Here is a 286,619-nt window from a genome sequence, read left to right as displayed (position 1 = left end):
CCATCTCAGAGACTCCACAGGGGAGGTGGGATCTCTCTTCTCCCCTCACTTCTGGGTAGACAGGAGCGGGGAGGAGGCGTTTGGAGGGACCCACCCAGGCCTGGCTCAGGAAGAAGCGTATGGATTCATTACAGGTCCAGAGGATAGCAGAGGGTCAGGGGTTGGGAAGGATGGTGCCAACGCGGAACTGTGGGAGGATCACTGGTTCCTGAGCACTTCTGAGTTTGGTTCCTGATTATCCTGAGTATCTATTGCACAGCTCTGGAGGAGAGAAGAGGCATAGGACGGCAAGTTCTAAACGAGAAAATGGGCAAAACTTAGCAGCTTGTATCTTCAGGGGTACTAAGCAGACTGTGTATATATAGTTCAAGGAATTTGTTGGTGCCCAGAGCATGCTGGGAGTGAGGCCGTTGGTTGGTGGGGGAGTCATGAGAGAGTGAGGTGTGAATACAGGGTCAGGGCATGCTCCCTGTGATGAGGCATCTGCCGGTCTATGCTCCATGTGATCACTGGATCCCCCTGTGTGTTCAAGTTACAGGAACTAAGTCAAGCTGGGTCAGAAAAGGAGTGGTTTGTTGGAGTCTATAACTGCACAGTAATGGTTTCTGTCAGATGTGAACCAAACCTCCCAAAGTGTCAGTGAAGTCTGGGTTTCTCACTGTCTTACCATCTGTGACTCATTCTCTGGTGGGCAAAACAAGCACATGCCCACACTTGGGTCCCCAACAAAGGTAGCAGAGATGTGGCCAGGCCTGGACCATGTGATCTCTGGGAGGAAGGGATAGTGACAGAGAAGGCCACGCACATCTGGATCAGATGGAGTTAATGTCCCACAGAAGGGGTAACTGCTCGATTGACCCTAAAGTTGTTCTCTATGTAAGCCAGAATCATGGAAGCTAGCGTTTCTACGGGTCACGTGAGGAAGTGAGCCTTAGAGACTGTGTCCATGCTGCTCAACTGCCATTGTCTAGCTGGGCACACACCAGGCAGTGACTCTCACACACACTCACATGAAGGCATCTGGAGCTGAGAGCCAGCATCTGTCCCCAGATGTCCCCAGGTCTTATTATCTGGGCTGGGAGTTCTCACAGCTCCCAGGTGGTTCCAAGGTCCCCAATAGGAGACTCCCAGCCTCCTGTTGGTGCTATGGAAAGACATGCTGAGCTAAGGGTCAGAACCAATAGGTACTGAGCTCTATCCACACCCAAAGGCTTGCATCATGGTAACTTATGACAACCTAGGGCAGTCAGAGCAGCAGTGGCACAGCGAAGCCCCTTGACCTGATACCTGGAGTTGCCAATTCTGGCACTCCATGACAGCTGGACCACAGTATTACTAAGAAGCAAAGACACAGACTTGAATTTTGGCTTTTTCTCATCTTCTATTCATTAGTGAACGTGAGCCAAAGGAAAGGGAATAGAGCACAAAGGACAGCATAGCAGGGGGAGCCTGGATCAAACAGAAGATAAGCATTCTCTTCTTTAAAAATGATATTTATCTAGTGTGTACGTGTGTCTGTATATGTGTGTACATTTGCATGCCACGGTGCATGTGTAGAGGTGTTGGATAGGGAAAATGAAACAGGGGAAATGATATAGCTATATTTTAAACAAATCATTATTATTGAAAAAAGTGATTAAAATTTATAGAGTTGGGCATTACTTCAAACAGAATATTGAAACAAACAAGTGAGCATCAGAAAGCACAGTTTGGCACCCAGAATGTCTGCCACAATGAGGCTAGATTGACAAAGCCAATGCCAAAAATAACAATAAGGACTCCCTTAGAATAGCATTCTTGTTGGCTCTTAGATAAGCCACCAAGACAGCAGCAATTATGTAAGTAAAAATATTTGTATGTGTGCGCGCATGCATGTGTGTGTGTGTGCATGTGCACATGTGTGTGTACATGCACATGCTATGGTATATGTGTAGAGACCACAGGAGAACTCAAGGAATAAGGAAGTCAGTTCTCTCCACCTATGTGGGTCCCCAGGACTGAACTCAGGTCTTGAGACTTGGTGGCAGGTGTTTCCTTACACTCTGAGCCATTTTACAGGCATGAAAAATGTGTTCCCAGATGTGCAGGGATGGGAACAGACATGACCTCTGTCCTCAAGTCCCTAAGGGCACATTGTCAAGTAAATCTCCAAACTTTCTTTAAATCATTGTGGCCAAAATGGGTTTGAAAGGTCAGACTCCTGGCTGAGCAGAATCTTGGGTTTAGGCATTGCTGGTTAAGTGTGACTGGGATTTTAGCTATGTGGGTGCTATATTTTATAGTTAGATTTGTGGGTTTCAGTTGCTGCAGGACAGCCAACCTACAGCTTATGGTAGTGGCTGTTGTCCGTTGAGTTTCGAGGCTCAGGATGGCAGCATCATCACTTCCTCTGGCAGAGTTTTGAAGGTTGCACAAAAGCTGCAAGTTCCCCTCTCTGAGTCCTCTCTGAGAGCCCCTTGCCAGCAGCAGGAGCTCCGCGAGGCACTGAGGCCATGTGGAGGCTTATGTTCAGAAACAAGAGGCAGGCAGCCTTGGTGGGTACCCACAGGCAGACAAGGATGGCAGAGGGTGGGCACGTGCTGTGGATAGACAAGCTTACCCATACTTCTCCACTTTGCTTCCCCAGGGCAAAGGTGACACGACCCCCTCAGCCGAGACGCAGCCTTCCTCATCGTCCACAGAGGTAAGACGATTCAGGCAGTCCCTTCCCTCTGCCAGGCTCTAAGAAAAACGACGGATGTGTAGTGGAGGCTTTCTCAATTTCTTTGGTTGTTTCACTCTGCCTGGCTATAATGAAGCAAACTGTGGTGTGCTTTCTGGAAGACTAAAGTATAAACTGAACACTTCAGACATCCTAGTGGAAATGCCAGCACAGCAGGCTGTGCAATGAAGTCTGAACAGCGGGGTCTGCCTTGCGTGCCAAGCCGGAACAGCGCCCCCTAATGTACATTATTGTAAGATCTTTTATTCAGAATCTGTGGGTCAGCAGAAAAACCTTACTTTGTGTGTGATACTCCATTAAGACATCTGTATGCTGTTGGTGCATGCCAGCTCTTGAACTCTGTCTTTGGGTAAGTCAGGGTCCCAGTAGCAGCATTTTGGGAACTAGTCCTAAGAGGACCAGCTTCAGGTAGAGATGGCTTTCTCGTTTTTCAAATGGCTGTTTGCTTTTAATAACTCTGCAAAAGAAGTTTCCAATATGTCTTTATGTTAGTTCTTGATGTCTGACTCCCAAGCCACAAGTAGTCCTTACCACGTGGGAGGAAGGTGCTAGAACCCAGCCAGGTGAGTTCTGACTGAGTGATGGTAGCTTATATTAATGTAGTAGATGCTGAACAAAAACTCTCTCAATCTTTCTGGAGTGTTTGGCAACTTTCTTAAAGCAAAAAGTAAATAGTGCTGATAACAACAACAACCACAGCACTAATAATCGCGAAAGAGAGGAGAAGAGTAAGGTTTATAATGGAAATTAAAAATACACGGGGCTCAAGGGCCAGGAGTCTGAGTAGCCTGTACACCAGGCAGCAGGCTTTCCCTCTGCACAGAAAGTGATGGGAGGGCGAGGGCAGAGGAGGTCCCTGAGGACAGAGGAGGTCCCTGGGAGCAGAGGAGGTCCCTGAGGACAGAGGAGGGAGGTCCCTGGGGACAGAGGAGGTCCCTGAGGACAGAGGAGGTCCCTGAGGACAGAGGAGGTCCCTGAGGATAGAGGAGGTCCCTGAGGACAGAGGAGGTCCCTGAGGACAGAGGAGGTCCCTGAGGACAGAGGAGGTCCCAGAGGACAGAGGAGGTCCCAGAGGACAAAGGAAGGTCCCTGACACCCACTTACTGCAACACAAAACCCAGGCTTGCTTGTCTCCCCCTCTCATGCCTCCGGTGTGGTGCTCTTCACTAGCCTTCGAGGGCTTCGCCTGACAGTCTCGCTCTGAGGATGGGTCTGAAAGAGACTCTATCCTTGATAGGATTCTCTCACCACATTGGACTTTGTCTCTGTTAAGACTTGTGTTGGAGCTGGGCGGTGGTCGCGCTTGGCTTTAATCCCAGCACTCAGGAGACAGAGGCAAGAGGATCTTTATGAGTTCGAGGCCAGCCTGGTCTAGAAGAGCTAGTTCCAGGACAGGCTCCAAAGCTACAGAGAAACCCTGTCTCGAAACAAACAAAAAATACTTGTGTTGGTAGAATCTCGCCTGCTTTGTGATGCCTGGTGCCGGCTGTGCCATATCTCAGTGCCTCCACTGTTTTTGTCTAGGGTAACATGGATGACAGAATTCTGTTTTGAAGTACATTCTTCAAATCCTTTAGTGAGCTCAGGAGACGATGCGTATTGCAGAAGCAGGCAGAGGACTTGTGCATCAGGCCTGGGAATCTCTCTTTTCTGCTCCATAGGAAAAGGCAGACAATTTGCAGCTGGTAGTGCTTAGCAAAACCTGACTGATGCTGTCTGTACCTGGGTGCAAGGAGCTGTTCCTTGCGGGACTGGCTTCATTATTGTGAATGTTCCCACAATCCACTCCTGGCCTCGCCATACCCGTGAGAAGAGGTCTCAGTGTTAGTGGGTCCTTTGTTCTTGGCTAGAGAAATGAATGTTGGTCTCCAGTTATATAATACATGCCGCACTTGTAACCCTAGAGCATAAAGAAGAGAGTAAGTTCCTGCATATTTGAGGCCCTCCTGGTCTATATAACAAATATCAGGCACACCAGGGCTGTGCAGTAAGTTCCTATCTTGGGGAGGGGGGCGGGTATTGGGAGAGGTAGGTCAAGAGAATAAGATCAGATGTGTTTATTAGAGGGTAAGAGCAGATTTAGGGACTATGGCTGGAGCGGGGGGGGGGGTCACTGCTAGTGAGACATTCTGCAGGGGTCAATGGCTTCTTATGAGGTGTCACCCACACGTCAGTGGCTAGAGTTGGAGACTGTCCAGGAACTCCACTGTTTCCATCAGGACACTGCCTCCAGATGACATCCTATGTCCTGGCATAGGAAAACCTGAAGCTGGGCAAGTCCCCTCTGCTCCCATTAACCCTCAAGTGGGCCTGGCCATGCTTCCAGAAATGGCCTGATCATAGCCACAAGGAGTCCCTGATGGTCAGGGTAAAAGCAGATCCAGCTCAGGATGGAGTTCTGAGGCAGAGCGCCTGCCAGGCACTTGGAGGTTCTGGGGTGAGTGGGGACCCCCTGCCACTCAGTCCTTCCTCAGGACAGCCTGGACAGCAGGTGGATGTCACTTGAAAGGACTGGTTCTGGCCTTGCTGTGCTGGTTCCCTCCAATGTTCTTTCCTTCTTCCTAGCTCTTGCTCTATAGACATTTTTAATAAGAATGCAAAGGCTTGTAGTACAAGATGGAGGTCTACAATGTTCCAGGCTTAACTTCTGTGGCCTCTGTGTGTTCCAGAACTAAGACAAGAAGTATTGGGACACTTCTCTAGCACTGCTATCGAGGTGTCTGATGTAATGACAGTTGTTGCATTAAGTTCTTTGTGTGTTTTCTAAGACTTGCAAAAAGTTGAAGTGAATCACCTCATCATTGCAATTTTGCTATTTATTTCTTTGACTATAATAGAAAGACATTTGAGAAAAGAAACAAAGGAGATAAAGATTCCTTGGAGGGGTGTTCTGTCTGTGCAGAGTGCCTGCTGAGGGCCATGCTGTTTCCTCCCCCTCCTGTCTTTCTCTCATGGTGTTGCCGTGAACACACAGCATTGTTCTGTGGAGAGGACTGATCATTCATTCACTGAGTCTATAGACCCTGACAGAGAAAACGCAGTTATCCCAGGCTCCCTGTCAGACAGGAATGAGATCACCAGAGCATGGCCACTCTTGATCACTGACACATAGCAGTAGAGGCCAAAGATGCAGTGTCACAGAGAGAGAAACAAAGGCAGTTGTTGGGTGAAGAATCAGAAGAATACAAATTACTAAGTTGGCTCCCATAGAAGGAACATGAGGTGTTTGATGACCCTGGGCACAGGTTTGTCTGCTGCTTGCCCAGCATCCGGACATGTACGTGTGTTGGACATGTACTAAATGGTTTTTAGTCGTTTGTGCAATGAGCTAGTGTTTGCCAGCTACCTTGATACACAAATGAAATAATGAATCCCAGCACTCGGGAGGCAGAGGCAGGCGGATCTCTGTGAGTTCAAGGCCAGCCTGGTCTACAAGAGCTAGTTGAGATGTCGCAAATGCAGAGAACTGCAGTGTGCTGGTAGTTTTGAACATGGGTGCGCTCCATAAACACCAGGCAGATGTTCACCATTCCTGACTTCGAGGCTTGCTGGCTGGTGGCAGCCCCATCTGAGTGGCAAAATTAGTTTTCAGATTAAAATTCAGAACCTGGGCTCCTCTGCCTTACCTCTAACAGGTCTTTAATCTTTCTACCCAAACCCTACCTGACCCCATCTTTAGAAACATACTGTTTTGTCTTTTTCTTTTATTACTCCTGGCCCCAGTCTTGAATCCGAAAAACAGGAAGCAGTATCATGACTGTGTTTTGCTTTTTATGAAGCTGGTCGTGTGAAGGTGACATTTGAGAAGGGCTAAAGTGTAGGGAATAAATGTGAAAGTCTGTGTTTTAGTGCGGATTTGAAACCTAAGATCCTACAGCAGAATTGCCTGTTCCTGCAAAGCCCCTTGGTGGGGCACCTCCAGCTGAGGAGCCCATTGTCCATTCCCACCAGTGCGTTAGCACTTTGGGGGCACCAGGTGGGCGCTGACACTCAGGGGACAGTAGAGATCTAAGGGGGCAGCTTTGCCACAGGTAACCCACTATCGACGATAGCGTGGACACAGTGTGGCTCTGTTGTGTCTGTCCAGTGTAGTTGGATGGCTGTTTCTAATCATTAGACGTCTCCATAGACCGAGTGCCACATGTGGGCAGCACCTGCTCTGATGTGTACCCAGAATCAGGGGACCCTGAGCAAGTTAGTCATCTTCAGTTTTCTTTGGGATAGGTGTTGATAAACCAAGCATTGACTTCAAGAAAAATGAGTGACCTAAAATGTATCATAATATCTCTACCCCACTTCCAACAGACAACATTCAGAATTTGAAAGAAATGCCTGGAGAAATACAACCCCCCCCCCAAAAGAGAAAGAAGGAAATAAGGAAGGAAGGAAGGAAGGAAGGAAGGAAGGAAGGAAGGAAGGAAGGAAAGAAGGAAGGAAAGGAAGAAAATCCCCAGAGTCCCAAAGTTCCCCACTAAATTCTAAGGTCACAGGAAAAAAATTTCATACTTTCTATAATTTCCAAGGAAGTTTGTGCCACAGCTATAGTAATTTTTGTATATATTTTTGAATTAGGAATTTTGTCTATACTTTGGAGTTAGCAGAGGCTGCATTATCCCAAATAGTGACGATCACAGCCCTGGAGTGATGGTGTAGTGCACATCTGTCTTCCTGGTTGTGTCTGATTTGAGCAGATAAGCCATTCTGGAGCTCAGTTAATGTCACCATCTGAGGTGGCCTCTGCTCAGGGACACCAGAGGAAGTGTCTGATTTGTTAAAAGAACAAACATCCACTGTGCATTACAGATATGATAGTTCCTCCCTCCTCAGCTACCCCAGGAAAGGGTATGCTGGGACCTGTAATTTACCTTGGAATGAATTTCCGCACCATGTGTACAGCCCTGGTGACCCTGGACAGGGTCAGAAGTAGGGGTGCAGTGATGGCCTCAGGACATAAGGAGACTAGCTTTCTGGGTGTGCCTAGAGCTTCCCTTCCTTCACGACAAACACTAAGATCTTCTGGAGCTCCGAGTCCTGCACCCAAGTGCCAGGCCAGCCTCAGCCCTGGGGAGTGGGAGGCTCTTTTGATTCTCAGCTCTAAATACCAGCCTGGCATCTCATAGTTGCTACTCTGCTCCCACCAGACCTTTCTAAACCACAGCTTCAAGAGACAAAGGCCAGAGAGATTAGGATTATCCTTTAGAAATCTCTTAGAGTTAAAGGAGCCACCCTGCTTACTTCAGGCCCTATCCAGCTCCGTGTGCTGATGTTCCTGTGCCCGTCTATAAGATCTGCAGGGAACAGCGAGCGACCTCTGTTTTATAGGGTGCCCCGCAGAAGGAGCAGCCAGGGAGCAAGCTGCCAGAGGCTTTTTCCATGCCTCTGTGCAAGGGGTTGCTGACCTTTCCCTCCAAAAGGAATAATCCCACATTCCCACACCAGCTAACTCCACACCCTTAAGGTGGCAGCCATGCAGGGTTCCGGTGAACCACCGGCAAGCTCAGCTCTCCGCATTCTCAAACGCTTTCCATAATTTCTTTCTAAGCAGTAAGAATCCAAGGAGAAGGACTCTCCAGCAGCTTGTGACGGTGTCAGGACTGGGCAGTGCTGTGCACAGACCACGGAGCTGTGCTCCTTACCTACAGACCCAACCAGTCTTGGACCTTGAAAGTTCTGTGTGGAATATATACAGACCCCGGTCTAGCTCTGCTAACCAGTGTAACAGTTGTGTATGCAACAATGCAACACATGCATCATGTGCAACATATGCATCATGTGTCATCTAGAGAAGACTTATCGTCCAGGGAACCCCTGCACAGGCGGTACACATGCTGTCATTTCATGTTAGGGACTTGGGCAGCACAGAGTTAGGAAGTGGGAGGGTCCTGGAGCCACTTTTGAAGGTGGCAAGGGTGCCAGGGTTTGATTCCCAGCACCCACGTGGAGGCTCACAACTGTTTGTAACTCCATTCCCAGAATATCTGATGCCCTCTTCCGGCCACTGTGGACACCAGGCATGCACGTGGCACAGAGACTTACATACACATAAAACAAATAGACAAATACGTTTTAAAAGTCTGTGTAGGATTCCTTAGAACAGCGTCAGGATGAGAGCGCATCTGTCTTTTTTGTAGCCAGTGTCCCCCCAAAGACTTGACCTGATTTATACTAGACTCACCAAGACAGTGACTAAGTCACCTGTGGCTCCTCAATGCCCTTGGTACACAGGGAGGGGACAGGGTACTGTTCAACCTGGATGCTCTGGCTTTGCCACTTCTACCCCTACTTCCTGCCGTATAAAGTTCTCTTCTCTCAATCCTGGCATTTTTCCCAAATACAAATTGCTTTGTTAGATTTGTTAAATTTTATTATATTTGTCCCCCTCATGTGTGTATGTGTGTGTGTGTGTGTGTGTGTGTGTGGCGGTCAGAGGGCAACCTTGTTTGAAGTAGGGTTTCTTCATTGTTCATTGCTGTAAATACAAGTCTAGCTGGCCTGTAGGCTTCTGGGATTTCTCTGTCTCTGCCTTGCGCACCACATAGGAGCACTGGGACTGCAGACATGTGCCCCCGTGCCTGGCTTTCTGTGGGGCTGGGGATTTGAACGCAGATCCTCACACTTTCACATCAAGCATTGTCTGCACCGATCCATCTCCACAGTCTTGAATTGTTCCACAAAGGGACTTCCTGTCCCTCCGTCAGCAGGTTCCCGCACAGGAACCCACCACCCAGGGCTCAACTCAGCAGCTCCCCAGAGAGAGGGGTCCCCCTGGAAATGCTCCTGCCCTAAGCTCCTGTGTCCTAGTCCTGACATGGGGGCAGCTGCAGGCTGCACAGGGATGACATGCTTCACATCCATCCCTGTTCGTAACGGGGAGGACATGGCCCATGGTGCCCTTGACACCAGGTCCTCAGTGTCTTGTTCTGAGCGGGTCCATCGTGGGTAGACAGTGCTGCGTGCTGTGGAGGAAGACGCGATGCTCAAGACTGAGCTCATGATGGTCGGAAGGAACAGGAAGCAGTGCTGTCCCAGGCCTGGATGCTGATTCTTTGGATGTGACTCTGTGACCTCTGGGTTCCGTTGCTGGAGTGGTGGTCGTGTGGCAACGGTAGCATTTCCTCAAAGCGTGACCAAGAGAGAACCTGCCTCTCAAAATCATTTCTTTAAACACGCAGTTGGAGATGAATAAGCCAAGGTTGTTATGATGATCTCCCATGGCATTCAATGAAGGTAGTGCTTGTCATGGTCACCATGACAACATCCGGTCTACAGCTTACTTGCATCTGCAATTACATTCTATTAAAAATGAAAGGTTTCTGTTGCTGCACTCCAACCTGACGTGATCACCATGTCTCCAGAGATCAAAGCCCTGGTCTGCTGGCTAATGTACTTTCAAAGGCTCCAAGTCCCGGGTAATTGCCTTTTAATTCTTGTGGAAGTTTGAATGGAATTACATTTTGGATAGCTCAAACTACAATTATAAAATGCAATGATTTTAGGTCAGGGTTATTCAGACCCGCTGCCCAGCCCTCCATCCAGTTCTCCTCTTTTATACCGACGCCACGCTCAGCTATACACCATGCTCAGCTATACGCCATGCTCAGCTATACACCATGCTCAGCTATACACCATGCTCAGCTATATGCCATGCTCAGCTATACGCCATGCTCAGCTATACGCCATGCTTAGCTATACACCACGCTCAGCTATACACCACGCTCAGCTATGTGGCCATCAAACGGGATGGGACCTCCAGCGAGGGGGCGGGGGCTAGTTCTAGCTTCCCAGGCCAACAGGCTGCAGCTTCTTAGGCTCAATCATCTGTGAGCTTTGCTGTGTTGGCTCCTGCACTGGCTTCACCGTCCTGAGCGCAGTAGCGCAGCTCAGCCTGTCTGCAGAAGGCCAGCAGAGCGTGTTAGATGCGTCCTTTCCTCCGGCAGGATCCCTTCTTTGGGGCAGTAGACCGTGCACCCTAGGAAGTAGGAATCTAAACAACTCAAAGGCCTAACTCTATTCTGTGTGCAAGAGAAGCTGAGAGAAATGCTTGCTCCCCAGTAAGCACCTTTGTCTCCCAGCAGCCACTACTGAATGACAATGATTTGGGTCAGGCTGGGACCAGTTCCCTACACAAGATAAGAATTTTCCCAAGTGCTTAAACAGGGGGAGGCTGGTGAGTGAAAATAAACTCTGCCTTTTTTATTTACATGTACTTGAAACAATTCCAGAGGTTCCCTGCTCTTCCTCACCTCAGTCAAAATCCACTAAAAATACTTAAGTTTCAATCAATTGTGGGTTAAAACAATTAAAATAAACTTGTTCATGAAGGCCCCAAGAGTCCAAGTGTCCAGGAAAACATCGTATTTCATCCCCTGCAACACTAGAGGCTGCGCTCACGGGGCAGTGCCGAAGCTTCTTCATTTCCTTCACGGTGTCACCAGTAGCTGAACGGCGGCCATGAACGGCGGCGGCCGTGTGCAGAGACGGGCGGGGCTGGGATGCAGGCCACATTTACTGTGGAGCTGTGCCACCGTTCATCAATAGAGTATGTAGTGCAAACTCTAATTGATCTTAATAATAAAAACTCAGAGTCAGATATTAGGGGGTGAAAGCCAAAGATCAGAGAAGCAGAGCGGCTAGCCACCAAGTCTTACCTCTATGATACCCTCATACCAAATGAGGTATCCTGTCTCTACAAGTCCTGTCTCCTCCCGCCTTCTCTTCCTGTCTCCGCCTCCCTATTGTTGGGATTGAAGGTGTGAGCCACCACAGCCTGGCTCTGTTTCTCTCCGAGGCTGGATCAATCTAGTGTGGCCCAGAGTGGCTTTGAACTCACAGAGATCAGTCTGCCTCTGTCTCCTGAGTGCTGTGATTAAGGTGTGCACCACCACTGCCCCTCTGGCTTACTAGTGACTTAGTTCCACACTCGGATCTTCAGACAGTGCACAGGCCTTCCCGAAACCAGGAATGGCGAGGGCTTGCTCTCGATTGTCTGGTGCTTTCATAGAGGAGAGGGCAGGATTGCGCTGTGTCAGAACTGTCTAGAGCAGAGTAAGACAGCAGAGAAGAGAAGAGCGCGGAAAGGCGGGTGGCCCAGGTCCAGCATCCATCTTCCTGGGAGGCTGACACAGGAGGGTTTCCACGCAAGACCAGTGTGGACAACTTATCAAGACCTTGTTCCCGGAGTGAAAAGATGGCGGAGGTGTGGCTCAGTGGCAGGTGCTTGCCTAACCAAGGCCCTAGCCTTGATCTCCTAATATTGATACAAAGGAGAAGAGTGAGGAGGAGGTGGGAGGAGAAGAGAAGAAGGAGAGACAGACAGACGACGGACAGACAGACAGAGGCAGGGAGGGAGAGAAGAAAAAATAAAGATATTGTAAGGAAAGGGCTAAATGTGATTGAGAGCACCTATAACCCCAGGCTGAGGCAGAAGGATAGTGAGCTACAATAAGACCTTGTTATATACACTCACAAATAACTATATAACCAAAGTCAGAAGCAAAGGCAACTGTGAGGCGCATAAGAACCTTAGCTTCAACTCGTTACCTCCATGTCCCGTGGCCCCTTCAGCTGCCAGGAGTAGCATAGACGCTTCTAAAACAGGCATTTCCTCTACTTCCAAAACCTGTACTAGAGCAACGAGGCTGCAGATGTCCGTGTGCGCGACTCTGTGGCTCACACACCACACGAAGGAGCATCCTTGTGCTATAAGGACTAAGACAAGGGGAAAGGAGGGGCCTTTTTACATGCTGCCCAGGGAGGCTGTCAGCTTGGGGAGGGCCACAGGCTGCCACTCCAGATCTCTGACAGTTTTGTACATTGCAGGTATTCTTCAGAGTGCTGGCTTTGATGGATTCTGTCAGATGTAGTAGCCCTGTGGATTCTGAGCAGAACAGGGAGCCTGCACTTAGCACACGGAAGAGTGCTGCCTTGGGGCTGATTGCTGTTTCCCATCCTCCTGGAGTTGACAGAGCAGGGTTTTGTCTGCAGTCACCCAGCTGATGCCTAGGAGGTGGACTCCTCCTCTGATGGCCTTGGTGGCTGCTGAAGACGGCTGAGTGGGGGAGGAGGGAAAGAGATGGCCTGGGTTGCCACTAATGCCAGGTGACGCGCTGGCACAGCACAGAGGGAGGCGATAAAAGAAGAGGCCGCAGCTCGGTGGGCAGAATGGCTCGCGCGTCTGTGCAGCCAGAGCAGCCCTGGGCAGGGAGAGATGATCAGGCTGCCACACGGGAAACTGCAGACACTGTTTGTCAGGAAGGTAAGGAGGCACCTGGTAATGGGGATGGACAGAGTGGCACTGGAAGTTGACCTCACCTTTGGGAGTCACCAGGGGAACAGAGCTAGCCAGAGAGGGCCAGGGAAAAGGGAAAGTCACTCTGTGGCCGAAAGAAATTCCATCTTATCAAGGAGAAAATGCCCAGGTGGGAGAGCGTGGGTGCTGCCCAGGTGGGAGGAAGTTGTAGCTGGATGTAAAGCTCCGGGCAGTACTGCTGACAGCTGTATCCGTTCCTAATCTTTTTGCTCTTGAGTTGGAGCTCGAGTAGGCCAGATGTCCCATGTTCAGTCTCACAGGTGAGAGCAAGCGGCTGTTCTCAGTTTCTTTAGACATAGAAGGAAGAGAAGGAGAAGACAATAGGTGGCCCTTGTTCAGACTTAACAAACGTAGAGTTGCAAATGAAGACAGTCATCTAAGTAGCTGTTTGTCATATGGACTCTTATTTTTCTTTTAAAAAGAAAAATGTTGTTCATATGGTAAAGCATGCCTAACATAAAATGTTCCCTCACCTCTTTCTCTGTCGGCTTGGTGTCATCGGGTGCTTTACACTACTGCACAGCCATCGTCGTTGTTCCCCGGAGAACTCCATGACCCCATGCAGACACTACCCACTCAGTGAACTTTTCACTTCATAGCATCCATCTGCCCGTTCTCAAGTTAAATAGCCAAGCACATTCATGTTTTCATATCAGATCACTCCCAGCCTGGATCCTGTTGAGTGGCTCCAACAATTTTTTTGCTGGGCTTTTTAGAGAAATTATTTTCTATTGACTGATTTTTCTGAGACAGGGGCTCGTATAACCCAGGGTGCCCTCAAACTGCCCTGTGTAGCTGAGGATATCCTTGAACTCCTGATCCTCTTGCTTCTTCCTTCCAGGTGCTAGGGTTACAGGTGTGTGACTCCATGCCTGCTTCATTTAGCACTAGAAATCTAACCAAAGGCTTCAGCCATGAGAATCAAGCATGGTACTGGCTGGGCTACATTTCCAACCTGAAAAATTACTTTTGAATCTCTTCTAAAAAATAGGAAAGTATTGTCACATGTGGTAGCTCACAACTGTAACCCTACCACTGGGGAGATGAAGGCAGGAGGATCAGAATTAAAAGGTATCCTTAGCTGCACAGTGAGTTTGAAGCTGAGACCCTGTTTTTAAAAATTCAATTAAGAAAAAAAGAAAGTAAAAAGAGACTTTCAAATCATAACCACCGCTGCAGCCACAGAGACAGGATGTCAGTTTTGAGCCTTAATCTCTTTGGAAGAAAAGCTGTCTTTCCCACATTGTGTCTGACATTTCACGGTGGGGTGAGAAGGACTCTGATTCTATGGTTTGGCACAGATCACTAAATGGGTCCAAGCTTGGTTCTCTGCAGGCCTGTGGTGATATCCTTACATCTATAGATCTTCTCACGTGAATAATCAAATAAATAAATGCTTGTCTCACTTTAAAACCAGTCTTAAAATAATACTGCTGATGTATGAGGCAAACGAAAGCCATCTTCATCTGCTTCTGGGGTTAAGAATACTGGACTGTAGTAGAGTCGATAGCCTGTTTCCTCACTGGACAGGACGGGCCCTTGAACAACGGCTTCTCACCTACCTCAGCCTGCAGGAGGCTGCATCCTCAAGGGTGGCATCCTGGGTGTCCTGTTGGGTGGAATGTGCTTTGTGGTTCTGTCACTGCTTCCTATTGGATACCTCATCTTCCGGCCAGAGATTTAGAAAAGGTTAAACACACTCCATAGAGAGTCGGAAGAATAGCACGTGCCTGCTGAGGAGAGGGGAGAAGATGAAGCTGGCTCTTGGCCTGAACTGGTGCCCACGTAGGTGCCTAAAGGCGTAGAGGGGTGCAGATCGCATCTGGTGCTTGTAGCTCCCTAAGGAGTAGACAAAAGAACAAAAGCCCACTGAAGAACAGGCAAAGAAGCCCTAGGACAGAAGGCAAACAAGCCCATCTATTTCCACACCCTGGCCCGGAGAGGACATCCCCACAGGCCTCCGAAAGGGAACACTGTAAAAGGCTGCTCCCGGCAAGGGGCTTTCACTCAGCTTTCACTCAGTACAGTGCACACGAATGATGCTTTGTCCCCTGACCTGAATCGCAGACGCGGGAAGAAGCTATAAAAGTGAGAAAAACCCTTTTCAGGGAACCAGCCCTGGGGATCTAAACCAGCTGCTCCAGAGTCCGGCTTCATCCAGGGGCTGCAGGGAACCACTAGGAAGACAGAATGTATCAGATCAGGCACCACAACCTTGGAGAGAGACATTCGTTAGAATCTGGTGTCTCTGAGCTTGCCATCCTTGGCAGGTAGGCATGTAGATAGTTTTTATGCTGCAGGGGGCAGGAGGAGCTTATAAAATTTAGGGCCTGAAGGGACTGCAGGAATCACAAGCCTTTCCCCTCTGCTCAGGGTCCTGTAGCCAAGATGACGGAGAGAGGCTGGACCTCAGGTCGGGGCACTGTTTCAGTCAGTGTTCAGCCCTCCACTGTCTAGCAGAGCTCAGCTAGCGCCTGAGGCTAGGAATGGACCGGCGCTTTCAGTCTTTCTGGTTCCTGTTGCGGGTGCTCTGAGATTAGAGCTTGCCTGTGGTGGGGAGCTGTCCTCTAGGCTAGGCAGGCCCTAGAGAGTGACTTTCTGAGGCGCTCCCTGCACTAACTGACAAGAGAGAACCCATGCCTACATCCCTTCTTCCTGGACTGTGCCTGCAACAGACTATCTCTTCAATGGTGATCATGTCTGCTCTGTTGGCCTGCCATTCCTGAGTAATCGTAAAGCCAAAAAATTTACACACAATTTTAAAAATGGATGGTTTTGTTTATTTGAGATTCGTCTAAAGCATAGTATGTGACAGACACAGACCCAGGTAAGATGGAGTTTCGTATGTGAGTATGGCTCCCCGTGTGTCACTGACGTGGAGTAGCGGTTACCCACAGCCACAGGCACTGTGTGAACTCTGAGAGAGTTCCTGCATGCTGGGGCTCCGGGGTGAGGTGCTGAGCGCACGTGGCAGCACGGGAGAAGATCATAAACAGAGTTCCAGCCAAAGCAGCGGAGTCTTTCAAGGTTTTGGTTCCTCATTGTTCTCGGTTGCGTTGGCAGGTGTCTGGCTACCCTCATTTCTTGCTGCTCACCCTTGAGAGCGCATGGGATCCGTTCTCACCATGGCCTCCACAGCACGGTACATTGTCTCAGTTTCAGAGAAGCCATGGCTGCTGAGCCGCCCACCACATGTTAGGTTTTATTGTCACAGTGCAGCCCGTTCACTTAAGGTTTACGACAGAACCCATGCGTTCCACGAAGACAGTCCCTGGCAGCTGCCTTTCGCCCCTCTGTGTGCGGCCCTGCCCTGAGCTCATCTGAGTCATGGTCTTGCTTTTACAGCGTTGGGTTCTGCTGTAGACTACCATGGGACAGTGCAGAGCTAGACCAACAAAGACATGTTCTTTCCTTCTTCTGAAGACATGACATTGGTGTTAGCATGTGGCACAAATGTTCAAGTGCTGTGCCTGTTTTAGGGGCATCACTGGGTCTTAATGGATATTAATTCTCTGAAGTTACAACTCAAATTTTATTTTTAAGAAGGTTTGATTCAAAATGGGCAGTTGAGTGTGATTCTGTCACCAGCGTTTATCCCGGGGATGCTTGTCCACTTGATGGGTGTAGTGGAATACAGGACTGCAATGGTGAACAAGAAGGAAAGTTCATATCACATACAGGACACCTGGCCCTGTGCCCTGGGTGAATGAGGGTACTGTCTAGAAATGAGCTGAGAAAAGAGGAGTTTGTTTTTGGTACCACATACAGGGAGGCAGGACCTTGCTCTTGCTTTTTGAATGACTGAGCTACAGAACAAATCTTGGAGTCTCAGGAAACAGCAAAGTTCACAGCAAACAGCCGGACACAGAGTTAGGCACGAGAATCCCTCTGCTCATGTCCTGCTCACCATGTGGCAGAAGGCAAAAGTCTCGAGCCCAGGTGAGAGGGTATGCCACATTACCCAGAGTGGACATCTCGCATTTGCATAGGGCACAGATTTGCAGCCATACTGCTTGAGGCTGGGGCAGGAGAATTATGAAACCACAACCAGACTGGGTTGTAGAATGAGACCCCGTGTCAAAAGGAAGGAAAACCATAGGAACATTAGCATGTATTCCTCTGGTTCAGGCTTTTTTCCCTAAGAGATTAACAGCAAACAACACCATCAGAAATGTGGGTAATTGTACAAGATACTGGTGCATGTGAAGGGGTAGCAACTTGGTTTGAACCCTGTTCCACCCTTGAGGGAAATCTTTTAAGACTGCTGGACTAAGTTTTCCTATCTTTAAAAAGGTGTTTGAGTAAGCAATGTTTGCTGGCAAGAATTGTCCTGGTGGATGACCTTAGTCAGCACCACAAGGCTGAATTCATTAAATATTTAGTAGTTCCTCAATATCTCTTCAAGTAATGCGCCCTTTGAAGCAACCGTCTTTCTGCGCTTTTACCGTGCAGTGATTAAGAGTTTCCTTTCTTCCTCTCTCTTCCTCTTTAAAAACTAAGGTCTCCCTTTCTATGTGTTCTAAACTACTTCTTCAGACATAGATGTGTCCCCAGTTCTCATATCTGCTAGTGAGGTCTTAAAGCGTCCATGTGTCTGTCCAGCACCCCCAAGGTGCTCCACTGACATCTGTCCAGCATGAACTTTGAAGCACACTAGCAGGTGGCCCTGGCTGTGGCTCTGCCAGGCAGTCACCAGACTGGCCCCCATCTGAAGATCGCAGATGCAAAGTCACACTTAAAATAATTAACATGGACTCAGTGTAATTTCTGGTCAAGCACAGGAGGCTTTGATGGGATCCTCAGAAGAAGGTTTTTATATAAATGTCAGGAATCAGTGATACGCCCTTTAGACTGGACAGGAAGGAAGTCATATCTAATCTTTGTCTTTTCTAGCATTGTTTAGACGTTATTCATCCTTGCCCTCTGTTCTACTGGAGAAGCCAAACTATTTTTAACAAATGTCCATCATTTCTAATGGAGCTGTGTTCTCCTGCTCTGTAGGTGTCAGGAGTCTGAGTGGCTTTTTGTTATGGCTTTCCTTGAATTGTTAGCAGCCACTGTCCCTGGCCCGGCCAGCTACCTACATGTTTTCAAGCACACAGATATTCACCCATTGAGTGGCTCCTCATTTGTAGGTAAATAGGTAGAGTTAGCAGGTAATGAATGTGTGTTGGCAGATATGACAGGATGTGGGGTGTAGACCTAGGGTAAGATTTGGCTCAGGGCGTGGGATTGGAGGGTGTACGATCGCTGGGGGTCTACTCTGCACCTAGTCCCGTCTTTACCCTCAGTCAGCTGTACAATCCATCCTTAGTGAAACTAGTCGGCTCTTTTCCACATGATATCAGCTGTAGGGAGGAGGGTCACAGCTTCCAGAGCTGACAAGTCACTCACACTGTGACCCCCAGAGCATGCAAGCTTGGTGCCCTTGGGTCGTGAAAAGCTTGAGCCAGGAAGAGCCAGAGCCAGCTCTGGGTGGCATATTCCCTATTGTTCTCCAAGTGAATGCTGTGTAGGGCTCCTCATTGGGGCTTCCACTGTTACAGAAAGCTGATTTGGGCCTCTAATTTGTAGTGAGGTCCTAACTCTAGGACCTCAGAACATAATTGCTTTGGGAGACTAAGAAAGAATTGTCTTTGGGTTTGCCCTGATTTTGTTTAAAAACTGGTGTTCTAATCAGCAGGGGTTAGGATGCAGACACACAGAGAGGCAGCCTTTTGAAGACACAGGGAAAAGACATGGCTGCAAAGCCAGCAAGGGACGTTGTTGGTCTTAGTCTTGCACTTCTGCCTCCAATGGGTGAGGAGCAATCATTGCTCCCAGGAACTCAGCAGTGGTTAAAGCAGGCTGAGCCATATGTTCCTCTGGGGAAAGAGGCAGAGGAGACCCACTGTGTGCTGGGCAGCTGGCCCTGGTGGCTTTGGGAAGGAGGTAAAATACTGATGCTGTTTTCTGGTGTCTGCCGCTGACGAGGGCTCTCTGCTCTGCAGTTTCCTCCCGCAGAGCCAAGTTGAGGCAGGAACATCGTCTATACGTACATGAGTGCACGTGTGTATACTGTATGAAAGCGGCATGCCCGAATGCTTGCAACCACATGGAACTGTGGCCTTTGCCACCGTCTCTCCCAGGCGTGACTCCGATCCTCTGGCAGGCAGCCCCAGCTCAGCTTCTCCTGCAGGTCCCTAGACACAGAGCCCAGCACCGTTCCTCCTTTAGCTTGTCACCATAGAGCTGCGTGTTTTCTAAGGAGGGGAATACTCCTGGGCCCCCGGCGACGGCCTCAGGGGCTCGGCTCTGCCCTGCGGGTGCTCGTTCCTCTGCATGCCAGTGGCATTGTGCTGGCAGCTATTGCTGAGTTTCTGTGTGTTCAAAGTGTGTCCAGCATGGCCCAGGAGCAACCTGCAGCTCAGCGAGCCAGAGTTCGTCTGCGCTCAGAGGCAGATGCACTGGCTGGGCACAATGCCTTCACTTTCCCTACCAGAGGCCAGAGACCCTGCTGGCCACAGGAGACCTCTGCATCGGTAGGGCTGACTGTCCTCAGAGACTTTTTCAAAAGGAAAGGCCAGGTCAGTGGATAGACTCTCACGAGTGCTTAGGGCCATATGGTGGGGAGCAGTCAGCTAACGTGTGCGTTCGTGGATACTGGGATGGGACTCACAGTGGAAATTCCTGTGCTTGGTGATGAACTTGAAAGGGTGGCAGCTGTTTTCCTGTGATGCGTCCGGGTCTGGGTGTTCCAGGGAGACTCCTGCTGGCTGATGGGGAAGACAGCTCCAGGCCAAGTGCCAGAAGCTGGTTTGGAAAGAAGGGGGCTGTGCTCTTGACAGGCAGCCAGCACCTGCTGACATGGGGCTGGTCGGCTGTTTCATTCCTGTGAGTGAAAGGTGAAAGAGAGGTAGGGGATCCCCTTGCAGACTCACAGCCTTCAGGATGGCCAACAGACCGGTCAGGCAAACAGATCTGAGTCTGCTGGGCGCTCAGCAGAGGCCAGGCTACGGCTGTGGCTACTCAGCAGAGGTATAGCTCCCCAAGGCTGAGGGGGCTTTAATGGGTGCCCTGTGACTAAACAGTACTGTTGTTATAGCAACGTGGGGCCAAGCCATCACCCAATGCTCAGACACGTGTGGGGCTAAGTACCCGACAGTTACAATTTCTATCACACACTTACTAAAAGCTGATGTGGCCAAGCAGCTGGCATTGGAATGGGCTGGGATTCAGGCTTATTCTTCAGTCAGTGGCTAGATGTTTGGGGCTGATGGTGGCTGTGTTCACCAAGTCTTCCCTGGCTAGAAGCTGGGAGTAGGAGGCCAGAACCACATAGCCCTCTGCATTGTGGGGAGCCCAAGTCAGCTTTCCTAGCCCGTGGCCCCTGTGGGGCTCAGCCCGGGACTGAGGTCTGTTGTAAAGCTGGTGCCCTGCCAAGGGGTCTGCCTAGGGCAGGGATCCCAGGAGAGATACTTTTGGGTCTTTTTGCAGAGCTCACTCTCTGGAAAGTAGCCCCCGGTGGAAACGGGGGGGGGGCTACCCACTGAGTGTAACTGTCCCTTGCTTGTTGGTTAGAATACATTACACAGCTGTTATCCATAGGCACAGTATCTAATGACAGGCTTGTACGTGTCCAATTAGCTGGTGTGTGTGTGTGTGTGTGTGTGTGTGTGTGTGTTCCAGCTTATCTTAATGTCTGTGCCTTCCCTTCATCTTTTGGGAGAAAGTTAACTGTAGAAAAGTGAGAAACGTGGTTTAGTGTTAGCATCGAAACCAGCTATGACAGTCCAGTTCCTGCCCAGCCAGAATAACACTCAGTTCATTTGCTTCAGATAGTCACAAATCAAGGCTGAAAACGTTCCCTCTGCCCCCAAAGCAGCTACTAGTTGAACTGAGCACATTTTGCATTTTACAACATGGTGTTGACAGTACATGCTTGCTTGCGCATCATGGCCATGCGTTGGTTTGCAGTTGATGTCAGGAGTGAAACCTGGATGTGCCTGTCCCTCCGCTCTCCCCTGAACCTCCCTGCTCTCCTCTGGGGTTCATACCCGACACTCTTTGGCTCCTGGACCCTGACAGATGTTCAGGCAGAAGAGTTTCTGCAGCCACATGGGTGGGAGTGGGATTGGGGTGTATGTTCTTGCAATTGCTAGGTATTGTCAAATATTAGCAAGTTAGATTTCTAACATGACGAAGCACACTTGATGTTTTCAGACATTTTAAACATCTGACCGAGCCAGAATGTGAAATGGCTAAGCTTTTATTTCCTGGTTGTAGATGACATTGGGCTCTTAGTTCCAATTTTTTCTGGCTTTTGGTTTCCTAGTGTCTGAACTGCTTAATCACATCCTTGGTCCCATTTCTAGAGGGCTGCCTGTCCTGTGGTGTCTTCGCAGTTTCTCCACAATCTGCAAATCAGTGCTTCTGCAAGTGCTGCGTGTTCCACCTAGCCGTTCCTGCCTCCGCTTATGAGCTGTATCTTTTGTAGTAAAGGAAAATTTAAATATTTAAATCAATCAAATTTTTTACTTGTTTTGCATTTTGTTTACGTCACCTTTCCTACTTATGATTGTAAAGATTGGCTGTTTTTTCTTGCAACCACAAGTGTTGTACTGGTGGGATTGGTATGCAGTGTGTGGAGGAGACCAGTTTTATTCCTTCCATAGAAAGATGAGCATTCAGCGTGGAACCCTTGCCTTTTGATGCGCTGTGCACTTTAATGGGTTCTTGGTGTGCACTGTCCTCTGAGCCCAGTTACCAGGGAACAGGTCAGTAGGCTGACAACTGCTTTAGTAGTAGACACTAGCCAGCAGGGTCATCTTGGCTCATAACTGTTAGCTCTGCAGGGCTTAACGTTAGTGACCTCTGGGGTGCAGGGAGAGGCGTGTGTTATCTGGAGCACACACAGGTCTCTCTGCCATTAGACCACAGCTGCCTGCATTGTGTGAGGACCAGAAACTGTCAAGAACATGTTCCTAGAAGTTGAGGGACCCTGTGTCAGCACTCTGAACATGAGGCCTCCGACATGAGCCCTTAGAGCAGGGGCCTGACATACCTGATGGATGCAGTTTCCTAAAGCATGCTCTATGGGAAGCCGTGTGGCGCTGTATGGTAGCAACAGAGGGAAACACAGGAGAAACACAACAGGTTTTGGGATCCTTGGCTGCTATGGAAGGAGGCTCTCTGTCCTCACTGTGGCTCTGACACTCAGGGCCAGTGAGTGGGCGCTGTGAAGGGCCAGGTCCTCCGAACACTTAGCTGCCTTTAAATTTAGAACCTTGCCCAGATGCCTGTGGGAAGCTGCCTGTCCATCTTGAATGTGTCTGCATAGGGTCTCCTCCTGATGCCCATAGAGACTTCTTAACCTGAATGTCTGTTTGGGTAACGGTCCCTCCAGTCCTTACCACACACAGAGCATGTCAGTTCTTACTGGGGTGCCTGACTCAGACATGGGACACGTTAGCACTGTAGTAAGTCATGTGCCACCCAGGTCTCTGCACTCACGGGCTGTACTCCAGGGCCCTGGGAACATCCAGGAAGCATGTGTGCTTCCACAGAAGTTAAGGAAGTTGTACATGAGGGGCCCGTTCAGGGATCATCAGACCTAACGGCTTCCTTGGATTCGTATTCCTGAATTCCTGACCTGCTTTTTGCTTCACTGCTCCAGACTTAGAGCTGTTTAAATATAGCATGGGACCATGAAACATATCACGGAAAAGAGGAAGCATCGCCACCACCACAGACGTGTGTTTGGACAAGTCAAAGCTAAATGAATGACTCAGCTTAGACACTTAGCTTGTCGAGAGGTTTATAAATTCCTGCTAACTCTTATAAACTTCGTCTCTGCCGTTAGGTTCACGCCCAGCCTTGCTCGCTTAAAAATAGCTTTGTTATTAAGCTTCTGTGAGGCAAAGTTCTGTAAGGCTAGCACCAGGGTGAGACTGTTGACGTTTCAAAACCGAGGCATCTTCACAGCATTCGCCTTGCAAGCGTGGAGGGAGGACCATCTCCAGATGGGAGCTGCGTCCTTGCTGTGAGGTCTAGGGGCATGCCCCGAGGACCAGAGCAGAAAAGCAAGGCACGGCCTCTTGGGTGATGACCGGATGATGGGTTTGTCCTCTCCCTGCCAGCCCTGATCTTCTGAAGCGTCTTGGCTCTGGGTAAACCCTTTCTCTGATGTGGCTACAGGGTCCCATTATGTTTGCGTTTTTCAACCCAAGGGAGATACGAGGCTTTTCATGCATAATGTGGGAACCATATTGGTGACTGCTTCTAGGACTTTGGGGACAGACAAATGAGTTTACCTTGTAAGGCAGTGGTGGCTCAGAGGGACCTGAAATCACCAGATGCCCACTGCTGCACTGTGATCCACTGGTGTCCACTGTGGTGTCATGGGAGTACCTCTAGATTTAAGATCTGCTCTGAGACTCGGCTACAGCTCTGCCTGGGCTCCTCCCCTCCTCTCTCTCTCTCTCTCTCTCTCTCTCTCTCTCTCTCTCTCTCTCTCTCTCTCTCTCTCTCTCTCTCTCTCTTTCTCTCTCTTCATTGTCCCCTCCCACCACCACCAGGTGGCAGAACAGAGAACTTGCTGTTAGCTTCTGAGCCCTTGAAGGACTTCCTCCAAAGCAGGGCTGCCCTGGCTGCTTCAGTGTGCAGTTGTGACGTGGTCCAGAGGCCCCCAGTGGACAGTAATGCACTTGGACATGAACTCATATGCTGTGTTTCTTGAAAGGGAAAAATGCCTAACATGTCCCAAACATGAAGGGCAGGCTGCAAGGCAAGAGCTGGGCAAGCTCTGCATTTTAATTAATATAATGATTGTTGCAGCACCGATTCTGGAAGGATCCAGGACGGTGATTCTCAGGAAGCACCTATATTAGAAAGCTATTTTTATTTACTTCATATTTTTCTGTATTCCCCATTTCTTTCTCAATTAGAAATAGAGCTTTTTCATAATCAGGGAAGCAAGGTGACTTTTTCTTACAGAAACATAAGAAATAGAAGACAACATGAACAGATTTGAGATGAGGGTCCAAGTCAGCAGGCAATATATTAGAGCCTTTGTCCAGTTTACGCTGTCAGTAGCTCCTTTATATACAAGAATGGGTCAGGGACCCCAAATTCCGGGGAGAATTGCTTCACACTCACACGGACAGCCGGGAGGAGCCCTTCATAGCCTGTTCATTTTACAGATTAAAAGAAGTATTCGTTTCCTATGCAAGAACGTTTTCACTTAGCGATTTGCCAAGGGGAATTCTAGAAGTCTCTTTCTTTCCTCCAGAGGGCACTGCTTGTCGCTAACTGCATCTCAGGCTCTGGTTATAACTGAGACAAGGAAGGAACGGGCCACTCCTCGGGGTGTCCAGATGCCTGTGACTAAGACACAACAGTGGTAATTAGGCACTTTGGAATAAAAAGCAAATTGCTTGCGTCTCAGTCACGCCTCCAACCCCACTGCTGGAAGAGCACCGGGCAAGCATGATGTTCTGGGGAGTGGGCAGCTTTGAGGGTCATTGGCTTTTATAGGCTGGCACACTTGCACCAAGAAGGCGATGCGTATTTTAAATCACGGTGCACCTGCCTCCCTTTCTCTTCGCTCAAGTACAACATACTCACTCGCTGGCAGCTGCATGAATGACCTTGGAATTTACTGTAAAGCTCGGCTGCAACAAGTGAGCCAGGCCAGGCTCTGCCTCTGTCCTTCGGGCCTTGTTGAGAACGTGAGCCAGCCTTGCTGCCTTACCTCCCCCTCCTCTCTTCGTCCTGCTCTCCTGCCACTTGGTAGTTATGGTGCTGGAGGGACAGGTGCCTGGGGGGCTGTCAAGGCCGAACAACATTCTGCTGTTCGTCCTCTTTAATGTCTTCTTGCCACTGCGCCTTTGGCTGGTCTGCTCCACAGGTATTATAACGGGAGGAAAAGTCTTCTTGTGCCTCCAACATTTCCCAATATGAACTAGCCACCGTCCTTCATGCTTCCTCATAGAACTGAGCACCTGCTGCAGGTGTAGCTTGGGCCAGCTTTCAACAAGCAGGCTTATGGTTGGGACAGGTGGACCGCCTCATGGTTTCCCTGACTCAGGAGTGTGTACCGTCCACCTGTAACATCCGTACTACTACGTGTTCTATGGACTATGCCTGGTAGTGCCGCGCCTGCACTGTAAGATGGTTCGTTCGTGAGTCCGGAAAGGGGCCTGGAGATTTAAACACACAAAGATGCACAGAGAAAGAGACACGGGTCGTCCTTAATACAAGAATGCCCACTTTATTGTGTTTATTGTGTTCAGGGGAAGCTTATATAGGGCTCTGGCCACGCCCTGGCTCTCGGGATCTTTCAGCTGCACCACCAGAACCCACTCCCCTGTCTCAGGGTCTCCTGCTCAGAGCAGCTGCAAACAGAGGAATACAAGTTGTTTTGCTCAAAGCAGCTGCAAGCATAACAAGTTGATTACAGGAAATTCAGGGTCTGGGGTCCACAGCCCCTAACAGGAGTGGATGTCTGGTCTTAACTTTTCCTACCCTGTGCCGCCATCGTGGTATTTTGTGCACTAAGTTAGAATAATTGTACCAGAGAAATGAGAGGAGCAGTGGGGAAACATCCCCAAATCCTGTCCAACACCATGAAAATGGCCAACGGTGAGGACACAGGAATAACGTTTAATATGAGATGCACCTGAGGGCAGCGTTCATGTACAGCACGGCTGTGTTGTGCTCCTCATACGGAGGATGACCACATGAGGCTGCGGGAGACATCCCAGGGCCAGAGTCAATGAAATGACTCAGACACGTTTTATGACCCTCATTTGGGCCCCATCTCATACGATGCAAACCAGAAAGATCTTCAGCTCTTTTTTGTTTGTTCTGTGCGGCAAAAAAAAATGCTGTGGGCGCATTTCCCCTTCTGTGTGTGAGCTTCTCTCTGGCATCTGTCTCCAGGGGCTGGGTGGAGATAGACCGTGGTGGTTCCCTGCTTTTCTTACGTGCGGCGTGATTTTGCAACGTGGCAGGCTTGGTGACTTCTCAGGACTCTTTACATCTGAGGGGATTTTAATCGACAGCTGTCTCTGTGAGTCAGCGGGTCTAAAGGCAGCGGGGAGGTCCAAGCGTACAAATCAGGTTCTGAAGTGTTGGAGTGAGACTCTTCTTGATCTATATCGTGTTTTTCTGATCGCTGTAACAAGGGGATCCCAGACCCTGCAGCACTTCATCATTCTCTGTTAAAAAAAACTGTCAAGAAAAAGGAGAGCTGGTTTAATATTTCATCAGATAAACTCACAAAACTTACATGGACTTGAAGAGAGACTACCTTATAAATAAGACACGGCCTTGCTGAGCTCTGCCTAGCGTCTCTGGCTCAGACCTCTCCAGCACTGCTGCACACACTGAGTGAAGGACAGGCTGTGGGTCACCACTGCAGTGCTGCCAGGCTGACTGTCCCTGTGTGGGAAGTCTTCAGTTCCTCCCCACCCTGGATTGACATACTCGGTGTAAGATGCTGACAGAAAGCCAGTCACATGCTGACGGCCTAGTCTGAACACCAGACATTTGGGTATCTTCCATTTGATGAGGCGCAGTGAGGAGTGGCCTTGAGCCAGTGGTACCCCCACTCTACTGAAGCAAACTAGGCGGGATGGATCTGTTGCATGTGGTCTGTCCTACAGAACCCCAGTGCAGAGATGGCTCCAGTTCCCAAGTGCCTTCCAGGCACCACTGGCTACCTGTTGTTCAAGGTCACCCCTGGCTCTCCTCAAACTTCACCCCACCAATTTCTGAACAGACGACCTGGTTTCCTGTTGGGGAAAACACTGAAGCTGCCCATCACATTAGCTCACTCTGACTTTCTCAGAAACATGCCTTTACCTGGGCCTGCTTTCGGTTACATTCAACTTCAGGTAGGGGTTGCTTCTCCTAGGGAAGCTCCACACTGCCATGCAGGAAGCAGAGTTTGCCTGTCCCACAGTGGCTCTCAAATATGTGCTGAGGCTTAATATTACCTACAGATCCTCAGCTGATAGCTCAGGCTAGCTAGCTCTTACACTTCAATTAACCCATATTTTTTTTATCTATATTTTGCTGTGTGTAACATGGCTTCTTACCTCATTTTTTCAAACACATTCTGCTTGCTCAGTGGCTGGCATCTCCCCTGACTCTGCCCGCCTTCTTCCCATCATTCTCAGTGTGGCTTTCCTGCCTAACTTCCTGCCCTGCTACCGGCCTGTCAGCTTTTTATTAACCAGTGAGAGTAACACATATTCATAGTGTAGGAAAGGATTGTTTCACAGCACATGCTATTTCTGTGGGCTAACACATGGCCCATGATTCATGGGCCAGCCTTTTCTGTGGGCTTTGCAGGCAGCAAAGCCCCCCTTACGCACCACAGGTCACGGTGCCCGGGCAGGTGCATCCCTGATTGACCTGGCCATATGCCTGGGACCACCCTGGAGGTCTGGCCAGGGCCTGCTGACCCATCGAGACCAACTGGAGGCTATGTTTAGTACAGGGCTGGTTACACACACACACACACACACACACACACACACACACACACACACACGGTCTTGATAGAAGTAACTGCTGACTACAGACTCTTGCCTTAGCTTTAAACCCACACTAACATTTATCTCTGAACACTGTTCTGAGTCTCTGATACAGGTTTTCAAAACGACTGGTTATTTTTCCTAGTCTTTTAAAATTTCTTAAATAGCATCTTGCTATGTAGTTCAAGCTCGACTCAAATTCATGATCCTCTTGCTCCATCCTCCCGGGTCCTCGGGTCACTGTATACCACATGCCTGCCTCCAAGATGTCAATCTTTTTGCCATCATTGTTTTTAATTAATTTTAAAAATATTTTTAACAAAAATATAATTATATCACCCCCTTTTCTTTCCTCCCTCCAACCCTTTACTCCCAAACTGATAAGCTTTTTCCCTTTAATTCTTATTGTTAAATATATGTACAAATATATAAATATAACCTACAGGCTCCATTTTGTTGTTTATGTATACGTGGTTTGAGGTCTGACCACTTTGTGTTGGATAACCAATCAGTCAATCTTTCGGGAAGACGCAATTCAACAGCCCTCTTCCCTGAGCAGCTGTCTATAGGCACATGGATAGTTGAAATCTGACTTTTCTGTACTATATGAATATAGTAAGTTTAGGACTCTACTTCCCTAGAATTCATTCAATGGCTCTGAGTAGCTTTTGGTGCCTCATCAGAGCTGAAAAAATTAGAAACATTTAGACAAATGTCCAAGGTCGTTTCCTAAGGCTGCTTACTCACCAGGCAGCCTGGCCTCCTCTCCGTGGCACCTGAGTCTGTCTGGTGTAGGCATCAGCAGGCATCTGGGTGTGGCGATTCTCCTTGACCTGTCGCCCCACACCCTGTCCCAGACACAGGGCACTCCCCACCACAGTCACTAGTGATTTTCAAAGGGTTGATATGATATGAATGCATGTTTCCTGTGACCACCGTGCACCCAAGGTCAAGAAGGCCATCTCTGAGGGTTGTTTCCCAAGCACCAGCAAGAAAGGATGAGTTCCTAGGTAGCCATTTCCGGGGCTCTGATGTTATGTCTGCGCAGCACAGACCCCGTAAGAGCACCTTGAGAAATGTCGCAAGCTTTCCATGGAAAAGATACATGTTTTACCGGGAAGTGACAGCACGTCTGTAGCAATGTCACAAGGTTTTCTCCACCCTGCTGTGCGTGCTGGACATGAAACAACCTGCAAAGGTCGAGCTGACGCAGGGGTCCGGGTTTGTTGTCCCGTGCTAATGACAGTTTAAGATGGCACCATACGAAGAAGAAGCAGGCTTGAGAAGCATTATGAGAAGCTGAGGGAAAGTAAGAAATTAGGGAAAGAGAGAGAAACTCTGAGAGTGGGAGGAGAGGTTCCCAGAGGAAACGCTGTTGAGCTTCCTCGTTGGGGTTTGTATAGGACCACGGCAGAAACCGGGCAAAGGCTGAGGCAATTACTATCAGACTGGTCGCTCTCTGGGCTATCCCGGGCCAAGGCAGTGAAGAGCCCACACATTGCATGCATGTCCTCCTGGCCCATCAGAGTCAAAGGGTACATGGATTAAGCAGGTGACACCGACTAGGTTACCTTGCTGGTCTGGTGGCTGGAGAGACAGGGACCTGGATATCCCTTGGTAGCCACATTGCTGCTGCTGTCCCCTTGGTTTCTACAGGTCGGATGTGTGATGGCACCCTCCCTCCCTGGGGTTAGGACCCCCAGCAGATTGTGCCTTCCTTCTTACTCTTCTGTGCCAGCTTCTCACACCTCCTGGGTTACCCCAGGTGCTTACCAAGACTCTCTTGTTGCTGGGGGTAGAGCCCAGGCCCTTGGTGCAAACCAGGAGTGTGTCAGTGAGCTGCATCACAAGCCCTTGTGCAAACTTGGAGGGTTGTGTCAGTGCGCCATATCCTACTGGGTTTCTCATTGTGGAAACTGGGGCATCATAGAGAATGGGAGAGGAGGACGAAACCCTGGGAGACTAAAGGCAAGAATCCGTGGTGAATGAGGGAAGACTGATCATCTGGGGACCGGACTCAGAGAACGGTCCCTGCCCATCCATGATGTTCTGGACTCTCTTCTGTCTCCACGATGGAGACCAAGGAACATTTGCTGTAGACAAGTAGAAGACCTTAGGATTTCTGTCACCTTCCTGAGACAGGGTAAAGGGGAATGGCTTTCAGGGTGTTGCTGTGTGGCTTTTCTTGGGGAGACATGGACCTGTTCACCCCAGGGAGGGCACCCGTGACAAACCAAAAAAGTGATTTCACCAAAGTCCTGTTTGCTGCACAAGTGAATTTATGGGGTTACTTCCAGGATCATGGGTGACCCCAAGGCAGCCGTGTTACTAAAATGCTCTCTAGCATGGGTGAGGAGCAGTGGGAACTGCACCTCTGAAGCTCTCTGCACAACCTACTGCAGCTTCAGTAAGGAGTGTCTTCTCTCCCCCGGCATGTCTACTGGTTATACCTTCAAGTGGGGCCCTGTGCGTCCTGTGACTTCTGAGCTTCCTGGGCTGTGGAAGGTGTCTTTAGCTTTGGAGTGGTTGTCTAGAGCACTTAATTTTTTTATTACATATGACTTTATTTGAAGGGTTAATCTTGCCTGTGATTCCCTTTCTTTAAATATATGAAATATTAATGTTTCTACCTTTCTAATTTTCGTTTCTGTCTCTGCGATGAAATACCCTAACAAAAGCAACATTAAGGGAGAAATTTTGGCTCATAATTAAGGTTACAGTTCACCATTGTGGGGAAATCAAGGCAGCAGCAACTTGAAGCAGCTGGTTGCACGCAGTCCAGAGCAGAAGAAGATGAATGCATGCAGGCGTGCTGGTACATGGTTCACTCTGTCCTTTTCAGCGCAGGACCCAAGCCCAGGGAGGAAATCTTCCCACTTTTAGCCTAGTCTTCCCCCATCAGATGACGGAATTAAGACAACCGCCTCTGAAATATCCACAGGCCAGCCTGATCTGGACCACTCTTCACCGAGATCCTTTACCAGGTTACTCCACTGTATCGCTGGCGGTTCACCATCATGCCGCCTTAGCCACCGTGAACTGTGCAGTCCAGCCGTGCTCAGTGTGTTCACAGCTTTCTACAGCTGACCCCAGAGCTCTTTGCAAATGCATTTCTCAGACAGCATCCTAGGCTCCAGTCAACTCTCCCTGTCCTGTGAGCGTGACCACTCTGGGGACATCAGCGTCATACAGTTCTGTCCTCCTGACTGGTCCATTCCACTCAGAGTGTCTTCCAGGTATACCTACATCGTATAATATGCCTGAATTCCATTTTATCTCAAGGATAAATGATATCACAGATCTCACATTTTCATAGGTAGGAAGGCAGTGTTTGGTGCTGACCGAGATCTCACATTTTTACTGAGCCAGTGTCTAATTACAGGTCCCAAGGCTGCTCTCACATTGGGCTGTGTGACCAACTGCGCCTGTGTGAACACAGGTGGATGGTTTATCCATTCAAAGCCCTGTTTTCAGCTCTTCGGGGATAGCACTGAAGTGGAATTGCTAGGTCACTTGACAGCCTGTGCTTAAGTTCCCGAGGGATGGGAAGACCGTTTCCTACAGCCTCTGCCCGATGTCACATTTTCCCAGTTTATCCCATTTCCCCACATCCTCTCTAGCACGTGTCAGTCTCCTGTTTCAGTGATAGCTGTCCTGACGTGTGTGACGCGATGAGCTCTTGTGTATCGCCGGTGGCTCACCTGTCAGGTGTGAGCAAGGGCCGGGCTGTGTTCTTTATAGACATGCCAGGATTTGTGTGTCAGGGTGTGAGCAAGGGCTGTGCTGTGTTCTGTTATAGACACTCCAGGATTTGTGTGTGTCAGGTGTGAGCAAGGGCTGGGCTGTGTTCTCTTATAGACACACCAGGATTTGTGTTTGTCAGGGTGAGAGCAAGGGCTGGGCTGTGTTCTTTATAGACACGCCAGGATTTGTGTGTGTCAGGGTGAGAGCAAGGGCTGGGCTGTGTTCTGTTATAGACACTCCAGGATTTGGAAGATACAGTAGCCTCTGTCTTGTTCCAAGTCTACTGCTCATGGAACAAAGTGCTCTGTGTGGTTAGAGTCAGCCTAACCTCCCTCCTGACTGTGTTTAAAAGGCGCGAGCCATCTTAAACAGAAATCTTTTTCTTTGTAGCCATATCGTTGTCTTTGTAATTGTGCAAAGAGTGGGAAACCATTCTCTCTGCTGGGTGTCAGTCTGAACACTAATCAACCAGCTGTGTCCTTGCAACATGAAGGTGAACCTCCAAGCAGCTTGTGGGTAGGTTCTGACCTCATCTGAAGCAGCCTGGTAGTTAACTCAGCTGACCTGTGGCATCAGCAGCAAAGAGCAGCGACTGAGAAGAGTCGGGCTGAACAGGTAGACTCAAAGTGTCATGCTGAGTGTGACCATTCGTTCTGCTCACACGGCAACACTCACAGGACGTGTGCTCACCCTGGTGCTGAGTGTGACCATTTGTTCTGCTCGGGTGGCAATGCTCACTGGACGTGTGCTGACCCTGAGCACGTAGGCTTCTGAGCTCTGCTTCTGGCCCATGGAGGGGGTGGTTGATGGAGACCCAGACGCTGGTGCCTGGGAGGAACCAAGCAGGGACAGGAAGCAGAGAGGGAGGAGCACCTGAGAAATGTTGCATGTAGGATTATTAAGGAGTTGCCAGTGCTAAGAGATGGTGCAAAGAGAAGAAGTTGATAGAATTCAACCGACAGGCTCCACGAATGGAAACTTGATATTCTTTATGATAGAAAATCTATTTTTGGAGAAAATCTGGGTAATTTAGTTGGACACATCATTTTGGACAGTTGTAAGGCTTGCTGTGTGAGTTTTCAGGTGACATTTGGAAACAGACTTTAAAGTGCAAAATCTCGTTTAGAGCTTGAGAGCAGCTACACTTCTAACCTGTGAGTGCAGTCGGAGCCTCGTCAGTGAGTGGATGTCATCAGGGAGAGAGTGCATGTGAGCCGCAGTGGGGCGGGTGGGGGCGCAGACCTAGAAAGAGCTGCTGCAGCCATGCCTGCAAGACTGAAGAAGACTGAAGAACATGACAGAGAAGAAATCGATGGCAGGGCCCCTGGGATCGTCGTGGGGGACCCCGGAAAGGTGGGATCTGGAGCCAAATCGTATTTGGATGAAGAAAAGTGAGCAGTAAAAGTTGGCAGAGAAAACTGGTCCCCAAACGCCAAGAGTGAAGGGCAAACTCCAGAAGATTGCCGTGCAGTGGGGCTGAGCAGAGGACAGACCTGGGTTGGGGTGCAGGTGTCAGGCTGGGGTGCAGAAAGTGTGCCTGGCTGAGATGGCTGCAGTGGGTCAGGCCAGGCCTTGAAGCCTCCGTCTTCTCTGTGGGCAGAGAATGTAAGAGAACATGTCACCTGGCATGCCCACGAGCCTGATACTGAACCGAGGTTGTCTTCAGGGGAAAAGAGAACTGAGAGCCAAGAGTGCCGGGCACGGGAGTCAGCTAAGGCAGTTTCGGTTCAGAGGCGGGCATCCTAGGATGCAAGATGGAGCTGATGACCCAAGAGACAGATGTTTATGCTTCTCATGAAACCTTTTCCTCAAAATGAGCAACAGCTCAAGTTGGCAGAACAGGAACACACCAGCAGCAGAGAAGAAAGCCACAGACCACCGGCCAACCAGTGGGAAACGAGAGAGAGCCAAGAACCTGGACACAGTGAGCCTCAGTGACAGGGAGAGACCTGGCAGAGTGAGTATTTGAAAAAAATAAGTAGTGCAATAATATACTTAAAAATTCTCAGATTGAGTTTTTTTTTAAAAGAAAAACCCCAACATCACATTATTTGATTGTATGAAAGAATGCATCCCAAATGTGTTTGTGAAAGTTGACAAGCCTGGATTAAAAGCTTCAAACAGAGAAGAAAGACTGTGGTAAGGGTAATAATCACGGCTGGCTTCAAGGGAGGATCATTAAAGGGACAGGTTATGGAAGCAGGTGTGATCTGCTGTGGGGTCCTACAGTCACGAGGTACCACCAGCCACAGCATCGAAATTCACGACACCACAACAGTGGACAAATCAGAGAGGAGTTAGCAAAGTTAGGAGGCCTCAACTCTTCCACTAATATCTAACAAGTCATAGCAACCAAGACAGCCAAGGTGATGCATTTGATACATGCACATGTCCATATGTATGGTGTGTATGTTATGTATAGGGACAGAGAAAAGCCTGTGTCTGAAGGGAACTTTATTTACCTTTTAAGTGTCCATAAAGCACAATGAATCCTTGATTTTAATTCCGTCTCAAAGCAGACTCCTGTTCTTGCATAGAAGGAGGTGGGCCACACCTGACTTTCTTTCTACTCATCAAGCAGACAGTTAGGAAAATATCCTTAGTTTCGACTTCATTTTCTTAGTGATATTCGAAAGTAGCCCTCATAGCGTCCTGCAGCTGCTGGGGTTCCTGGGAGTCAGTTTGGGAAACCTTTGTGCATGTACCTGTGGATGGAGTGGCGGGGCTGTGTCCCGCCCCCCCCCCAGCTTTACACCCGAAATAATTACACGGAAACTGTATTCTTTTAAACACTGCCTGGCCCATTAGTTTCAGCCTCTTATTGGTTAATTCTCTCATCTTGCTTTAACCCATATTTAGTAATCTGTGTAGCACCATGAGTTGGTCGCTTACCAGGAGAGATCTTAACCTGCATCTGTCTTGGAGAGGAGAGTCATGGCGACTGCCTATGGCGACTGCCTGAAGCGTCTGCCTCACTCCCAGCATCCTGTTCTGTCTACTCCACCCACTTATATTCTGACCTATTGGGCCAAGCAGTTTCTTTATTAATTAACCAATGAAAGTCCTCCATCATGTGCCAGACATGTCCTGGGGTGGGGAGAGCTATGCACATGTACTGGAACATGCCTGTCCTTCTGAGTGGCAGAGCCACATGCTCCAACATGGCTCCTTGCTTGGTCCTTAGAAGTTAGCTCCTGCTTTTCAGGGGGAGAGCATGAACAAGAGGGCAGCCTGGATCTTGGGTCTAGTGCATGTGGAGGCAGGATCAACCCTAGGACTATAGCCTTGGGCTGGCCCTTCCTGCAGCTTCCTTCAGCTTCTGAGTCAGCCCCAGCCTTGGGCACTGCTGTCAGGACAGTACTCGAGGTGTTGCCGCCGAGTGTCTGCAGGTCATCTCCACCTGTCCTTGCCAGTCACGAGACCTCAGTGCTGCGGTCGGCTTTCGGTCCTTCTGTGGGTCAAGTGTGGATGTGGATGCTGCCACAGAGGGAGTGGTACCCGGGTTGCTAGGACTCAGGTGGATGGGAGGGGAGCAGATAACTGAGATCCCTCCAGAAACGCAGAGGTGCATCCTTCACACAGGAAATAAAGCGGTTTCCATGGAAGAAACCAGAGATGGCGGGGGAGGCAGGCTGGACAGGGGACACAAAGTGGGGCTTGGGGTCTCATCTGCCAGAGCTCGTGTGGCCCCATCTAAAGAATGTCACAGCTCTTTCAGGCGGGGGGGGGGTGGCCCTGTTGAACACTGTTCTGCTTTAATTCTGTTTCCCACTGTCCCTACCCTTTGGGGACCCCAGTCTTCAAGCATAGCACCCCTGGTGAGAAAAGTCAATGTGGCTCTAGACCTACGACACAGGGCTAGGAGTCTGGGTGTAGCATCTTCAGAGCCAGTGTCCCTCCCTCATCACTTCCCCTTTCTGGTTTGTTCTGTGTTTTTTCCTCTTTCAGATTGCTGTATCTTCTTTTTATCGCCTGTTCAGTAGTTGCTGATCAGTATTTGCAACCACATGACAAAATTCCCTATGCTATTTGTTACCGGAGTATATTGTCCTAGTAGAGATACAGACCTGACAGGTGAGACAGAGCAGGCACCTGTCCCCTTCTTTTCCCTACTCAGAGACCTGGCCTCTAAACTTCAGTGATAGGTGACAAATATTTCTCCAGGTGTGGTGGGTGTGGTGGCCCATTGGAGGCAGAAGGATGCCTTTCAGTTCAAAGCCTGTCTGGTTTACATAGCAAGTTCCAAGACAGCCACAACTACACAGAAAGACCTGTCTCCAAATCACAAATTGCTAGGATCCCTACAATTAGAAGCCGTAATGTGTTCTTTGCACTTGGCAGTGCACCGTGGAGGTAATTCTGCTCGTTATCTTCCTGGCTTCAAGAAGGGGCCCTGGTGAAGCGCATCACCCCCAGTGGGCAGATATCTGGACCTTTGTCCTTTGTCTATCACAGTGACTAACTCAGGACCTCTGTGGGCCAACTGCTAGTCTAGAGCCAGCCCCCGTTTGCCCAAACCTGGCTCTTCATGAACACTAAGATTTTTTAAAATCAAATTGTAGAAGTGAATGCATGGAGCAGTCATCCCAGACGTATTGTTCATAGAACAGTGGGCAGGTCTGAGAGCAGGATCCTTGTCCTCGACAACAGGACAGGCTTATCTGTGGATATCATGAGATTTGGAGAGGCTCATGTGAGAAGTAGCATCTAACGATTTGTCCATGGGCCCAGGGACAAAAATGTCCACCCTTAGAGTTGCCTGAGTAAACTGAGGGCAGCTTCTCTGGGCCAGCATCGTTTCAGAGGAAGAGTGAGGCCTTCATGTGCCCTGGGGTTTTGCCAGAGGGTGAGCCACACTTTGGCCTGTATCTCATTATTTTTATTTAACAATGTGACAGAGGTGCTGGGGCTCATCACTATCACACCACCATCTTTGTTTGAATAGTCTCTGCGCCAAGAATGAATTGCATATTTTTTAAGTGATTGGAAAAGAAATCAGAAGAATTTTTCATGACACAAAAGAATTACAAGAAGCTCAAAAAAGTATAAAAGTGTATAATTAGAATCTATTATGCCCACTTATGTCTATGGCGCCTGTGGAGTTTTCTAGTACAATCTACCATCTGGCCCTTTGTAGAAAAATTTTGCCAGATGAAGCCAAATCCATTGACTTTGTTGTCCAAGTTGAAATGTAGTCAAACCATTGAAGATTTTGATCTTATGTGATCAGACAACCATCCTCATGGTCTTTGGATTCCTGAAGTCTTCTCAAATGTTATAATTCTTCAACTACATATAGGAGAGAGAGAATGAGAGGGAGGGAGAAGAGAGGAGGAGGAATCTGATGGTTGGGTTTGAACCTGTTGATCTCACGTCTCATGAACTTCCTGCTGGTGTTGTGGTCTTCAAGCAGTTGCTCAGTGCTGTGCCCACCCCAAGGGTGAGCATGCAGAGATCTGGCAGCATGTGGAATCCTCAGATATCATTGTATTGAGGTCTTTTGCCACATTATAGGAAACACATCTTTATCATTTCATGCTTTGAGGTCAAGTCCTTTGGATCACTTCCAAAGGAATATGTGCACAAATACCTGTGTCTTATATATTCAGAGAGATTTGTCTTGTTAAGAAGTCAATATGTGACCCTGTGCATTGTTATGTGACCTTAAGGGCATGAAGCATATTCATGAAAACTCAGAGGACTCTGCCTTTTCAAAGGGGAGATTGTTTCTGAGGGATTTTGTTTTCTTTGATGAATCAGTTTAGACTCCTCTTAGAGGATGGAGGGTAAAGGGCTGGGTTAGTGTCAGCCTTGGTTCAGGGCCGCGCTAACTGCTGTGTGCCCAGAGTGGTGGCCTGGGAGGGATGTGATCCTCACTCTTTCTCTGTGCGTGGAACTCAGGAAGTTTATCAAGAGGAAGTAAAGGTTTATATGCTTTGTAGAAAAATGATAAATTGGTACAGCTATCATTACCAACAAGAAAGTGCGCAGTTTCAGTCCAGCTCTGGAATGCATTGCTAGGGCCAGTTATGGGGCATCCCAGAACTGGAACTTAGGCATCTGAAATCTGAAATTTGGCATCCCCACCTTGGAGCACCCAGCGTGGAGTGCCCAGTCCCCTTCCCGCCACACGTTCTTCAGGCCTCCGGAGCCTTTCATTAACAGTGAGTTCCCGAACTCTTTCCACTAACCCTCGTCTCCTTTCCACCCCATTTCGCCCATGGCTCTTATCTGCAAGCTCTGCTTCCTGCACAGTTTCGGAGCAGAGATGGGGAGAGCCTCCTCCGGGCCCGCAGAGCTGCTCAGCCGCAGAACTGCTCGCATGTCCATACATGATGCTTTTGCTCAGTCCTCTTCTGATTCCCACAGCTCTGAGTCCCGGAGTCTAGGGGAGGAGACACACGCCAGTGATTCCAGATGCGCACCATCCTCCACAAGCCTTTCCCAGAGCGACAGCTGCATCCTGATGGTGTCCATATCTCTTCTTCATTGCAAACCCTGAGCACAGACGACAGAAATGCCTGCCCCCTCGCCGGGGGTTGAGAATGGTGAATCAGCACACACCCTTCCCTCCTGGTTGTGGGGAGAAGGAGGCCTTCTAGCATCTCCCCTCCTGCAAGGCGTGTTCCCTCTGGCTCTCTCCCCTTCCACACAGGCCCTCCTGGTTGCAGGTAGACAGATCCACTGTTTTCTCTCTGTGAAGCACTGACATTTTTCATGTTTTTTTCAGATGAGTTAGCTTTTGATTGTAGTGTTTAGTTGCCTGGGAATTGTAAGCTTGTCATGTTTCCCAGTTAGGAAGGCAGCATCCATCAAACATGTTCCCGGGTTCTGGTATTGGTGTCTGGCTCCTCACTGATGCATTTACAACAATTGAAGCTGTGTGCTGTGTGGTAAGGACTTTGACCATTTTTTTTTCACAAGACAATCCTGTCTCAAATATTCCTTATGCCCTCCGCACCTAGAAGCAGAGGATCCAGTGCTGGGCTTTTCTGTTCTGTTAACCTCCAGTTCAAGCCATCTCCAGCACTGCATTTGAGATGTGCTAGGCCTTTTCCCTGAGGACCAGCTTTCATGGTTGTAGATGGAGCATCAGGGCTGTGTCCCACCACGCGGCTAGCTTTACACCCGAAATAATTACACGGAAACTGTATTCTTTTAAACACTGCCTGGCCCATTAGTTTCAGCCTCATATTATCTAATTCTCACATCTTGCTTTAACCCATATTTAGTAATCTGTGTAGCACCACGAGGTGGTTGCTTACCTGGAGAGATTTTAACCTGCGTCAATCTCGGAGAGGAGAAGCATGGCGACTGCCTATGGCGACTGACTGAGCCATCTGCCTCACTTCCTTCTTCCTGTTCTGTCTACTCCACCCACCTAAGGGCTGGCCTATTAAATGGGCCAAGGCAGTTTTCTTTATTAACGAATGAAATCAACATAAACAGAAGACTCTCCTACATCACACAGTGTCAGAAGGCACCATTCACGCTTCCAAAGGAGGGAAGCACTCAGTAGACCTCCCCAGCTTTGATGCCTGTGAACCACAGCATTGGCCAGCATGATCCAATAACCCTAAGGTGCAGTAGTGGCATGCACACCTCGGTGGTCACCAACAACGCTCTAATCGGACTTGTGGCCTGCTCAGCAAGCAGGAAACCAGACCTAGTTATAAAACCAATCAAACTGTCAGGGATCTTGGGGTAGATCCTAACCATCATTTTATTAATCCACCATAATATTCCTTAACTCCACTCTTCGTCCTTATACTCGTGGATAAGAATGCCTGTCACCCTCACCGACAGATGAGACCCTTACAGAAACCCACAACTAACTGGCAATGCAGAACAGTGGAGCCCAGCCCAATGGGTACCTCTGCAACACAGCTCTTGCACCTAAGGCTCGGGGATCATTGCAGAAGAAGGGACATAAAGATTGTAAGAGCCAGAGAAGCAGGAAGCTTGCCATGAGACTGTGTCACCTAGAGATGTCTGATGCTGTGCCCATGAAGTCTAATGTAGATGCCTTAACATGGTCTGAACAAGGACCATACTGATGCGCGTCGTGATGTGGAGGGGAGAGACTCTCCGTGCCTCAAGCCTAGATGGGTGTGGTGGTGTGGAAGGGGGAGACTCCCGATGCCTCAAGCCTAGACAAAGCTACAGGCAACTGAGGAAGACTGAGGTGGGAGATCATCTTTCTCCAGGGAAGACCACGCCGGCGATTACCCAGAACCAAATGGTCAGCCCCAATGTACGCATATAAGAAAGCCTCCATGGACTCAGCAGGGTGTCTGAATGTATTTAGAAACATGCACAACAACAATTAAAGAAAAAGAGGCCACAAGTGTGAACAGAGCAAGGGGAGCATCCAGGAGTACTTAGATGGAGGAAAGGGAGGGGTGATGTAATTATAAATTATTTAAGAAGAGATTTTCTAGGCTGAAATGCCTCCTCTTCCTCTAGTTCAGCATTTCCTGGTGGGTCCTAGAGCAACTGTCTCTGTACATATCTCCCAAGGTCCCATAAAGAGAAGGTCTCCATGTGGGGGTACCCCGGCTGCTGTGTTTCTAGAAGTGGGGTTCTCTAACGGTGCCAGCCACCTGACATGGTGAAGTCGGGCCGAGGGGACTGTACTGACTCTTTCTTACCTCATCCTGTCCGGCACCCTGAGCCTCCCACAGCCTCCCTTATGGCTCCTGGGCCCCCGTTCTACTCTCTTCACTTTGTTCCTCAGAGGGAGTGGCCTCTGTGTGGGGGTGACTGATGTTTGGATCTGCTGAGGGCAGAGCACAGGCCAGGCCGGGAGCCTGCAGGCAGGGCAGGACAACCATTGCAGTCAGTGCGGAGGGCAGGATGAGGCCTGCTTCCTCCACCAACCGTCTAGAATACAGGGTTCACCACAGAGGGAAGAACGCAATCTTGCCTTTGGTTGACGTTTGTGTAGGGTGCATGTCTACTCTCAAGGCACTGCAGCTGAGCTGCCCCTGCACAGCTTGGGTCTGGAGCTTCAGTCCCCCCCACAGACCCCCCACAGGCCTGGAGCCAGAGTTCGAGCCCCACGTGTGGCCGCTTCTGAGGCCATACAGAGGGAATGTTTTATGCTTTCTGGTTACCTGTCTGCTGCTGATCAGGGCGATCCCAAACCCTGCCTGTCTGCACACACAACCTTCCCCTGGGTCTCCACCTGCTCTCTTCATAGCAGGACACTGGCCCTACTGGCTCACCTGAATGGCTTTGTCATCCAGAGGACATCTGCAAAGTTCCCTCCCAGAGGTCATAGCTATAAGGTCTGTAAGTTAAAATAACATCCCTTTTAGAGGGGCATAATTTGTTTTTTCTTTTTTTAAAGATTTATTTATTTACTATATATACAGTGTTCTGACTGTATGCCAGTGTGCCTGCATGCATGCCAGAAGAGGGCACCAGATCTCATTGTAGATGGTTGTGAGTCATTACGTGGTTGCTGGAAATTGAACTCGTGGCCTCTGAAAGACTAGCTAGTGCTCTTAACCTCTGAGCCATCTCTCCAGCCCCCTTAGAGGGGCATAATTTAGGCATTAACAGATCCATCCCTTCCCTTCTACGGCCTCTGTCTGTTGGTCATCCCATCAGCTCAAGGGCTAGGCCTCACCTATGGGTCAATTCTGTGTGGTCTGACATGATTTAAAGTGTTGCTTCTGGTAGGAATGCTATCTGTGCTTCAAGCCAGCACCTATGACCAGCGCCCTGGAATACTCTACCTTCTTCTTGCAGTGGGCTGTGGGTGACTCATCATGGTACTAGGCAGGAATCCTATAGGATGGCATCCAGGATGCCCTCTGGAGACTGAGAGAAGAAGGCAGGGCAGAGAGACTACTGATGAGCCCACACAGAAAAGTCTGGAACTGACTGGGTGATGTTGGCGGTGATGAGGTAAGACTCACAGGGTGGTGAAGTCCAGTGACTGGCCCACCGGGGCTTGTATGAGAAGCTGGTCCATGTCCCCTATTTCCGGAACTTCACCCATGACACTGATGTCAAATGGACCTGGACCTGTTTGTTCTTTGCCTCTGCTGTCACTCCTAGGATCTCACAAAGCCTGTGAGTGTGAATCAGTGGTGCTGGGCAAGGACTGGCTGCTGCTTTCAGCGCGCATAAGTCGCTGTCTGTTCTCTTTTGTGTTTGGCCACTCCCAGATGCTTGTGTTCTTCAGCTCCTCTGTATCACGCATGAGTGTTTTTATATTTCTGCCCAGGGGTGTGACCTAGATATCCACTTTCCAGGCATTTGAAAGAATAGACACACCCAGCAGCTGCTTCCTGCTTTCTGGAACAGCCTGACTACACTGCCATCTCACCAACTGGCCATAAGGACCTCTGCTCCCATGCGCCTCCAAACCTTTCAGATATATTTCCCACTCATTTTATTCAATGGAACCCGATTTTATTAAAGAAACACACAAGCAATGGACTTAATATCTTCACGGGTATGAACCCCAGATGTAGATTTGGCTGCTTTTCTGGTTCATAGGTAGCTGCTTGGCTGCCAAGGCACTCTGAGAATCTAGGCCTCTGAAACTTGAAAAGAGAGAAGGGGTGGTTGTCTTTTAGATATCAAGGGCAAGGGGCCACACTCAGAGATAAGCATATGGCCTGCATCAGAGAGCATGGGTGCTGGGTACAGAGACTGAGGGGCACAGGAGGGTGGGGCCTACATGATTAGTGTGAACTCTGACCCAACCCTAAGTCATCTATAAGTGTCATCTCTTTGTCAATAGCCCTAAAACAATACAAAAGCCACAAGAAAAAACAGATTGTGAGGCAGCTTTCTATCACTGTGACAAAAGACTTGAGAAATGCAATGGTTTCAAAGGTTCTCTGGACTCTCAGTCTCCGAGATTACAGCCCATGGTCACTTGCCCCTGTTGCTTTAGGCTTGAGAGGAGACAGAGCATCACAGTGGGAACATTGCAAGGAGGGAATGTGAAACTTGTTACTGGTTGAGTGTGCAAGTCCCAAACATGGGTTCATTGATCCCTAGGGGAGGAGTGTCCTCATGGTCACTGCATGATGGCTGAAATTCTTTCTGTCCATCAGGCAGTGGATGCTGCTACAGGGGTATCCCACAGCGGGGCCTCCTGATAGCCTTCGAGGAGTCCTGTGTTTACTCTAGCCTCTGACTGCCATGACAGACATTTAGGGCAGTCTTCTGTGTGATGGGTGGCTGGAGCAGCGCTCTGTCAATGCTTTCTGATCCTCCTGCTCTTTGGCAGGCTTTTGGGCATCTATGGGAACTTCCCTGAGAAAAAGATGCATGCCTTTGATGTTTCTGAGTTGCTACCTTCTTTAGCTCTAGTCTATCACACACAAGGCAGGAATAAAACCCAGAACTCACTCCTGTGTTGTTCCTTAGGTTGAGGCCCTCAATCTGCCTTTCCCTAAGCTTTCAGAGTCCTCCTTCCTGAATGCCAAGTGATGTTAACTATCCTCAGGGCCTGTGCCCATCTTCAAAGTAGAAGAAGGCTAACATAGTGTGCTTTGAATATTAAATGTCCTTCTCTGGCTCATGTTTTAAAGCACTTGGTGCCAGTTGGTGGTAGTGTTTGGGATATGGGTAGACACTTTACCTGCAGGAATGAAGTCACTGGTCACATTCCTTTGAAGAGTGTAACTGGTTCTCCATCTATTCCTCGCTCTTTGCTCCCCATCCTCTGTGGTGTGAGCCTCTTCTCTGCTTCCTGTTTGGCATGAGGTGAACAGCCTTTTCCTCTGCTCTCCTGCTACCATGATATCCTACCAAGGCTCATGGAGTCAAGCCATCTGAGACCAAACCTTCTAGAACCATGAGCAAAAATAAATAGCTTCCACTCTAAGTTGTCACAACTATATAAAAACAACTAATTCAATACAGAATATATGCCCCTTTCAGGATGAAACAAAAAGAGAAAACATTAGTCATAGATCCAGACACACGCATGTGTATGCATGTGCACATTTGCTGCCAGAAAGCACAATGCCACTAGAGCCATGACCCTAAGAACAATGTCTCAAGGTGCTCCCCAATATGTCACTGATGCAAAACCAGGGAAGTCTCTATGGCTACAGCAGTGGAGTTGCTCAGAGTGTAGATCTCAGACAAGGTTTAGCATAAAAGGCTGGATGAGTCAGAACCTTTCAGAAACTGGGAGACTCAGTTCTGCATTAAGTGCCATGTACGTATTTTCACAGCAGTGAAAGACAGCAGAGAGGTGGGGAAGGCAAAACAGACATTGTATGATGACTTAGGAATTGTGTGTGCTCAATCAAGTCATTCTGGTTGACTACTAGCCCATTAGGGTTTTGGATGTTACTTTATATCGCAGTATCTAGCTCAGTAAGAGGATGCATCATCGTCTGGGAGTCTTAAAGATGTCCTTCCATCTAGAAAGTCATAGTTTTTCTGTGTACACTTTGGACTTTTAGCATCCAATTTACGCTCACCTGTGATGAGTCAGAAGACAGGCAGACTCTGAAGTGTCATCCGAGAGCGATTTCCTGGTGACTGTTCCGGCTGCTCTCATGCATGCCCAGAGAGAACAGAGCTCACTCATGCACCTGTAACCCAGGAGCTGACTGACTGGAGAACGTGCCAGATTTAATGCATCCTGCTTAGCTGTTTGACACTTACTCACCCTCCTAACCCACTTCACAGGAGGTTCTTGTTCCGTTCTCTTTGCTAGTCCAACTCGTGTGAGCAGAGATGATGTTGAGAATGACAGTGTAGACCAGTAGTGATCATCCGAAGCGTGTCCTCTCCCCTGTCCTGGGTTCATCTTTAAGCTCATGCCCTGTCTTTCCTTTTGACTTCTGAGTTCCTATTCCTTAGGAATGAAAGTAGCAATGTGTTCCATAGGAACGAAGCCTGAAGAGCTCTGCTGGGAAGTCCGGGAAAGTGGATGAAGCCCCGTTCTTTTCCAGGTAAGAGGAGGAGAGCACGCTTAGGGACACACTGACGGCGAACTGTGTCAGAAAGTTACACATGCCTTCGTCAACTTTTGGCCCATAGTGCAGCATGACCCCGTTCTTCTGACTCTGCTAGAAACGGTGGCAAATGAGCATAGTATGACTCTGTCCTGGCTGTCCCCATCTCTAGCTCCTCTGTCCCGGCTGTCCCCATCTCTAGCTCCTCTGTCACGGCTGTCCACATCTCTAGCTGCTCTGTCACGGCTGTCCCCATCTCTAGCTCCTCTGTCACAGCTGTCCCCTTCTCTAGCTCCTCTGTCACGGCTGTCCCCATCTCTAGCTCCTCTGTCCCAGCTGTCCACATTTCTAGCTCCTCTGTCCCAGCTGTCCCCATCTCTAGCTCCTCTGTCCCAGCTGTCCCCATCTCTAGCTCAACTGTACTTAGTGCAGTTTTTTCCACCCAGTTTTAAGTTTCTGTCAAACATATGACACAGGAAAACCTGTATTGGGGACATCGAGTCAGAAGTCACCTGTTGTCCAGATGGAATCACACTTGAGAATAGATAGGTTCCATGGTTTGAGGAAGTGAGTTACTGGGGTAAATGCCCTGAAGTAGCTGGAAGTGTTAGTTGGCAGCAAGGCTATGACTGTTTGTTGCCTGACGACAAATTATAGATGGAGTTTTTCTGTGTCCTGACAGTCACTCCCAAATAACCACATGATACTTAATATAAATTGTAAATGCTTGGTCAGTGGCTCAGGCTTATTACTAACTAGCTCTTACAACTTAAGTTAACCCATTTCTATTAGTCTATGTATTGCTCTGTAGCTCGTGGCTTTACCCATCCTCCAGCATGTCTTGTTCCCTCTGTGTCTCCTGGCATCTCCACTGACTCTACCCTCTTCCTCCCAGCGTTCTCAATTTGGCTGTCCCTCCTATACTTCCTGCCTGGCTACTCTCCAGTCAGCTCCTTATTAACCAATGAGAGTAGTATATATTCATGGTGTACGGAAGGGTTATTCCATAACAATGCATGCTTTTACCTTGTAAAAGATGTCACTGGCCACCCTCTGCCATGTTAAAATTTGTTCTGGCACCTAAGTCAGGAAGAATAGAAGTTTCAAAAAGAAAGGTCTTTGCCCCCAAATTATTAGTACACTTCTGCACTGTTAGAGATTAAACCCACAACCTTATCTATGCTAGGGAAATGCTCTACATGAGCCATGTCCCCAGATCCCTGAAATAATTTTTAAGACCCCCAATTCTCACCAGGGTTCTAGTGAAGGAGACCACTTGTCATGGCACTACTTCTGAGTGTTAAGGAATTCCCGTGGAGATTCCAGGGAACCTCGCTGGGGATTTGGTCTGAGACTTGACATGAAGTGCGGGCTTCACACATCCTTCAGAATGGAACTAGGGGCAGAAACAAGCTGAGTTAGATTAGGCGTTTTCTGGGTCCCAGAGGAACACAAACATTGTAATGAATTGGCTATAAACTTAAATACAAATGTGTAGATTTAATTATAGTAGAGAATGCTTCCTTTTCTGTATTTGTATAAGATGAAGAAGCACTTTTCTTTGCTGTAGTAATCAGGGTTATCACTCTGAAGACACCTTCTCAGTCACTTCTCCTTCTGACTCCCACCGTCTGGAACTACTTCCTGTGGTTACCCTTAGCCTCATCTTGTGTTTCTCTTTTCTCTGCTGTGATCTTAAATGTGCCAAGACAATTGCTGCCATTAGAGTCATGGTTTTTTAATTTTTCTGTTTCTTCCCACTACCCTTTGCCTGTAATCTGGCCAATAACTTGTCCTTTGCCACTACAGGGAAATTGCTTCTAAAAGATTTTTATTTACCTTTTTAATGAGCCAGCAATTATGTTCTTATCCAAAACTACGTTGCTTGTTGAAAACCATCCTGGTTAGTTTTTTTTTTTTTTTTTTTTTTTTGGTTTTTCGAGACAGGGTTTCACTGTAGTTTTAGAGCCTGTCCTGGAACTAGCTCTTGTAGACCAGGCTGGCCTCGAACTTGCAGAGATCCGCCTGCCTCTGCCTCCCAAGTGCTGGGATTAAAGGCGTGTGCCACCACTGCCCAGCCATCATGGTTAGTTTTATGTCAACTCAATAGAAGCTAAAGTCATCTGGAAAGTGGTAGCTTCAATTGAGAAAATATTCCCACCAGATTGGCCCATGGGCAAGCCTGTGGGGAATTTTCTTGATTAAATTGATGTGGGAAGACCCAGGCCACTGTGGGTGGTGCCACCCCAGGACAGGTGGTCCAGAGTCAGATAAGGAAGCAAGCTGAGCAAGCCATGAGAAACAAGCCAGTAAGATGCATTCCTCATTCCTCCTAATCTACTCCGCTTCCTACCTCCAGGTTCCTGCTTGAGTTTCTGCTTTAACTTCCCTCAGCGATGAATTAAACCTTCTCCTCTCCAAGTTGCTTTGGTCATGGTGTTTTATTACAGGTAGCTTAAACTCTCTTGGCAGTCGTGAAATCTCATTAAGTTTAATTTGCTGAACTCTGTGGAGAAGTGTGCGCATACAGCTTTCATGCCTTGTATGTAGACTTCTGCCAGTCTCCTTCTTCACAGTCTTCGTGCCACTAAGGTCTATTCCTGTTCCTTTTCTTGTACCCTCATGTATCTAACCCTGCAGAAGGCATCTTTTGTCCTATGTTTTATTTACATATATGATGCCAACGGGCAACTTTGCTTCTGATGTTTCTCTGTTAAATGTGTGGTTTGCTGAATTTTTCTCAGGCATACCAAGCTCTTGTTTCCTCCATTCCTTGTGCAGAGCTCACGCAGAGGTAGTGTCCAGTTCAGGCCTGTGACAAGACTCACTTTGGCTAGAAAGGAGGCTGCCCGAATTATCCAAGATAGCAGCAACACAAGCTAAGATAACCAACCAGAAATGTTTACAGGGGCTGGAGAGGTGGCTTGACTGTTAAGAGCAGCTTATTCCTCCTACAGAGGACCGAGCTTTGATTCTAAGCATCCACACAGCAGCTCACAAGTTCCAGGGGATCTGACACCCCCTCTGAACTCTGAGGACACCAGGCACACACGTGTACAAACATATACATGCCAGCAAAACTCTCATACAAAGGGAGAGATGCTTGTTGCTTACAGGTCAGTGTGAGTTTGAGATGCTGGATTTGGGATATGTGGCAGAGGGAACTGCTGAGGATGGCTCCCCAGTCAACTTTTTTTAGATGGACAGGCATCATCTGTTGAGCAAGGGGAATATGGTGGGAGCATTAATTCTGACCATAATCATATTGAAAGGCTCTGGAGATACACTCCTTAGTATAAACAAGATTTTGAGTTGGCACTGGAGATAGACCCCAGACTGCATAAGAACAGGTTGGCCGAGTGACAGAGATGATTGTCATTGACAGCTGATGGTGACAGAAAGACAGCCAATCATTGGGAGCTTAGGAACCTTGGAAGCTCCTTAGGGACAAACACAACAACAAAAACAGAAGCGGTGTTCTGGAAATGGATGGAAATGCATACTCCTGAAAGAGCCTGCACCATTCTGAGTCAGCCCCTGAGAATACCAAGGACTTGGGTAAATACTGGCTGGAGGGCTGGCAATGTAGTTCAACAGGATACTATCTGCCTAGCACAGGCTCTAATGTTCAGAATGCTCATTCAAACAGCTGCCATTCCCCCCAAGAGCAGACCTACCCATGATTGTGCGTGAAGGTATATAGAAGATGACTGCTGCAGGTAGTCAGTCGCCCATCATAACATAACTGAGGTGGTTGAGCTGGTGTGCACAGCCAATGACTCGTCTATGGGAACACATTTTCTACAGTAGCAGAGGAGGTGTAAAACCAAGGCAAAGACAGACACTTGGCCTTATCTGTTTTCCTGGTATGTTCAAAGAGGATCACTGTGAAAAGTCATATGTAACATGAGGGGCCTGCTTGTTAGGGTTTCTGTCCTGCCCAGTTCCCACAGCCAGCAAGTCCCTAAGAAAATCACACAGAGAGTCTATATTAATGATAAACTGATTGTCCCATTAGCTCAGGCTTCTTATTAACTCTTATAACTTATATTAACCCATTATTCTTGTCTATGTTAGCTACATGACTCAGTACCTTTTGCAGTGGGGTAGGTCACATCTTGCTTCTTCCATGATCTGGGCAGGACTGGGGAAAGAGCTTCCTTCTTCCCAGAATTCTCCTGTTCTCATTGCTCCAGCTTTACTTCCTGTCTGGTTGTCCCGACTATACTCCCTCCCTGCCTGGCTACTAGCCAATCAGTGTTTATTTAAAATGTAATTGACAGAATACAGAATTGTCCCACACCAGTCATATTCAGTTTAAAAGGGATGCGGGGTGAGTGGTAAGAACCATTAACGCTGTGTGCAAGCCTCAGCTCCCACCTAAGCTCCTGAAAGGCACGACACTCTAGAAACAGTCGAGCTGCTGAGTGGAGGACTGTGAGAGGGCAGACACAGAGACCTGTGAGAGGAGGGGCACAGATGGCAGAGGCAGTTCGGGGGAGAGAAAGAGAGAGAGAGGGAGAGAGAGAGAGAGAGAGAGAGAGAGGAGGGAGAGAGAGAAGAGGGGAGAGAGGAAAGAGAGAGGAAGAAAGAGAGGGGAGAGAGGAGAGAGAGAAGAGGGAAGAGAGGGAGAGGAGAGAGAGGAGAGAGAGGGAGAGGATGCGAGGAGAGGAGGGAGAGAGAGAGAGAGAGAGAGAGAGAGGAGAGGAGAGAGAGAGGAGAGAGAAAGGGGAGAGAGAGGAGAGAAAGGAGAGAGAGAGGAGAGAGAGAGGGAGAGAGAGAGTAGAGAGGAGAGAGAAAGGGGAGAGAGAGGAGAGAGGGAGAGAGAGAGGGGAGAGAGTGGGAGAGAGAGAGGAGAGAGAGAGGGAGAGAGAGAGTAGAGAGGAGAGAGAAAGGGGAGAGAGAGGAGAGAGGGAGAGGGAGAGAGAGAGGGGAGAGAGAGGAGAGAGGAGAGAGAGAGGAGAGAGAGAGAGAGAGAGAGAGAGAGAGAGAGAGAGAGAGAGAGGCAGAAATGGGGATCCAAGTGTCCAGGAGAAGGTCCATGGAGTAGCTATGAGGCTTGGAAAGAGAAGCACCAACCCAGGGCAGTAGCCTTTTTAGCTCACAGTCTAGGTGATGTGATCTCATGCAGTTCTAATGAGGCGGACATGAATTAGACAGTTCTCTAAAAACTCTAGCCTGATCATACAATGACTTTCAAGGAACAGTTTTGAAACAGAGTGCAAGAGACAAAAAACAAACACGCGGTAGTGAGTCAGAGAGAGAAATTCTCTCCAGTTACAGCATCAGAGAGAACATGACCTGGTGTGGATACAGGAGGCCTGCCTGCCTTCATTTATGTACATGTTTGTCTGTGTACATGCATGTGTGCATGCATACATTAGTGTGTTCATGTGAACGCACGTGTGTGCATGTGTATGCGTGCCTGCATGCATATATGCATGTGTGTTCTCTCTTGAGTCCTGCAGCTGCCCGTCCTTGCCTGCACTCTCTCCAGTGGTTGGCTTTGCTTCCTACTCCACAGGAAATTACAGCTGTCAGTCAACACACCCTCACCATCCTGCTTCTGGTCCAGCGGGTCATTCTGATACTAAGCAGACACCCTCCTTATGGAAGCAATCACCTCACTTCTTACTAAATGTCAGATCAGACAGCCTGGACTTCAGCTGCCCATGACATCTCGGGGCCACTTTTCCATCAGTGTTGGTCCTGGGCTTTGCTGTTGGACACTTCAGTTGTTTGTATTTTTGTGGACAATACCACCATCAGCTCAAAAGCGCTGCTGCAGGTGTCCCCACACTTCACCATTTAGTCTTGCTGCATGGTCATGACTTTGCTGCATGGAGGAAGAGAAGGAATTCTAAGGGAGTTTGTTAAAGGCCTTGTTCTTACCCCCAGGCACTTGCTGAGATCTCCAGGTTCTTATATCCTGGAATGCAGAATTGGACTAAGGATGTATTAATAACAGTAAAAGCAGGCTCAGTTTGTTAAGGAAGAAAAGGCAGATCCAGGCATCCCAGAGAATAGAAGTAAAGTGGAGAGCTGGGGCAGGGCAGAGACTCAAAGCTCCAGTCCCAATTCCATGACATCACACAGGTCACTATATACGGCTCCTGTCTTTGAAAGCTTTACTCTGTTTTCGTTGTTGTTGTTAGGTTTTGTTTGTTTTTTTCTTTGTTTTGATAACAGCAGACTTAATGGGGAGGAGATTCTAGTCTGTTGACTGACTTCTTCCGTATATGAAACTTGCCCTTTTCTCCAAACTCAACATGAAAATCCTCTTCATGGAATAAGCCCTTTGGTGCCTGTGCAGGTCAAGGGGTCAGCCCTATGAGCAACAAGAATGACAGACAGGTACATGAACGCTGTCCTTTGGTACAGTGGCAAGTCACAGTTCAGGGAGGGAGGACACAGAGATGCTCATGGCTGACAGGAAGAATGTGCAGTGATGCTCAGGTCAAAGCACTGCTACTGGACAAGTCGTGTGATATGGAGGTGTGTCTGGGTGTCAGTGTTTTTGAGGGTCTCTTTTACTTTCATTGCCTTTACCCTCCCCAATACTGCTAACACCAATTAAGCTGCTTCTTGGAAAAGTACAGAAGGGGGCCTATGGTTGATGTCCACTGTGGTGTGTGTGTGTGTGTGTGTGTGTGTGTGTGTGCACGCTGCATTAATGGAATTCATGGTCGTGAGCCAATTGTGCCCATTCAAAATGGTTGGATGGCTTGAGTAACCAGAGACTGTGTTTCATTTTCCGTCCTCCCAGACCTGAATCATCAAACAGAAACTCTATCAATTACAACACTGTTTGGCCCATTAGCTCAGGCTTCTTATTAATTAATTCTTACATCTTGATTTAACCCACTTCTATTAATCTATGTATTACCACAAGGCTGTGGCCTACCAGTAAGGTTTTGGTGTCTTTCTGCTATGGTAGCTACATGGTGTCTGCCTGATTCTGCCTTTTTTCTCCCAGCATTCAGTTTAGTTTTCCTGCCTAGCTCCATTCTGCCCTGCCGTAGGTCAAAGCAGCTTCTTTATTAGCCAACATTTACAGCAAAGAGAGAAATCCCACATCAAGCTTGTATCTTTATAGGCATTTTCTAGTATTCTTATGATTTTCTCTGGGTTCCTGTAGAACCTCATTGTTTCCCAAAGTCCTTTTCTCCAAATTCCATTGAATGCCTTCCTGAAGTTGATGTAACAGGCATATAAGTCTTTTCTAAATTCTTTGTATTCTTCTGCCAGTTGCCCCAAGGTGAAGATCTGATCAGTTGTGCTCATTAGTTCTGAATCCTCACTGGGCCTCTGCTAGGATTTCCTCTGTTCTGCCCTTGATCCTTTGCAGGATAATGGAGAAGATCTTCCTGCTATGACACAACAAACTATTGCCCCTGTAGTTTGAGCAGTCCAGCTTGTCCTTGTTGTGCATGGGAATCATGGCTGAGTGCTTCCATTTCTTGGGAATCACTTTGTGTTCCCATGTCTCTCTGAAGAGTCTGAGAAGCGTCTTGGCCCCTGAGCCCATTGTAGTGCCTCCAGCTCCCCCACCGTGATGTCATCCACTCCTGGGGCCTTTCTGAACTTCACTCTCTTCATAGTTTCCTCTGTCTCACTCCTGTCAATATTTAATATTTCCTCATTGTCTCTGGTGTTTGAGTGGCTGCCGAAATGTTTCTTGTTGTAGTCTACATTGACAGCATTAAGGTCATTGTATAGGGTGTCACAGTACTGTCTCCATCTTTATTTTACTTCCCCTGGGGTTCTGTTAATAAATGACCTTGCCCATCTTTAATCACCTGAATCTGCAGAGCATATCTGGCAGTTATCTATCTGATAGCTTCACAGACAAGATGTTTTATTATGGAGTCTCGCCTCTTCGACCTCTTTGCATAAACCTTGATTACGCAGCTCTCTGTCCTTTGCTCTCCTTCTGCCCTCCCTGCCCAGGCAGTTGTGGTGCTCTGCTGCCTGACGATTGCCTCTCCATTTGGTCTTTAGCGTCCTCCTTTCCTCCACCAGGTTGATGTTTCTGCAGTTAGCCATTCTTCTGGTGTTGCCCTGTTTGCATAACCAAGCATCTCCTTTGAGGCCCTTTGTGCAGCTCTTTTGATTTTTCTCCCATTCGCCTTCTATATTTGTGAAGGTTGTTTAATGATTTTCCTCTTTTTTTCCCCCCAGTGGTTCTCTTATGCTCTCTCTATACAGCTGGCTCCATCGTTGTTTATGATCCGGTTCACCCTGCCTGGCATGCCTCTCCAAGTTTCAGTTGAATGTTGGCCATAACAGGTTGATGATCTGACCCGAAGTCAGCACTAGGAAATGATTGGCTGTTTTAGATGCTAGTTAAGAATTCCCTTCTCACCAGAATATAGTCAATTTGGCTGTATGTGCATTTGTCAGGGGATATTAATGGTTTAGCCTGCTCGAGTTTTGTGTTGGATATGTACGAATCATTTGCATAGCAGAGGTCAGGCTGTCATTCCCCTCTATTGTTCTTTTGTCTGAATCCATATGTTCCCATGACACTATAGCCCATTCTCTCTCTGGACCCTACTCTTACATTGAAGACACCCATGACAATTAATATATGGTGCGGGACAATTGTCTATATTCTGCCAATTATATTTTAAATAAATGCTGATTGGCCAGTAGGCAGGCAAGAAGTATAGGTGGGACAACCAGACAGGAAGTAGAGGTGGGTCAATGACAACAGGAGAATTCTGGGAAGGAGGAAGCCCATTCCTCCCCAGTCCTGTCCAGACACAGAAGAAGGAAGAAGTGACTGCCCTGCTGAAAAAGGTACTGAGCCATGTGGCTAACATAGATAAGAATAATGGATTAATATAAGTTATAAGAGTTAATAAGAAGCCTGATCTAATAGACCAATCAGTTTATCACTAATAAAGACCTCTGTGTGATTTCTTTGGGGCTAAATGGCTGTGGGACCTGGTGGGAGGACAGAAACCAGGCAGGACAGAAACCCAGACAACAAAAATGCCATTCGTATGCATTCTGCTGACCTCGTTCTGTAGATCTGTGTAGAAACTGTTGATGACATCCCTTCTGCTTCTGCTGTCACCGTGTATACCTGTATGATAGTTACTGAGTGTGTCATTGTCTGAAATCTGACATCAGTCAAAGTCTGTGGAGAACTAAGTGGTCAGTTTAAGACACTCGTAGGAATGTTGCTGGGATGCGTCTTCACCACTGTCTTTAATATAGTACTGGAATTAATAATAGCAGCAGCCCTGGAGGGTGAGGAGATAGGTGTGCAGATAGGTGGTGTGCGAGTCAATAACTTGTGTTTTGCCAACCATACAGCACTACCTGCTGAAAGTCCAAATGAGCTGCAGGCCATGATAAACAGAGAGGTGGGAGTCAGTGAAGACCTTGGTGTGAAAGCAAACATCGAGAAGACAGAGATACAGCACATGAGAAGGGCACATAAGGGTTTTTAACATTGTAATAAAGAATCAGAACCTCAAGCAAACAGTCAACTTTGTCTATCCAGGAAGAAACCTCACTTCAAAGGAGGGAACTATTTCAGACATCAAGAGGCAGATAGGGATAGCGAAGGTTGCATTCCAGGTGCTAAGAAAAGTTTGGTCAGCTAGAGACAGAATGATAACAACAAAATTACATACATGTGTGTGTATGTGTGTGTGCGTGTGTGTGTGTACATGTGTGTGTGTGCGCATGTGTGCGTGTGTGCGTGTGTGTGTGTGTGTGTGTGTGTGTGTGTGTGTGTGTATGACACTTGTCTTGAGCTGCCTGCCTTCTTTACAACTCCGAAACCTTGACAACGAAGCACTCTTCAGAACAGCAGCTGAATATGTTTAGGTGGCATGTCTCAGAAGGATTCTAGGTGTCACACGAAGAGATAGGCCGTGCAACAATGACGTTAAGAAACATCTCCATCTACAGATGGAAGTAAACTACAGGGTATGGCAATGGTGCTTGAGATACTTCAGCAGTGTTATAAGAATGAATGACGGCAGATACCTGAAGATAGCACTGCTTAGAGGAGTGCATGGGATAAGGTGAAGAGGAAGGCACAAAATCCACTGGACAGACAGCATAGAGGAAGACTGTGGAGCCTTGGGTGTGACACTAACACCAGCATCTAGGACTGCCCAGGGTAGGGACAATTGGAGAACCGCCATAAAAGGGCTGCCCACGCATGCTTACGCACCGCCAGGACATTGATGATGATGATGATGATGATGATGATGATGATGATGATGATGGCTGGTGATACGGTCTCTTCTTTCACATTGCACCATTACCCAGCCACAAAGATGTTCTCCGAGCAGTTTTCCTGTGCTGGAGATATTTGCAGCCACAGATCCAAGGGTTCTGTGGATGTCTTGGATGATAGTGCGCAGCTTTGCTGTTAACTGTGTCACCTTGAGTGCATGGCTTGCATTCTCTGGGGTTCAGGTTTCTTCAGTAGGGGACCTTCCAGTGGCAGAAGGAAATTGGACTGTTTGAGCTACAAGAATAGACTCTCTGGAACAAAACACCCAAGTGACGGTATGAATACATTGAGAAGAACCACTTAGCACTCATCAGGGGTTGACCAGCTTCCTGAGAACAAGGGACATCTAAATTCCTAGTCCAGACTATGAGATCCCTCCGCTGCAACTCCTGCCACCTGCCACAGTGGCTCAGTCTGGCTTGGGCTTCTCTCAGGACTGGCAAACTAGCAGCCCAGCAGGTGGCCTACTGTGTTACACTGGCTTCCCAGTAGAAAGAGCAGAGCTATATTAAGTAATTGACCCTAGAGTTTGGCTAAGGCAGTTACTAAAAGTGGGGTGGCTGCATCCTGGCTGTGAGCAGCTGCTTGCTGCCCTCCACTGACTTTCAGATGATCTCGAACCGGCCAAATGTTTACAAACCACTCTGAAGGCTGCCTCCCTGATGTGGAGGAGTAGCGATGCTTGAGGAGTAAGCCCATGTTGCTCCCTGGCCTGAATCCTCACCTCTGACCTAAGGGACATGCTTTCCCGGCTTCGCCGCGTTGCCTCTAGATTCTATGGGATACTGTTAGTAAGTACTTGTCGTTTTGTGGAGAAACCTGTGGAGAGGGCGTGGGTTCTGTCTTTGCTGGTTCTCAATCCTCTCAGGAAGCTGTCAGCCGGGCACTCACTTCTGCATAGAGACAGGGCATTTGAAATCTCTCCCCTCTCCTCTGTTACTCACCGCACAGCTCAAACTATGTCGTCTGACATGTTTGCTCTGCCCATTTCCTCACCGCCTTCATTCCTGTTCTCCTTTGAGACGTGGCTTGTGGAAGCTCCCTGACCGCAGCGCCCGCTGCCCGAGGAGCAGGGTTTGCCCTTTCCCTCTGTGCGGCTCAGTTTAGTCACCACAGCAGATCTGTGTGCCTGCTGGTCCTGGGCTCCTCAGAGCATCTGCTGTCCTTCTCCTGCCTCCCTTCCTGGGTTGTGTTTTCAGTACCGGGTGACAGTTCATGCCAACCTTCTGGCCATGGATGGGACAATGAGATCCGCTGGCTTTCTGATCTCCCTTTGCACATCTCCGTCTGTTGCTTTCTCCGTTCTTCCCGCGTTCTTCCTTCCCTCTGCCTCACAAACAACAAGCTTCCAATGCTTTGGGGGTAAAACATGGGCTGGAGCTGTAGCAGCAGTGAGGAGTGGGCTCTGGGCAGGTGGGACCTCACTGGACTCTTGGGGACATTTCTTTCAATGGAATCACATGCCTGCTGGAGCATGGTGTCTTGGGAACATGGTAGGGAGACAAATGTGTATAAGAGAGAAAAAATATTGGGTTGGAGGAGGTGTGTTGGGGAGGCCCTGGCGTGGGGCGCCATGAGAAGAGAGCTGTTGATGGGGAGGAGCCTGGCAGATGCCATGTTGTGTTAGGGAAGGGAAAGATCAGAGGGGGTCACTGGGGGTCATTGAGCAAGTGGGACACCAGCGAAGGAGGCCTCACGGGTAGGGCCGTGAAAACACACAGGGGCCAGGATACTATTTCCACAGCTGCTAGAGTCACAAAATGGGGAAAAGACACCAGAACCAATTCCCTGCCCCCCTAACAAGAGCTGTTAAAACCTGAACCTTCTAGAAAAAAGCTTTTTATTTTTATTATAGTACCGAAAAACCATCGTGTGTGTGTGTGTGTGTGTGTGTGTGTGTGTGTGGACTATATGCTGCTGACTGTCCCAGGTATGTGGTACCTAGGACCGAATGCGCAGCTTACTAAGTGCTTCTCTCCCTGATGTCCCTGGAGAGCTACAGGCCAGTACTAGGGAGCAGTCGAATGCTTGCTGAGGAAGCAGGAGGTCCTGAGTTTGATTTTCTAAAACCCCCATTAAAAAAGCTTGGCATGGTGGCTGGCAAGGTGGCCCAGGGGGTAAGGGTGCTTTCTGCCTCACTTGATGACCTGAGTTCAATTCCTGTGTCTCACATGAAGGCAGAAAGAACCAACTCCCAAAGATTGTCCTTGGACTTTACATGTACAAGATGCCACCCACCTTCCAAATAAATAATTAAAAAGTATTTTAAGCTGGGTATGGTGCTGTATTAGAAGCCCTGCAAAGGGGAGACAGGAAGACCCCTGGGGTTTGCTGTCTGGCCCAAATAACTGAATTGGCAAACTCCAGCTTCATTGAGGGACCCTGTCTCAAAAACTAAGGGAAGAGTGATCAAGGATGCCTGACATCCCTGTTTTACACATACACATGTGCACAAACAGAAACACATACACAGTAACATGTAAACACACATAGAAACATGTATGCATACACAATCCCCCCAAAGTTGAGAGGTGTGGCAAACAGCTGCACACCTGTGCACAGGAGACACCTGCAGAGGCCTTCGTTAGCAGAAGTTTCCCTGGGAGAGTGAAGAGAACAGACGCTTCTGTTTCCACAGAGCACGTGGGTTCATTTTAATGCCTCTGGCCATTTACATATGAGACTGACCAGGTGCTTCCTGGACTTGCTTTGGAAAAGGAGCGGGTGCTTCTGAATAGAAGGTTTAGGTTCAATTCATATAATAATAATAATAATAATAATAATAAATGGAGGTTGACCAGGGATCTACTGGATTTCTCAGAAGGTAAAGATGAAATGAGGGGCTGTTTAGGCAGCTTAGCTCCAGAGCTGCCCACAGGGCAGTCTGCCCCTAGAATAAACTGTGCCTCATTTATGGAAGGAAACCTGAGCTGGGATAGCTGGACCTGAGCTATGTGAATCTCCCAGCCTTCCTCTGTGTGTGCATGTGTGTATGAGAGAGGTGGAGGGAGGGGGTATGTGCAAAGCTGCCTGTGACCGTTGAGTTGTACCTGTAGTGTCAAAGTCAAGCGGCTTCCCACAGAGGCTGGAGGAATCATTGCTGTGTGCTTGCATGCTGACCGACCTGCTGGGGTGGCCTGTGCAGCAGACTAAAGGAGCTTCGTCCTGAACAATGGCTGCTTGCTCACTCTGGATAGAGGGCTATCGTTTCCATCAGGGGAAGTGTGTAGAATGCACCCATAGGAAAGGTCCTGTGGGTCCTCAGTCAGGAAAGTGCTTAGCCCTGCCCTGAAAGCATGGGATCAGAGTTTAAACTTAGGAACTAATGTGAAAAACCCCAGACATGATGGTGCACACTTGCAGAACCAGTGCAGAGGGACTGGAGACAGGAGCATCCCTGGGGCTTGCTGGCTAGCCAGCCTAGCCTGATAAGGAAGGGACACCCGAAGTTGACCTCTGACCTCCACATATATGCGCATAACCTACACATCTACACACACACACACACACACACACACACAGAGAGAGAGAGAGAGAGAGAGAGAGAGAGAGAGAGAGAGAGAGAGAGAGAGAGAGAGAGCGCCGTGGTGCTTACAAGAGGCTACTTTTCACCTTGATCTGTGGAGTCCCTGTGTCCACACTAGAGATATAATATCCACTCACTGGCCCAGCAGAACTAGATTTGAGTGAGTTCAAGGGGTTGCCTAGGAATTTTAGAGCCAGCCTCAGCTTTGTTTGGATTAAGCAGCCCCCGCCCCACCCAGTGTGCTTGCTCCTTCACTTGGGTGATGCAGGCACCTTCAGCCTTTTCCTCCTCTAGGTTGGGAGCCAAAGGTCTCCTCAGCCAGGGTAGTCTATAGAGTTCTATCTCAGGGAACTGCAGGAGGACATTTCAGAAGTACCACCGCCTGCAGGGTGTTCTCTAGCCCCACTCCCAGGGGTTCACTGATGTCTAGACTGGATTCTGTTTAAGGAAGGACCCCAGTAGTTTCTGCAGGACAGAGAAACAGTGTAAACTCACGTGGAAGCATGAGGCACACAGAAGCAGGAGTGGGAGGGTGGGTGGTGATTCTGGAGCATCGACTCTGTGAGCTAAGGAGCGGATCAGCTATGCTCGAAGCACAAGGAAGCACACTCCCAAGGTCACCTACGGGTTTAGGCTTAGTTGTAATTACAGCCATGGGTGGAAGAAAGTGGAAGGCATTCTCAGAGAGCTCTGCTTCCTGATCGCGCCACAGAAGAGGGCGCCTCAGCAGCGTCCTTGCTCAGGAAATGTGGGTCACCTGGAAGAAACCAAGGTTAAGAACGGGCTAGATCACGTGTCCCCTCTGGGCAGCTGTGGCTTTTAGACACAGATGTAGCTCATAGCTCAGAGGCACAGAGATGCTTTTTCTACGAAGCGGACCTCCTCCTCAAGCAGAAGTCGAGTGTGACACCTGTCATGCACATGCAGTTGCTGTGAGGAGAGTGTTGTCGCACGTAGAGACTGATAGGGTGTCTTGCGGGTGCTTGGTGCTGCTGAGGCCCCCTGAAGCCTTTCCCCAGGAACCACAGGCTAGCCAGCACATCCAGACTCTCCTAAGAGGAGACCATGAAACCGGGAATAGAAGCACAGGGCATCATTGCTGGCATCAGCTCCCAGTGCCACAGTTCCAGGAGGCAGCTGGCCACTGGGATAGCTGCCTTCTTTGCTTGCATCCCGACCTGTCACTGGAGCAAAGTGTAAAGTCCAGAGTATGGAGAGCTGGGGTCGGGTCCCTGAATGCCACGGTGCAGGAACTAAGTAACGCTCAGTCCTTGTTTCCCCAGAGAGTCCACAGCCTTCGCTTGTCTTCCGGCTCCTCCTCGAAGGTGTTGCTTCTGTCCCTGGTGCTTGTACCACCTTCATCAGAGCTCATGTCAGGTGCTCTTCCTGGTCGGGACCTCCTGGGGGATTAGGAGTTTGTGTGTGTGTGTGTGTGTGTGTGTGTGTGTGTGTGTGTGTGTGCGCGCGCTGTGGTATTAATGAAGTACAGACGTGTGCGCGAGTGTGGATTAGGAGTGTATGCGCGTGTGCTGTGGTATTAATGAAGTGCAGACGTGTGCGCGAGTGTGGATACGTATGTGTGCACATGTGAGCATGCACACATATGCATCCCAGATGCTTCCTCACATCGTGAGTTCCCAGGATCTTCTGCTCTTCCCTCCACCTTTTCAGTTCTGTTTATCCCACAGAATGTGTGGACAATGAGCCTCCGTTAAGGAACCTTTCTAACTGGCTGACTTTAATGGTAAGCTCCAATGAGCTCGCTGTGCCTCGGACTTCTACCTAGAAGGAGTCAGGCTAGAATCCAGGGAGGGCCTTTGCAGAGCTGGAGTCCTGATTCCTTGCTGACTGATGGCCATGTCTCCATGGACCTCACTCTGTACCAGGCACTGCCTAACTTTCCTTATTTGGCCTCATGCCACATTCCACTCTGAAAGCCTGGCTGTCTGATTTCCCCTTCTAGTCTCTCCTGATTCTCTTTCCTTTCTCCGAAATCCCTCTTGCACTGCCGAGCACTGTGGCCCGGTGGGCTTTGGTTCCCATCCTGAACTGTCTCACCCCAGAGTCAAGCCTTTGCTGTAGGGCGTGCCTTTCAGGCCTCATTCTGCCTTCAAATGCCTGGGGGAGCCTTACAGGAAGCTTGCACAGCGGGGTGGTCATCCTGGTAAAGAGCAGTTTGCCTTTGGGCACAGGCCTCAGTGAAGCTCTCACAGACATTGTCTTCCCAAGCTGTCATAAGTCTTGACATTGAGCAACTCAAGGTCAGCCAGACACAGGAACCCATGCTAGTATTAGTCCAATTTAGGGACGAGTGTTGTATACTTGTGACTGATCTTGTAAGCCAAGCCATGGGGGATAATACAGTCATGGGGAATGCCTTACCGCTCCGAAATCTGTGTTAGTACTGACAAGAAACTTCGTAAACTCCTGAACCCTTTTAACTTGTTTGGGTGGGTGCAATGTCTTTTTCCTAAAGAATCAAACATTGGCAGAATACTATGTATAATGTAAGTCAGAGCCAGGAAGGGAATCCCCTGGACCCCTGGGCCTGACTTTACAGGAAGCCACGATAGCACATCTAAAAGTGGCCCTGCCTGGAGACTCACGGAAGGGTGCTGTCTTCTCATGATGGTGGATAGCACTAACCATCGGCCAGGAAGCCAGGATTCCTCCTGATGTGGACTCAAAATGTCTAGGTCTCTTTGCTCCATTTCCCTAAATATAAAATGAAGATATTTAAACAAACCAGTGTGTACCAAACTTTTAACCACCGCTGTCATTTTTCAATATAATTTCATGTTTTAACTTGGTCCTTGGCTTATATAACAAAACACACTGAGCAACAAACATGCAACTCTCAATCAACTTCTGACTGAAGTTAGCCAACGAGTCAATATTACTCTAAGCAAGTAGTTAACATGGTAGAGTTTATCCCTCCCTGCCCCCTTGCAGTACTGAGATTGAACCTAGGACCTCATGCTTGCTCAGGAAATGCTCTACCATTGAGCTGATCTCCCAGGTATGGTGAAGCACTAGCCCGCTGCAGATAAATAGCCCTCAATTTTTATCACGGGTGCAAATTCATAAGACACTGGCAATTTGAAAATTTTATAGGCATTCCTGTTTGCCGGAGAAGACTAAAGGATCCTAAGAATGGATGTTCTAAAGCCTCTCTGGCATCAGAATTCAGTGTTCTGTGCTCTGTATCCTGTGTGGAAGAAGATAAACTCATTTCTCTGAGACCCGAGGAATGGCTGGAGGTAGAACAGAAACTGAAAAGCAGCATAGAGAGCCATGAGTCCAGCTGGAAACAGGGCAGTGCGCAATGTGTCCAAGTGAAACACCACCAGCCGGCTAAAAGGGCCCAGTTGGAGCGCCAGCATCTGCCCTTGCTGTGGAGGAGGGGCAGGGCCTGGCAGGGAAGGCACCCGAGTGGGGGAGGCGGGGCGCAGAAGCCGTCAGTAGCTCCCGAGAGGAAGACCCAAGAGGATGGGTAAGGAAGAGATTGGCATGTCTCCATGATAGCTGTAATTCTGAAGAAAGCAAGAGAGGTCAGGCCCACTGGACTAGAATCTGTGAACACAGAAGGATCTAGAAGGGGGAACAGAATACAAAGTGCCATGTGCCCAGCAGTGAGCACCCGGTGCACATCCTTTAGATGTGTAGAGAAGAAAGGGGAAGGGTAGGTGGAGATCACAGGACAGTAGGATGATGGGTTATGCCCAGGAGAGGGGAAGCTGCCTCGGGGAAGTGACCAAAGGGTGGACACAGTGGGCCCTGGTCGGAGCTCACAGGGAGTGAATTTGAAGTCTCTCAGACAGACGTGGTCCTGGGAGGTACCAGGCCCGAGGGAAGGGAGAAGATCTGATTATCGTGTTGTCTAATGAGTTTACGCATTGGAGCCGAGGACTGATGGACGAAAGCAGGGTCCTGACAGAGCCGCCTTTCCCTGGGCAGCAAGGTGAGATAGTGGATCCTGGCAGCAGCTGGAGCTAAAACTGGCCACTGCTGGCTGAAACATTGCTGGGCACAAGGTGAAAGTGTTCTGAGGTTAGACATACAGAGCTCTGCGTGCGGGAATTCACGGCAGACCCCAGACTGGCCTCCAACCCGTGGTCATCCTCCTGTCTCTGCTTCCGTGTTGCTGGGATCACCGTGTAAGCCACAAGACCAAGCACTTTCCATCTGGAAAGAAGTAGGGACCGTGGAGGGAAACGGCGCACCTCTCAGAGCAAGAAAGAAGTGGTGATGAGGAGAGCTGTGGGCAGAACACAAGTCCTCTTTAGTCCTTTCCGTTGCATGCCGTGTTTATACCATTTGTTCCTCAAGCAGGGGGTGCTGGCTGTGTCCTGGCTGCCGTCAGGTTCTTCTCTGAAGGCTGGGGATGGAGGAGGCCAGCTCCAGAGGCCCTGTTGCTTCAGCAGTCCCTGATACCTGATGTGCGACTGAGTGCAGTTAAAATAAAAGGTTTGCAGTTTCCTGAGATTTATGATGTTCTTTATACCGTCCTGCCCTCTCTACCTGCAACTTTGCAGTCTCTACTGAAAGGAGCCAATTAAGTCCGCAGTAGTGAGATTCAGCGTGAATTTGTAGAGACGTTCGTGTGTGTAGAGCGCTCGGTGCCACAGGAGCAGGCACAGTCCCAGATTCCTGACGTGGCTCTGAATCATCTCAGCGTTTCACCTTGGGGGTGGGCACGGGGACTCTGGCAGAGAGAGCGTTCCACCTTGGCCAGTGTCCGCCTGTCGTGGACAACACAGCTTTGTCTCCTGTTACTGCTGTCCAGTTTGTGACCTCCCCGGGCTCTCTCAGAGGGCGAATGGTGCCTCTTTTATTGCCAGTAATTTCTCAGAGTGAAAACAGGACCCACAGAAACAGCACAGAATATGGCGGTGGTGTTTATTACCATCTGGGAACAAGGGGGATTAGTTGGCGTCCACATGGACGGTAAGAAAGCAGTAATGTTGTGTGCCTGTGTGGACTGGCAAGCTGTCAGCGGGTCCAACAAGTTTCCCCTTCAACTGTAGTGGAACTTTCCAGAAACACGTACAGAGGTCAGTAGTGGCCGTGTGGTTTCACATCATAGATCTAAGCAGTTAGTGTGAAGTTGCATGGCTGATAGGGAGGAAAGGAAGGAAGGGCTTCAGTCTTGGCCCGGAACCCTGCACTGCTCCTGAGATGCCATATCCCTCCCTCATCGGCAGCCGGTGAGTCTGGCCGCTGTCCTGCCCACCGTCTGCAGGACCCCTTCCTCCTCAACCCTTCCAAGAGACAGCAGATGCCACACCTGCTTCTACGGGTGCTGTCCACTCTAGGTTCCCTAGGCTCGTGGGAACGATGCATCCACCTGTGAGCAGCTGTTCGCAGAGACAAGGAAATCCTTTGGACAAGTGACAACTCCTGCGTCTTCCATGCGCCACACACGGAGGGTAGTGAGCAGGCACATCTGCTCTCCGCTAGAGCTCCACAGCAGGCTTGGTCGGGAAGCTGGGGTCCTGAGCTTGGGTGCCCTTTCCCCACTGTCCTTCACAGCTCCTGGTTAAGTCGGGCTAAGCTGAGTGAAGACCTGATTGAGCAGAAACCATACCCGCTGAGGATCCCGGCTGTCTCAGAGTTTGTCCTTTGGATGAGGAAACAGACAGTTCCATTCTCTGTTACTGCATTCCACTGTGTGGTTGCCATAACTAAGTGTCGTAGGTTGAGCAATTATTTTAATTATCATTTTTGTTTTTTGAGACAGGGTCTTACTGTGTGGACCTGGCTGACCTTGAAATCACAAAAGAGACCAGGCTGGCCTTGAACTCACATAGATCCACCTGCCTCTGTCTCCCGAGTGCTGGGATTAAAGGCGTTCACCACCATACTTTGGTGCTGGACATTTTAAAAAAATAGTAATTCTTGTCTTAGAAACTGGAAATCTGAGTGCGAGGCCAGAGTCAGAGTCTCCTTGGCTCCGAGGTGGGTCCTCCTCACCTCTCCTCACAGGTCCACTGTCCCTAGGAATAGCTGGTGTCTCCTGGGTACTGAGTTCTGTGCCATCACCACCAGCTTACAGGTGATAATAGTGAGAGCCGTTCTTCACTTCTGCAAGCAAGAGAGCATTTGAGGTTATACTTTTAGGGAATGAGGTTAATGTATCCTTAACCTCCAAATTTTGCTGCCGTTTTACGGACTATTTAGGCGTCCGTGAATACGTTCTAAGGAAATCCTGTGACACTGGTTAATGGTTTGTGCTCTAGAATACTCTCTGTGGCATTATGTTTTATCTGAAGTCCAACGGTGGCCCAAGGTTGCATGGAGAAATCAGGCCTAGAGACTGTGTCTTGCAAAGGCTCTCACGGCTTGGCGAGTCTTCCTGTGATGCAGATCCCTCTGGTGATTAAGCCATTGATTGTAGAAGTAACATTTACCTCCTGTTCCTTCAAGCAGACTCAATGCTCATGAGGCAGGCGCTGCATTTATCTCCCTTGCTGTTGTGTCCTGATACCAACACCCTCTTCTTATCTCTTGTGTGGAGGCGAGCATTCATCTTTGTTCGGTGATCTTCCCGTGCTCCCCCCCACTTTTCTCTCTTTGTGTCTTTCCTCCTACTCTCTCCTTTCTTTCCCTCTGCCCATCTCAGTTTCTGTATGTGACGCAGACACAGGGAAAGGATAACAGCTCTGGCTCTGTGGGCAGCCGGATAACGATTCCTTTCCTTTGAAAAGCAGTGCCATGCTCCATCGGATCTATGAATGAGCCCCTTTGAAAGTAGTGTATGGGCAAGGGATCCACTCAGCATAAAGCCTGGCAGCACCAGAAAAAAGTGGAAAATATGTACATATACATACATATATGCATGCAGTAACACGTAGTGAAGGAAGAGGCCATGAATTTGAAGGACCGTGGGGAGGGGCACATGGAAGGGGTTGGAAGGAGGGAAGGAAAGGGGGAGATCTTGTAATTAAATTAAAATATAAAAAAAGAACCAGAGCTGAAAATTCGTCTGTGCTTGCTCTGTGTCTTGCTGACAGCATCTCTCCTTGTTGTCCCAGGAGACTTGCAGCCCTGCGTGGCCTGCGGGGAGTGGATTTGGAGAGTGTCAGTTTAAAGTCAGAATGCATGACCCACACAATTTTCAATTTTTTTAATTGATAAGACTAAAATTGAAAAAATAATGCCTTTTGTCTTAATGTTTTTAGGATATTTGTCTTTTCCTCCTTTGCATCAGTACCTCTTCTGGGGCATCTCATTTGTACAGTCAGTCTGTGACACATGAATGCCATAGGAGTCTCCAGTGAGGTCATCGCTTCGCCTTCCCACGCGTGGCAAGGCAGAACGACCAGGCAGAGCTTCCACAGCGAGGGTCCCTGGGAACGAAGTTTACCAGGGAATCAGGGAGTTTGGGGGGAGGGCTGCTTCTCCCTTTTCTCCCCCAGGAGGCTGTTGACTGTTGACCCTCTGCAGATGGCTTCCTTGTCCCCTCTACCAGGCTTCCACGCTGATGAACAGTCTTCCACCTGTATGTGTAGTTTGTATAACTAGAACCCATCATTCTGTGCTGTCCCTGGTGAGGCTGTGCGCAGCCCAGCCCATCCCCCTGCCTATTTCCCCCATCATTGACAGACATTTCACTCATTTCCAGTGAGTGGCTCTTATGCCCAAGGCAATCATAGACACTAGGAACACATTCTCTGCGTACACCTATATGGTGCTCTGCTCTCTCTAGCTCTGAACGGATGCCTAGGGCATCTTTACTCTGCCCAGACTGTGCCTCTGATTGCCAAACCCATCCTGTACTTTCCAGCCTTGATTGGGAGCCCTCTGTGCTTACACAGATTCCAGGTTTTTAAATAGCGGTGGGTTATTTTGAATTACAGCGAGAGAGAGATGGATCACCCTGCTTGCTGAGAGTTACGTTTTTGTTGGGATCGTTCAAAATTCGGGTTTCTCTGCTTTCCCTCCAGCTGCCCCCACCTACCAGCCTCATTCTGCCTCAGTTCTGCCTCTAGAGTACACAGGACCCGAGCGGAGGCAGTTTAGAGTTCCCAGCTTAGGCGACGTAACTGAGCCCTGTACAGTCACGTGGGCTCTGAGCATGAAACTCAGTTCTCTCCTCACTCTCCCCTGCTTGGGGCCTGTTTATTCTTCACATGGCCCTGCTTCCTATGCGGATACTGCTGCTTGAATGCAGTCACCAGTGTCACAGTGCGCCCTGCAGCAGTGGCTTCTCAGGCTTAGTCTATGGTGGGTTTCCTGTCCAGTGGGGGCGTGGCTGTGGCCTAACAGTGCACCTTGTGCCCGGCACACGCTCAACCTCTGACACAGCAGTGATGACACCTAAAGGACCGTGTCCATCTCCTCCTCTGCCTTGTGTGGGGGTGGGGCATCTGCTTCTAGGACAGTGGGTGTCACGGGGGAGACACGGTGGGAGATACAGCTTGTTTGCTCCTCGCCTTCATCCACCCTACCTGCCTTCGAGTATCTCCTTATCTCAGGTTCCTGTGGTTAGAAGAGGAGTGTCTTAGCCACAGATGTGGAGTCAAAGCCGGTCACATCAAACATGCTCAGACTCCAGACTTGGGCTTTGGTGATCAGTATCAAACAGATTCGTGCAGTGCCTAAAAGCTGGGGAGAGCTTGGGAGCCAGCCAGGTCCTAGACGGTGTGGTACTCCCCGGTAGTGAGTGAATACCAACACAAACAGCGCATGCCTGGGGTTTATTGTGTTTCTGTAATACCACCTGACAAGGAGCATCCGCATTTCAGAGAGTAGGACTCAGCCCTGGGCGTATTGCTCTGCCATCAATTCTAGCCCTTGCTCTTTCAGGAGTTCTAAGGCAGACAATTGCTATATTAGAAGATATTTAGAATCTCTTCTGTAAGTCTGTGTAAGTATTTCTGTAAGCCTAGAGGGTAGTTCCATTTAGATATAACTACAACGCTCACTAAGACGTCCTTAGTCTTCTTTGTTTAACCGTAAAGTGTTTTTATGCAGAGCATGTGTGTCTAGAAGAGATCTCCCAGCACGGCAGTCACGTGTGAAAGAAACCTGTTAACAGGTTAACAATATTCTAATTTTTGCAAAACATTACAAAACCCATAGCATCTCAAATCTGAATATATATTTGTTTTCAACAAAACACGTTTTAAGAAGAAAACATGTGAACCAGGAATTTCTCCTTGAGTTATTTTCTCTTCTCCGTTGTATGTGCTTCTCCGTTTAACACTGTCCTTGCTATAACCAGGAAGGTGGCCCATCAGGGTTCACAGTGCCTCTAGAATTTGACAATGTGGGCCAGCTTTGTCCTTACAGAGTGCAGAAGCCCACAGTCGCAAGTAAAATGTTCTGGGAGAGTTTATCATGAAATCCAGCGCCTGTGCAGGGGTGTGAATTGCTCTGTCCTCTGTATTTCTAGCTGTTAATGAGTGCAGAGAGCCATTTGTACATTCTTAAAGGAGAAGGTGACTGGCATTGTCTGACCACCTTCAAAACGCCAAGGGCACAGATTCTGTAGCCCACTCAGGAAGGTTGAGGCCCGTGTCCCTGGGCCCAAGTATCAAGGGTAAGTGTATGGAAATGTTTGCCTCAAAATGCATAAGGAGAAGGGAGTGACAGACAGTACACAGAGGGTTGGTCTGCAGTTATCGTACCTGGGTGTGCTGGCTTGTCACCTGCCACTGAAATAGGTGACATGGAGATCTCCAGTAAGCCAGGGCAGGTTGGCAGGGAGGTTCAGCCGGCTGAGGAATCCCTAAATAGAACCAATGACCTGCGAGTTTAATTAAGAAAGGTTTCCCTTACTCCACACCCAGTCCGGAATCCTGGAACAAGCAACAGCACCAGCATCTCCCACACCTTGGGCCCTGCTGAGGCCATGGGCAGGACCTGAACAGCAGCTGTCCTGTGGCACCAATGTGGTCACTGAGAACAACTGTAGGACGTGGCCAAGTGAGGGATGCTGGCCAGCTAACAGTCAAGCACACCGCATCGCCCTTTCTGTGGGATTCCGTAAAAGAACAAAGTAGAAATCACCAGAGTTCGTGGGAAAGCTGACCAAACCTGTCTGTGCTGGAAACTGCATTCCAGCTAGCCTGAGTTGTTTAAGCATTTGGAGCAGAAGCATTAGGGGTTTCATTTAAGGTACTAGACAAAGTTTTCAAAGCAGAGAAGAACACTATAGTGTAAAATGCAGACAGAAACAAGTCTCTGGTGCGGTGATATTTTAAACAAACAAAGAAACAAAAAACATTATAAACAGTAGCAGAACAGAGGTGAGAAAGGCTGTGGTCCCTACAGGGAGGGCTCTTGCTGCCTGCCACTGCGCTGTTTTCTCTGGGAGATGATCCAGCCCTCTTGCTCTGACTCCCCCTAGGTAAGATGTCAAAGAACAAAGTATCCTTCGAGTCTTTAGGCTCCCTGTGGTGGCAGTAATCTAACAGCAGGGATAAATGCAGGTTCTGGTCAAGCCTGGCAGCCATCAAAACACAGGCAGGCACATTGCTCCCTGCCTGTGCTCCCAGCTCTAAAGACAGGGAGGGCCTGGCATCTGAGGCAATGAGAAGAAGCCTCTGCTGCAATGCCAACTTCCTCTGAGCCTCAGAGAAGCCATGTTCAGTGGATTGCAAGAACAGCTAGAGCGTTCTTGAATCATGAGCTAACCATCTCAGGGTCGCCGTGGACCTGCGGGCTCCACGGGGCACCCACAGATTCTGTGGCAGGCCGGTTGTTGCCTTTGTGAATGCTACACAAGTTTATCACCATGTGGCACTGTTGATCACTGTTGAATCTGTCACCAGTATTTCAAAGTGACATCTGACGTGCTTCAAGGATTTTTCTGTGTTGAAGAGACGTCATCATTCTGGAGTCGTGTGTGCGTGAGTGTATGCCTGTGTGTGTGCGTGCACACTCGCATGTTTCTGTGGGGTTGTTTACTATTGATAGAAAATGTTAAGCTAAAGAAAGTAGCCTGGTAGGCAGGACAGATGATGGCACAGCACAGAAATCCACAGAGCAAATCAACGCAAGTCTCCAGTGTGGTTCTCACTATATAACCTGCTTTCAGGTACACTTACATAATTCTGTGCGCTGAAATCGTTGTGTAGTTTGCTTTAAAAAAATCTTGGCTGCCCACGAGCTGGGACACTGCTCTGCACTTTCTGGGTTGTACAAATGGTTGCAGATGGTACTCCAGAAGCAAAGGCTAGGTTCTGTTTTTAACCCAGGAGATGTGTAATAAGACAAAGCCGGAGAAGTACTATTTGTAAGATAGAGAGGAGGCTCTTGTCTTAACTAGCATCTTCTTGCAGTAGAGTGGTGTCTTCTGGGGAATAGTCTCAATTTCCGGGACAATTCAGTGTTGTCACATGGTTGCATCAGGGTCCTATCCCAGTAATGAGAGGACCCTTACATGGAGCCATCCAGGGGCCCGTACCTCTAGGTGCTGAAATATACACACTACCTCATAAAAATAGCCCATTCCCATTAAATATAAAATCCCGAGCCCTGCTGTGGACACACCTCAAATCTTGCCACTAATCCAAGCCAGGCAGAATTCATGGCACAGTCTGCATGGTCCTCTGGAGACCTTTCTCTGCGGATCACTTCATAGGGAGAAAGGAGGCAGGAGGCTGAAGCCACGTCGGCCTCTGGATCCCACGGAACACACCAAAAAGAGAGGGCAGAGGAAGCATCATTGTGACCCCACAGTGGTGACAGGGAGCGGTGATGGCAGCCCCTTCTTCCTGCTCCGTCGCGACAACCAGAGAGGACCCTTCGTTTTCATGTCCTCACTCCTGGTAAAACACTAGTGTTGGGCAAGCATATGCAGAAGTGGTCACGGGAGCTCTCCTGCATAAGCCAGGGGGCCTCCCTGCCGCCCCACATTGGATAATGATACAGTTTTATCGTCCTGGCAACAAGGGCTCATCACCTGAAAATTAGCCCCTTGTTTCTAAGGATTAACAGCCCAGTCACTCAGGTAATAGTTCAGGCCAGGTCTTATAAAGGTGACAACGCTTAGCTTACAATAAGACCAACTTGAATAATCTGTCCCATAAAGTTAAAAGGCAATTCAGAAGTCTGTGCTAGTGAGGCCACAGCCATGCATGCTATCATACATACCAGAGTAGTCACAGCTCTGCCGCCCTGCAGCTGGAATAGCCACATGGGTGTTCTTACCTCCCTAACATGAGCTTTGGTCCCAGCTGTGCATGGGCACGCATAGGGCTCACTTGCCTGAGGAGCTGAGGAGCTCCTTAACAGCAATTCCCTTGCCAGCCTCCAAAGGGCCCACGTTCTGATCAACTCCATCGTCCTACCAACAACCAAAGCATCCTAGAAGTGTGACATTGTCCTGCACAGACGAGAAATCCCCAGCCATATCTAACATGGTCTCCTAGAAAGGACAGTTAAGAAACCAATTCCTAGGCTGATATGTATTATTGTCAACATAATAGAGTGCTAAGGGGTTTATGGGAGAGAGTTGCATCCTGTCAGGAAATGCTTGAGCTTGGACCTCCAACTATCAACCCTCAGCAGACACCAGCAAGGGAAGAAAGAGGAGAAAAGGCAGCAGTTTCTGGCGCACTACGGAGTGTACCCCAGAGTCCCCACAAGAATGAGGCTTGAGCATGACGGATGGCAGGATGCTTGGGTAGCAGCCTGGAGTTAGCACAGTTGGCACTGGTGGCCACGATATTGGAAGATGAGAATGAATTAATGGGAAGAGGGGGACCAGGAGCAACGGAAGAGCTTGGGTATGGTGCCATGGGTCACTCGGGGAAAGGGGAATTGGTGAGGCATTGCATATGAGTTCTATGGACCTAGGAAGAGGTGGGCCACCTGAGGGACTGGTTGTAAAGAGTATACGTGCATCCACTGACAGACACTCACGCTTTGAGTCTGAAGAGTAGAGATGCCCAGAACCATCACGGGGCTCAGGAGCTCAGGTGAGATGGAGGTGATGCAGTAGCCCAGTAATGAACGGAGACACCAGGCCCTCCACACATCTTCATGTCTGCAGCCATCAGCAGGGCTGAGACTCCCAGCAACAGGCTGAGACAGGAGGCCACTGAGAGCTGAAAACGGAAATTTCGAAGTTGGCTACGCTTGGGGTAGATGAAAGACCAGGATGGCCAATCCCTGATGAAGCTCACTCCCTCACAAACACATCCTCTCCTTCATGGGCTCCAGCAAGAAGCCTGCTTTGAGAGTCCATCCTGTGACTGCTTCCTGGTTATGAGCGTTGTGGTCTGCACCCTAAGGAGCATGCTAGTCACAAAGGCAGGAATGAACTGAGTGCTGTGACGGTTGTGATCATGTGATTGATAGGGAAATGCACATGTCACAGTTGTGGTCATGTGACAGAGAAATGTGCAGTGTATTCCAGTCTGAGAGGGTGTGGAAAACAGAGTGAGCGCACACATGGATACATATGTGCACACACATGTCTGGTGTGTGTGTGTGTGTGTGTGTGTGTGTGTGTGTGTGAGAGAGAGAGAGAGAGAGAGAGAGAGAGAGAGAGAGAGAGAATGAATTTCTGAGGGATCCTTGCTTCTAAGTGGAGTTTGGAAGGGTAGGAGGAGAGTGGACCCGGGGGCTGGCTCAGCCAGTAGAGTATCTACCTTCAAGCATAAAGGGCTGACTTTGTACCCCAACATCACTGTGGCAGTGGGGCCCTGGCTGGAGAGTCTCAGTAGCAGAAAAGACAGACATTGAGGTGGCAGGTGGTACCCCCGGAGTGTGTGGTGCTGGAACCAGAAGTTCTGAAGCTGGAGATGAAGTGTGTGAATCAGAGGACAGCTGAGGAAACCACGCCAAATGAGAACACACAGGGGAGCAGCCTGCACAGCAAGCACACACGTGTCCTCGGATGTGAGGGATTGTGCCAGAGAGGGAAGGAGGCCTGGGTTAGAAGTGGGGAAGGGCTGCTTTACAGTTTTGTGTGTTTCATTTTGACTTTTTGAGGCAGGATCTCACTTGTTAGCCGTGGCTGGCCTGGAACTTGTACCAATCCTCCTGCCTCAGCCTCCAAAGTGCTGGGATTGACAGGATTTACATGCCTGGTTTGAGGGTGGAGCTCTGAAAGCATCATGGGGTAGGAATACATGCTGGGCGGGCAGTGAGGGTCTCAAGGGCGGGGAGCTGCTAGGACCCCTGTTTGACTGCAGCACTGGGGGGTGAAGAAAGACTGAACTGTGGCCCAGAGGTGGTGGTGGGGGTGTGCAGAGCAGCAGCATGATTGAGCAGGCCCAACCTGGCTGACCCCTCTCTGGGGCAGAGAGCTGGCGTCTGGAACTTAGTTACAGACCCTCCACCCCAAGTCTTGAGCCTTCCTCTTCCAGTCAGGACCTGACTCTAGAGCACGGCCATCCCTGACCTTCATTCCTACCTTCCTTCCACCGTGACTGTCCTGCTGCTGTCACTTAGGGTTCTGCTGCTTGCTTTTTCTTCCTTCCAGTTCTGGAAAGGGCTCCTCTCCCGAATTCTGTCTGTCTGCCCAGCCAGCTTTCCTTCTGGTGAGAGGCCGGGGAGTCAGAAAACATCTAGGGAGTCACTGGGCAGAGTGCGCACTCAGACAGGGAGACAGATGCTTACCATAGGCTGTGGGTCCTGCGGCTGTTGTTGGCTGTGCCGGACTGGCTGTGTGGCAGTCCAGGACCTGCTCTCTGCAGGAGAGCTGCAAGAGGGAGGGGGCTACACCCTCTGGAATGTTGGGCTGCTCTAGATGGACCCTGGGGCTCTGCAGGTGTTTATGTACAAATTTCTCTGTGTCTTCTTGCAGCTCATATAATCGCCCTGACATTTTAAAAACACATTTTGGGATCATTTTAGAATACAATATTTGCAGTAAAATAAAAATGTCTCTTTTGGATAAGTGACTGAAATTTTATTTTTAAAATATAAGGCAAGATCTTGCTATGTAGCCCAGGTCAAAATTTTCCTGTATCAGGCACCGAGGGCTGGGATTTTCAGTCACGTGCCACCATGCTTGGGGTAAACGTGTAAAATTTTGCTTTTGCAAATTTGTTACATGAATGTTCACTTAACAGTCATATAGGTCCTGACTCCTGACAGGTGTTTAAACCTCAGAAGAATGAGGCTCAGCAAGGGAGGCCCCATGAGCTGGCAGCAGCGTGATCTCATCTTGGATCATGGCTTCTCAGAAGCAGCGGTGTTTATGTTGTGGGAAGCTGTCTTATATGCCATAGGAGGTCGGGTGGAGCTGGTCTCCATTGCCGGATGTCAGTGAGGAAGTTCCCATTCTGACCAACTCAGAATTGTCCACCACCTAAGAAGCCAAATGCCTCCTGGGAGGCCAGCTCAGACTGACTTAAGAACCATTGCTTTTACATAGGTTCGCTCACCCTGCCACACACACACACACACACACACACACACACACACTCCTGAAAGGTTCAGGAAGTGAAAGTTTGAAGCATTAATGTTTGTCAGCTGTTGTCTGTGTTTATAAATTTATGGCAGTGAATGCTAGTATTCAATTTATGGGCTTAGATGGAAAAATTAGTTGTTTAAATACGTCGGTCAGGTGTGGAGAAGTCTGAGTCTGGTGTGCAGGCTTTGGATTTGCTCATCTTGACATGGACTCATCCAGAGAATCTAGATGGGGTTGCTGCAGGGAGGGGATGGAAGGGTACATGCCAGAGAGGGAAGGGAGCGGGCAGGGCAGTGAGGAAGGGGGCAAAGCAGCGAGGAGTTTGGGGGCTACAGACTATAGCAGCTGCACTGGAGTACACGCCTCTGCACCGTCGCCTCCAGTGGGAGAGACCCGAAGGAACCTGAAGCCGAATCCTGGCCCAACTGCAGCCCACTTGTCCCATTGGCGGCCTTCGCGACAACTGGTCCCGCCGTGTAAACTTTGAAAGGCGAATGCTTCTCTGTGCTACTAAGGTCAAGTTTTTGTCGGATGTGAAGTTCAATAGTTAGCCTTAAAGAATGCAGTTTATGTTGTTGGGTTCCCAGCGTTGCCATGACAACCTTCCACAAGCTGGGGCACTTAGAACAATAGAGATCTATTCTCTATAGAAGGCTGAACACAGACTGTGCTCAGTCCAGCTCCCTCTGAAGGCTACGGGAATATAACTTCCCCCAGCTTCTTACAAGCATATAACTACACCCTCACCTGCCCTCTTTTTCTCCCCCTCCCCCTCTCTCCCCCTCACTCTATTCCTCTTGCCTCATGAAAATGCCTATCGTGTTGCATTTAGGATCATCCCTACACCAGCTATCCCAGCTTCAATTGGTCTTATCTGCCAAGACCCTGTTTCCAAATAAGGGTTCTATTTCCTGGTGCCAGAGGTTGGGACTACCACTAATCTTTCTAAATGACACAATTAAGATAGCAACACTGCTTAAGGGTTAATTCTATATGGAGATGATAAATCCCTAAGTCTTTGATTTCTTTTGACTTTTTCAGAATTTTCTAAGCTAAAAATTTGCCTGCAATATCCCTTCTTGCTTGCACCCTAAATCTTATCTTTCCCCAAGGAAACTGGGGATTCTGCAGATGGTGCCAGGATCAGGGTATGGAACTTCCTGCACTTCCCAGAATTCCAGCTAGGTGTTCTAGGAAGGAAGCCCAGTCACAGAGTGACTTAAAGAAATGGTGTTAGGGCTGGGAGCCATCACAGAGCTTCCGGATGTACCATGATGGTGGTATCTGTTCCCTGCTGTAAAGTTCCTTTTTTAAAAAGTGCATTCAGTGTGTCCTTCATAACTTAAAGTTACCATTCATGGTTAATCAGGGTGTGATGTCTAATTATTGGCTTAGAAAGAGAAAAGGGAGGGAGGGAAGCGGTTATCCAAACCATTCCCAAGCTTATTCTCTTCCTGTCTTTTATGGTGCATGGTGCCCGGTAGCTCTGGTGGCTGTCGGGATTAGATGTCAGGCACTGTGCGTGATGGTCCCCGAGACAGACATAATCCACACCCTCATAGGGTCCTTGGTCCGAGAGAAACACTCTAGAAGTACACACATAAGCCTAAGTTCTAAACGTTCCCATGTGGGGTGCTCAGTTCATCAGGAACATCTGCCAGGAGACCTGATGGGCTCAGGCTAATGGGGAGCATCTCTGAAGGACTGATGCTGGACAGCAGGGCTAGAGGATTCGGTGCCTCTCGTGGTGAGTGAGCAAGCACTGTGCCAGCCTTGTGGGGGTAGCAGGACGTGTGTAGCTGGCAGACAGTGAGGAACCTGGCCTGTCTGAAGAGGTTGGACCCCAGGGAGCAAGGGGAGATAGCATCAGTCTCCACGCCTGTATCTGGTGATGTCCATGGAGCTAATGCAGGATCAATAATCTTGTTAGAATTTGCAGGAGAAAGGGAGCCCAGGACGCGGATCTGGAAAATGCTGCAAGGTGTCTTGACGACATGACTGGGTGCAGTGGTCATGTGACCTCTCCCTGTGGGCCGCTGTGTGAATGTGCTGACTGTAAATGCATGCTAGGGATGAGCCCCTGGCTTGCTGTCCTGCCTGCCTCTGTGGAGCGTCCTTCCCTGTGGTAGCCCTCAAAGCTCTCATGAAAACGAAGACCTCCTTTGCCTTGTCTAACCTTACTTTTGTTTCTTCGCGTATTTTGATTATTGTTTTTCTTGTTTTCTTCTTTCTACTGAACCTGGGAGCCTTCTTCTGGAACTCCCTCTTCCATTCTATTTTAAGGTTGATGTTTATTTCAAACATCTTTTGATCGTTTGATCATTTGAGGCTATAGACCTCTAAACTCCAACTTAATTGTATAGCTTTCATATTTTTTGTTTTGTTTTTGTTTTCGAGACAGGGTTTCTCCTGGAACTTGCTATGTAGACCAGGCTGACCTCAAACTCACAGAGATCCGCCTGCCTCTGCGTCCCAAGTGCTAGGATTAAAGGTGTGCGCCACCACCACCCAGCTGCTTTTAATATCTTAAATCCAAACAATCTTTAGCCTTTGTGATAAAGTAGTATTTGATTAAAGCTAAGTGTTTTGGCTCATGTCTGTAGTCCCAGAACTCCAGTGAGGCTGAGGCAGAAGGATTGTTGTGAGTTTGAAACCAGCTTGGGTTACATAGTAAGATCCAGGTCAGCCTGTATTACATCATGACACTCTGGCTCAGAAAAAAAAATGCCAATCATATGAGTTATTTTTAATTATGAAGATAAAATTATTTTTATAGTATGATATGAAAAACCAGTTCTTACAATAGCAATTACTAGTGAGATTATCTTCTACATAGTTTACTTATACATGCCTTGTTGTCTAAATTACATGTGCACTTGAAAAGAATATATAGCTCAACCGGGCCTGGTGTACCGCACATGCACACTGAATCAGCTTTCGTAACTGTGTGATTCAATTATTCAGATGCGCAGTGACTTTTTTTTCTGTTAGATTTTTCCCATTTACTGAGAGAAGTGTTAACAGTTTCTCCAAATGATAGTGGGTTTGTCAGGCGGTTTTTGTTTCGGGGTTTGGCAGTATCTTCTGAAGCTGTATTACCTAGTGCATGCAAATTTAGATGCTTGCCTCCTCCCAGTGGCTGACTCTTATCAGTGAGGTGTGACTATCTCTTGTCTATCAGTGCTTCTGTGCAAGGCTAATTCCTTGCCTCGCTCATTGCTAATTGAATGGTATAATATCTTTTTTCCACTCTTCTGTTTGAACGTGTTCTGTTCCCATGCGCCTTGCTTTGGCCATATCTCTATGGCTAAGTTATACTATTTTAAGCCAATGTTATAGTCTATCTTTTAAGTGGAGAATCTGGCATATTATTATTGATTGTAATTTTTATTGTTTTAAAAAATATTTCTTCTACTTTTAAAATGTTAAATGTAGAATTTGGCCTTACCTAGTTTACAAACTAATCATCAGCCTGTTATTGTTTGGGCACAGTGGAAGAAAATATGAGCCTCCAGGATGATGAGCAGGGGGCTGCTCCACTTGAGGAACAGGCAGAGACTGGGCAGCATGGGCAACTGCGTCCTTGCTCCAAGGTCCTGATGGTCCAGAAGGGCCAGAGGGATGCTGGACGCACATCACTGCATTCTAGTTGAGGACCACTGAGCTTTTGACACATGGTAAGCTAGCCTACTCTTATCCCAGAGGGAACAGTAGCCTCCTGCGTGACATCCTGAGACACAGTTAGTAGAATACAGAAACGCTCTGGTCCATGGCGGTGGCTCCATCAAGTGCATCTTTCCTTCTTCTCTGGCTTTAAGGGTTTTATTTTGCTCTTGATTTCTTTCTTTTGAATTTTTCTCATGTTATACTTTTTCTTTTATTGCATTTGTAACCAATTACGTATTGCTTTTAATTTTACATTGGATTTATATTTCTATTGATTACTCTAGGAACTTTAGCAAATGTGTTTCCACCTGAAATTGAAAATCCAAAGACAAGGCTGGAACTCAGAACATACTCCTTCTGTATGTTCTAATTAAACTTTCATTATATTTATTTATTAGTGTGTGGAGTATATATGCACACAAAAGTCGGTGTGTAGAGGCCCAAAGACAGCTGCAGAAGTCCTTTCTCGTAAGGCCTGGTGATCAAATGTGGGCTCTCAGCTTTAGCAGCAGGCGTCTCCGCCTACTGAGCCATCTTGCCAGCCCTCTATGTGCAGGTTTTTAAAACCAGGACTTCATTTGTAACTTGATTTAAATGCACACATTATATAATATTTTAATTCCTGCTTATCCAGTTTTTGTGTACCTGGCATTGCTCCTAAGATTGTATTGGCTGTGCACGTCCTCAGGTTGCTTCGGAGCAAATATCTTCTTATTCACGAGAATTACTTCTTTTGCAGGAGAGCTTGAGGCTGAAGTGGTCTCTTCGTTTGATTCTCTCAGCATTTGATACAGATTGCTCCATTCTCCTCCGCTGTGGGTTGGGTCTCTGAGATGGTGACTGGCTTCCTCTGCCCTCAAATCTGTCTTGTCTCCTGTCGCCTGGGGCACCACTTCTGCCGCTTTTGTGACTCTGCAGGGTTTAGGTGTGAGTTTCTTTCTGTTTAATCAATCCCCTTGGAATTATCAGATCTTTGTAAATAAGACTGGAGTTTATCTCCTGCGGGCTTACGGGACCGTCGTCCCTCTGTCTCTCTCAGCCCCATTTCTGGTTCCCACCCTTTCACATTCTGTTCGGATCCACTCTGACTTCTCCTTTGCCAGTCTTCTCTAGGACTTTCCCTAAACTGACACTTTTCCTTTTTAATGTTCTAAACTGATGTATTTATCTATCAGGTTTTTTTTGTTTTGTTTTTAAATGAATGATTATACTTTTAATCTTCAAGCTTTACTTCCTTTAACAAACCTGCTCGGTCATTTACAGCGTCTAGTTTACTTGTAGTTCTTTGAATTCTGCTTTTCCTTTCTCCCCCCAACGACATTAGCTGAGCCTTCGAATACATGACATTCGAATACAAAGTTCAACTACTTGTCCTCTCTACCTCCTCATGCTCACCGGGATTTTATCATCTTAGGCTTATGAGCTCACATGCCTGGAGTTTATTATGGGATGTGCTTGAAGGGCACACATCCAGCAAGCACATACAGGTCCTGCCTAAGCTGTGCGTATTCCTAGCGTGGACCTTTAAAAAGAAGCGTGTGACCTTTGGCTTCAGGCTGGCATCTCACCGTTCTTTCTAGTTCTTACGCCAGGCAGGGCAGTTTCCCTCAGCATTTCTGGCTCACCTGCTGGCATTTAGGGACACGACCTTTGGGATAGTCTAACATAGTTTCTTACGCTGTGTGGCTGCTGGAGCTGTCTCCAGATTCTCTGGGGGAAACCTTTGGCCTATGTGACAGATGTTTCCACCAGACCTCAGGACCAGTTAAGAGTCAAGAAAAGGCGGGCGGGGTGGGGAGGTCCTTGTTTTAGTTGTTATCTGTGTATTTCCCAGAAAGGCCAAACCTACAAATGTCTTCAGCCATATGGCTTAGAATTCCCCTCTGCCTCACCCCAGTCCTGAACTTCCTCCCTCCGTCCTCTAACCATAGAATGTCTGTGAGGAGGGGGAGGGGCCCCAGCCCCCTCCACACTGTGGCCTTCAGAGCTTCTGTCCCTCATGGATGTGCTGTTGGCACCCATGAAATATTTTTAAATAATGAAAATCTCTAGCAAAAAAAAATTCTTAACAAGAGCTTTACATTGTCTTTTGAACCCATTTCGGATTTCTTAGCCTTCTCTATTATGAAAAGCTTCCCCCCTCCCTTTCAAGTTACAGGATCCTTCCTGCTATAGTTTCAGTCTGCTTCCTGTTTCCTGCTTCCCTCCCCACAGTTCCTCTATAATTCCTGCCCAGGTTTGGGGTGGGGGAATGATAGAAAAAGTCCCTTTTCTCTTATTTACCAGTTGCCAGGCCTTACTGTGGAAAGTGGGTCCTTTGTGTTTGTCGGATGAACATGTTGCAGAGATAAAGCCATATTGTAAACTACAGCTCTCCATAGAAGTAAATCCCTGGAAACAACAGGACAGAATAGAATAGCCTGATGCTTATCTGGTGGTTTAGTTAGCGTTAGCGTGAGGTGTAGGCCAGACCATAGAAAGCGGCAATACCACACAGCCCCGAAAACAGGGCACCAAACATGGACCCAACAAAACTAGAGGGGTAGAACAAAGGCAGACATAGGGAAACCAGGGAGGACAGCCCAGGCAGAGGCCCAGGTCTTCCCATCATGGACCCTGGCAGCTCATCTTTGCAGATGATGCCAACCTGTAGGGCACAGAGCCCGTGACCTCTGTTTAGAAGGCATGGGGAGCTGTGGGTGTACCTGGCAGCTTGGTCAGTTTGGTGACGGTTGTATCCAGTTCTGACTGTATCTGGCAAAGGGGAGGGGCCTGAGGATGCTCACAAGTCCAGCTGACCATCCTGAGGGACCTTTAGAGACAAGGGAGAGGCTGGGAAGCTAGGACTGACTCCTTCTTCAGGAATGGGTAGGCTTCAGTGGTAGGGCCTGGCAAAGACCACACAGGAGCCCTGGTCTTAAACTCAGAGAGTTTCAGCAGCGGTTGGGTCATGTGATCTCAAGAGTGTGTAGAAAGCTAAATTAAGAGCCCCCCTTTTTTTTTCTCTGCAGCTGCTCACTCACAAAGCAGGTCTGCTTGTGGAGATCTGCCCTTTCTCTGCCTTACCACATCTGACCCACCTCTGATGAACGGCACACTTCGGTTGGCTCTATCTGGCTCGTGTCAAATGTCACATCTTTTCTCCCTTGGTTTTACATCTGATTAGTCACGTTTGTGGCCTCCTGCCTGTAATCATGTTTGCACATCTTGCTTTAATTTCCTTGAACATATTACATTTGGTCATCTTGCTGTCTGCATCAGACACCTCCACTGGCTGAGTCACCACACATCTGATGGTGGCTTTGCTGCCTGGGACTGATATGGGTTTCTTTGTGATCTTGGGGTTAGTGACTGCATGCCTATATTTTTTGGTCCTAAGTCTGAAGGATTCTTTTCTCCAGGACAGTATTCTCAATCTGTGGGTCGTGACCCCTTCAGGGGTTGAATGACCCTTTTTGCGGGGGGGGGGGGTCGCATGTCAGATATCCTGCATATCTGATATTTACATTATGGTTCATAATTCAAAATTACAGTCATGAAGTAGCACCAAAAATAATTTTTTGGTTGGGGGGGTCACTATAACATGAGGTGCTGTATTAAAGAGTCACAGCATTAGGAAGGTTGAGAAGCACTGCCTTAGAGAATGTGATTTTTTTTTTGTGTTGAGCACACAGGTACAACTTGTATGTTTTTCAGCTTTTGTCGATGGTGACTTCACACAGATGTGGAAAGGGCTGGCTGGGCCATCAATTCTTGAGATATTTCTTAGTTCCCCAATGATTACCAGAACCAAGGCCCTTGAGCTCCACACATCCAGAGACCAAGAAGAAAGCCAGAGCTTGAGACTGCATTGGGCTGGCTGATAGGCAAGATATAGGAGGCCCAAGGGCCTTGGTATGGCGAGGAGTTGGGATACTGCTCTGTAAGCAGGAAGGTAGGGGCTTCCCTTTGTAGGGAAGGGCAGAACCATTCATATCTGACACAGAACTTGCGGCTCCAGTGTGATGTGTGCTCAGGATGCCTGAGGACAGGCGTCAGCTGTTTAGGGGTGGAGTAGAAGGCAGAACAAAGCGACTGACAGAAGAGGCTCACAGTTAGATTTTCCAGGGTGGGTTCCTGTCAAGATTCTAGGGCTCCTCAAAGTCCTTGTGTGTAAATGCTGTCCAGAGCTCACTGCCTAGGGACCCTCCACCCTCCTTCCTTTCCCACACAGCACACAGCATATATCCTCAGTAGATGGAGGGGGCTTTGGGACCATGCTTCCTGGCCCTGCAACATTTCCTCAGTCATCCAGCCAACTTGACGTTATCTTGGTGAACCCTCTTGTTCTCTGCTGAACTGTAGGCTTCTGGGGCTCCCAAGGGCTCCCAGGGCTTTCTTACCATGCAGGGGCACTGTGTGGTCACACCCTTGGCCACCTGCCCTCTTGGCTTCGGGCTTGGCATGGAGACGCAGGGAGAACAGTGCCGCAGCTCCTGAGAGCAGCTGCCATTCCCTCCTCGTTGTTGTGTCTCTCCGCCCTAATGTATGCAGGGGAGAATGATTAATAATTAGGGAGTCACAAAAATAAATTCCTACCTCGTGATGTTCACACCAGAGGCAGTTGGTCTATTATACTACATTTCTTTTTGTGATCATGGGTCTTATTTAAATTTGGATTTGATTTTCCCTGTAGTTTTTAAATTGTCTCAGTTTTTTATTATAGATATTATTTTCTGTATTTTTTTTATTTTTTCTTTTAGGAAATGAGATATTTTAGTGTGAAAAAAGACCCCAGACTTTAACCAAGTGGTGTGCCCATGTCTGAGAGTTGTTTTCTTCTCCCTTCGAAGTCACAGATGTCTTTATTTTTCATGTTCCTGTTACTTGGGATCAGACGCAAGTGACATTGAAACTGTGACTTTGTAGGGAATCACGGGAATTTACTAGGCGTGTCCTGAGTGATTGCATCTGAGCTAATGACGCCAAGAAGTGGGGAGAGGAATGACAGTAGAGCCCGGGGATGGGGAGGTATCCAGGAGCTGTCCTCTGTCCTCACACACTTCCTGTCCATACCCTTGACCTCTGCAGCTTACCTTCTGCCCAGACCCTGTCATTCCCTCAGTTTGTTCCCAAGCTCTTTTACAAGAACGGTTTCCTGTTGCAGAACATTTTAACTATGTAAAGGTGTGTTACATTTGTTTATGCTGTGGATTATTACTTTAACTATGTAAAGGTATGCTACGTTTGTTTATGCTGCATTTGGTTCATTATGTAAAGATGTGTTGCTGCTTCACCTTGCCTGCCTAAGGTACTTGATTGGCCTAATAAAAAGCTGAACAGCCAAGAGCTAGGCAGTAGAGGGACAGGCAGGGCTGGCAGGCAGAGAGAATGCCTAGGAGGAGGAATCTAGGCTCCAGAGAATGAAGGAGAAAGAGAGGGAGAGGCCAGGGTTCAACCAGCCAGGCAACTGTCGGTCAGACACAGAGAAAGCAGGAAATAGGATATAAGAGAGAAAGAAAGGGAAAAGGCCCCAAGGCAAAATGTAGGTGAAAAGAAACAGGTTAAATTAAGCTTAAAAAGCTAGACAAAGACAAACATAAACTAAGGCCGAGAATTCATAATTAATAAGTCTCTATGTCATGATTTGGGGGCCCGCAGTCCAAGAAAGCCTGGTATAGTTTCTACTTTCCATGTACTCCATTGCCAAGAAAATGCTCTAAAGTGAAGGTGTGTTCTTATGTGCACCATCCATCCCTTTTAATAATGTCTGTCTTCCAAGGGTCAGTCTTGGAGCTCCTGCTTTGGTTACACAACGAGGCCAGTGTCGGCGTCTTCCACCCCAGGGTCTTTGCACAGGGTATTCTTTCTCCACCCTTCTCTCCAGGTCTGAAAAGCCATGCTCTGCCTCCCTTTGCCCTTTCCACCTCCAAACGGAGCAGGTGTGTGCTCATCTTCTTCAGAAGCTGGTGTGGACCCCGGATCACAGGGTACTCACACATGTGTTGATAGCTCTTCCTGGCCTGTGGTTCTTCAGAGAGAGAGAACACAGGGCTGAGGCCGAGAGAGCCTTCCATGTCCTACTTCTGGGTTAATTCACATTCATGATTCTCCTGTCCTATGATTACAACTTCAGTGTATTCTACCACAATATTTTATAAATATCCTGGCTATTAAAATAACTTTTAAATAATTTTCATAAAAATTTAGAATTGATAACTAGACATATCTAGATAAACCAACTAAGCAAAGAATGAATATCTTGCTTAATATACCAAATACTGTTCTTCTCAGCTGAAAAATAACAGGAAACATAGTAAAGAGGTTTGTTATTTTCCAATGAAATAGTTCTTAAAGAAGTTTGGCCCAGAATTGGCTGATGTGACAGGTTAACAGGATGATTAGGGAACATACATTTCCCAGATTTTAAGCATGGTCCCTCATGGTTCCAAGCCAGCTTTAACATCACAACAGCATCCGGAGAAAGGTGGAACACTCTGGCCCTCCTTGGGTGTTGCTGCGACCCTCCACCCTAGCTCTGGAATGTAGCTTGCCTTGCCTACATTTCAACTTCATTTTCAGTGTTGGAGATTTTCTGGCTATCCAGATTTTCTTATTAAATTGCTAGCATTCTCAGAAGTGGTGAGCTCTTGAACCTAGTGGCCTGGGGGCATTTTTTGCATGACTCAATGGGCCCCAAGTATACGAAGAGGACCAAGATCAGTTCCTGGGGTGAGAGCTGCAGTGATGGGGAACCGGGAACTGATGATGTACCCTAAGCTCTCCAACGCCTTGCTGATTCTGCAGTCCCAGGGGCTGCTCCTCCATAGTAGTTTATAACTGGGCACTCCCCTGACCCTAGTCTTTCTTCTTAAGGAAGGACCAGGCCCTGTCCCCTCAGGCATCCCAAAGAGCTACCGAGGTCAAGTCTGTACCAGTGTGTGCCGCTTCTGCGGAAGCTGCAGCCCCTTGTGCTGGACACACCAGTCCGACAGAGGTTCCCCCCAAATCCTCTCTAAAGAGGACTGGTTCTTGATTCTGGACCAGGTAATTAGCCTCTGTGGTGTTTTCCGTGACATGGTGGACTGTCTGGTACCGTTGGGTCTTCTGATTCCTGTGTCCCGTGCCAGTCAGCGGCGTGGGAAAGTATTGAATGTGAGCCTAGTGGGCTGCAGGAGGGACACGGTGCTGTTTCCCCAGCGTGGCCATCGCCATGAAAGTCAGGCCAAGGGAACTGTACTTAGGTCAGAGGAGGCCCTGCTGCCCAGGAGGCCTGCTGCTGTGTATCTCTCCAGTCCACTACCGCTCTGCCACAGGGTGCAGGGATTTATTAAGTCAGCCTTTCTTTTTGGGTGTCTAGGAAGATCATTTGGACTTAGGTTAAAATAGGCTATGATTGCCCCTCAGGATGTTCCTGCTGCTGGCCCTGATAAGTCATCTGTGTGGATAATTGTCTATAAATGGAGCCGGAGGTCACAGAGAGCGGATGTGAGCCTTTGTTCTCAGCTGCTGGCCCCGGCCACGTGAGGCGTCCTCACTGTGAGCAGGGGGAAGGCGGCTGACATTGAGATGCAGGCGGGGTCTTCTTCCTATGGCTCTCAGAGAAGGGGCTGCAGGGATCAGCTGGATGAGCGACCCTGGATGAGAGTAGCTCCTGGGGTGCTTTTCTAGCACGCGTGGTCTCTAGCCATTAAAGTTTTGCTCTGCGAAGAAAAAAGCAGGATGCCACACTGTGGGGTCCAAGTAGACAGGAGTGTCCGGAGGAGAAAACAACAGCTCAGACGGACAAGACCAGAGACAGGACCAGAGCCGCGCGCTTCAAGCAGGAGAGGCTGATTAGGCACACAAGGGCGTGGGCGCTGATTGGCGGCCGTGGCAGTGGGCGGGGAGGTAGGCGGGGTGACACCGCAGTGTGCCGTTCTCGGAGGGCAGGAGTAGTAGGAGAAGGAGGAGTGGGCAACGGGCGCTGATTGGAGGCGGTGACGGGGACGACGCCCCTGGGCAGGACGGCTCGAGCTGATTGGAGTTAGTGGGGGTGGGCGGGTCGAGGGTGGGGTTGTCCACTGTGGGTTATGGGGCTGAAGGAGAAAGAGCGCCTGCTGTGGACACTGATTGGTGGGTGGGCGTGTAGGCGTGGCGCGGAAGCACTCTCTGTTTGGTCGGCACGGCGCTGGGCGTAGTCTATGGGCGGGGCGGGCTGCCCGGAGCTGGTACTCCTGGCCAGAGGCGAAGGCGCCGCGGGAGCGATCCTGGGGCCCGGCCCGGTGGCCCGCGAGGCCTGCCCTTTGTGCTCGCAGACCGCATCCGCGCCTAGGGCCACCGCGTCGGGCTCCCCGGCGCGCGTGCCCGCCCGCGCGCTGTCCGGCCTGGGATGCGCCAGGGATGCGCGCCCGCCGGCCCTACGGCTCCTGGCAGCTGGGCGCGGGGCGATGGAGCTAAGCATGAAGAAGTTCACGGTGCGCAGGTTCTTCTCCGTGTACCTGCGCAAGAAGTCGCGTTCCAAGAGCTCCAGTCTGAGTCGCCTTGAGGTAAAGGCCCTCCCCGGGAGCGCGCAGGATGCGGGTCCCCGCCTCACCTCGTGGGCATGTGGAACCCGGAGGGCGTTTGGCCACCGAAATCCTTCTCACAGTCTTGTACATCATCACTCCAGACCCGAGTGTGACGTGGGAAGTTATTTGAAAACTGGTCCAGTTGTCATTAAAACCTATCAAATCGGCTCCAAATATTGGCACTTCACAACACCTGCACAGAGCGGGTCCTTGCTGCGGCTGAAATCTACCCCAGTGAATTTCTCTCTAGTGCTCCTGTGTGCACAGGATTCGGGGTCACTCCCTTGAGGAGGGGTGCGGCCCGTGCAGCTGGGTTGCCTCGTGGTGTGGGGGTTCTCTGGAAGGCTCCACGCGATTCCCAAGTTCTGTAGCCTCCAGCGCCCGCCTGTGCTGTCTTGGGTATGGTACTGTGTATCCAGTGTATCAGGGTTTCTGAGATCAGTGTAGAGTTGACCAAGTAAAGAAGGTTCCTTTCGTGCAAGTGCACTCTGGCGCTCGGAGGTGGAGTGCCTGATGCAATTCCCTATAGCCTCAGCTCTGGGATAGGTTGGCTCTGAAACACGAAGGACGCCGGAAAATCTTGACCTTTGCAGGTCCCTCTTCTTTTCTTCTGTGGGTGTTCATAGCCTGTCGTCTGTGTTTTAACGGTGATTTTCATTTTAACACTAAGCTCTCTCCTCACCCCAGTGTCCAGACCACATTGTGGAGTCCATAGATGGCAGAGCCGTGACCTGCTTAAGCGGAGTGTGTGAAGGAAGGCTGGCAACTGACCTCGAGATTCCATGGAGCACAGATGCCCCTGCTTCAGGGCTGGCCCACGGAACTGGGGTGTGTGTGGTTGTTCCATTAGGAGCAATGTCATAGATTTCATTTTGGATTTCTTTGTCTCAGCCTTAGTACATTACCCACAGGCAAGGGGCTCTGTGATGATCCAGGACTCTTTCAGTAATGCCAGGGATAGTACTGAAAGTGTCAAGGAACTGCTTGTTGAAAAAGTTTCTTTTGCTTAATTCCAGCTCAGAATCAAAGGGCCTAGAGTATCTCTCAGAGAACAAAACATTGAATTTTGGACATTTGCAATTATGTATATGGTAATGGAAAGGGGTCTTTAAATTTAATGAAGAGAGAAATTAAGCAAAAATTCATTTTTCTGGGGACTCTGCAGAATCTAGCCAACAAGAACAGAAATTGCAGAAGTAGTTACCTCCCTATCAGATATGTTTGTATCTCCTATTTCACCACAATGCCAAAGTTATCATGCTGTTCCTTGTCTCTGGGCCATTGCTTTTGCCATTACATCTCCGTGAGCAAACTCTCTGTGCCATTTACAGGGTGCTTGAAGGTCCCTGAGTGTTCTAGAAGCCTGTGTGCTGATTCAGCAAAGAGGAACAAACTGGGCTATGAAAAGTCCTCCAAAATACAATGGCAGGCGAGGTGTGTGCATGTTGGGAGCAAAAAAAGAAAGTTTTGTTTGTTTGTTTGTTTTGTTTTCAGTGTGAAAATACCATTTCTAAGGCTCCTATATAAACCTGTAGATGTGCAGGTCAACGGGATGAGAAAGTTGGGCAGAAATGGCTCAGTAGGTGAAGGTGCTTCCTGCCGAGCTGGCAACCTGAGTTCCATCCCCAGAGGAGACACATGGCGACAGGAGGGGACTGAATCCCATGGTAGTCTTCTGAGGGGCGCTGCGGTGCACTTGTTGCACTTGTATACACACACACACACACACACACACACACACACACACAGAGAGAGAGAGAGAGAGAGAGAGAGAGAGAGAGAGAGAGAGAGAGAGAGAGAGAAAGAGAGAGTAAAATTTTGACAGTTTTTTAAGTGGCTACAAAAGCAGTGTGTTCCGTCAGTAAGGTGGATGTTCCCTGTGGATGCACCTGATGCCGTGTTGTGTGCTACAGCACAGGCTAGTGAAGATGCATAGGTGTGTGCTGCACAGATCCCCCCCCCCCCAGTTTCCTGCCATCTGATGTTTCTTCTGCTATCCTTCTTCTGTTGCACAGGGGAAAGACCCTGAGAATGAAGGGTCTTCTTCAAAGCTTGCCCACTCTTCTGTTGATGTTTGCTAAGGACCTGGGGTGAGTTGAGGCTGTTTCTGGACAGTGCAGATCTCAGATAATGTCATCAAAAGGTGTTCTGGCCTCAGGATCCTCGTTTCCCTGGGAATGTGTTATGTAGATGGTTCTGTGCATTCTAGCAAGTCTCAGACGTTCACACTTCTCCAGGTGCCTTCTCAGTCCTTTGTGTGTAGAGAGTTACCCTTGGGTCAGAAGAGCCCAGCAAGAGTGTAAGACTTAGCAGGAAGGCCTGTCAGTAGGGATGGTGAATTAAGTATTGCATTGTTGTGCATTTATGTTTGTGACAAATGAAAAAGGGAATTCACTGAACAAAAAGAAACTCATTCTATGAAAATTGCTTTAGGATATACAGAAAAACTAAAAGTTTTTGTCTTTGCAACTCAAAGTCTAATGATATAAACAGGAAATTATCAGCAAATTCAAGTTTGAAGCAGTATTATCTTTGTTAAAAAATTATAATATTTGGTTTAAAATTAATTTTGTTTTTAGAACACAGTGTTTAATAAACTCGGGGATGTGGAGACCAAGTTACCTCATCACATGTGAAAACACACTGTGAATTTCTGCTTAAAATCAAGGTCATTTAAATATTTTGTTCTGTATTAACATTGATCTAAGCGATCTGGCTGGTGGGCCGCTGAAGGCAGACGTGTTCCAGAGACTCTTGAAGGGAAGCCCACAGCCTTGCATAGCCTTTGTGGGCACAGATGTCAGACCCCAGAGCTCCCCAGAGACTCTGTCCCCAAGAAGGCTTTGGCTGCAGGGCCCTGGTGCTGTGCACTGAGAGTTATGGAGTTGCCTGTTACCACTGCTTCATCCCATGGTCCAGCTACAAATGAAGACGTGGAGGCCCAGGAGGCTCTTCTGAGATGATCTAAAGAATCTCCCTCATGGAGGAACTGGGGCCTGTTGTTAGCAAGTTTTAGCCATTGCTGACTGTGTAGCCATTGGTGTTTCCTGTTTTTCAGGCACACAGAAAGTTGTCATTATTAAGAGGTAATCACCCAATGAAATATTTTGGAATGTGTTGCAAAGCCTAATTTTTTTCCTTGAAAACCTTTTCTGGAAGTTAAGACAGTTCTATGTGGATCTGATCATGTGCACTCAGAGTCCCACTCCCTTTGGACTAGAAAGACCATTAACTTCCCTAAGCCCCTTTCTGAGCTACAAGACGGAATGATAGATAATGCCGGGGTTAGTGAGTGAGTGTATGGAAAGACAGTTTAGAGTTTTGGTGATCACTGCTCAGTCGCTGTTAGTTGTTGACATTGACAAGGTTTGTTGGTGGTTTTCCTGTTATCCGGTGTCTACTGACTACAGGGCGACTGTTGTCCCTGTGGCGCAGGCCTTGCCTGGGAACCAGAAGCTCCTGTTCGCTTCCTGCCTGCCCAGGGGAAGGTCAGCTGCCCACAGGATAGGATGGCTGCATTTGTTCAGACGAGTTTCCGTCTTCTGGCAGGGATAGTGTAACCCCTTTTACCATGCCTGCCTGCCCGTGAGTCAGCTGCACTTATCCACGGATCCATTACCTGTGTGGGTCGCTTTGCCCTGAGCTAGGGTGGATTCAGAGCACAGAAATGTTCCAGTGTCCGTTTTCAAGTCAGAGAGCTCGAGAGCTGCTGAAGCCCCATCTGAGACCCCAAAGGTGTGCTGCAGGCTTATACTCCAGAGACCCCAAAGGTGTGCTACATGCTTATACTCCTGGTTCACATTCTCTCAAGAGGCAGTAAAGTTTTTTAATTAATTTAAGATGATGTTATTTACTAAGCGTTAGATTTCATCTGATCCACTAAAGGTACTGATATGGAGAGTCAGCTTGCCTACAGAATGGCCCGTTCCTCAGTATTAACAGGGCCAGGGAGATCTCTGATGCATTACTTGGACCATTTCATCTGAAACTGATATTTTCACCAAAAGATAGTTGGTGAGAAATAAGGAAAAAAAGGTGGGATTTTGGGTGATGATAAACTGTTGAGTGGCTTTCACTTATTTATTTGCCCCATTGTTCATTCTTGAGAAAAAAAAGTCTTACTCTGTATAACATATGCTGATGTAAGCAGGTAGGGTACAAAGCCATGGTCTCTGCTTCAAATGAACTTGCTATCTAGTGACAGTGGCCAAGAAATTGACAGAAGCCCACTTTTGTGCTGTGATTCATGTGGTATTCTTAAGTCAATGGATTTAAGTGATCGACTTAGATCAGTTGCTGAATTGTTTGTCATGGTCATAGATAACCAAAGGTCGTCTGTGTTCTCACATGACAATACTGTAATTGCTCAAGTCTTTTAAAGAAAAAAAAGAAGAAAACACGGTGTTGTTGTAGGAGACACTGCTTGTTTGTTCCCGGCCACCCAGACTCCTGAAATAATCACACAGAAACTATATTATTTGCAATACTGTTTGACCAATAGCTTAAGCATATTTCTAGCTAGCTTTTACACCTAGAATTAACTTATTTCTGTTATTTTATATTTTACAATGAGGTTCGTGGCCTACTGGCAAGGTTCCAGCTGGCAGCTGGCATCCCTCCCCTCTGGCGGCTCCATGGCTTCTCTCTGACTCTGCCTTCCTTCTCCCAGCATTCAGTTTAGTTTTCCCCCGCCGAGTTCTACTCTGCCCTATCAACCGGCCAGGACAGTTTTCTTTATTAACCAATGGTATTCACAGCATACAGAGGGAAATCCCACATCATGGTGTCACAATCACACAAATGTTAGAAAAGGGACTGGGGGCAAATGTTAAGGGTGATTCCAGCAGAGGTGCAAAGAACAGTTCTTATTCTTGGTGATCAATAGAGAATTTTTTCTAGATTAGGTAGTTTCCAGGAAGGCAATTTCCAGTTGTTCACAGTAGTAAGTACCTAAGAAATACTGGGAGTCCTTGTTGTTTTTGACAACCAGGAAATGGGAGGGAGGGAGGAAGGAAGGAAGGAAGGAAGGAAGGAAGGAAGGAAGGAAGGAAAGAAGGAAGGAAGAAGGAAGGAAGAAGGAAGGAGAGACCATGAATGAAAATGGCCCATGATGGTGGAGGTCGTTTGCCTATTCACCCTTTATTTTATTTCTTAGACACTACAACTAATTCCTTACTTGTGGTGACTGTGTCTGGGATATGTCTTTGTAGTGTCCTGTTCCCCCCCACCCCGCATACTTTCTCTTTTCATCAAAGATGCTTATAAAAATATTTTTGCTTATTCAAAATTACATACAACCAAAACTCTTGAGATTTTGCCCATTTTCCTTCCTCTGCCTCCATCACCACCCTTCCCACGAGGCCACAGACTGACTGGCAGTCACCACTCACTAGAAGTTCAACCATTTTCTTTTTTTCACATACTCTGAAGTAGAAACAAAGGGGTATTAAGTAGAAGACGAGACATCTGTCCTCCTGTCTGACCTCGGTAGCACAGTGTGGAGGATGGATGCCAGTTCCTCAGATACGGTGGTGCGGACTTGGTCAGAGAGGAAGGAGCCTTCTGAGGGAGTCTCCAGGACCTGTGCTGCCGGGAGGGAGGATGTGGGAGGCTGTGGATCCAGCTCGTGGGCCTTGAAAAGGTGCAGGCGGCTGGTGTTTTATGCCTCAACCCTCTATTCTGGAGGCTGCCAGTAGAGCGTGTGCACCCCGTTGAAGTGGGGGAAACTGGAGATAAGTTTGTTCATGTGAGGTGGAGTTGGCATCTAGGAATTTAGCCAGAAATATATTTTTTTCCTCCACGGCTCTGTGCTGTTGACTAAGCAAAGCAAAGCTGCTTTGATTCGAGGAATTCTCCGAATGATCGGCGCAGACTTAGAGTTATGGGGCCATGTTTTGTTGCGTTCTTTCCTGTCATCCTGTTTGCGGAGAAGGCTTCACTTAGCAAAGCTGTTGAGTTGACCATGAGGAGATTGCTATGAAGTAGGCTTCTAAGCTACTGGGTCCGATACAAACGTAGGCAGTGTTCAGTTGATCATATGTGACCCCCAGCTACAGAAGGTGCTTAGACAGCTGGCCCGAGCTAGTGTGAGCTCTCTGACTCTGGACTGGCAGCGGGGGAGCCTGCATAGGCCTGAACTAGGCTCTCTGAATGTGGGTGACAGTTGTATGGCTGGGGCAGTTTGTGGGCCCTCTGGCTGTGGAACCAGTATTTTTCTCTAGTGCATGACCTGGCTTTTATAGCCCATTCCCTGTGAAGGGATACCTTGCTCAGTCTAGATACAGGGAGGAGGGCCTTGGTTCTGCCTCAAGAGATTTGACAGAGTTTGTTGACGCCTCATGGGAGGTCGGTCTCACAGTCTGAGGAATGGAGAGGATATGGGGAGGGTCAGGTAGGGGAAACAGGAGAGGAAGGAGAGGGAACTGGGACTGGTATGTAAAATATGAAAAGATTGTTTAAAAAAAAAAGAAAAAGTTAAAAACAAACAAACAAAACAGCCCCAACAAAAAAGAAGGTGCTGCTTATGCTGACTGATAAGTGGATGAAGATGGTGCCTTTGTAGCATGACTATAAATGACGTTAGGACCTCCCACGAGACCTCAGGGCCTGAATGTGCGGGAACCACACAGTGTGCCAGGCCGTCAGGGATGCATGCCTTTGTTTAGGTGTTATTTGCATAGTTTCTTGAGGTCCCCTAAAGGACATAGTAACAATACCACTGGTCATGGAATCCTGCTTAATCCCTAGCCGTAGCTTGCAAAGGTCCTCAGGCTCTGTCAGCAGCTGCACTTCCAGCAGCGGGAGAGGAAGTTCTGCACTCCTGGGGCCAGCTGTGCCTCTGCACACCTGCCGTCAGCGTTCCTGGCTCTCACTGGCTAGCTGCCTCACTAGCTGGCCTCACACTTCCTGTTTTCCTGCCTTCAGCTGGCTCACTCACTTAATCCTTTGGAGTACCTGCCTCTTCAACTGTAAAAAAGGCAGTTTATCTTATAGTGATGGTACTTAAGCCTCTGGAGTCAGAGATGACCTAGGCCTGGTGAAATTCCACGGGGCTGTGCCCATATGCTGGCCAGACCCTCTGTTGAGGGTTCTCTTTGCCAGCTTCCTCTGCCGCCCCCCATTTGAGTACACATTTGTCCCAGGTGAGTGTTGTCACCAGAGAGCTGGCTTTCCTAGGTTACAACCATGCTGAGTTTCCTTAGAATGAAGGTTTAGGGCTGGAAATGCAGCTCATCTGACAGAGAGCTTGCCTAACATCGCTAAGGCCCCTCTAACATGCCTGTAATCCCAGTACTTGGAAGGTGGAGGCAGGAGGGTCTGGGTCCAGGCCCATCCTTGGCTGTACAGAGCTAAAGTCCAGTCTAGGTTTCCTTTGTCTGTCTGTCTGTCTGTCTGTCTGTCTGTCTCTGTCTCTGTCTCTCTGTCTGTCTGTCTCTGTCTCTGTCTCTGTCTCTCTCTCTCTCTCTCTCTCTCTCTCTCTCTCTGTGTGTGTGTGTGTGTGTGTGTGTGTGGCCAAGCTGAGGGATGAAAAGGATGGAGTCTTGGCAGAAATACTCTAGTTTCCTTTGGTGAAAAGACATATACTCAGGAGATTAAGACAGCAAACAGGAATGAGCAGGCAGGCCATCACTGGGTGGGACTGGGGAAAAGCTAAGCCATGGATGCTGAAGACCCACAGAAGGTGTGCCTGCTGTGTTTTCAGAATCTTTAGTTTAGATAGATACTGGCCTATGCAGGTCTAGAACCCGCAGAAGTGGTCAAGTGATCCCCACTGCAACTTGAGGCTTTGCGAGATTGGCGGCCATGTCTGGACAGATGCCATGGATGGGCTGTGTCTTTGCCCTTTACTTATTAACTGGGTAGCTGAGTTTATAATAGAAAGGGAAGTGACTTCTATTGGGAAGGTTGTGGTGAGGGTTAGTTCGAGTGTTTTAGACCAGGACAAGCAGGCCTTTCAGGACTGAAAGTCAGATGACATCCTGTCTGCTGATGTTTACATCTGGAGCATCCTGTAGTCAATGTCTTTATTAGCACAAAAAAGGCAAGACAGCTGCTTGTTAGGAAAGTGCCTAAGTGGGTTGAGGAACTGCCTGAAGGGTCTCTGGGAGAGGAGGTGGAATAGGGGAGTTTAGTGCTGGGAACGGATGAGGTGCCCACTGCTGGGCTCTGATCCTTGCAGGAGCTGCCAGGCCCATTCATGCTCACGTGGGCCCTGGTAGCCAGAGGCTCTTTGTCAAAGCAGGAAGCTCGGAAAGGCTGGTACAAGGTGTGTCTGTAACCCACGACAGGCTTGCAGAGGTGCACACGAGACCTTGGTAAATGATTCTGGTGGCTAGGTTGACTTTGAAGCTAATTGAAAGGAAAGAAAAACAGACAAAACAGAAAAAGGAAGTTTATTTTCAGAACACCTTCAGCTTTTGGCTTCTGTTTGGTCAGTTGTCACCGTGGAGCACTGGACCTTTGAGCTGCTGGACCAATGGCAGCCGGGGCAGTGGACTTTCTGCATCCCAGGGAGCCCCAGCATCACAAGGGGGCCTGTGAGTTATATTTGTAAAATGTAGCAAAGCAGAATTCAGGAGTTTCGATGTGCGACTCAGTGGAAGGATTGCAACACCTACCCCCAGAGAAAAGTGGAAAGAGCCATCCATCCCACGTGGTGGTTGGTCCTGAGGGTGACATGCAGAGGGACCCTGTGCAGATGTGTTCAGTGACTGTCAGAGATCATGAATATATCTTACTCTCTCCTTTGACAGTATGGTTCTGTGGGTCCTGATGAAGCTGGCAAGTGATGTGGGAAGGAAGGGCTGTATGTCAGAGCAGACCTGCCGTGGTCATTGTGTGCGGGGGAGAGGCGTGTGTGTCAGTCTGCAGTGAGCAAACAAAGCCTCGCAACCCTCATGAGTTTCGTTTTCCTTCCCTACTCCTGCTCCCAATCCCAGTCTGGTCCGTCTGTCTAACCCGTTCACCCGGGTCACCCCCACAAGGACTCCAGTGGAGGAGCAGTTTGTTCATCTCTGTACCCAAGGAGCTCCCTGCAACCGCCAAGGGGCCACCGTGAGCTGTGATGGCAGGCGTGTGAAGACAACTGCCGGGCAGGAAGCGATTCGGTTGGCAGGGTCCTGGCTTGGAAGGAGTGGGGTACACAGCTTGCTGAGTAGTTGGGTGGGACCTGGGTAGTGATGGGCAGTGATTCCCACATCTGTATCATCCTTCTGTGATGGGGCCTGGGTAGTGATGGGCAGTGACCCCACATCTGTGTATTCCTTCTGTGGCAGTTGAGCAGCCTTCTGTGCTTTACAACACTGTGGTGATGATGCGTGTTGGCTTTGGGGACAGACCACCGAAATCCTTGCTTCGATATACTTCTCTGACTTCAGCAAGGTCACCAGTCATACCAGCTGAGCTCCAATTCCTTGTACTATAAAAATAGCAGCCCTCTGCCTTAGAGTGTTGGATCAGGAGACTGGAGTGATCTGTGTAGCAGGCATGGTGGGTACCTAGGAAGGGCCAGTGCGGCAGGTTAGTAGTCTATGGTCAAGCTTCGTCACTTCCTCTAGCCATGGCTCCCAAACTCACATACCATGCCTGTGGTGTAGTGCACACATGAGACACAATACAAGCCCTGACTTGGCATTACTCTTCCATGACTGGTCATGTTAAAGCATCACCATTTAAGCTACATTGTTAGGCTGAGTGGGAATGGTTTCATGAAGAGTTTAGTGTGTGTTGTGTGTATACACGGTGGGTCTTCCCAAGGCAGTAAGTCCCTTCTGTTCGTCCTTCAGAAAGCATCAGAAAGCCAGAGTCTGGAGTTTGAGGCTAGAAGGCAGCAGGGTAGGAAGGTTTTGATGCTGTCTCCACTGCAGACGGAGTACCTGGGTGCATGCCTCTGGAGTCCACAGCTCTGCCAGGGCAGTTTGGTGGGCCTTAGTGATTATTCGGGAGATATCACAGCAGAGAAAGGGGTGCAGGCATTTGCTGTCTCATTCTGGAGCCTCCTCCCACTCACTTCAAATCCAGTGTTCTCTACCCTAATGCCCCTGTCCTGGCAGAGGTCACACTGCCCCCCCACCACATGTTTAGACAGGAAGGGCATGGCCTTATGAACTTCAAGGGTCAGTAGTTCTGTCCAGCATGACTTTCGTCCAGTTCTTCTCTCAGTTAAAAAGAAGAGGCACCGTGTCTGACAACTTCAGACATCCTACAGTACTTTTCTTTCTCCTTCGTTTGTCACAGATCCCCTTCCTCTCGGGTCCTCTTTCCTCTTGCAACCTCGGGACCACATATTTGCATCAAGTCAATAGCAGCTCCATGTGCAGACTCAGGAGCGGGGAGACTGTGCTTTCCGGTGTACATGGAAGGGTTGCAAGGTTGCAAGGTGAATGCTTGCCTCTTAGTAAGTGGACCCTCTGAGAGGCAGTGTTTAACTGAAAGTCTGAAATAAGGCAACAATGAACAATGCCAGCAATTCCTGCTGGAGATCAGAGGCAGGAAATAAGGTAGGAACTAGCTAGGGTCAGGACACAAGGTGTATCCAGCTGTGGAACGGCCCACTGCCCAGCTCTCTCTTATCAATACCATGGACTCAGAGTGCTTTGGTTTCAGCAGGTGGTATATATACCTGGTGGGTGCACAGGATGGCTGTTGGTCAGTTCCCAAAGACAAGCACAGCCCAGTTCCTGTTGTTGGTAGATGTTACTGTGTCAGACAGAAGTGGTTATGCAGGTGTTGTTAGGTTGGGATCTTGGACTAGGAAGATGATCCTGGATGTCCATGTGTCTCTGTAAAGGGAGACAGAGAAGACTCCACTTTGAGGGAGGAACAGGGAGACAGTGATGGAGGAAGGGAGCCCGGAGGATGTTCCTAGAGTCCTCAGGAAGGAGCAACCCTGCTCACAGCAGCAGAGCGATCAGGAACCTTCAGGCTGTGGTGATTTGTCACGCTGGCAGTCATGACAGATGCACGTTAAAGTCAATCTGACTGTAGAGTGGATCTGTGGGTTTCAAGACGGAGGTGGGCACAGCTCAAGTAGAGATGAGTAGGTGCATGAGGTCTGAGTGTGGTTGAGCAGGACCTCAAAAGTAGAAGACTAGACTCAGCCTGCCTAGGAATTTACCAGGCAGAGCAGTTAGCTGTCCTAGGGGTTTCCCATCCATGCGGCTGCACTGGATCTGATTTGGTATCTGCGTGGCCCAGCGTGAGCAGGGATTTCGGCTGTGTAAGGATCCGCCGAGGTCTACCCCCAGGGTGAACAGAGATTTCGGCTGTGTAAGGATCCTCCGAGGTCTACCCACAGTGTGAGCAGAGATTTCTGCTATGTAAGGATTCGCTGTGGTCTACCCCAGGATGAGATGAGATTTCGGCTGTGTGAGGATCCACCGAGGTCTACCCCAGGGTGAGCAGAGCAGAGCAACAACTCCATCCTTGTGGCAGCTGTGCTCCAGGGTTAAAGAGAGAAAACAATTGAGTGCACTTAGGAAATGTGGCCATTGCAAAAAGTGCTAGGGAAAAATGGGGGCAACAAGCCCAGCAGGACAGGAGGACAAGCTGGGGTGGCATTTAGGGGACCCCGCTGGGAATCCTAAGGAGTCTTAGTGGTTCTGTCTCTCCAGAAGACCAGTGTGCCCAAGAGGGAGTGCCCATATGTGTGCATGCACACAGACATAGCAAACAGATGGGTCCTTCTGAAAGAGCTGTGAGGATTAAACCCTTGCCCGTGGGGAGCGGGGAGAGAAGAGCGGAGTGGCTCCAGGAGCTGCGGTTCGCTGCTACCTGAGGGTAACCGGACACGCATACAGATGAAAGAGGAATCCAGATGATGTCCTTGCCGACCTGATCCTGAAGTGGGGAGTCGGCACAGGAGGTGCAGTCAGACACTTGGATCTGGCGTCCTCAGTCCCGTGAGGATCTGCAGTCTCCTTACTAAAGGCTTAATAGCCCCGCCATGCCACTGCAGCCACTCGATCACCTCAGTGGTGGCGTGTAGACCCAGGCCGGTGGCGTGAGTCAAGGTGAGTGGACACCTGCAGGTGCGCTTGACTTGAGGACTTAGGTCTGGGGTTAGGTCTGGGTCAAGCTGTGCTTCTGGTTGGAAGTCTCCCTGCTTGTCTTGGTGCCTTGAGACAGATGCTGTCCCAAGAGTTGGTTTCATGCGTGGCACACCGTCCACTTCTGTTGAGCCTGCTCTTTGGGGCTCGCAGCCTATGCTCAAGCTCTCGTATCCTCAATAGTAACTCAGGAGTCCAGTGGAGGGAAGAGGGACAGGAGGAAAGGCCGGGGAAAGACAGAGGGGAGGGAAATGCAGTGGTAGAAGGAAGCGGAGCCTGTGCGCAGGGCCTGCAGAGGAGGAAGAGTGAAATGCCTCGGCCTTGAGGACAGGCACTCCACAGGGAGAGAAGCAGATGTCACATCGTGAAGCAGCCAGGCCTCACTCTGCCCACCTTCCTGCCTGAGTGTGGACAGCAATGCTGCCCAGCATTGTGACAGAGAGGGCACAGTCAGAGGTGGGACCTGCGGAGTAGCTTCTCACCTACCAGGAGAGTTGGCTCAGAGGGGACACTGCTGCCTAGCACCCTGCTACTTATTGCCACCCCACCTCCCAAAGGCAGGGAGAGAGAGTTCTGGACATGAGCCTGCCCTGAGGAGCATCTGTACAGGAGTGGCCTAGTCCCTTGCTTTATGGGGTAGGTCTTGCCTCTTAGGAAGAGCTGTGAATTTGGAATTTTACCGTTAGGATTGGCAGTGTCTGTCGCACACAAACACCTGAGGATCCTTATGGGGTTCTGAGATTGCATAACATGGTCAGTGGGTTCCTTCCTGCTGCTCTGGGTCCTCTCAGGCTAGTGAGGTGAGGCCTTGCTTATGGGCATTAAAAGATGTGCGAAAAATTGGAGGCACAAGAAGAAAATGGGCCCGGGAGAGCATTGTGAGAGAAAAGAGGTATCCAGTCCCCTCAGTGTCTCTTCTACTTAGTGGAGAAGGCTGGAGCACCCAGGTTCCAGATGCTGGGTGTTTAGGATGTGTGGCACACCAGAGAGCCCTGGCTGGGACCATTCTCTCACCTCCACATCCTTGGTGACACGCGTGTTTCGACATATGCACACAGCATTGTGACAGAGCAATGGCAGAAGACATTTGCCAGGGACGCACAGGCTGGCCGTATTGAGCTCTGCTGTTCTGACAGCAGATGCTAGAGTGGCAATTCACAAAATCTGGTTTCACTTCCACATTCTTCGAGACAGACTTATCCCTTGGATGCCGTCCTTCACAGCACTCTGTCACCTCAGCACGTGGAAAGATGTGGCTGTCCGTCATTGTTCACACTCGTCCTGCCTTCTGCTCTCTGTCACTGCATCCCACCAGAGAGGAGCAGAAGGGACAAAACCAGGCTAGAATGGACATTGTTTATCCAGTCAAAGGTCTTCCAAGCACTTTGTAGTTTTCAAGAGGAAGAAGACAAAATTATTTGAAAATTAACTAACTAATCTCTTACATTGATGAATAGGAAATGTTCTCTTTGACAGCCTGAGAATTAATATAAAGTGATTAAATACACAAATGTGTCAGTGTAAGTGTGCGTTTGCAAGTGGTATATATGTGCATGTGTGTTTCCATCTGTGCACATAGGCATGAACATGTGTGTATGTGTACATGTGCATATATGTGTGTGTGCAAGCACTACATAAACTATTTTCCAGGAATGGCAGTCAGGATGAGACCTTGGTTCAGAGGCTGTGGAGGAATGGAGAAGCCTGTAGGCCACACGTACTTCGGCAGCCACCTGTGACCCACACAGTCCCCAGCGATTTTGATTTAGGTTTTCTCTATGCAAATAAAACTATTCTGGAATGAGTACATTTTCTCACCTAATATCTTATGAGAACTCTAAGAAAGTGAGTGCTAATGTGTCTGCCTCACGTATGAACAACACATCACAGGTCGGGGTCCTGGCAGAGCTCTGCCTGACACCGACAGTTAGTCACGCTGTCACGGGAGCCAGGAGCCTGCTCTGTTGTGTTCACCTTGAGTTTGTGTCTTTAACCATAGTGTTGCCTGTGCTTCCATGGGGTGAACTGCTGAGCTCGACCACGTATCTATAGCAGGTTTTGTGTTGTGTGCACACTTCTGTGGAAGAGCTCTCCTGTGTGCATCCATGGGGTGGAATGCTGAGCTCGACCACGTATCTATAGCAGGTTTTGTATTGTGTGCACACTTCTGTGGAAGAGCTCTCCTGTGCTTCAATGGGGTGAACTGCTGAGCTCGACCATGTATCTATAGCAGGTTATGTGTGCACACTTCTGTGGAAGAGCTTTCCTGTGTGCATCCATGGGGTAAACTGCTGAGCTCGACCACATATCTATAGCAGGTTATGTGTCTGTGTACACTTCTGTGGAAGAGCTCTCCTGTGCTTCCATGGGGTGAAATGCTGGGCTCGACCACATATCTATAGCAGGTTATGTGTGTGTGCACACTTCTGTGGAAGAGCTCTCCTGTGCTTCCATGGGGTGGACTGCTGAGCTTGTCCACGTATCTATAGCAGTTTATGTGTGCACACTTCTGTGGAAGAGCTCTCCTGTGTGCATCCATGGGGTGAACTGCTGAGCTCGACCATGTATCTATAGCAGGTTATGTGTGCACACTTCAGTGGAAGAGCTCTCCTGCGGGTGTTTCTGAACTGAGTGTGATACTGCAGTACCAGCAGTAGGGAGGCAGAGGCAGAAAGATCTCCGTGAGTCCAACCTGGAATACATAGCAAGGCTCTGTCTAAAACACAAGGAGAAAGAAAAAGATGTTTTCATCCCAAGGCCCTTAGCTTTAGATTATGCATTGGCCCATGCATGGCCAAGAGTACAAGCTCAGGAATACACACGACAGGACAGATATATGTGAACTTTCAAGAACTTGAGAGCCTGTGGGTCCAACCCCTTCTGGCTGCCAAGCGCTGGACACAGGGTGGCTTCCATCCCCTCGATATCTGATGGGTCTCAACCCTCACAGCCTTCATGACTTCCTGTTTGTAGAAGCGAGCTCTGCCGTTGCTTGTGTTCTCCGTTTTATTCATGTTTTGTGCGAGGAGGATGCAGGTAGCAGTAGAGGGGAGGGTGGGGCAGGATGAATGGTACTGGGGTGTTCAGGAGATGGAGCAGGGCTTTCCAACCTGTTGCTGCTCTGTGGAGGGCTTGAGTCTGAATTGGGTTATTATTTTATTGGGATAAATGAGCATGCTTGGCATAACAATTTTGAGCACACTTGTGGAGTTTTGCTGCATGGTTACATGTAAAACAAGGCATTCCTTAGGAAGTATATTTGGGAAATACAGTAATGGTTTTAAACTTATGTTTTAAATAATAGTAGACTTGTCTTTTCAAATTTACCAATTTAATGAAGATGGCAAAGTGGGGAAACTAAGAACAAATTTCTTTCATTCATTGAAAAAGCCCAGGTTTCCTATTTGTTACAAATTCCTATTTTTGTTTTCTCGGCGTGTCTGTCATTCATTTTCCTATCGCTATGACAAAATAAATACTTGATAAAGCATCATAAGGAAGGAAGGGATTGTGTGGCTCACAGTTCAAAGGACAACCCTCCATGGTAAGGGAGGTGCAACAGGAGCGTGGTCACACGGCATCCAGTCAGGAGAGGGATGGAAGCTGGTGCTCACTGGTTCTATGACGCCCACATTCAGGGTGAGCCCTCCTTCTTACTTAAACCCTTCTGGAAACAACCGCATAAGCATGCCAGAGGTGTGTTTCCATGGTGATTTTTAAATCCCGTCATACTGCCTGTCATTGACCCTGCACAGCAGGCTTAGTGACTGCAGGATGCCTTGCTTCCTCTTCTTGGTCTACTTTTCTTTCCTATGTTGGCCTCCCAACTAAGATCCCACATACGCAGGCAAGAATTTAAAGGTGGATTCAGCAAAGCGTGGTGGAAATGATTGAATTACAGAAAGAGTATTTCATTGTGTTAACCTAATTCTTAATGCTGTCCCTTAGAGTGTGGAGTAAAGAAGTGGACATCAGATGTCACTGACAAAATACATTTCTTAGAAGCACAGAGGTAGTAATGGCTTTCTCTCTCTCTCTCTCTCTCTCTCTCTCTCTCTCTCTCTCTCTCTGTCTCTCTGTCTCTCTCTCTCTGTCTCTCTCTGTGTCTCTGTCTCTGTCTGTCTGTCTGTCTCTCTGTCTCTGTCTGTCTGTCTCTCTCTGTCTCTCTGTCTCTCTGTCTCTGTGTCTCTCTCTGTCTCTGTCTCTGTCTCTCTCTCTCTCTGTGTATGTGTGTGTGTGTGTGTGTACTCTGGTTTGGACAGGGGAGTATATGTGTACGTGTGTGGAGGCCGGAAGTCAATCTTAAGTGTTGCTTGAGACTGTCTCCCACTGAGATGCAGAGCAGCTGATTAGGTTAGCCTGTTGACCACATTGAGCACTAGACATCCACCCTGTTTCTCATCTCCTCAATACTGGAATTTCTACCCATATCTGGCTTTTTGCTTGGGTTCCTGGCCTCAATCTCAGGTTCTCAGACTTATAAGGCAAGCATTTTTACCAACTCAGCCATCTGCCAGCCTGTTGTTTCTTTCTTTCCTTGTGCTCTTACAGTCAAGTATTTGCCAAGCACTGATGTTTAACCGAGTTACCTTATTTTGATAAATTGCTAGATATAGTGTTGTATAAGAGGAAACAGGGACTTCTGAAGCAGTCGCTTCTGACCTCGGGGTCGATGTCCACAACCCTAAGAAGAAACACATTTATTTCAGTGTGTGGTTAGTGAACAGTGTGACCCAGTTGTATAGAATTTTATCCATGCTGTCCACTGTGTGTTCTCTTTGGAGTTGTTTTCCTGCCTGTTGCTAGTGGTTCCTGCCTCTGCCAGCATTAGATTCATGCTTCTTACCCCTCACTCCACACCATGCGGTCAGGTTATCTTTTTACTCATGAGAAAAATGGGAGAGCCATTTTTAGAGATCCCAGAAGAGTGAAGGAACACTTCATGACTTCTGTTTATGTCCTCTAAATGGCCTGGCACACGGTGCGCCTGTCTCCTACTCAGAGAAGGAGAAGAACGTGGCTTTACTAACAAGCTTACCCTTCCTCACAAGCTACCTCATAGTGAAAGACACTTGTTTACATTAACAGCAAAGGATATAATGAAGAGATTGTAGCAGGAAGAGAAAAAACAGGAATAGGAGAAGAGTAGAAAATTTCAAAAATATGCAAATGGAAGCAAGTGGTTCAGAATTAACCACTGTTTCTTTATCTTGAAATAAGTATAGAAGAATCCCTTCTGACTTCTTGTCTGGAGAGACAGCTCAGCCAGTAGTGTGCTTGCTATGGAGCCTTGGGGCCTGAATGTGATTCTCAGTAGACACATACAGATCTAGGCATGACGGTGCATGCTAACAATCCAAGACCAAGGAAGCTGAAGCAGGCAGGTCCCTGGGGCCATGACCAGCCAGTGTAGCCTAGTCACCGAGCTTCAGGAGTGGGAGAACCAATCTCCAAAATAAAAGGTGTATGGTACATGAAGCATGACACCAGAGGTTGTTCTCTGGCTTTCCCATGCACCTACACACACATGTGCTCTTGTGCAGACATGGATGTGCATAGCATGTATATACACATATGTACAAACTGAAGTTAATTCCCAACTTTCTGAATATTCCAGTTTGTAAATTATTTATTTTTTAGTAATTACAAACTGTGCTTGACACTCAACCTTTGCCATTGGGGTTACACTGTTAACAAACAGCTAAGATGCATGCCCGTTATTTCAGGTGCCCACGTGGTTGACGTGAGGGGCAGGCGGCAGCATGGCTCACGACTGTAGCTGTGACAGCATGGCATCAGAGCACGCTGATGAGGGTCACTGAATTCGCCTGCCTAGATTCATGGTCCTTTCTGCCATCACTTGAAGGAGGATCCATGCCAGGGTTTTCCCATCACCTCCTGCATGGGACCCTTTTCTCAGAACCTGTATGGAATCTGGAACAGACATTGAAGGCCTGCTGATCTTTCTTGGCCTTCCTCTGCAAACACAGGGTACCAGAAAACCCCTTTGGGAGCCAGGACTCTAGAGTTTTAACAGCCATTTATTAAGGGAGGGGACAATAAGGGGTAACCTTTTGGTTAGGGTTTTTTGGTCATTTCCATCCATGTCTTGGGGTCGGGTAAACAAAATGATCTCTTTCGATTGACTACATGTATGAGTGAAAGCAGGGTGCTGATGGGTGGGAACTCACTCTAATATACATTGTGGAAGTGACTTTGTGGGTTAAGTCTCCAATTTGAAGTTGTTTATTCTTTTATTGTTGTTGTTCATAAAAATTCTGTTGAAAAGCTTTCAGTTTCCTGAATGTTTGTTTTGGGAGCAAACATGACTTTACCTAAGGGTGTATCAACTTCAAAGGAGAGAGGATAAATTGAATGTAGAGAAAAGTTTACATTTACATGGTTGACCGTAGAGTCTAGGGAAGCTGAGAAAACCACCCTCTAAGGATGGTCAAAGGTGATGAGACATTCTGGAAGCTTCTGAGTGATCAGGGTTGTTTACACCCTGTCACTGATTGGCCAGAGGTTGCCTACATTAGGTCTCGTGCGGGGACATTTGTTTGAATATCTTCTAGATTTCGACAGCAATTGAATGTTATGTTTTCTGTGGGATTCCAATGTTGCTCCCCACATTGCTTTGTTTTCAGAAGTGATCCTGAATTCCTTAACTGCCAGTTTCTAGATGGGGATCTTTCTTGCGTGAACCAACGGACTAAGTTAGGCATGAACCCAGAGTCGAATATTTCTTTTGTAGCACCAAATTAAATTTATATGGATGTAGTCATGAGAATCATACAAATTAACCTCTCTAACATCTAAACTCATAGTTTTATATAATGGCTAAGCATTGTTTATGCACCATGTGACTCATTCCAACATGTTTTGTTGGCATCATTCCACATCTCTTGTTGCCAGCTAGTGCACATCCTAAGAAGGTTTCCCAGCATCTGCTAAGAAGTCAGTACCTCCCAGGAGGTTGGGTGAAAAGTTCTAGTCTCTTCTGAGTTCCAGTGAGAGAAGAGGGACAAGCACACTCCCTCAGTGGATCTTTGTCTTGTCTTGGGTGCCATCTGCACGGCCTTGTGGGATCTGTGTGACATGCACACTGCTCGCCTGTGTGACATGTCCACCACTCACTGTGTGACATGTCCACCACTCACCTCTGTGACGTATATGAAGCTGTGATTGCAGTATTGTCCCAGAGATCTGGAAATTATCTCTCACCTCAGAACCAAGCCTTCAAGCCTTTACTGACCTCTTCCCGACCCTCAAGCCCTGTACCAGCTGGAGGACGTGTATCCCTAGAGAGTGGCCTGTCTAGACACATCAGACAAATGGAATCTTAAAATTAGAGATGCTGTGTGTCTGGCTCCTTTCGCCCTGAGCTCAGTGTTTCCAGGCTCCATCCAAGTGGGCATTTCTTTGTCTTGCCAAATAATGCTCCATTGTATGGCCACACCACATATTTATTTATTTATGAAGAAGTTGATAGATGTTTGAAATGTTTCCACTGTTTGGCTGTCGCACGATGCTGCCAAGAACATTTCCGTATGGCTGTTTTTGAAGGTTTACCTTTTCACTTCCTTGGGAAGGTACCCAGGCGTGGAACTGCTGTGCCTGAGAACCCTCAGGCTTTTTTCTGTCGACCACAGTGTGGAGGCACCCAGTTCTCACCAAGGCTGTTACTGTCTTTCTCACGGTTTCCACACTGGCGGGCATGGACATGTTGGCGGTATAGGGTGGCACCTCCCTGTGGTTTAGATTTGCATTTCCCGAATGACCCATGACATTAAGCCCCCCCCCCTTTCTTGGCCATTTGTATGTCTATCTCAAAGAAACATCTATATAGAGCAGTTTTCTCTTTTTAAGTGTTGAGTCTACCAGCAGGCCCCATGTGCAAAAAGTCTTATGACCTCCCTAAAGAGCCCCTCCAACTGGGGACTAAATATACAAACAGTCAGGCCTGTGGGGGAAGTTCCTGTTCAGCTAGCAACGATCAGCCTTTTGTCCTTGAACTGTAAGGGTGACGTTTCCTCTCCAGAGACTGTTTGCCATTGCTTCTCTCTCACTGTCACCCACAGAATCACGTTCTAACTTTGTGCGACCTCTTGCATTCTCTCTAATTCACACTCACTCTAAAGCCCTGGGCAGCCCTTCCTAGATAACAGGGTATATGCTCAGCAACTGTTCGTGCAGATAAACTTGACGCTACAGTTTCCTTCCGACTCTGACTTTTTTCGTGTTATGATACAGGAAGGTTCGTGATCTCCTTACAGTCTAGCCTGTTGCAAAGCGAGCCGTTTGAACACTAACGAGTGCCTGGGTTGTGGATCACAAAAAACGTGTGAGGATGGCTGAAGTCTGGTCTGTGTTCCTTCAGTTTCCGTTTATGGATTGTTCCAGGATGATTGTGACAAGACGTTAAATGTGTGAAGCCCCCCGGGTCCTCCTAATGCCTCTCTGTTTGGTTTGCTTCTCATGGACATTGTTCAAGGTGCCGAGCCAGCAGTAAGAGGTGGAGGCCCAGGGCAGGTTGTTGACAGTGGATGATGCCCTCTGCTCAGTTCACGTCCAGCTGCCAGGTGGAGCCAGAGGGTGTGGTCTCATCTCAGCTCTGTGAAGCTGTATCTGCCTCTCCAGTGGGACTTACCGCTGTTTCTCATTCGTCGCAGTCTTTGGAAGCTCCCCAGGAGTACACGAGGGGGATGAGGGTGGCTTGTGTCTCCTCCACAGCCCTGCTCACACATGGCCCCTTTCCTTCAGAATCTCAACCTCCATGTTCACATTTTTGTCTAATGTCAAGACCTGAACAGAAGGCACGGCATTTCCAAACTCAATCTTAACAAGCATATTTGAGTTTCTAGTCAGAATGTTATAGGCCTGGGTCTAAGTCTCAAGAGGCACCTGCTGAAGTCTCTGGTTCTTGTGTCTCACAACAAGCAATTAGGCCAGGAACACAGGACTCAAGATAGAAACAGACAGAGAAGTGTATTAAAAGGGAAATACCGCTGAAGATGCGAGTGGGTGGAGCCGAGGGTAAAGCCGCCAGGGAGCTGAGCCGTGAGGCCCACAGGTGACTTTTCCACAGCACCGATTCTCCCATGTTTGTGTCTCAGGCCTTGTATAAGCAAGTTGCTACACCGTCCAGGTGGGAAAGGGCTTCCAGTCTTTCTCTGCCTACTGGCTTCTTTCGTGTTAATCCTGCTGTAGCTTTTTCCACTCTCTGTTCTCCTGCCACAAGAATTCTGAGGATCTCAGATCCAGTGTTAACCTGAGGCTTCCTTTTAAGGAACTTGCCATGTTAAGGAGAAAAGAGAAACTGTCCTGAAGTTACTGAGCACTGGGAGGGTCTGTGCCACACACAGGGCATGGGCTGAGCAGCCGGGCTCTCGGGAGAGGTGTGTCTGATACGGTGAACAGACACCATGTGTGGTGCCAGGAGCCTGAGGGCTTGAGGCTAAAACCAGGCCTTAGGGAGAACCTGGCTGGGAATAGAGTCAGATGGGGTGGAGGGAGCAAGGCCTGAAATGTGGGAGTGGAGAACTCCCTCATGGTAGAGGTACTGTAAGAGGAAATGCAGTCTGGATAGGCCCAGGGAAGGTGGTGCGGGGAAGCTGGGCAGACAGAGCCCTGGCAGAATGATTCAGGATGGAGCTGTGCCCCCCATTCTCTGCCTGGACTATCAGGGTATTCCCTCTGCTGTAGGAGTTCTAGGAGTTTGGTCATTAGCTCCTCATGCCTCAGATGACCTGTGCTCTCTCTGTGTTTGTCTGATCTCTGTAAGCCCATGACATCAGTTCCTCCATGGACTCGATTTGCAGATGAAGAACCAAAGTGACAAATGGCTAAGGACAGGCTTGCAACTGGCACTCCCTCCCCTCTGTCTCTATTGGCTGCAGCCAGGAAGGTCTGATCTGCCTCCCGAAAGTCTTCCACATAGCGCTCTGGGAAGGCAGTGTGAGGAGACTCAGTCTTTCTATTGGAGAGTCACACATCACCCTGTGCAGACAGAGGTTTCTGTCCCACCAGGTCCCACAGTCGTTCAGTCCCAAAGAAACACACAGAGGTCTACATTAATCATACACTGGTTGGCCTATTAGCTCAGGCTTCTTATTAATCATCTTAACCCATAATTCTTGTCTGTGTTAGCCACATGGCTTGGTACCTTTTTTGGCGAGGCAGTCACATCTTGTGTCCTCTGTGTCTGGGTGACAACTGCAGACTCACCTTTCCTCTTCCCAGAATTCTCCTGTTCTGGTTGCCCCACCTCTACTTCCTGCCTGGTTGCCCTGCCTATACTTCCTGCCTAGGTACTGGCCAATCAACATTTTATTAAAACAATACAGTATAAGTGACAGAGTACAAGACCATTGTCCCACAAACACCTCCCTTTTTTGTCAAAACCAGAACTCTGAATCTACTATCCTTTGTTTAGCTTTTTGTTCAGACTGTTATATATAACATCTTGTAACCAAGACTCTAAACAAAGATAAATATCCATAGTCCATTTTTTTGGGAATGTGGGCTTAGTTTTCCAGGCCACTTCCTGCTGCTTGGGGGTGGTGATAATCTTATGGGGACCTAAAGAAAAATTTGAATTATGGTCAAGTCCTGAATGGAAAATTCTATGAAGCTTGATCGTTTCAGCCGGCAGTCTTGAAACTGTTCTGATGCAGAACTCAGAGGAAGCTCCAACAGAGATCCTCTGAAATGTTGGATCATCTGGACCTTCTGCTCCTATTGGAGATTTTTCAGGGGGGTTTCCTTGGTCAAACCTGACTTATCTTAGCCCAGAATGAATCTCCTGTCAACAGAAACCCCTGGCAACAAATAACACCAAGGTGGGGCTAAATCCACTTAAAACCAGAGAGAGTTTGGGAAATAATTCTAGGCAAAAAAGAACAGAGTAATCTGGTTGTTGGTGGCGCATGCCTTTAATCCCAGTACTCGGGAGGCAGAGGTAGGTGGATCTCTGTGAGTTCAAGGCCAGCCTGGTCTACAAGAGCTAGTTCTAGGACAGGCATCAAACCAAAGCTACAGAGAAACCCTGTCTCAGGGGAAAAAAAAGAACAGAGTTAAACACAGTTTCTTGGTAACATTTTCTCAGGTGGGCTCTGTTTGCTAAAGGCAAGTGCGTCTCATTTTAAGAGAGGCTTCCTGACTCAGCTTTAGCTGCAGAAACTTTGCAGCCTTTTTAAGAGACCCTACCACTAAACACTTAAATGATGTTTATGAATAGCCAACCACATGCTTCTTGGTGGTGGCTGGGACCTTGAAACACCATAGAGTTGTGGCAATAATCATGGCTCCAGCTAGTACCTCTTGCCATGAGGCTGGAATCTCAGAAAGCTAAAGAATGAGCTGGATCCAGCTGTCAAAGCCACGGCTTTATTCCTAGCTATATCAGTTAGCAAATTAAAGACTCATGTGGTCATAAGAAGAGAGATATACAGTAAAGATAGATTCAAAGACAAAGAAAACCTCTAAACGGTTTTCAGTGTGTTTAAAAATTTATGTAGGCATGGGAGAGAAAAAGAAAAGGATAAAGTTCGTAAAATAAAAAAAAGAAAGAGATTAGTTGGGTATGGTGGCACACACCTTTAATCCCAACACTTGGGAGGCAAAGGTGGGCAGATCTCTATGAGTTCAAGGGCAGCCTGGTCTACAGTGTGAGCTCCAGGACAGCCAAAGATACACAGAAAGAAACCCTGTCTCAAAAAGCCAAAAATTAAAAATAAAATAAAAGAAATAGAGTTTAAAATAAAGCCATGTAAAGATGATGTAAAGCCAAATAAAGATGTAAAGAGGGTCTGTACTGTATGCTATTGTGCTCTCTTTGAATTGTTTAAATGCTGAGGAAGGAGCAACAGCTGCTAAAAGACATTTGATTATAAATGTTGCTGAATTAATTCAACATACATATTTTAAAAATGCTTTGACTTCAAAATTTAAGTCAAAAGATATGTTACTTTGGGAGAAAACGTTTTGCTTTTTTTTCCATAGGAAAAGAGAGGCTGTGGATTCATTCTGGATTAAGAAAAATAAGGTTTGATCAAGGAAGATCCCCTGAGAAATCTCTAATAGGAGAGGATGGCCCAGATGTCTGAGTTCTACATCTAGAACAGATTCAAGGCTGCTGCCTAAGATAATCAAACCTCACAGAATATTCCAGCCAGGACTTGACCATAATTCTAAATTTTCTTTAGGTCCCCATAAGATTATCAGTGCTCCCAATCATCAGGAAGTAGCCTAGAAAACTACACCCACATTTCTAAAAAATGGATTATGGATATTTATCTTTGTTATAGTGTTGATCACAAGATGTTATGGATAATAGTCTAGACAAAAATAAACAAAAGAGTTCTTATTTTGAAAAAAAAGAGGGGAAGTGCTGTGGGACAATGGTCTTTTATCCTGTCACTTGTATTATTTTTAATAAAATGCTGATTGGGGCGACCAGGGAGGAATTAGAGGCAAGACAATGAGAACAGGAAAATTCTGGGAAGAGGGAAGATTCAGTCTGCAGCCCTCACCCAGACACAGAGGAAGCCAGATGAGACTGCATCACCAAAAAAGGTACCAAGCCACGTGGATAACACAGATAAGAATTATGGGCTAATATAAGAGTTAATAAGAAGCCTGAGGTAATAGGTCAATCAGTTTATGATTAATGTAGACCTCTGTGTGTTTCTTTGGGACTGAACAGCTGTGAAACCAAGTGGGACAGAAACCTCCGTCAACAACCCTGTACAATATAGAATGTGCAGTTTTTAATCTTAAAGCAATTCCCAGTCCACGTGTCCAACCAAGTCCACCTCAGCAATGGCAAAGTGTCCATGCCCGTGTCTGCAAAACAGCGCCACTCATGAGCACCGAAAGTCAGAATCACCCATCTTGGGAGGTACCCCCTTCTTGGGGGGTTTTGGGGACAGAGCGTTTTCTTTGTTGTACTGACACTTCTCCACACTTGTAACCATGGCTGTGTCCTTGTTTTGTGGTCCCCACTTTTCCTTAGAGATGTTTGGAGAGGAGCAAGCAGAGGATCAGGAGAGTGGAGAAGCGCTTGGCCAAAGTCTTACCCTTGAGTGTGTGGACAGGGGGTTCTCTGACTGGGTGGGTATTGTGGGCGTGGCTTTGAGTCTCATCTCCCAGGTGTTCTTTTAATGTACCTGGCCTCACCTGAGTTTCCTGACCTCTCCTTAGGCCTCCCAGTTCCTTTGCCCGTTACAGTCCAGCTCATACCTCTGGGCATCTTGGACTTGCCTGCCATAGTTCCTACTGTTGATGTTACACAGTGGCACAGCCTCCCACATGGCCTCCCTTGGCAACCTAGCTCTTTGCTACTCCAGCTTTTTGTAGCCAGTCATCCTCCTCCCTGCCAAAGAACCTGGTCAGGAGCCTCCTCACACCGACCCACTGAAGCCAGACAGGACTCCAGATCCCCCATCTGCACAGTCTCCAGGGTCTGGTGGGAGAGGCCCCCCTTCTCTGCCCACTCCACCCCCCAGGCTTCTGTGGTTCTGATTGAATTGTGCTAAGAACACCCTCTTTTCTGGCAATGCCACCACAGCCCAGGCAAGGCAAGAACACAGGCTGATCTCAGTGGAGGTACCTTCCCTTGTGAGCCAGAATGCTGGTCACATGGGCATCTCAGAGACAGGGGCGATGGACAGACGAAAGGATTTTTCTAGATTCAGAATGCTTGAGTTTTGATATCCCAAGTGCCTCCCACCCTGTGAGTTCTGAGCTGCTTCCCACTGTCCATGTATGTGGAGGTTCATATCCCCAAATCTTGAGATCTGCCATTGTGAATTGGTTTAGGAAATAAACTTTTTCAATGTGGTTAGATATCCAGTGATCCTTCCCAAATTTCATTTTCCGTTGTCTTAGATCTGATGCCGTTCATGCCTGTTTATTTCCTCATGTGTGTTTTGTGTTCCCTAAACACTATGACATGCCTATGTTCTGGTCTACATGTGGTGTAAACGGAATCACATTGCCCGAGTTATATAACTGGTTCCATACGTATCTGTGTGCTCGTGCTGATCAGCAGCAGAGCTTCATCCCTTGTTTGCTTCCTTCTAGGCTGTGTTTGGTTTTCCGGTCGTACCGACACTCCCTAGTCTCCCGTGGGTGGACGGCTGTCATTCCCTCCCGTTGTTATCAGTAGCACTGCTTACAATACCGATTTATATCTGTTATTCCCACACATGTAGTGGGCTGAAGGACAGGGAGTGTTCTTTATGCTGTATCTGAGAATGAAGTGGCTGGCTGTGGGGCACGTGATCTCCACTGCCACGGACATTCTTACGTTTACTCCAGATAGGTTGTTGAGTCGCTGCTCCTGCCAGCTGGCCGTGGGAGTTGCCGTCCCCTTGCTTGCAGTTGGCAGCCGTCACCTGTCACTGGCCACCCTCTCCTTATGTTGCCCATTTATGTAATTTTCCTATTCTCTGTCTTCTAATTGATTCACAAGAGTTCATTTTGTATTCTGGACATCAATTATATGTATTATGCAAATATCATCTAGTTTGTGGCCTATTTTTAACCCTTTTATACAGAAAATTTGAATTTTATGCAGCTAAATTTGTCAGCTTTCTCTTGATGGTGTGTTCATTCTGTCTCCCAGCTACAGGTCTGCCTGAACGCTGAAGTCAGAAAGTGATCCGGGGTGGAGCTCAGTGGTAGAGCATCTGACTGCAGAAGAGTAATCTGTCAGTCTCTCAAGGTTGAAGTTGTAGTGTGTGTGTGTATGTGTGTGTATGTGTGTGTGTGTGTGTGTGTGTGAGAAGGTGCACATGTTTGTAGGTGCAAGTGAAGGTCAGAGGTAAATCTTACTGTTCCATTACTCAGGAGCCGTCCACTTTTCTTTGGTCAGAGTGACTCACTGGCCAAGGAGTCTGGACTGGCCAGCTTTAGGGATCTGCTTCTTCCGCTCCCTCTACTGGGATTAAAAGCTCATGCTACCTCAGAGGCTTTAAACAATGTCCACCGTGGGTTCCGAGGATCAAGGCAAATCCTTTACCGACTGAGATCTCTCTTGTATTCTGCTAGTCTTTACTTGGCTGCTTGTTTGCACAGACTGTGGTGCAGACCTTTGCTCTGCGAGTGAGATGACCTGCTTTCCGGACAGCAGATAGGTGTGTTCACCGTTTCTGCACGTATCTGCCGTGTCCCCTGGGAAGGCTGCTCACAAGTTCCTTAAGGAGATGGGTACTTCTGACCTTTATCCTGCTTTGTTTTTCTAATTTGTACCCAAACTGCTTTGTTCTGATTATTACCTGCTTAAAATAAGCCTTGGTATCAAATGTGGAGGACTTCTTTTGCCTTCTCATCTTGCTTTGTTTTTAAGTTATCATAGCTCCTCTTTATTTTTTTAATTGAAAATAATATTTTTGTGCAGTTTAGTGTGAGCTCCCCTTCATTTCCTCCCAGACTCTCCCCACCCATCCAACTCCACACTGTCTATTTTTCTCTTTAGAAAACAAACAGGCAAATAAAAATCCAAACAAACCAGAATGAAACAAAACCAAACAACAAAGAAAATGTATGAAAGACACATTTATAGGCAGACACACACACACACACACACACACACACACACGCATGCATGTGCACACAACCCATAAAAACTCAAAATCAGAAACTGTGATATATAGCAAAAGAACCGGTAAGGCTGTTAAAAATTTCTTCAAAAATCCCAGTGAGCCTGTTTTGTGTTGGGCATCTACTGCTGGGCATGGCCTGCCCTTAAGTGTGGTTTGTGTACCCGGTGAGACTCCATTGGAGGGAGCTAACCTTTCCTATGCCATCCGTCAGTTGGAGATAGTTTCTCGGTTAGGGGTGTGAGATCTTCTCTACTTTCTCTCACAGCAGTGAGACCCAGTCTGACTTGAACTCCTACAGGCCCTGTGCATGCTGTCGTTGTCTCTGTGAGTTCATACGTTCATCAGTCCTGTTGTCTCTGGAAGACAGTTTCTGTGGTGTTGTCTGTCCTCTTCGGCTCTACAGTCTTTCTGCATTTCCCAAGCTCTGCCAGGAGGGCTTTGATGGAGACATCCCATTTAAGACTGAACATCTCAATGCTTCTCTGTCTCTACCACAGCTCTCTTGGTCCTATACAGTCCATTTGTTTTTGTGGACAGTTTGTCGTTAGAATAACATTTAATCTAATTAAATAAGAAATTGTGTATGAAATGCTGGCGCTGATTGACAGCGGTGCTGGGGTCCAGCTCTGGGTCTTAGGTAGGCTAGCAGTCTTGACACAATCTTATACTGTATGTGATGTGCTTTGTAATCAATGGAATGCCTACATGGGTTTAAGTCATAGATACTGCCATCATGAAAGATGTGTGATTTATGTGGCTTCCAGAACATTTCACACATATTGTGTATCTGCTAGTATAAAAGCTGATTGCCAATAGATGAATATGCCTTGATTTTTATTACTTTCTTTTTATGTCATATAGCCGGGTGTGTTCAGTAAATATTAACTCGGAAGAGTCACAGATTAAGGCTGAGGCAGAGCAGGCAGTTACTTGGGTTTCCTCTTTTTAATACTTACATACTTCCCTTCACCCTAACTTTATTTATCATCATCTTTCTGCGGTAATGTCTTTTTCCTTTTAAGACATACTGAATATGAAGAATATTTCAATATATGATACTCTGTATCTGGTAGGCAAAAAGGAAGGTGAGTTTTAACAGACATGTAGTTTCCTGCTGTTTTCATAAAGAGTCTCAGATGCATAGGTGTTCCACCTACCATTTCTGTCCTTGTGAAGTGCAAGAGGTTCTGGTCTGTTGAGAGGGGACTGCTGAGGTTCTGGTCTGTTGAGAGGAGACTGTTGGGGTTCTGGTCTGTTGAGAGGAGACTGCTGAGGTTCTGGTCTGTTGAGAGGAGACTGTTGGGGTTCTGGTCTGTTGAGAGGAGACTGTTGGGGTTCTGGTCTGTTGAGAGGAGACTGTTGGGGTTCTGGTCTGTTGAGAGGAGACTGTTGGGGTTCTGGTCTGTTGAGAGGAGACTGTTGGGGTTCTGGTCTGTTGAGAGGAGACTGTTGGGGTTCTGGTCTGTTGAGAGGAGACTGCTGAGGTTCTGGTCTGTTGAGAGGAGACTGTTGGGGTTCTGGTCTGTTGAGAGGAGACTGTTGGGGTTCTGGTCTGTTGAGAGGAGACTGCTGAGGTTCTGGTCTGTTGAGAGGAGACTGTTGGGGTTCTGGTCTGTTGAGAGGAGACTGTTGGGGTTCTGGTCTGTTGAGAGAGTGCTTCTGTTCTTTGTTGTTGTCTCTGTTGCCCTGTCCAGCTCTTGACATTATTAGTGTTTTTAGAAATATGCGTCTTACATTCTTCAGAATATTGGTCCCTTAATGCTCCATGAAGCTTCCTGCATCTCCCAGACACTGACAAGAAAGGAAGATAGCCCAGGCCAGATCTGGGCAGTCAGTGGCTGCAGCTTACTCCATATCGACTGAGGGAGTTATAAAGTAGCAGCTGTCAGGTCTTCGTCTCATTTAGGATGTATATGGAGCAAGGACTTATGCGTGTCTTACTGCATTTTAGAGAAATGTGACACTCCATATTTCCTATATCTAGCTAATTGGTAATTGTGTCACAAGGAAAGGGCAGCTAGGTCACTTCTGTGATTTCTCTGTGGAGAACATTCTCTCTAAAATGTCCTCACCCAATCTGAACATTCCTGCAGCTTCCAGAATCCACTTTTCTAAAGATTCTGGTGTGTTTTAGTTTTCTTGGCACCAGTGCCATGGCTGTGCTTCTGAAACCTCACCAAGAGTGACCATTGTGAACTGTGTGTGCCAGGTGGTTCCTCCACTGAGCCCAAGCTCCTGAGGTGAAATTCTTGCAGTTCGTGGAAGCTGGAAGCCTGAGATTTGGAGTGCAGTCTGCATAACGCAGTGATACTGGTCTTTTGGTCAATGAGCAGTTGCAATCTTGCGGGAATATCTTCATCCCCTACACGTGCAGGAGAGCCGGGCGGGCGAGCAGCTTGAGGATGCTTTAGGTTGACCCTCTGAGAGCGGCTAGGGATCCTCCTGTGTGATTGGAACGGGGATAAGCCTCGGTCAGTAATGGGGGAGGATGGGAAGAGGACAGGAAAGAGGGATGCTGGGAATGCACATGGAGAAAGACCCAGTCGCTTCATGAACTGCTGTACAGTCTAGTAGACCTGAGCCATGGCTTCTCTCCCTGCCTCCATTCTCCTCAGGAAAACAGGCTTTCTCTCCCTGAGGCGGCAGGAAGGTGTGCCACATGACCAGAGACACTTCAGGAGCGTTAGCCCCACAAACCACTGGAATTTACTTCACAGTGAGCAGACTCCGCTCTTCAGGCAAAAGGGCCACCCAATTCCTCTTCACCAGAGCTAGCTTGAAATTTTGTTAGCTCCATATATAGCTGTAGTTTTTATTCTGTTACTGTCCCCTGTCTGACCACACTGTAAAGAATCCAGTCTTAATTTTGCAAACTGTTCCATCTGTCATGAGCCTCACCATGTTGCTTCTGCATGTGTGAACACAGGCTGCCCGCCTGCTCACGCTCTCTGCCCTGCCTTGGTAGGACTATGGAGGAAGAGGGAGCCAGTCATTCAGTGTGGCTGGCGCTGCTTGGGTTCCTCACACACTTTTCATTGTCTCTTCTTCTCTTTCCTGAGAAGGGCATTGCGACAGTTGCCGTCCTCAGGGGCCCTGGAAGCAGGGCAGGTGGACATGACTTCAGGACCATTCCCATATCAGGCAGAGGGAGGCAGGGGACATCTTACCAGAAAAGAGTGTGCACAGAAGCTCTATCCAATGCTGGACTGTGGCACGCACGAGAACTGGGCAGTGAGAACCCAGGGCAGGACAGTGTGGCTCCCAGAGCAGGGCAAAGCCTAGCACCACCCCACACCAATCCAGTTCCCACTCTCTCCGCTTTCAGCACCTGAGTATTTCCTGTCTCTTCATGTTTGATGCATTGAGATAGGATTTTGATGCTGCTGGCTGAATCCAAGTAAAAGTCATGAAAAAAATTGCTTTTGTCTAGATTTCCCATTGGAATGTTAGAACAACTGTGTAAGTTGAAATACAAAACCCTTGTGTTGCATTTCAGGAAGACTTGTTCACTCTATCCCACTGACCAGGAGGGTCTTCCTGCTCCTGCGGGGGCTGGAGATAAACGGAAGTGTCTCTTTCCTACTGCTTTTGTTTGCGTCCATTCTTGCTATGACGGTGACCCTAGTATTATAGAGAGGAAAAAAAGCTAAGAATAAAAGGTGGTCTGGAAGCTAAAGTCATGGGGGAGGCTGGTTTGTAAGGGCAGGACCTGACCTTCTTCCCAAGCAGCTTTCTAGGCATCGAGCCCAAGGTCTGGAAGTGTGTGTGTGTGTGTGTGTGTGTGTGTGTGTGTGTGTTTCTCTGTCAATCTTTATTTTTTTTTAAAGTAAGGTCTCTAACTAAACTTGGATCTCATCAGTTAACCAGCAAACCTCAGAGATGATCCCCTTTCTTCCTCCCCAGCGCTGGGATTACAGGCACACACCATTGCACCAAGCCTTCTACATGGCTGCTGGGAATTGAACTCCATTCCTCATGCTTGTGTGGCAAGCACTTTATCCACACAGCCATCTTAAAGGCCCAGGCTTTGGGGTTATAGAGTGCAGCTTGCACCATGGAGTGAGTTGTTTTTAGAAGTAGTGTAGGACCCCAGAGCCATTGCTGGGTTTCTTGGTGCTGTTCTCTTCTGGCTCTCTTCTTATCTTTCTACTTATGTTGTTTTGTTTGCCTTTTGAAACACGCTGAATAGAAGCAGCACTGGGCTCTCAGACGAGAGTGACAGGAGACACCGCGGCATCTTTGAAGAATCCACATTGCCCGGTGTGCAAAACAGATAGCAATTAAAATGTTCTCACCGCCGAAGTCAAATAAATTTTTATAACAATTATGAGGAAAATAAAAGAAATACCTGAGATGACAGCTCTTTACTCTCAACACATGGCTTAACCAGATGACAGCGCGGCCTCGGACACCTCCTGGAGGTGCTGGTACCCTGCAATTATAAATGTTACTTTTATGAGATGTTCTTTTTGCCGTAAGCCCTGTATTGATTTGTTCTTCTGTTGTGCTCATCTTTTTCTTTCAGCAGTGGTAGAATAAGGGACTTTTCTTCCTAATGCTTAGAATCTGATGTCTAAATTGGAATTCTATCAGAGTTAAAATTCACCAGTCAATTACTTACGAAACGTAACTTTTAGGATCCACTGAACTCTCTCTTGATTTCTTCGATTTCTTCTGTGCTTTCTGAAATGCCCTTGGGGCCATTCCTGCCACACGTCTCTCCATTGCCCTTTTGCTCCCGTGATTTTTGTAGTAGCCCTGTGAGTGGGGACCCTGGAGGCCTTTGAGGACCTAGAGTGCCTATTTGCTCTTCTTGATGTGACGTATAATTCAGCTGTGTTAAATTTCAGTTTATTCTTCCCCCAATTTAAAAAATTTATTACTTGACAATTTTGTACGTGTATATAATGTACCTTGTCCATGCCCACTCCTCTCCTCCAGTCCCTCCACACAAAGCTCCTTAGCTAGGGGCAGGGCCTCTGGAGCCCTCTCTGCTCCATGTTGGAATTTTTAACTGGTCTTCTGTGGGCAATCACGCTGCCCTGAGTTCCATGCTCGCCTGCTGCTGGGATTAGGTGAGCAGTTACAATGGAGAATAGTCCTAGTAGCAGGCCCGGGGATTCAGCCCTACAGGTCAGCAGGTGCTGGCAGTGCGCGCGCTCTTCTCCAGTGGAGCCCATTTCCGGTGGGCTCAGAAGCATCACCCGCGGTGCTCCTAACACAGTTGCTACAGCTGCCGTTGTCTCCAGGAATGGCACCCCTCTAGCTGCTTGAGCAGTGGATAACCTCTGTTGATGCTTGCATATGAAGCTGGCCCTCCCTCCTGACCATCTTCCTGGATATCTGAGAGTGGACTAGGTAGCCGCTGAACCCTGCCTGGTTGTATTTCATAATTTAATTGACTTTTTTTTTAAGACCAGGTAAAAACAAACATTTCGTGCTGTTGGTGGTGGCATTCCGTGTGATGTTTTGGTGTTCTGAGTGGTGGTTATCGGGGGGTAGGCACACCCATCTCCCCTTAGCTCCACCATGTCTTTGTGTGACTGCATTCCAGCTCCTGTCTTCCTGCAGTTGCCACGCACAGTCTGTCCTGTTATCTTTAGTCTGATGCGGCGCCTCTTATTCCCTTCCAGCTGGAACTTAGCCCCCAGCGATCAGCTTTCCCCAGATAATTTTCTTATATTGCAGGTGCTTCCGTCTGGGAAGGTATGGCCGAGTTAGTCCTTCTCTTCAGATTGGGTTTGGCAGCTGTTCCTTGTCACATGGTACTTTGTGGTACAATATAGACCTTGAAATGGGTCACATGGGTCACTGGAGCTGTTGGTTAGAGTGTTCACATCCTAGGGACGCTTGTAGCAGACTGCTACATACATGCAGTGGCTTCCACCAAAGGAACATATGCACTCCCAGCTTGGGAGGCCCAGTTGGTGGTCCACTCCGGGGCAGGGCCAGGCTCCCTCCAGAGGTCCTAGAGAGGACCCTTTCTGCCTCCCCAATGTCTGTAACCCAGATTCCACGGCTCAAAGAGTTGAGGCATGGTTTTCCTCCCCTGTGCGACTGTCTCTGACAGCCGCCATACTGCCTTGGGGTCCACCCACCCTTCTATGCTGTAGATTAGTGGGCTGATTGATTACATTTGTAGAGACTGTTCTAGTAAGGCCATGTTCCAAGGTTGGTGTGGAGACTGTCCAACCACAGTGCTTGCTGTCCCTGCAGACTGACGAGAGCTTGACACCAGCATGCAGTACTGAGCACCAGGTGGACTTTTCTGCTTGAGGGTCATGGTTTTGCTCATCGGTGACATCAGTGGGCTGTGGTTCCAGAAAAGGGAGCAGGGAAAGTTCTGTTTGCTGAGCCTGCTTTATGGCTTTATAAACAAACAAAAACCAAAGCATTTATTCAGTCATTTACCTATTTTTTGTATGCTGGAATTACAGGGATGCACTACTGTGCCCAGCTTTATGTGGTGCTGGGGGTTGAACCCAAGGCCTCGTGTGTGCTAGGCAAACACTCTACCTACTGATCCCCACTCTGCCTATCGGTGGCTTTTAGTCTTTTGTTCTGTTTACCACAAGTAACTTGCTGACCCATGAAATCTGACTGAATCCGTCTGAGTTCTCAGTGCAAGCTGCTCCTGCTGAGAACATTCTCAAGTAAAGGCAGATAGCCTGCTTATTTGATGTCGTTCAGAACTGGGAGAGATCAGTGCCCACTCTGCCTGGCTCTCAGAACTGGGGAGAGCTCAGTGCCCACTCTGCCTGGTGCTCAGAGCTGGGGAGAACTCAGTGCCCACTCTGCCTGGCAGGCACCTTCTGACTCTCAAAGACTTGTCTGTGCTGCTTTGTGTTTAAGTCCTTGGTTATACTTGAAGCTCTGACTTGTATGATCTCTTCTGACCATGATCCTCCTTTTCTTGGCCCATTGCTCATAGTAGGGCAATTTCTTACCTGGGACTGTATGTCTATCTGCTCTTAAGACTACACATCTGTCCCCTTCCCAAGACTGCACACCTGTCTGCTCCCCAGGACTGCACGCCTGTCTGCTCCCTAGACTGCACATCTGTCTGCTCCCCAGGACTGCACACCTGTCTGCTCCCCAGGACTGCACACCTGTCTGCTCCCTAGACTGCACATCTGTCTGCTCCCCAGGACTGCACACCTGTCTGCTCCCCAGGACTGCACACCTGTCTGCTCCCCAGGACTGCACACCTGTCTGCTCCCTAGGACTGCACACCTGTCTGCTCCCCAGGACTGCACATCTGTCCTCTTCCCAGGACTGCAATCTGTCCTCTTCCCAGGACTGCACATCTGTCTGCTCCCCAGGACTGTACACCTGTCTGCTCCCAAGGACTGCAAACCTGTCTGCTCCCTAGACTGCACACCTGTCTGCTCCCCAGGACTGCACGCCTGTCTGCTCCCCAGGACTGCACATCTGTCTGCTCCCCAGGACTGCACATCTGTCTGCTCCCCAGGACTGCACACCTGTCTGCTCCCCAGGACTGCACACCTGTCTTCTCCCCAGGACTGCACACCTGTCTTCTCCCCAGGACTGCACACCTGTCTGCTCCCCAGGACTGCACACCTGTCTGCTCCCCAGGACTGCATACCTGTCTGCTCCCCAGGACTGCACACCTGTCTGCTCCCCAGGACTGCACATCTGTCCGTTTCCTTGGTCTTTATGTTTCCCCTGCTTTGCTTCATAAATACTGATTCTTCTTTCATTTGCGTTGGCTCTTCTGAGATTTTATATATATATGTAAATTTTGCTGTACGTAATTGAAGTCTAGAGAGTAACATGCGGTACATACAGATTGCTGATAAAAAGCTTTCGCAGTGAAGCATGTGAACACATGCACTTTGTCCTGTGGCCGTGGCTACAGTGGCTGGTGTCGGCCACATTAACATGGAGCTCATGTACAGCAGCCTGTGCCTCTGAGGGCTAGGATTCTGCTGCTTCAGGCCTGACTCGGATCCTCAGGTTAGATGGGGGCCCAGCCTTCAGCTTCGGGTACTTGGAGCCCTGAAATGGGATCTTCTTTCCCATAGATTGTATCTTGAGCCCTAAGGACTATTTCTTGGCCAGTTTGTTTTGTTCAGGCTGGTTGCCAGGTTGTAGGCTCAGCAGTCCCCCTCCTCAGCCTCTGAAGGAGCTCTGATTGTGATAAGTTCATGCTCTGTCAAGTCTGTTGATGTGTAAAGGACTTAGTACTCTGGTTTTATTGACAACCATTTCTGAAGTTTAACCAGAAAGTAAAACCCATTAGGAGTTTGCTCCAACCAGGTAGTCTGCATCACCCAGTTAGGGTTGCCAGTTCCGGACCTGAAGTCTTTGTTCAACTTGACTGAGTTCATCCCACCAGTTTCTCAAAGACCCTCTGGTGTCTCGGTGTCCCCTCAATCACCCAGCAAGCCGATTCTGGGCGACCTTCCTCTAACCGCTGTTCACACTGCCTGGGATGACCTCCAATGACCTTAGTGTGTAAACCTCCTTTTCCCAACTATATACAAATGTCTTTCCATCTCACTGACTGTTTGCGAGTTTGTTTTTATATGAAGTTCTTAGTAAGATATTTCGAAAATGTCTCTAGCAAATACAGCTTGCATGGGTCTCAGCGTCCCGTGGGTCGTTGTTCGAGGGCTGGAGTTCATGATCAGTATTTCTGGATATGTCTGAGCCGTGGTCTCTTTCTGCTGTGGACCAGTGTAGGAGTCACTCTGTCGGCTGGAAGTGCTGCTCCTACCCTCCACGCCATAAACTGATGGGGATGAAACTGGAAGCCCTGAGGGTCAGATGACTCCCTCAGCGGAGCATCGCCACAAGCTTTCCACTGACCTCTGGTCTAGAGTTCCTCTCCCACAGGGACGGTTGTTTAGGATCCTGGACACTGGCTGTCGAGCTGGTTTATTTTCTATATACGTGTGACTGTGACATGCAGTAACTTAGGATCTGTGTTCACAAAGCTGTGCACTTAGTTTTGAAGCTAATGCCAGCCATTCTTGTGCTTCTTTACATGAACTGGGCAGACCGAGCACAGACCTGGGCACATGCACTCTGCTTTGTGTTGAGCTGTGGAGCTGACCTCTGCTTCATTCACACTGGCTGATCAGCTTCTGCCGGTGGAGGAGGAGATAGGTCCCAGGGCCAGCTTCTGTTTCACTTCATTCTGTCTGTCTGTCTGCAGACAGCCTGGGGCACAGACCACCATTCTATCAATACAGCTCTGAAGAGAGTGGTGGCCAGCCCAGAGTTCCTGATCTGGCTTGGGACTCACTGGGACCATACAGCTTTTCTTAAACTCTGTTCTACAAAGGACCAACTCACTTGCTGCTCTCCCGTGCCCTGGGCCTTCTCCCCTCTGGCTAACAGCGTGAAGTCAGCCTAGGGAAACCCTGCTCCCTCCAGCAGTCCCTGGCCCCTGAGCCATTGTGAGTGAGTGGACTTTGTGATGTTCCTGGACCTCCTTTAAGTTTCTGCTGCTTCATTGATTGCTTGTGATGAGCGGTCAATGTGTGCTGACCTTCCCTCCAGAGGCAGGAACTGAGCACACATGGCTTGTGATGAGCAGTCAAGGTGTGCTGACCTTCCCTCCAGAGGCAGGAACTAAGCACACATGGCAAGGTGCTTCCCTGTACCACACAAGAGCGAACGTCAGGGATGAGAACCGACTTAGAGGCCAGATCTCCCTTGTATTTATCAGAAGCAAATCTGGATCTCTGGTCTTATTTTACCCTCTTTGCTTCCTTATCCCATGCTGATGTGGAGCCTGGAAGACTGGAGGCCTTGCACACATACCCTCACTCACAGACATTTAGCTCTGTTGGTGTTCTGCCCTCTGGTAGCATCTCAATATGTTAATAAGAGAAAAAGCATTTCTTGCTGTGTTCACTTGTCTTCTTCGTGGTGTTTCAGGGAATTTTAAGTCCATGGCCTACCCTCAAGTCTTGTAAACACTAGGAAGAAACACCCCACTTCTGGAAGGAACATTGTTTACCACATTCTGTTGGCCAGGACTTGGGGCATCTCCTGGGGGATGTCTTGAAGCACATCCCTACTTATGGGGGGCAGGTAGGATGGGTTTCTGGTTGGCTGCTGGCTCCTTCTGCCAGGGTGTTTTTAAAGAAGTCCACTGTGCTCCAAGGCCGACTTTCATTAAATCTCACTACATCAGAATGACCCTTGGTTATTTTTCTTTTCTTTCTATTCATAGTTTTGATTTTTTTAAAGTTTGATATCATATTTGATATAGTCTTGTAGACATTAAGAAATCATTTTGGGCATAGTTACACATGAACTTCAAAAGCAGGTCCTTTAATTGGGTTGGCAATAAACACATTGGGGCACCATGCTGATCTATACAGACATGTGAGCAGTCCTCAGTCTCCCATGCTCCCAAAGAAAGACACCACAATGAAGCATTGACAGCTGCTGACAGTGTGAGGACCGAGCTTCATCCCAATGGGAGTCTACTTTTCCCTGTCTGGTCCCACATGACTGGCTCGTTCTGTTAACTTTTCATGAAGTCAACACTGGACTTTGTTTTTCAACTCTATTTCAGGACAATTTGAGTGGAAAGGAAAATATATTAGTCATGATACTCTCCTGGAGCCCAAGCTTCAGAAACGCAAAGATACTAAAAATTCCCGCTTGTCCACACTAGCTGCTGCCATAGGAACTCTCCATGTGTTCCACAGACATCTCGCTGTGAGGCTTCTGTGTGCCAGGATCTTAAAATTGGTCCAGATCGAATCTTTAGTCAGGTTGCTGGAAACCCAAAGTTCCGCCAAATGTGTCTTGAGTTTCGGGACCAATATTGCATTTCATACGGGTCATCTGTGAGCCCTCTGTTGATCCCATTGGGTTATTTCCAGGGTTGGCTTTTCACACAGCCTGTGTGCCATAATCTTGGCACGGTAGCCGAATTGTCTAGTTATGGTTGAACTCTACTTACCTCAGTGTAACAGACAGAGCCGCAGAGGCGGGAAAGGTCACTGCATAGGTCATGGCGAGCAAGTTGGGGTACAGCCCGAGTCCTTACGAGATTCCCAGGCATTCTCCATTTCGCAGTGTTTCTTCATGGCGTGACACTCTAACATAGCTAGAAAATGTATTTCAAAATGTAATTTTCCCCAGCAGTATCCACGTCACCACGGAGTCCCGTAAATGAATTACTGCAAATAAAAGATTGATTGCTGACGACTGGATCGTGTCCCCCACAGGTCACATTTGAAGCATAGGTGCCCGTGTGACTGCATTTTCAGCAGGGCCTATAAGAAGCAAGCAACATAAACAAAGCTTCCAAGAGAGGGGCCCCGAGTCTGGGAGTGAGTCCGTAGAAGAGGGCCCAGAGCTGTTCTCTGCCCTGGGGGGCCTGCTAAAGAGGAAGCTACTGTAAGCCAGGAAGAAGGCCCTGGCAGGAACCTGACTGGTGAGCCTTGATCTTGAAGTGCCAGCCCTGGAAATAATTGTCTCTTAAGCAAACCCAGACTGTGGCATTTAGAGCAGACTAAGTTTCAAAAATACCAAGGCTCCTTCATTTGTAGACCTGCTTTCCCGGCGAAGCTAGTCTAGTAAGATCATTAGATAGACCCGAAGGATACATTTTTATTAGTCTTTATTTAGTGTCTCAGTCACCACCGGGTAATGAAATCACTATACATGAGCTGAACGTATTGATGAGGCTTTGATGTAGTCGGATAGAACGTGTGTTGGCTGCGGAGTGGTGTGTGGGATCCAGAGAAGTTGCATGTTTTCCTCCTAGCAGATATCACCTTCAGACTGAGCAGTGTTTCCTATACATAGTAAGGCACATCTCTTGCCACCAGAGATGGAGGTGGCAGAATCCATGTGACTGGCTTCTCAGAAATGGGTGGATGGCTTAGCTTTCTCTGCTTGCAGCTTCTCAGGAATGTTTCTCCCAGGCCCCCTCTGGGCAGCAGTGGAGCCCGACTGTATCCCACCTATCTGTAGATAAGAAGCAGTGTAGGGCACATTCACCTTTGAGGACCAGTCTCTCCTCCTGTGCCCCCTTTGGCCAACTGGAATAGTTGTGGGAGACTCTTGTGAGGTATTTAGCCCCTGAGCTTCACTGAGGGCGAGTGGATGCATCTTGTTCACACTCAGAATGGCAGTGCTAGCCTGGTTTCTGGCCAGAGTGTTTGCTGCAGTGCTAGTCTCCCTGGCGTAGTGTGTGCAGGGCTGTGCACGCTGCAGCCAAGCGTGCCGCCTTGACTGAGCTCACGAGCAGCACTCTTGATAGTTTCTAGCAACTAATTAGCTATAATATGATACTCTGAAAAACATGAAAATGTGGAATAAACTTACTCAAATTGCTGTATCTTAAAATTGATAGTGGCATAATTATTTTGTTTTTCCAAGTTCAATTTCTATTTAGTTCTGTTTTGCTCATGTGAATTTAAAAAAAGCAATCACCAGCCAAATTAGGACAAACAAACTTTAATGCAGGGAAAATGACAGAGGATATAAAATACATTGAGTTATTTTTCTTAAATATGAAAATAATTATCCACATTAAAGTACCCAAAATATCTAAGTTTGAAAACCAACTTATTAGGACACCAGTGTATGGTCCACAGTTATTATGACAAAGGTTCCTACCCTCTGTGTCCCCCTCCCCGCAATTCCTCTGTAATTTGGATGCCCTGCTAGTTTGAATCTTGAATGGTCCTCAGCATTCACATAGGAAGTAGTAGAATACATAGGAGGTGGACCATGACTTCTGCACCCAGGAGGGTAGAGCCCCACCCCCACCCCAGCTCCAGGAGCAGGCAGACCTGGGCTTTCCCTGATGTGAAAGCCGGTAGCATTGCAAGCAGAGTGACCCTTGAGTGAGTTTTCTCATCCTGGGCAGTATACACATGAAGAAGGAGTCTTGAATTTCTCAGCCCCTCTTTTTTTTTGGTTGTTCATTAAAAACTGCTAGTTCACTCGGGCTGCTGATGTAGCTCAGCTCTGTCTCTTGGGCAGCATAAGCCAGATGTGGTGGCCTGTAATCCTAGTACCCAGGAGATGGAGGCGGGAGGACAAAGAACTCAGGGTCATTCTCTGCTGCATAGCAAATCCAGGACCAGTCTAAGCTGTATAAGGCCCTGTCTTAAAAAAAAAAAACAACAACAAAAAAAAAAACCAAAAAACAAAAAACTAACTAGCCAATCGATCAATCAAACAAAAAACACCCACAGCTTTAGGTTCTGTGTGCCTAATCATTTAAAAATTTAGTGTTCCCTCATAAATTCCTCCCCAATCAATCCCACAGGATATCTCTTTCCCTACCTCCCCCTGACCCCTTGAGCCCCTGACTTCTAATATTTCCAGTTGGGACATAGGACTGGGTCAGATAGGGAGGGGAGGAGAAAATAATCCTGAATGCTCTGTTTAGGTTGATTTCATTCAAACATGTAACAGCCTGTGGGCTCTCAGGTTTCTCCTAGACTGCCAGATCTGAGCAGAACACAGGGTAGGTTGTGGTGTGTTTCAGTGTGGGTAGTAGGTATGTGTTTTAACTTTCTATCTCCTTCTCTGTTTGCCCTGGGGTTGGGCCAGCCTTGGGTTGCTGTGACTCCACAGCTCAGTGACTGGGTACTAAGAACTCATCGGTCATCAGACACGAAGGGCAAGGCCTGCAGGACTGGGGCCCCTGTTGGCAGCAGTGCTAGGGTTCCCAGCTACTCACAGGAAGGCAGCTCTCAAGCCCTCTAAACACTGCGGAGTAAAGCCCTGGGACCCAGCCCCACAGTCGGGATTCTGATGTAATTAAGCACCCCTGTTCCTTTTGGTTGCGGCTCTGCAGATTATTTGGCGTGTGTGTTGTTTGTACAATCATGAAAAGGGACACCTGTGAGTCCTCCTCTTGACCTAGAAATGAGATTGCAAATGCTGGGCCTAAGCAAAGGAAAGGGTACAGACTGGCCAAACATGAGATGCAGTTGCCTTAAACACCGCAGAACTGGTCTTCTCCTGCGGATCAACTTCTCGTGTTGGAAAGGCCTGTTGAGTTCTCCTTAAGTGTCTTGTAGCATGCCCCATGACTGTGACCTTACACACATGTCAACTTTACGTGACAAGGGCTCTTCATCTTCTCCAAGGCAGTCTGGTACTCAGCAACATTTTATTTAAGCATGTCTTAAAGTAGAAGCTCCTAAAGCAGCCTGCACTTTGGTGGCATGTTTTTATCATCTCTGTGGATTTGCTGTCTTAGAGATGGGCTGCTTTCATGTTACTGAGTACCAGGCTGCCTGTAACATGAGGGCCTGCTTGTTCGGGTTTCTGTCTGGCCCAGTTCCCACAGCCAGTAAGCCCCAAAGAAAATCACACAGAGAGTCTACATTAGATATAAACTGATTGGCCCATTAGCTCAGGCTTCTTGTTACTCTTATAACTTATATTAGCCCATTATTCTAGTATATGTTAGCCACATGGCTCAGTACCTTTTTCAGTGGGGCAGGTCACATCCTCCTTCTTCGGTGTCTGGACAGGACTGGGGAGGAATGGGCTTCCTCCTTCCCAGAATTCTCCTGTTCTCATTGATCCGCCTCTACTTTCTATCTGGTTGTCCCGCCTATACTTCCTGCCTGGCTCCTGGCCAATCAGCATTTATTTAAAACATAATTGACAGAATACAGAATTGTTCCACACCAGCTGCCTCCATACTTCATAGTAACTTCTGATTTTACAGTGTAACTCATAACAGTCTGAGCAGAGAAAATAGAAAAACAAAAACAAAACAAAAAGCAAAACAGATCCACAGACCCAGAACCAAACAGTTTGAACAAGCCATATGTGATTGCAGAGCCTCTGGCACACATGGCCCAGGGCCTGTCACGGGCTTCGCTTGGGTTGACCATCGTCCTGTTTCAACCTCCTGTAGCCCTTGGCTGCTTCCACATGCTGTAGAGCCTTGTGCTGGGATAGGTGTTTTTGAACTGGCTCTCTCACTAAATGCTGAGGGCAAACAAAGTACAAAGGGTCTTTGCTCTTCCAGTTGGGTTGGGTAGGGTTTTGAATGCAGAGTCTCATAAGACACTGCCCACTGTGCCAGCCCTTGCTACCCTCTGTGTTCACAGTGGTAGCAGTTCAGAGACCCGAGCTCTGGACCTCTCTAGGTGGGACATCAGTGTCAAACTTCTTTACAAAGCTGTGTTGCTCTGATCAGTGGAGTCTTCTAACATGTCTTTTCTCTATGTGACTTACCAAAGTTCAACTTCACCATCTTAGTGCAGACATATCTGCTTCAGGCTTGCAGACACGAAAAGCGAGGTACAGCATGGCTGGGCACTTGCCCAAGACACCCCACTCTTGACACTGGAGCCCAATCTGAGTCTCGCCATCCACCACGCACACATGGGGCAGTTATAGTCCTTTGAACCGGGTGATAGAGGGGATCTGTTTGTGACGGGTGAGGAGTCTTGTAGACAGCTGGCACAGGGCAGCTTTATCCCACAATTATGAAGACCGACAACCATTTAAAGTTGTAGGTCATGCTCTCTTGAGTGACCTCAAGATGTGAGGAGGTCTCTAGGGGATGAACGATGCCACTTTCCTTGTTTTTGAACTCTTGATTCAACGTTCATGTTAGCTTTTACTCTGTTGAGCTTGCAGAGTTCAGTGTGTCTCCCTACTCGGCTTGTCTCTGTGTGGTCCCTCCAGGAGGCCATTGGTCATGATGAAGCATGAAAAGCACAGGAAGTGAGAACAGCTGGACAGGAAGTGAGAACAGCTGGACAGGAAGTGAGAACAGCTGGACTGTGAGGGACAGTCTCCGAACAGGACACGATGGCGTGTCCTGGGTACAGGCCATGCCGCCCAAACTCCTTTTCAGTAATGTTTATGGAGCGGTCAATGAGTGTCTCAGAGATGCATCAGAGACTATAAAGAAAACTAGACTCCTGAAAGCCCCACCATCGGGCACAGGTATTTCACATCTTGGGATGCTTCTGTTCTGTTTCTCAGTTTGTACCTGCACAGAAGTCTTCTTATAAAATCAATGAGTCTGAACATGATGGAATTCTGTGTTCTTTCAAAAGAAACAATATCATACGCGTGTTGCAATGCCATTGATTATCATAAATGATTTGTCTTTTGTGTAATGGCATGCTGCATGTGTTTGACTTATCTATGCTGTATTGAGCATGTGGGGTTACCCTAATGTCTTCCCTCTGGAGAACCCTGAGATGGATCGTATACAACTCTGTGTCCTTCGCTCTGCTGTTCTGAAACCCTCAGTTGTTTCAGCATCGAGGCAGGAGCATGGGCCACACTGCCTCTGCGCTCTGTTGAGTGCAGCTCACACTGTCTCTTCTGTCAGGCAGTCATTGTGCTGAAATTCAGCAAACACTGGGGATTATTTTTGCCTCTGGCGTCTTGTCTAAGTAGATAGGAAAAAAACCCCTGATTTATTTTATTTTACTTTGTTTGCTGAATAAGTTACTTTAAAAACAACCTATTTCTTGAAATACTTTCATTACATGGAAACTGCGCTCACTCCGCTGACCACATTTTCTCTAGGGGAACAGGAATGTACACATACATGCATGCACACATGCATCCCTCCTGTTTGTTTGTTTGAGTCAGCTTCTCACTAAGTAGCCCTCAGCTAAGCTGGTTTGGAACTTGTCAAGTAGTCCAGGCTGGACTTACACTTGGAGCTTTCTCCCTGCCTCTCCCCTCCCTCCCCAGAACTGTAATTACGGGGGATGTACCACCACACCACCTTTTTCCTGGCTACTCCTGGTCTTGCCCTTTGTCTATGATTTTTAAGGGGTGCTCTGCACAAATTCATGCTTCCCTGCCAGTGACTTTTCCTGAGCTTGAAGCAGCGGTGCTTGCCTTTTGTGTTTCCTGGTCTCCCACACTGGGTGCGAGCAGTTTCTAGACCCGCGAGGAGATATTTGGTGTTTGAGATCACCAGGTGATAAGCTTGCTTTTCCATCCACAGAAGACAAAGGCAGCTCTCATGACCAGATCTGACCTGCCCTCCCCTGGTTCTGTGTTTTCGTGACTTTATCATGCCTTGACCCTGCCTGCCTCTCGGCTGGCTGTGACCTGGCCCCTCATCCTCTGCAGTGGCTTTGTGTATACTGTCCTGTTCCACACGAAAGGAAGTTATACTTAGGAAGCAACTGCAGTTCCTCTCATAACTGGCTGGATGTTCCTCAAGTTCTGTGCCATTTTCTGTTAATTTGTGTGAAGTTTAGAGACATTTTGCCATTTTTAATTTCCAAGGAAGAACTCAAAATTTAGATTTAAACGGATCAAGCACGCCTTGCCCCAGGCAGCCTTCCACTTGTCTTTCTGTGTGCTTGTATCTTCCACCTGTCACTCATCTCGGGTTTGCCTTTAGGCAATGTTTTCAATATTTGAACATTTGCTGTTATATATTTAGGAGTGCTTATTTAATATTTATCCCTTTAAATGTTTTATAGCTTCCCCGTTGATCTAACTGCCTTGCTATTTTTGACATTATAAGAGTAAAATTGACTTGTGCATAGTATTTTGCATCAAGCCCTCTGTTATTATGTCTAATATTTATTTTGGCTTAACGTGAAACGTACGGGCACCACCGCCAAACTGTTTGTGGTCTCGCTGCTTTTCCTGCTTTACTTCCTTTTTTAGAGTTTGTTAAATGTAAGTGTTGGTTTAGTCATCTTGGTGATCCCTGTACTTTGGGGGCTCCAGAGTCTGTTTTGGGGAGATAATGGACATAGAAATGCAGCCCTGTTGCTGACTTTGTTCCTCCCTGTGGATCAGTGACAAGTGTCAGAGTGTCTCTGTGGAGTGTGGTAGAGGAGCTAACTTAGGAAGGCACTTAGTGCCCTTGAGACCTGCCTGCCCTGAAGTAGGTTAGATAGTGCTCATTCCTATGGGGCTTAGTACCTGGAGCCCTAGGGCCTGCCACCTAGACCCCACTGTCATGTGACTAGGCCAGCCAGGTACAGAGAAGAGCTCAGGGTACCCTCCCCACTTGGCTTCATAGCCTGGTAGCTGAGTGGGTGCATCTTCTGGGTCAGCCAGCGAGGTGGAGCCTCAGCCTCAGGAGCTCCCGTCCAATAAATAATCAATACTTGGGTTCTGAGCTTAAGACATACTCAGTAAAAATGAACTTCCTTAGATTATGCAGGAGTAGAGTTGAAAGGGCAAGGACTCTCTCCTAGGGCGGCAGAGTAGAATATATTTCGGATCTTGCCCAGAGCTGTGTGGGATAGGTGAGGATACTGTTTAGGGGAGCAGCAGAGAGCTGCGCTCATGGGGACGAGAGCTGTTACTGTTGTTTTTATAGAAGCATATGACAAATCACACATCTATCCTAGAGCCATGTCAGCATCTAGAAGTTGGTCTAGTCGCACACATGGGCCCACTCTTGGCAAATCTCCAGCAAGTAACCAGATGATCTCACAAAGGAACATAGCCATTCTGTGTGTGAGACGTTAGTAGCCACTGGACTCAGAGTGGTAGACACCTGGAGCGTTTGGGAAGGGAACGAGAGCCAAGCATGTGGGCCCAGCAAGGGCCAGGGCCAGCCCTGACTACCCAGAAGGTTCTTCTGTAGAAGGAGATACAGAGTGTTCAGACGTGAAGGACACGGGCAAGGAGCTGAGGGCAGTGACAGATGTGTTGTCCTGGAGGCCAGCAGGGATTGTCACTTTAGAGGGACAGATCCTGGGGTCTGAGCCCTGAGAAGTGACTAAACCTGTCACCTCTTTCCTGTTTCCCATGTCCCTACTGCTACTTCTGGTCCCCTGGGCTCATTTCATTTATGTGCCTGCACCTTCTGGGTCACCATCTCTTAGTCACTCATTTCTGGGGACCTGTGTGGAGGATGAGCATCAAGATGCAGTTTAGATGGCTATAAAGGGATCATGGACGTACCTCAGACACACACCAGAGGCGTGTCACCGTGAATCATGCTTTCTTTCTAGAACACGACATTTCCCTCATTGGGTGAACGCAGAGTTCACTATGTCCTGTTTTGCAGGTGGCAAAGTAGGCAGTATTAGGAGAAACCCAGTGCCCGAATGTTGTTCTGATTTACCTCAATATACACATAAGGTCAGGTGGCAAGATTTCTCTCGTACTGTCCTGTGGCTGGTGGGCTGTGGTCCTGAGCTTGTCTGGGATCCTTGGGTCCACTGAGCTCAGAGCAAGGTGAGAGATATGTACCAGCTGCAGTCTGTGCAGCGAGTGGCTTCTGTGTGTACAGCAGCCAGCTGCAATGTGTGCAGTAGTGGTTTCTGTGTGTGTAGTAACCAGCTGCAGTCTGTGCAGTGAGTGGCTTTTGTGTGTATGGTAGCCAGGTGCAGTCTGTGCAGTAAATGGCTTTTTTGTGTGCAGTTGCCAGCTGCAGTGTGTGCAGTGAGTGGCTTTTGTGTTGCAGTAGCCAGCTGCAGTCTGTGCAGTGAGTGGCTTTTTTGTATGCAGTAGCCAGCTGCAGTCTGTGCAGTGAGTGGCTTTTTTTGTGTGCAGTAGCTAGCTGCAGTCTGTGCAGTGAGTGGCTTTTGTATGTACAATAGCCAGCTATAGTGTGTGCAGTGAGTGGCTTTTGTGTGTGCAGTAGCCAGCTGCACTCTGTGCAGTGAGTGGCTTTTGTGTGTGCAATAGCCAGCTTCAGTGTGTGCAGTGAGTGGCTTTTTTGTGTGCAGTAGCCAGCTGCAGTGTGTGCAGTGGGTGCTTTTGTGTGTATGGTAGCCAGGTGCAGTGTGTGCAGTGAGTGGCTTTTTTGTGTGCAGTAGCCAGCTGCAGTCTGTGCAGTGAGTGGCTTTTGTGTGTATGGTAGCCAGCTGCAGTGTGTGCAGTGAGTGGCTTTTCTGTGTGCAGTAGTCAGCTGCAGTCTGGGTAGTAGGTGGCTGCCGTTATGTGCAGTGGACAGCTGCATAAGGCAGTTGCAGTGCATTTATGGCAGCTGAGGTGTGTTCAGGGAATGTCTGGTGAAGCTCCCAATTCCACTTCCAAGGAGGGTGTAGCTCTGTCTAGGGCTGCAGTGTAGGATGTGGGCAGACCTCCTTTCTTTAAAGGTTTGGAAAGGTGACAGGTGACAGGTGAGACCATGTGATGGACTGGACGTGTGTGAGGGTAAGAGGCGCACACCAGCGAAGGAGGAAGCCATTCTTGCCGTTCTGTGTAGCAGCAGACCTGGCCTGGCTTGGAGTCATCGTCATATAAACACCATAAGTACCCGAGTTAGCTGTGCTGCTGCCTTGGATTCACTGTCTCAGAACCTTGAGCTCACCTGGGGCAAAGCCTTTGGTGACACCAGTGACGTTGTCAAGGTGATGACAGACAGTCCCAGTTAGTTCCAATCCGTCCTCGGTCAGCAGCCATAGGCCACAGAATTGAAAATGGAGGGAGGCTTTGTGTGATGGAGCCTGGCACATGGTGCCTGCATTACAACTGTCCTTTGGCAATGGCGTGTAGTAGGGTGAGAGTACTTTCCAGAGAATGTTCTGAAGCTGGCCCTGATGGCGTCTCCTCCCAGAATAGTCCAGTCATAAAAAGAACTGGCCCCACCTTGTTCCCGTGGGCTAGCGACACAAAGCCTGGATGCTGAGTTCCTGGAGCCCGGCTAAAGGTGCTGATGGGGTGCCACCCGTACTGGGTGACTGGAGCCCGGCTGAAGGTGCTGACGGGTGCCACCCGTGCTGGGTTCCTCCGGCTGAAGGTGCTGACGGGTGCCACCTGTGCTGGGTTCCTAACTGTCACATGCACCGACATCCCTGTGAGTTAACCTACGCCAATCTGATTTTAAGTGGTAACCTTTACTACCTCAGTCCTCTCCTGGTCTCTCTGTGTCTCTCCTGAGGATCACCAGAACTGCCTGCCTGTCTTACACCCACAGGGGAACACTGTTGGGTTAGAATGTCCCCAGGCAGTGTCCTTGCTGGCCTTGATGACTCCAGCAGCCTGCAAGCTTTGTGTCTCCTGGACCAGTCTCTGGCATTCACAGATGTGTGTGCGTCCTAAGTGCTACCTCCAGCTCCAAGCCCATGGGCTGTAAGGTTTTCCCTGGACACAGCATGGTGTTCCAGCCATGAGGAGCTGCTGCCTGACTCTGTACTTCGCTCCCAGTCCCAGAGGTGGTGGTGGGATTGGAGGCTACCAGAGCACAATTCTGGGACAGGCTGTTACCTGTGAGATCTCAGCTCCACCTCCTCGAGAGTAGTGACTTGGTTGCAGATGGGGTGTGTTTGGTGTTGGGAGATGTGCCAGGGCAGTTCCTGTGGGAAAGTCATCCCTCTCCCGCATGGGTGGTTCAGTATCTGGGGAGAGTGTGCTGGCAGGCAGCTTGAGGGGATACTGACAGGCAGCTTAAGTAGACCACTGTGTCTGCTCAGGCCTCTTTCCCTAGCAATGGATGAGCCAGAAGAAACTGGGAGAGTGACCAAAGCATAGTGCAGAAACTGTTTCCCTTCTTTTCCTTTCGACTGCCTCTCAGTTTAAACTGCATACCTCTTCCCCGTTGTGAGTTCAGTTGCCTGGGGCAGGGGTTGGGCACAGAGGTGCTGGGGGAGGTGCTGCCCCTTAGGTGGCTGAGTGTCCCTTCCTACCTTCGCTCTCCTAGCAGGCCTGCTGCTGGGCCCGGCCTGGGGATCATCAATCTTTCATGATCTCTAGGCTAATGTTAGCACAGATTTACTGCTCAGATTAATTTTAGCATCAGAATAGTCGGCTACCCTTTGACACATCCCCATTGCTTAAAACCATTTTGTAGGGTAGCCATAAAAGGTGCCTTTATTACCATTTCTGTAGAAGGAGGCCTTCTCCTTTTCTCTCTACTGTCAGAGGTTTGCTAAAGGGTCTTCCGAGCCCCTGTGTGATCAAGATGAGCTGCCAGCTTCACAATGGGAAGAGAACTGTTCAGCCTCAGCACCTGATCCCCTGTCTGGCTGCTCTCACAGGGGTCCCCATGCCTTTGCTTAGGTTTTCCTGGCTTTTTCAAGCCCATCTTAGCTTGCTCTTGTCCCTGGAAGTGTTCCACAACCTTTCAGGTTCAACTCTTGAGATTCGATTCACAAAGAAATCCAAGAGCTTGTGGTGTGAGTTCCTTCTCCATCCATTATGGGAATTTTCTCTGGGCCAGTCAGCCTAACTGCACTGGAGTGAGCCCCCATAAGAGTCCTTCTTGAAACGTTGAGACATCATGTGTAGTGTGTCTCCACCAGGGTAAGCCAGAAGCCGAGAACATGTCACCTCTGGGGATACCTGACGGCGGCAGTGGCTGAGCTGATACGCGCTGATACGTAGTGCTGGCCGTTGTCTTTGCTGTTGCCATGGAGAACCCTGAGGGCAGGGCTGCAGCTTCCCATCTGCACCTCAGATGAGGAGGGATTTGTTGGCTTCATTGTGCTGTGCACACCCATGATTATGAACATGCACACATGGATGTGTGCACACATGATCATTGCTCACAGTAGCTGTCCCTGTACTGCTTTCCCATCAGCCTCTCGGCCCTTCTCACTGTGGGATCCTCATGAGCAAATATTTTGCTTAGCCTTGTGAAGCCACTGTGGTACTCACTTCAGATCTGCCACTATGAGCAGGCAGCATCAGACTTTGAGAGCGCTTTGAGGGCAAAGGGGCATGAGGTGTGCAGAATGCCTTGCCTGGTGCCAACACAGAAGTGTGGGCTCAGGCCTCTCTCCCAGTATGCACGCACACACACTCACACGTGCACACGCACACACACACACACACACACACACACACACACTAATGGACTGAACTCAGTCTCTTCTTTTGAGTTCTGATATTTGGGGACAAGGTGGTGGCCAGGTCACTACTTTGTTGGTGACTTAAAAACAAGGATCAAGGGGCTCATTTCTGGAAGTCACTTTTCCCAGGGCCAATGGGAAAATGAGGTTAGGTGAAGGGTGACTCTTAAGATTTGGGGAGGTGACACCAGCAAGAAGCCAAGAACACCAAGGGCCAGTTTCTAGCCCAAGGCAGGCTGGTGGCTTCAAAAGGGCTGTGCCAAAGTGACTGCAGCAAGGGGCTGACTCAGTTTCAGGGGAGGAGACATTGCTAAGTGTAGGCTTCTCCTGCTTTCATGAGGGAGCCTGGTGGGCAGGCCAGCACTTTGCCTGGGAGGGAGGGGGGAAGGGAGAGGGAGAGCATGAGGGAGCTAGTGTGTTTGCAGTGAGCGGAGACCCTGGTAGATGGGATAGAGCAGCAGCAGGATAGAGCAAACCAAGGATTTGCAGTCCCTGGATGGGCAGATAACAAAGATCGCTCAGGCTTCATCTTCTGAGGCTGGGAAGGAGATCCATAAACCGTAAAGACAGAAATACATGTATCGGTTAGGGAGCACCAGATTGGTGTCCCATTGTCTCCCAGTTCCCCAGGATGTGCTGGACTTTGGCATGTATGTTTGTTTGTGTACACGAATAACCCTCCCAGCTTGGAGGCTAGACTTTGGTGTGTATATTTGTGCGTGTACATGAGTGACCGCTCCCAACTTGGAGGCTGGACTTTGGCATGTATGTTTGTGCGTGTGCATGAGTGACCACTCCCAGCTTGGAGGCTGGACTTTGGCGTGTATGTTTGTGTGTACACGAGTGACCGCTCCCAGCATGGAGGCTGGACTTTGACGTGTATGTTTGTGTGTACACGAGTGACCACTCCCAGCATGGAGGCTGTTCCCATCACTGTCACTGAATCACTGGGTTGTTTTTCCTGGGCGGGTCAGTTGAAGTCTTTCCTCCAACTGAGCGATGCCTGCACTGGGCTGTGCTTTAGTCACGGGATATGAGCTGTCAAGCGTGTCATAGCATGCTGGGCTGGGAAGTCTGCCTAAGGAGGGAGAGTGGCCATTGGCGCTGCTCTTCTCTTATGTATGTGGTGAACACGGGAAGAATGGCGCAGCTTCGAGGCCAGGAGGCTGGTCTCTCTGTTCCCCAAGCATGTTCTGGTGAGATGGAGTTATTCAGAGATCCTAGTTCATGCCCCAGGGGCATTACGTGATGGTCAGTAGGTTCCCTAGCATTTTTCTTCTGGAGAATTCTTGGATACGGCTGGAACCTAGGATGTGTTGTGTACCAAATCAACTTGTGGCACAAGCCACCAACGTCTTCTAGGCTTGCCTCTGTGAGAGGCACCATCCATCCCCCGGCTGTGAGCACAGCTTGCTGCTCAGATGTGTGAAGGGTGCTTCAATCAACAAGTTTTAGAGCTTTGCGTTTGGGTTCTGTTAAACGGAACTCAGCAGAGCACTGTAGACGGCCCCTAGAATAAGGACACCAATCCAGAACCAGGGCACTGTAGACGGCCCCTAGAATAAGGGCACCAATCCAGAACCAGGGCACTGTAGACGGCCCCTAGAATAAGGGCACCAATCCAGAACCAGGGCACTGTAGACGGCCCCCAGAATAAGGGCACCAATCCAGAACCAGGGCACTGTAGACGGCCCCTAGAATAAGGGCACCAATCCAGACACTGTTTTAGAATTGTTCTAATTGATGAGAAAAACAGTAACTCCCGATTCCCTCTTGGCTCTTGCTTTTCTGATTGTAGAAAGTTTGTATTATTTATCCTACTCATTTGGCTGAGTGCCCCTCCCTGCAACTTCCTGAGTCTCCAGGATGAACCTGCCAATCTTTATCTGTCATCCCCATCAGGGGACTTCTGTCCAGGCTGAGGGGCTGTCTGTGGAGAGGCGTCCACTCAGTGGGGATGACAACATGTGTGAACATGTGTGAGCAGGGTTTGCTGGGAGATGAAGGCATGCATGAGCAGTGGTCACTGACTGCCGGGTGCCCTTCTAGGGAGAGGATGAACACTATACAGGCCAAGAAAGGGGAAGTATGGGATGACCACAGCCAGGGGTCCTTGGCTGAGAAGTCTAGAGACCCAGGCCACGGATCTTATGCTTCTAAATGGAGGTGAAGGAGGCCTGCCTAGTGGCTTAGATCCAGGATAGGGTCACCTAAGGCAGAGGTGCTGCTTTGACTCAGTTGACTCAGAGCTTGGAAGGAGAGAGCAGTTTCTAAGGAGCCTGCTGCATCCTAGCAGGCCAGATTCAGATGAGGAGAGTTCTAGTAGCCCGTGGATACAGAGAGACTCAGAAATTCTCTTCTTTCCCCAAGATTTCCATACATGAGCAGCAGCCCTGATCTCACTGCTGTCACAGAGTTTGCTCCCTGAAAAGAGTCCTTTCCTGGCAACCATCACATCCTAAGGATACCCTATCTCCCTCACCTGTGTGCCCCTTTAACTAGGGATACTCTACCCTCTCCCATGGTCTTCTTTAAATAGGGTCTCGCTAGAAGCAAGGCAAGAGTGTCTCTGCTGTGGTATCACTGAATGTCCCAGTTGCTGTTATATGGCTGTGAAGAGATGCCATGACCACAGCAGTTCTTATAAAGGAAAACATTTAACTGGGGGCTGGCTTACAGTTTCAGAGGGTGAGTCCATTGTCATCATGGCAGGAAGCATGGCAGCATGCAGACATGGTCCTGGAGGAGCTGAGAGTTCTATATCCAGATCTACAGGCAGCAGGAAGGAGAGACTGGGCCTGGTTTAAGCATTTTTAATCCTGAAGCCCACCACTCGTGACATACTTCCTCCACAAGGCCACACCTCCTGAACCCTGTCGAGGAGCGCTACTCTCCAATAACCAAGTATTCAAATATATGGGCCTATGGGGCCTTCTTGTTCAAACCACCACACTGGGGGAAGGACAGGTCCAGGCAAGGAGGAAGGGTGCACTCACTCCATGACGATGCTCTGTCCCTTTTAGGGACAGGTCTTTCCTACTGGGAGGCAGGAGTATCCAGGACCAAGAGAGAGGATCCCTTTCCTCACGAGAAGCACACCGCATCTCTGGGAGAGAGAAAGTGTGTGTAGGCATATGCTGGGGGTTCTGCTGTCAGGTGCACTTGCACCCCTCGCCCCCAGGGTCAGGACTCACATCCACAGGTGGAGAGAGGAGTGGAAAGGAGGCAGAACTGTGAGGTTTCATGCAGTCCACACTCCACGCTACCGTGCGTTCTTTGTACCCAGTGCTGTGGACGGAGGAGGTGGGTGCGCAGTCACACTCAGCTTCATGAAGCCGGACACTGACCGGGAGCATGGTAGACAGAAGGCTTGGAATGAGGTTCAGATGTGTGCAGTCTGGAGAAAACCTGATGGAAATGCGCAGCAGTGGTTTCCGGGGTAACCGGTGTGTTAAAAGTTGACATACGATAAGAAAAACATGTCACTCTGGAAGAAGTGGCTGAGGGCTGAACTTAGGAGCCATATCAGTTACTTAGTGGTACCAACTCCTAGCAGTCTGTTAGAATGTTCTGGAAACCTCATGCCCCAGCCGAGTCCCGGCTGTGTAAGAGCAGACTGTGTGTCCAGCGTTGTGTGTGTAGCCGTGAGGCCGAGTTCTGGCTGAGGTCCAGGAACACCTACACAGATCTCAGTGGGGATTTGCACTGCTGTCCCCAGGCTGCCGTTCTGGGAAAGAAGAGCAATTAAGAGACTTCCAAAAGCAAGTGCTAGTAGGTCGATTCTCTCATTTAAGTGACTTGGTTTTTTTGCCAAATTCTGTTTACAGAAGTGCTGGGCTTAGCTCAGGTGCTGTCTTACAGCAGTGGGTAAGCCAGAGCTGCAGAGTGAAGACAAGGCTAGCCGGTGGCTGATAGCTGATGCTCGAGTCTGGGGCTCAGCGAAGAGGACGAACTGTTCCGACTGAGAATACTCAATAATACGCTGGATTAGCCCCAGGCTCTTTCCTGCTCTGTCCCAACAGCCCGCCACTCTCAGGTCACACCAAGGCTGACCAACCCTTTTAACCTAATCACTCTTCTTGCTTGTGTTAAGAGGCCAAATGAAAAAGAGTGAGTCTCCACTAGTAAATGGCCAAGGAGCTTGATCCTGGCGCAGCTCACACACAGCCCACTGTGGAAGTTTAACCTTGTAGTTATTTTAACGTCTGTTCCTTTGCTTGTGGCACTGAAGCCATTCTGATTCCGGAAACGCTGCTTGCTCACCCTGCACACCAGACCACGGCTGACGGTGGAGCTTGTGGACCTCTGTTGGCCCCACAGCTGTGGCTCAGATTCTGGTCCATGGCTCAGGGTTATGGAAGTTCCTGCGCTGTTGCTGTGTGCCTCCAAGCCCAGACCTGCTTTTCTTTGGGTTCAGGAAACGATAGAACTCTCACTTGGCAGTTCACATCTTCACTGAGTGAGTTTCAGTCCATTTTATCTGGTATGAATAATTGCCTCTCTGGTGTCCTATGACCGGAGGTGTGCTGTCTCCAGTGTCTCGTGGGGTGGGCAGGGTGTATGATCTCAACGTGGTACATGTATGTGGATTCACATGACAGAAATGTTTTGTCAAATCTCAAGCAAGGACGACTTTTGGTGACTTTTCCCTAAACTTAAAAACATGTATATATAATGTAAATTTTGTACTGTGGGTGGGGAAGGTCTCCTGCGGATGCTGAGGTCACGTGCACACCAGCTCTGTAGTCTGTCCTGAGCTGGGTGTCCTGCAGGGGCCAGCATGTGGATGTGACACACTCATCTGAAACCGTCCCACCAAGTGTGGCTTGCTTCCATCGCAGGTGCTTGCAGAGTAGAGTCTGTCTGGGCACTTTCCTGCATAGACAGTGACATGTGGGGGGGGGGGGGGGTATGCATGTATCCTGCCCTGTGACATGTGGGATTATGCATGTATCCTGCCCTGTGACACGTGGGGAGTATGCATGTATCCTGCCCTGTGACACGTGGGGGGTATGCATGTGTCTTGCCCTGTGACCCGTGGGGGTATGATTTGTATCCTGCCCTGTGACATGTGGGGAGTATGCATGTATCCTGCCCTGTGACACGTGGGGGTATGCGTGTATCCTGCCCTGTGACACGTGGGGGTATGCGTGTATCCTGCCCTGTGACACGTGGGAGTATGCATGTATCCTGCCCTGTGGAGGACCCGTGCACACTGCATGGATGCTGGGGAGCCCTAGTCTCTTCCGGGAGTGTTGGCCAGGCCAGCTTGCTTCTTCCAGACGTGTCACAGGGTGTAGGATAACAAGGAGCTCAGGTCTGGAATCCACCTGCCGGAAGAGAGGGTCCTTGGCCTTGCTGTAGATCTCTGGGTGCTTGGTGCTCCTGAGGAAGGAGACGTGTGATCTCATGATAAACCGTTGTGGGGCTGGAAGGGACCCGGCTATGAGGAAATGGATCCAGTTTATCCCCTCTCTCGACAGCCTCCGTGTGCACTTGTCACAGGAAGCCTGTCGGTTCTGGTTTGTGCCGGCTTCAGTAAATATCTTCGTTCTATGTGAGTCTTTCCTTCTGTGCCAGGCTCCCAGCTCTGGCAGCTCTACGGATAGATCATGGCACCATGTCGGCAGGGGAAAGGACTCTGGGAAACTTGGAGTTAAATTTGTTCTTTTCCTTTTAGCAAAATATTTCATAATCTTTGAAAAATGTGAAACGCCTAAGTTGACTGCAACAGAAAGGAGACAAAGAAGATGGGATGGACAGGGAGTGGAGAAGATAGGGGCGAAGGGGGGCTATCTAGTGGGCTCCTTTTCGTGAGGTTTCTGCCCAAAAGTTTTCATCAGTTTCAGAAACAGGAAAAACACACCGCCGCCATGCCGTCCTTCCCACCGCCGCCATGCCGTCCTTCCCACCACCGCCCTGCCGTCCTTCCCACCGCCGCCACCCTTCCACCACTGCTGTTGTTCAAGCTTACTTCTGAAGTCTGTGGCTCATTTGGTCTGGACTCTGTTGCAAGAGTCACTGAGCTAGAAAAAGTTGTGCGGCCGGGGTGGCAGAGTCCCACCTGCTCTGATGCTTTCTCCTCAAGGATCCCAAAGAAGATCTGCTTCTAGCCGGTAGCCAGAGATGAGGAACAGGGCCCTTTCACTGCCTGTCTCGGGGACCATGACCCCTGAGACCTCCTCCTTCAGAGATGTCACAGTGGTTAGTGCCACTGCAGGGAGAACAGAACTCTTCATGTTCATATCTGGAAAACTAGCACCGGGTATACATGCGTGTGTATACATGAAATACACACATCACACTTGATTCAGAGGTCTGTGATTGACACTAGCCCCTAATTTTACTTTATTAGTATTTTATTTATGTGTATGCAGCCCTTGTGGACAGAAGAGTGTGTCAGTCTCTATCTCTGGAGTTGTTGGGTTTTTTTGTTTGTTTGTTTTTTGTCAATTTCCAGTAGATTGCCATCAAGCCTGTCTTCTCCCGTGAACATGTAAGCACCCTGGAGCAGGGTGCACAGTGTCCCTATTGCATGGACAGACTCACATGCGCCTTGCTCGAGAACTCCGCCCCTGCCTGCAAAGGGATCTTGTCTGTCAAGGATACAAACTTCTGTGTAAGACCAACAAACTCCTCTTTCTCCCTATTATCCTTGGCATCCAGAAACTATTAATTTATACCTTTTTTCCCTTGCAGCAGGTTATCTAATCTTACTTGTTTTTCAAAATACATAATTGTTTTTGTCTAAACTTGAAATTTAATTTTAGTGCAGCCGGATGTGATGGCGGTAGGTGAGTCTTGGGACTTGGAGAGCTGACTTTATGGCCTCTAGTTCTCTTACACAGAGAGACAGCTAATCATCTTGATTAGTTTTACATTTCTGGGGAAGAGATTTAGAAAAGAACGAGGGGACCGAATTGCTCACGGTACCATCGGTTAGTGCGTGGTGCTGATACAGTAGAGCACCCATAGGGCTTCAGGGTGGACTCGGGAGCAAAGGTCTTACTGGACTTAGATGTCCCAAAGGAAGACAGGTTCTGCCTCGTGTCTGCAGGAAACCCAGCCTCCACCCTGTGGATACCGTCAGTGGGAGGGAGGTCCTGTAAACGTGGAGCTATGGTCACACTCGTGATTCTAGCTTGCAGGGAGTCTCATTTTCACAGAGTGGTTCATAAAACTATAGCAGACAGTGGGGTGAAAAGGGCTGGAGACCATGAGGAAAACTTTCTTTTCAAAACAGAGAAACAGAGGAGAAAACACCTAAGGGGAAGATTTGTGTCTCCTTAGTAACCCCAGTCAGTAGGCCTGGGGTGGAGGGAGGGGAGAACAAGAGTGGGGTCATGTTTGCTTCTGGGATGGTTCCTCCTCCACCTGCCCTTCAGCTATTGCTGCTGTATTGTTGTTCTCAGGTGGCTTGTGTGACTTCTTTTTGAAGGCAAAGTCCCATCTCTGCCTGTTACTGTCCTGTGGGTGTGTGCTTGCCCCTCTGTCTACTCTTGTGGGCCCAGTTACTTCCTTCAGGAAGAGAAGGTGAAGGTTCCCATCCAGGGTGACTGAGAAAAGAGGGCTTGGTGGTGCGTTTGAACTTCTCGTTCCTCCCGGGACCCCGCACACGCACTCAGTTGAATATTGTATTGAATGTATTGTCCCAAGCATCTGTGGGCATTGAAGAGATCCCAGGTCACTGAGAAGGACGTTCTGTTTGTGTCTCCACTGCTGTCTGGTGCTCCATCTGCACCTTCGACACTTAACCCTTTCCTGCACCAGGTTTCTCTTCTTCCCATGATTCTGTGGCAGGCGTGGCTACCCTTGACCCTTCCCCAGCATCGTGTCTAGTTGACCTTAGTCACAGTGCTCACTAAAACCGTGCTGTATCTGCTGCTGTTGCCCCGTCTGCTCTACATTTATTTGTGGGTCCATTGCATTAATTTCTGTGTCTGCATTCCCTTCCTCCTTCCTTCCCTCCCACTCTCCCGCAAGGCCTCCTCTCTCCTCTACTCCCTACCCCTATACAGGCTCTCACTGTATAGCCCCAGCTGACCCAAAATTGTAAGTTTGGCCTAAGCTGGCGTAGACTTTGTGGGCGATCACCCTGCGTCCGCCTCCCAGTTCTGAGATTAAAGACATGCATTACTGCTTGCTGTTTGCTTTTTATTTCATGACCCCCGGCCACCAGTTTACTCGGTTGTTTTTCTGAGAATTGATATCTTAGACATGACCCCTGATTTCCAGAATGGCCTCTGCACTGTCCCAGTCCTCTTACCCAAAGCAATGGAAATGCCGGGTGAGACATGAAATAAGGCATTCGTGAGTTAGGAGATCAGCAGGGAGGGTTCCCTAGGTCTGCACCAACCCAGGTTAACAGCCCTGGGCTTCATTAGCCTCTAATAAACCATGTAGTTTGAGGATTGGATGGCAGGAGACTGAAACAGAGGATAGTCCTCATGGGGCGACGGGTCAGAAACAGCTGAGGCGCAGCAGCTGGGTTGTGAAGCAGCTGGGTTGTGCCCTACTCTTTTTTTTTTTATTAGAAGTACTAAAAACAGCAGATAGAATGTTCGATATCACTGTGCACTTTGGAGCAAATGTGCTTCCAGTTTTCCTTTCCCTCCTCTCCATCATCTGTGCTCTCCCGTCTCCTGCACCTCCCTTCAGTCGCTCTTCCTCTTCTATGCCCTGTGTGTCATTCTTGCTTATCTCTTATCCATCACCTATTTTACCCTCCTTTGGTCTCTTTTCTATTTAAAATATAGTGTATTAAAATTAAAATATAATTATATCATTTTCTCTTCCCCCCTCACCCATTTCATGTATACCTACCTCACTTCCCCTCAAATTCAAGACCTCTTTGTTTAACTGCTATTGATATATATATATATATATATATATATATATATATATATATACACATACATGTGTATGTATGTATGTATATGTATATATATGTATGTATGTATGTATATGTATATATGTATGTATAAAGGCACAGATATATACCTACAACCCACTACTTCTGTTTAGTGGTCCTTGTCTGTGTATGGTGTCAGGGCTGACCACTGGGAATTAGATGACCAGTTAGGGGCTCCTCCCTGAGTGTAGCTGCTCTCCCACTCTCAGCGGTCCTCAGAACTCAGTTGTCTGGAGTCGTTGGGTCTCGGGGTGGGGCCTGTGAGAGTCCCCCTTCCACAATGACAATATGTCTGTTGGTATTGTCGTTGTTCAGGTCCTGTTTAGGCAGCTCTATGATGAGGGGTCATGAATGTAACTTCCTTGTCCTTTCTGTTTTGCACTCATGTATGCATATGTATGTATGTACACACGCGTGTACAATCATATACATTATAGGTTGAATCTGTATATTGCAGAGAACATGTGGTTTATACAACAAACCTGTAACCAACATTATACTAAACAGAGAAAGACTAAACATTTCCTCTGAAGGTGGGAATTAGATACAATGTCCGCTCTGACCGTTTTTATCCAGTATAGTAGTCAAACCCTTGGCTGGAGCCACAAGGCAAGAGAAAGATATGAGGGATAAACCAGGAAAGGAGAGGAAGGCCCTATTATGGCTTTACTCCTGGTAGCTGCTTTGTGGCTGTCCTTCCTCCTTCCTGCTCTCCTGGAACATTCTAGAACCCTGCTGCCACTCAGTGGGATTTCTTAGCACTCCTTCTCACCTGCAGCCTATAGAGGTGACCCTTGCCTCCCATTTCTCTCTCTCCAGCCATGGGATGGTGGCTTTGTAAGTGTAGCTGGCATCTGACCTTGAAACCGGCTTCATTTCCCAAACATCTAGTTACTTTAAGAGTTCTGTCCTATGCCATACACTGAGCATTTAGTTTAATTCATAGCACCGGTTTAGCTGTTCTGAGGGAACTGCATTTAAACCTCTGTAGAGTTTTGGATAAAATGACCAGCCTTAAAGAGAAACAGCCGCTCTCAGCACAAGACAAGGAGCGGGCGTGGCAGTATACACACTAGCCCGGGCACTCGGCTCCCCATAAGGTAATCTGTAATGGAAGTGGCATTGCCACTGTGTTGCCATCCCCAGGCTTCTGATCTGGGGCTGTAATCAGTCTCTGAATGGAGACACTGCCGCTGTGGAGCTCAGATATTGAGAGGAAACCGGGCTCTGTGGTTTGCATAGGAAGAAGATGTGGGAAGGGCTGCTTCCTGCTGGCTATTTGGGGATGACTTCCCGGCCTTCCCTTTCTGATGTGTGGGGTGACACCTGCTGTTCAGTGCTGTCCAACTCCAGTGGCTGCTGTTGGGCCACTGCATTCCCAGCGTGCAGGAAGTGATGGACACTTGGTGACAGCTGTCTAGGTTTATAGATGGAAGGCTCTTCTGTAGCTCCCCTTGAGTTACCTGTGTCAAAAACACTGGGAAGTGAATGAGTTAGAGACTAAACCGTTTGCACGTCCACATGGGACCCTCTCCTGGTCTCCTGTGTCGAGTGGTGAAGCAAGACCCTCAGGGCACTATTTGGTCCCTGTTCTGCTGCCATATTCCAGCCCCATACAGTTAACTGCAGAGTGGGTATCATGGAGATTACATGCAGATTTCTCCATGGTCCTGGTGTGGTGACAGCAACCTCTGGAGGACAGAAAGCAATTAAAGGCTCACATGCGGCCATAGGCACATCATCTCAGTGCCCACGCTGGAGGCTCACATGCCGGCCATAGGCACATTATCTCAGTCCCCACGCTGGAGGCTCACATGCCGGCCATAGGCACATCATCTCAGTGCCCATGCTGGAAGCCCCCAGAGCAGACAACTTTTCCAGCTTTAGGGAAAGGTGGAGATGGATTGGGCTGGGGGCTGGCTGTGTCCTAACTACGTGTCACTGCTGTCTTGCAGGAAGAGGGTATCGTAAAGGAGATTGACATCAGCAACCATGTGAAGGAAGGCTTCGAGAAGGCCGATCCCTCCCAGTTTGAGCTGCTGAAGGTCTTAGGACAAGGGTCCTATGGGAAGGTGAGTTGGATGGAACGGCACTGGCGGACTGGTGTCAGAGGCAAAGGCGGTACTGGCTGAGTCTGGCAGGGTTTGGGCATGGCGCTGCCCACATTAGCTGAGCCTGTGTGTGTCACAGTCGTGAGCCGTAAAGAGCCAGGCCTCCCACGTTCCCATGCTCATCAGTGGCCTCTTGGCGTGTGGTTGTTGCAGAGGGAGCTGGATTATTGCATTTAAGTCATGGAGTCTTGGAAGTTGCAGTCTCAACAGATCTTTCTGAAAAGAGGAGAGGAGAGCATAGGGAAATGAGTAAAGGGGTGGAGGTCTGCTCTGGGTTGGCCTACACAGCTGTCACTCAAGAATCAAGTGGGGAGGCCTTCCCTGGATTGGTCTATACAGCTGTCACTCAAGAATCAGGGAGGCTGGGATTTGGAGTCGGTCTCTTTTCACCTGGGTCAATGACATAGTAGTTTTGCTCTTTGATTCCTCAGTTTCCCCATCTATAAAATGAAGTAGCTCATTTATTTTATATAATTGTGCTGTGGATTAAATTAGCCATGAGTCCAAGCTGGCTGTGGCCTGGGAAGAGTTTGTGTACTGAACCCCATGGGCCGTAGCACATGCTGAACCCCATGGGCCATAGCACATGGCTGATCTCTCAGGAGACAGGAATGCTGGCTCTTCCCTCAGTGTACCCTCCACACACAGCATGGTCCTCACTGTATGCAGCTGGATAGGCAGGAGCTGAGAGCCTGCTAGAGCGAAAAGGCCCAAGTTCCCCACGAAGCCAGCGCTTCTTGACGTATGAGCAGAGCTGTCCTGCACTGTGGAATAGCTATTCTGGGTTGCATGTGGACATTTGCCGAACCTTTCCAATCTTCACATCAGAAAGAGGGTGGGCTCAGTCCAGTCCGACTCAAGTCTTGGAGTGGCTTAGAGCGATCTCATGCAGACCCTATTCATTTGACTGTTTATGAGGCAGATGCCTTCTGTTTTCCTTTTCTGCGTGGGCAAGTGACAAGAAGCCTACTTACACTCACATGTGTTACCCGTACATCATGGGGGTTTACAACATGGGTGTAAACTGTGGTTTGTGGAAGAAGCGAAATAAAGATATTTCTTATATGTACACATCTGTTGTCTCATGAGGGAGGAGCCTCTTCCTGTTTAGACTCACACCAGCAGCTCCGTTCTTTCCCAGAACACTGCCGAGACAGAAGTGCTATTGACAGGGGGGCTATTGACTGGCTCTGCCCTGGGTGACTGCCGTTATCCCCACAGAGAAGCACCCGAGTTCCTGGGGAGAAGGAGACAGGACACTTCCCAAGCCCCACAGGGGTGTATCAGAGGTCCAGGTGTCCAGCCAGTAGTCTATCTGACCAAGAACTGCCCCGAACCCAAACACGTCCTGCTCAGGAATGGGGCTTACATTGTACTCCTGATGCCCTAGGTTCAACCCCAGCACAGTGTAAACAGTGTGAAGGAACACACTTGTAATCTCTGCACTCTGGAGGTGGAGGCAGAAGATCAGAACCTCAGGGTCGCCCTCAGCAACGTACTGAGCTCAAGGACAGCCTGGGTTGCCCAAGATCCTGTCTTAAAACAACAACAACAACAAACCGAGTAGAGGAGGAAATGCTTTTCCAGGATCTTCATTGGTCTTACATTTTAACAAGCATTTCTTTGAAATAGCGTTGACGTGGCTCTCTTGACAGTGCTGCTAGTGACAATTTGCACACCCCACCTCCCAGTTCTGATCTTGTATGGACAGGAGGGACAAAGGAATGGATCTGCGCAGGTACCAGTGGGAGGAGGGAAGAGGGGCCAGTGGACGGGTAAGTCCTGTGGGCATCGCATCCCGGAGATCTTGCCTTCAGCTCAGTTCCTCCAGGCCCAGTGCCCTGAGGAGAGCAAGGAGACTCGACTGGGACTCTAGAAAGAAGTGAGTTGCCCTGGAGATACCACTCGGGTCTTCCTGGGCTCTGCACAGCAGCTAAGGGGATCCCAAATCATGCTGCGTCTGTCCTTACAGGTTTTCTTTTCTATGAGACCAGCGTGAGGTGCTGACTGGTCTGACTGACCGCCCCACATGTAGTGATGAAGCTACGGGCTGTGTTCCTGCCTGGCTCCTGGCTGCCTGGCTCGCTTATGCCCCGAAATAACAACACACAAACTGTATTCATTTAAACACTGCTTGGTCCATTAGTTCCAGCCTCTTATTGTCTAATTCTCACATCTTGATTAACCCATTTCTAATAATCTGTATAGCACCACAAAGTGGTGCCTTACCCAGAAGATTCTAGCATACGTCCATCTTGGGCCGGAGCTTCATCGAGTCTGTCTCACTGAGGAGAGGCATGACGATTGTCCGAGGCGTCTGCTTCACTCCCAGCATCCTGTTCTGTCTACTCCACCCACCTAAATCCTGCCCTGTCAAAAAGCCAAGGCAGTTTCTTTATTAACCAATGAGAGTCCTCCATCACCCACACTCTCCCATTCCCGCTCTGCAGGCAAATGTGCTGTGTACTTATAAACGTGGGGCAGGCGCGTCTCCTTTCTGTGGAAAGGTTCTGGATGCTATGGATCCCAGGGCAGGCCCTGCCTGGCTGACCCCAGCATGGCTGACCCTTGCCCATTCCTGAGCCTACTTACTTGAGTAATCAAATGAGTGCCCCAACACAAGCAAATGGACAGGGCGCCTTCTTTGCCCCGATGAACTCTGCCGTGTGCCTCTCTCTGCTTGTGCCGCAGACAAGATGCCTTCTACGGCAGCAGGTAGGGAGGCTCTGGCTGGACTTCCTCCCAGGCAGCAGCTGAGCCGCAGCTGCCTTGGTTCCCCATGCCAGAGTATCCCAGAGCTGGAGCTTGGTCCTACAAGGTCCTCTGCACCTGGTAACCACAGCTGTGGCTCCGGTGCTGTAGCCGTGTGCAGGGCATGGCCTGGACAGTCTTTCTGACGCAGCCTCTTCTCGCCAGTGCTGATTTGCAGCTCATCAGCACTGTGATCATCCCGGGGAGTTTGGGCTTAGAACAAGAGGAAGATGAGGAAAACAGCCTTTGGCTTCAGAAGAAAAGTAACCTAAGCGTAGGAGATGAGGAAGCCTGGTACTGTGTTCTAGTGTTGGATGGGGCGTGCAGACGGGCTGCTCCGGAGTCTATGGCTGTGGTGGGGATCCTCCCGCCTTCTCCAGCCCCCCCCCACTCTTCCCGCCTTCTCTAGCCCCCCACCCCACAGCACCCCTCTGTTGAGAAATACCAAGGCAGGAGTAGATGCCTTCTCCTTTTTCCCTTAAAATTCCCTGGGGTGTGGTAATTTGTGAGAGCCCCACATTCTGAGAAGTGAGCAAACTGACATTTTAAAATGTCCTTGCTTTCCTATAATTGAACAGCAGCATTATGAGCAGGGCTCTAAATGCCTTCTTTTGGGGGAGATTGTTGCCCGAGAGTCCCCGGAAAGTAGCTCTGCTTCTTTGACTCAGGCCCTGGAGCGTCCTGCAGTTGGAGGTCCCCCAGACTGAGACCATGTTGACGAGGGTGTCCCTCACGACAGTGATCCTGAGAGCTCGGGACAGGGCAGGGCGACTGCATCTGGCCTGGGCCACACGGTCACCTGTGCATTGTTCTGACAGTGGAACAGGTTAACGCACACCACTGCCAAAGCACCAGAGACACAGCGGCCACATTTGCTAAAATTATCGAAGTTGCTTTGGGGCTTTTTTCACTGCATCCAAGTAAATGTCTAAATTACACAGTCCCTCCTGTTAGGTGCGAGAGGTGACCTCTGTCCCGTCCTCTAACCACCTTAGAGAGATTGCTGCACGCAGTTCTAACTCAGGGCACTTAGTAGGAGCGTGTCAATAGCGACAGAGTGAAGCTGTTTCTGTGCCTTTAAAGAGGCAGAAATCCTGCTTAAAACGGACGAATGTAAGCCTTAGCCACCGTCATCAGTTGTCCTGTTCTTAAAGTATGAAAGGCGATAAGGAAAAATGTTTTCAGTGCTCAAAGCCTGAAGCAGGAGGATTGCCATGACTTTGAGGCCAGCCTGGGCTACAGAGTAAGACATTGTCTCCCCCCCCCCAAATTTAAGCATTTTATATGCAAGTATCTGTGTATCAATTGACACTGTCTCACTTAATTCATAAATGGCACCGCCCAGTGCACGTGAGGATGTGGTTTTCTGTTTAGATGCTGGCAGGTTGGATGACTGTGCTCTTCATCAATTTGCCATGGCTTCGTCTCAGCCCTTTTGGTGCTGCTGTGACTGACTCATCAAAGACTAAAGCGGGGACAGAGGCCAGCAAGTCCAAGGATGTGGTGCCGGTGTGCCCACGTATGTGAAGACCCTCCTGATGTGTTGTGATGTGGCACAGGGCTCTGCCAGCCCGTCCCAACATGGCCGTGTGGAGGTTAGAACTATAGCAGGGAACCTGGGTGACACTGTCGCGTCATGCATGTTACGTGGCAGAGTGGAGGGAGAAGGCAGAGAAAGGCCAGGCAGTCCTACATGTGCACGGGCTGGGGCGGGCAGACTGCTTCCTCTCCCCAGGCTTCTCCCTTCGTGGTTATTTTTCCACTATGCAAATCCTTTTCTTGGGACTTCCGTCTCAGCTGTAATATAACAGCATAGAGGGGGTTCCTCTTTCTACCAGCCAGAGTCCTGTGAACAGTGAACAGTGACCCAGCGTAGTCTTCTCCGTATGAAGACCTCGTGACCTGTCCATGGATGTATGCATACCTGACCCCACACCCTGGCATACAAGCGCCACAATAGGGGTGCAGCAAAAATGTCCTCAGTGCGCAGCTCCCTCTGACTCCAGTCTGATGCTCGGCAGGAAAAGGCGCTGGTCATGTGGCCAACAGCACGGGCCTTGCTCCAAGCCCCAACCTCCTTTCCAGCTCTTAGCCTAACCTCCCAGTGATTGAATGGACTGAGCTGCCATGTGCGTAGTATCTAGGGTCCACCATCACCACCTAGACTCCTGCCTCCTGCCCCCTCCTACCCCCTGCCTCCTGCAGATAGATGCTGTCAGTGTCAGGAGCAGGCTGGAATTATATTAGATGGTATCAGATGGAAGAGTCCTTTCAGAGGTAGGGACTTAGCAGTTAGGCACTAATGCATTGTGTCTTCAAAAAAGTCTCTTATTCCAACCACTGCGGTCTCTGCTTATTTGTAGAAATGAGCCCACACTGGCTACACCAAGGAGGTGACCTTGACCCAAATGGCATTGCCTAGAACAAGAGTCTTTCCATCTGCAGTAACTTCTAGGGATGTGCAGGACCACATGGATCTCAAGATCCTATGGGAGGGTCTGGTGCCTCAAATCCAGAATGGCAGTTGGTACATATGAGACTGAGCCCCAGGCCTTCTCTTGGGTCTGTACCATGGGCTTGTTCATCCAGCCATGGAGATGTGCACACACATGCACGTGGATGTCCCACACTTTTAAATAATCAGAGCCATTTTCAGTGACGGTGTGTCCTCATGACTTCCCAGGACCCTGTTTGCTCCTGGAAATGTTCACTGCCATACAAGACAGGGCTCTTCTCCTTTCCGGCACCTTTGCCATCTGGCAGAGAGCATGGCACTTTCCTGTGGACACCAGATGCTCTCCCCTGTTGAGTGGCATGGTTGCAGTGCTGACACTGGTCAGGAGGAATGAGGTAGAGGCAGTGCAGGGTCAAGAGGCCGCTGACTTCCCTTGGAAACACATGATGGAGAAGTGGGGCTGACACTCCATCCGTGAATATGGGTCCTGGGCTTGAACAATGCATCTCCCCGCTTCCCCTTCACTTGTGCCACTGGAACAGATGACGTCAGATTGTCTCTGCACCATGCAGGTTCCTGAGCACCATCTCTGTCTGTGATAGAGAACCAGGAGAGTGAGGAGTGACCTGCCACATGGCTAGGGGAACCTGCAGCCCTAATGTGACTGATGTGACAGCTAGAGGCTCATGATGGTGCTGTGTCCTTGGCCAGTGGGGGTTAGCTAGGGTTTGTGCAGAGCTAGAACACCAAAGTGCATGCAGGAGGGCTGGGCATGATGGAAGCCTTTGGGAAGGAGAAGCACCACAGATCCATGCATCCAAGGACAGCTGCCTCTGCTCACAACTGCAGCACAGCCTTGGGCGCCACTGTGGGCTCTGTTACCAGTCAGGGCTGACAGTGGGGAGCCCTTTAGGAAAACCACGCTTTCTTCATTTGTGTGGAACATTCCTTTCCATACTCAGCAGTTTTCTTCATTAATTTTTTTTTAAAAAAATAGTAATCTTGCCTTAAGCTCAGGTATCTTTTGTTTTCTTGATTTATTCTATGTGTCAGAAAGTGTCTCAGAGAATGTTAAATATCCACACGATTGTGTTTAAGAGCCAGCAACTGAAAACAAAATAACTGCCGGTGAGCTTCTGCTGCCCACAGCTAGAATCTTGTCCTGGCTGGCTTTATGTCAACTTGACACAAGCTAGAATTTATCTGAAAGGAGGGAACCTCAACTGAGAGAATATCTCCATAAGATCCAGCTGTAAGGCGTTTTCTTAATTAGTGGTCAGTGAGGGAGGACCCAGCCCATGGTGGGGGGGCCACCCCCAGGCAGGTGGTCCTGGGTTCTCTAAGAATGCAGGCTGAAAAAGCCACGTGGGGGGGCAGGGGAGCAAGCCATTAAGCAGCACCCCTCCATGGCCTCTGCATCAGCTCCTGCCTCCGGGTTCCTGCCCTGCTCGAGTCCTGTCCCGACTTTCTTTGATGATGAACAGATGTGGAAGTGTAAGCTAATAAACCCTTTCCTCCCCGACTTGCTTTGGTCATGGTGTCCGTCACAGCAATAGTGACCCTAACTAAGACAGATTCGGGTAAGGAGAGTTCAGGTAAGAGTAGCCAGCAAATCTGGTGCAGTCTGTGCTGGGTGCGTCTCCCTTTCAGTACAAATGAAAGTTAGTGGTACCCAAACCGGAGGCAGGACAGTGCTCACCACAGAGCTGCAGCAGGTAGATGAAGCATCTTTTGGAAGCGCAGATACTGGAGATGACCCATGTTTCCTATAGTGAATCCATGGATCAGATCCCTCATTTGGGATAGCGTCCTGTGTCATCCCTGCTGTTGTGATGGCGTACTCTGTCTGACAAAAGCATCTTAAAGGAGAGCGGGTTTATTCCGGCTCAGAATTCCATAGTCTGGTACCATAGGGCAGTCACAGCAGCAGGGCCTTGAGATGGCTGGTCACGTCACATCCGCAGTCAGGAGCAGAGGGAAATGAATCTTTGAATGCCCTCTTGCTAACTTATACGTGTCTCTATTTATCCGCTCTCATACAGTTCAGTACCCCCCACCCCCGCGCCACCCGTTGTGGGCTGGGTCTGCACAGGTAGGCCAGTGTTGACAGTCCTTCAGGGGTCTCTTCCCCGGGTGAGTCTATGCTGTGTCCAGTTGACAAAGCTAACAATCACAGACAGCCAGTGTGTTTTCTGCTTCTCAGGTGTTCCTGGTGAGGAAGGTCACAGGCTCCGATGCCGGTCAGCTCTATGCCATGAAGGTCCTGAAGAAAGCCACCTTGAAAGGTAAGGGTCCTGGGAGGGGCCAGTTCCTCCTGAGACACACCACGGCAGTCTTCCCTGGGCAGTCTGAGGACATAATGGCTTTACTCAGTCTTCGTGGTTTCAGGAACCCCGGAGGAGGGCACCAGGCACCACTCTGGGCAATAAGCTGCCAGCATTTCTTGGGTGTTGTTGCCATCCCTGCAAAGTTTGTTCGGTTTTCAGAGGGAGCTCCCTGCATAAGTAGCATCTGCATATGCTCTGCTGCAGAGAGCCATGCGGGAAGAGCAACGGGAAGGAAGCCATTTGTTCCGGCTGTGTGGCTCCACAGCAGACCGGCACCGCCCGCCACACTGGATTGCTCAGTTTCCCAGGAAGCTCGATGCACAAATGTGCTGTGTTCCTTTGTGGCCCCAGTGGCCGGGGATACGCAGCCTCCGGTGTGCCCGCCCTCCAAGTGAGGTATAAACATTAAACCCCAGGGCATGTCGAAGCCCAGACTCGGTCTCACTCTGACCAGCCTTGCTCTGATCCTCCCTCTTCATCCTGTCATAGCCGAGGGCAGATCCAGGCGTCTGACCAGCACAACATTCACACCAGCATGGACACATGATCCGGCTTCTTAGTGATGGGTGCTGGCCTCATAGACGTGGAGCCCTGAGTGAGGGAAGCCCATGCTTAGACCCTTGGGATGCTGGGAGACTCAAAAGATGTCAGGGGGCACATGGATTTGTGGGTCTTGAAACGTTCTATCCTTGGCAGCAGAGAACTCCATAGAATGTGTCATTCTGAGCCTTCAACTCATTTGCTGTCTGTCTAGCTGGGGAGATAAAGTTTATGGTTTCACACCCCAGATAGCCAGTTACATAGGGTGATAGTTGCATGGACGAAGTGTCTGTAGATTTCAAACGTTTTGTATACAGGCAGGAAGAATTCTCTCAAGGGAGTTGACTTTAATGTTGAGCAGGTGTGTGAGATCCCAGGCTGACTTTAGAATGGGCGATCTTTCTTCCATAAAAGAGATGAATTATGTTGATCAGTGGTCAGAAAATGTCAATATTAACTACTTCTGACAGCCTGGGCATGATCTGTCATCTGAGTATGCCTAGAGAAGGCCATTGTCAACACGAGCAAGTGGCTCACGGATTCGTAGGAGCGAACCTGGGATGTGGCTTCTCCTAGATCATCAGATCCACCACCAAAGGCATGGTTCTCAGAGCCAGCATAATCTCACGGGTGGTGTTATGTCATTATTGCTGGTTATCATCTTGTCTCTACACAAAAGAAACTGCTCCTGCGGTTCTTCAGCGTTGCGGTCCAGCTGAGGTGATCATCCTGGGTGTGGTGACACTGACCCGTGGGTTCACCATGCTCTGCATCCCAGTTGTGAATACAGAACGAGCAGCTACTTCCTGCTCCTGTCATCATCCTTCCTGTCCTTGGCGGACTCTTCCCGCCAACTGTCGACCCTTTCTCCTGGAGACCCCTCTGTCCGCATTTTATCATCTCATCCCATAGTAGCCATCACGTGGCCTGTCTGCTCGCACTTCTTGGCCTTGGGAATAAAAACGAGACACCCATGCCGCACCATGGACAGACGTGCGGATAGTGCTGAGGAGAGGAAGGACGACCCTAAGTTTGTGTCTGATGCTTCCACTCTCTGGACGTTGAGGACAGACTGGCTGAGCTGGTTTTGCCAACTTGGTACAAGCTAGAGATGTGTGAGGATGGAACCTCAACTGAGAAAATGCCCCCGCCAGTTTGGTCTGTAGGCAAGTTTGTGGGGGCATTCTCTTGGTAAAGATCAATGTGTGAGGGTCCAGCCCGTTGGGGTTGGTGCCACCCCTGGGTAGATGGTCTTGGGTTGTCTGAGAAAACAGGCTGAGCAAGCCTGGTGAGCAAAGCAGTAAGCCAGCACTCCTCGGTAGGTTTACCTCAGTTCCTGTCTACAGGCTCCCGCCTTCACTTCCTGTCCTGGCTTCCTTCAGTGATGGAATGCCACCTGCATGTGTAAGCCAAATAATTGTTTTCCTTCCCAAGTCCCTTTTGGTCTTACCGCAGACATAGGAACTAACAGGACACTGTCACACAGAGGCAGCTGGTGCAAGTGTGGCTTCAGAATAGGGGCTGGAGACACAGGCTTGAATTCTTCACGGGCCTGGACTTCTCAGGGGTAGAGAGATGCTTTGCTGCAATGCGAATTCCTCTCAGGTCCAGATAAGGTGCCCTCTGGGGTTGAGGACAGAAGGAGGTGAATGATACCAACATCAGTGCTGGTCACTCTGATGGGCATGTGGTTTTTGGTGCTCATGCATCCTCCTCTTCCTCCCAGCTCTGAGGTGGAGGTGAATCAGGGTGCAGTGGGAGCCCCTGATGAGGGCCTCAGTGCTCAGCCTGTGCTGCAGATGCAGATGTGAAGGACCAGCTGTGCTCTGGCTCAGCACTCACTTGCCCTTTGTTCCATTAGGGTTGACTCTGTCCGTAATTTCAATCTGCTTTGCGTGAGGAGCCTTTGAAATCATTTATAATTCAAGCTGAAGTGCTCTTGAGAAATGGCTCCCAATCCAGTTTTGTGCATAGGATATAAAACTGCATCTCCTGAATGATTTATAACGAGTACCTGAGCTTGTATTAAATGTACACACACATACACACACACACACACACACACTCAGTTACACACATACACAGTCACAAACACAGACACATACATACACATTACAAAAAACATACACACAGTCACACATACACTCAGTTACACACATACACATAAATACATACATATACATAGTCACATACACACAGTCACATACAAAAACATACACACAGTTATACACAAACATACACACAGTCACACACACACACATACACACATACATATACACCCATGTCCACACCAGCAAGGATATTGTGGACATATAAACAATTCTTTCTATTAATCAAATTACTTATCTCTATGAATCGTATCTCAAGTTTTCAACAATAAACCCCTCATATCTGGTGCTGTCTTAGTCAGGGTTTTTATTGCTGTGAAGAGACACCATGACCACGGCAACTCTTATAAAAGAAAAGATTTAATTGAGGTGGCGGCTTACAGCTTCAGAGGTTCATGGCAGGGAGCATGGTGGCATGCAGGCAGACATGGTGCTGGCTACATCTTGATCAGAAGGCAACAAGAATTGGACTCCTTGCACTGGGACATAGTTTGGGCATATATGAAGCCTCAAAACCCACCCCACAGTGACATACTTCTTCCAATAAGGCCACCCCTACTCCAACAAAGCCATGCCTCCCAATAGTGCCACTCCCTATGAGCATATAGGAGCCAACCACATTCAGACTACCCTGGTGTCTTATAGTGTTTAAAAACAAGTACTGTAGAACAGTGTGTAATCACTTACATATTGTAAAGATGAGCCTGAAAGATCCCCGGTTTGGGGAGACTCTCACTCAAGTCTCGGGATAACACGACCCCCCCTAGTAACTCATGAGAGACCGTCCTTGCTGCAATCACACGAGGTTTATTGACAGGAGCCAGTGCACTGGGGCCGAGACTCATAATCCACGCAGGGGAGGAGTTCGACCCTGAGAACTTGGAGAAGGGGTTTTTAAGGGAAGAAACCACAGCCCAGTAATCCGAAGGGGGTAGGGAGGGCATCATAGAAAATTCCGAAAATCCAGTGATGATCACAAGGGGGCAACTCCCTGTTTCTCAAGGTTATACTCAAGATTACAAAATATAACTTTATCTTCAACTAGTTCCTGAAACAGTCACTGAACCAGCTAATCCTAGATTTCTGATTCTTCTCTCCTGCTTAGATTTTTGGCTCTATTTTTTTCTGCTGGGGTGGGGGAGGTGGGTCTGGATTTATCCAAGTCTTTCAAGCCATATAGGCAAAAGGGAGTGAGAAAAATCCCCTTGTGCTCTTCGGAAATCTGCTAATACCAAACATGGTTTTACATTTCATATTATTTCAGCTTTCTATAACAGGCTATCACCAAGGAATAGATTTGCCCCCAGAAATACAATAGTGTATTTAGAAATAAATACAATAGTGTCTCTTAAGAGAAAATGGAGGCGCCTCAGTAAGCGGTGTTTTGTGTGTGGTTACCATAAGACATGGTGATGCATTACGTGGGGGTAGAGCGAACCCCTGGCCTCCCATGTACTCCCACTGGACTTTCCCCACACACACACCTGCGCTCTCTCACAACTGGAAGAAGAGAGTCTACACAAAGGGACATTCACATTTGTTTTGCTTCCAACTTCTCTGCGTCCTGTTATCCTGCGTTACTCAGATACCCATTCCTTCCAGTCTCCGCCACGGCCCCAGCTTTGGTGGAGAGAGAAGGTGTGTGTGCAACACCCACGGTTTGTCCTCCTCTTGCCAATCACGAGCTCCACAAGGACAGTCGCAGAAGGAACTGGAACTCATCTGAATAGCAAAGTCATTCTGAGAAGGAAACGAAGGGGCAGGCGCTTACGGAAATCGTTTTAAAACTTCAGATTGTTTCTCCATGGGGCAGTGGCGGCCATGTGTGCAGGGGGAGGACTGTTGTTAGCGGGTGTCCTTGTGCTTTGACAAGGAGGAGGACGGTTCTCACGGCTCTATTTTACCTTCCCGTGTGGAATGCCAGGCACAGCCCCCTCCTTTCATTACAAAGGTGACAAGCCATTTCTAAAGGGATGTCAACTGTGCTGTAGCTGGAAGAGAGAAGAACCAGCAGGTGTGTGCGCTTGCTTGCCGCTGCCCCCGCTAAGGTCCCGTCATTCTAGTTCCTTTCCCCACCTTCGTGACAGGATGGTGCTACTTAAGGACTGGGACAGTTTCTTGTGTTCTTGAACTTGGCACAGTTTTGCGATGGAATGAAGTGACTGGGCAACAGTTTCATGTTCTGTGCTTGCAATATAGTGAACCCTGGAGTGTGGCATCCTGCTCAGTGATGGAGGGGTTGACGGACGGAATGTTCTGCCCACTAACCCGTTCCCATGAGCCCCAACGTTAAGTGGGTCTGAACTCTTCTGTGCAGTCCATGAACTGGCAAGAGGGCGCCTTTACTGCCACGAGAGATGTCCTTATTGAGTGGGACAGTGGCTTTCTAGTAGATCACTTTGCTGCAGGTGCCTGAGTTGAACAGTCATAAACTTCCCTCCTGTCCTCTTCATGGCCAATGTGGAGATTCCTTGGTACGTAGTTCAGACTAGGAAACCAGGCTTAGAGACACAGCCAGCTCTGACTCCCCTGGCTATGCCACCTGGGAAGCCTCTCCTGGCCCCATGCCCGCTGAGCTAAGACAGGGCAGGAGGTGGCTTCTCCAGCGCCGATGGTGTGACAGCCAGTCTCAGTGTATTAGAGTGTCACCAGCACATACACCTTCCCAATGCTTCTCTGTCCTTTTCTCTATGGGGATCAACTGGTCTGGATTCGGCGCAGGGACACAAAATGGGCAGCAGCGCTCACTTCAATCCGTTGTGCAGAGTGCCGTCTGCTTAGGAGAATGCTGTCCAGGTCAGGCTGTGCTCCTGCCACGGATGACCTGAAGCAGTTAGTGGCTGTGTCCCACAGGCGGTGCGCAGTTCCTGGTCCTGCAGCCGTCCCTCCAGCGTGGAAGGACGTGTATAGCTGCAGTGCTCCTTTGCAGGGCTGATCTGATGTGTTCTTACCTGTGTTTTCAGACCTCACTTGTAGTCGTTTTCCCTGGAGGTCAGTGCTCTCTTCCTGAAGGTGGCATACGTTCTCTTCCGAGAAGGAATCTGTGTTCTGCTGATTGTGAAGGACAGTAGTGCCCCCGACCCGCTCTCCGAGCAAGCAAAGGGATCAATGGACATTCACTGTAGTGCCAGCTGTGACCCTTGGTGTCTGAAGGGTGGGCCTTTGGGAAGCGTGGACTCGAGGGAGAGGGGGAAAGGGACACGGGCAGGGTGTTGTCGGCTGAGCCTGCTTCTCACGACGCGGCTGCCGTGGGATGAGAGCACTGACTGACTCATGGCTCCACAGACACGCGTGACCAGTGCAGGCACACACTGATGGCTCTTGTGTCTTTGCAACATCTTGACATTGTCTCTGGCTGGAGCTGGTTCCAGCAGGCAGAGTGTTCTTTTCAGCTCTTCTGTGTTTGTTTCTGTCTTAGCTGAGGTGCTTCGCTAGAAACATTGACTCATTCAGAGACTCAGCTTCAGCAGATGTCTGTATCTGAACAGATTGTCTTTCTAAGCTAACTCATTTATGCCGTTCAATTTCCATTTGAGTGATTTCTGATTCCGGGGAGGGCGGGTAGGGGGGTATGTGAGGAACACTCCAAACACAGGTTTTAAGTGCCCTTTTTTCATCATGAGGGGACTGAGGCCAACGCAGCAAAGGTCCCCAAACCACATTACGCAGGGATGGCAGAGGCCAGGATTCTGTGCCCTCTTCACTCCCAGTGTTCCGCCTCCTCCCATCTCCTCGTCAGGGAACCATCTGCTGACTTGTTGTGCTTCAAGTATTTACTTTGTCAGGGATTTCTTTTCCCGATGAGCTATCCTGATGAAAGGCAGAATGAGAATAACCCCCTTGTATGCCTTCAGCTCTCAGACCCTGCCAAAGCAAACCACAGCCCTATGGTTCTCATGTGGCAAACACCTTCTTTGTGGAAGGCTCTGACTGGTTGTTGGCCTATCTGCCTGCGTATCCTGGAGCCCATCGCGTGTTGTTGGCAGGGTTGCACTTCTGGACATGCAGATATTTAAGTGTAAGGACCAGACCCTGCCCCGTGTCCACTATCTGGAGCGTCTGCACAGTGTGAACCCAGAAGAGGGAAGAATTCCTGGAAGGAGTGACTTTAACCACCATGTCACTGAGACAGTACCATGTGAAGAAACAAAGAGCAGGTCTTGGGGAATTAGGCCTGGTTAGGCAGCCCATTCGGTCACCTTGATTATCTGTGGGTTTCTTCTCTTCTTGGGCAGGGGGGATTTTTCTGCAAAACGTTTTGACTCCTAAATATCTAGGAACTCTGCTGCTCACAGACCATTTTCTGTCACAAAGGAAACCTTCTAAAGCTGGAGACTTCCTTCTTCACCTGGGAGACAGGTGGCTGAACTCTGTTCTTTGTTCAAACTGGTGAGCTCAAGGACGCTGAGGATGGTTAGCGGCTTTTCAGACGACGGTTACCTGGTGTGAGGCCGTGGTGAGACAGTGGAGAGACAGAGTCACCGGGTCACGGAGTGGGAATTTTCCCATGGGGAAGAGGCGTGAGGGATGAGAGCCAGCGTACGTTCTCCTGGGACGAATGGCCTAGGTGCAAGAAGGCTGGCCAGGTGATACTGAGGCAATAGGGAAATCGGCCCTGGCCCAGTGTATAGAGAGAGGGGCCCCAGTTCCTACAGCTGGCCTTGAGCTCCCGGCCGCAGAGATGATTTTCCCTTTGGATGCTACCTTGATTGATGCCAAAGGGTTTCCCAGAGTCAGAGCCTACGTTCACGACCAATGTCTCCTCTAATCTCTTTTATTTTGAGAGAATATCCATTCTTTCCCTGTGTGGGATTGTGGGGGGAGCTCTGCTCATCCCATGCACCCCAGGCTAACCCCTGTGTGGGATTGTGGGGGGAGCTCTGCTCATCCTGTGCACCCCAGGCTAACCCCTGTGTGGGATGGGGTTCTTACACCTGCATTGCCAGCAAAGCTGCAGTTCCACCTCCTGCCAGTCACTTGTGGCCCCAGCATTTCACCCAGTGTGACTGAGGGTGACCTCCTCTTGACCCTGTGACTCATCAACATTCAGGCCAGAGGGCCAGCTCCAAGAAGTGCACACTTATTGCGGGTCCTTATGTCTCACTTCCCTGGTCTCCACCCCCATGCTCTCTCAGGCTCTCTGAGACTGTGGGCACAGCCTCTCAGAATTCCCTCTGCTGTCTCATTCCCCCAGGCAGACAGGGGTCTGTGCCATGTGTATGTCCTTCTGCCTCCCCAGGAGGTCTCATGCCCCGCACGTCTGCGCGTGCTGGCCCTGCATCCCTGCAGCGTCTCTGTGCTGCAGCAGGGCTGCTCAGCACGCGTGCAGTACCTCTGTAGCCTTCTGAGACATGCAGTTCTGTAAGGCTCTCCTCCCTGTAGCATCTCTCCACTTCCCTCAGCACTCACAGCCTTCCCACCGACGGTCCCTCCCTCCCCGCTGCACTTAGAGCGTCAGCTTTGCACACTAGATGCTAGCGCAGAGTGCACTGAGCAATGGCAATGGAACGGAGTAGGCAGTGAGGACGTGGGAGGGAGAAAAATCCAGGAAGTAAGAATCAAGCCTCAGCACTCAGCCATCCAGCTTACAAAAGGACCAGGAAGACCTGGTCCATCCACTGTCTGCACTGTCCCCAGTTCCATCATCCTGTGGATAAGAAGAACCCATCCCCATGTCTACTTTTTGGTCCCCAGTCGCCTCCAAATCCACCATCCCACGGGCCAACTGGCCATTCCAGTTGACCTTCTTTGATAAAGGAAAGAAAACTCCCTGAGAAGTTTCCAAACCCCAGATCACTCCAGGGTTAAATCAGCAGTGGAGCAGGCTCACGTGACTTCCACTGTCCCAGCAGCAGGAGGAAGAATCTCTGACCTAATCTCAGACACAGTCTGGCTCGGGAGATGAGCTAATCTTAGCAGCTGTCTTTACTTTGGACCCTGCCCTCCCCTTGGGTGACTTGAGTTGTGGTGGCCATTCCCCACCCCACCCCCATTGAACACCTGTGCCTCGCGAGCCCTCTAACCTCTGTCCTGTCACTACAACAGCAGTGTCCAGCCTCTGGCAAGGTGCAACTGTGCACTCTGCAGAGGAGCAGCAGGAGAGAGAGCTTAGCTGAGCAAGGCATTCTCTCGTTCTCTGACCGCTGCTTCCCCTTCTGTAAAACAGGAGGGAATGACAGGCTCACCAGGGTCTTCCAGGCGTGATATTATGTTACAGCCCATCACTCCTTGCTTTGGAGTGTGTCTGCTTATAGGCTTGGAGTATGGAGCTACATGGGACATTGGGGAGTAATTCTGGAGTTCCCACAGCTCTCACTGTGCTGCCTCCTGGATGGCACTCTAAGGGATGTCACCGACGGCTGCAGTGACAGGATCCACTATGACATACGAACAGAAAGAGCTGTGCACAGGGAAAGAGTGAGAAGCCTACGGAATCTCAGAGGACAATCACAAGGCCCCCAAAGGGGCAGTTGAGGACACTTGGCCACAGGTTGATGTGCATGTGTGCTCTATGGGACTTCACCTGTCGCTCGGGATGAGGTGGGAGACACTGACCCCAGTTCCTTGAGAAGCAGCAGCAGTGAGCAGCCCACGGGGATGCTGATCCTGATGGGGCCAGGGTGGATGCCAGGCAGGCAGCTCTCCAGTCACTGCTGACCACTACACAACACTCACAGAACAGCAGATCAGGTAGCCTGGAGCACTAACGTGGAAGAGGGGAGGGGAGGAACGTGAGTGCCTTGATGCACAGGTTGACAGAGCAAAGCAGAGCAGGCTCTCATTGGAACCAAGGCATAGGGAAAGACCTACACTATGCTTGACACGCCAAGTGTAGCAGTAACTCCATGCAGAGTCAACCCCGTGCAGCTACCAGTGCAGCTACCATCGTATGCCCCAGACCTTCCATCGTTCCAGAAGGAGCTCTGAGCCATCAGACAGCAGCTTCCTGTTCCTCCATTTCCCCAGCTACAGTAACCCCCACTCTACATTCTGACGATGAGAATTTGCCTGTTGTGAGTGGAGTCATGGGACAGTTGTCCTTTCCATCCAGGCCCCTTTCTCTCAGCATGAAGTCCCTGAGCTTAACCTGATCTGGGTTGTGGTTCATGTAGGCTTGTTCTCCTTAGGACAGAGTGCTGCTCTGTCGTTCGTGTACACATGTGTATCATGTCCTCCTTAAGACAGAGTGCTGCTCTGTCATGTGTGTACACATGTGTATCATGTTCTCCTTAGGAGAGAGTGCTGCTCTGTCGTGTGTGTACACGTGTGTATCATGTCCTCCTTAGGGCAGAGCACTGCTCTGTCATGTGTGTACACGTGTGTATCATGTCCTCCTTAGGGCAGAGCACTGCTCTGTCGTTCGTGTACATGTGTGTATCATGTCCTCCTTAAGACAGAGTGCTGCTCTGTCATGTGTGTACACATGTGTATCATGTTCTCCTTAGGAGAGAGTGCTGCTCTGTCGTGTGCGTACACCTGTGTATCATGTCTTCCTTAGGACAGAGTGCTGCCCTGTCGTGTGTGTACATGTGTGTATCATGTTCTCCTTAGGACAGAGTGCTGCTCTGTCATGTGTACACCACGTGTGTCTCATGTCCTCCTTAGGGCAGAGTGCTGCTCTGTCGTGTGCGTACACCACGTGTGTATCACATCTTGTCTATCTCTTGATGGCTGTTCAGTAGTGCTGATGTGAAAATGGTCGCACGGATGTCTAAGTCACGGCTTTCAGATCTTGTAGATAGATACCTAGAAACAGAGTTGCCAGGTTACATGGTCACTCTGTGCTTAACTGCTCCACGGTGACTGTGCCATGTTACATTCCTAGCATCATACGATGTTCCAGTTTTGCCACATCCACCAGCATTGGTCATATTCCACTTTATTATCATTACACCATCCCTGGGCAAGGATTTCTTTAATCACACGTTTGGTGTGTGTGTGTGTGTGTGTGTGTGTGTTACCATTCCAATAGTGATGAGCAATGTAGTAGGATGCACTTGTCGCCGCAGGCGTTCCAGACGTTCAGCCCTCACTCAGAGGGGTCCTAGGAGGTCATGCGGAGGCTGCTTCCTGGGCATACCAGGTACCCTGTGGAGTCTGGGTGTCGCTCTTATTCTCAAGTGGTTGTCAGTCTCTGTTCTGTTCATTTGTTTTGCCTCAGAACTAATTACGTCTGTATTCCAGATGGCTGAATGTGAGACAGTGGGAACACTGAAAAGAATGTTGTACTACACACACACACACACACACACACACACACACACACCCTCTACCTCCATGGTCCACAGTCATCCTGGCCGGAAGAGAAAAAATTAGCCCCTTATTTCCTTTTGCATCAGAAATGGAAAAAGTACCATTGTGGAACTTGGAATGCTTCAGCGAGGACCCTAAATGAATGCTAACACCATCCAGTGAGAGTTAGGGAATGCACAGGTCACTGTGTGCCTCCCCCTTACAAGAGGGCTAATGGATCTCGACATTGGAGAGCTGAGTTCTTGCCAGCTTCTCCTCTTGCTCACCCAGCATCACCCATCCAGTGAGAGTTAGGGAATGCACAGGTCACTGTGTGCCTCCCCCTTACAAGAGGGCTAATGGATCTCGACATTGGAGAGCTGAGTCCTTGCCAGCTCCTCCTCTTGCTCACCCAGCATCACTTGGAGAGGGCCAGCCCCACAGGCTCTTCCTGATCCCAGAAGGTTAAGGTAGAGGCTTTTTCTGCCATCAAAAGTATCTAACTGCAATCCTGTAGAGACACCAGACCTGACATCAATTTGTGAGAAGTACAATTTAGAGGAAGCAGCTGAGCTCCAGTCAGACAGACCTCGATGTGGACCATTCTACAAGAAAGCTGGCCTGGGCTTAGTAAAAAGTTGGGGGCAGGAGGAAGGTATAAGATTGTTCTCTTCTGGATGCAAATCAGATACAACCATAGCTACCAACACAATAAGAAAATAGCCCTTGATTAGACCCAAGACTGAGGAAGTAAGCTGCAGATGATGGGGGTGGGGCCTGGAAGCCAGAGACACCACAGGATGATAGGACACAAGAGTCACTGAGGAGCACTCCTTATTCCTAAGGCGTACCAGTCAATTCTCCTACAAGGAGAATGTCATGGTGTCCATATATATATTTTCAATGTTTCTGGTATAAAGAAAAAGAGCTAGAAACAAGGAAGCAAATGTGTCAACATGTATGTATTCCTTAGACCTAGGCCAAGGGAGGGTGGCCATGCTTCTGCTCCACATTTCCATGGGTGTCCGGCTGGCCGTGCACTGGGCTCGCTCGTCTGCTGTTGGGTATCCGGACCTCGAACTCTCCGCCTGCATTCTGAAAGCCTTTGTTTTTCTCGTGCAGTGCGGGACCGGGTCAGGTCTAAGATGGAGAGAGACATCCTGGCGGAAGTCAATCACCCGTTCATCGTCAAGCTGCATTATGGTAAGGGCAGCAGGTGTGGCATGCTTTGATCCCTAGGGTGGTGTCTTTGATCAGAGGAGACCACGATGATAACAATTGCTGCAAAAGAAGAAGATCGTGTATCAGAATCCTGTCTCATGTGGAGACAATAGTCTCCTAAATCCCTACTCTTCAGTCTCTTTCCTGTTTGTTTCTCCTGAAAAAGCAAGATGCCTTCTTCATCCCAAAGACTGTGAGGTGGGGCTGCCCATCATGGCGACGTCGCCACGGCTAATCTGGTACAAGGGCCTCCACCACGATGAGACACGATGGCACACCCAGTGGTGCTCAGGATAGGGTGTGTTGGTCACTGACCCTGACCTTCAAGGTGGATGAAGAGAGGGAGGGCCATGCAGTGACCCTCAGACTGCCGCTCGGGGAAGGCGGTTGTCTCAGGCTCTCGAGGCTCAGAGCAAAGCCTACCTCTCTACCCAACACCAGTTCTCTGCCTTTGCATCTCATCTGAGGAGCAGCAGGCAGAATCCACAAATTGGTGGCTCCCCAGTCGCGTCCCCCACAGCACACTTTGCTTGTTAAGAGGTTCATATGAATAGAGGTCACAGAAGAACCACAGCAGTCAGAGGTTCCTAGAAACAGGAAGCAAAGGCATGAATGCCCTGGGGTGAAATGGGGAGACTTCCAGAGATCAGAACAGTTCAGGCCTGTCTTGAGTCACACGGTGTACCCTTCTTCAGAAAGAACAAAAGCTGGCTCCTCTGTGGGCTGAAGGGCGGGGTGGGACCCTCAGCCTTCCCAGCCATGGCAGCTGAGGTTAGAGCCTCACCCTCCTCACCGGCCGCAGTAAGGCAGGAAAGCATGGTTTTCGTCCCCACCCCCACTCCCGTATAGTTCCAGCTGCTGGTGGGCTGTGGCCAGAGATAAACCTGGAGTTGCCGTATGGAGTGTTTCATTTTTTAAAACAGAGTAAGCCCTTTATGTACTGAATGCCTCTCAAATCTGCATCTCATCCCCACCCAGGTCATGCTAATCTTCTCAGGATCATCCAGTTCCAGGCTGTGTGCTGGGGTCAGGCTGTTTTCACCAGGAAGTTAAAAGCTGGGCGTCAACAGCTGCTCTGCATTGCTCTGTTTCCACTGCCCCTCAAGGCCCACACTGCACACACTGCAGTCCACATAGCCCCCACAAAGGGTCTTCCAGTTAGCAGCTGTGTTTCTAAATGCCAGCATTTATAATGGTTCTGGAACTTTTAGAAATGGACCTGGCACCCTGTGTGTAGAACCTTATGAGAAATGATAGATGCTTCCTGATGTTGGCCTGACCATCATGATTGCTGGCCCTCTCTGACATTGACCTGGCCACCAGTGCAGACAGACTCTCCCTGCTACCAAGCTGGTGATCACAGCAGTAATAACGGGCTCTGTCCTCTAGGTCCTTATGTGCTCAGGGGCCCCTCGCTCCGAGGTGTGCCTTTGGTACGTCCAGGGTGTGAGCTGTGTAGACTGTGGAGTCGCTACCAATAGCTTCATGTCGTGCATGACATAGAGACAGGCAGGCAAAGCTGTCCTCTACATTACTGGAGTGGAGAGGGTCTATAATGGTCCTCGTGGGCCCTGGGTAGAGGAATGCGCTTCCACAGGAGGAAAGAAGTGTGCCTCCTGCTTATCAGAACTCTCTCCCATCAATGTTTCAGTGAGTTTCTGCCTATCAGAGGCTCCATGAGAAAAGCCTAGCCAGTAATGCCAGTGGTGGACACACACTTGGACACAGACTTTCCTCTCCCCGCGTCCCTCAGTCACTCTGTGACTGGAAGGGATAAGGACGGAGGAGAAGGAAAAAGGAAGTTCTAAAACCCAACAAAAATGAGAGACACTGAACCTAGCCTCCTCCCCTTCCGCTGGGCCCTGTCTCAGTGGTCAGCGATGCCCGTCTGAATGAATGGCAGCTCTCCAGGCTCACAGCCTATTGAACTGCAGAGACGCTGGGCTTTGGGAAGAACAGAGATTCAGGGTCAGAGGGAACAGTGTTTTCTGGTGAAGTGCTCAACCCCGTATCTCTTCCCACAGCCTTTCAGACTGAAGGCAAGCTCTACCTGATCCTGGACTTCCTGCGGGGAGGGGACCTCTTTACCAGGCTTTCCAAAGAGGTAAGCGACCCTGCAGCTCATGGTGACTTTCTGTCTTGGAAAACAGGAAGGAAAAAGCATCTTGGGGATGGGTGTGTGAGGTATGTGTATGCTGAGTGATGTAGACATTTAGCATGTGTAATGTGCTGTGTGTGGTGTTTGGCTTGTGTGATGTGAAGTGTGTGGTAGATGATGTCCTATGAATGTGTGGTAAATGTGTGTGCACCAGCTATGGCTAAACACACCCATAGCCCAGCATTCAGGAAATTGAGGCAGGATTTGGACTTCACTACCAGCCTGAGCTGCAGGGTAAGATCTGCATGGCTGCATCAGCAAACCTTCTAACACAGTTTGTGGTACAGTTTGGGGATGACGGCATTTGATGGCATCTCACTTCCCATCCTGGGAAGGCACAGTTAACGCCATGTGGACCTCCCCCTGGATAGTAGTCTCCATGTGTCTGTTTTGGAACATCTTGTCAGGTCTTTTCTCACTGGATGAGCCTCATTGGTGTCTAGCTGCAGAGTTAATTCTGTTTACCAACACTTCAAGTAGAACTCTTCAGAATTATACCGTGAAGGTACTATGTCCATCCTGACTTGAGGGGCATGGAGCCAGCTTTGTAGGATAAGGAAATCCAGAATTCTGTCTATAGCAACAACATTCTTGTCTTCGCATTTGAATGATTCCATAAGGCTCAGTACAAAGAACAAGAGGTCCAGCAGCATGCTGACAGGATGTGCCTCACATTTTCCCCACAGAGTACTTTTTAGTTGCCTGTGATAGTGGTGTTCAAATTGTCCCCTTTCTCTCCACCTTCCCAGGTTTTCAGGAGAGTCTACATTGTGCCTTGCCTAAAACCCTAGACAACTAGCAGATCAAGATAGAGCATGTGGCCAGATGGGAGAGGGCTCCTAGAGACTGGAGCTATTCTCCCTTTGTGTCCTGGAGGTCCCTGGAGCAATGGCACATGTAGGGGAAATTCTGGACTCTGATGATGGGATCATCTACTTCTCTTAGCTTAGAAACCCAGACCTGCAGTCTTCTTTTGTTCAGTATCTGATGAGATAGCCTGTAGCTGGGCTTCTTGTTCAAAAGCCCTGTATATGTCCTTATAATGGGACATGTAGATTATTATTGCAGAGGGATAAAGTCTGGGCTCATGGGTTCTTTGGGGGTGGGGCAGCTTAAAAAGCCTTTTCCTGGCATTCTCTCCTTCAGCAGAGCACTGGACAGTAGTCTCTCTGTGTGTGTAGCCACCATGACTGCCTTCAAGGACTCACCTGTGGGCAGTAGATTAAAAATGGGTTTGGGGACTCTGCAAGATGTACCCTGAGGTATAGGATAGCAGAAAGAGATAATAACTCTGTGTACTACGTGAATCCAATCATGAAGAGGAACTTGGAACGTGGTGGGATTTGACTGTAATGCCTACTGGATGCATTAACTGGTGTCAATGCATCCAGAAAAGAAACCAGCAAGCGGAGAGGTGCTGGTAACACATGGGAAATAGAGTGGGGTGGAGGGGTGCTCGGAGTGGAGGAGGGTCTGTAGTCCAGGGCTGGCTCCCAGGGGTACCAGCTGACACTTTGTAGGACCTAAGACAGGTCTCCTTACTAGGAACTGAGCCCTGTCTTCTTGGCTGGTGACATTCACCACACATTTTAGCTCTGGTCTCAAGCCACATTCAGTTTGCATATGGGTTTTTTTGTGTGTCTGCTTTCAAAGAAAATGCAGTGGTAACGTGGAGTAAAGTCTCTTCAGCACGGACGTCCCGTGGTGAGTGTTTTGTGAGGAACCTGAGGAGATGGTCCCACGAAGGCAGCACTTCTTGTGCTAGCATAAGGACCTAAGAGTTGGGGTCTCTACCACCCATCTCAAAAGCAGCTCACCCCTGTGCTCTCAGCACTGGGGAGCAGAGACAGGTATGGATTCATGACATCACAGAGCCAGCCAAGTGTAACCAAATTGGTGAGTTCTGTTTTGGTGAGATTTCCTTTCTCAAAAAAATAAGGTGGAGAATGATCAAGACACCTGAGATGAACCTCTGGCCTCTATGCACATATGTGCAAACACATCTGTATGCATACACACGCATATATACAAAAACATGTAAGGACTCGCCTTCCCATTGAGATTACTGCAGAAACATGAGCCGGACAGGACAAAGCTAATGTATTGAAGGCTCCTGGCTCCAAGGCGTGCTGATACCATAACTAGCCTGGAATGAAGCACCAACCCCAACAATCACAGGCTCCCCTCCAACCAACACATTGTTCTTGGCAGTATGCATCCCTCTGTGCAGAGGGCAGGTGGTTAGGCTGCCAGTTTGCACACCAACTCAGGGGACAGATAGAAGAGGGGAGGGAGAAAAGTAAAACTGGAGATCCGTTTTCTGTAGTTCTCCAACCTTCATCCTCTACAATTCACACCAGAGCATCCCTCATAAGATGGGATCCCGGGGTTACACTGCAGCCTGAGCAGTTTGTCGGGTAAGGGCAATTGGTGGTGGGGCTGAGGTTGTGTTCACAAGGCTGACTAAATCAGCTCTGTAAGAGTGCAGCCTGCAACCGTGAGAAGTCTCCTGCATGGCGGGAAAGCGTCATGGGAGAGCCAGGATCTCTGCACGTGGGAGAAGCTAAACCCTGGTCCTTTCCCACCCCTCTAGGTCATGTTCACCGAGGAGGATGTCAAGTTCTACCTGGCTGAGTTGGCGCTGGCCCTGGACCACCTTCATGGCCTGGGCATCATTTACCGGGATCTGAAGCCAGAGAAGTAAGGGGAAAGGCATTCACAACCTGCTCGGGCATCTACTGCCAGCCCACGCCAGTGGCTGTTACCTAGGATCTGAGTGGGCTGGGTACCGTGACATGGGGGTGGGTCCTGGGCTGGAGTTCCAAGATGGTTAAGCAGATGTCACCTCCTTACCTTGCACAGGTGCTCAGCAAAGGCAAGGCCTTTGTTATTCATAGTAGGCATGTCCACTGTGGGAGGTCAGGCCACATCCCTTCTTCAGCAGCAGGTGGGGCCTGAGACGGACACCTTCCCTGCCCAGCAGCTGATGTCCAGAGCCATGTCAGACAAGGGATTGTCCACATCACCGCCTCTCCCTCCTGCTGTCATTCAGGCTTGGACACCTTCCTGCTGCTGCTCTAAACTCTAGGAACATGGTTGGTTAGCCTCTTCTGAGATGGCTAGCTAGTAGATGGGTCAGATTAGTTCTCTCACGGGATCAGCTGAGGGGCAGTGGCCACAGGGCACCAGGTCAGTGTGTGTTTGGGGCTCAGAATCTGTGATATTTTCATCTCTAGAGTAGTCTGTTAATCTAGTCTAAATGAAAACAGGAACTACCTTGCAAAGTAATGGGATTCAGGGTTCTGATTTTCTTACTGCATGGTCTGTGAGTGGCAGAATGAGCAGGAGCTAGCACTGACTCATGCAGATAAGAGAAGACTTAGGAGGGTCCTCTGACCAACCTTATGGTGTCCCTGGCTGTCATGCACCTCTGAGATCTCAGCCACAGTTGTTCCCAAACCAGGACAGCCTGATGCCATACCTCGAGTTCAAGACCTCACATAGTCAGGATGGACATCACCTTGCTTCTCCTTCTCTTGCACCCACATTGCCTTTAGATGAAGCTGCTTCTCTGAAGACATGGCTGCCATCTGGGTTTGGTGGAGTGAAGTGTGTGCAGTGCATAGCTCTGATTACTATCAGTCAACAGATTATCACTGACTGATCCTATGAATCTGTGGAGAAGTGACCCTGAAGGCCCTCTCTTTGGGAGCCCAGCAGGAATGGGAACTTATGACCTATACCTGACCCCTCCATGGGCAGGAGCAAGAGGTCAGAATGACACCTCAGAGCAGGCTGGATATCATGTCCCTTAGTGCTGACAGCATCCCCCGTACCCACTCACCACTCCCCAGGAAGTGATCGCCGAGCCTGGCTTCTTCCCAGGGCTCATGCAAAGCTTATCACAAGCTTACCTCACATTGATTCAATGGAGTTCACGAGCCTTATACAAATCTGTGCCTACAGCTATGACCCCTACAGAAGACTTCTGTATGCTCAGAGCCGTTCTAGGCATCCAGACCTTGGCTCCCACTCACATGTAAAGGCTGAGCTGGTTCTTGAAGCTAAAGATAGTAACATTTAATTACAGGATAAAAACAAAGATTTTGTGGTCCGATTAGAATTATTTGGGAATGAATCTTGAAAGTTGCATAATTCTGTGCAAAGACTCAGTATGACTGAGAAGCAAAGATGAAAACATTAAACATCTGCCTCTTTAATTATAACTCAGCATGTTAGTTAATGTGCTATAATGTTTCCCAGAAAACACTGGCTATCCTTTAAACCTGTGGCCCATAGTTTCCATGTTGTTGATATACAGAAAATAGCATTTACCCTCAAGTATGGCGGAGGGCACAGCCCGGTGACCATGGCGAGTTCAAATGTCGCATACCCTCACAGTCCCTTCAGCAGAGTGCTCTTCAGCCTGCAGAGCTGTGACTGTCCCAGCTACACTCTGCACAGCTTTCCTCCACCCCGCCAATCCTGGCAAACACATTCTTTCTGGATGTGGAGCTCAGGGTCTTACGTGAGTGGAAACCCAGGCTTGTGGCAGACTTCCCCACCCCTGGGGTATTGTTTCCATCCTCTCCAGCCACTTTCCCGTTTCTTTAGGGTGAATGGTACCTTCTGGGACCTCATGGAGCAGACTTTATGACAGTCCTAAAAACAGGTAGAAATGTTGTTGCCCTGAGCCTTAGGATATCAGAGCTGCTCAGCCAAGGGTATAAGGAAGAGGATTGGATAATGCCCCATCCTCGTTCTCTCATGTGATGGGGCATTCTCGACGTCTGGAGATAGCTAGGAAGAGCAAACCAAAGGCCAGCCATGACATGAGGCTCCATAGAGAACAGTTCAGGAGTCCCTCGCATGATGAAGCTGTGGGCAGCCCAGAATCCCTTTGCCGAACCCCAGCTGTGTGCATGGCCCTCACCAGAGGCCAGGATTGGTCCAAAGTGTTGGGGCCAGTGCCAGGAGAGTCTGAGATTCTGAGAAGAGGGTCTCTGGGCATCAAGGGCCAGGGTCATGGAATTTCCTCTACAGAGGCTGTAGGCATCCATGGGCCAGAATAATTAGAAAACCCACTCAGTTGTATTTGGAAGGGATCCAAGGGTTCCAATCTGATGGCTGAAAACATGCAGCCCTGCAGGCTCATGACCAGACTCCTTGGATTCCCTCCTCCAGGCTCATGACCAGACTCCTTGGTTTCCCTCCTCCAGGCTCATGACCAGACTCCTTGGTTCTCCTCCTCCAGGCTCATGACCAGACTCCTTGGTTCCCCTCCTCCAGGCTCATGACCAGACTCCTTGGATTCCCTCCTCCAGGCTCATGACCACAGCCTTTTGCTCCCTTCCTGAGCTGGTCCAGGCTATTGTACACAGACCATCATAAGAAAAGCTATTCAGGATGCAGCCTGTCAGAAGCCCAGGCATTGGACAAGAGCATCTCAACTCCAAGGGTCTTTTCTCTGAACTCTATGTGCCAAGGGACCATGAGCACTCCGTCTTTTTTTTTTTTTTAATTTCTCTGATGTCTGTTTTCTTTCTCTTTCTTCTAGTATCCTCCTGGATGAAGAGGGACATATTAAGATCACAGGTTAGTTAAACAAACAAACAAAACAAAACACACAACGGCTTTATCTCCCTTCATCACTGATCAGCCCTGATGAATTTGTGGATCACCTCATAGCAGTGCCCTGTCCTCTCTCTGACCTGGCTGTAGTTTTGGTGCCCAAAGTGCTGGTCTTCTGTGTGTGTACACACACAGCAGAGAGAAACTCCAACTCCTGAAATACTTCCTCTGTCCCCTACCCAAGACTTCTTCCTGGTGGCGCTGACTCTCACATGTGTGCACACAGCAAGGGGGCACGCAGGTTTCTCGATTACCTCCCCTGTTCACCTGCCTAATGCTCCTTCCAGGCCTGGCTCAGCATCCCTGGGTCTTTGACTAGAAGCCGTGAGCCCATGCTCCCTTAAGGCAGACACAGGGCCTGCCCAGTGGTCATAGTCTTGTCTCTCCCAGCAGCAGTGGCCCAGCTACCCTTGTTTATATCCAGACCTTGTAGCATTGATATAATCAGCCCAGCTACAAACATTCCGTCTCACCTCCGTGGCCTGTGTGTACACCAGCTTCCAGTGGCTCCCCTACTGCCCACGTGTACACCAGCCCCCAGTGACTGCTGCAACAAATTACCAGAAACAAAGGATTTACCACTTTACCATTGTGGAGCTGTTAGATGTCAAGACTGGCCCCTGAGGAGAATCACTTACCTTGAGTTTTTGAGCTTTGAGCTCCCCATGAAGCCTCTGCTCTTCTGCAATGCCAGCCTCTTGCAGTCTCTCTGGTTCTCTCCTCCATATTGAGATCTGTAGGGTCACTTGGAGCATCTGGTTAATACCCTGCTCAGGATCCATACTGGATGCCGCATGTTCCCTTCACACTGTAAGGTTGTCTGGACCATCTGGTTAATACCCTACTCAGGATCCACCCTGTGTGCCGCCTGTTCCCTTCACACTATAAGACAGTCTGTTCATAGGTTCTAGGCCTTATTTGGGCACCATTTTCCTACCCATTGACCTGTCCTGCCTCATCTCCATGTGCACTGTAACCTGCTGAATCTACTTTACAAGTACCTGCTTCCCAAGCCGGTGCCAGCAATGCTTCCTTTCCTCCTGCAAGAACCACACCTCACTCCTCCCCTTCTGGGCCCTCAGCCTGCAGTCATCCCATACTCATACGTGGGAAAGGCTTTCTGGGAATCCATGTTCGTTACCAAGAAGTGAGCCCCTTGCTGCTATGATAAAGCTCGTGATGTGGGGGACGGGGAGGGCCAGGCTCTGAAGCACATTCAGCCGAATAGTACAATGTCCTGGAGGGTCCTATGGTCTCTGAGATGGTGTGAATCCTGGGGTCTGTCCACATAAACGTGGGGCTGTGCCTCAGGCTCAGGCAGTGTGTGTGCTGTGCTTGTGTTTAGATTTTGGCTTGAGCAAGGAGGCCATCGACCACGACAAGAGAGCCTATTCGTTCTGTGGGACTATCGAATACATGGCGCCTGAGGTGGTGAACCGGCGGGGCCACACGCAGAGTGCCGACTGGTGGTCCTTCGGTGTGCTCATGGTAAGCGTTTTCCCCCATCGTTTCCTCCACAAGGGCAGCTCTTTCCCATATGACTTCCTCATACCAGTTTGATTGAGCCTTGGGTCCTCAGCTCTCCTCAAGGCTGGGAGACTCTGTCTGTGTAGAACTGCTAACTTCTGAGGGCCCTTCCAGCCAGCTAGGGAGAGGATGTAACTCACACCAAGAGATGCTCCCACCACCCTGGGGTAGAACCATACTTTCTCTTCCCTGTCAGATCTTCACGAAAGCTGGCGGTCATGGAGTATCACAGTGTGCTGCATCCCATGAGAGACAGAGGGCAGGCCATCGGCAGCCCCCTCTCCCTTGTACCCTAGGCTGGTGCTCATGGCTGTGATACCCCTTTTTAGGACTGTCATAAATTCTGCTCTGTGAGATCCCAGGAGGTATCATCCACCCTGGAGGAAGGAAGCAACAACCTGAGGGGGAAGCCTGCCATATGCCACACGCTTACACCCGTGTAAGTTAGTGGTGCAACATGAGGAAGGGCTGTCACGAAGCTGGCAATAATGCAGATTTTGGTCATCCAGACCTAAGGGCAGTGGCTAGAATACAGGTCTCTTCTCCTGTGGTCCAGGGTTCTCTCAGAGTGCCTTCCCTTACAGATCGAAAGGGTCCTGTCTTTGCATATGCTGAAGAGACAGTTGACTTTGCTCTCCTCGGGGTGATGTTTGCTCAGATAGCTATGCTCACACACAAACAGTTTCCTTAGATCCACTGGCACAGCGGTTCCCAACCTTCCTGACGCTGTGACATTTTCGTACAGTTCCTCAACCATAAAATCATTTCATTGCTACTTCATAACTGTCATTTTGCTGCTGTTATGAATCATAATGTAAATGGCTGACATGCAGGATACTCGATAGGAGACCCCTATGGGTGAGAACCACTATCCTGGCAAGGTGATGGGTGTTTGCTGGTAGGGAAAAGGGGGATGAAGGTGATGCCCCTCCCTGGAAGTCCTCCCTTCCCTTCCTGCAGGCTTTACTGAAAGGGCTGAAATCTCCTTTGCTGATTCTGGCTGTAGGTCAGGAGTGGCCCTGTCCTTGCTGCCCCACAGTCCTGAGAACTCAGGCCCTTCAGGAACAGGCTGTCCTGGGTGTATGTCCAGGCTTCCCCTTGTCTCCTGCAGCTGCTGGGACCAGCAGTCTGCACAGCAGTGCGGCAGATAAACCTTGGTCTTGGGGAGGAGGTCATGGACTCCCATGCTCTCTGACAGGGCAGCTTATGGGAGGCGGGGGGTAAGAATGGGGCCAGACAGCTTCCAAGAGCTACCTCTGAGTGCCTTTCCTGACTCTAAGCTGTTCCTGGCTGCCTCTCTGCAGCTCCTGGGCATTCTGGTCACCACACTACTGTCACTGTGAATGTTTGGAAACTTCCCCAGCTCAGATGTCATGTCACCTGCCCCAGACTCCCTGGCACGGCAGCCCTGTACTCTGAGTCTGCTTCCCAAGGACAACAGGAATACAGTGGTCCCACCACGCAATGTCCCTATGACCTTTACCCTGCGTGGGTCTCACTCTCTCCCAGAGTTTGCAAAGCTGAGGCAGGGAGCTAGGGTGTACTTACTGGTAGCTGCCACACGTACCCACCAGGATCCACTGTGGTCCAGGCTCTCATACATAGAGGACAGTCCTGATGGATGGCTCAGTTGTTGGGTTGTTGGAGGACAGTCCTGCTGGATGGGTCACTTGTTGGGGCCAGTCCTCCTGGATGGCTCAGTTGTTGGTGGCCAGTCCTCCTGGATGGTTCAGTTGTTGGGGACAGTCCTGCTGGATTGCTCAGTTGTTGGGGACAGTCGTGCTGGATGGCTCAGTTGTTGGGGACAGTCCTGCTGGATGGCTCAGTTGTTGGGGACAGTCCTGCTGGATGGCTCAGTTGTTGGGGATAGTCCTGCTGGATGGCTCAGTTGTCGGATGTCATGACATTGGGTTTCATTCGGTCATGTTGTAGCTACAACCAGGAAATGGAGAGGAAGGAATGCTGCTGCTGCTGGTGTCCCACTCCTTTCTCTGTCCAGGACCCCAGCCCATGAAATGGTGCCACCCACTCTCGGTGGGGGATCTCTCTGGGAACACCATTGTAGACATATCCACAAGTGTGTCTCCTAGAAAACTTTGAATCCAGTAAAGCTGACAATTGAGATTAACCATCATGTCTCCCTCTGGGGTATTTCATCCCAGCTCAGAGAACAGCATTAATCAGCCTGAAGTTCCTTTCCTTCTAGCTAAGACTCTGCAGGCCATGCCTTGGGCAGCTTGGAACATGCTGTCACTGCTTCCAGCACTGTGACTCCCCTAAAGCAGCCACAGTGTTGCAGACTACCGTGAAAGACCATGCTGTCACTTGACAGTGTCTGGGACACCCTCATCTGAACCCCCCAATCTCTAAGCATGACGGGACCGAAATGAAGATCAAGGCTCAGAGAAGAATGAGCAGCAGATCCTAATACCCACAATCCCCTTTGTCATGCCCAAGCAGTCACGTGATGGCCAGCTTCTCTTAGGATGGCCCATGGCAGCCTCAGGTTCCCTATGCTTTCTTGGGTAACAGAAGAAGTTACTTTTCAGTATGACTCCAATGTGTCCTGTTACCTGCTCGAGGGATCGTTTGGGGACCACTCATGTTGTGAGGTGCTTTATAGTCAGGAGACCTGAGCCGCACGATGGAAATGAGGACTTAGGAAGCCTGAGCAGACCTGACCTCTAGGATGGCCTGGGGAGGTGTGTGCTGTTCGTAAGTCTGTAGACTGGGGACTGACCCCCGCCCCGTGACGTAAGAGCCCGGGGCCGCATCTGAGTGCTGAGCTGGCCATTGACCTCAGAGCCTTAGGTCAGTGTAGACCACTCTCTACAACATACTGTGCGCACTGTTCAGAAATGCAGGAGAACCCAGGCAATCATATGAGACCAGAGCCAACCGACTAAGACCCAGTCAAAGTTCTGCCGACCACCGCCAACCCTGCCATACTCGGACCTCAGTCAGGGACTCAGTCTGCCGGTCTCCACCAGCCCCTGCTCTTCGCTGTGGAGACACTGATTCTGTCTCAGCGTAGGCTTGGCTCCTGCGTGACCTGTGGACCGTCAAGAAAGACCCAAGTGTCTCCAGCTGGGGTGCACAGTCCTGCTCTGAAGTGTGGCTGGGGACTACCAGGTCAGCGACTTGGTCCCTGTGAGCCCAGGCCCCTCCTTACCCGGAAGTCCTTGTGGCTGGAAACCCTAAGCTGGTCCTACTGCTCCTTCAGGTCTCTATGGCTCAGGGGAGCTTTGCCTCTGTCTGTTTTCAGATCAAACTTGTGGTTTCTTTTTAAGAATGTTGACCGGCAAATGGACTTGAATGTCTACTCTGTGATGATCCCCTTCCAGAGAATCTTCTCATGTAGCTACCAGGAGGCTGCAGGAGAGGGGTGCTCACACCTGTCTCCAGCTGCCCATGACAGGACTTCACCTTAGATACTGACCTCCCTGACCTCCACAGACTGGATGTAGGTGCACCAATGCCCAAATCCATGGCAATTTGAATGCTGACTTTGGAGTAGTTCCCTGGGGTCTGAGAACTGCTTCTGGGGAGTACTATTTCTCATACTGGGAGCATTGTAGCTATGCAAGTGAAGCTTGTCCGTATCTCATGGAGTCACGTGGAGTGTTGCTCACACATGTGTGCTTTCGTGGGAGCCAAAGGGGACCTTGGCTGCTGTCACTTCACTTAAGAGCTATGCCCTGAGTCGAGACGAAAGACAGATATTTCCTGAGCATCACTCGGAAATGAGCACCTTTCTGTGGCCTCTTAGGGTCTGGGAGATGAAGCCAGAGAGGCTTCAGAAGCAGGACAGCGTCACCATTGTCATGAGCAGGCCCTTCGGGAGCATTCCTATGTGCCCATGTGTTGTCATGAGCAGAACTTTAGCAAGCATTCCTGTGTGTCCGTGTGCTGTCATGAGCAGGACTTTAGCGAGCATTCCTGTGTGCCCATGTCTTGTCATGAGCAGGACTTTAGCAAGCATTCCCATGTGCCCATGTGTTGTCATGAGCAGGACTTTAGCAAGCATTCCTGTGTGCCCGTGTGTTGTCATGAGCAGGCCCTTAGTGAGCATTCCCGTGTCCCCGTATGAGCAGACACTTAGTGAGCATTCCTGTGCACCCCTGAGTTGGTCTCTACCATGCAGACCTAGAAATGAACCACATGAAGGGAGAGATGAGCAGAGAGCACGGGCTTTGATTGTTGCAGCCACCACTGAAAGCTAGAAAGAAATCGCTAAACGGATGTTGCCACACATTGTTCTGGCGCACCAGCCTGCACCATGGCTCCATTTCTGCAGCAAGGATTAAAAGGCCACAGGTGGGCCGTGCTCGCATTCTAGCCAGTCACAGGCTCTTTCTCGGAAATGGGATTTCATGAGCGCCATAAATAGACTGCAAGGAGAGTTCCCCTCACTGGCAACCTATTTTGAGATGGTAATTTCTATAATCAGCTTATGCGCGCTCATCCTATTTATCCAATGAGTCGCTCATCTCCTAGGCCGAGCATGCAGCCTTTCATTTTCATTATGTTTGTCTATTTTTGAGCTCTCATCTGTTGCTCTCGCCTTTATTACTGATGCATTTGTTGTCGCCCGCAGCCTGATAGTCTGTGCGCTTTAATCAGCACACGGGACCGGCGGCGGGCACAGTGTGACAGGGTGAACCTCGGATCCCTGAACTGGCAGGGCCATGTTCAACCCCTTTAAACGCTGGTTTACAAAAAGAAAACCGATACTATATTGTAAGCATCTCTCTCTCGCCCCTCTCTCACCGAAACCTTCCTCTCCAGCAAGTCTCGCTCCCACTCTCATGACATATCTATGTGGGAGGTGAAATGACTAAAATTCATTATGTAAATGTGTGAAACTGTCAAACAATGATAAAAAGATTAAAAACTGTAACCTCCTATCTCTCTAAGTTTATAACCTCACTCCTTTACCCTGTCAGCTGTGGTTGGCTTTCTCTAGCATCTCAGCTGGATTTGAACCTCCTAGGAGACACACTTCTCCATGTGTTTGTGGGTCATTTCCAGAGAGGCTTAACTGATGAGGAAAGACCTGCCCCAGATATGGACAGCTGGGGAGGGAAAGAGAAGAAACCGGCGGGCAACGCCAGCTCTCTCTTTCTGCTTCCCGACTGTGGATACGGTGTGAGTAGCAGCTCATGCTCCTGCCTGATGCCTTCCCTCCAGCACTGACTGCCTGCGAACTCTGCTTTCCTTGACTGTTTTACACAGCAATGAGAAAAGTTAATGTGTTATCACTCCTGAAGTTCAGGAACCACTTAGGTGCCTTTCAGTCCAGAGCAGTGGTTCTCAACCTTCCCAACGCTCTGACTCTTTAATACACTTCCCCATGCTGTGGTGCCCCCCAACCATAAATTATTTTGTTGCTACTTCATAACTGTAATTTTGCTACTGTTGTGAATTGTAATATAATTATCTGATATGTGGGATATCTGTTATGCAACCCCTCTGCGGGGGTCATTTGACCCCCAGGTTGAGAATCACTGGTCTAATGTGTTCTCTTAGTAGGATCCTAGCTGGCGACATCTTAGGTGTCCAGCAGTAGACATTTTGTTGTGTGTTGGCTCATCCACATATGTTACAGAAGTTTCACAGTAAGCATGAACAGTTTTGTGTTGTAGGAGGTCAGTGCTCTGGGTGTCTTTAAATGATGGCATTAGGCCAGTTGTCTCGGTCTTTGTTCTTGTGTCTCCCAGGATTTTCACAATGCAAAGCGAAGACACCGGACCATAAATTAAGGGGCAGAGGCAGGTGCAGTGAAAATATCAGGCACTCGCAGGTTTACTGTGACCGCTTAAAGACCTCCAGGCAGGCTGCTGCCCCCTCATTTAGACTGAAGTGAGCAGTGCTCACAGTAGATGCTTCACACATTTCTGCAGGCTTTGGTATCTCGTGTGCATGGCGGGGTTTGCTACTGCTGCCTTCACCTCTCAACGGCAGTGCTGGGGGCATGGTGGAGGGGGTGGTAGTGGTAGTTGTGGCGGAGGAGGTGGTGGTGTAGGTGGTGGTGATAGTCGTGGTGGTGGTGGTGGTGGCGATGGAGGAGGAGGTGATGATGGCGGTGGTGGCTGTGGTCATTGTGGTGGTTGTGGTAGTGGTGGTGGCCATGGTGGAGGTGGTGGAGGTGGTAGTGGTGGCTGCAATGGTGGAGGCGGTGGTGTTGATGGTGATGGAGGTGCTGGTAATAACTGTAGGATCCAGGCCTCAGCCTCTGGAGCCCACAGAATCAACACTGTTTTTGTGAGTAAGAAACCCATGATCAGCGAGGTCTGCCCCTCAGGCCCCGCCTTATCTCAACTCCCTTCCTAACCAGTGCTGTTTCCTGTGTGGGAGTCTTTGTGAGAGATTACTGGCTCCCTCTGGTCCCCATCAGGTGTTATTGATGGGTTGTACCCAGGATCCTTCCCATCAGAGACAAAGAACATGCAGGGGTCCTTGTGAACAGTCTCCCTCCTGCTCATCCCAGCCCAGCCTCGCTCTTAGGCTGCTCTGAGCCCTCACCTGTTGCCACTTTCCGCAGCGCTCACCAAGGAAAGGGAGCCCTGGCCCACATGTAGTGTAGTCAATCACCAATCACCGTGTTCGTCCTTCCTGAACCTCTCCAGCTAGAAAGGGAACCTGGAGGCCATGGTCCCAGTGCCTCACCACGGGGCTGGATGGGGTTGGGCATGAAGGAACAAACTCATCTGCTCTGTTTTGCTCTACAGTTCGAGATGCTCACAGGGTCCCTGCCATTCCAGGGGAAGGACAGGAAGGAGACGATGGCCCTCATCCTCAAGTGAGTGTGGGTACCTGCTCCCAAGTAGACACTCCACCCGGGAGCTGAGCCGTGGACTTGTGTATCTATAGCTGAGGAGGAGGTGGGCTGCTGAGTTCAGTGGGAGCCGTGGTGTCAGGAAGAGCCTTCTGCTCTCTCTTCATCACCATGGATGTGGTATGCCGGCTGTGTGTGTGAACCTTGGCTGTCCTGGAAGACCCACTGGGGAATTCTGATGAACGTTCAGACATAGATACACTCACGTAGATTGTCCGGTGTTGGCTTCCAGGTGATGACAGTGATCTCCTGGATGGCTTGGGAACTCGAGACATTCTCAAAGAGGGCACAGGTGCAGGCTTCCACTCTCCCTGCTGACCCTGCGCATGGTTACTTGCACCCTACCCGACTACAGAGGGCACCTTGTGGTTGCAAACGGTTTCTGACTTGGTCTCCTCAGACTCATTTAGGACCACAGAAGAGGCCATCGACCACTGTCGGACCCTTGGCCACCTGCCATCAAGTCCTAGATGAGCAGGGCATGAGAGAGGATGGGGACCCCAAATCAGTAAGGGTCCCATGAAAAGTCACAGCACTGTCCTTGTGCCCCCCCACAAGAATGCTGGCATAAAAGGATTTTACTAAACTTAGGAGACATTAGATATTGCAAGCCATACCTTTTGTGACTTCCTCCTGTGTACATGGGACAGAAGGTAGAAACTCTACCGCAGGGACACATCACAAAGCCTCACATGGTTCAGGATCCCCTTGTGGTTTTCCAGGGCAGCCAGTGATCCTGTGTGCATCTGATCCATGTGCTTACTGGGTAGCTGCCGATAGCTGTACCCTGTGTTCTTGGGGGAGCACCTCTGTTCCCTGGGGTTTAATGGGAACTTGGTTTACTTTTGGTGAAAGTAGGGTCAGTCCCCCCAGCAAACCCACATGGGCTCTTGTCTGTCCAGGCTGCGGGTCAGGCCACACTCAGTGCCTGGCACTGGGTAAGGTCCAAGGACTCCAGGGGCCAATGTTCGGTTCCGGGCCTTTGGGACACTCCTTTTGCAGACATTCTCTGTAGTTCTACAGCAGCCCTTGCCGGGGAAGTAAGAGGACACTGTTCCCGGGGTGCAGGGAAGGAACTCATTGAACTGAGTACCAATATCCTCGCTTCCTTAAGGAGTGTGGCGTTAGGAAAAATTTGTTTTCACAGACGATGCTGTCAGTGCTCGGGGGATCCCTGCTGCTGCTTTGATCTTTCGCTGTGTTTTAAGTGGACTATTAAGTAGCAGTTGTGGAAATTTCACACTTTTAATTTTGAATATGGTCAACAGCATGAGCTGAAGCTCTTCCCATGGTTTTAGGCAGAGCGGGGTCCTCGGGAGAGTGCTGGCACCGTAACTATGGATGTTTGGGGGACTGTTCCCTTGCAAACAGAGTGGCTCGCAGAACTGGGCACCGCACTTACCTTTGCTCTCTCCCTTCTCACCTGCATTCCCATCTGTCTTCCAGAGCCAAGCTGGGCATGCCCCAGTTCCTCAGCATGGAGGCACAGAGTCTGCTGAGGGCCCTCTTCAAGCGGAACCCCTGCAACCGGCTAGGTAAGGGTCCCCACGGTACCCCCTGCAGGAATGCAGCGAGGCTGCCCTCTAGACCCCCTTAGGAATGTGGGGGTCACCATTCAGTGTCCCATGGGGACATGGAAGACTCCCTTCCTGTTCCCTAACTCTGACTGAACTGTGTGCTTGGCCTTGCTGAAGTCACAGGAAGCAGAGAGTCCCTGAAGCAGGGAACACTCACATGTGGTCTAACCTGCACAGATGCGTGATCTTATCAAGATTGCTGAAAGGCATATGATTCTCAATGTATCTTTTTTTTTAATTCTCCACTTTTGCACAAAACCCCTATATTTTCTTTTAGTCCCGCATCCATAAACTACAGATAGAATGGTTGAAAGGTCACTTAAACTAAGAAGCCCAACACATACAGAGCCCAGACTTCCTGTAGCATTAACCCAAGTACCGCCCCTTTCCCCCAACTGTACTGGGTTTACTGCTTGGCCTGTAAACCCTTGGGAGATGGACCAAGACGTAGGGATGGAGTAGGGGTCCTGTGGTAGTCTGAGCGTAGCATGCTGGCCTGTGGCTTAACCTACAGATGAGCGGAAACAACGCAGGCCATTGGCTCTGCTTCACAGGTAGAAACACTTCATTCAGAGGCAAGTCAGGAAATATTTCATTCTAGAAGAAATAATTAAATTTTCCTCTCTGCCTGGCTCAGCCCCAAGGAAGCTCAGGCCTCATTTACTTCCTTTCATGTATCAGCTTCCATTCGGGGAACTTCTGCAGTCACTTACGATCTTCGGTTATTAGAAAATGTCTATTAAAAGCCCTGTCTTTCTTCCTAGGACATCCTCCTAGCGTGCACAGTGACTTGTATGACTTGTATACAGTGGTGTGGTCTAAGGAATACAGGCCTGTGCTATGCTAGTCCAGCAGTGAAACAGATCCACATTTGACTTCTAATCCAGCTTTCATGTCAGACACATCTATTCCCTCCCGAGGTTGCTTTAGAAAATGTCCACTTCATGAGCGTATCAAAGACGTATCTACTGTAGTCATCCTGGACCAGATGCTCTTGGCGTTACCTCCCTCCTCACCCATGACCATCAGTCCCAGACACAGGCAAGGTCTCTGGGGGAGCATCCCCAGTGAGGATGGCTGCTTCACAACTGACATGGAGTGGAGTGCACAGGAGACATTGGAGAGGGTGCTTGTCCTGTGTGGAGCCTGTGATTGCCTCTGTGGCCAAGCTTGTGAGGCATCGTAAAATGGGCTGCCCGAGTGGGGACTTTACAGTTAGGCCCAAGGGCTGGGGCTGTTCCCCAGCTGACCAGAGCACTTTACCTGGCAAGAGCTCACCAAGATGCCCCACAGGGAGGTGACAGTCCCGGGTAAGCAGTAAGGCACCATGGGATGATGAGATGGAACTCCCCAGGATGGGAATGTGTGGAGCCACAGTGGAATCCTTGGCATGGCTGTGCATATAGGGTTGTGTGTGTTGGGCTCGTGATTTGGAGGAAACCCATGGGTCAGACTCTCCCTGTGATGTTGTTCTTGGAACAGTTGTACAAATCTCAGATAGGAACTGAGACTTCAGCCAAAAATCACTGTGGCTTCTCATGGGACCAAGTGGGTTATGATCATCCTTACTGGGTAATATATGCTCACATGTATTTGCCCTAAGGCCCCCGTCGCTCTCTGAACTGCCAGCTTTGCCTTGCTTTGTTCCTTGGTTCCTGATAGGGAAGGCAGTCATGTACTCAGGGACAGTGACTCCTGTTTATTCAGGCCTGCTGCAAGCAAGAACGCCCACCCTGAGGAGTGGGGCATGGAGGATGAGACTCTCCTTCTCAGTCAGGGAGTAGAGTGGTGTCCGCTGGTGTCCGCACCGGGGAGGCCACTGGCCCCGGAGCTGACCTCCGACTACACCTCCCCTCTTTGGTGAGCAGCCCTGAGATCAGTCTCCCGGGCACAGGACTAGCCCTTGCTCCAGACTGATTTTCTTTGAGATGCTGAGGGTCACCACATCCAGCATTGCTTGTGCTAAGCAAACACTTCATGTACCTCCACCCCTTCTATTCCTCTTGACACAGGTCTTATTAAATTACCCAGGCTCCTCTGGAATCCACTCCGTAGCCAAGTAGACCTTGAATTTTTGAGCATTCTGTCTTGGTCTCCAGAGGAGCTAGGTCAGAGCATACCGGAACACTCCTACCCCTCAAAACACACTGCTTCAGAATCCCTTCGTAGCTCTCAGATTCCCCAAAATGCAGGAGAAGTGTTCATTTATCGTTACCACTCACCTCTGAACCCCAGAGCCCTGTCTAGAGCTCTGCCCTGCTTCCGACCGTCTTCTAGAGTTTTGATCCTAGCCTGATCTTTCTTGCAATCCTGGGGTACTCCTTGGTGCTCCTTCCTGACTGGCCTGCACTGTCCAGTATAAGTACAGCCATGCTGAGTGGGACCCCGAGACAGTTAGGGGATGGTGAGAGCCGCTGCTTAGTGCGCAGGTGAACAAGTCATGTGACCGTGCACTGTGCTCCAGCGGCCGCCCTGAGCCAAGGGCTTGTGGTAGTGCTGTAGAGAAGCTCAAAGGAGAACTCTGATCCATTTATAAATGGAGGCATCTGATGAGAATTGCTTTGGGCTGCAGAAACGTATTTCTGCTTGTTGCTTTCCTCTGTCACAGGAGGCCATGTGCTGATGTAGGTTTTGAGGCATCGCCTGGCAGCTGGGCCTCTGCTCTCTTAGTGTTCTGTCCTGTGTGACTTGTCTTTTCATTCCCATGCTTGGCTGTCTTATGATCAACAAGTAGCCACGATAGATCAAGGAGGCCATAGCTTCCGTATTGAAGCGAGAAAGAGGAGGGATGGAGCGAGCAAGTCCTTGTGTCCCTTCAGTGAGGAAAGTGTATTTGAAAGTCCCCTCAAAGCTTACTATCACTTCTTGTTGATAGAACTTGCTCACCTGGCACTTCTGAGTAGAAGAAAGGCTAGCGGGCATCTGTGGTTGGGGTGTCATAAGAAAGGCTGGGGACCAGGTTTCCTTAGCAGCCACCAGGGTCAGCGAGAGGGTCCAACAAGTCAAGGCTGGTGCAGGCAGGTGTGCTGTCTGCTCACCTTGGACCTGGGCTGCTAGATGTTGAAAGCCCTGGGAGCACGGCTGATGCTGAGAGAACAGGAAAGGGGTGAGACTAGACACTCCAAGAAGGTGGGAGATGCAGGGGTCAGTGACGGCCAGTTTGGCACCCAACTGGGTCTTTAGTCCAGCACTCTCCATTGTCCTCATCACAGGGTAAAGCAGAAGAAATGATGACAGCAAATGGTTTGCCAGTCCTGCTGGGCTGCACACTGTCTGCTCCCGGCTAGGATGGAGGCTGGAGCTCTGGCCATGCTAGGAGGTGCTGTCCTTGACTGTACTCAGTGGGCTCTGGTTCACTCAGGGGTTCTCCACCAGACTTTAAAATGTTCTTGCCACATCAGCATCCACGGCCAAGATATTCCTCTCTGATCTCTCGGACCTGCCTAGGAGCAGCCGTTTCTGGCCATTCCATCTTCCTGGACGGGGGATGCCACGTCTGTGGTCTCATTTTGCCAACATTATGTTTTGACTCCAGAGTATAAGAATCAGTGTTTCTGCCCCTCTTGACTTCCAGGAAGAGAGACCAGCCTTCCTTCCGTCCACTCCAGCATGTATAAATAAGGGTCTCCACAGAAGTGAAGGGTTCCTCATTAGTTTGGGCCGTAGATGGTGGAACACACAGGCTCTTGCTGCCTGAGCGTCTGTGCATATCCACACGTGTGTATTGGCTCTGACCTGGGTCTAACTAAGTGACCTTGGGGGTCAGCTCTTCTCCCTGAGGAGTGAGGTCAGCTGGTCCCTGAGGTCCCTCCTGACTTCACCAGCCCAGGGCTCTGCATACCCTCTCCCTCATCCAGGGAGACATTCTGGGCCCTCATCTCAAGTGTGGAATTCATGCAGCTCATAAAACTGGCCCATCACAGCATCCAACTCGTTCCTGTGCTTGTCCAACCATGAGCTTTGGAAAACCTGTTATATCTGGCTTTTTTCATAAACACCTGCTTTTCAGGACATCAGGAAAACATAAGGGCTTCTTGTCAGAAGCCTCAAAACAGGGAACATGTCCTGCCTGACTACAGTGGTGCTTGGGACACAGCCATCTATTGTGCAAAAGCTATCACCAGGACTGACAGCCAAAAGGGCTTTGGTATTCTGGAGCAATGTCAGGTCAGTGTCCTGTGTAGAACCCTGAGTCGGAGCCAGCATCGGTACCTTACTAACTGTGACAGGACCACCGTCACATCATGTCCACAGGGTCTCCCGTCGGGATAGACAGACTTTTGCAAAACACTCTCTATGTTCATCTTGTCTCTCTGAGTCCTTGGAGATCTGCCAGACTTGCAGATAAACTGTCTTTAATTCACACATGGATTATGTACTCCATTTACACCAAGGTTGTCTCTCTTCTCTCTTCACCTGCCGAGAACCCCCTGAATTCTCACAACGATTGCATTTGCTGAATTGCATGAAAATCTCAATTTATTTATTTTCTTTGAATTTTACACACTTTCATTCTGTATAGCCAATGGGCATTAAAGATAGGTAGATTTAGAAAAACAGAAGAAAGATAATTATATAACATTCTAGTCTTAATGGATTTGCGTGTATTTTGAGATTGTATTTATCGGCTTCAATGGCGTCCAGCAAGGGCTTCAATTCCCTACCAGACTTCTGTCTCACACAGGCAGCTGCACGTGCAGACTTCTTGCTTCCTGAGAATGTCTTCAAAATTGTTTCTGTTTTGTGGTGTTGGGATAAAACAAATAGCTCTGGTCCTTTTACGCCTTGCAAATTTGGATGGGGGTATCGATTTGGTGACCTTTAACCTTGGGAAGGCCTCCGTAGAACTGATGGCACCCTGAGACGCTGGTCAGAATTCATCCCACCCTAATTCCAGCTAAACGGTGAAAGCCTGTGATCTTCATGCAGTCAGCTCCACTTTAGGGACTGCAGCTCCTTGAGGCATGCTGACAGATGTCCCCAGAAGCTTTGCTTCACACACCAGCTAGCTCGACTGATGCTGCAGGCAGCACTCGGCCAGAGCAGCGAGGTTGCATCTGTGCTATATGGCAGATGCTTCAGTTTAAAGAAGCTGATTAAACCGTGTGCAGCATCCCAGGATGAACGAGAGAGGAGACAGGCCAGATGTGCTCCTCTCCCAGGGGTCAGGAGAGGGACCCTCTTCCGCCTCATGCGCCTCAGCAGACTGGCCCTGCAAACAGTAACCGCGTAGTATTTTAAGGATTTAAAAATTCTTTCTTTTTTGGTGTGGGGATGCTGTTTTTAAGGGGAGCAGTCAATATTTGGAGACGGAGACACAAGGGCCCACCCCAGCCTTGGGACTGCCCACATGGCAGCGAGCAGTATGCAGTTCTTTTTCCCCACCCTGAGGGCCACACTGGCACCCTGTGACAGGGAGCTGGGCAGGAGGTGTAACTGACAGACTTGGTCCCGTTTGTACACAGAGCAGGACTCTTCAGGTGAAGACCCAAAGACACTAGTAACGTTTCTCAGGTTCGATGAAACAGCAAAGCCCACAAAAATGAGGCTGAGGGTGAACACACGATACTGAGAGACCAGAGGCTCAGCAGGGCTTGTCCCAGGCTCCTGCAGCCTGCACCCCACTCCTAGGATCCCAACTCTTGGACAGGTGTCCTGGGACCCACCATCATACGAGGGGTCGGAATAGTGTGCCCAGCTCCTGCCGGGAACGGTGGCAAGGACCATTTGGTTCTCGCTGTTGCCTTTGGAGGGAAGGGGTCCTAGCTTCTCTGCACTCTATGGAGAAAGACAAGCGTATGAGAGACTGGAGGAACTTGGCTATCTGGGGCTTCACTTTGGGGTTCATTTCCTGAGCCCCAACATGCTGCACAGTCATTGGTGGTCTGGGCCAGCCTTCTAGCTTTCCTAGCCTTTCCTCGCCATACTTGGGCAGGTGGTGAAAACAGGGCACAGTGCCATGAAAGACAGACATGAAGTGTCTGTGTGCACAGACACAGTCTAGAAGGATCTCCTTCCAGTTGCTCTTCATATGCTGGCTCAGGGGTCTTCCTGGATCTAACAACAGTCCTCATTATCGGGGGTTCTGGGGTAACCTACAGACAACACCCTTCAGAGGTACTCAGAGGCCTGCTGCCAGGGTGCAGGGAGGCAGGGGAGCAGCTCCTTTGCTATGACCCTGCCTGGTTTGTGCTTTCTCGCCGTGTAACTGCCAGTCCATAGCTTAACCTCTCTGTGCTTGGTTGCTTATCTGTGAACTGAGAATAACAGTGTGTACCTCAAAGTTGTTAGTGGACTTCGCAGAGACAGAGAGCAGTGCCTGGCACATAGGAAATGCTGCCCTGTGTCACATAGATGGAGTGGGACTGTACGGGACCCATGGAGGGATGCTGTCGTTTGGAGGGTAGATGGAGTGGGACTGTACGGGACCCAGGGAGGGGTGCTGCTGTTTAGAGGACCGTCTCAGAGCAGCCAGCCCTCTGTGTTGACCCCCACATTCCAAGCTGTCCCAGGCCTGAGCCAGCCACACCTCACAGCCTTCTCCTCAGCTGGTTGCTGTATTCTGTGCCAGTCGCTCTGTTCCCATGTGGAAACCTCCGTGTGCCATCCACAAACATATGCAACTGCTGGGTAAAGTGCTAGGCACCCTCAGCAGTGCTGGGGTCCCGAATCCCCAGATATCTCTGTCGGGGCCTCTGGACTGTGGGGAAGGGGACACACCAGCCTTGGTGGGGACAGATGAACTGGTGTGGTCTGGGGAGCGAGAGCCCGGCCCGTGGCAGAGGCTAGGGAAGATTACTGTCCTGACTGGCTTCCAGAACCCTTACCTGTGACACAAAGGGTCCAGCCCAGACCTGACATCTGTGACTGAGAACAGTTTTCAAATCCTAGAATCTTAAAGTAGAGGATGAAAAAGTGAGAAAGTGAGTCTCTACTCAGGCTAGCCCCCTACCCGTGAGAACGTGAGTCAGAGACGCAGGCTAGCCCCCTACCCGTGAGAACGTGAGTCAGAGACGCAGGCTAGCCCCCTACCCGTGAGAACGTGAGTCAGAGACGCAGGCTAGCCCCCTACCTGTGAGAACGTGAGTCAGAGACTCAGGCTAGCCCCCTACCCGTGAGAAAGTGAGTCAGAGACTCAGGCTAGCCCCCTACCCCTGATACTGGTGCTCGGAGAGACGTGGGTCTCACCCTGTAGAATCCCATGTGAACTCTCTGAAGAAAAATGCCAGCCTGGAGCTCATCTGTGCTGCGTGGTCTGCTGGGTATGTTCCCCAGTCCTAGGACTTCAGCGCCTGTCCTGAGGGGAGCTTGTCCCATGTGCATTTCTACACAGAGCTCTGGCTGTATCTTGCTGCCCCCAACCTCAGCAGCTGCAGGAATTGGTTTCCAACCCTCCCTTTTCTCTGCTCTGACTTTCCTGCAGGACCAGATGAGTGACAAGGAGCATCAATTCTATTAACCAAGTGGTGGCTTTGTGTCCTCCCCTAACGAGTGGCTGCAGCCTCTCCCAGAGTCCCGGGAGCTCTCGTGGGAGCATGGGGCTCAGCAAAGAGTTGGATGTGTGAGGCTGATCGTCACACCGATGTAGTGACCATGGCCTAGGGCAGCTGCTGAGCCCTGCTCATGGTCACCTGGGGTTCTGGGTCTCTGTTCAGTTCCCTGTTCAGAGGGGGTCTGGACAGATGCAGACATTGTCCCTCTGGGCCTTGTTCCACTTTCCACAAGCAGAGCTACCAATCATGACTGTGTCTTCACTGACCTTTGATGGCTTCCTCAAACCACACACACAGTTGAGCTTGTATTCGGAGTTAGTAAGCTCAGAACCAGCCCTGGGCATCCCTCAAGAGCTTAAATAGACCTAGGGCTATCTAATGATAGGGTACACATGTGTGCACACATGTGCGTGTGCGCGCACGTACAAACACACACACACACACACACACAGCCCAGCATTCCACATGGCACACAATTGCCAGGCAAAGGTTGCTAACATCAAACGGGTAACATTTAAATGGACAGAAAGCACTTTACAAATACAGAAATGTTGTGCAAATAGCATATAAGTGATTAAGAACTAGAAAGCAAGGCTCACATTTCCGTCAGTCCTGGGAGGCGGTCTGGGTGGTTACAGCTTAGACACAGATGGTTTGCCGGTCAGGGGAGAAAGGCATGCCAGCAGCAGAGTGAATTCTGAGTGCTCCCAGGAGCATTGCAGGTGGGTTCTGTGCTCTTCTAAAAGTACAGCAGAGGATCTAGGAGTTAACCATTTTCAAAAATAAAACCAAGGACGCTCTTTTCAGCAGACCCGCTAGGGAACGGTTTGCTGAATTTGGGAGTCCACAATGTATGTATTAGAAGAGGGCATTCTAGTGTGAAGGGGACCCAACTAAACATGGGTAACAAAGGAATCCTTTTCTGGGTCACATGGGGTCTTGATTCAGTGCCTTGTGCCTTTAATCGAGAACAGAAATCTGGATGTCTCCGTGTGAAAAGTGCCCACAGTAATTAGAACATGTGTCAGTAAGTGTGGTCATCAGAGGTGAAATCTGAATGTCACAGTCCACCGTGTCTGCCTGGCACTGAGAAGCCTGCTGCAGACGATGGAGCCTAGAGAGAGGCACCCCAGACAAGCGAGGCACGTGGCCGGCCCTACAGCCCTGCATTCCGCCTGTCTCTGTTGACTTCAGGGTCTTGTCAGTGCCCGTGACAGGAGATGATTTGCAGGCATCCTCCTGGAGCAGGAGAGGCTTGAGTGGTGTTTGCTCAAGATCCTATAACATAGCAGCTCTGGCTCCCACATCAGCACAAGCATATTCCCATCCTCCCCTCCCGGAACTCTGCTCCCTGCTATTTGTCAAATGTGTTCAGTCCAGATAAAAGCAGAGCCAAATCCACAGCAATCTGTTTTAAAATATCTCAGGAGAGGATAAGGCTAGCATGAAGACTAATGACCAGGTTTGTTCTCGAAAGGTCACCGCAGCTTTCAAAGCCCGGCTGCAGAAACCTTCCACCAGTGCACAGTTTCTGCGCAGTAATCACGGCACCAGCTCTTCTGGCTGAGACTGCAAACCCCAAGCTTGGTGCCAGATTCGAACTGCAGCAGAAGAAAATGGGGCCAGGGGAGAGCAACAGAGGAGATTCATAAGCACCCAACACCAGCTTCTCCAGTGTGTCCTCCTTATTGTTCTTGCAAACCATAGTGCAAGCCATATGCATGCAGAGGTTCTTTAAACAGAGGCAAGGCATGCCTCCTGGACAGGTGTGCTTGCTGAGGCCTGGGAGGGTGGGTGACAATCATCATGGGGACCCCGAGGAGATGTGAGTTTGCAGCACTTGGTTCTTCAATCACCAGAACCAAATGACCCTTCATCCGGAGTTCTAGCCCTAATCAAAGGAGTGCAGCGACACTGGCCCAGGAGGATAGCTTTGGAAGTCAGGCCATCGGCTCTAGAAGTTACTTCCGTAGCCTCAGAGCACCCCTCAAGGAAAGAACACTAAGTGTCAGGACCTTAACACCTTGGGCCTGTGGCTTGGGGTACAGTGAGGGAGACAGACACATTGACCCCAAGGAGCCTCATCATGGAGTTCTGAGGTGAAAGGTTGAGGTCAGGTCTGGGAAGAAGGGTGGAGTCCTGGAAAGGATGGCATAGCTGAGTCGGAAGATCTCTCTACATTTCAGTGGGTGTGTCTTGGAGCAGGCTCCACAGTCTACATCAGGCTGAGTTTCTCATCTTGAAGTGGCCACTGAGTCGGGGACCAAGGGAGGGATGTATGCGATGCATGTCCCCCAGAGAGCACCTGACATACCACTGGGTGGATGTGGAATGCCTGAGCCTGAGACCCTCCCCTGGTTCTCTTATTTGTGCATTTTCTTATCAAACTGTGACCGAGCCGAATGGCACAGCCTGAGGCTGGTGCGTGGAGAAAACCTAGTGTGGTCGGTCTTTCCAAGCCCAGGCTGGCCAAGCTGCCTGACAGGTGGGAGGCGGTTTCTGTCGCTGCTGAGAACAGAGCAGATGACCGGAGGGTCAGAGCATGAGCCACGGGATACGTATTGATCTACCCCCAGACACTCCAGCCTTCTAGAGGAGGGACCAGTCCCTGACTCCACAGAGGACAGATCACCACCGCATCTCAAGGTGGCCTTTTGCCCTTCATGGTGACCTGCTCGGAGATGTCTTAAAACAAGAAACCACCTCCAGGGCTCCAGGAGCCAAGTGGGCATGGACTCAAGAGGAGCGTCTGGTTTTGACTTAGAGCCAGGAGGAGGTTGGGGTGCACCATGTGGTGGTGGGGGTCATTCTTTTCCTACTCTGGGACAGGAGCAGACAAGACTCCTGTGATCCTATTTCTAGGTAGCTGAGGCTAGCTCTGTCCCCGACCCACAGCAGTAGAGCCTGGACTCCTTGCCTGCCTTGCGGGCCTGGGGAAACATGAGCTTTGGGCCCTGGAGCTTTGCTTTTAATAAGTGGACCTTATTTAGAGAAGCACGGTTTAAAGAATTGAGTGGAAACACAGCAGGGTCCCCGCCCCTCCCCCACACTCAGGTTCATACCAGGTGGATGTGGGGTGTTTGCCAGCTCGTTATCACACTCATGCTGCTGCCCTGGAACTCACCATTCACAGTGTTGAGTGACATCCAGAATGATGTCACAGCCATGGGCATCCCGTCTCCTGCCAACCCCTGCTTGTGCAGGGCACAACTTAGGATTTTAATATAAACACAGGTTAAGTAGGCACAATGGATGAGCAAATCAGAGAACCAAGTGGAGACAGTTTGTGGTTCTGGGTGTTGCAAACATGGCCCGTGCCTCTCTCTGGGCAGCCTGGCATCCCTATACCTGGAGCAGGAAGTCTGGACCTGACACCTACTTTTCCATTACCACTTCCACTCTGGCTGTGGCCGCATCACAGCCTTGGAGTCACATGGGGGCTTCCTGGGTTCCGAGGCCATGGGCAAGTGGGAGATTTCTTCTCACAGAAAGACCATCCCAGAACTCACCCTGCTGTGTGCTCTCTTGTCCGAGGTAGCGCATGGCCTCGGGCTTGCACTGACATGGATTCTCTGCTGTGTTGTGACAGGTGCTGGCATTGACGGAGTGGAGGAGATCAAGCGCCATCCTTTCTTCGTCACCATAGACTGGAATGTAAGTTGCTTGCCGAGGTCTCCGCTCTACACGCCACATGGCAAGGAGAGGGCGGAGGGGATGCTGCAGCTGCCTGGTGCACATGGGGCAGAGGGGATGCTGCAGCTGCCTGGTGCACACAGGGCAGAGGGGATGCTGCAGCTGCCTGGTGCACACGGGGCAGAAGGGATGCTGCAGCTGCCTGGTGCACACAGGGTGGAGGGGATGCTGTAGCTGCTTGGTGCACACGGGGCAGAAGGGATGCTGCAGCTGCCTGGTGCACATGGGGCGGAGGGGATGCTGCAGCTGCCTGGTGCACACAGGGTGGAGGGGATGCTGCAGCTGCCTGGTGCACACGGGGCAGAAGGGATGCTGCAGCTGCCTGGTGCACATGAGGTGGAGGGGATGCTGCAGCTGCCTGGTGCACACAGGGTGGAGGGGATGCTGCAGCTGCCTGGTGCACATGAGGTGGAGGGGATGCTGCAGCTGCCTGTTGCACATGAGGTGGAGGGGATGCTGCAGCTGCCTGGTGCACACAGGGTGGAGGGGATGCTGCAGCTGCCTGGTGCACACGGGGCAGAAGGGATGCTGCAGCTGCCTGGTGCACACGGGGCAGAAGGGATGCTGCAGCTGCCTGGTGCACACAGAGTGGAGGGGATGCTGTAGCTGCTTGGTGCACACGGGGCAGAAGGGATGCTGCAGCTGCCTGGTGCACATGGGGCGGAGGGGATGCTGCAGCTGCCTGGTGCACACAGGGTGGAGGGGATGCTGCAGCTGCCTGGTGCACACGGGGCAGAAGGGATGCTGCAGCTGCCTGGTGCACATGGGGCGGAGGGGATGCTGCAGCTGCCTGGTGCACACAGGGTGGAGGGGATGCTGCAGCTGCCTGGTGCACACGGGGCAGAAGGGATGCTGCAGCTGCCTGGTGCACATGAGGTGGAGGGGATGCTGCAGCTGCCTGGTGCACATGAGGTGGAGGGGATGCTGCAGCTGCCTGGTGCACACAGGGTGGAGGGGATGCTGCAGCTGCCTGGTGCACACGGGGCAGAAGGGATGCTGCAGCTGCCTGGTGCACACAGGGTGGAGGGGATGCTGCCTGGTACACATGGCCTCTCTGCACCAAGAGTCTGAGACAAACACAGACTACCCGCCTGAGGGTGAGCATGCTCGGGACCCTCAGCAAACTGGTGAGCACCTGCCCACAGTCCTAAATCCTCATTAGCACCTCTGAACACCCATCCTCTCACACCTGCCCAAGCCATACTAATGCCAGCTTCTGCTGAGGCAGAAGACACCCCAAGGACAGACAGGCTTGCAACGGTGCTTACATCTGACAGCCTCTGGGCTGTCCTCCCTCCGGTATGCCTCCTGATATCCATGTGATGTACAGCACACCACACCCACACACACACACACACACACACACACGACTTTCATTTCCGGAGCTGAAGTTAATCACAGGATTTTTTAGCAGAATATTAAAACATCAGGCTGGGTGTAGCTCAGTGGCAGAGTACTTGTCCAGCATACAGGAGGCCCTGGGTTCCATCCCCAGCATTGGAAAAAGAAAAGAAAAGAAGGAAAAGAAAGAATAACTGAAAGAGAAGAGACTGACCCGCAGACTTCTCATCGACAGCAGCTGTCTTCGTGTTACCCCGAGGAATGACTAGCACAGTTTAGCATATGGGGCATGGAAGCCAGGCCTCTGGGGTGGCACTCTGCTCCCTGGTTTTTCTCTGCCAGTGTGCCATTCCCCTGTTAGATTCAAGCCTGCACATTGAGTGCCTCTGTTCCAGGGACTTCCTGGGCTGGGGATGACCATGATGTGGTAGAGCCTTACCTTGGAGGTCCAATGATCTCACTGGAGAGATAAGCTGGGCACAAATGATCCAGTGCTGTGTCACAGGTTTTGCTGCATAAATGGAGCCTGGAAGGAGGGGGGCGGGGGGAGTGGAAGGGGAATCTGTAGGCGGAGACTGCTCCTTCACTTCCCGACTGCTCAGACCTCAGTAACCACACAGAAACCATATTAATTATAATACTGCTTGGCCTATTAGCTCAGGCTAATTATTAACTAATTCTTATACATCTTAAATTAACCCATTTCTATTAATCTGTGTATCATCATGAGGCTGTGGCTTACTGGTAAGAGTTCAGTGGGCATATTTCTCCTTCGGTGGCTACATGGCGTCTCCCTAACTTGGCCTACTCTCTCTGTATCTCTTCTGACCTGGCTATATTGTGCCCTGCCATAGGCCAAGGCAGCTTTATTCATTATCCAATAAAAGCAACATGCATATAGAAGGATGTCCCACATCAGGAATCATGCCCTAACCTACCTGTTCCTCTCTCTCCACTGGCCATCTTCCTGGATCTGCCTTTTTATGTCCCCCCTCTGTCTTCTCTTCAGTGTCAGCACAGGACACCTGCCATGGTCTCCGGACCCCAGCCTTGCTCCTCTGTTCCCCTGCCCCATTAGCTTTGAATCTGCCACATGGTATCACTGGTTTGTGATGAGTTTTGTCCCTTTCTGTCTCTGTCCTCAAATGTGAGCCAAGGGAAATCAGGGCTGCTGACTCAGAAGACTTGACCCAGGCTTCTAAACAAGCTAGGGAGCCACCAGAAAGATGCCTCTGAGAGAGAGAGGTGGGGTGGAGAGGGGAGGGAGGGAGAGAGGGAGGGAGGGAGGGAGGGGTGAATAAGAGCCCTTGATGAGTGAGGAGCAGCAAGAGGTCAGGGGTGGAATCCTAGAAGTCTCTCTCAGGCCAGGAAGGAGCTTCCCCCCAACACACACACACACACACACACACACCCTTTCTCTGTGGTGTATACAGCCAGGGAATGGAGAGGGAGTTGCTAGGCCAGGGAGGGTGACTTAGCAGGCAGGGAGTTGCTTGGGTGGAGATAGTCCTAGGCTGTACCTGGAAAGGAAGGGAAATCCCCAGCCATGCCCACAGGTGGTGGCTCAGAGGTAGCATCCCCTCAGAGGATGAGAAGGAATTTTGATGAATAACAATCTAAAGACATCCTAGAGCTGGCAGTGGCCATGTGGGTGTCTGAGTATTGACCTTTCTAGAATTTGAGTTGCAGATGGGACTGGAACCCAGAGTTCTTGCTCTTTTTCTGTTGTTGTGCTGAAATATTTGGACAAAAAGCAACTTACAGAAGTCAGACTTGTCTCCCCTCATAGTTCCAGGGTACCGCCCGTTACTGTTGGGAAGTTAAGCACGGAAACTTGAGACAGTTGGTTACATCATATCTATCCAAGAGCATGGAGAAAGAGCACAGTCATGCCTCTTGTTTGTGAATAGTTCCATTTCTCAACTCTTAATACAGTTTAGGACCTCATGCCTAGGGAATGATTCCACCCACAGTGGGCCAGGTCGCCCATATCAGTCACTAAAGACAGTCTTCCACAGACATGCCCACAGACCAACCCAATGTGGACAGTCCCTCATTGAGACTCTGTTCCTATGTTATTCTAGGCTGTATCCGCTGGCAATTAAAGCTAACGGTCATAGTGGGGCAAGGCTGGACTAGGTCTGTGGGATCCCTTCTGCAGCCGTATACACCTTCCATAAACTACACCAGGCTCGGAGCTCTCCTTGGTCTCTCTGTCATTTGGGGAACAATGTCCCTTTGGTGCAAACATAGACACTGGATTCCTGTACTAAGGAGTGGCATTTCTGTATCATTTGAAACTAATTCAGGCTTGAATAATGTGGGGAAGGGTTTCTTATTGTTGTTGTCTGTTTCTTTTGGCATTCAGTTTTATTTCATTTGGCTCCAAAGAGGCCCTTCAGGGTCACCAAGACCACAAATGTTTACTCTCACCTTGTCCTTGCCAGACAGCACCCTGCAGAGCCTGGAGCAATAGCACCTTCTTTTGTCTATGGCTCTGATAAATAGTCCTGCATGGTAGAGGAGCCCAGGAACCTGCTTTCATGTTAATTTATCTAGCCATAAGCAATGCTTGTAGCATGGCTGGATACAGCAGAAGGGAGGTGCCTACAGCGTGGTAGTGGGAAGAAGCCCTACCCTAGAGGGATGGGGAGATGCCTGGTGCACCCTGAGGTGCCTGTTCAGCATCGCAGTGCTGTGTGAGTATCCAGGTAAGAGAAAACAGAAGCAGGGGAGAGGTGAGTAGGAAGAGATGGACCCAGGAGGAAGGAAGGAGGGGCCCAGCTAAGAGCACAGGTGTGAATGGCTTCAAAAGAGCCATGTTCAGGCTCAGGGGCCCTTGGGAGACAATGTGAAGGCCTTGCTGGTCTGATCTGTCCTAACCCTCTGTCACAGCTGTCCTTCCCCTGCGTGGTCTAGGTGCTGCCCTTGTGTGGCCACAGCAAGGCCATGAGTAGCCTGACCCCACCGTATACACACACACGAACACACATACATGCACAGACACACACACACACACACACACACACACACATACACACCATGCTTCGAGAAGGCTGTTGGACTTAGTTTTGTACTGTCTTGTGCACCTTCTTGGTGTCAGTAGCTCAGATCACTGAAAACCACTGAAGTCCCATGCTCTGCAGGACTCTCTTCACCAGGGGATCCCCTTCCACACCCCTTGGCAGTGAGGGCATTCAGTAGTGACAATGAAGACATTTGCCACATCAGATCCGGCCTGTGGAGTCTATCCAAGTGTAGCCTCAGGATGCAGCTGAGAAAACAGCAGCCTATTTATTTTTCTTTCTATTGCCTTCTGTGACCCCCAAATTGCCAGCATATATTTCTGTCTTTTTTTTTTAGAGTAAATTTCTGTCATCCACCAGCTGTCCCCTGAGGATCTGGTGACCTGTTGGCACAGAGAGTGTCATCCACCCAGAAGTGAGGGTCACCAGTGTTAGCTGAGGCAGGCGGAGGGTGACAGGGTCTCTGTGGTTTTCCTGTCTTTCCATTTGCCCTCGGCTTCCAGCACATTAATGCTCTTTCTGGGGTCTGCCCCCCCCCCAACACCCGTGCTGCTCTCCTAGCTAAGTGAAAAATTACAAGTTAATTATAGACCAGGAAGCTTATGCAGAGGACGGTGGAGCTGGCAAATATAAGCTGTGTTTACTTTTCCCTCGGTGGCTGAAGCAATGCTGAGAACTCAGGATTAGCACAAACCCAAAATAAACATAAAAGGTGACCTCACAGGCTAAGCAAAGCAGTCCAAATTGGCATCCAGCCAGCCGACTTCTAGCAAGCAAACCCAGGGCGGGCAAAATGGCACTTGGACAGGCAGAGAACAGTACTTCACCAGATTCAGCCCCAGGGTGGCAGGTTCCTGCCAAATTGCTTCTTTCCAGACCACTGTCCAAGGCCCAAGCCCAGACCCTCGGCATAGGGGCTGGGCAGGCATGGCCGTTACTGTTAACTATTAATTCTAGTGAATCATGCGTGTAGTGCTTTATACATTGCCGGCTGGGCACCTCATGTTTCTCTGTGACGTGAGAAAGACTCTGAAGAGAAACTGAGTGGCTCTGTGGGTGGCGCGATGCAGCTTGTTGGCCTTGCCTGTCCTGTGCACTGGCTGGCACAGGTGGAGGATAGTGGCTCATGGCACATGAGGACATGAGGTGCATCCAGTGTTTCGTTAGTGGGTTTTCATCATGTGCTCTTGCTCCCGCTGCTGCAGGAGGATTTCTACCACTTCCTCCTGAACGCACCAGGAGAGCTCACCCTTTCAACATCCCCCTGAGGATTGTGGCCACAGTGCCTCCTGTCTGAGGACTTGGTGGCATGTCTTGAGTGGCGTAGACTTGTGGAGGTTGTGTTCTTCCTCGCAGACACTGGCGCAGCCCGTCCACAGTGCCCTGGACATTGTCCGTTCTCCTCATTCCTCTCATTCCGCCACATTCTGTGCTGGCATGGCTGCTTTGCCATTGCAGGAACAGCTCATCTCTGCCCGCCGCTCAATGGAGCAGATCAATTTGAGAACGCTGCAGTCAAAACTGTACAACAAGCAGATGTTTGGGTCTGCAACCCCAGGGTGGAGTCGGTCTCCTGTCTTCACTTCTGTCTGTCCTCTCTGCCTTCGCTCGCTTTCCACATGGCTTCTGAGGTGTGTGTGACCCCGATGTGCCTGCCCAGCATCCTCAGCACTTGGGCGATGCGAGATCTGTCTCAGTGTCAGTGCCAAGCTGATGTCATCTGAACGCGGAGGGACAAATGAAATGATTCAAAACGATGAGTTGGACCATGCGGTCCCATCTTCCCCCCCTGACCTCAGGGTGGGCATGAATTGTTCCAGAATCCCAGTTCTCCCCATGCTGCCTGCTTCTTCCTTCCCCTCCCATCTCTGCCTCTTGGTACCCTTGACTCACCACCATCCACAATGCCCATCACAGGTACCTTGCCCGATCTCAAAGATGTGTGCACTGTCATTCAATGACCTCATCCAGTATCATCTTCACGGAGGATTAAAGAGCACGCTTTGGGTTTGGAAAGCAGGTTTCAGCAGCAGGTCTGCCTGGAAGGACCCACTGACAGTCCTGTAAGGACCCACCCATGGACAGTCCTGGAAGGAACCATGGACAGTCCTGGTGGACAGTCCTGGACTTCTGTGTGTTTTCCTGATGGCCGTGACATTGGGAAGAGCTACACGAGCGAAGGGTTTTTCTGGGCCTCGGTTTTCAGAGTCCCCAGAGAGCTGAAGTAGGCTCCAAGGCGGTGATTCCACAGCCACAGTGCTCAGTGTGTCTGGGCAACCCATAATGCCTTCTTGGAGATAAAAATCCTGTAACCAAAAATAAGTTAGAAAACTATTGTACTAAATGGAAGGATATTCTACAGATCTCAAACCTTTAAACCTCAAACTATACCTTTTGTAACTCACATCTAACATGTAATATCTGTATTGCATACATGGTCTTCTGTGGAACACGCACAGTGAGATATAGTTTTTATAGTTATAGAGATGGCACATACAATCTACATGCACCTCATCTTGAAAGCGTGAGAGCTGTTTCTGGCCTCTGATCTCTGCTCCCTGTTGCCTGTTCTCAGTATCTGTCCCTCTCTCCCTGCAGAAGCTGTACCGTAAGGAGATCAAGCCACCCTTCAAGCCAGCAGTGGGCAGACCTGAGGACACCTTCCACTTTGACCCCGAGTTTACTGCAAGAACACCCACAGGTATGTACTGGTTCCTCCCAGTTGGTCTGATCCCATCTGACTCCAGAGAGACTGTGTGAATGTCGCTCCCTTAGGGAGTAACTTTAGACCCCTGTGGCCTTCCTGACTTCTGCTTGGCACTAAGGGGTCAGTAGCCGAACCAATTCTCACTATTCTTCATGTGACAGACACACGCAACCTTTCAGGGTTCTGTGAACTCCTCTCTGGCTGTGAGATGGTAGGCGTGACAATCCTCCCAGGGACACACAGGCAAGACACAGAAAAGAAGCAGGTGGCTCACTTCAGTGATCTGTGAGAGAAAGTGGCTATCTTTAGGGCTGTGGGCTTATGAACTAAATGTTATTTCTGTGAACGCTGGGCCTGTTTGATGGATACAGTGCAACTGGATCCCAGCACAGAAATTTAGCTTCGTGGTGTTTGAGATCTCTGGGGTCTGTGGCTCTGCTTTCCATGATTGCCTTAAACCACCGTGATGGGGCGGCACTGGAGGGCTGGTGGTTTAGCAAGAGATGTGTGTTGTGTCACAGTCGGGGAGACTGGGTTCAAGGTCAGGTGCTGGCAGGGTCTGTTCCTGGCTATGACTCTCTATGGTTGGCCACCTCCCGTGTCCTCTCATGGCCTTTCCTCTGTGAATGGGGAAACCTGGAGAGTGCTGTGTTACACCAGTCCTGTGGGAGTAGGGACCACTCCCTGACTTCTTCCGTGAGAATCCTGTCTGCAAACGCAGCTGTCTGTGGGCAGGGCAGCGGGAGCGACTGCGGTGGTAACGAGCAGAGCGGACGGAGCCTCAGCCCCTGTCGACTCGGGAGCGAGTTCAGCCAGCCGTTGTAGAGCTGCCAGAGGCTGTGCATGGATTCTTTGGGATTTTCCACTGCTTTCAAATAGGAAATGGTGTATGGTTATTGGGAACTAACCACAAAACAAGATTACCAACCATGAGTCTCAAGTTGGGAGAAATGGAATAGAGACCCCACCCTGTTCCCCCTGGGTACAGGCTCTGGAGCAATGCCTTTATCTGCACCCTGCTGGGCAGGGAGATGGGCATGCCCTCCTCTGGATGATGATGGATGGGCCTTTGGGACTGAATGGGCACTTCACGTGGGTCTAGGATAGCTACTCTTTGAGCGAAATGGCGTGAAGAGCCAAGGCAGTGTGTGTGTTGATTCTGGACATTCGACCCCAGACAGCACAAAGATGGCTCCCTCTGACCTCTAGGCTCCGCCCCTGCCTAGAGAAGACTAGTGTAGACCAGCACTGCTGAGGAAGGATTGTCCTTGAGTGTGGTCATGCCACCGAGCAGTCAGTCCCATGACAGCATGAGCCAGCACACAGGGGACCATCCCTATCCAGGTGCTGAGTTCATGCGGTCAGAGCCTGGAGCCACCTGAGTGGCAGGCCAATCCTGCATCTAACCCCAAGATGAAGGAACACAAGAGCAGTTTACTCTGCCTGTGAGCCAGAGCAGACTCCACCCAGACCTTGGGGATGGTAGGGTCCTCACTGGGAAGGGTAGCATTAGTTACAAGTCTGTCATGGCAAGCTGCATGTTTAAAATGCTCCAAGCACAAACTAAGCTGCACTGCTGAGCGCAAAGGGGCCAATGCAAGGTCTTCCCGACAATCACGTGTGCTCTCGGCATTCCATGGGGAATTCAAACTCCAACCTAGTTGGTTGTTGTTGCCTTAAGTAAACCTTTTGTGCACAGAAAATGATGTTTTATCAATATTAGCCCAAGGAAAACCCATTAGACATGGAGCATACAACCCTGTGTCTAGAACTGGCTTATATCATTCCTTAGTATTGTGGTTTGTTCAGATACTAATAGACCCTGTCAAGCAGTTTGCCTTTGGGGGAGGCAGTAATAGAAGTGCTGAAGATGCAGAGAAGTCACCCTGATTTTCCCAGCATGGTTGCTGAGTAGACCACTAAGTTAAAGAAAGAGCAGTGGAGTGATTCTGAAACCGTCTAGAAACTGAGGGTGTTCATGCGGTAGACTTTCCGTCTCCATTAACGTGAAGCTGCAAGCGACCTTAGGCTTCCTGATCAGAAGTCACTGCTCGGTGGAGCGTGTCAATCTAAGGTCTGCAAATCTTTCCCCCTGGCCAGGAGCTCATGGGTGCTTTTAGAAGTTGACTTTTTTAGCTTCCCTTGTAATTTCGCTCTTCCGTATGAACTAGGCTGCACTCAGCACCTATCAGTTGAGTATAAAGCATTCTGAATTCTGTTCCTGCTACCTGCCATTTACTCTCCTGCCTCACACATCAAATGTCAGTTCCTCCGGCCTCTTCCAAAGACCTCTGCACTCCAGCAGGCTGGCCATCCTTGCGTCTCTGCTGACTTCTTGGCTCTATGCAGAGAGATGTATGCGTCTTTACTGCCCGGAAAACATTGCAGACTCTGGCTGCATTTTCTCACGATTAAAAATGCATCAGTTCAAGTTCACGTGACCTGTTCCCTACAAACGTGCACAGGCACACACCCAGTGTGCTGTAAACAGACCCCAGTCTAGTCCCTGAGCACTGCCAGGCTCAGCGAATTCCTAGAACAGCCCAAGTTCTTAACCCTAAGTCCTTGAGACTGACATACTCATCGTTAAACCTTTTCCTCTGGTCCAGTCTCTCGCTAGGAAAATAGAACTCAAAGCGAGAACCCCGTGCTGGGAGAAGGGAGACAACCAAAGCTCCTGACACAACAGAAGCCCGTCCATCGTTAGAGCCTAGGCTGAGGGAAGCAGCCGTCTACATTAAACCTCATTCAGCCATTGGGTGTCTCGCTGCGCATAACTTCACGTTCTAAAAACAGTCCTGCCATGCCTTGCCTTTTAATTAAGCATCCCCAGTCTAGCACATTTGAAATCCATTTCCAGGCACTCACCTCGGTCACATTAATTCAGGGTCCCATGAGTGTCTGTCTGTGTGGGAGATTGAGCTCGTGCAAGGCAGCAAATCTCGGGTCTGTTCCCTTTCTGTCCAGGGGTCTTAAGATGAACCTGCATCCAGGAAGCTTCCTGTCTCTTATGGTGGGCTGGCATCTCTGCCCCAGGAAAGCACACAGTGGCCCTGTCTGGGATCAGAGCCGCTGCTCCTCACTGGCCTTGCCCCTGGGCTGTGAAGCAGTTGCCCTCATAAACCTGTACCCAAAGCAGAATATGAAGGAACAAAAATTACATTCCTGGACAGGAGCCTCTTCCTCCCGACACCCTTCCCCACCATTGTTTCTATGTCAAAGTAAAGGACTGGAAGGGGAGGAAAGGGCGCTCTGTCTCCTCGGGGTAAATGATGCCAGAATGTGTAAATGTACACCTGTTCATTCTCATAGATATAGATATAGCGTAAATATGTATATATGTACATATGATGTTTAATGTATATATTTTTAAATTGTCACATACTTACAAAAAACTAAGTTATCTATTATAATATTATTAGTTAATATGTTATTTATGTTATTTATTTATGTATTCTGATATATTACAGAATTTGTTATAGATTACATATTCCATTTACTTCTCATATATAAATATATTTGAGTTTACACAGCTGAATCTTCATTTACAGTGGGCAAGTTCTCATTATTTGACAAATTCCTTTTTCTGTCTTTTCTCTCTCTCCCATCTTTTACTTTTTAATTTTTTGTTGTTGTTGTTATTTCTGCTGTTTTCTTGAGCTGGGTCTTGTCATAAAGCCCAGGCTGGCTCAGCCTCCCAGGTCTGCCAATTCAACAGGAGGCTACCACCACACTTGACTGGTGTTTGACGTCTTTGTCTTTGATTTCAAACTGTTAGGATTACACTTCTGTGTTTGTCCGTGACTGTGTCTGGTTGTCATAGTCGGTCACCTAAGGGATGGGGACAGATAAAATACAAACTCAATTCAGATCCTTAATACTCACAAAAAAAAGTCCAACACAGAGGCCAGTGGGATGGCTCAGGAGATAAAAATCCTGATAGCGTAAGTTTGATCCCTGGAAACCCACAAAAACTGAAAGTGGTGGCTGGTGTCTGTAATCCCCTCACTCCTATGGGAATCAGAGATAGGAGAATTACCCAGAGGCTCTTGGACCAGTGCCTTATTTACCTTCTGTTGCTGAGCTAAAACACCCTTATAAGTTAAGAGAGAAAGGGTTTATTTGGCTCACAGTCTTAGGGTTACAGTCCATCCTGGCTTGGATGGTGTAGTGAGAACAGGAGGCCAGCCCATTACGTTGCATCGGTAGTCTGGAAGGTGAGAGAGAGCGCAGGAAATAGGGTCTGGCTACAAAGTCTCAAAGCCTACCTCCGGTGATGGACTTCCTCCAATAGACTCCATCTCCCAGAGTTCTATGGCTTTTCCAAACAAACCAGCTAAGTATATGAGCCTAAGGGAGCCTATGGGAGACATTTCACATTCAAACCATGGCAGCCAGATAGCCTAGAGTATGTAGCATGGCAGGAACAAGACAGACAGGGTGGGAGGAGACAAAGAAAGACTCCTGAAAGTTGTTCTCTGACACACACATATACAAGCACACACACACACACACACACACACACACACACGCACACACAAATTAATTAATTAAAGCCAGGTATGGCACTGTATCTGTAATTCTAGAACTGAGTACATGGAGACACATGGTTCTAGAGTTCTGTGGCCAGGCAGCCTAGCTAAATCAATAAAATAAACTCCAAGTTCGATGAGAGACCCTTTCTCAAAAAAAAAAAAAATTGGGTGGAAAGTGACCAAAGAAGGCATGTGATATTGACTTCTGACCTTCATACAAACAAGCTCACTCACGTATGCATCCCCAAAGGCATACAGCACACACACACGCACGTGCACACACACAGACACACAGTCACCACCCATCAGTAAAGCATTCTGATATAGGCAGACTGTTACTAATTGTGGTTGTGTGAAACATGATTAATAAAAGCTCAGAGAATGAAATGGAGTTCAACCTGAAGATCTGAAAAGCAAAACAGCCAGCCCACTGGCTCTTACCTTGACCTTAATCCAAAATGGCGATCCTGGCTTCAGGAATCTTAGAATAAAACTGAGATTGAGAGCTGCCTCCTCCCGTTTTATAATCCTCTCTACTTCTAGGATTAAGGGTGTGCACCACTACCGCCTGGTTTCTGTGGCAAGTTAGTGTGGCTACTGGGATTAAAGGCGCGTGTTGTTACATCCTGGTCTGTAAGGTGGCCAGTGTGGTTGTTTTCCTGATGCCCAGGCAAGCTTTGTTTATTAAAATACAAATGAAATGTCACTGTAGCTGTGATGTCCTTAACACTGGCATGTAGGCTGGCTGTGATTATTTTGCTGTCACAAATAATGCTAAGGACATTTTCTACACTTGTACTTTTGTTAGTAAATCTGAGAACTAAATTCCAAGGCTTGGGCTTGCTCTCCGGAGGACGCGTGACTTGAGAGTGCAGGGGCCATTGCCCCTCCCTCTTCTTCCAAGAATCCATGCAATTCGAGTTCCCTCCCTCAGCCCTGAGATCGCTTTCCTTTGGTCAAATCTAGATGTGCAGGCTACTTGCACTTTTATGGATCCCTCAGCTTTCATGCCATCCCGTTTAATAAGCATGTGCCCACTCATCTCTGCCTGAGCATCTCCAGACACGGTGCCCATAAGATGGCTTCCTCTGCCCGTTCCTATCTGTCACACGTTTCTCCCCTGCCAGCCATTTACCTATCATCCCGTTTACCTAATGTTGGACCTGGAGGGGACCCATAGCATAGCAGTCCTGCTTTGGAACAGCCCTCATGGAACTTAGAAAAGCAGTCACTCTTCTGCTGGACTGTGGGCAGCAGGGACTTTGCCCACGTGTCCGAGAGGAATGGAGCAGGGTAGCCTTGGCACATTGCAGCTGTGCACTGGGCCTTGGGCAGAAGTCCGGGCTGTAGGTGAATGTGGAGCTGGGGAAATTCTTGGCTTTTCTCTGATTGTCTTTAGGCATACAGCACCTGCTTAGCCCAGAAAGGAGGTGCTGAGCTCACGGCAGCCCTGCTTTCTGGCAACTTCCGCTAGAGTTTTTGGCAGCTTTTTGCTTTGTTCTGTAGTAGGGAGGGGTGTTGGGTTCTGTTAAAGAATATCCAGTAACCTCCAAATCAGTAACCTAAAAACACGTGATCAATGATTATCTGAAAACTTCCATGTGATGCGTGTTTGCCGGGTCAGACTCTTGGCAGTTTCGTATGTTCCTGCCTGTCTACTCATATGTACCCTCGCCAACATACATGCTGCATGTGTAGTCACTACACATATGTACACACCATTGTCCTTCCCCGGCTCACCTGGCTCTCATGAGGTGTGAACCTTGCACTGCTCATCCACAGACTCTCCTGGTGTCCCCCCAAGTGCAAACGCCCATCACCTGTTCAGAGGATTCAGCTTCGTGGCCTCCAGCCTGGTCCAGGAGCCCTCACAGCAAGACATGCCCAAGGCCCCCATTCACCCCATTGTGCAGGTAAGTCTGCTTACCCCAGGAATCAGTTCAGGGCCCTGGGGCCTGGCCTTGGAGACCCTGAGGATTTTTATCACCTCAGTGTTGGGTGCCAACAGTGGGTCAAAGACAAACATATCCCTGCCCCTAAATGTCACTGAGTGTTGCTACGGTGATCTTCCTGGTGGTTTGAACTGTTACACATTCATTTCTAAAAAGGAAAAATCAGTCTGAGGAGAGGATCCCCATGGATAGAGGATCCCCTATCTTCTCTGTGTGAGCTGTGGGTGCCATGTCGTCGGGGGTCACCGGGGACGCCGTTTAGACTTCTGTATTGTATGATTATAGCTAGAACTCCGAGAACTCAGAAGGATTTGCAGTAAACTCACTTGAGCGCTCGATGTCTCCATTCAGTGTAATCAGATAGCACTGACTTGATTTTCCTGACATTTGTCTCCCTGGTGGCTATGCTTAGTGGGGCACTTGTTCTCAGTGGTGAGCAGGCGGGGACTGTGCACGTGAGCCAGAGCTGACTTCTGGTTTAAACAATTGGGCTTGGTGCTTTCATCTGAATGCTCACTCTGGAAATGGGACTGTAGCCACACACAAGTGTATCTGCACCGGCTCCACAGAGTCTCACCACCACAGGTCTCTGGAGAAACAAGTGCTCAGAAGACTCATAATATCCAGGTGTCTGAATGTTGAAAGCCACAGGCCACAGGAGCTCTAGAACCATCTATGCATAGCTCTGTGACCTTGGGCAAGGAATTCGTCATTTCCTCGAGCTCCCAAGTTCCCAGGGTGCCCAGATCTGTGGGTCTGTGGCCCATGCACCTGGTGAAGAGTTGCTAACCACCCTGTCTTGGCCTCTGCAGCAATTACACGGGAACAATATCCACTTCACCGATGGCTACGAGATCAAGGAGGACATCGGGGTGGGCTCCTACTCGGTGTGCAAGCGCTGTGTTCACAAAGCCACTGACGCGGAGTACGCTGTGAAGGTAAGGCAAGGAGCCCTGGCCTCGCTGGGCAGCGCCGCCAGCTGGAACGCGGGTGCTGAACAGTTTCTGCCCAGCCACGGCTTCTGAGATCAGTGTGGGAGACTTCAGTTTATTTTGATATGAGGTCACCCATTTAAAACTTATTTTGCAAGCTGGGTGTGGTAACACAGCTTTAATTAAAGCACTCAGGAAACCGAGGTAGGGGAACTGAGTGTTCCAGATGAGCCTGGGTTACATAGCAGGACCCTATCTCAAAGGACAAAAAAAAAGTCTTTTCAAATCATAAATATTTCAGTTATGTCCAACATGGAACCAGTCATCTTTAGTAACTAAGTATAGTATGCCAAGAAAAATAGCCCTGCACACACAGGATCTAGAAGACAGAAGTGGGCAAACAGGCATAGCATTTATCAAAGGAAGGAAAGTGGGGGAGGGAGGAAGGAAAAGAGATACAGCTGCGAAAAAATAATCAAAGAAATAAATAGAAATAGAGAATAAAGGGGGCAGCTAATGCTTTTCTCCAGCCACCAAGACCTGTGGATAGCACAGATGACACCGTAATCCAATTTGTCGAGCTCTGGGTGGTCATCTTCACCTCCGTAACTGCTGTAGGTTAAATCTTTGACCTGAGCATCCAAAATGCTAATTTCTAGAGCTTTCTAGTTAGTAAGCTAGAGCTTCCTTCTTCTGAAGTCAGCACCTGACATACACAGAAGCACACACATGCATCACACACTGCATGTTCTCTCTCCACAACCATGAGGTGGTCTAACCTCAGCCACCCGCCCCTGACACATGACACATAGGGCTGGAGAGATGGCTCGGTGGGTAGAACGCTTGCGGCAGAGCATGTGGACCTGACTGCAAGTCTGCACAGCCTACATAAAGCCAGGTGTGTAAAACATCTGTATTGAGCTCCTCGGTAAGATGGGAGGCAGAGACAGGAGGATCCCAGGATTGCTTGGGCCGCTAGCCTGGGCTATGCAGAGGGCAACGATGAGAAAGAGACTGTGTTTCAGATGGTTGGAAGGGAAGGACTGAATCTTGAGGTTGTTCTCTCACCTTCACACCTATGCTGTGGCACGTGTGCAATCCCCCCCCCCCCCCGCACACACACACAGACACACGGACGCAGACTTGAGGAGCAAAGTCTGAGGCTGCCTCATCGTGATGTGAACCATACGGGCTCTGCTTGGCATGTGACGCCGTCCCAGCTCTTCAGAGAGAGCCTAGAGAGAGGTGGAGCTGGCCAGCAAGGCAAGGGCAGTTTCTACCCATTGTGGTTTTCCAGGCTCTGAAAAAGCTGCTTGGTCTACTGAGCTTGGGGTATTGTGCATCCTTTCTTGACACTGGACATTTCTCAAAAGCATATTCTCAAGAGAAAGTGCGTCTTCACAGACTGTCTGCCCCAGGTATCTCAGACTGTGAAAACATTCAGCAGCTTTCAGCAAAACAGACATCAGCCAAACATCTCAGGAATCTGTGGCCTTTTGACAAATTGGTCCAAACTTCCCGGAGTCCTCGAGGTGATTACAGTGGAAACAGGAGCTCACAGTTACGGCAGGGTCAGCACCTGGTGTCATGGAGCCGACCCTGCTGGGGCACAGTCACGGGTCTGGATTGCGCGTGGCTGGGGTGTACAGAAGATCTGTGTTCTGCCTTGCCTGGAGGACTTTTCAGCGCTTTGTGGCTTGTGTGGGCTTCTTTAGTATTTCTCTGTGTGAGTTGTTTCTCACAGAAATTCTTTAGATTGTTTATCTCGAGGCCAGCAGCACTCCTAGAAGCAAGCGGCGCTGCCAGAGAGCCTAAGAAATACATCCATTGTGCGGCCAGTCCGGCAGCCCCAGGGCCCTTCTAGAAACAGCCCACTACTATTTAGTGCTCCTCTGTGCCCTGCACCCGTCCCATTGACGAGGCCAGTGGCATGCTCTCTCTGGTCTTCCCATGTCCAGCTCTCACGCAGAGCCTCCATCTGGAATCAGCTTTGTTGGGAGTTAGGACTCTGTGCTCAAAGATCCTGTTGAGGTCTGACCATGAGCAATCTGTGACAGCTCCCCTTCCCAGCCTGTACACCCCGGGAAGAAAACTAAGTGTTGTATCTCTAGTTGTCAGTAGAAGAAAAGCTAGGAGCTCCTGCTTGCCATTGAAGCCTTGAAACTCCCTAGAAAAACCAAGTGGTAAACATGCAGGGATCCCCTTGTCCTTTCTAAGACTATAGGGGGTCATAATTTATTGTTTGGAAAATGCTTAAATTAACCCTCATGAAATGGAGCAGGACCATGGAAAAGCTTGGCAAGACAGCTTCCACATTCGGCCTAGGAGCACACACAAGCTCCTTGTGGATGGGCAGCAATAAGTCCACTTCTCTGAGGCTGAATCTTTACTGGGTTCAAAGATGGAAGAGCCAACAGTTGATGGACTTCTGTGTCCACACAGCTCTGGCGAGCAGAGCCTGTGAACTCACGCCAGCTGGGCGTGTGGTGGGGCAGATTGAGCTCTAGAAGACAGAGGCCTGCACTGTAGAGCTTGCTCAGTTCTGAGAGCATACTGCCCCCTTGACTTCGCCTTCAGGAAGCCTGCTGCTTTGCGTTGTTCCATCTCTGACACATCCTTTCTGGTCACAGAACCAGAGGCCACCACAGAAGGAGAGTAACTGAGACTCTGAGGTTAACAGAGACGCCCTTCAGCCAGCCTTTCCTCGTGCCCTTGCTTTTCAAACCAGAGCCTTAGCTCAGGCAGGACAGCTCTTTACTGACAACCCCGCCTCCTATGGCTGAAGTTCTGGGGAGGCAGGTGGACCTGGTCAGTACGAGGCGGCGACCACACCCCTCGGCAGCACACCCGTTCTTACTAAATGCCTGCAGTTAGGATCAGATAAAAATGAAAGATCCTTGCTGCCAAGCCCAGTGTGCTGAGTTCCATTCCCGGGACCTTCATGGTGGAAGGAAGGAGCTAGCTCCAGCAAGCTGTCATGGCTCTTACATGTGCCCTGAGCTGTGCATAGCCACACATAGCTAAAGAAATGAACGCAATAAAAGTTAAAGTGCCTTAGAGTTGTTCTGAAGTGCATGTCGCCCCATTCTCTCAAAGCTATTTAATTGTTTATTTAACTCATTTCCACTCCCTGTTGCCTCCTTTTCCCCTCTAGAACCTTCTCCTCCTCCCAGCACCCGCCCCTACTCCATGTCCATTCTGCCTGTGGCCACTGAGTTGAATCACGTCTGATCCAGAGCAACGTATCTGTGGCCACACCTTGAAAAATCTGAATCCCCTCCCCTATCAGCTCCTCATTGCTGCTAATCCCCACCCCGCCCCCGCCCCCGACAAGGACCATTGTTGAGGTGTCTGATCTGTGTGCGGGGTGAAAGATGAGGAGCACGGCCCAGTCTCCCATGTCTTCACAGCCAGTTTTCCCAAAGTGTTTTTGGCTTCTACGTGAGACGCTGGATGGTGGTGTTTGGGTGTCTGTCACCCTGTTTTTAACTGCAGCAGGGGATGTGACCACCACACCCAAGACAGGACAGGCCTCACTGCCCACGGGAGGCCGAGTCTGGACCCACGGCATGTCTTCTGAGCACAGCAGTGTTCTTGCCTTGCTCACTCTCATTCTGTGTACATAACTTGTCAGCCAGCAAGGAAGTGGAATCAAACAGATGCTCGGCCTGGGGAGAGCTTATTTTTAGAAGGACTCATTAGCGTGGAAATTTTAATTTTTTTCCTACCAAGAAAACACTGGAGTTCTTACTCTGTCGTTTGTTTAACTTTACAGGAGAAACTCTTAGTTATTTTTTTTTTAAGTAATTACACACTCTACTTAACTTGCTTCCAACACACTAGGGTCCTTCCAACAAGTGAAAAGAAGTGGGCCTAGGGGGTACGTTCTGCTTGCCCAGGTGCTCACCCTGCTGCCGTCAGACCCAGACTGCACGTGGCCCGGCACCCAGAAAGGGGTGCTTCAGTGATAGGGAGCTGAGAAGTACAAGGAAGGACACCTACAGACACAGAAAGGGAAAACTGGAAGGGTGGGGGAATGCCTTGGTAGTGACAAAGACTGCTGTGTAGCAGCATCAGCCACCAGCACACGTGAGTTCCCTGATAAGAAGAGCCATCCTCCTGCACCAGCTGTGATAGCAGGCACACTTGCTCCAGGTACATACAGGCCTTGGCTTACCACCTCTGAGAAGTGTGAGAGCCAGCGTGCTACACATCATCACACCCGTGGGGAGCAGGGACAGCTGTCCACCGGGCAGGATGCTGCCTGACCCTTCTACACCTCTCTTCCTGATGAGAAGCAGATCAGTGAGACACACCTCCCCTTCCTCCTGCCTGTGACTGTGGTTGTCTCTACTACCTGGAGGGAAGAGCCAAGAATGTAATCCACAGGGCTTGCTCTAGTTGGAATTAAATCCAGCTACATCATTCCCAGGAAGCCATCCCACCAGGAAACCCACTGAAGGATCTTGTGTATTTTTCCACCTCTCAACAGCCACCCGAGGGAACACCTCACTTCCTTATGGTATTTGATGGAGATGCTTTGCAAGTTCCACCGAACAAAGGATATTCAGTGTGTTTTCATGGTCCACCATGCTCATGTGTGTGCCCTGTTATTACAGACTAGCCAGCATGTCCTTCAACACCTCCTGGTCGAACATACACATTAATTCTTACTGCAGTCTTAAAGTGTTATTCAGTGTCAGCAAGATCTTAAGGTCTTTAAGAAACGGGATTGGTTCACACATGTTTATGGCTGTTCGTCAGAATTTGTCTCATGACTTACATTCAAAGAACACACAGGAATAAGACCGATACCATGGTAAGGAAAGGGGTCAAGCATTGTTCCGGGTGTTTTTATGATAGGGGCAGTATTCTCACTTTTAATTTTTAACAGGTAATATTCACATGATTCCAGGTTCAACAGCTATATTCAAGGACACCTCGGGGGTCTCCCAGTCATAACTCCATCCCCTCGTTACCCATTTCCCCGCCCTGGGAAGTCAGGTTTTTGATAGTCTCCATTCCTTTCCAGGGCTACTTACGCATTCTCAAGAAAATGTCTAATTCCTTTTCTGCTCTTAAGATGAGTGACAGTGTCCATGCGGTTGTGGTGCTTCCCACTCCAGTGTCCCTGGCGGTCAGCAAAAGGCTTCCTCGTGTTCCTTCCACGCCGGCTCCTTCGGGGGAGACCAGATTGATGTTAGGAGCGGATGACCTTATCTTAAAAATGACTTTGAGAAAAAGTGCATCTACCACTAAATCATCCAGGCCCGTGAATATCGCGAAGGGAATATGTTGGGTGTGAGATACCTGTGTAGTCAAAGCAGAGAGGCTTTGGGACTGGATGACACCCGTGTGCAGGGGCACTGGGTGCTGTTGAGGGTAGGGGGCATTTCTGAATTTGTGAGTCATTCTCAACCTAAGTGCTGTCTGAGTCACACACATGGATCCTTTCTCTCCATCAGCTCACCACAAACAGGAGGCCAGGCTCCTCCAGAGGTGGCAGAGCCATCAAGTAGAGGCAAAGCCTCTCCAGAGGTGGCAAAGCCGTCATGGAGCACAGGGACTCCTACCTCAAAGACAGGCTTTGATTTGTGGCACCTTAAGGGGAAGCCACCCATCTGGAGTTAAATAGTTTTGTCTGCTATTCCAAGACATTGCAACATTGCGCAAAATACTGGGTAGGGAGAGGGACCCAAAAACACAAGGGGCTGTGTCTTGGCACCAAGGGAAATGCACCTTCTCAGACTCTGGCACAAGTCCAGGAGGACCTGGGAGGACCAGGGAGGACCTGGGAGGACCTGGAGGACCTGGGAGGACCTGGGAGGTGCCTGGTTCTGTGGTTGACATGCAGCTTCCAGGAAAAGCCGAGGTCTCAGTGACTGGGGGCTCACTTTCAGTGAAGTGGGAGCTTATGGCCAGAGTTCAGTGGTAGAAACAGACTGTGCTGGCTGCTGGTACCTGGTGAGCTCGCCATATATAGACTGTGCTGGCTGCTGTCTCCTGGTGAGCTCACTATACACAGACTGTGCTGGTTGCTGGTGCCTGGTGAGCTCACTATACACAGACTGTGCTGGTTGCTGGCTCCTGGTGAGCTTGCCATACACAGACTGTGCTGGCTGCTGTCGCCTGGTGAGCTCGCCATATACAGACTGTGCTGGCTGCTGGCGCCTGGTGAGCTCGCCACACCTGCCCTGCTGCCTCTGCCTCTGGCCTTTTGATATCTTGAGATTCATGTCTGAAGGCTGACCCCTTCTTTCTTGTGGTACTAGGGATTGAACCTGGGGCCTTGTACACTCTAGACAAGTACTTTGTCACCGAGCTACATCCCTAGCTGTATCCTTAACTACATCCTTCTTTTCCCTTTGAGACAGCGTCTCATTAAGTTGCCCAGACAGGCCTACAACTTACAGTCCTCCTGCTCCGAACTCCCTCATCGTTGGAATTATAGACCCGGTTTCCTCTTTTTAATTGTACCCTTTTTGCTAGCTGAGACAGGAGAGGCTAGGTCTACATTTCTGAGAGATTTTAAATAAGCTTGGTCTCAGTCCCTCATCTGCAATGGTCCAACAAGGCCAACAGCAAAGCTCTCAGTGCTACGTGCTGTGTGTGTTTCAGATCATTGATAAGAGCAAAAGGGACCCCTCAGAAGAGATCGAGATCCTCCTGCGGTATGGCCAGCACCCCAACATCATCACCCTAAAAGATGTGAGTGCCTCTGTGTAGCAGCTCTTCCCTTCAGCAGAAACACCACCATTTGCATAGTGCAAGTTTTCTCACATTGCTTTTTTCCCCCGTGCGCCCAGGATCACGTGCCTTAGACACGTCCCACCCAGGAATCCCCTAATTTGGGTGCATACATGAATAATGGGTGTATGTACACCCCTGGATAGTCCCCCTTACCCCCCACAGCATGCTGTGACCAAGCGTAAAATGGGAAACACCTGAGTGCATCACGTGCGTGTGCTGTTCTTTGTCAGTTCCTGCCTGACGGTGTGGCGTGAGGGTGGCCGGTCCCACTCAGCTCTGGCTGGGACATGTTTACAGACTCCTTTGAACCTTCCCTGATGAGGGACATTAGCGCAGGAATCAGCCGCATTGGGCCTGCCTGCAAGGCTCCTCTACCCCCTAAAGCCTGACGTGCAGGTATGGGTTATTCCCGTGACATGCGCCCACAGCACAGCCTGTATCTGCTGGGACTCCCTCAGTGTCCCTTTGGACAGCAGCTCCCAGAGTAAGAGTTTAACCCCAGGGAACATAGGCGGCAAGTGTCTCTCATCCAAAAGCTTAAATGGAGCCAGCTCTGCCCCAAGCCTGGTGCTCTGATTGTGCGTTCTTGGTTTACGTGGAGGATTCACAAACCAAAGCCAGCTCTTCTGCAGACTCAGAGTTGGCCATCTCTGCTGTTGGAGGGGAGCAGCTCAGGGCTGAGATGACATCATCATCCCAACCTCAAAATAGAACAGTGAGTTCATAAGCTCGGAAACGAATTAGCGCCCCACCTTTTACACAGGTCAAAGTCAGGTAAATTATTTTAGTAACTTGTTCTGGCAATTCATCAATTAAATGATTATCACTGAACTGAGAATAAGCACTTGGTTCTCTCACCTGTTTTCATCTAGTTCTCAAAGCTTAGGTACCATGGGCTCCATGGTTTTGGTGACGGGAATACATATGTGGTTGTCCTTATATATACAGGACCCAAAAATAGCCAGTTTGCAATTTTTTTCATTTTTAAGCTGAGTTTAAAGCTAGTATTGGCAAAAACTGTGTGTTTGTTGGAGCCAGGTCCCCTCCCCACAGCCCTGCAGAGCCAGGGCATGCACGCCGACTTGACCCACGGAATTACATACGTGGTGACAGCTGAGAAGCATTGTTCTTGTGGAGTGCTGTAGCTACTGTCACTTTCCCCTCTTTGGTGTGCCTGCCTCTCTAAGACCAGCAGCATGACTCTACAACACATCCCAGCTCAGCCGCTTTTCTTGAGCCCCCGTGTATCCTGTGTCCCAGCTTTCCCATCCCCCAGGGTATCAGAGCTGTCTCCCTCCAGAGAAGAGCTACTTCTGTGTAGCTGGAATGGGTGCTCACCCATTTACAACAGCCAAACATCTTGATTTTACTTCTAGGGACATAGCCCCCAGGTTCTGTCCTCCATAGCATTTGGAGTCCTTGCTCCTTCACAGAACCAGGGGCCTGAAGACAGCAGCCATGCTCACATAGAGGTCTCTGAATTTTGTGTGCTTCCCCTTGACCTCCAGGTCTATGATGATGGCAAGTATGTATACCTGGTGATGGAGCTCATGCGCGGCGGGGAGTTGCTGGACCGCATCCTCCGTCAGCGGTGCTTCTCAGAGCGTGAGGCCAGTGATGTGCTGTGCACCATTGCCAGGACCATGGACTACCTGCACTCTCAAGGGGTAAGACCCGGGCCAGGGTGCCCATAGCCTGAAGGAACAAGGGCTGACCCGGGTGGGGCCTGCACTGCCGGTCGCAAGGCTCAGGGCAGGGCAGTGGACCAGCTTCGGGGCAGCTGGCAACCACAGGGAGGAAGATGCAAGACTGTAGAGGAGCCACAGAGGAGTGGGGGCTGGGGAGGCATCATGGTAAACTTGCCTGTAGGCAAGCGGGAGGGCAGAGCACTTCCTGTACCCTCTCAAGTCCTTCAGCTCTGAACACCGTACACAGGGGATGTGATTTGCAGTGCTGTGTTCTGCTGTCCGCTACGGGTCTGAAGTCATCTGTACACATGGTATACAGGAACTAAGGTCACAGATTTTAGCAAAGAGAATGTGATGCCCTGGCCTTGATAAAGAGAGATTTAGAATTCTCAGTACTTGTGATCCGTAAAGCTAAAGAGAAAGGGTAGCAGCTGGGGTTCCCGTAGCCTCCGACGGCCAAGACTGCACCACGCTCCTCAGGGACTTGGTTCTAAAGCCTGGACTTTGTGTGTCTTAGAGGACCAAGCACAGGTTGGTTAAAGCCAACCGCACCAAGGCCACACTGTGGAACTCCAGGCCACAATCTCTGTCTCAAGGAGGGAACAGCTAGCCTAATAAATTTTTTGCATCTTTTCCTCCTCCATCTTTCCCTTCGCCCTGTGCCTCTGTCTTTCCTTCCATCCTTCGTCCCACCCCACCCTTGACCTCCACCCTCCCCTCTGGTCTTTCCCCCTCTCCTCAAAATTTCTCATAAAGCAGGTTTGGGCCAACTGTGAACACAGTTTTGCCAGCCTGCACAGTTCTTCCAAGATCTCACAGTGGGTCCTTTTTGTGTGACTTCCCCGTGCCACGGGAGTTCCACACATAGCTTCCCAACAGCCAGCTTCTAGAAGTCCCTGAATGTGAGCGTTCGCAGATATCCTTCTGTCTAATGAAAGGGGCTGGAGTCTTCAGTCTCCATAGGCTGCCATCAGTGTCCGTGAACCGGCCAGATTGCCCGCGTGTATCACATCGATCTTAGCAGAACCTGTCACTGCTCTGCAAGAGGACAGTTGGGACCTCATGACGGCACACTGCGTATCTGCACAAGGGTCTTCTGTCCCTTCAGAGTGTCCTAAATAGCTGCTTTGTTTTGTGGTATTGCTGGCCCTTCTGTCATGACAGCTGTCACTGTAACTATGGGACATGCTTGGAGTCTGGGCCTTGAGTGGTGCAGGTGCAGTCTGTGCAGCCCTCAGCCCCTCCCCTTGCTGCCAGAGTCAGTGCGCCTGGGATAGCAGTGTATTGTGTGTGCCTGGGACAGCAGTGCCCTGTGTGCGCCTGGGACAGCAGTGCCCTGTGTGTGCCTGGGATAGCAGTGCCCTGTGTGTGCCTGGGATAGCAGTGCCCTGTGTGCACCTGGGATAGCAGTGCCCTGTGTGCGCCTGGGACAGCAGTGCCCTGTGTGTACCTGGGATAGCAGTGCCCTGTGTGCGCCTGGGACAGCAGTGCCCTGTGTGTACCTGGGATAGCAGTGCCCTGTGTGTACCTGGGATAGCAGTGCACTGTGTGTGCCTGGGATAGCAGTGCCCTGTGTGCACCTGGGATAGCAGTGCCCTGGGCTTGTGGTCCCTGTGACAAGTGGGCCATGCACTGTCATACCCCAGAACCCCACCATGGGCCGATTTTCTCATGGGACCATTTTCATCTCTGTAACCAGAGCTGCCTGCCACAGGCCCTCCTGTGGCATAGTGCCAGCAGCTGTTCCTGCATCTTGGAAAAGCATGGGTTTTATTCCATCATATTGTCCTTCTGTATGAAGGTGGACTCTGTGGGTCCTTGGCTATGAGTGACCAGCAGGGATGAGAGATAGGGCGGCCCCTCAGAAGAGCACAGTACTATTCTCCCGCCATGGAACCTGCTCTGGGAATCAGTTCCCAGGTAGCCCTTTCCTCCTGTATAGGCTCCTTTGCTCTCCCACTCGGCCTTGACTGCTGCTTCCCCTTCCAGGTTGTTCATCGGGACCTGAAACCCAGTAACATCCTGTACATGGATGAGTCTGGAAACCCTGAATCTATCCGCATCTGTGACTTTGGGTTTGCCAAGCAGCTGCGAGCAGAGAACGGATTACTCATGACTCCCTGCTACACAGCAAACTTTGTGGCGCCTGAGGTAGAGTCCCCCAAACCCAGGGAAGACAGCGTAGTCAGGCTGAGGGAAGCACACTCCCTTTCCTGTTACCATAGTAACTAGAGATCTTGGGGCATTGAGGCAGCACCATGGACTCGGCCATGTCCTCAGGAGACGTGAAGGAGAGCCTGCTGTGGAGGGAGGAGAGCACATGGTCGCTCTGGATCAGCCAGAACCACTCAGTCACCCTGTGCATCTTATCATCCATCAGGAACACTTATATGGTGCTCATGCACTGGGTTCTTGCTCTAGTGTTTCCTTGACAAACAGTCAGAATCCGTGCAACTTGGGATGGGAGCCCACAACAGTGTGCACCCAAATGCTCACATATGTGCTCCCCACTCTGCTCCCCATCCCTTACCTTAGAGGATCCCCAAAGGGTACCTCGCCCCCCTGGCCAGCGTCCCGAGGCCAACTCCAATGGCTTCTGCTGCCATGGATACTTGTGGTGGTGCGTCAGCCTGGTTTCTTGCGTGAGTTGGTGGTAAAGTGGGACCACAGTGGTAGCAGCAGGGGCTAGCCTTGCTGATGGAGTCGGAGAGGCTCAGGCCCTGTGTTGTGCCTCCTGAGTGGAACTGTCAGGTCTGCTCCGAATCCTATGAGGAAGACACTGCTGTGCGCTTTGCCGAGTGAGACTCAGGCAGATTCAGGTCAAAGAGGGACTAGGCAGCCGTATCTGGTTACCCGGGGGTTGTTCAGGCATGTGAGCAGCCTCGACCCCTTTGGAATCAGCTGTTTGAAGCTTCGATTGCGCCTCATTTGGCCGTTATTAGTACTGACAGAGTGCATACAAGAGCCGTGTTTCATAGTCGAGGAGAGAAAAGCAAAGTCAGTATTTACGTGACTCGGGAGGTCATTTAACCAGTGACTCAGAGTTGCAATTTACTCAGCATTTAGTACCTGTCTTGCACCATAGCACATAACTCACCCTCGCCTGGAAAGAAACTGAACACAGAGTTCTAATGCCTCATTCAGGCCAACGCAGCAATGTACAGTGACCCGTGAGCATCAGGCTGGGCTCTTCCCTGTCGCTCAAGTGTGAACATGTCCATCAGCCACCCCCATACAACACTATCAGAATTCTTCCCCCTTAGTAGTCCATTAGCTAAGACATAGGGTACAGTAGCACACACCTGGTCTCCACTGGGACTTTACCAGGCTGAGGCAGGAAGGGCACCAGAGCTCAGGGGCTGGAGACCAGCCTGGACAATACCATATGGCCTCTCATACCTCGAAACACAAACTGCGTAAGCCCCGCACCGTGCCACATACAGTGCTGAAGTGGTGGAGACAGAAGGGTGACCAGTTCAAGGTCATTCCTGCCTATGCTGTGCGTTCCAGGACGGCTCTGCATGATTCCACGTAGGTGAGGTTCCTCGCAAGGTTGGATTCATAAAGAAAGCAGAATGTGGTTGTCAGAGACTGGGTTGGCCTGTGGGGAATTTGTATTTAACACAGACAAGCTTTAGTTTAGGAAAAGGGTTCTGGAGGATGGCTGTCCCGCACTGTGAACGTGCACTGAATGGCATGGTAGATGAAAAAGCAAGACTTCTGCCGTCACGCCATATGTCAGGCAAGGGCTGTGCCCCACCCTGTCTCTGCAGGGGCCATGCCACATGGTAGACAGCACTGGCTGACCTATCGGATGGCCCTGCCCTGGCTGTGCCCCACCCTGTCTCTGCAGGGGCTATGCTATAACATGGTAGGCAGCACTGGCTGACCCAGCAGATGGCCCCGCCCTGCCTTTTTCCCATTCACTCTGAACTGGAGCTGCCCAGCGCAATTCTGACCCTGCCCGTTGCCCTTCCAGGTCCTGAAGCGGCAAGGCTACGACGCAGCGTGTGATGTCTGGAGCTTGGGAATCCTGCTGTATACCATGCTGGCTGGGTAATGGAGGGCCCCAGGGCGTCACCCTTCCCTTCTGGTGCTTGTGTGTAAACACACCAGCCCATCTGGGTTAGGGTGACTACTCAAACCCTGTAGGATAAGGAAATGACAAGGACAGTCAGCTGTGTGGTCTTTATAAACTCAGCCCATAAACAAATACCCTCTGCAGACAACCCCCTACATTCCCTTGCCACTTGAGCCATTCTCTTGACAGAAACACTAGGAGAGCTGCATGTTCCTCTTCTCGGGAGGTGTATGCTGATGCATGTCTGACTTGTATGTATGATGTCGGGTGGTGGACAAGGATTATACCTGACATGCGTGGTGTGACCTTTGTAAGTTCAAGAACCAGTCTACCCAAGAGCCAAGACTTGGTGGTGGGGCCACACCTGGGTCCCTCAGACTTCATTTCTCAGGTGTTCAGCCACTGAACCACTCTCTCATCATGGACTCCCTGCCATCCTGGCACCAGTGTGACCCGAAAGGGCCAGGAAACTGTGCACACGAGAGTGGACTCCCCTGCCCGTCTTGTTGACTTCCAGCACTGACCAAGTGGGGCAGGCAGCATGGCACTACGGCACACACCATTCCTTAGCCTGAGCCCTAGACTCGGGGAGAAACAGGCAGACTTTCTGTTCGCCCAGCAGAAAGCCCTCAGGTGGAGCCGTGAGCTCAGTGCCATCAATCCTCCCCCACAGGTTCACCCCTTTTGCCAACGGACCAGATGATACCCCCGAGGAGATTCTGGCTAGGATTGGCAGTGGGAAATACGCCCTCTCTGGGGGGAACTGGGACTCCATATCTGATGCAGCCAAAGTGAGTATATTTCCCGGTTCTTACCTCCCAGGCTTGGAGGATCTGCGATAGGTATCCTGTTTGTGAGGAAGCCGGAGATGCCACCAGACGTTATAGACTTATTCACAGTGTTTCAAATTTTTTATTTAAAAAACAATTACCTTCTTCATGTTGCTAATGTAGTAAAGTTCTGCAGAGAAGCAGAACTAATAGGAATTGTGGGCATGGACTGAGACACAAACAGAAAAATGTAGACATGAACAGCTAGGGAAGCCCACAGAGGAGCAGCGGTTAGGGAACTGGCTGCCGCAACCAGGGCTGCAAGCCTGAAGTTTGCAGAGTGACTGGCAGCTCAGGACCCTGAGGAAGAAGAGACCTGCAAGTTAACTTCAGAGCCTCTGTTGCCAAATTGCCTCCTCTGTAGGGATGGTTCCGGACGACCCCCCTAAATGTCTGCAGCACATTTGTGTTGGTGTAAAGTCTCTGGTTGGGCTGGCCTGGCATGCACACTTTCCCCACCAGCGTCACCATCCTGCCCATCCTCCCACTCCAGTCTTCTTCGGTGGAGATCATCAAATCCTGTAGTAAAACAGTACACTGTTGGGCTCAGGGTGTAGGTCAGTGCACAAGCCCCTGGTGTTTGCAAGGTGCTAGGCTCCACCCAGTGCCGGAAAAGTACACTATATTCTGACCCCAGTAAGCTGTGTCAGTAGCCTGTCTTCTGTGTTGCTGTAAAAGTTATGAAGGAGAAAGAAGAGCTCTGAGTGCCTTGTTCCAGTGCATGGTATCCCCTGAGTTTATAGAAGGCAGAAGCTTTTATTAAAATAGTATTTCAGCAGCTTATGTGTGGCGTTTAATGTTTGAAACACCTTTACTATAAAATCTTCTATCTGCTGCTAAGTCAATAATCGTTGACACTTTAAATACATTCACATATTCATAAACCTAGATTTGACCCAAAATGCAAAGAATCACCTCCAAATTATATATAGTTCTGTTCTCCTGGGCAGTTCCTGCCAGCCCAACACCACACTCCCTCTTCCCTCTGAACCCTTGGCAGGACGTTGTTTCCAAGATGCTTCACGTGGACCCGCAGCAGCGCCTCACAGCAGTTCAAGTGTTAAAACACCCATGGATTGTCAACAGAGAGTACCTGTCCCAGAGTCAGCTGAGCAGACAAGACGTCCATCTAGTGAAGGTACCTAACGGCCAGACCCTGGCGGTGGGCGTGGGAATCCCTGAGCAGTCCCTGAGGATAGTTCCTCACCGTTGGTGAGCAGAGACTGTAGCACGTGAAGTCGCCAGCTATAGGTGCACGAGTCTCACTTCAGCACACGTACAGAAATTGTGTTTGAATGGCAGCTATGGTGTAGGGGTGGTGTTGGGTACCATGGTTGTGCAGCCCTATAATCCAGAGCCCTCATTTCTGGACCAGAAGTCTGTAAAAGTCTCTTCGTGCTAGCAATCCCTGTCGGGCAACTTCGCAGTCCGGGCAGTACCTCCCTGCTAAGGAGTGCATGCAGTCCTAACCCAGTCCTGTGAGAAGTCCATCCTGGGTCTGTCTTGACTGGGTGGAGCTACACCAAGAGGAGCCCAGCTGCCAAGTTAGTGCAGACTGCTTCAGAGTGGCAGAGCCTAAGAAACGCTGGCCATGAATTCCTGGGGACCCAACCGGCCCCCAGACACGTCTGCCTTCCAGTCAGCAGTAAGATGATGGCATGCCCTTCCCAGAAACTCCACTCCAGTCTTAGATACTCCTAAGGCACAAGCCCTAACTGTGCCTGGGTGTCACGGTAGTGGCCACCATTTGTGGGCTGATTACGTGGGCACGGCAGGATGCCCGCCACCCTCAGTACACCAGTAATCCTGGAGGGAGGCCTCCCCTGCTTTATCGGGGCATGAACTGAGGCTCTCCAGGTCCTGTAGCTCAGCTTCCCATTCACGAGTAGATGGGCACCATGCTCACCTACCCCCTTCCTCTTACAGGGTGCCATGGCAGCCACCTACTTTGCTCTGAACAGGACCCCACAGGCACCGAGGCTGGAGCCTGTGCTGTCGTCTAGCTTAGCCCAGCGCAGAGGCATGAAGAGACTCACATCCACCAGGTTGTAGTGCTGGCCAGGCCTGCCCTCCAGCCTCAGCCTCCCTGCCCAACGTCCTCTCAGGCTCCCGGACGCCACACACAGGTCCTGTTTATGGGCACTTGAGTGACCATGATTCCAGCACAAAGACGGATCTGGCCTTGGCTGTCTGTCTCCTTTGCAGCCCTGGTGAGGGTCCTGCCCAGGATGTCTGAGCCTTGCTGTGCCGACCTCGCCGCCGCCCGCTCTCCTTTTCTCCTGAGTGAAACCAAATGAACCTGTCACCTCATAGCACCCTGCTGGAGCCTGCCTGAGTTCGCTCAGGGCTTTTAGTCTTTTCACGCCATGGCTTACGTTCAGTGCAAAGCATTTCTGCCATCCTGAAGTCAGCCGAGTGGCCAGCCTCTCACAAGGGTGTCCTGCTGTGACGTTAAGAATGTTGGTGCATGGTCCCTGCCCGGGGACCGCAAAGCTGCCCTAGAAGAGCGGGATGCTCCTGACCGGTCTGATGTCACCACTGGCTGTGTGATGGCATCCAACTTACATGCCTGTTCTGCCCAAAGTCACCCAAAGAATCCCTCACCACCCTCTGGTTCACAAACGAGATGCTGGGCAGCCTCTCGACTCTGTCACTCACTTGTCAGGACGGAAGCACCCAACCCAAGAGTCGGGGTGACTGAGTCTGTTTGAGAGCCAGATTCATGACAGTTGAGAGGGGAGCCCCGGGAAGCTGCCAGGAAGAGCCAGTGCCTACTGCATTGCCGCTCCCTAGCACTCTGGCCCCAAGAACACTGAGCGTGTGGGGCTCCACCATTGCCACTTGGCACTGGCAGCTGTGCACGGGTTTGCCTGAGGTGGGGGTAGTGGATTCAGTCTCTGTTTCCTGGTCCGCAGAGAGACCGAGGAAGTGGAACTGTATTTCCTTCCCCAGTTCTTTCTTAGCCTGACTGAGGGCCGGAGAGACACCTGAGCCCCTTGGCCTCAGAGAGGCAAGAGGTGCCAGGACAGGCTGTGGTTCTGTGTTGCATTTTGTTTCTGTTGTGTAGACCTGTCTTTAAAATCACACTGCACCAATAGTGTTTTCAGGGTGAATCCGTGTGGGGACTCTCCATGCAGAGTAAGCTAGTGAGACCCTCGCTGCATGGCATGCCCCACTCAGCCTAGCCCTGGAAGAGGGACTTGTGTGTCCTCCAGTCTCTCTGGGGGTGCCAAGGATACCCCCATAGTGGGCTCAGGTCAGAGGACACTCCACTGTGGCTCAGAAACTGCCAGTCTGAGGCCAACCCTTCCACCCAGGAGGTGTAGGAAGCCCCCGTTGGTCGCAGCGAGCGTGCACTGGGAAGACAGCAAACGGCCACAGCTCTTCTGTACCTCACTTAGCTCTAGGACCCAGCACCCGCCTGCAGTGCAATGCGGGGAACGTGTTTCAGACCTCAAAGTGTAAACTCATTTCACGAGCTTTAATTACTCCACTGGGCTCCGTTTCATTTGGGAATTATAGACTACAAAGGGTGGGAGCAGTCGGTGACTGTGTGCCATGTTCACGGTGTCCCTATTAATTTCTGAGGTCTGGGTCCTTCCATTTCAGATAGAAATCTAGAGAGAAAGAGAAGTGGGTAGTCTTTGGTAGATGCTGTCCTCTTAGAAATGAGCAGGAGACCCAGAATCCTCCAAGGGCCTCTTGGCATGGATCACGGACGAGCTGCCCACGGCCTTTGGTCTAGGTTTGTTTGCAGCTTCAAATCTATGAGTTTTATCAAAGAGAAAGAACAAGAGAACGCTGAGGGCATTGCTGAGGAGGTGAGCATCGTGTGTCCCCGCTGGTCACAAGGTCCCATCGCCTTGGTGATGTCAGGTTATCTGCCTTTACCCTCACTCACCAATGGGGTGGAGGAGGCCTTCACACCAAACCCTGTCACTAACGTGTCTGTGACGCGTGTCACACACCTGCAGAGGATGCTGGCTCAGCCCTGCTCTGTTGAGAGTGACATACCTCGACCTTCCCACCCTCGCCCAGTACACAATACTTGAAATCTTCGGTAGAAGCGGCCTAAAGAGCATGTGGGGGGGGATGATCTGAACCCCCGTTCAGACGGCTGTGGCATGTAGCCCCAGTGTCCCCTGCATTCACCTCCCCAGTGAGCCCTTACCCAGCACAATAAAAGGCCCTCTGTTCGCTACACAAGCTCCCCCGCAGCCCACTGTCACCCCGTGTGGGTCTTGGAAGCTACAGAACTTGTCATGGGGATTCCCCACCTATATCCCAGTCCTCCTCTACCCCTGCCCAGTGGTCACTTTGGGACCATCCCACTGGCAGCCCCTGACCTGTCTGGGATGAGAACATGATGAGTGGGGGTGGGGACCTTGTCACATTCTTCCCTGAAGTCTGGTGGGCGAGCCTTGAGCGTCCACTCTCCTACAGTCAGAATGTGTGGTTTAAACTACCTAGAAGCCCCAGTTTGGGGGATTATTGTCTGGCTTTTTAAGTGAGAATAGTATCTCGTGCTATCTAACGTTGGCAGTATTTGTAAACGGTGTTCTTCCTTAAGATGCCCTTGGGGTTTTCCCTGCGTTGAACTGATTCTCTCAAACCCAGGAGAAGATACCTAGGACTCTTCATCCTTTCTGGCGAATTTTGCCACTCTTCACTGCCTGCAAGACTGTGAGACACCCGGAGTGGAAAAGGACTCTGTGGGCCCTGTGTGGCAGGGAAAGGTGGAAGGCGAAGCCAGCATAGCTCATCCGTGCAGGTGGCACACCCCTGTCCACCCTGCCCCCGCCTGGCACTGCTTTACACGATTTACACGCTCAGCAGTGACGTTTACAGCTCACTCCGTGTCCACGTTTTCTGTGTTTGAGATGGGCGGCCACTGTACAGATATTTATTATGCTTTCCAGACTTTCCCATGAGATTTTTTTGAATAAACATGGATTTTATGAAGTGTAATCTTTTTCTGGAGTAGCAAAACCTCTGCACTTTCTATGCTACTGCCAATAACAGTTCCTGGGCCTAGCCCTCGTTCCTCTGTCTCTTCCACTGACTCCAGGTCACTGTGAACGTCTACTGCCACCAAACTTTGTGGGGGGTCCTTTCCCCTTCACAGCCTTGCGTACTTCCGTGTGTGCACCTGCATTCGGGAGCTGGACTAGCATGAGCAGCATGGGTCTATCCACTTGAGTGTGTGTGTCTGTATCCATTCGTATGTATACATGGGAAAATGGCTCAGAATACCATCCACTCCACTTTCAGAGCCATGTGTGTGGTGTGAGTTTATACATAAAATGAACAGACATGAATGTTCGAGAATATGTGCACACATGGAAGCTTTATGTATATATGTTTGTAGGCATGTGTAGAAAGGTATGAGTTGGGGGCATATTTGCACAAATGCAAGTAAGTGTGCATATATATATATATATATATATATATATACATGTGTGCTAGCACATTATATACATTTAAATGTGTGTAATGTGAGTGTGTGAGATACTTTCCTTTGTTAGGCTGGGAGCAGGTAGAAGTTAAAGCAGGAAACCAAGAGTCGCTCTTGGGTTACTGACCTCACAGCTCCTTCCTTTCTTACATTAGGTGTAAAATGAGCCTACACTGTTGGTCTCTGACTCCAGTCTAACTTGGAGATGAGTTCCAGGGATTTGGTACTGGCAGAGCAGCCCCATCCCACCTGCTAAATCCCATGGAGGGTGGGTGCTTCCAGTCTTGGGCCTCTGTCTTTTCTTGGCTGCAGTTTCTTGGCCTTTGCCCCTTTTGCAGTCCACCAGGGGAGCCTGCCAGTCCTGAAGATGCTAATCAGGTTCCTGAACTGCCCCCCCTCCCGGGAAGAGACCACACAGTGAACAGTGTGAGCCCCGTATGTTCAGCCATCCCAAGGGTCTTATAAGCTTTATAAGAAGAGTCAGGTGGATTTACATCATAGCTAGGGACTTCTAGATGAGGAAACATCAACCCTTAAGAAGGGCCATAAGCAAACCCACCCATAATTAACACCAACGTGAGCTTTGACTACAAAGACACGGGACGAAGAGCTCACCTGCCCTTGTGTAGAGAGGCAAGTCAATGTCTTACACGGTCTGCTCCACAGATGTCCTTGGAGAGTGAGTCAAGAATCAAAATAGCTGTGACAGCAATGTGCAAGAGGCCAAGAGACTTGTCCCCCTCCCCCGCACAGTGAGCGGCTTTATAAATCCCAAATGCTGACTTGAGTGTCCTCTATGGATCTGCTGCTGAGCCCAGGAGAAGAAGGTGCAGCTTGTGCTGGGCCGTCACTGTACCTTGTGCTATTTTTGTCCATACAATGACCCTCTTGAGCTCAGCTGCATCCAAGCAGCCTCTGTCTCCAGAGGATGGCAAATGACCCTCTGCATATGTGCCTCTGGAGATCATTTTTCTTAAAGCTCAGGCAATTGTCTGCCCTGGGAAACCACAGGGTACCAGCAGGTCTGTTGGGAGCAAGTCTCAGAGTGTCCCACCTTACTCTGGGACTCGGGAATCACCTGAATTCAGGAATCAGGAGTTCTAGTAGTTAAGGCCATGGCCTTCCAGGTGTGATGGCTAAATCTCTCCTACAAAGCAGACCAGATGACCTTCAGCTGTTGCCACCAGAGACCTGACACTGTGAGGCTCTTCCAGGTACAAGTCACCTGACCAGGGAGTTCTCTCTGCTTGGTCATAAATGTGGTTCTAACTCTTGAGAATCAGGCACCTGGTGGCACGCAGAGGAAGAAACAACAGCCCGCAGGGTGCAGAGCGTGCCGAGGTGGCCAGCCTGCAGGAGAGGGATGGAGAGCAGAGGAGGCTGCTGGGTACTGGGGCAGCTGGGGAATCAATGCACAAACCAGGCCCCGGCCCTGCTCCTTCTACAGCCACCTCCTCACCATTATCCTTTTACCTGCCTGACCCCTTCATGGCCAGACACCAGGACCTAAGACAGTGGCACCCACCTGTGGTCCCAGCAACTTGTGAGCCTGAGGCAGGGGTTCACCTGGACCCAAGAGTCGGAGGCCAGCCTGGGCAACACAGCAAGACTCTACCTCAAGATAAAACTGCAAAATATCAAATTTAAAAAATACATGTGACAGCCGGGTGGTGGTGGCGCACGCCTTTAATCCCAGCACTCGAGAGGCAGAGGCAGGCGGATCTCTGTGAGTTCGAGACCAGCCTGGTCTACAAGAGCTAGTTCCAGGACAGGCTCCAAAGCCACAGAGAAACTCTGTCTCGAAAAACCAAAAAAAAAAAAAAATACATGTGACATCTGTCCAGTGTGGACGTTTGTCAGTCTGCTCTGGTGAGAAAAGGCATCAAGTAAACAGACCAGGCAGAAATCATCTTCCATGAGTTCTTTTCATCCCACATTTTAGGCAAGGGTCACCTCATCACAAAACCAGCTTAAGCTCAGCTATGCTGTCAGCACCAACTAGGAACAGGTCCCATCTGCCATACTGCTTGGTGCTCCTGTGTTCTGCCCCAGAGTGTGGGGTTGATGATAGAATTGGAAACCCTGGCCATGAGCAGACTGGACAAAACCCACAGGCTGCCACACTCCATGGTGGTGTTTAAAACTCAGGACCCAGAGACCAGATCCAGCAGGATTTACTTTTCAGTCCTGAATTTCAGTTGAAAAGGTGAGTGTGCCCTCAGAAGGTGAGCGTGCCTTTAGAAGGTGAGTGTGCTCTCAGAAGGTGAGTGTGCCTTCAGAAGGTGAGTGTGCTCTCAGAAGGTGAGTGTGCCTTCAGAAGGTGAGTGTGCTCTCAGAAGGTGAGTGTGCCTTCAGAAGGTGAGTGTGCTCTCAGAAGGTGAGTGTGCCTTCAGAAGGTGAGTGTGCTCTCAGAAGGTGAGTGTGCCCTCAGAAGGTGAGCGTACCCTCAGAAGGTGAGTGTGCCTTTAGAAGGTGAGTGTGCCTTCAGAAGGTGAGTGTGCTCTCAGAAGAAAAGAACGCTCACTCAGTTGAGACCAGAAGTGGACTCCTCACCCAACCTAAAACATTTGAACTGTGCTGGTGATTTCAGTGCCCATTTAGAAGCACTGCCACTGAAATCTAGAAAACCTCCTAAGAATGGCAAAGCCATAAAGTCCTTGGCATCATGCAGGAACACTCACCAGGTTTGATCTCCAGCCTCTCGGGAACCATACCATGCCAGCGTGGCTTGGTGCGTGGCTGCAGAGGACCTTGCCTATTTAGCCAGCCTGGGCTACACAGTGAGAATTTGTCTCAAAGGAAGAAATGATGATGAGACCACACATCTTGTCCTCAGAACAGCCCCAGCTCTCAAACACAAATAGTCCCTAAGCCCTTTTCAAACAGAACCTCCCCTGGCTACCACGTGGCACAGGGTTAAAGCTGAGTTCATGCGAGTTGTTCTCCTGTGTTCCATAGCTGAGCCTGAGCAGCTGCCGTTCACCATAGGTGTGGAGTTCAGGACAGGCTGCCCAAATACGACCACTAGACTTCTGAGAAATCAGTATCAGGAAGGTGTCTCCCACCTCATCCTCTAATGCAAGGCATGACTCATTCCACGTGCCCCCTCCTTGTTCCGGGAGAGCGGGTCCTTATCCCAAGGAGATCTCTCTCTCTTTCTCCTCTCTCTCTCTCTCTCTCTCTCTCCCTCTCTCCCTCCCTCTCTCCCTCCTTCTCCCTCCCTTTCTCCCTCCCTCCCCCCCTCTCTCTCTCTGTCCCTCTCTCTCTCTCTCTCTCTCTCTCTCTCTCTCTCTCTCTCTCTCTCTCTCTCTCTCTCTCTCTCTCTCTCTCTGTCTCTCTCGGTACTAGATCACCACGCCTCCCTGCAAGTGCTATCTGTTTGCAGTTGTTAAAATCTGACACTAGAGGGCGGTAAGTCCAAGAGTGCAACACTTGCCTGCTCAGACCAGCTGGTAATTAGAGCCTTTCCCTGCCTGTACCCTCCAATAGCTCTCTCAGAAGAAGGGTACCCCACCAGATGGAGTCCCCAGGGAACACTGCAGGCCAGACCGGCTTTTGCTTCTGGTTCCTTCTACAGCCAGAACAGGCGACTGCTGGCCCTGAGTTCTGAGCAGAACACGGAGTCTGTGCTCTAATGGTCTGTACTGGAAAAGCTGAGAAACCTAAATCCACCCTAGACCTGCCCAGGTGAAGGTGCTGAGATGATCAGAATGTGACTGGCTGCGTAGAAACCCAGGGTGTGAACACAGGTTGTTCTTTGTGTAGGGAGTTTAGATACCACCTTTAAAACACCTGCTTAATAAATACTTTAGGGAAGGTTGCGGGGAGGTTTCCTTGGTTTTGTTGAGACAGAATGTCTTTCCCCATACAGGCTGGCCTTATGTCTTATGTTTCCACCTTGAGGTAGATGTTATTCCTTTGGCTACAACTCAATGCTTCTCCTTGGTGAGCTTTCAGTGCTACCCCAAGGCTACCTGGTGATTGGTTTTGTCTCGCAGGGCTCATTTTTGTATGGTGGGCTTTTCACTTGCACCGTGTGTGAGATATGACCCCCACTGAAAAGAAACCAGAGGAGTTACATCCAGACAACAGAAAGGGGCTTGAAGACGCCTCAGGAATCAACAAGAACGCACCCACCAGATGTAAAGAGAAGAGGAGGGGTGATATGCAGGGAGGCAGTGGGGGCATTTGAAGGGGCATTGTCTCTCCCGGATTCACTTTTGCTGTGTTCTTCTGTCTAAGGACCCAAAGCCACGGTAGCGAAGACCTCTTGGGCTCAGGCAGCACAGGTCACATCAGCGGCGGCAAGCTGGCCTCGTCAGGTGGTGGTGTTTGCAGTCGGGGATACTATAAGATTATGGGGTGCGGCGGTCTGATTAGGAGTGGCCTCCGTTGGTTCATTTGAATGCTTTGCCCCAGGGAATGGAACTCTTTGACAGGCTTAGAAGGATTGATAGGTGTTAAAGGAAGTGTGTCACTGTACCCTACTGACACACTACCCCCTGCTTTGAGGCTTCAAAACCCCACAGCGGATCCAGTGTCTCTCTCTTCCTGCTGCCTGTGGATCAGGATGGAGCTGGAGCTCTCAGCTACTTCTCCAGTGCCACGCCTGCCACCATGCTTCCCGCTGTGATGGTAATGAACTAAGCCACTGAGACTGTAAGCAAGCACTCAACTGAATGTTTCTTCCACAGTAATTGCCTTGGTCAAGGTGTCTCTTGGCAGTGATAGAATAGTCACTAAGACTTGGGGTCATGGGTGTAGAGACACAGCACTGTCAGTAAAGTACCTGCCACACAGCATGAGGACCTGAGCTACATCTCCAGCATCCCTGTAAAATATAACCCAGGCATGGTGTTTCATGCCTATAGTCACAGGACCGAGAAAGGGACCCAGGAAGACTCTGGGAACTCGCTGTCTCACTAGCCTTGCCTACTCAGTGAGCACAGGCTTTGCAAGAGACGCTTAATGCAAAACTAGTGGAGGCGTGAGAGAAGATACTTGACTTAAAACTCTGAACTCCACACACACATGTGCATGCTCCACACACACGTGCACACCCACACGTGCATGTTTCACACACACGCATGCACACCCACACTTGCATGCTCTCACATACACGTGCGTACCCACAGTGCATGCTCCATAATACACATGTACACCCACATGTGCACACCCACACGTGCATGCTCCACACACACGTGCACACCCACACGTGCATGCTTCACACACACGCATGCACACCCACACTTGCATGCTCCACACACACGTGCACACCCACACGTGCATGCTCCACACACACGTGCACACCCACACGTGCATGCTCCACACACACGTGCACACCCACACTTGCATGCTCCACACACACACGTGTACACACACACTTGCATGCTCACCCCTACTTTCATATGCACGCACATGAATACATACACACAACTAAATTTTCACAATAAAGGAGTCTTAAACCAAGAGTAAGAGTGATAGAAGACACTTGGAATCAAACCTTACCCTGCACACGCATGCACACGTACATGTGTGCCCACCTGAACATGTATCAAATGTTATGGGGAAGAGCCAAAAATCCCTGCAAACAACGTCCAGAAGGGAAATGCATGAGGCCTAAGTGGGGACGCCAGAAAATTCCAGGAGGCAGGTGTGGAATTTGGAGGGAAACCGTGGGCAGTGAACACCGTCAATCCAAGAGGGTGGCCATGTGGGCTGCAGCTGTCCCACCACAGGGTCAGGACGGGGCTACCCAAGCTCACTTCATATGAGTCACATTACCAAGTGGCCTGGATGGTGGGCATGGTGCTGCAGGATTCCGTGCTGCCTTTGGCCCTCCTTGCTCTCCTCTGGTCCTCACTCTTGAAATATGACATCTGCCCTGAACCACGTGCTGGAGATCTTTAGCTAAGAGTTGGCACTGAGTCTCAGGGGAGCGTATGGACGAGGACTTTCAGGCAAAGGTGGGGCCGCTGAGGCTGCAGATCCCTTGGAGATGTGCAGGTCACCTTTGCATGGGAGATGGATGGGAGCCTGTGGCAGCTGGAGGAGGAACAGAGCCTTGGGTCTTCAGTATCCTCCGTCTCTGGTTGAAGGCTTGGTAGCTGAAGCAACAACATACAGGGGTGGGGTCTTCAAAGGGGTGATCTGGTCATACTGCCTCTGACCTCATGGATGCATGCATTCAATCTAGGAAAGTGGCATTGGTATAAATGCCAACCTTCTCTTGGATTTCTGGCTTCAGTGAGGGAGCAGCTTTTTCCAAAACTTGTTCCCAGAACCAAGAGCTGTTTGCCACAGGCCAAAACAAGGTGAACTGCCAAGCATGACACACAGCCTCAAGCGGGGCTCAATGGATTTCACTACTTCTGCGACTACGCTGCCAGTCTCTCAGTGGTCCGAGCTGACAAGCATCCCTGAGTCCTTAGCATACGGCACTTGCGTGTGTGAAGCAGGAACTGGTGTGAGGCCATGGACCTATGAAGGCACCAGGCTGCTCAGATGCCCAAGGTCACACAAGGCCTGTGCAGAGATGGTGTAGATCTGGGGTTTCCACACTGACATGGATCATCACTCCCTGTGAGATGGGGTTCTCCAAAGCAATGGCAGGCAGGGTGGGGTCTCTGTTCAGAGGTGCAGAGCGGGTATGTGTGTGCATGTGTCCTTGGCAGGCCTGTTTCAGCAAGACCCACTCTCTCACACGGTCTTTTCAATGTCTCTCTTTTGCCCATACACCCAACTCCCGTCTCGGACATCTGGATCAGCAGCTATCATGCCTTTCACATCCCAGCTGACTGGAAGAGGCATGCTTGTGACATGCCTTGGAGGGGTCACGCTGGCCTGTGGACCTAAAGAGACTGTCACGGCGGGAAGAGTGAACGCATGTCTGATGCAGTTACATGGACCAGTGACCTCTCAGTTTCACTGGGCCGCTGTGACTGTCTCGACAGAAATGGGGCAAGCAGATGGCCCTTGTATCCCCCGGATCATTCTTAGAACGTCTTCAATGGGTCTGCATTTCTTCCCTGCAGGCAGCGTAGGACTCAGTCCCTTCAGAAGCACTTTTTGGGGTGCTCTCAGATGGAACTTTGAAGGGTCCTTGAAGTCACTCATCCTCAGGCTGTGACCACACATCCCAGAAACAGTGACTGCCCCCATCTATGTGAGGAAGATGCAGAGAGAATCTTTTGTCAGCATCAATTTTAGTCGGAGATTCGTGAGAATCACATTGAAGAGGAACCCTGTGTGCTTCTCTCTTACCTGTAATACACACAGAAAAGTCAGACATGGATGAGTCCCAAGAAGAGAAGTCCGCCAGGACCCTATGTGAGCAGACGGGCTTCTGTGTCCAGTAGCTTCTAAAGGGGCTTTCAGGTCTAGACTGGGAAGGGATCCTATGCAAGGCCAGTATTTTTGAGGGATCCCTGGTGAGAAGGGGTCTGCTCTGGCTAGAATCTGATACCTGCTGTTTGGAGTTGGCTCTCAGTGGAATCTTCCTGACAGGAATGTTGGCCGATTGAAGTCTCCACTGACTAGACTCCCAGCTGACTTGGACCACTATTGGTTAGAATCTATGCTGACTGGAATCTCCTCTGAGTGGAGTCCTGACTGAATGGATTCCTTGCCAACCAGTATCTCTCCAAATAAGAGTCCCTGATGCTTAGAGTCCCCTCTTACCAGTGTCTCTGTAGCTGCAGCCCACACAGACTGGCGTGTCTCCTAACAAGAGCCCTACTGACTGTGAGACATCCAGTCTCCTTGAGTGCTTATCTTTCCTTCCTCCAAAAATGAAGTGTGTAGATGGGGCAGAGTGTGAACAAACAAGGTTTGATTGCAATGCAGCTGTGCCGATTCAGAGAGTGGAAACTCAACTGTGTAGCTCTGAGACCCTCCACTGCAGTGGGACCAAGAGAGGTCCAATGTCACAGCAGGCTTGAGATTCAGAGCATCTTCCATGAGGAGCAGGTCTCAGCAGCAGCGAGGCTCATGGGACAGGCATGGGCAGGAAAGGTGGGTCAGTCCCCAAAGCAGGAGTGATTCTCAGAGGTTGAGGCAGGAATTAACTTCCTTTGGCTTACAGCAGAAGCTTTGAGTCTTAGATACTCTGTCTTTTCAGGTCTTATGGACAACAGTCTTGATGGCCTCTTCAGTCCTCTGAAGTCTGGGGCCTGAGAGACAGAGGCTGTAGCCCACAGAGAGCCAGACTGGGCAAACTAAGATGTGGGTACTTTCTGTTGGACCCTGATTGGTTAGGTGTGTGGAATAGAGACCAATCAGAAGAAGTGTTGTACGAGGTTTTCTGTCCCACCCAGTCCCGTAGCCATTAAGTCCCAAAGAAATCACACAGAGGTCTACATTAGTTATAAACCGATTGGCCCCTTAATTCAGGCTATTATTATTAACTCTTATAACTTATATTAGCCCATTATTCTTGTCTATGTTAGCCACGTGGCTCAATACTTTATTCAGTGAGGCAGTCACATCTTGCTTCTTCTGTGGCTGGGTCAGGACTGCAGACCTAGGACTTCCTTCTTCCCAGAATTCTCTTGTTCTTGTCATCCTGCCTCTACTTCCTGCTTGGTTGTCCTGCCTATACTTCCTGCCTGGCTACTGGACAATCAGTGTTTATTTAAAAGATAATTGGCAGAATACAGACCATTGTCCCACACCAAAGAAGGTCTGTCAAATCCAGGGAGAGAAAGTAAAATGGTTAAAATGGGGGAGAATTTTAATCAGAGTTAATATTCTACTCTCCTTCCTTCAGAGGAAGCTGGAAAAGGCTGGGAGACCCCACAGCCTAACTCAGGGTCCCCCCCAATTCCTGGCTGCTGGGGTCTTTTATCTGTTGCTGATGTGAGGTCTATGTCTACCCCTGCTATCTAGCATCCCAGATGACTGCACTACCCCACACTGGAAGTCTCCCCCACTTTCTGCTGGCCTCCTGGCTGAATCAGGCCTCTGGGTGGGAATGGAGGTCACAGAGAGAGCATCTAAGGTTCCTTCATGGCTCCATCCTACAGTTCTTGGTGTCCAGACAAAGACTGTCCTAACACTATGACCTTGGGATTATGGAGGTCTCCATTCTCTGCCTGGCCACTTATGATACAAGGATGCATGGGAAAGGGACTCATACATGTCCTACAGCATTGATGGCCTTGATTAAACCATCCCACAGCGTCTAGATCCAGCCTTCCACACACTTGACCATGTAAATGCTTGTAATTAGGATCTGTCAATTGACAAGGAAATTAATAAAAGCAGAGATACAATTGAACACAGAAATGGACCTGGGGTGCATACCTAAATTTTCTATGACAGTCATTCATTTTGTCCCCTCATTTCTGGGCGGTACCCTGCACTGCCATCCCTGAGGTTCCTTCTGTGCAGCAGCAAAGCTTCCATAGATGTTTCCCAATCCTCCTTGGCCACTCCTTCCAGTCACTTTGCTGTCCGGGACTTGAGGCTGCACTCTCCCCACGGTCTGGCTCATCGGGGAGGGGCTTCTTCTTGCATAATGTCATGTTTTCTGTGTTCCCCTGACGGCTGGTCAGTGAAGAAATGTGGGGAACACCAATGCCACACAGGTGAGCGGTGCCAAGAACGTGCCAAGAGTAGAAGCAGAGAGGGTTGTCCTGCTCAATGGCGCTTCTGTCGCCCCTTTGTCTGGGCTGTCGGACAATCTCTAGCCTCTGGTCTTTTGTTGAAGGTAAGACTGTCCAAAGGGCAGGTTCGCTGGCCCTCCTCCTCAGAGGCAAAGGGAAAGAGACGGGATCTGTGGGTGAGGTGAAATGTGTCAGCTCTGTGTCCCTGAGATTGGGGTGGGCTGAGCAGCCGTGTTCCTGGCGTGCCTGGTAGTGTAGTAAGCAGTACGATGCCATTGTCTCATCAAATCTCCTGTGCAGTAAAGCATCTCTTATATCTTGGATGTCAAAGCCAATGTTGGCCATGGCAGCCATGATTGCAGGGTCTGGGAGGCTTGGGATTGTCTCTTCGTTGTGAGCTGACGCGCTCTCGTGTCTGAGCCATGAGTGACTTTCGATCTCTTTAATGGTTGGCCTCTGGCTGGGGTTGACAGTTAGTAAGTGTCTGATTAGGCCCTGTAGCTCTTCGGAAAGCTGGTTTGGGACCTCAAACCTCCCTTGTACCACCTGCTTCCAAAGCTCTGAGAAGGTGGGCGCTGAAAATGGAAATGTCCCAGTTACCATGAAGAACAAGAGGACCCCCAAAGTCCAGATGTCTACTTTAGGGCCATCGTATGGCACCCCTAGGAAGAATTCAGGGGCACCAAACTGGAATGCCCCTCCAGGCTTCTCAAGCAGTTTTCCAGGCCTGACCTTGACCCCCAGGCCAAAGTCGATGATCTTCACTCTTCCAGCGCTGTCTACAATGATATTATCAGGCTTCAGGTCTCTGTGGACTATGCCATGGTCATGGCAGTAGCCCACGGCACCTATGATTTGGTGAAATAGTCCTTGGGCCTCCTCCTCCTGCAAGCGTCCGGCATCACAGACGTGACGGAACAGCTGTTCTCCCTCAGCCATCTCCATGATGAGGTAGATATTCTTTTCTGTTTCGATGACTTGGAAGAGAGAGACAATGTTTGGGTGGCTGATGGTCATCAGAATGTCCACTTCTGAAACAGCCAGCTGGCGCCAGGGCTTCTCCCTCACGAGCACTTTCACGGCTACTGGGACACCCGTGAGACGGTGCTGGGCCAGCATCACCTTGGCGTTGGCGCCCTGGCCTAACTTCCTCAGGACGGTGTATTGACTGGTGAATATCTCTTCGCCGAAGAAGGTGGGCACACGGCTGAGTCTTGCAGTCTCTTTCTTGGGCTGATTAGGCGCCATGGGTGGCATGTTTGCGAGAACTCCATCAAAGAAAAAAGGAATAAAGGAGAATAAAGTAAAATAAGAAATGAAAAATTAAAAGTGAAAAGTAAATCAAGATAAAAACAAAAAGCAAAATTAAAAACCTAAGACTTAACTCAAAATTAGGAAACCAAAGCACAAAAACAAAAGTCAAAACCCAAACCAAAAAGTCAGCTCCCAACGCAGTGAGTTAAAGGGGTCACAGCTTGAATGCCGGAATGCTAACTGAAAACAGATGAAAAAGAAACAAACCTGAAAGAAAATAAGGAAAAAGAGGGATACAAACAGAAAACATAAAATAAGCAAAATTTTAAAACCCAAACTCCAAACACCCAAAGAACCAAAATAACAAATAAAAAACAAAACAACAAAATAACCTCAAAACTAAAAACAAAAAACAGAAACAAAATAAACCCAAGCCAGAAAATTGAAAACTAAAAATCAAACAAAAAAGCAAAAATAAAATCTGAAAGCTAAAACTGTGTAAAAGCCAAATAAAGTATGAATTGCATGGATCAAGAACATTCTTAATGGAAAACAATGGATTTTTGTTTTGTTTTGGGGTCTTTTGGTGGGCGCGGGGTTCATGACAGGGTTTCTCTGTGTAACCCTAACTGTCCTGGAACTCTCCTGGCTGATAATTTTTCTTTTAAAGAAAAAAAGATTAAAGAAAAGAGATAGAAACAAACAAATGAAAAACAGAAAGCATTCAAACTAAAAAACAAACAAAAAAACAAAGTCTCCAGATATAGCCATTAAATACATTCCTAAAATCAAATATCAAATACGTAAAACGAAGGAGGGGGAGTAAACACTACCACCAGGTGCTACAGGATGGCGTCAGCTCCTAGGAAAACCTTCTGGATTCTACCCGAGAATCCATGTTAAAACACAAAACAAAATCAAACATTGAAAAAAGTAATAAAAACCCAAACTAGACAGCACAAGTTTTTAATCTCGCTGGGAGATCCCTGAGGTTCATTGGCTAGCCTAGCCTACTTGGTGAGCTTCAGGCCAATGAGAGACTCTGCTTCAAAAAGCAGAGTGGGCAGCACATCTCACGTGCGACACCTGAAATTAAATGCTGTCCTCAAGTGGAACACACATGTGCAGACAGCCAACCTCACACTTCTACACAGGTGCACACCTATGTGTGCAGTCACACCTAATAGCAAATAAACAAGTACATACTTGCACAAACACATCTATACACACTTACACATAAGGACACACAAGTACACACACAAACTAAGGAACCAAAAATGGAGCTACACACAACCTCGCTAGATACAATAAAGTCGCATAGGGCACCACTCCACAGCTCCTCTCAATTCACCCAGAGAATCCAGGCCGGGCCACAGCGTCACACCTGCGGGCTGGAACCGTCACAATGGCTCCTGGTGAGGTCATAGCAGGACCTGCCCTGACACGGCTGGGCAGGACGCAAAGGCTCTGGCTCAGGTGGGCTATGGAGACTGGCCTTAGGCCTTTAGAAATCAAAGTCTGTAGGATGTCTTAATGTCCTCAGGTCTCTGGTTTGAAGGTCTGCGGTGCCTCCTGCTTTACCGTCCCTGTGTCTACACTCGCTACGGCACCTTTTCTTTGAGTTCTGACAGATGGGACCAAGACAATGCTACAACATGACATATTAAAAAATTCTGTTTATAAAATATAATACAATTTGTTACCACCTGTGAGACTGGTTCTCATAATTTCCCAGAAGGTAGTTAGGTTTTTGTCAAAAACCTGGGATGACAAAGGAAATCAGTGTTAAATGAAACAAATGTATACCCTGTCTTGGTCACTGTTCTATTTTGCTGGAAAGAGACACTGTGGCCAAGACAACTCATAAAAAGAATGCATTCCATTGGGGATGGCTTACAGTTTCAGGGGTATAGTCCATTACCATCGCAGTGGGGAGTATGGAGGGATGCAGGCAGACATGATGCTGAAGGAGCTGAGAGTTCTACATCTGGACCCAAAGGCTGTGGGAAGGAAAGGTGACAGTGGACCTGACTTGGGCTTTTGAAAACTCACTGCCTGCCCTTGGTGACTAAACATGACCTATGGGGGTCTTTCTTTTTCAAACTATCACATACTCCCTGTCAAACATAATCAGGTGTGTTCCATATGCAAGGCTCACTTGGGTGAGCAAAGGTCCAAAGGTGGAACAGGCATGTGTGAGGACCAGGTGCTCTGTGCACACTGTGACCAGAAGGGACCTGGCCGCTGTGCAGACACAGATGACATAGACTGTGAGCCAGAGTTGGGTCACAGGACCCAGGGTGCTGTGTCATTCCTGAACACCCGCGCAGCCGGAAGCTGACTATTGTGCACTGACGGGATCAAGCCCTGGAAGAGCCTCGGCTTTTCAGAAGTGCTGTGCATGGTGCACTGTCTGCCGCTCTCCTTCTGAGGACTCTCTTCTGGGGCTTGAGTCACCCTGTAGAGGAGCTACATGTCTGCAGACACTAAACCTGGGAGGACAGAGCCTCATCCTTGGGGATCACTGCCAGGTCTGAGAGTGGAAAAGGAAAGAAACAGCCTGCCAACCCTGGCCATTGTGGCTCAGCCTCTGAATTTGCACCTGAGCTCCAAATGCCCCGGAGTCCACACTGGCCTGAGTCAGTGATCTCAAGTTCAAGGCCCTGCCTCCTGGTTCATAGTATCAATCACAGGGCAGTTTCAGGCCAGGGGAGCTGTGGACACCATGTAGGTCTTGATGTCTGTATTTAAGGGGGACTGTTGAGCTCAGAGGAAGCAAGGGTTGTAAAGACATGTAGAGTAGTGAGCCTATCACTACTCTACTAGCCTACTGGGCTAGGGCTAGAGTCCTAAGTCACCTCCCCTCAGACACCCAGGGGGACATGCGACATTAACCAACACCCCAGATTCTCTGATCTGTCTAGCCTTGCAGGTTCTGCAACATGTCAGGGCCTCACCTTAGACAGTTGTGTCATTGAAAGCAAAGGTAAAGTGCACCTTGGCAGCTCCTTTGAAAGGTGACATTGAAGACTAGAATGGAAAGAGACACCCTTCACAGGCCTGGGACTCAGTCCCTTCTCAGTGCTCAGTTTAATTGCCTTTGAGTTATTTCTAAGACAAGACTCACTGCCCAAGGAGTGTTGAGACCATGCTATGATGGGGCTCTCTGGGCCGTGTATGAGGGTGAGGGGCCAGAGGGTGGGAGGCTTGCGGGTGCTAAGGGTCAGACCCATCTAAGGCTTTCTCAGAGGCTTTGCTGAAAGGGCAAAGGGAGCTCCTTCAGTGTCCTTGCCCAGAGGCAGACCTGGCAAGGCCAGTCTGGGGCTTGAGGTAGGGGTTCAGAGGAGATAAGGTTTGGGTTCCTGGGAACTTGGCTTTTCTCCCTGAAGAGACTGGAGTTATCAGCCCCAAGGCTGCTGTGTGCTGTCTCTGACACCTTGAGTTCCCTTTGTACGACATTGCTTGGTTAGCTTCCTGATGACTTTACCCCATTGTAGAGTAGCTTCCCACGAACACTGTTCCGTTCTCCCCGGAAACAGTATATGAGATGCTGCACTTTTCAATTAGTCTGCTTGGCATAAAACATAGTAAGACCTCCCAATCCCAAATTGCTGCCCCGTTCCTCCCCCCATCTGCGCTTTATGCTCTAGAACCCAGTTCTCGAGCTTCGGGCAAGGGGCTGGAGGTTGAGGAAACACACGCAGAGACAGACCGACACACGGACCTTTCATCACTGGAAAAAAAGCCTTTCTTTTATAGCACCATGGAGGCTTAAATACCCTGCAGTCAATGGCCAACAGGTGAAAATCCCATCCTCTGATCCTCTAGGCAAAGCACAGCTTTTAGTAACTTCAATTAGAAGGCTCTAGACAGGGAAGAGCAGCTGAAGGCCAGAACTTAATTAGTCCCAATTCCAAACAGTTCAAACTTCTTATCTTCTAATCTCCAGTCCTGCCACTTAGGACCCTATCACTGAAGAAGGACCTGCTGGTCCAAGTCATGCAGAGACAGAGGAAAATTACCAAAGCTGTGCGAGATGCAAAATCATTGAACCTCTAAAGAAAGCTATGAGGATATATGTGGGGACAATGGTGACTGGCAGGAGGCACCTTCCCTCTCACAGGGATTGCTATCCCATCCCTCCCCATACTGTGCTACCTTAGTCTATGGTGTGCACTGTTCATCCTATACTCCTAAAGCAAACCTCCATTTTTTTGGCTAAGAGAGGGAGATCTCAGTCTCATAATCATGGACAGTCAAACTGGATCCAGTATGTCATCCTCTGGATGCCTTTGTACTTTTCTGGGTGTCCTTGCTTGGCGATGCCTCTGGTAGCTGGATAGTGGGGTCTAGGACAATTACTGAGTGAGGTCCCTGGGGACAAACCCTGATGGATGTGATGGATTTCACACATGAGGGCTGCAGAATCACTTTAAAAACCGTGGACAAAGGGTTGCATTGAGAGCCATATTTAGAAGCTGGCATCTCCTAGGCCAGCACTTCTTCATTGTGTCAAAGCCCAGGCCCTCCTAGAACTTCTGGGAAGTGCAGCACATTCCCCATAGGGAAGGCAGAGAGGGTGGCTGGCCTTTGGTTGCAGTCCCAAACACAGACTCCCAATCTCTTGACCTGAGGCAGGTCTGGACTGAGAGCAGACAGGACAGGTCCTTTGTGGGTTCTAACTGGCTGGCTGGAGTTTGCTATCATGCCTTAACACTTGTCTCAAAGGGCCTATAAGTCCGAGCAGGACCATGGAGGATGGTATCACTCCTATCATAGAGCTAAATAGGACTCAAGCCACAGATACCCGCAGACTGTCCTCAAGGGGGAGTCAGGGTGAGACCCAGATGGTACTGTGAGGAAGGAGGGCACAGGAGGCAGGCACCTCTCAAGAGTTACATGAGATCAGCACCTGCTCTAGCTTCACTTCTGATGCTATGGGAAGTCCTCTGACTAAAAGCAAGTCAAGGGAGCAAGGTTTGGTTTGACTGACAAGTCCAGGTTATGGTCTAGTACTGTGGGGAAGTTGAGAAAGTAATTTAAAAGCATGACATCCACCATCAAGAGCAAAATGAGAATAAATACGTGGATCTCACTTCCTTGCTAGCTCTGAGCTGGCTTTCTTTATTGTTATACCATTCAGACCTCCTGCCTAGGGGATGGTGCTGCCCACAATGGGCTGGGTCTTCTTCATCAATTAACAATCAAGATAACCCCACAGGCACGTCCATAGGCCAATCTGATCCAGGTAATTTTTCATTAAGAGTTTCTCCCCAGTTGATTCTAACTTGTATCAAGTTGAAAGTTAGAATTAACCAGCCCAATGCCATTACACTCAAGGCTCATGGATGCTCCCAGGCTCCTCCAGTCAGAAGAAAACACAGCTGCAAGTTGCCATCTCTAGAGACAAGAACAGCCCTCAGTCAGCCTGGTCTGCCAGTGTCTCAGTCTGGGTTTTCTCCAGAATGGTGAGCCAGCAGGCTTTGCCTCCTCAGGTGTGGGTGCTTTGTTCTGTCAGCCCAGACAGACTGAGACAACAGAGAGCAAACACAAGTAAACAACAAATTCATTGTTAACCAAGGGCTGGCTCTGGGATTTCTTCTGAGTCTTCCTAGGTAGCATTTCAGACTCCCAGGAAGAAAACCCATGTCCTGCTGTCTGCAGCTGCTCTATAATAAGCTGGTGAGAGTGGTGAGGGGTTGGGATCCCTGGACAGCATTGCTGGGGATGTAAAAGAGATGTGGCCCCTGGGACAACAGAGCAGACCCTTGAAACATTAAAGGGAATTGCCACGGGATGCAGAACTTCCACTCCGTATCTGTAAGCAGGGCTACGGGATATCTGCACACCTGTGTCATCCAGAAAGGTGCACAACAGTCAAGAGGCAGAAGTGGCCCAAGAGCCTATGAGTGAGTGCAGGACGTACAGGCCTGGCTGAGATCCAGGGAATCAGAGACATCGCAAGATCAACAGAAGGCCTAACAGTTACAGTGCTAGCATTGTGCAGTCTTTCCCAGAAATTCAAGAATCAAGAAGAGTGAAGAGCTGCTAGCTCACAGAGTCTGTGGTCCTGCCCCTGAGACAAAAAGAAGGCACAGCACTGTCACCAGCCACAGCTAAGGCCCTGAGACCTCTTGTTTATGACCACCCCTACTTTCCTTTTGGGTCATTCCTCACTCAGACAGTTTATGGGAAGGCTACCCTGGAAGGTGCGTTCACAACGAATCCATCTGTGACCCAGGGTGATGTCCTCAGAGACAGCTGTCCCAACCTGGGACATCCCCAGCAATGCTGTACAGGGATTCCAAGTCCTCACACCCTCACCAGCCTTCAGAGATGAAGCCAGGCGAGACCATTATGTTTATGAGGAACGGGGAGCCTTTAATTAAATGAACTTTACACGACTCGCATCCCTGAGCACCCGTTGTGTAGTGGGGTCTGGGTGAGGACATGCAGTTGAGAAACAATGTCCCCAAGGCCCACAGTGGGTTGGGAAGTCAGCAAGGAAAACAGAAATAAGTGACGATCAAATGAGCGTCCCCTGAGTGACTGCAGCGTGACAGTCTCTGCACGACAAATCTGGAGTGTCGTTTCATCCCCACAAGGATGCCCTGTAGATGTTATTTTTCCCTTATTTTGACGATGGGACAGACAAAAGCAGTAAGGCATCTCGTCCCAGGTCATAGATCCAAGAGACTGAGGAAGATGCTATCTCCAAGGTCTCACTTAGCCATCAAACCAGCCATTCTCAGCCGGGGCTACACAGGAATGGATTCACGGGAGAGGAGACTTGCTAAGATTGGACCCTGCCCATCTCCTCCACCTGAGTGAAGTGTCCCTGCTTGGCTAAGGCACCAGGGTTTCCTCCTCAGTGGCCACTGTGGGGACAGAAAACAGCACCCTGAGGGTAGGGATGCTGTGTTGAGGATGTCCCAAAGTCACCCTTCTTACTGACGTGCACCCAGGACAGAGGCAGAGGTCGGCAGGGCCAGCAGCACCGGAGCTCAAGACAGGAAGCTCGAAGTCTTGGGCTTCCCAGACTGGGAAGGCTGTGACCCTAGACCTCCCCACACCTGACTGGCAAAGCTTTCACAAGCCATAGGGGCGGACTGCTGTGCAGCTCCTGCCACTGTAGATGACAACCGTGTTCAGACGACGCCATCACATTCGCAATGCCTGTCACAAGCACAGTCACAGACTCCGAAGTCCAAAAGTGGGAGAGGGCTGGGACTCCTCTTATGCCAGCAATAACAACATAACAAAGAATACGCTTGTGTTAAACACAGGAATTTTTAAAGCATCGTTTAAACTGCTGGATGCATGCTGGTGGGGAGGAGAGAGCTGGAGTTGCTTTTCCTCCGTTGAAAGGGAAGAAAGTGGGCACAGCACCAATGCATCCAGCAGACTTCAGTCACATCCTGGTCAGGCCACAGTTCTGTCTCAGGCCTGTGACAGTCTGCTCTCTTAGGAGGAAATAAATCCTGGAAAACAGAGTTGCTGCTGCACGGTCCTCATTCCCGGGAACACTGTGTCTGATAGGCCGCCATGGTCTATGGGACTTTTCTATCCTTCTGCATAATGTCTCAGCACGTGGGTCCTGACAACGAATCTGCCAAGAAGGCAAGGAAGCCTGTGAGTGGACATGGTGTCACCAATGCCATCAGCTTTGTCATCAAGCAGGGTACACCATAGGGTGCCCGTGTGAATACCTGGCCATTGGCAGCAGATGCCCTCACAGGCATTGTGAGGATTCCTTGTTCTTAGCTGCCTTTCTGGAGAGGAGAGTGGAAACAGAGTTGAAGCAGCGAGGAGACTGGTTTTCAAGTCCTCCTGCTCACCAGCTGTCCCCGGCCTATGTGTTCCAGGACCGAGGTGACAGCAGTCCCGTGCCACAGTCAGCCAGCCTTTAGGTTCCCCTGGGGTCTTGCTTCAGGCACCAGTTCAAAAGCAAGCGCCTTTCCCCAGGACTAGGATAAAGATGTGGCGTCTCTTTCAAAGCAGGGCAGGGAAAGTCAAAAGCATCCAGACATTAAAAGTTAAGCAACTTCCAGGTCAGTTTTGAGGCAATTACCAGGTATTTTCTGCAGTGAAAGAGGTAGCTAGCTGAACTGTCTTTGACACTCTGTACATCCTCTAAAAGCAAAGGAGAGTTTTATAAAAGCAGAATACAACCTGCGGCCTCTTCAGAGCCTTGGGGACTGCTGGCGTCCGCTGTTCTGCGCTCCACGGTGGGTAAGAAGAAAGCAGTTTGTCACTCTGGAGAACTGAAGCGTGGAAAGAGAACACGACCCGTGCTGGAGCAAGAGCAGCCTTCTCCGTGGTCATAGTGCCTTGGAATCTCCCCGTGGGGATGTACAGAAGTGCTCAACTTCTCTCAGCCCGGCACCTTCACCTGGACGGCCGCCGCGCAAAGGAAGCAGGATCTGCCTGCGTGATTCAAGTCTGCCACCCTGCAGTGTGACAAAAGCAGGGGCAAACCAGGGGAGGTACCACCGTTGTTCTCTTCTGACCCTGAGGTTAACTGGATTATTATTTAGATTCGAGGTGGTGCCCAAACAAAGGCGAGCTGAGGATTTCAATAGTCATCAGGAGTAGGAGTCTCTGAGGTTGGAGACAGCCGGCTCTTCTGCCTTTTTCCACCCTCGCAGGCTTCTGAGCACCTTCCGGTATGAGTGGGTGAAGGCCTGGTTGGAGAAGCAGTAAATGACCGGGCTCAATACACTGTGCAGGCAGGTGAGGCTGCCGGCGATGTCCGAGGCCTGCACTATGGCTCGCTGGACAAGGCAGCTCTCAAATTCCCGAAAGACATGCACCAGGACTCTGGCCAGGACACAAGGCAGGAAACACAGTCCAAACAGCACCAGCACTATGGCAACCAGCGTCCTGGCCCTCCGGAACCTGGGCTGTTTGTCAGACTCTCGGAGTCTCTCCTGGAGGGTTCTGATGAGCCCAGTGTTGCAGAAGACGATGAGGCCAAAGGGAAGCAGGAGCTGAAGGAAGAAGAACACCTCCTTCCAGGTGCTCTCTCCTATGGGGTAGAAACTGGGACACTCAGTGGAATTCTGGGTAGCCTTATGAGCAAGCAGGTTTTGGGGAGTGAGGGCAACCATAAGAAGCCATACTAGGCTAGAGATGACCCAGGCTGCCCTTGGAGACACCAAGTTGACCCTGAGCCGAGGATGGACCACACGCAGATACCGGTCTAGAGCCACCGTTGTCAGGAAGGCCACCCCCACACCGCGGCTGAAGGCCAGCAGGAAGAGCAGGAGGTTGCAGGGGGCATGGCCGAGTTCCCAGGTCTTGCCCTTCAGGTAGAAGACGGCGAGGAGTGGCAGGCAGGTGGCCAGCAGCAGGTCAGCCATCACCAGGTTGAACAGATAAACGGCGTAAGGCTTCCACACTCTGAGACGGTAGATGAAGGTCCACAGGGCGATGGCATTGCCTGTGAACCCCAGAGCACACTCCACCGTCAGCATGGTGCCCACGGCTGTCTCCACTGCAGTGCTGGCAGCTGAGCAGTTGGGGGGCGCCATGGGCCCAGGCCACGCCGAGCTGAAGCAGTGCAAGGAGGCCTCACTGTGTTCTTTCCTCTGAGAGAAAAAGATGTGCTCCCCCACTACAAAGCAGACAAGTTCCGCATTTGGTGGGAAAATAATACTGAAACATCAACTGGGATCTGGCCCAAGGAGATGCAAAATTTGTTTGGGGAAGAGGATGGACAGAGGCGAGAAAACCCCAAGTTTTGCCATTTGTTTGCTCCTGAGAAAGGGGAAATTGTGTTTCACTTCCCTCCAGGGGCACCAAAGCCAGCACTTATGGTATTCTGAGAATAATCAGTGAGCGGAGCTTGTGTCCCAGCTGCTGAAAGGGAACTAGAAACGTTAATACCGTGAAGACTTCTGCACCTTTGGGCATTAGAATAATGACTGAAACAGGCAGATTGTTCTGTAGTGTGACCATCTCACAAGGGAGGCTTACGGCTCCCTGCCTTAAATAATGACACTGGGAAGACCCCCTGAGTATGGCTGGATTTTATATGTGAGGTCAGACCCCCTGAGTATGGCAGATTTTATATGTGAGGTCAGACCCCCTGAGTATGGCAGATTTTATATGTGAGGTCAGACTGGTTGCCACACTCTCTTGATAGAGTATTTCAGATTTCCTGGCTACTTAAAGTTCAACTTTGTCATTTATTCTTCCATTCAGTCTAAAGTGTGTGTGTGTGTGTGTGTGTGTGTGTGTGTGTGTGTGTGTATTTGTGGAGGGACAAGTTTTCTGCTAAGACTCTTCCTTGACACTCGCACTACCTGGAAAGGGCCTAGAACATTGGGGGTTTTAGACCCTGCAAGCAAGCTAAAATCCTCCCATCCACGCATGCTTCATCCTGTCCCTGGGCACGGCACTGCATGAAGCCACATTGTTTTGTTTGGTGGAGCCGTGTTCTGGGAGTGACCAGAGGGCATGAGCTGCGTGGATGCACTGTGGTCAGGGACAGTGGAGAAAGGAGGACAGAGGGTAATAGATAATGCCCGTCTGAATAGCTGGACTGCCAAGGCCTCCTGATGGGGAGACTGTGGGCATTTGAAGGACACAACACAGTATGGGAGGGCTGCTGGCAGGAGGAAGGAAACCCATGTGGGCTTTTCCTGAGAAAAGAATTATGAAATTCCTGTATTTATTCTTTGGGCAGGGCAAACGATGGCATTCTATTTTGTTTCTGCTTTTAAATTTTATTCCACATCATCTTAGTGGAGTTTTGGGAGAAAGCAATCACAGGAAAGATTGTGCCCAGTGTGACATATTCAACTGGAAGTTCTTTTTTTCCTTTTCTCTTTTTTTATAATTTTTTTAAAAAAACTATTTTTGTCATTATACATACCAATCCCAGTTCCCACTCCCTCCCCTCCTCCCATTTCCTCCACCTTCCACCCCACCCCTGATGCACTCCTCAGAGAGGGTAAGGCACATTGCTTTGGGGAAGGCCCAAGGCCCTCCCTACTATATCCAGGCTGAGCAAGGCATCCATCCAAAGAGAACAGGTTTCCAAAAAGCCAGTACATGCAGTAGAGAAATCCTGGTGCCACTGCCAGTGGCCCCACAGTCTGACCCAGCCATGCAACTGTCAGGCACATTCAGAGGTATTAGTTTGGACCTATGCTGTTTCCTTCTCTGTCCGGCTGGGGTTAGTGTGCTCCCATTAGCTCAGGGAAACTGTTTCAGTGGGTGTCCCCATCATGGTCTTGACCCACTCCTCCCACTCTTCAACTGGACTTTGGGAGCTCAGCCCAATGCTCCACTGTAGGTCTGCCTCTGCTTCCATCAGTTGCTGGATAAAGGTTCTATGGTAACATTTAAGATAGTCATCAATCTAGCTACAGGGTAAGGCCAATTTGGGCACCCTCTTCTCTATTGCTTAGGGTCTTAGCTGGGGTCATCCTTGTGAATTCCTGGAAATTTCTCTAGTGCCAGGTTTCTTGCTAGCCCAATAATGGCTCCTTCAATCAAAGTATCTCTTTCCTTGCTCTTATCTCCATCCTTCCTCCATCTCAAGTATCCCATTTCCTCAAGTTCTCTTCCCCCTTCCCCTTCTCTCCTCCTCTTCCCTTTACACCCTCCCTTCTCCCCTAACCCCCATGCTCCCAATTTTGTCAGGCAATCTTGTCTATTTCCCCTTTCCAGATGGATCAGCTGAATATACTTTGCTTTACAGCTAATATCCATTTATGAGTGAGTACACACCATGTTCATCTTTCCGGGTCTGGGTTACCTCACTCAGGATAGATTTTTCTAGTTCTGTCTATTTGCATGCAAAATTCAAGATATCATTTTTTTCACCACTGAGTAGTACTCCAATGTGTAAATATATAAAGTATTTAAATAAATTTGTAAATAAATAAAATAATATGTGCCACATTTTCTTTTTCCATTCTTTGGTTAAGGGGCATCTCTTTCCAGCTCTGGCTATTACAAATAATGCTGCTATGAACATAGTTGAACAAATGTCCTTGTAGTATGATTGATCATCTTTTGGGTATATGCCCAAGAGTGATATTGCTGGATCCTGAGGTAGGTTGATACCTCATTTTCTGAGAAACCACTATACTGATTTCTAGAGTGGTTGTACAAGTTTGCATTCCCACCAGCAATGGAGGAGTGTTCCCCTTACTCCACATCCTCTCCAGCATAAGCTATCATTGGTGTTTTTGAACTTAACCAATCCGACTGGTGTAAGATGGTATCTCAGAGTCGTTTTGGTTTGCATTTCTCTGATGGCTAAGGATGTTGAACATTTCCTTAAGTGTCTTTTGGCCAGGGCTGGAGAGATGGCTCAGCCATTAAAGGCTGGGCTCCCAAACAAAACAACAGCATTTTAAACAAGACACATGAATATGAAGTCTCCTATCTAGGGGACTAGATTCAGAGGTTCTCATTACCACCATACAGGAAGGAGCATGACAGTCCTTACTCCCTCCTTTACTGTTAGGGTCCTGTGGGCAATCAGGAAGCTTGTGCCCTCTCAAATTCCCAAAGGACTTCTGAGAGCCCCTGTTGTCATGGTGACTCGTCTGTAAGTCCTAGGAGTTAGGACATGGGCATTATGGGTGCTATTGTATTTCCTACCACGGTGGCACCTTCAGGCATGATTTCTTTGTGATGTAAGAGAAGAGGCATCTTGAAGTCTCCTGGAACTTAGATCTTTTGTCTCCCCAGGGTCACCTGCAGACTGGAGTATGTGCTTCCCTCGATCTCGCACCTCTTATCACAAAGAGCAGGGTTATTTTGGATGCTGAAGCTCGCCATCTAAAATTTTAGCTTTACTATTTCTAATGACTTTTTATTATGACACCAATATGTTCAGTTATAGGAACTGTGGAGCGAAGTAAAGTAACACAGAAAATCTCACCACCTAGAGATGCTGCTCGCTCAGGCTCTGGCTATTTCTTCTACGGTTTCATGACAACGAACACGTCGGGGGTGGCGATGCACAGTTTGTGCTACAGTCTTGTGTTCCATTTGACCTGTAACCCCACACTTCTCATCCCTGGGGTTTTTTTAAGTATTGAAACATGGCATTGTCAGCACATTGCTGTGAGTGTCCGTTAGGCTCTCTTTGTCGATGATGATACATGCCAATAACTCCAGAAGCCACTGTGTCAATGGCTCTTGGGGGGCTGTGCATGTATACAGGGTTAGTATTATAGGCCTTATGTTTAGATAAGTGTAAAGTTGATAATGATAATTTTATATATATATATATGTATATATATACATATATATATATATATAAAATTTTCTTGGCAGGCTTACTAATTCAGAGAATTGAAGGAAGCAAGATCTTTGAAGAATTTGTCGAGGAACACATTACTGTGGATTTTTAGATCCCAGAAAGTTGCATCCACCCATACAAGCGGCAGGAACTGGCCTTTTGATCTGACCCTGTACTTTCAGTGTGTCCTACCTAGTCCAGGGAGGGGTCAGATTTTATAGACGATGCACCTGTCACTTTTCCAGCAGCCTCTAGAGTTGGGACACGACAAGGTTGTCTTTAACTCTAGTTATCTTACCCTGTGGGAAGCTGATCTCTCTCATGCCTACATGCTCTCCACTTCAGGGTCCTTAAGTCAAGGGGTTCCGTGATCAACCTCATTTTCCTGCTTCTCAGGCTCATGATCATGCATGGCCCATCGGTGCCCTGAGTCTCATGTGACTGAGGAGCCTGTCCCCATCGTGGATGGGAGGATGAGGGGCTGGAGAATGAGGGCAGTTTCCAAAGGGAACCGCATTTTCTCAGTAGAATATTCATCTCAACTTAACTACTTTCAATTGTGCAAAGACGAAAGTCAATCCATTGAAGTCTTGTGTCTGGATCCAGGGAGAGAAGCACTCGGAGCGATGCTCAGAAGGAGGGGAGTGAGCCACAGTTCTCAGTGTCTTCTGGTTTGGCATCTGTTCAACAACGGTAGAACCAGCGTGTCAGAGAGGATGACCACTAGTGTCTTTGGTATCTCTCCTTCTCAGCACCGCTTTTAAGAAGGCATTCTTCTCTTCCATCTAGCTGGACTCTGATGGTTATCATCCTAAGGCTCTTTCATCGTCAGACACAACTGCCTCAGCACAAGGAGGAGCATCCTCCTGTCTCTGACTCTTCCTCCAGGCACACTTTCGAAACTGAAGCGCGCTGTCTGGTATCAACGCTTCATGACTCAGAGCCATCATGAAATCCCTCAGTCTCCATCCAGTACTGTAAGGCCTAGAAAGGCAGAAGGTTTCTGCTTACTGGACATAGCAGGACTCTAGAGGAAGAGCTGGCAAGATCAGGAAGTTAAGGCCAGCCTTTGGGATATAGTGAGTGTGAGGCCAGCCTGAGCTACGTGAATCCATCTCAATAAACTTTAAAACAGAAAACAAGAAGAAGGGGAACGGAGGAGGAGGCAGAAGGAAAAATACACAATACACAATACACGTTCTCCTACTGCTCTGTAGGTCAGATGTAGCATGAGTGACACCTGCTGGAGCCTAGGGGTCAGCAGGGCCGTGTGATTCTGGAGCCTCAGAGGCCAATGGGTCCCTTCCCATAGGCTGGAGACACCTCTGTTCCTCACATTACACCCCCTCCCCACCGTCGGACAAATGCACTCATTGACTCCTTGTTCCCTCATTCCTTCTTCTCGCCGACACAAGCACACTAGTGACTTTGTTGACTTTAAGCCTCCTCCGTCATAAGATCATGGCCTACCCACACGAAAAGTCCTCTTTTCAAGGTAGTGTAGGCCAGGGATCAGGGTCTAGGCATCTTGGGAGACTACTATTCTTCCTACCACAAATGCTACACATATACTATATAAAAAACAGTGGACAGTGGCCTGGAGCCAAGCATGGTGACCTGATTAACGTTCAGGAGGTTGAGACAGAAAAATAAACAAAAGTTTCAGTTGTGTGGTGAGTTTCAGGCCAGCCTAGGGTATGGTGTCAGACCCTCCATCTAAATAAATACAAAACAAGCAAGAAAATTAACAAATGGTATCTGATACCTTCTCACATGACAGGCTGCTTACTGCTGACTGAAGAAGCCAGGCTCCCCACCTTCCTCTTTCATTCATTTATATGCTTCTTCCAGAACCATCTTTCACAATCCACTGGTTTTATGATGAAAAAATTACAGCAGGGCCCATTGCTTCCTCTACATAGTCTAAGATCAAGGGTCTGAATGTCACAGGAATAGCATCTAAGCCTGCTGTTTTGTGTGGGCTGAGAAGGATCTACAGTAGCTGGACTTTTGAATGAGTGAGTTTGGTAAGTGTATATCAAGCAGTAGTAGAATCATAAAGGGTGAGGAGCAGGTGGAGAAAAGAGTTAGGAAAACATCCTCAAAGCAGGTGGCTCACAGCATCCTGAGGAACGACTGCAGTGGTCGAATTGATAGAGCAATCAAAAGCGAGAACCATCAAATCGAGTCTCATGACACCCAGCAGAAAAGAAGTCAGGAAGCAGAGGGAGTCAGAGTCTCTGATGGACTCTGTATCTGAGCTGCCAGAGCTTTCCCACTGTAGACATTCTATATCATGGGATAGCAGCAGTCACCCTTGTTGGAAGGGTTGCCTTCATGGGTGTTTTCGGAAACATTGCTTGCTTTCCATCCTGTCAGAGAGTTACGAGAGCCGTCTCACCCCGAGACAAGAGGCTTTGGAGGACTCTAGAAGACAAACGTGCTTGCGTCTAAAATGGGGGTGGAATGTGTGACCCTGATCCCCAGGGCCTACTTTTAGCAGGCATAATCACATGTCATCAAATCACATTGCCACCGCATAACCAATAAAGAATGCACCGTGACACCCTAGAGTTTAGTCTCAGAACTCCTCTTCCTCAAGGGTGGCCTCCTGGGACAGCTGCTGGCGTCCTGGCCTTTCTGCCTCTCTGTATGCCCTCACTTCTCTGGTATGGCAGATGCTCTCTCTCCTCCAGCCCTCTGTGCCGATAAATGCTTCTTTGCATGAGTGTTTAACTCTGGGCTCATTGCAGCCCAGACTCTGCTCCTCTGGCTACACCTTATGTTTCCTGGGGCTAGAACCGAGTCCCACATGAGAATTTTCTGTTATCATGAGCTAAGCCAGTGACCAGTTTCTATTTTAAGTGTTTTTAAAACACGACAAAAAGCAGAACAAAGGTCCATGACACTGAGCTCTTTCCATCCCGATGGCTCAAGGGATTGTAATTTTGTGGAGTTTCAGGACCAGCATCAGAAATCTCATCTTTGAGTCTGTTTCTTCCACAGAACAGGAGCAGAGTTCACCTGCAGTTGATCCATCAGCGAACCTCTCCTTGAATAAGCTTGAACCTGCAGTGCTCCGTGTCTGACAATTCTGCATCAAGGAAAGAACCAGACCTATCGGGAAGTGTTCAGAGCGCTCTGGCTGTATGTGCAGCATTCCCTTAGCTGCGCCCTGGACTTCAGCAGGTGCAGCTCCTCACTGGCTCCTGCTTGCCCTCCCTGTCCAGGCCGTCTTGGTGCCATTGCAGAATGGTTCTGCTCAGTGGATGCCTTCATGCACACCGCTCACACGACCCCAGGGAGCTCAGGAAATACACTTCGCTGATTTACTAATTTTTAGACTTGACTAAATGAGTTATTTTTAATAACTATCAAATAACAAAGTACTTTTCAATCAACCAAAGAAGCCAGGCAAAATGAACATATTCACCAGTCACTGGGCGCTGGAATCCAGGGAATCAAGAGATCTACGGAAGAGCCAGAAGGGAAGAGCGCTCCCAGGCCCAGGTCACTCTGCTGGCAGGGTCATGTCCACTCACCTTGGTGTTTAGATTCTCATCAGGAAGCTGTACATCCTACAGCTGACACTGGTGTCTGGAGCCTTTCGGGGTTTGCCCTCTGTGGCCTTCCCAGCATTGGGGCCAGAAGTCAAGGTTGATCTGAAGTAGCTCTCTGGGTCTATGGGAAGAAGTAGCTCACTGTCAAGTCTATGTAAGTTCGTGTCTCCTCTCTAAGACCCGACCTTATCCCCAAGTCGCTTGCATCCTCTTGCAAACACTAGCGGACGTGAAGCCAGTGATTCCATCAGCTCTGGACATCTCTCTGCTCGGAGAACAGCCACCATGACAAGTACCATACACTCCCACCACTCAGCAACCACATGTTTACCAGAGGAACGTATAAGGTGCTGCAAACCGGTAGCTTCCCTAAGCCCATGGTTCTCAACCTTTCTAACGCTGTGACCCTTTAACACAGTTCCTCATGTTGTGGGGACCCCAACCATAAAATTACTTTCATTGCTACTTCATAATTGTCATTTTGCTACTGTTATGAATCAGATGTAACTATCTGATTCTGGGACCCCCCCTAAGGGGTCTCCACCCACAGGTTGGGAATTGCTGGTCTAAGCTGCCTCACCGCTGAACTTATGGAGAGGGTCAAACCTTTACACGGTTGTGAGGAGCCTGTGTTTAAAGCGAGCATCGCCCGTGATATCCACACTCAAATGGAAAATCCCTCTGAAATAGGGAATTTCATGTGAATTGAAATGTCCCACATCAGTCTCACATTCATAGTGCTAGGACCCCTGAGTGCTTGATGGTTAGAGCAGTGGTAGCCAGCTGCTTTTGCCTGGGAGGATAGCAGAGACACTGGCCTAAAATGGATGTGAGATTCCTCAGCAGTAGAGTCCAAGACTGAAAACTCCAGGAAATTGTTTTGTTTTGCCCTGCTTCCCTACAACAACGATGTCTGAAAAAGAAATGGAGTCACTGGCTTGGTTGAAAACCCTTTTGGTGGGTTGTGCTTGCTCCAATAACAAGCCTTCCCTTGATTGGTTCTTAGTTTTCACCTCATTTGCATACATACATCCTGTTGATCAGAGTCTGCCTAGTCTGTATAACTAGATGCTTGACCTCTGTATTGTCAGATTTGTTACACAATTCCTGGGGAAGGAAGAACAGATGACAGCTCCTACACACTCCTGTAATGCCTGAGCTACTGGCAGGGGAGCTCACTCTTGCCTCAGCCTCTCAGGCCTCTTTCCTTCTGCCCCTGCCTTCAACCCTGTGTCTTCAGTGCTGGTCATTCTTGGTCATCAATTTGACTACATCTGGAGCTAATTAAAACCCAAATGTCTGGGCACACCTTTGAGGGACTTTTCTTAATTAAATCTTTGGAAATGGCGAGACCCACTTCTTTTTAATTAAGTTTTTAAATTTATTTTTACATACCAACCACAGTTTCTCCTCCCTCCTCTCTTCCCATTCCTTCCCCTAATCTCCTTTCTAACCCCTCCCCCCATTCACTCCTCAGAAAGGGCCTCCCGTGGGAGTCAGCAGAGCATGAGGTAACAAGTAGAAGCAGGACCAAGCTTTTTCCCCCAGTATCAAGGCTGAAGGAAGCAGCCCATCACAGGGAATAGGTTCCAAAAAGTCAGATCATGCACCAGGGACATATCTTGGTCCCACTGCTAGGGGCCCCACAAACAGAGCAGCCTACACCACTGTAACCCACATACAGAGGGCGTAGGTGGGTTCCATGCCGGTCTAGAGTCTATGAGCTTCCTTCAGCTTGGGGAAGACTCACTTCTAATCTGGATCTTTGAGGTGGGAAGATCCACCTTTAATCTGGGCCACACCATCTGCTAGAAGTCTACATAAAGGGCATGGAAGGCGGAAGATTGCTCTCTCTTTGCCTGCTAGCCCTCACTCTCGCCAGCAAGTCCATTCCTTCCATGGCATTAGAGCCTGCGTCTTCAGGATTCTAGTATACGATGAAGACCAATGGAGGCATCCATCCTCGTGGACTGAGCAACTACTGGATTCTTGGAATGCTCATTGATAGACAACCATTGTTGAACTAGCTGGACCACAGCCTATAAGCTATTCTAATAAATCCCTTCATATATGAATATATATTATTTCTCTAAGTTCTGTTCCTTTAGAGAAGCCAGACTAACACACCTTCTGAAGATTTATTTTTCAGGGGACTGCTCTCGTAACATCCTGAGAGCACAGAGCTGTGGCAACCTTTGGTCAGAGTCCTTCTGGTACCACGAGTTCAAAGGATCTCCGGTCATACTTAGCTTGATGCTCCCACATAGTGACCATCTATTTTTCCCATTTGAATTATTGATACTGTCCGAATAAAGCCCTCTTCAGCCTTAGCTGTCTGCCCACTTCATTCTCAGAGTGGGCGAGACAACAGAATTCATAAAGATTGGCTGTCTCAACCCCACAGGTCTTAAGGAGGAGATTAGAACAGGCAAACGCATTCCTCTTTGTGTGGTATCCTTGGGCAGTGCAGCTTAGTAAGAAGGCTTTGACCTCTGGGACCAGGTTTCACTTGAGGCTTACGTTATTTCTTAACCATAGACTACAGTTTTGCCTTCATTATCCTATGGCAGATAATCAGGACAGCTGCAGACATCCCTGGAGTCTACTGTCATCTGAGTTCAAAGAGGAGTGGGAGTGTCAGTGTACCTTAATACAGATCTCAGCAACACACAGCTAAAGTATTCATGCTCACACATCACGCGTGGGCTTGACTACTAGGTAAACCCCCAAATCACCTTACCCGTCTGCAGGGATTACACACAGGACAGTCTTTAGGAGCCTCCTTCATATGTTGCCTAGAAAGTGTGTCTGTGCCCCCTTAGCAGACTGCTCTGGAACTGACTTCTGCTCCCAGGTAAATGAGAGATATGCCATCCCCTCCTCTATGAATGTAAGGACAAGAGCAGCCATGACATGAGTCTGGAATGCAGGAAAGGTACGTGTAGTGTGTTCCCATTCAAGATGTCATTGTTTTCTGCCTGTCCCATGTCACAGATCACCCAAGTAGGTTCAGGCTGACTGACACCCATTCAGGCACTTCTATTTGCCCATCCCGCATGTGTACTTATGGACATCCTCCACCCAGCCTGCTCACAGGCAGGACAGCAGCTACAATGGTGTGGAGTCTGCTGGAGGTAGCTCTCCTCGGGCCTCTGAAGCTCTGCTCCCTCTCCAGCTGTGTGGCCGGAGGGTTCTGCAGACACACTCACGTGGACCCATGTTAGGGTTCCTTACCGAGCAGGAGCGCCTCTGACCAGAGGCAGGCAGGCCCTGGGTGTCTTATCATCCAATGGATACAATCAAAGCCCTGGGCATCTGGCCTCTGCTGGCTAACGAGGACCTGGTCCAAGCAGAACTTGATGATGGAAAGAGAAAGAGATGCAGCTTAAGGTCTCCTAGGAGCGGCCCAGTCAATCCCATCCCAGTTAGAACTCTCTATGTCCCCAGAATATACACCAACAGTCCCCAGGTGATGGAGGATTCCCATTGGCTAATAAAGAAACTGCCTGGCCCATTTGATTGGCCAGCCCTTAGGTGGGCGGAGTAGACAGAACAGGAAGAAGGAAGTGAGGTAGATGGCTCAGTAAGATGCCACACCTCTCCTAAGTGAGACAGACTGCCGTGCCTCTCCTCAGAGAGAAGCCAGACGCGATGAAGCTCCAGCCCAAGATGGACGTACGCTAGAATCTACCTGGTAAGGCACCACTTTGTGGTGCTACACAGATTATTAGATATGGGTTAGTCAAGATGTGAATAAGAGGCTGAAAATAATGGGCCAGGCAGTGTTTAAAAGAATACAGTTTCCGTGTAATTATTTCGGGTAAAGCTAGCCGGTGGCTGGGAGCTGGGGCGGCGGGAAGGCGGCCCGCAGCTCCACACTACAGAGTGGCGCTCAACGTGGACAACTGAATCCACAGAAAGCTTGAGAATGCTTGGGAAAGAATAGAGTAAAGCATGTTTTCTTGATAGCAGCAATTTCTCGGGTCTGAGCAAGCGCTCTCATCTAAGAGAGGCTTCCTGACTCAGCTTCAGCTGCAAAACCCTGGAGCTCTTTTAAGAGGTCCTGCCATGAAACATTTACATAGTGTTGATGAAAAACTGAACGCGTGTTTTTCAGTTTTCAGCCGTAGCAGGAAAAAGCTGTGCCGTTTTAAAATGCCAGATTTCTGGGCCATCCTGCCAGGGTAAACTCTGACACTTTCAAGCAGGCGGTCCTGACTATGGAGCTTTTGAGTGTTGTTTAACACTGTTGCAGCTTGCTTGCTGGCAGGGACCTTGAACCGCCACAGAGTTGTGGTGATAAACATGGCTACAGTGGGTACCTCCGCCATGAGGTTGGAAAGCTAAGGAATGGGCTGGATCTAGCTGTCAAAGCCATGGCTTGAATCCTACCCATATTGCTCAGTAATTTAAAGACTTGTGTGGTCAGAAAGAGAGAGAGAAAGATAAAGTAAAGAGAGATTCAAAAACAAAGAAAACCTCTAAATGATTTATAGTGTGTTAAAAATATATGCATGCTAAAGGTTAAAGTTCTTAGGGTAAAAAAGGAAGAAAGAAAGTAGTTAGGTGTGGTAGTACACACCTTTAATCCCAACACTTGAGAGGCAAAGGTAAATTGACCTCTGTGACTTCGAGGTGTGGTAGCACACACCTTTAATCCGAGTGCCTGGGAGGCAGAGACAGACAGATCTCTGTGAGTTCAAGGTGTTGTAGAGCACACCTTTAATCCCAACACTGGGGAGGCAGAGGCAAGTAGATCTCTGTGAGTTCAAGGACAGCCTGGTCAACAGAGTTATTTCAGGACAAAGATATACAAAGAACCTGTCTTAAAAAATAAAAGTAAAAATAAATGAAATAGAGGTTAAAATAAAGCCATACAAAGATGGAAAATACACAAAGAATCTTGATGCTGTATACTATTATGCTCTCTTTGAATTGTTTGAATGCTGAGGAAGGAGCAACAGCTGCTAAAAGATATTTGTTTACAAATGCTGCTAAACTATTCCAGAATAGATATTTTGAAAATACCTTGACTTTAAAATTTGGATCTAACGACATAATGCTTTGGAAAGGAGTTTCTTTTGTTTTTACAGAAAATGAAACCCTGCGGATTGCTTCTATCCCAATGTGGTATGATAGACCACGCCCTCCTGAAAGGTTGCTGTGAACACCTTCAGAAAATTACTTCACCCAACCGATGACTGAGATGAACCTGACACACAGGTTACACCATGAAAGATCTGATTAACAGCGTCCCCATTCAGCAGGAAGCAGTTTGGAGAGAAATAATTGCGCCCATGTTCCCAAATATTGTTTATAAATGTTCTTTTACATTTAAAGGGGGATATGATATAGATATGAATAATTTGCATTGGTATGGATTTTAAGGTCAATTTTGTTATATGTATATGTATGTCTGATCTTGATTAAGGTATCGTGTTTGTGTAGTTCTTTTAAAAATGTAATGTATAATTAGGAAATATAGGTTGTTAATGGATAATCGTCGATAATAGTAAAGCTTTTAGTCATGTTAGTTAGATTTTCTAGATATATAGAGATATATTTTAGTTAGATAGGCATTCCTAATATCTTTCAAAGACTACAGAATATTCCACTTAAATGTTTTAATAACTTAAGGCTTTTCATGACAATGAGACATATCTGCTCCTGGCAGCACTAGCTACTTCAAGAGGAAAATGGGCATCGAAGAGGCTCCTTATGGAGTTTGATAGCCATTTGGACAAGAAACTGCTCTTGCCTGGACTGATGCATAGACTGGACACAGAGAACCCTAAGAGAGAGGACTGCTGAACTTGCCTATAGGTGAGATGATCTTTCGGGGTTCCTGATTCATGAAAGAGTCTCCAAGACATTCTGCAGGACACAGCAGATACTGACTGAACTGCCTTTGAAATTTCCTGCATCATGGAAATGTCTGCTGGAAACTATGGGCCTGTAGGCCGAAGATGGATGCCCCAACGGTACAGAGGAACTTTGGGTGACTGTCCAGGCAGCAAGTTGTCTCTGTCATTTCTAGAGTTTGAAAGTCGCATATTTCTTGTTTACTTAGGTAATATTATATCCTTCTGGAGTCTTTGATGGAGTTGAAGAATGGATAGATAGTTATAGTTTTCCTTAGTTATGATAAAAGATAAAGTAGATATAAATACTGTAACTGTAATTCTTACTTGATAACTGTTTTGTTATATGTAATTTTACTATGTTAAAGTTAAAGCCTTTCTTTTTTTTTTAAACAGAAAAAGGGGAAATGATGGAGGATTCCCATTGGCTAATAAAGAAACTGCCTGGCCCATTTGATTGGCCAGCCCTTAGGTGGGCGGAGTAGACAGAACAGGAAGAAGGAAGTGAGGTAGATGGCTCAGTAAGATGCCACACCTCTCCTAAGTGAGACAGACTGCCGTGCCTCTCCTCAGAGAGAAGCCAGACGCGATGAAGCTCCAGCCCAAGATGGACGTACGCTAGAATCTACCTGGTAAGGCACCACTTTGTGGTGCTACACAGATTATTAGATATGGGTTAGTCAAGATGTGAATAAGAGGCTGAAAATAATGGGCCAGGCAGTGTTTAAAAGAATACAGTTTCCGTGTAATTATTTCGGGTAAAGCTAGCCGGTGGCTGGGAGCTGGGGCGGCGGGAAGGCGGCCCGCAGCTCCACACTACACCCAGGTAGGGAATGACACACTCTTGTAAAAAAAAATGTTCCTTCTATTTGCCTTTAAATATTTAACCAAACCAAATCCAGCACCATGGATGAGAATTGAGGGCCAGGGATTCAGGGATTAAGGCAATGCACTGACTCTTTCCCTGTTGCTCATCCTTGCCCTTAACCACGAAACCCAGAGGGACCATTCAGTCCAGGAAGCTTTTTGTGGAATGATGAAGTTTTGCCTTGTGTCTTCCACTTAGCCTCGTAGAGATCATATTCTATCTGTGAGCATCCCTAAGCTGTTTTTATTTTACAGAAATGTTATTTCAAGAATGTGTGCTGAGAGAATTGAGTCTTTACTCTGCTGCATGTGGGAAACTTGATATCATAATCAGTTGTGCAGACAATATGGCTCTCTCCAGTTCTCTGTGTGGATGGATATGAGCTTACTCTAGCTAAATTGCGGGTGATGACTGTTTAACCTTATAAAAATCCCAAGGCTGTATGAGTTGGCATGGCCCTTTAAGTCAGAGAGTCAGTTTAGAATGGAGAGGTTTCCCAGAGTTCTAAAGCTAGCTGTGTGGAGGACACAGAGAGCTGTTGGGATATGGCCTAGATGAGCCATGTCCTGGCAGAAGCCACCATCTTAGGCTAGGTGAAGTGACCCATGATACCTGGGGGGCACAGGGGGAGGGTACTCCTGAAGAGAGGCCCTTAGGAGCAAGTGTTGGGGAGTGTGGAGTCCCCCTCTGAGAAGCCATGGATGCCTGTCTGCCTTTGCAGATGCCCATGGGGTCTGGGACCATTGAGGTGGGCTATGAATGGCCGTGCTACAGATGCCTTTGCTTGTCTCTCACTAGGAAACAACTTGTCTCCAGCCAGACTGCCTGTCTTTGTGGCTCAGCTTCTCATTCCTGTTTATATATAGCCTAGGCTGATGAACACACATGTTTATATGTAGAAACAGGAAGTGTGTTGTTATAGTTGTGATTTGTAGTCAGGGTGTTCTCAGTTCTCAGACATTCTCTGTCTGAGAAGCCCTGCCACTCACCAGTGCTCAGTTTCTTTCCCAAACCTGCCAATGGCCACCACCCCCTACACTGGAAAGGGGGTGGGGATTAGCCATACTGGGGCCTTGGTGACCATGGGAGGGAATTGATTTGGCTTCTGGTGCCTGTGCTAGCCTATGGAAGGCAGCTCCTCGCTTTTCCTCTCCACTCAGCTGTCTCCTGTTGGGCTCCTCCCCCACGGTTCCAAGTCTCAGGTTCCATAAACCCCTGCTTCTATGTCATCGTTATAGGTTATGGAGTTGTGGGTTGGGGACACGGGGTTTGTCCTGATGAGAGGCAGTCAAAGGCATCCACAGCAGAGGTCTGATGAAGGACTAAGACTTCCCAGGTGCCCTCTCGAGGCCCTGCTTCCCTCAAGGTAATGCTGGCACTGTGATCATGCACCATGCTGACTCCCACCCACCTTTGGGGACACACCACTTGTAAGTGGCCAGGTCCTTTCCAGTCTGTGGTTTCCAGGCATAGAAACCATTCCTTGGTCAGCTCCAGGTGGAGACTTCCCAGGCTGTAGGGTGGGGGACTCCGTGACACATGGTTGGGATTTCTCCATCCTACGTGGGAGGATTGGAAGGCCATCAAATGATAATCTGATAATCAGAGGGGCAGAGGTGGGATGCGCCAAGAAGCCCCCATGACCCTTCCTCCTTTACAACCAGAATGCTTACCGGTCACCTCGAGGCTAAGGAGTAAGTGGAGGCCTACCATGTTAGAGGACCTGAGTCAGGGAGCAGGGGCCAACCATGAGAAGGAGATGGCCGCTATAGCCCCCATCTCTGGGGAGAACAGCAAACCTGAGGAGCCCAAGGTAAGCCAAACCAAGCCAAGAAGCAGCATGTCTCTTGGATGGGGAATGTACTGGGTAGAACTTTGCCTCTTGTCTTGAGACCTGCTGTTCCTTTCTAAAACTTCAGTCGTCCCTCAGGACCATCGCAGTGTGAGCTCACTCTGAGCTGGGGTGCTGAGTTCTCTTAGAGAAACTCTGGTCCAGCCTCTGTGGTGACTTTGAGTGGCAGGTGCAGAGCTGAGGATGCAGAACACATTGCCTCCCTTCTTCTAGGCCCGGAGAAGGCGCCAGGCTGCTGAAAATTTGTCAGTATTTTTCAGGACATTTATATTCCTTAAATCATGCCATCAAACTCCCTGATTCTTACACGCACGCATGTGCGTGCGCGCACACACACATGCACGCATATGCTACTTCCACATTATCCATCACACACACATGCACGCGCACACACATGCACATGCACGCACTCATGCACACACTGCTTCCACGTTATCCATCACACACACACGCACACACTGCTTCCACATTATCCATCACACACGCACACACGCACACACTGCTTCCACATTATCCATCACACACACGTGCGCACACTCACGCACACACATACATGCATGTGCACACATATACGCGTGCACACACATGCACACACGCACACACACACTGCTTTCACATTATCCATCATACACACATGCCTGCACACACACATGCACATAATGCTTCCACATTATCCATCACACACACATGCGCACACACTGCTTCCACATTATCCATCACACACACAGGCACACATGCACACACACACACACACACCGCTTCCACATTATCCATCCCCTCATTCCATGTGAGGCTATAACCTCTCTTAGGATCTGACCCCATTTATTCTCAGGACAAGGCTGCAGTTCTTGCTGGGTCAACTGAAGAGGTCCATGGAAAACCTGGAGCATGAAGTTTAGAGCTCTCTGGCTTCCAGTAGCTGTTACAAGCTGGGAACTCGTAATCGCAGCATATATGAGGGCTCCCTGTGGATGCTGAGGGTCTAGAGACACGGCCATCACAACTTTGATGCTGACAGTGTTTCTTAAGCACTAGGTCCTCGCCTAAACATATTTTGTTAGTACTGGGTGGGGTATCATTAGGGGTGGCCTGCTAATGTCACAGAGTCTACACTCTGTGCTGCAGCATAAAACCTGAGGCTTTTTGAATGTGTGAGGATCCCCTTGCAGTAAGGGACTCAGAGACCATAAGGGAAGTCACCGAGTAGCCAACAGTAGCCCAAGCATACAGGCTTTCACAGAGCACATGAGAAGGGAAGGGCGTGTTCTTTTCTCTGAGGCATGAGATGACTCTTGGCTGTTTCAGTCTCTTCAGAGAAGATTTGTGTCCCAGCTCTCTTTCTTCCCAGAGTGGGGTGTGAGGATGGAGGGAAGGGCTTTACATACACAAGTAGAAGAGACTGCCGTGTGTAGAGCCTTCCCAGGGGCTCCTCAGGAACAGCATCCCACTACTGGGTGTCCCACACTGTTAGATTCCTAATGTGTGTGGAGAGACAGGATGTGAGCCCCTGGCCATAGAGGTCACGCAGCACTGTTGAAGAAGGACAGAAGGATATGAGCATCGCTTTTATAAAGTAGCCCACAGAGAACATCACAAGGTCACGGGGCTGTGTTTTGTAATGAGTAAATGTTAAGAAAATGGTGATGGGGAAGGCAAAACGGGGGTCTTCTTGAGTTCTCAGGCATCCCTGAATCTTGCTTGTTTGTTTTGTTTAAGTAGTTTGATCCCTAGTCACTGTCACGCTGTCCATCCCTCTTCCCTGGCCGATGGCTTGTTGGTGTTAAGGTTTTCTAAGGTCTGGGAAACTGTAGTTGGAGTTCCAGTCTGAGTCTCAGACGTCCCCCGAAGATCACATACGTGTGTAACATTGGAGTTCCAGTCTGAGTCTCAGACGTCCCCCAAAGATCACATACGTGTGTAACATTGGAGTTCCAGTCTGAGTCTCAGACGTCCCCCGAAGATCACATACGTGTGTAACATTGGAGTTCCAGTCTGAGTCTCAGATGTCCCCCAAAGATCACATACGTGTGTAACATTGGAGTTCCAGTCTGAGTCTCAGATGTCCCCCAAAGATCACATACGTGTGTAACATTGATGTCCACTTGGCACCACTATTGGCAGGTGTAGAGATGAAGACAGATGAAGTAGGTCATTAGGAATATGCCTTCGGAGGAGCCAGTGAAGTCCCAGGCTTTCCACAACTCCCTGCCTCCCTCCCTGCCTTATTCCCTGCCTCCCTTTCTCCCTCCCTCTCTGCCTCCCTCCCTCCCTGCCTCCCTCCCTCTCTCTCCCTCCCTCCCTCCCCCCTCCTTCCCCTGCCTCCCTGCCTCCCTCCCTCTCTGCCTCCCTCCCTCCCTGCCTCCCTCCCTCTCTCTCCCTCCCTCCCTCCTTCCCTCCCTCCCACCCTGCCTGCCTGCTTCCCTACTTACATCCCTCCCTGCCTCCCTGCCTCCCTCCCTCCCTCTCTGTCTCCCTCCCTCTCTCTGCCTCCCTCCCTCCCTCCCCCCTCCTTCCCCTGCCTCCCTGCCTCCCTCCCTCACTCTCCTTCCCTCCCTCCCTCCCTCCCTCCCTCCCTCCCTCCCTCCCTCCTGGCTGTCCTAAGGTGAACAGTTTTGCCACAGTGTTCTGTCTCAGTACAGGCCCAAAGTGATGGAGCCCAGCAGCTGTGAACTGAAAGCTTTGAACCAAGAAGCCTAAAACAAACTTTCTCCCTTCTAAGTTGTCTCCCTCTGGTATTTTCTGAGTGGACAGGAAGCTGACTAACACAGCTGATCCCCTGCCAAGAGCTTCTTCCAGTACACACGTCCTGGATCTGGACGCCTAACACTGCCCTTCGCTGGAGATTCAAGGCCCCCAGTTCCAAGTGTTCCCTGGGGGGCCTGTCTCCTTCAGGAAGATCAGAACTGTAGGATACATTTGTGACGCTGTGTGTGCTGGAGGAATATCACAGCAATCTCTCGTCAAAACGTGCAGTTAGCAAATACTAATAAGAAACAAAACATGTTCCTGGGTCTGTTTGGCAGAGATACACTCCGGGTCCAGGGGTGCCCATACTGCTGTTGCTCTCTGCACAAATCCTCCAAATTTGGTGTTAGTGGCAAAGTTCCCAGAAAGGAAGAATTCAAAACTAAAATGCAATCCCTCCCCTATTGTCTCCAGAACTAGGAGAACGAGATGGTCAGAAAAGTGTTCTCTAATGTCTGTCATTCTCTCTCTAAGATTCAGTCCATCTGATAGGCGGTCTTTCTCTTAGTGATAATCTCTATGGAAGGAAAGAGAAGTCTGCTCCCCACGATTGAGGAGGAAAACAACAGGCTTCTGGACACAGCTGCCACACACACACACACACACACACACACAAACACACACACACAAACACACACACACACGCATGCGCACATGCACCCATGCACACACATGCACGCACACACCCATGCACACACCCCCACGTATACACACACTCACAGCACGCCCATGTACACACACACGTACACACCCATGCATACACACACACCCACGCACACACACTCATGCGCACACCCACACCCACACATACCACGTACACACACCACACAATACACACCCACTCATGCACACACACCCACATGCACACCCCCCCCACACGCACATGCACACACCCACTCACACCCACGTGCACACGTGCACGCACACATACCCCTCAAGGACAAGTTTCCCACATAGGTGGTAGAGCTCTGCTGGGACACCTTCAACACTGAACAGGAGGTTCTGTCAAAGTGACAGGACAAAGGACAAACCTAACCTCAGAAGTCTGGGGCAGCAACCAATGGGAAAGCAGTTGCCGTGGGGAGGAGGTGTCCCTAGACCAGGCCTTGTCCGCCCCAGCGGCGTGCCCAGGTGGTGGAGCTAACTATCCTGTGATGTGGGCAGGTGCCTCTGCTTCCCTCACCTCTCTCTGAGGTCACCCCCGCAAGGGGTTAATGGAGTTTGGACCAGAGGCTGGGTCTTAATCGTTTTCAGACTCATGGTGGCAGCCCCTTCTCAACTACCCCTGAGGAGAAGGCTGAGCAAGAGAAGTGAATTTCTTTCACGGAAATGCTCTAGCGGTGACTACCTCACCAGCCATTAGATCTAGCTAGCCTGTGTGGAGTAAGACCTAGCGGACACACTTGACAATGGTGGCTAAGCTGTGGATACCTGATTTTTCTCTTTGGAGAACGACATCTCAGAAGTCCACCATCCCTTGTGGGACAGACTCTGTTTGGGGGGGTCAGTACTCTCTCAGGGTTCCTGAGAAGTGCCCTTCACTCTTCCCCCACCTCAGGGACTGCAGAAGCAGATCTGTGACCTCGCGGCAGAGGTTTCAAGACAGGCGTCTTGGTGGTGTGTGGCTCACAGAGACCTCCAAAGCCAGATCGACGCTCTAATGAAGGAGAACCAGGAGCTCCGTGAGGAACTGAAGGCCCTGAAGCAGCAGAGCGCTGGGGCCGTAAAATCTTCTGTAGCCTCGTCGCCCGCAACAAGAGCAACCGATACTCTGGTACCGCAGACTTTCTGCATTGCAGAGATAATGGCACAAGGAGGCATGTCCCCTCCCTGGCAGGCATGCTGTCTCCCTGGGCACTCTGTGAGGGCTTAGTTAGTGTCTGTCTCTCAGTCATAAATCACACAGAAGTGACAGTCCTGGGAGCCCTGGGAGCAGAGCATGTCACCACTCTGTCTCCAGGATATTCCCAGGCTCTGGTAGAACAGCTGGACACCTGACCAGGCCACCTCAGGATTCCAGGTTCCTATTTTACTTTAAGAGGTGGACTGGATTCTGTCATTCACCCAACTGAGGCACAGGGGGAGATAGGCCGGAGGTATAATCCTGTGAGCACAGGGGGAGATAGGCCGGAGGTATAACCCTGTGACTTAGTGACTGAGAGCCGGCTGCTGTCACTGGTAGAGGCTGAGTGGGGCCCTATGGGGGATTCTATATGGCCTTTGCTACCGCATTGCCTCCATTAAAGATGTGCCCACGAGTCTGCAGGGTATCCCTCCGTCTCTGCCAGAAGTCAGTCTCAAATGCTCACCGACTGTGCACAATTCTGCTCCTCACGTGACTGTAGATAAGAACAGCCTCTAAACAGCACACACCCACCTTTGAACGTCAACAAAAAAATCAAGGCAGTGAATGCCACACTTTTAAATTTGCCCAGGGTTATCTGTATTCAAACACCATTCTAGGGTGATGTCAAAAGGTCTGCCTTGTGTGCATGTGTATGTGGCGTGCACAGTGTAAGTCAGCCCTGGAGAAATGGTGCCAGAGGTTCACACTGACCCTCCTTCCTCGGAGGAGAGTGTGCAACATAAAATACCAAGCCCACATTTATAGACAGCCTCCAGAGGAGGACCTGTATCTCAGGTCTTTGGCCAGTTACATGAGTATTGTGTAACTAAAGGCCTTCTGAAAAGTCACGTGGGATCCTACTGTTGTAGAAGTTTCTGAAACATGTATGTATACATGTATGTATACGAATGGAATTTAAATGGAGTCAGCATATAACAGGGAAGACAATGCCCCAACTAGACATATTATCCCACCAAATAAATCCTCTAGTGATAGGAATGGACTACATCTTGTTGAGTCATTGGCCAAAGGGGTTCCTTGGAACTCCCCAAACACAGCAGGCCATGGCTAAGACTATTGGTTGCTCCCCACAAACTGATTGTGTGGCTCTATTGCTGAAGGCACAACATCTTCACTGAAATGGAGAAACTAAGCTGGTACCCCGCTAGAAGCTTCACCCCTGCTGCTAGTGTTCATGGTGCTTGTAAGGTAACTCCGCAGGCCCCTAGAGGAGAAAGGTAACCATCAGTGTCACCCACTACAGACACGCTACCTAAAACAGAGACCTGCCTGCAGGATACACAGGGGTAACCATGGCACCCATGTTATGGGAGTAACCAGCTACTTCCTTATGGCATTTAAGGCCCATTCCATGAGGGAGAACCCATACCTGACACTGCTAAACTGGTCCAGAAATGGAGACTGGATAGGTCATGGACCTAGGGAAAAAAAAAAACAAATGTACTTACTCTGCTAACGGAAGATATCCTGACAGCACATTGCTAGAGCCATAGATCAGTGCTACCGAAACCCTCATCAGAAACATTTCTCCTTGCTGTAGATGGTAATTAACACAGAGAAGCACAGATGTACAACACATAGACAGACTTTGGGGCACTTGGTCCTAGATGGGCTGTCTTTAAATCAAAACCCTCCCCTCACAGCTCAGGGATCTATGTGGAAGAGGGGGTGGGAAGATTGTAAAACTAGAGGTGATGGGTGACTCCTCCAGACAGAACAGGGCTGATACACTGTGGACTCAGAGAGACTATGGCAGCACACCATGATGCACAGGTTCAAACCATGCAGAATCCCGACACTCAGAGCGGAAGGGGACTCAAGGTCTCACCTTTGACCAAGAAGCTGTTTACAAATGGTAGCTTCTGGTTAAGGGGAGAGCCGCTGGGTGCATCAACCCCACTCCAAGGCAGGCGCACACCCGGGAGTAGCACAACACAGAGTCCGTGGTTTGGGGTTTTGTTGGTGGTGGTGTTTGGTTTGTTGTTTTTGTGAGCCTGTATTTTGTTTCTTTTTGTCTTACTGTTTTTTTTTTTCCTAGTTTGTTTTTATTTCATTTCTCTGTTTGTTTTGGGGAGTTGGGAGAGAGAGAACATGAAGCTGGCTAGGTAGGGAGGTGGGTAGAATCTGGGAGCAGTTGAGAGAGGGGAAATATTGTATGAAAAACTTTATCTAATATCGCTGAAGTGTTCCGCATTTCCTACTTCCCTATGTGCTCAGCTGAAGTTGCGTAATGCAAGGGCACGGGGGTTGGAGTTGTTTATCTTTTGGGTCCTGTGATGGTTTGGAACTGGTGTCTGCAAGAAGCAGGTGGCAGGTCACAGGTCACACCCAGCAGCAGTCTAATCTCACCAACATGTGGGACATCCAGTCCAAGTCTCCTAGGCCAAGCCATTATGAAGACACTCAATATGAGTGAGCAGATTAAAATGTGGTTTCCCCTCCCTGTTCCCTTTAAGCCTGTGCATCCCTGCCCCTCAGGTGTCCTCACAGGCCTCTGGTGGCTCCGTACTCATTGCCTTTCTGCATGAGACTCCCGCGTGCAACGGTTTGGGGTGAGTGTGGGGCCACAGCAGAAGAGACTAAGTGCGGTCAGTTATCTGGATGTAGTGAGACTTCCTGGCAGATGTGTGCCTGAAGGCAAGTGATGAGTGGCAAGCTAAGCCGTACATCAGAACCACTGATTTTTAAAATAACACAAAGGCTAGAAACTCATTTTTCTTAAAATCTGTTAAGTTTGGTTTCATGTTCTTTATTCAGCATGGTATCAAACCCATTCTAGACTTCAGAGTGCAATGGTTCTGGACTAAGGCTGTTGGGGAAGGTGTGCGGACAGCAGCTTCCCTTCTGCTCCCCCAGGGAACTGAAAACATGGGGTTGTCACAGTCCAGGCTGTGGGGGTAGCAAACATGGTGCATTAACTGGTACTTTTGGACAGTATTATCTGCTGTTGATGCAAACGCCCCCACGTTTGTTTCTAGCCTGTGTACATAAGAATAGAGGGAATCGATTCAGAGAAAACAACATCATGGGACGACAGAGACGATGTCCCTTCTGGAAGTCTTCAAAACGGAAGCACAATGGCCACTGGAGGAACAGATTCCTTAGACGACAGACTATCTTTTCTGTCTTTTGATGAAAAGGTGACCTTGGGAACTTGTACCGCTTGTGTATTGTGTATCGTCTCTCCCTCCCTCCCCCGCTCCCTCCCCTTTCTCTCTCCCCCTCTCTCTGTGTCTGTTGTCTTCCTCTATCTGTTTCCACATCATTTCTATAAGTTATTTTTACATGCTAGTGCACACGCCCCATCTGTATGCCCATAAAGGCCAGAAGAGGTTGTGCTAGATCCCCTTGAGCTAGAGTTACAGGCGATCGTGAACCATCCAACATGAGAGCTGGGAGTCAGATGGGGGTCCCTCTGAAATGGTAGCAAAGCTCTTAATTAACCATTGGGCTGTCCCCCGGCCCTCTACCACATTTTGAGACATGCTCCCTAACTGAGCCTGGTTGACGACACTGGTTGACAGGGCTCTGACTAGGAAGCCTCAGAGACCTCTGGTCTCTGCTTTCTGGATGCTGGGATTAGAGGCATGCTGCCCCACCTGGCCTTTTGTGGGTTCTAGGGATCTGAACGTCAACCCTCACGCTTGAACAGAATGCATTTTGCCAACCTCCCTCTCCTCACCTCCTCTCCCCAGGAATACTTCCCCAGCCACATGAAGTCCAACAAGAGCATTCTCTCTGTCACTCAAAGTGGGCTCGGGGATTTGTAAATTATAACTGTTCCTATAGATTAGAAAACTGAGTGTCTGCACACACACCTTCAGTATTAAAACAAGAAGCCAAACAGAACTGAAGTTATCTTTTAAAAAAAGATTATATGGGTGGGAATTTCCTATATTAGGCCAATTGCCCGAGTTCAGAGCAGAGCCAGTGCTCTTGGCAGAGTCTGAGACACGATTAAGGTGTCTGAAAGCTGACACCGCTGTGCACAGCATCGGGTTGCTGGTCCGGTGGGTTGCTGGTCCGCTGGGTTGCTGGTCCGGTGGTTTGCTGGTCCTGTGTATTGCTGGTCCGGTGGGTTGCTGGTCCGGTGGGTTGCTGGTCCGGTGGGTGGCTGGTCCGCTGGGTTGCTGGTCCGCTGGGTTGCTGGTCCGGTGGGTTGCTGGTACGGTGGGTTGCTGGTCCGGTGGGTTGCTGGTCCGCTGGGTTGCTGGTCCGCTGGGTTGCTGGTCCGGTGGGTTGCTGGTCCGGTGGGTGGCTGGTCCGGTGGGTGGCATCATGACTGGTTTTCTGACTCTCTCTGATCCAGGTTATGCACCTGTCTTCCAAGTTTGTGCAAAGGCACCTTGGCAGGATCTCACCAGAGCCACCATCGGACACCACAGGTCTGGACACAGAGTCAGTGGCTGGTGAGAGGAATGAAGTGGCAGGGGACCAGGGAGGGATGTGGCATGTGGGCCTGGCCACTTTCTGTCTGATTCCTCCTCAAGCTCCTTCATCTGTCTCGGTCACCCCTCTCAACACTGTAGCAGAGCCCAGGCTGGCTGTCCTGCACCATCCTTAGCCCTTCCCTTTCTGCTTGCTGGCCGGTGACATTACCTGCCTGTTTTATCTGCTCTTGCCCAGCAATTGCCTGACCTCCCTCTGAGCTCAAGCTGTCTATCCAGGCTCTCCTGTCCCCGTGGGTGCCACCTGCAGGTTCCCACAATGGCAGGGAGAATGCCCCACTGCAGCCTGCTGTCCGTGGTGACCAGCACACTTCTGTGCCCTTGAGCATGCCCATGGGCGTGCACAAACTCTACTGTGGAGTCTGCACAGAGCCTTGGCTGCCAGGCTCAGTGGCACCTCTAGGGGGAAGAGAGAGAGAGCCCTCATCCTCCTGTAGCCTGATTCTTACCTACCCTCTTTGGTGACCCATGTGAGCCCCCTTTGGCATATTGAGCCCTGAACCCTTGTGCATGCGTGAGCACAGCACTGTCTCTCCCTGAGCCTGTGTGACATTTCTGGACCCCTGCAAATCAGTTATTTTTCTATTGCTATCGTAAAGTACCATGACCACATCAACTTCCAGCAGGAAGAATCTATTTGGGCTTATGACTCCAAAGGGCTAGCTCCTAAGGGTAGGCACCATAGGCACACAACAGAGCAAACTGGAAGTGGAGCCAAGTTCTATACTTGTTCTATCAAGGTCATAGCAACCAAACCTTCTTCAGCAGCACACCAGAGGGAAAGCAGTGTCCAAATGCCCAAGCCTTCCACACTCCGTGGGTTGGTTGGTCGTCACTGTCCGCTGGGCACAACCTAGAGTCGCCTTGGAAGAGAACCTGGTTGAGGAATTGTTTATATCAGGCTGGCCTGTGGGCGTGTCTGTTGAGCACTGTGCAAGGGGGTCCTGAATGAGACAAGAAAGCCGGCTGAGAGCAAGCAAGCATCTATGCATTATTCTCTCTGCTCTGGGTGTGCGGCTGTCAGTTCCCTGGCGATGGTGACCTTTCTACCTGCTCCCCACTGCCCTGGATACACAGTACTCCCTCCCCCGCTGCCTCTGTTTCCTTCCACGTGTCCAGTGGGCAGTTGTCCCTGGGTTTCTCTTCCTGTGTCCGTCCCTTATTGGGGCAAAAGCAGCTGCAGGACAGACACCACCCTCTGCTATCTTAGTCTTCTGGACCACAACTCTGGCAACGACAGAGTCAGCAAACAAGGGCTGACGATCTCCACTCAACATTTCATGATTTCACTCAATCAGTCGATGGCGTGTGCACAGCGACCCCAGGAACAAAGAGAACTGTTGGAAACTTACTCACACGGGGAATACAACCTTCTCACTCTATGCATGCAGTCTTTTGAAAAGCTCTTCTCTGCTCTTTTAGATATATGGTCCTCCAACCCAGAGAGTTCTGAAGGTGAGCTTCTCATGCAGGCTCAAGCAAGCAGGCTCCTCCCTACCTTTTCCCAGAATGCACTGTGGCTGCAGGTAGGTAAGATTTCACCTGGTGGGGAAGCTGGGGTAGGAAGACCTGGAGGTGGTGACAGAAACTGCCACTCTATCCCTTTATCATGAGCATGGAAGGTTATTATGGCTGCAAATGACCGTAGTCTCTGACACTCTCAGCCTTTCAAAAGAGAGAAACATGGCATCCCTTGGTCAATGGAGGGCTGCACTAGGCCGGTGGCCAAAGGCAGGTCAAGCTTCTGTGACCTTAAGGATCCAGAAGCCAAAATTTTTACTGTGTTTTTTTTCTTTATTTTCAATTCTCAGTGGAAATGAACAGAGTAAAAAGCCAAGCTCTATAGCCAGGGTCACCTCATAACTGGACAGTGTCTGAGGGGAATGGCAACAGAACTAAGCCATTTTCTCTACAGGAGAAAATGTGGGCTGAAAAGTACTTTTAAACCATGTGAAGGTGGGCAATGGGGGGTGGGGTCCCCTAAAAGCAGTCAGTATCATTATCAGCAATGTGAGATGGGTTTAGTCACCTAGTAAACTCCTGCTACCAATGCATCTCAAGGCCTGAGTGATGTGCAGTCAGAATCAGAATGTGGTGACTGCCGTCTTGCTCACCCTGGTATGAATCCAGCATGGTCCATAAGACACGAGAAATGGCCTTACAAACACAAACTTAGTCCCAAGAGCCAGTGTTGATGATGGCCCTGTAGTCCTCACAGGGGGCCACAGGAGGCAATGGTTACAATCTCTCTACAGAATCTCATGGCAAGATCAGGGCCATCTAAAGAAGTACCACGCTCCATGAACACCAAGAAGGATAAGGAGACACAGGAAAAGAGACATCCGAATGGCAAGGTAGGTGTCCGCAGCACACAGCTCTTCCCAGCCACACTCCCTGTGCTTGCTGTCAAATATGTTTTACACACTATCTACCACTAAAAATGAAAAATCCATGGCAAAGTCTAAACTAGAATATAATAAGCCTTACATCCTCTTTTGTGGCTCAGATCCTATTTTTGAGGGGGTAGCTGCTTTGTTTTTGCTTTTCAAGATGGTTTTTCTGTGAAACAGTTCTGACTGCCACTGGAACTTGCTCTGTAAGCCAGGCTGGCTTTGAACTCACAGAGATCCACCTGCCTCTGCCTCCTGAGTACTGGCATTAAAGGTGTGCGCCACCACCACCAGCTTGTACCCTGTTCTTATAATGTAAACTTTAAAAATGACATGATCACACATGACCGAGCGATGACAAGCTCTCAGAACGGTGTTTGGTGACGTCACCATTGTGTGAACATTGTAGCGATTCGCCCAAAACTAGACAGCCTCGGTTACCCCACGTGACCCTGTGGTGCAAGCAAGAGACATGGTAGTGCGAGGAGCAAGGCGGCACGGGCAGCAGCACACACTACCATGCAGGACGTGCCCCGCACATCGAAGAAGACACTGGAATAATGACAGCATGTCTGGGAGAGTAAACGCACCAGCCACTGCCGCGGTTGTCAGTCGTCAGTTTCCAGTGCAGACTGGACGGCGGTCTGTGACATGTCACACACGGGCGCACTGGCCCAGTGACACCACAAACCTCACAGATGCTCAGTGCCACACGGCAGGAGGTGACAGGAAATGGTCAGCTCTCCCGCTGTCTTACACACTGACCATCGTCTGTGCAGTTGGTTATCGGCCCGAGCACCGTTCCCGAACTGGTTCGTGCAGCTGCGGTTGATTTTACGACCTCCCCATGTGGAGCCTTAGAACAGTGTACTTTGTTATTGTGAGAGGCAGCTGCCCACTGAAGCCTCATTGGAGCTTTTCTGGCTGGCTGAGAACAAGAACTCGTCTTCTGGTTCTGACCTGCACACAGCTTACGCATTCACCTGGTGTGTTTGTGAGCCAGGGCTTAAGAGTGTAGACTTAGCTCAAACCTCTGCTGTATTGGCTGTCAGCTGTGTTTGGTTGGCTAGCTCTCTGATTTGTTCAGAAGTGTTGGTTTTTAACTCTGATGAGTCAGTTCCTACAGTTCCAGCTATGTTAAGAATAGTTACAATGTGTGGCATAATTAATAAATGCTACATGGAGCTTTTAAAGTACACATATATTAACTCCCCAAATTGAGGTTATTTCTGCAAGTGTCTTTGTTTACACTAATCTTTACAGGCTAATGTCTTCTGCCAAAAGCCTAGCAGTGTGCACTTGAAGCTGCCTGTTTACTAATTATTCACTAAAGCCATTAGTGTAGTGTATGAGTGCAAAGGAGAAGACGGGAAAGACAAAAATGCACACAAGTTAACTTCTACATAGTAATTGTGCCATTTTATCTGGCCCAGGTTTCAGGTTCATCAATCCCCTGACCATAGATCTTACAGACCCATGGCAAACACACAGCCTCAGCACAAGGAAGGCAGACGCGGAGGAACAGATCATAACGCTTACTATTGACAAACGAATGCAGGATGGTGTGTGTGTGTGTGTGTGTGTGTGTGTGTGTGTGAGTGTGTGTGTGTGTTAGTAAGCACCATGCCAGACAAGCTGTGCGTAGTGATTTTGAATTGTAGTGACGAGACGAGCAGGCCTGCTCTCATTACTACATTGAATACAAGGAGAAACAGTGGAGCCGCGGTAACCGTGCTGGTCACAGGTCTTCACCCTGAGTTTTTGTGTGACCATCAAGGTCGAGCAGGTTCTCAGCGATGGGCGAACCATCATCACCTTCCCCAACGGAACCAGGAAGGAGATCAGTGCCGACAAGAAGACGACCCTCATCAAGTTCTTTAATGGTGACGTGAAGAAGGTCAAGCCCGACCAGAGAGTGGTGCGTGCAGTGAGCATACTTGTGTTATCTTAGAGTCAGAGCCACAGTTAGGAGCAACCGTCCCCAGATTCACACCCTTCTCTTCTCCTGGTGTCAGGAGGTAAGGGGAGGCAGAAAGATCAGAACCTTCTTGTTAATGAAAATTTTGTCCTTGGTGTTCGATGCAAGTGAGACTCTTCATGGTCTCAGCCCGCAGATTTGCAGGTCAATGGTGGTCCCACCAGCTCCCCACCCTCTGCTGTGAATTATCCAGGTGCTCTTCCACTGGCCTGGGCTAACCTACTGGGCTCAAGCTGAAGATCAGAAAAGCAAAGCAGCCTAGCCATTAGAGAGCTCTTACCTCTATGGAATATTCAGACTGAAAAGAGAGCAAGCTCCAGTCTCATCCCTCCCTTTATTCTTCTCTAGTGCTGAGATTAAAGGTGTGCACCACCTCTACCAGGCCTCTATGGCTGACTAGTGTGGCTGTTTTGTGTTCTGGTCTTCAGGCAAGCTTTATTTATTAAAATACACATAAAATGTCACTCCTCTCCACCGCCTGTGTTTCTGAACTGTGGAAGTTCCCATGGAACCCACCTGCTGAGCCTGCACCATTAGCCACCTAGGGGAAGTAGCCAACCAGACTCAGCGGATTCTAATGTAACAGCATTAGGGGTCACCTCCCAATGTGAGTTCCCTGATCTTCACAGATTTATTACTATGCGGATGCTCAGACGACACACACAACCTACCCGGATGGTGTTGAAGTTGTGCGGTTTCCGAACAAGTGGACTGGTGAGTGACATCACCCTGTACCTGCTGGCTCAGTGCCTTGTGTGTCTGTGTCGAAGGAGATGGTGGGGTAAATGAGCATCCTGGAAAAGGGCAGCAGACATGCAGCCTTTAGATTCACTAAAGAAAACAGGCTGCCCAGCTAGATTTTAATGTTTTTTATTAGAAATTATTCCATGGAGTACATAGGGCAAAATTATACCCAAAGAGTCATTTTTTGTTATTTCAATATCATTTTTAATTTTTGTCTTTTCCTTTATTTTTTTAAAAAAGAAAACAAACTATCTTTTTTCATTATACATACCAATCCAAGTTCCCACTTCCTCCCCTCCTCCCATTCCCTCCACATTCTCTCCCACCCCACCCCCATCTAATCCTCAGAGAGGGTAAGGCATATTGCTTTGGGGAAGGTCAAAGGCCCTCCCTACTATATCCAGGCTGAGCAAGGCATCCATCCAAAGAGAATAGGTTCCCAAAAAACCAGTACATGCAGTAGAGATAAATTCTGGTGCCACTGCCAGTGGCCCCTCAGTCTGCCCAGCCATGCAATTGTCACCCACATTCAGAGGGACTAGTTTGGACCTATGCTTGTTCCTTCCCAGTCCAACTAGAGTTGGGGAGCTTCCATTAGCTCAGGTAGACTGTTTCAGTGGGTATTCCCATCATGGTCTTGACCTCTTTGCTCATATTCTCACTCCTCCCCTGTTCAACTGGACTTTGGGAGCTCAGCCCAGTGCTCCAATGTGGTTCTCTGCCTCTGTTTCCATCAGTTGCTGGATGAAGGTTCTATGGTGAAATTTAAGATATTCATCAGTCTGACTATGGGGCAAGGCCAGTTCAGGCACTGTCTCCTCTATTGCTTAGGATCTTTGTGGATTCCTGGGAAATTCTCTAGAGCCAGGTTTCTTGCTAATGGCTCCCTCAATCAAGATATCTCTTTCCTTACTCTCATCTCTGTTCTTTCTCCTTCTCAACTATCTCATTCCCTCAAGTTCTCTTCACCCGTCCCTGATGAAGGCGGAAATCATACACCTCCCCTTCTTCCCTCCTCTTCCCCTTCTACCCTCCTTTCTCCCCCAACTCTCATGCTCCCAATTTTGTCAGGCGATCTTGTCTGTTTCAAATTTCCATGAGGATCTATATATATTTTTCTTAGGGTTCACCTTATTACTTAGCTTCTCTAGTATCCTGAACTATAGGCTCAATATCTTTTGTTTATAGCTAGTATCCACTTATGAATGAGTACATATCATATTCATATTTTGGGGTCTGGGTTACCTCACTCAGGATAGTGTTTTCTAATTCCATCCATTTCCATGCAAAATTCAAGATGTCATTTTTTTTAACCACTGAGTAGTACTGTAATGTGTAAATGTGCCATATTTTCTTTATCCATTCTTCGGTTGAGGGGCATCTAGGTTGTTTCCAAGTTCTGGTTATTACAAATAATGCTGCTATGAACATAGCTGAACAAATGTCCTTGTAATATGATTGAGCATCTTCTTGGTATATGCCCAAGAGTGATATTGCTGGATCCTGAGGTAGGTTGATTCCCAATTTTCTGGGAAACCGCCATCTTGATTTCCAAAGTGGTTGTACAAGTTTGCATTCCCACCAGCAATGGATGAGTGTTCCCTTTACTCCACATCCTCTCCAGCATAAGCTATCATTATAGTGTTTTTGACCTTAGCCATTCTGACAGGTGTAAGATGGCATCTCAGAGTTGTTTTTGATTTCCATTTCCCTAATGTTGAACATTTCCTTAAGTATCTTTTGGCCATTTGAGATTCTTTTATTGAGATTTCTCTGTTTAGTTCTATACCCCATTTTTTAATTGGGTTATTTAGAATTTTGATGTCTAATATTTTGAAGATCAGTCCTTTGTCTGTTGCGGGGTTGGTGAAGATCTTTTCCCATTCAGCAGGCTGCCTTTTTGTCTTATTGACAGTGTCCTTTGCTTTACAGAAGCTTCTCAGTTTCAGGAGGCCCCATTCATTTATTGTTGCTCTCAGCATTTGTGCTACTTTTTTTTTTTTTTAACACACAATCATTTTTATTTTTTCCCATTTCCAGTAAGCTTTTTTAAAAAAAATTAATGATTTTTATTGAACTGTATATTTTCTCTGCTTCCCTCCCTTCCTCTCCTCTCCCATTCTACCCTCTCCCATGGTCCCCATGCTCCCAATTTACTCAGGAGATCGTGTCTTTTACTACCTCCCATGAGACATTCATGTATGTCTCAGGGTCCTCATTGTCATCTAGGTTCTTTGGGATTGTGAATCGTAGGCTGCTTTTCTTTGCTTTATGTCTAAAAGCCACTTATGAGTGAGTACATATGATGTTTGTCTTTCTGGGTCTGAGTTACATCACTCAATATGGTATTTTCTAGATCCATCCATTTGTCTTCAAATCTCAAGATGTCATTATTTTTTTTTTCGGTGTAGTACTCTATTGTGTAAATGTACCACATTTTCCTTATCAATTCGGTCAAGGGGCATTTAGGTGTTTCCAGGTTCTGGCTATGACAATGTTGCTATGAACATAGTTGAGCACATGTCCTGTGGTACAATTTGGGTATATACCCAAAAGTGGTATTTCTGGGTCTTGAGGAAGGTTGTTTCCCAACTTTCTGAGAAATTGCCATACTGATATCCAAAGGGGCTGTACCAGCTTGCACTTCCACCAGCAACGCAGGAGTGTTCCCTTTACCCTGCATCCTCTCCAGCATAAGTTGTCATCTTATGCAAAACATTATTTTGAGTGAGTTAACCCAGACACAGAAAGACAATTATCACATGTACTCACTCATAGGTGGTTTTTAAACATAAAGCAAAGAAAACCAGCCCACAAATCACAATCCCAGAGAACTTAGACAGCAACGAGGACCCTAAGAAAGACTTACATAGATCTAATCTACATGGGAAGTAGAAAAAGACAAGATCTCCTGAGTAAATTGGAAGCATGGGGACTTGGGGGAAGGTTGAAGTAGGGAGAGGAAAGACAGGGAGGGGAGCAGAGAAAAAAGTAGAGCTCAATAAAAATCAATAAAAAAAACTGTCTAAAACTAAGCCAAGCTAAGGTCAGGCATTTATGAATAAGAAAGAAAAAAGAAGAAAAATTACACTTGTTCCTTCACAAATGCTCTATGAGGTGGTTGATGATATTAGCCAGGTCTGATGAAAAGAATAAAAGGATTTGATAGACATATCTGTTCTTTGAACCCTGGCTGCTCTGTGTGGAATGTCTCTAATGTATCAAGTAACTGTATAGCAGCGGTTCTGAGATCTGTCACTGTCTATACCCATGGCTCCTGTCTCCAGAACACCCACCTGTGACAATTCTAAACAAGGTGAAACAAACATCACAACCCTCCTCTTGCCACTTTTCAGGGGCATCCATGTGTCTATGCGCTCTGCAAAGTTCAGCAAATGCTTTGCTTCTGCACCAACCAGTCAGGGGATTTTGAGATTCTCAAGCTAGTGAGTCCCTACTTTTCCAGGGCACTGCACCAACATTCCAGTTAGCTTTTCAGAGTTCTGTGCTAACAGGTACTTACTGCACGGAGTTCATCCTTGGCTGTCAGATCCTGCACCATAGTCTTTTCCTAAGTACATTTAATCTCTCCGTTTTGTCTGCCAACAACTGTCAACCATTAGCCAAAACGTGCACGAAGCACAGGGTCATGAGAAGAACACGTGGAAGCCGATTCATGGCGTTCCTCTTGTAAGCTTTTCTACTTCCCACAGATGCACATGGAAAAGCACAGCTTTGCACGGTGCTCATGCACGGTTGCTGGCCCCAGCCTGTGTATGAGCTCAGGTGTGCCAATGCTTCAGCGTGCTCCACAGTGAGGATTGTCTCCACACAAGGCTGATGTCACTGTGACTGTCGATGGTCTAGCTTGCCTTTGCAAGTCCATGTGGGACAGCAAAAGCATTTCCAAGAGTGTCTTGGTTACTTTCCCACTGCTGTGGCCAGGGAGAATAATTAGTTTTGGCTCATAGTTCAGAGAGAAATATAGTCCAGTATGCGGGGAAAGATGCGGTGGCAGACTGTGAGGTGGCATAAGAGGTCGCATGAGAGGCTGAGAGATAAATGAGCCTCTAGCGTCTCCCTTCCCCTGTTTAGTTCTGTCTGGGACTGTAATACAAAATATTGCCTGCCACTAGTGATGGATTTTACCAAAAGTCCACAGCCAAGAGAAATAGCAGACTTTGAAACTCGAATTGGATTTCTAACAAAGGTAAATCACATTTTCAACATAACCAAGCCAAAATATCTACCAACCGTTATGCACGAGAAACCGTCACCACTATGTCCAAACCTGACTTTACCTAAAACTGAATCAAGAGAGTACTGGGTGTTATGTCTGCCAGTCCTGATCACACACTCCTCTGATTTGATCTTCCTCATTCATATTTCAATATAGGTCATTTAGATACAGCATAGGTTCCAAACGCACTCGGTATAACACGTTCTTTAAACAATGTATCCTGCAGAAAAATTCTACCCGGATGGCTCCAAGGAAACGGTGTTTCCTGATGGGACCGTGAAGCAGCTTAAGGACGGCTGTGAGGAGACTGTGTTCCCTGACGGGACGTGTGTGACTGTGAAAAGGTCAGCACCCCAGCCCTGGGCTTTGTGTCCTGTAACATAGCCACAGCCGTTTACATGTGTGCAGAAGTCCAAGCCTTCATTTAAGCGTAACAGCAGGGGGAGGGGGGTTGGAGAGATGGCTCCGTGGTTAAGAGCCCGGCTTCTCTTGGGAAGGACACAGAGTGAGATCCCAGCACCCACGTGACAGCCTGCAGCCCTCTGTGACTCCTGTCCCAGGGGACGCCATGTCCTCCCCTGACTTCCCTGGGCACCAGGTGTGCATGTAGTTTGCAGATATACATGCAGACAAACACTCACACATATACAAATAAGGATTTAAAAAAGCCAACTACGACACCAGAAAATAGTGTCGCTGGGCCTGCAAGGTTCTTTGTGCCCTCAGTTCAAATCTGTTTATAGAGAATATGAGCTTAGACATAGAATTTCAGAGGCAGTCTCATGCCCCCAAATGGTGCTCAGTGATTGACCGCAGTTTACATCATCAACTAATGTCATGGTCACCTAGGTTGACATCACAATAATTTCTCAGGATGTCCCACTGCTGAGATGACGCATGTCTCAGGACGTCCCACTGCTCTGAGGTGACGTGTGTCTCAGGATGTCCCACTGCTCTGAGGTGACACGTGTCTCAGGACGTCCCATTGCAGTTAGGGGACGCGTGTCTCAGGATGTCCCACTGCTGTTAGGTGATGCGTGTCGATATTTCAGCGACTGAAGCTGGCCCACCATTGAGTGTTATCTTCAGCTTCCACCTCTCAAAGCTACGGGTGTAGAGGTGTGGTTCAATTGTAGGGTGTATAAGCAAACTCTCAGTCTTAAAACCATGTGCTAAGTCACTGTCTCCGCGCTTGTGTGTGCAGACAATGAGGCCCTTCAGTCACATCTGTCCACTAGCCTGGGCAAGAGGTCAAGACAGTCACCTTAGCTGTTACCAGCTGGCCTCGACTCTGGCGTGACCTTGGCATGTTTCCTCTAGGACCTCAACCTCATCAGCTCTTCCTGTGTGCTCAGGTCTCCCCCGTCTGGAGCATCCTTGGCTCTCCTGGTGGTGTCAGCACAGTGCCCACACCCAGGGCTCTTTCTGCTGTGTTTCTGCCATGGACTGAGCAGTTCTGATGCACCCACTCACTCCATCTCAGATTGCGAGCTCAGGTCTCTGGGTCCGTGCTCCCCACTCAGCTCCCACATCCCCACCTGCCTGAGAATGCCTTCCCTACTCATTTCTTGGGAAGCTTCATCTTCCTCCCTCAGAAGAGACTGGGGGATCTCGGTGACACTATGGTATCACTCATTCCTAGTTTCTCCACGCTCACACCCTTGAGCTCTGTGCGGCACCTCCTATCAGAGTGTTTCTGTTCTACAGGAATGGAGACAAAGTCATCATGTTCAGCAATGGACAGAAAGAAATCCACACGGCCAGGTTCAAGCGGAGGGAATTCCCAGACGGCACAACCAAGACTGTGTACTGCAATGGCTGCCAGGAGACCAAGTATGCCTCCGGGAGGGTCAGGGTCAAAGACGAGACGGGAGCTGTCATCCTGGACTGGAAGTAGCGCATCCACAGACTCAGTGTCAGGCACTAGGTTTCCAGTGACTTGCGCCAGGAGGTTCCCCTGGCGATTCTGAAGATCGCACACACATCAGAAGTAGAGGAGCATCCAAAAATTGTAAAGAAAAAGACCATCGAGCTACCATGGGGAAAGATGCCAAAGCCACAGTGGCTAGGAACGAGGCTCCCAAAACCATGGCTTCAGGGTCTGGTCCAGATGCAGCATCTCTGTCAGAGGCTGGGCCTGGAGCGGAGGATAAAAGGGACAACCTGGAGCACCATCAGTCATTAACAACAGCCAATGCCTGCCTGCTGTCTACTTCTGTCCCTTTTTAGACTCCTCACAAGTGGGACCCAGGGGGATGTATCTTCACTGGTGCTTAGTGTATTAATAGACATGATTTAACCACCTTGAAGTGCCTAGACAGAGCCTCATGTGGCATTCTAACCCATAAATTTGAATTATGATCTGTCAATCAACAAGGACATGAGTAAAAGCACAAATAAAAACACAGAAACATACCTGAACCCTGTCTCCTCCTCAATCCTGTGAGTCTGCCTGCTGCCCCCTCCTTTCGTGGGAGCACTCTGCTGTGCCCTAGGCAAGGAAGGCTTCTCCCTAGCTGGTAGGCGGCAGCCGAGTCTCAGTAGACAGTTCCGGTCCTTTGACCATCCCTTCCAGCCCCTGCACCCGTCTGTGGTGGAAGCTGCAGATCCACTGCAGTGGGGTTTCTCTTCTGATGAGGAGCACTGAGCGTATAGGTGCTGTGCACCATGCCCCCGTGTCTGCGTTAGGTGAGCTGGCACCCAGTTCGTGAGATTCGTGCAAGGGGCAGGAGGTTAAAATACACAAACACAGACAGACAGAGAGACAGAGACACGAGTCATCCTTGAATTCCCCAAGAATGCCCCCTTTATTGTGTTCGGGGCAGATTATATAGAGATAGCCACGCCCCAGCCAAACCCACCAGAAACCATTCTCCTGCCATCAGGAACTCCCGAAGGTCTCATGCTCAGAGCAGCTGTAGGCACTCAGATCAGGGAATTACAAGAAATTCAGGATCTGGAGTCTCACTGCTCCCAACATGTGGGTTTCTCTGTGTCCTCCACACGCCTGCGTGGTGTGTGGATGGAGAAAGCTCTCGATGCACGCCAACAGACTGTGCCCAGTGGGTGTCTTCGGCAGCAGCACCTCCATTCCCCTGCCTT

General features: G+C 49.4%; 4 protein-coding genes across 4 annotated transcripts; 2 read left to right on the top strand and 2 right to left on the bottom strand.

Moving 5' to 3' along the window:
* Positions 1 to 85,363: 85,363 nt before the first annotated feature.
* On the top strand, positions 85,364 to 228,351 carry Rps6ka2 (ribosomal protein S6 kinase A2). Its single transcript, XM_038338882.1, has 21 exons — positions 85,364 to 85,574; positions 146,835 to 146,951; positions 154,400 to 154,481; positions 166,526 to 166,606; positions 168,649 to 168,728; positions 171,376 to 171,482; positions 174,340 to 174,377; positions 175,759 to 175,901; positions 182,672 to 182,742; positions 184,225 to 184,313; positions 195,438 to 195,502; positions 202,507 to 202,609; positions 208,933 to 209,063; positions 209,915 to 210,040; positions 216,653 to 216,742; positions 218,293 to 218,451; positions 220,462 to 220,623; positions 222,452 to 222,528; positions 223,227 to 223,344; positions 224,384 to 224,521; positions 225,310 to 228,351. The coding sequence occupies exons 1-21, from the start codon at positions 85,476 to 85,478 to the stop codon at positions 225,433 to 225,435; spliced, it is 2,202 nt and encodes a 733-aa protein (XP_038194810.1). The 5' UTR covers positions 85,364 to 85,475; the 3' UTR covers positions 225,436 to 228,351.
* A 9,157-nt stretch (positions 228,352 to 237,508) lies between these two features.
* LOC119821380 (sperm motility kinase Z-like) lies at positions 237,509 to 240,036 on the bottom strand. Its single transcript, XM_038340373.1, has one exon. The coding sequence runs from the start codon at positions 239,698 to 239,700 to the stop codon at positions 238,177 to 238,179; it is 1,524 nt and encodes a 507-aa protein (XP_038196301.1). The 5' UTR covers positions 239,701 to 240,036; the 3' UTR covers positions 237,509 to 238,176.
* A 3,562-nt stretch (positions 240,037 to 243,598) lies between these two features.
* Gpr31 (G protein-coupled receptor 31) lies at positions 243,599 to 249,270 on the bottom strand. Its single transcript, XM_038339702.1, has one exon. The coding sequence runs from the start codon at positions 249,228 to 249,230 to the stop codon at positions 248,283 to 248,285; it is 948 nt and encodes a 315-aa protein (XP_038195630.1). The 5' UTR covers positions 249,231 to 249,270; the 3' UTR covers positions 243,599 to 248,282.
* Positions 249,271 to 264,964: 15,694 nt separating this feature from the next.
* On the top strand, positions 264,965 to 285,414 carry LOC119821350 (centromere protein J-like). The gene is made up of 10 exons (XM_038340324.1): positions 264,965 to 265,066; positions 269,409 to 269,624; positions 272,696 to 272,857; positions 274,027 to 274,126; positions 275,588 to 275,691; positions 276,421 to 276,519; positions 278,333 to 278,473; positions 279,163 to 279,247; positions 283,744 to 283,861; positions 285,225 to 285,414. The coding sequence occupies exons 1-10, from the start codon at positions 264,965 to 264,967 to the stop codon at positions 285,412 to 285,414; spliced, it is 1,317 nt and encodes a 438-aa protein (XP_038196252.1).
* Positions 285,415 to 286,619: the final 1,205 nt, after the last annotated feature.

Source organism: Arvicola amphibius, chromosome 8 (assembly GCF_903992535.2).
Source record: "Arvicola amphibius chromosome 8, mArvAmp1.2, whole genome shotgun sequence".
NCBI lineage: Eukaryota > Metazoa > Chordata > Mammalia > Rodentia > Cricetidae > Arvicola > Arvicola amphibius.
This window is presented reverse-complemented; position numbering and strand designations above follow the sequence as displayed.

Coding starts and splice junctions, on each gene's coding strand:
- Gpr31 (XM_038339702.1), bottom strand. CDS start 249,230: ATGGCGCCCCCCAACTGCTCAGCTGCCAGCACTGCAGTGGAGACAGCC.
- Rps6ka2 (XM_038338882.1), top strand. CDS start 85,476: ATGGAGCTAAGCATGAAGAAGTTCACGGTGCGCAGGTTCTTCTCCGTG. Junction 154,482..166,525: donor GAAGAAAGCCACCTTGAAAG/GTAAGGGTCCTG, acceptor TTTCTCGTGCAG/TGCGGGACCGGGTCAGGTCT. Junction 210,041..216,652: donor ACGCGGAGTACGCTGTGAAG/GTAAGGCAAGGA, acceptor TGTGTGTTTCAG/ATCATTGATAAGAGCAAAAG.
- LOC119821380 (XM_038340373.1), bottom strand. CDS start 239,700: ATGCCACCCATGGCGCCTAATCAGCCCAAGAAAGAGACTGCAAGACTC.
- LOC119821350 (XM_038340324.1), top strand. CDS start 264,965: ATGTTAGAGGACCTGAGTCAGGGAGCAGGGGCCAACCATGAGAAGGAG. Junction 265,067..269,408: donor GCAAACCTGAGGAGCCCAAG/GTAAGCCAAACC, acceptor CCCCCACCTCAG/GGACTGCAGAAGCAGATCTG. Junction 275,692..276,420: donor AGAATGCACTGTGGCTGCAG/GTAGGTAAGATT, acceptor ATCTCTCTACAG/AATCTCATGGCAAGATCAGG.